Source organism: Rhinolophus hipposideros (genome assembly GCF_964194185.1).
Source record: "Rhinolophus hipposideros genome assembly, chromosome: 10".
NCBI lineage: Eukaryota > Metazoa > Chordata > Mammalia > Chiroptera > Rhinolophidae > Rhinolophus > Rhinolophus hipposideros.
Window position 1 is genome coordinate 7,449,271 of NC_138056.1, and position 288,358 is coordinate 7,737,628.

At 41.9% G+C, this 288,358-nt stretch overlaps 7 protein-coding genes and 2 pseudogenes across 16 annotated transcripts; 4 read left to right on the forward strand and 5 right to left on the reverse strand.

Moving 5' to 3' along the window:
• The first annotated feature begins 13,514 nt into the window (after window positions 1–13,514).
• Window positions 13,515–22,263, forward strand: ZFTA (zinc finger translocation associated). 2 transcript variants are annotated; one of them, XM_081064477.1, is made up of 5 exons: window positions 13,515–13,873; window positions 16,002–16,499; window positions 17,028–17,414; window positions 17,625–18,194; window positions 18,437–22,263. In XM_081064477.1, the coding sequence occupies exons 1-5, from the start codon at window positions 13,735–13,737 to the stop codon at window positions 18,895–18,897; spliced, it is 2,055 nt and encodes a 684-aa protein (XP_080920603.1). In that variant the 5' UTR covers window positions 13,515–13,734; the 3' UTR covers window positions 18,898–22,263. The 2 variants fall into 2 exon arrangements, with proteins under 2 accessions (XP_080920603.1, XP_080920604.1); XM_081064478.1 differs by lacking the exons at window positions 17,028–17,414; window positions 17,625–18,194 and having other exon boundaries at window positions 13,606–13,873.
• Window positions 22,264–22,276: 13 nt separating this feature from the next.
• RTN3 (reticulon 3) lies at window positions 22,277–74,950 on the reverse strand. 3 transcript variants are annotated; one of them, XM_081064442.1, is made up of 9 exons: window positions 74,511–74,811; window positions 60,669–60,725; window positions 49,069–51,426; window positions 30,390–30,597; window positions 27,967–28,105; window positions 27,460–27,529; window positions 26,932–26,978; window positions 26,033–26,091; window positions 22,277–24,495 (listed from the first exon to the last, which is right to left on the reverse strand). In XM_081064442.1, the coding sequence occupies exons 1-9, from the start codon at window positions 74,650–74,652 to the stop codon at window positions 24,450–24,452; spliced, it is 3,126 nt and encodes a 1,041-aa protein (XP_080920568.1). In that variant the 5' UTR covers window positions 74,653–74,811; the 3' UTR covers window positions 22,277–24,449. The 3 variants fall into 3 exon arrangements, with proteins under 3 accessions (XP_080920568.1, XP_080920569.1, XP_080920570.1); XM_081064443.1 differs by lacking the exon at window positions 49,069–51,426 and having other exon boundaries at window positions 74,511–74,831; XM_081064444.1 differs by lacking the exons at window positions 49,069–51,426; window positions 60,669–60,725 and having other exon boundaries at window positions 74,511–74,950.
• Window positions 74,951–80,808: 5,858 nt separating this feature from the next.
• Window positions 80,809–124,187, forward strand: ATL3 (atlastin GTPase 3). Its single transcript, XM_081064485.1, has 13 exons — window positions 80,809–81,125; window positions 90,894–91,108; window positions 91,250–91,393; window positions 99,339–99,443; window positions 99,922–99,972; window positions 109,886–109,942; window positions 110,604–110,696; window positions 111,569–111,707; window positions 117,733–117,860; window positions 118,477–118,533; window positions 119,359–119,430; window positions 119,819–120,250; window positions 121,039–124,187. The coding sequence occupies exons 1-13, from the start codon at window positions 81,080–81,082 to the stop codon at window positions 121,123–121,125; spliced, it is 1,626 nt and encodes a 541-aa protein (XP_080920611.1). The 5' UTR covers window positions 80,809–81,079; the 3' UTR covers window positions 121,126–124,187.
• A 4,979-nt stretch (window positions 124,188–129,166) lies between these two features.
• Window positions 129,167–157,069, forward strand: LOC308504278 (phospholipase A and acyltransferase 3). Of its 2 annotated transcripts, none has more exons than XM_081064554.1 (5): window positions 129,167–129,441; window positions 129,918–129,995; window positions 142,622–142,724; window positions 147,362–147,630; window positions 155,515–157,069. In XM_081064554.1, the coding sequence occupies exons 2-5, from the start codon at window positions 129,981–129,983 to the stop codon at window positions 155,614–155,616; spliced, it is 489 nt and encodes a 162-aa protein (XP_080920680.1). In that variant the 5' UTR covers window positions 129,167–129,441; window positions 129,918–129,980; the 3' UTR covers window positions 155,617–157,069. The 2 variants fall into 2 exon arrangements, with proteins under 2 accessions (XP_080920680.1, XP_080920681.1); XM_081064555.1 differs by having other exon boundaries at window positions 129,433–129,692.
• Window positions 157,070–171,333: 14,264 nt separating this feature from the next.
• Window positions 171,334–183,008, reverse strand: LGALS12 (galectin 12). Of its 2 annotated transcripts, none has more exons than XM_081064515.1 (9): window positions 182,509–183,008; window positions 180,702–180,790; window positions 180,363–180,576; window positions 179,407–179,526; window positions 178,796–178,834; window positions 178,174–178,200; window positions 177,509–177,597; window positions 174,086–174,236; window positions 171,334–172,022 (listed from the first exon to the last, which is right to left on the reverse strand). In XM_081064515.1, exons 1-9 carry the CDS (start codon window positions 182,575–182,577, stop codon window positions 171,981–171,983), a joined length of 840 nt encoding a protein of 279 aa, XP_080920641.1. In that variant the 5' UTR covers window positions 182,578–183,008; the 3' UTR covers window positions 171,334–171,980. The 2 variants fall into 2 exon arrangements, with proteins under 2 accessions (XP_080920641.1, XP_080920640.1); XM_081064514.1 differs by lacking the exon at window positions 171,334–172,022 and adding an exon at window positions 172,559–173,634 and having other exon boundaries at window positions 182,509–182,994.
• Window positions 183,009–192,300: 9,292 nt separating this feature from the next.
• PLAAT5 (phospholipase A and acyltransferase 5) lies at window positions 192,301–209,646 on the forward strand (the record flags this gene model as incomplete). Its single annotated transcript, XM_081064310.1, has 6 exons — window positions 192,301–192,307; window positions 193,619–193,709; window positions 194,989–195,097; window positions 205,719–205,827; window positions 207,677–207,939; window positions 209,554–209,646. The coding sequence occupies 6 exons, from the start codon at window positions 192,301–192,303 to the stop codon at window positions 209,644–209,646; spliced, it is 672 nt and encodes a 223-aa protein (XP_080920436.1).
• LOC308504276 (dihydrofolate reductase-like) lies at window positions 197,507–198,055 on the reverse strand (annotated as a pseudogene). The gene has a single exon. The product of its transcript is annotated as a dihydrofolate reductase-like (transcript).
• Window positions 209,647–221,454: 11,808 nt separating the features above from the next.
• On the reverse strand, window positions 221,455–253,802 carry LOC308504253 (organic anion transporter 7-like). Of its 3 annotated transcripts, none has more exons than XM_081064479.1 (10): window positions 253,110–253,802; window positions 252,319–252,422; window positions 246,740–246,894; window positions 246,469–246,637; window positions 245,616–245,739; window positions 227,372–227,487; window positions 225,643–225,857; window positions 224,072–224,180; window positions 223,423–223,626; window positions 221,455–222,558 (listed from the first exon to the last, which is right to left on the reverse strand). In XM_081064479.1, the coding sequence occupies exons 1-10, from the start codon at window positions 253,509–253,511 to the stop codon at window positions 222,498–222,500; spliced, it is 1,659 nt and encodes a 552-aa protein (XP_080920605.1). In that variant the 5' UTR covers window positions 253,512–253,802; the 3' UTR covers window positions 221,455–222,497. The 3 variants fall into 3 exon arrangements, 2 of the variants coding, with proteins under 2 accessions (XP_080920605.1, XP_080920606.1); XM_081064480.1 differs by having other exon boundaries at window positions 246,740–246,765; window positions 253,110–253,799; XR_013994335.1 differs by lacking the exon at window positions 224,072–224,180 and having other exon boundaries at window positions 221,485–222,558; window positions 253,110–253,799.
• Window positions 227,855–230,508, reverse strand: LOC308504275 (large ribosomal subunit protein eL19-like; annotated as a pseudogene). The gene has a single exon. The product of its transcript is annotated as a large ribosomal subunit protein eL19-like (transcript).
• Window positions 253,803–288,358: the final 34,556 nt, after the last annotated feature.

A 288,358-nucleotide genomic window follows, 5' to 3' on the forward strand; every position in this document is an offset into this window, starting at 1 on the left:
ACCATTGTGACTCTTGTCCACTTCTGATGCTCGGGGGTGAGGTCACCCCTTTTGAACCAGTTTTTTTGAGGGTGATGTATAGGAGTTCCCAAAGGATATTTAGGATGATATTATTATAGAAGAAGGATGTGGCATTACCCTCACCTGCCTATCAAATAACTATGTCCATCTTCTTCCTTCCTAAAAGAGTTCAAATTTTGTTCGGCAACACTGCGCTAAGGGAAAGAAAGTCCCTCCCTCAGACTCAGGGGATGAATCCTATTGGTCTAACCCAAGCACGGGAATCCCCTATATTTTGTAGTGTTTGGTTTATGGGTCTGCATGTGACCTGGCTCTAGCCAATGAGAATCTAAAGGGCAGTCTGCTAGAGGGCTCCTGGGAAAGATTTGCCTCTTGAGAAATGAAGGAGACCATCAAGGAGAAGCCTCTGCCCACCTTCTTTATTTCCTTCTTTGGATATTGTCATATGAGGGTGAGAAGCTTAAAGCTGTGGCAGCCATCTGAGTCCACAAAAGAAAAACATTCTTGTACACATCTCTTGGTAGACATATGCATTTATTTTGTTGAGCGTCTAGCCATTAGAGGAATTGCCGGATCTTAGGGTATGGGTATATTTATAGTTATATTAGGGCCTTCTAAGCACTTTTTCTCAAAGTGATTGTATTAATGTACCACCTCACCCACAACGTGAGGGGGTTCCAGTTGTCCACATTCTCACCAACACTTTTTATTGTCTGTCGTTTGAATTTGAGCCACTCTGGTGAGTGTGCAGTGGTACCTCATTGCACTTTTATTTCCATTTCTCTGCTGACTAATTATGCTGAACACATTTAAAAAATATTTCTTGGCCATTTGAATATCCTTTTGTTTTGGATGAACTTGTTCAAGTCTTTTGCCCATTTTTAGTGGATTGTCTTCTAAGCGAGCATTCACCTGAAGCAAAATATCTTCTTCACAATCTGTGCTGCTTCAGAGAGGTCCATCCAACCTATTTCTTTTTTTCTTTTCTTTTCTTTTTTCTTTTTGAGCATTTTTATAAGAGTTTATTTGAGCCAAACTGACAACATATGCTGGGGAGCAAGATATCAAATGCTCCCTACCTATTTCTTTCCTAGACCTCCTTGCTCCCAATTTTCCAGTTATGTTTCTTCCAAGTCCCTGACCAACCAAACCGTTAACTCTGTTTTTCTTTTTTAAAGATTTTATTGGGGAAAGGGAACAGGACTTAACTGGAGAACAGGGTGTACTTCCAGATCTTTTTTAAGGTCAAGTTGTTGTCCTTTCAATCTTAGTTGTGGAGGGCGTAGCTCAGCTCCAGGTCCAGTTGCCATTGTTAGTTGCAGGTGGAGCAGCCCACTAACCGGAAACCTTGTGGTTGAGAGGACGAGCTCCAACCAACTGAGCCATCTGGGAGCTCAGCGGCAGCTCAGCTCAAGGTGCTGTGTTCAGTCTTAGTTGCAGGGGGCGCAGCCCACCATCCCTTGCAGGAGTCGAGGAATTGAACTGGCAACCTTGTGGTTGAGAGCCCATGGCCCATGTGGGAATCGAACCATCAGCCTTTGTCGTTAGGAGCACAGAGCTTCAACTGCCTGAGCCACCGAGCTGGCCCCAAACCATTAACTCTTTATGAATCAGTGTAGATCTGTACCTCTGGCTATCTCTGTTTCCAGAAAAAAAAAAAGAAAAAAAAAAGGAGGCACAAAGCACACTTCTGGAGGATCTGTCTCCTGGAAGTATTTGTCTTCTTTACTGTCTTTCAGAGCCAACCCTGACTGGGATGGTAGTGTCATGGCCATGCGTATTCAGACAGTGCCAAAATATTATGCCATCTCACTTGTAAACCACACCCAGAGTTTGTCTTCCTCAGGGAGATGCTCATAAGAATATCCTATGAGGCTATAGAGACAGTTTGAGAGAGAAGAGGCAATGTATTAGAGTAGGCACCATAGGAATCTGGGAAATCAGGCATATCCACCTGCCAGACTTAGACTCAGAAGCATAGCTGGTACAGATATCCAGGGAAGTCTGCTGCCTCTGCATCTGGTGCTGGCCTGGGTGTCCCTGTTGGTTCACAGGGCCAGTAGTTGGAAAGAAGAACTGGATAATCTGGGATCCCCTGGCATCTTTAACCACAGTACTATGACTGCTTCATCACTTCTTCCTTCCCAAACTCCCACAATTGTCTTTTTGGTCCTACCATAACCCAGGACCATATGGGAAAAGGGATTTGGGGATATGTAGTTCCGTTTTAGCCAAACAGCACAAAGCTACTACATCCATCCAAGAGTTCTTAATTTCAGAAATTATATATTTGTCCGTTTCACTATTTTTTTCTAATAGAGTATGACTCTCTATGGAAATTTTGCTACATCTTTTCATCCAGTTTCTCTTCCTGTACTTTCCTTGATGTATTAATGATAAAGTCCATGTCTAGTTACTACAATTTCTGAATTATTTGTAGGTCTGATTCTAATTTCTGTTCTTTTTTTCACACATTGTTGGATTTGATTTGCCAATATTTTCTTGAGGTTTTCAGCATCTATGTTCATTAGAGACATTGATCTGTAGTTTTCTTTTCTTGTAAAGTCTTTGTCTGGTTTCGTATTATGGTAATGCTGCCTCATAGAATGAGTTAGGAAGTATCCTCTCTGTTTCTATCCACTAAAAGATGTGGAGAATTGGCATCATTTCTTCCTTAAATGTTAGAGTTCACCAGTGAACCCATCTGGACCTGGTGCTTTCTGTTTTGGAAGGTTATTAATGATTTGATTCAATTTCTTTAATAGATAAGGACTATTCAGATTATCTATTTCTTCTTGTGTGAGTTTTGGAGCATTGTGTTTTTAAAGGAATTGGTCCATTTCATCTAGGTTATCAAATTTGTGCACATAGAGATGGTCATAGAATTCCTTTATTGTCCTTTAAATGTGTATGGGCTCTGTAGTGATGTTCTCTTTTACTTCCAATATTAGTAATTTGTGTGCACTCTCTTTTTCTCTTAGCCTGGTTAGAGGCTTATCAATTTTATAGATCTTGTCTAAGAATCAGCTTTTGGTTTCATTGATTTTCTCAATTGATTTTCTGTTTTAATTTTCATTTTTTCTTTTCTTCAGCTTACTTTGCATTTAATTTGCTCTTCTTTTTCAGGTTTCAGTAATATAAGGTGAAGACTTATATTACCGATTTTAGATCTTCTTTTCTAACATATGCATTTAATGCTCTAAATTTCCCTCTAAGCACCGCTTTTGCTGCATCGCACAAATTTTGATTAGTTGTGCTTTAATTTTCATTTAGTGCAAAGTATTTTAAAATTTCTCTTGCGATTTCTCCTTTGAGGCATGTATTATTTAAAAGTGTATTGTTTAATCTTCATATATTTCGTGATTTTGCTAGTTACTTTCTGTCATTGACTTCTAGTTTAATATCATTATGGACTGAGAGTAGACATTGTATGATTTGTATTCTTTTAAATTTGTTAAGGTGTGTTTTATGGCCCAGAATGTGGTCTATCCTGGTGAATGTCCCATGTGAGAACTTGAGAAGAATGTGTACTCTGCTACTGGGTGAAGTAGTCTATAGATGTCTCTTATATTTAGTTGAATGATATTAAAATTTTAGGAATTAGGAAGTATAACTCCTAGCACCTGCTTATCACATTCATGCACAAATAAGGTGAAAGATTTAGTATAATTTGGGAACCCTAGGGCTGGAGTTTGTTTCTAGGCTAATTTAAGTTAGTTAAAGGCTTACTCATGATTATCTTCCCAGGGCAAGGACTCTGGAATTGAGTTCCTTATAAGCTCATACAGGGGAGTTGTGACCAGGTAAAAATTGGAACCCAAGATCTATGAAATCTTGCAAATCTATGGAGACCCCTTAATTGTTTAATTGTAGGTATGGGGATGTTTTGGATGGTATTTATTTTTTTCGGGCCAGAGGGAAATGCCTTCAGCAGTCACATTAGTCCTAAGTAGTGGACCTTCACTTTGGAGAATTGCGTTTCTTCCTATGGCCTTTATAAGCTAATTGCTGTCACAGATAAATCTACTTCTGAGTCTTCCCTTGTAGGGAAACCTAACAATAAGTCATCTACATATTGAATGAGTGTAGAGTTCTTAGGGAACTATAAGGTTGCCAAATCTGCGGAAAAATAGGATAGGGCTTCAGGGAACCCTTGTGGCATTACATCGTTGGCTTTTCCAAGTGAAGGTGAATACATGTTGATTCTCCTTGTCAGCTGGGATACTAAAGAAAGCTAGGCAAAGATCCACCATTGTGAACTCTTCTAAGTCTGTAGGTACATTAGATAACAAGATATGGGATTTGAAACTACAGGGAACCTTGGTATCACAGTTTTATGAATTGCACACAGATCCAGGACAAATCTCCAACCTTGTCCATTTGGTTTTTTAATGGGTAAGATTGGAGTGTTTTGGGCACTAGTGCATGGAATTATAAGTCCTGGCTTAATTAAGTCTTTTATACTGTGTTTCCCTGAAAATAAGACCTACCCCAAAAATAAGCCCCAGTTAAGATCCTCAGCCAGATGGACGCAGCTTCCACAAGAAGATGATATGACTGTATTTGAATAAATGTAGATTGTTGTACATGAAAAAATAAGACATCCCCTGAAAATACGCCTTAATGTGTCTTTTGGAGCAAAAATTAATGTAAGATCTTGTCTTATTTTTGAGGAAATACAGTATAAGACCCAGTCTTATTTTCGAGGAAACATGGTATTTGTTAAGTGCCCTAGGATAGCTTATGGTTTAGTGGATACTGAGGAGATTTAGGCAGGGGTTTGAATGATCTATTTGGATTTCTATGTGTTCAGCACTCTTAATTTTAGTGGTTGAGGAGACGCTCATGGCCTTCAGGCCCTTCCGGGAGATCGGAGCTTTCATATTGCAGGGTTTAGTTTCATTAATTCCTGCTTGCAGAGGGCAGAGTCGCTCAGGTTCAGGAGGGTCGGGAAATTCTAAGGTCATTTATTTCTTCTTCTGAGTTAAATTTTATATGACTTCTCATTTTAGAAAGTAAATCTCATCCTAAAAGTTTAACTGGGGCAGTGTCATGTAGAAGGAAAGTATGGTTTTTCCAAAATGGCCCTGGTGTCACTGGTTTAGACACAGGTACCCTTTGAATTTGGTTAGGAACTCCCACAACAGAAATATTCTCTTTACTCTGAGGGATTTGCTGTTTCATGAAAGTGGGATTTAATGCAGATAAAGTGGCTCCAGTATCCACCAATAGTGTACTGGATTCTCCATTAATTTTTATTGTCGTTTCCCCTTCCTCATTTAAAGGTATCATGGGGAGCAATTTACCCCAGGGTCCCTTGGAGCCCCATCAATGCTTATTATTATTTCACTAATCAAATGTTTTAAGGCTTCCCCTTAAGGAAAAAATAGTCTGAATTAATAGGTGGAGGTCTATTAAATGATGGGTTCAGCAGGGGACATTGCTTTTTCCAGTGCCCTGGTTATTTACAACGAAGGCAGCCATTTGGTGCACAATAGTTCTGAGTAGAGGACTTCTAGCTCCTGGCTTGAAACGTGTATGTGGAGGTCCTCTCTGCCCTTGGAGCTGTTGTGACTGCAGAGCCATAAGTTTATTGGCTTTTGAATTTTATCTTGCTCCAGGGATTTTTCCAAATGTTCAGCTGGGGCTGTTAATTCAGCAAGAAGGGCGGCTTCCCAGCCCAGCCTGTGGCTCCTTATTAGGCTATTTAGTTTGGGCCACAGTCTGCTAATGGATAAGAAAATCAGTGATTTTTCTGTGCTTGTGTTCAATCAAGAAAGCCCAGGATGTTTCACAAAAAAGGGTTTCCAGTTGTGTCTGATAGTCTGAGTCTGGTTCATCCTTCTTTTTTGTTTGTTTGCAATATTAAATGACAGACCAGTCTGTCTTTTGAGGAAATACCTTACCAATATTTTCAGGTAGGTCTAGTCTATTTTTCTAGAGCGTTTTGGGCCATCCCTGGCTGAGTGAGGAGTATGTGGGTCTTTAATATTGCTCTTAGGAATCTCCCCATTTGGCTTTGGCCATCCATTTTCGGGAGTCTCTAGGTCCTAAAGTAGTATGAATAATTTATTTGATAGAGATCTGGAGTCCCAGATCATAAGCTCCAATTAGAATTCTAAATTCCTCATAAAATTTTTGAGGATTGTCTTTAGGTTTTGGAAAATGTTGGATGATAGCCCTAGGTTCAGCCACTGACCAAGGAAAAAAGATGGTTACATCTGGTATTCCAGGCTCAGCAGAAGGTCTCACTTTAAAAGGTATTAGTTTAACCTCTAGTTCACCTTCAGCGTGAAAAGGTAATTAAGTAAAGGGATTGGTAGGTTCAGAATATTTAGGGAGAGGAGGGTAATGAGAAGGAGCGATCAGAACAGTCAGGGTCAAGTTAGTCAGTGTACACTTTTTTTAGATTCACCATCAGCTTGTTGCTTAAGCTTTTCATCTGCCTTTTGCAAAGATCTTTTTAAAGAGGCAATTTTTGATTTATTTAGTTTCTTAGAAGCTAATATACCAATGCATATCAATAAAAAAATGCATCCTATTGTTTGGGAGAAATTCAGGATTTGTTTCTCTCTAGAGTACCTCATAAATGGATACTTTTATTTAGGTTAAAAGTTCCCCACTGTAGGGACTGTAATTTTTTTTTTAATTAAATGGAACTGTAATTTAAAATTATCTTTGGTAAGGTTACCCCAATGGCTCAGAAAAACAGGTTCTGAGCCCATAATTTGTATACATATAGTCAGGGTCCCAGATGGAGGAGTCCCAGATTGTTTGGACCGAGAGGAACCCATTTTTTCATTTTTCCCCCCTTATTACCTGATGCCTCACACTGGACCAAGTCCAGCTTAAGTCATACCCAGTATGACACCGAACCCAGTCTGGTTTCCTATAAATTGGCCAACCCCAGACCCAGTCCAGAGAAAGAAATGCTTAAATAAATTTGGAAAATTCTTTTAAATGCAAAGACTGCAGAGCTTAGATCCAAGTGGGACTTACCCATGACCTTCAGACGCATTGAGAATACAGTGCGCAAAGGGCTTAGCGGGTACACTTGACTAGTTGCACGTTGCTCCTATGGGGCTTTTTGGTCTTTTTCAGATCCCACTTCTGACACCAGAACTGTTAAAAGATAAGTTGAGGCATATTAAAGTTTTAGGAGTTTATTAGAGCAAAAATAAATTGGAATCAGGCAGCACCAAACCAGAGTGGTTAGAAGTGTTCTGCTGATGGGAACTGGGAAAATTTTTTTTATTCACAGTTTCGCTTTGCATGGTTTCAGTTATCCACACTCAACTGCAGTCTGAAAATATTAAATGGAAAATTCCAGAAATAAACAACTCATAGGTTTTAAACTGCACGCTGTTCTGAGTGGTGTGATGAAATCTTGCACTGTCCTACTCCGCACTGCTCAAGATGTGATCCCTTTGGTCCAGTGTATTCATGCTGTATGTACAGTACAGTAAGTTTGAGAGAGTGAGAAAGAGACAGAGATTGCATTCACATAACTTTTATTACAATATGTTGTTATAATTGTTCTATTTTATTATTAGTTATTAATGTCAATCTTTTACTGTGTCTAATTTATAAGTTAAACTTTACCAGAGGTATGTATGTATAAGAAAAAAAATAGTGGGCTGGCCGATGGCTCAGGTGGTTGGAGCACTGAGCTCCTAACGCAGAATGCGGGTTCGATTCCTACATGAGTTGCGCCCTCTACAGCTAAGATTGTGAACAACAGCTCCCCCTGGAGCTGGGCTGCGATGAGCAGCTCGAGGTTGGTGTGAGCAGCTGCGGGTTACTGTGTGCTGCGGTGAGCTACCCTGTGCTGCCATGAGTGGCTGGCAGCCATTGTGAGCAGCTGGCAGCCAGCGAGAGCTGCCGTGAGTTGCTGTGAGCGGCTGACTGACGACCCACCGGCAACCGACGGCCTCAGCCAGGGGGAGCATAAGGCTCATAACACCAGCACGGGCCACGGAGCTGTGTCCTACACAACTAGACTGAGAAACAACGGCTTGAACCGGAGTGGCGGGTGGGAGGAAGAAGAAAGCGGGGGAAAAAAGAAAAAAATAGCATATATTGGGTTCGGTATTATCCCCAGTTTCAGGTGTCTGTTTGGCATCTTGGAACACATCCCCTGTAGATAAGGGGGGACTCCTGGAAGGAAATGATTGGTTATAGCTTAAACTCTAGTTGGCTGATCGTGTTTGTTGTCCTTAGGTTCCACATTTGTAACCTTGGTGTACCTAAAGGCTTAGACTTTGGTTTGCTTAACAAGTGCCACAACATTAGAGCCACCTCAGTCTCATAGCCTCCTTATTTAACAAGTGATACCATTCGATTAAAGCTTAAAAACATGAAAGTCATTGATTTATAAAAAAAGTCATTGATTTATATTGTTTATGGATACATGGGCAGTAAAAGTATCAGAACTTGTATGGGAATGATAAGCACCAGCTTCAGAAAGTGTTCACTTGGGGAGGGAGGGAGGACAGTAGAGCAAAAAGGCTTGCGAAAGGCTTGCGTAGGAACTTCAACTATCTCTGTGATAAGTTATTTCTTAAAAAATGTTATGTAGCAAAAAAATAATGCTATGTAGCAAATATGTCAAAATGTTTAGATTTGGTAAAGCTGATATGTATATACATGCATACTGTGTTTCCCAGAAAATGAGACCTAGCTGGACAATCAGCTCTAATGTGTCTTTTGGAGCAAAAATTAATATAAGACCCGGTCTTATTTTACTATAACACCAGGTATAATATAATATAATATAATATAATATAATATAATATAATATAATATAATATAATACCGGGTCCTGTATTAATTTTTGTTCCAAAAGATGCATTAGAGCTGATTGTCCAGCTAGGTCTTATTTTTTTTGGGAAAATATATATACCAAGGGGGCCCCAAAAAATGTATACACATGACTTGTATTCATCTTTTGTTACCTGTTTATATTGAGTATTACAATTTTAATACAGTTTTTCCTTTCTTAAAACATGTATACATCTTTTTGGCACCCTCTGTATATATAAAATATGTTTTTCTGTATGTTTGAAATTTTTTTAAAACTTTTTTTTTTTAAATTGGGGAATATTGGGGAACAGTATGTTTCTCCAGGGCCCATCAGCTCCAAGTCAAGTCATTGTCCTTCAATCTAGTTATGGAGGGCACAGCTCAGCTCGAAGTACAGTCACTGTTTTCAATCTTACTTTCAGGGGGCGCAGCCCATCATCCCATGCGGTAATTGAACCGGCAACCTTGTTGTTAAGAGGTTGCACTCTAACCAACTGAGCCATCCGGCTGCCCCAAAATATTTTATAATTTAAGTGTTAAGGATTTGGAGACTGGCAGGCTGGGGGTTATGTCTCCTTTTCACCATTTACTAGTTATGTTTTTGGACAAATTACCTCTTTTCCCTCTTGGGATGTCATACTGGGATGTGACTGTCCCTCTTGGGATGTCACACCCTATTCACCCACTCTGAACACTCGATTAAATTAACACTGGGAAACAGCTTGCCATTTTTCTCTAAAAAAAAAAAGGAAAAGAAAGAAAAGCTATTGGCTGCTTTACTTTCAAACTTAAGTGATGGAGGTTGAAATTTCTCCCTTCCCTCTACCCCACTCCCCAGCACACACATATAAAGTTTGAAGTTTTGACTTATGCCTGGAGATAATCTTTAGGTTTGGAATTCCTTTGGAATTTTACAAGGGATGATTTAATTTACAATCTACAGGCATAGTCCCTTTGACATTCACAGGCTCTATGGCTAATTGACTTTTGTTCTTTGAACTTTTGTTCTGCTCTCTGGAGAATGCTGAAAGGCTACTTTTCAGAACCAGTTTTATACTTCTGAGACATATTGGAAAGTAGAATCCAGAATTTGTGGCATATTTGGATATAGTGAGGTTTTTGTATCTACCGCTCTAAAAGCTTCCTGTAGAAACACTGTTTGCAGTTCCTTGGTTCTAGACATCAGCACGGCCCTTCCTTTAATGGGACTGCCCAAGGAGTCACACTGAAGCATGGAACAAAGGCTCCGATTCCGCCTCAAAAGACTCTGGCCTTTGCCTCCTGGGAGCAACCACCCTTAGAAACCCTGGTGCTGGAGACACCAGACGGTAGACTAAGCATCTGAGTCAGAGAATGGAAGGGAAGAGGCGAAGTGCAAAAATGAGGAATTCTGGGTTTGATACAGGCTCCAAAGTTTCCGGCTTGTGACCTAATTCTGTCTCCACCCCCTAAATCTATTTTTCTTTTTGTATCCCTGTCCCTCCAATCTAGATACTTGGGAGTTAGCCTGACCTTTTTCTGATCATCACATTCAATCAGGCACCATGCCCTGTAGATTCCACCCTCAATCTGGGACCACTGACAGCCTCCCAGGGGCCTTTGTTAGAAATTGGTTAAAAGGGGGTTCCCTCTGGGTTTGCGAATTATGAAAAGATGCTCTTTCTGGGCGAAAGCAGCTTTCAGGTACATGTTTGGCTAACAGATAGCTCCTTGGTGAGAAGAGGTATCCTTCCCTCCTGGCAGACGCCAGGTTGCGTGGCTCAGCTGGGGGCAGAGGTGGCGTCTCATCCCCTCCTCGCCTCTCTAGCGCCCCTTGTGTGCAGTGAAGATTGCACCACGATGTGCTGCGACCCTGCCCGAATCTTTGGCCTCCTCATGGGTCGTTCGTGATGGTCTGGACTGCTCGAACAGTGGCCCTTCTTTCTTCTCCCCTTCCTCCCTTGTGTCCTCAGGGCTGCTTCCTGAAAGCTCCGCACACTGGCTCCAGGCACTCCTCTTGCCTTCAGGACTCTCAGCGCCCCACCCAAGGCTCTTGCCCTGCTCATTTCCATCGTCTTCTGCCTCTCCCACCGGAAACCTTCCTTCACCCCGAGCTTTCCTGGACGCCGCCTGGAAAGTCCTTGTTCCTTTCTACTCCTGGCAACACCCCCTGGTCTTTTAAGACTTAGCGCAAGCACTACCTTCCCTAGGAAGTCTTCCTAGGTTGGGTGGCCTCTCCCTTAGTGCTTATCACCCTGCATTGCAATCTAAGCCGGCTAAATACTGGGCACCGGGACACAGTGCCTAGAACCTACACTACTTTTAAGGGCTCATGATAACCTTTTGATTTATTTTGAAATCAGAAGACAAAAGTGAACTTTAAGGGTCAAAGAAAATGTGTTATTTTTTTCTCAAATCAGAAAAAAAATAAAGAAATTTGTGGGGTCCTCAAAAATCCATTAAATATTTTTTCTTTTTATAGAGGAAGATGCCCATGGAGGCAAAAGTACCCAGGGCCCATGGAAGTCATGATATGGCCCTGGTTGCTACTGTTGCTCCCTTCCCACAGCAAACCCAGTAGATGGAGAACTCCTAGGACCACTCAGGGCTGTGCTGTTTTTGTTTTTGTTATTTTTTAAATCTTTATATCCTCAGCCCAGGGGTAGGCACTCAGACTGCATCAGTAAATGCTTTCTGAAGAAGTGAATAAGAAAATAACGAATGAGTGGCTTTGGGTGAGACTCTTGACTCTCTGAGTCTCCCTTTCTTCATCTGCAAAGACAAGCTTCATCCTCATAGGGAGGCTGCAAGGATCAGATGGTGAGTGGGAAATGCTTTGGAACTGTGGAACTTGGAGCTAGCCCAGAACATCCGCAGGATGTGGGCAAGGAGAGGAGTGCTAGAGGTTATTAAGAATGGCTCCAGGTGGCTTTGATTGCTTTCTTTTGGTAACAAATAAAATTATCCTATTTATACACATAAAAAGAAAGTGGAAGGGCATTTACCAAAGTGGCTCACAGTTGCCAGCCCCAACCATCGGTTACCTTTGCAGTATTTCTAAAAAGCATACTTAGGGGCCCGTGAAAACCAGGGTCTATGTCTTACTTTCCTTTTGTGTCCCTGGGCCTGGCACAAGTGAATGACATAATGAGTGAAGGAATCCGCCATCCCATGGCCTCATCTGGCACCCCATCAGTACAGGGGCCCCTACTCCCAATGGGTGAGAGGAAGTGCAGCTCCACCCTCAGAGCAAGGCCAGCAACTGAGAGAGCAGATGCAGGACCGAGACTCAGTTTACCCAAGGTGATAGGTCTTGCAAATCATCATGGGGACTGAGGAAGAGATGGGACATCTCCAATGGTGACAGACACCTTCAGGCACTTAAGGAATTTTAGTTCCCGTCCCATCTTCACACTTAGGCGATAGACTTCCTGTGTGTGTTCCAAGTCTTTAATATTTCCCATAGCTCCCGGAGGGCTGGGATTGTTGCCTTTTTATAAACCGTGGCTGCCTGTTAAGTCATAAACAGTATCAGACTGGTCTGTCTTTTTCATTGCTGTGTGCCCAGCGCCCAATGGCAGGCGGGCACACAGTAGGTGTCGAGTGAGCTAAGGAAATCTATGAAGTGTGACTTCTCTAAAGGATTGCTGGGACTTCTCCAGCGAAAGGAATAACCTACCTCTAGATAATAAGACCCTACAGGGCCTCCCGCACCCTGTCATTTGGACCTCTAGGAATCGCTTTTGTTGTGGGCGACCAACCACAGACAAACCGAGCACCTGCTCATCCAGCCGGTCCTCGCGGAAGGACCCCAGGTTGCCGCGCCCCGGGCTGCTTCTCGGAGTCCCTTCTCTCCGCTTCCCGGGAACTGGGGGGCCCGAGGCACCCCGGGGCTCGCTGCCAGGGTCCGCCCCAGCGCTTCCCAGCCGAGGTGGCACGCATCTCCAGGTGTCCAACCCCGTCCAGGGTTAGCTTTCTTCCCCTCTTCGAGCCGGGCGGGGGGCCTGAGGGCCTCGTCTGGTACACCAAGGTCTGTGGGGGCAGGAGCCTGAGTCACCGCGGCGCACGCTCTCTCCTCGGGCTTCCATTCTGGGGCCACCTCCTCCCTGCAGCAGCGGGCCTCGGCGTAGCCGGCTTTCTCCGGGTCTCCAGCGCGACCCCTCTTCCCGGCCCGAGTCTCCGCGGCGCGGCCCCCGCCCCCAACTGGCTCCAGGGGAGCTTCGCTGGTCCACGCCTCCAATGGAGAAGCCCGAACTCCTAGCGCTCCAGGGCAGCTCCCGCGGGAGGGGGCGCGGCCGCCCCCGCGGCTCCACCCTCTCTACGGGGCCGCAGCCATCTGGGGCCCCTGCCAGTCGCGTCTGCTCCGGGGCCCGTGCCGAGCTCGCGCGGGAGGAGGGCGTCTCACCGGGCGACCCCCTGCTGGCGCGAGCGCGCTAAGATGCCCCGAAGGGGCAGTGGCTGCCAGCTGAGCATGGGTGGAAACGCGTCGCAGCGGACGCAGCGCCCCTCGCCACCTCAGTGACCCTTTAGGAGCCCGGACCAGAGCCCCGGTGGCGGGTGTGGGGGCTCGCGCGGGCGGCGAGGTCCGTGCTCCTAAGGTCCGGGGAGGGCGCCGGCTGCTGAGCCTCTGCCGGGCTCGTCGCCTCCCGCCTCTCCCCACAAGCCCCCCGCGAGCTGGCAGAAAGAAATAGCGCGCGGCCCCTTTAAATTTACCCAGGAGCCCTTAAAGGAGCCCCAGGGGCCCCAGACAGGAATCCCCACCCCGGTCCAGCTCGCGCCGCCGAGCGAGCAGCCTGCCGTCCGTGCGGCCGGCTGCCTCGTGCATGCGCCCCGCGCCCTGGGGCCCCGTGCACCGAGCACCCTGCGCGGGCTGCCGTCGGCCCCGCGGCCCCGCGCCCCGCCGCCCCGGGGCCCCGCTCCGCAGCGCAGCGCATGGAGCCCGGCGGGGACCACCGGAGCCGAAGCGGCGGCGGCTGGGGCGGCCCCGGGCCAGCAGTGGCCTCAGCACAGGGCCGACGGCTGCTGCCCGCCGGATCAGGTGGCGGCGTGGAACCCGAAGAGGACGACGGCGGTAAGGGCAGGGGCCGGCGGTTCGGGCGGGGGCCCCAGCATGGGGGAGGGGAGGGCTGCGGCTCCGGGCCCCTCTCCGCCACCGAACAAAGGGGGGGACGCGGGCAGGGCGGCCGGGGGCGCCACCTGGCGGGCGCGGATCGCGGCTGCAGGGCCAGCGGGGGAGCCCCCCGCCCAGCTCCGGGGGTCGGCCCGCGGGGCTTGGGCGGATCCCCTGCCCCTTAAAGGGCCCCGCGGCCCCCGCCTTGAGGCCTGGCCGGAGGGCCCCCAAAGGGCCTGGCCACAAGCCACCGGGCGCGGGCTTTAGGCTGTTGGACTTGCGGTACCCGCCCCTTTCTCTTTCAGACTCCCAGGGGGTCTCCCTGGTCGGCCGTCTCTTAAAAGTCTGCCCAGACCATGGGTCCCTTTCGGGGACTCCCCCCCGCAGATGAGCGGAGCTGGGAACTCCGCTGTGTTAAGTCGGGCTGCCCAACTCTTGCTTAGAGACAGGAACCCTTTTTTCTTTTTCCCTGCGTTCTCCCTGGGAAAGAGCATTGCTGGAGCCTCGGAGGCCCCACCCCTACCTTCCCCACCGCGGGCTGTTTTAAAGGAATGGGCTCGTCCACAAAGGCAGACACCCGTTCTGTCCGCGTGTTTTCTCCTCCTATCTTTTCAGAAAAATTTGCCACAATTTGTCAGCTATCGTGGGACCATCCAGCCCTCCCCATCCCCTCTAAAAGGAGATAGTTTCTTCATTCCCTTGTTGCAGGATCAACGTCTTAAGACCCTGTGAAGGTTCTGTCAGGGTTAGGGAGGCTGCCCCAATCTTGGAGCTCCCCTCCCAGAAACTCCCCATCCCCTTTTGTTTTTAAAGAATCTCAGCTCCTCCCCTTTTTTCGGCTCTTAAAGGGCCAGTCCACCTTAGACTTACATAGATCCAGCGCTGGTAGGATGCTTAAGGACCAGCTAGCTATCCGGTGCCTTGGCAGACAAAGAGCGTAGGCCCAGAGAGCAACATGACCTATCAGAGGTCAGAGCAAGTTACCAGTGAAGCCGGGACTGGAACCCAGGTCTCTAACTCTGAAGCCAGTGGTTTTTCTTTGGATCTATTTAAAGCAAAACAAAAAAACCCAATGGTGACAGGAGTCCTCTCTGATCCTGTCTTTTGTTTCCCTGACTCTGAGATTCTCCACTTGGGGAATGACCACACCTGTCCGTTCAGCTTATGTGGCCAGGAGACCCTTTTCTAAATAAAATAGGGTCCAAAGTGTAGGAAGGGTGGGGGGCTGCTCCAGACCTCTGTTGCAAAAGGGAACACCGCTGGGTTAGTGGGCTCTGCCCTGGCCTCTCTGGTAGCCGTCCTCTGATGCTGTGCCCCGGCCGACTTGCTGCCAGAGCAAAAACCAAATCCCCAGAAAGACTTAATGGACTCCTGGGGGTGGGGGCCACTCCCTGCCTCAGAATCTCCAGTAGTCACTCTGGTGGCCCTCCTGCCAGCCCTTTTCAGAGTCTCTGGGGAAGTCGGGCGTCCTAAAACCTTCTTTCCCTGGAGGTTGACAGCTTTGTCATGGGGATCCTTTCCATGTGTGCCTACGTTTGGGGACTGACAATGCTTAGTGCTCCCTAAAATGGGATTCTTTAGGAGGCTGTGTTGGAAAAATGAAGAAGCTCTTTGGGTGGGGCCCTCCTGGCTGGGGCCTCAGGAGGGTGGGTCCTGTGTGTAGCCCTGGATGCAGACAGATGCCCCCTTTGTTCTCGCCCCGCGGCTGCCTGCTCTGCTCCAGCTGTAACCACCCCGGCATGCTGCTCTCCTGGCTTTACCCCTACAGCTTTCATCCAAAAAGGGTGCCTTACACAGTCAGCTGCCTCTTTGGCCTGCACCTTATTTTTTAAAAAGTCAGAGCTAGACCCTCAACAGAGCCTTGCGTCCTTTTGTTCTTGAGTCTTTCTTAAAGGGCCCTCCCTCTTTGTAAAGGGCCAGTGTTTTGACTCCCTGCTCTCCGACATCCCTTTTATTGCTGTTGACATCCCTTTCCTGCTCCTGAAAGACCCCTTTTCCCCCTCCCTTTCTCAGGATGCAAAATCAAAGCCCTGGGTTCTTTCCCTGGAAATTGGAGATTGAAAAACTGTCTCCTTTTTCCCCTCTTCAGGGCAAGATCTTCAGCTGGAAGGGGGTGCCTTGGGGTCCTGGGGGAGTGCCCCCCTGCCCTCCTCCAGGGCCAGGGGACCAGCATCTTCAGGCAGGAAATACTCAGACCACTGTGAGGCCTGGGCCTCGAGGCCTGGAAAGAGCCGCATCCCGGGCCGTGATCACCGGCGTTACTACCACGACCACTGGCGGCTGGAATACCTGATGGACTTCAACCCTGCCCGGCACGGCATGGTGTGCATGGTGTGTGGCAGCTCCCTGGCCACGCTCAAGCTCAGCACCATCAAGCGGCACATTCGCCAAAAGCACCCCTACTCCCTGCATTGGAGTCCCCGGGAGAAGGAAGTCATCAGCAACAGCTGGGATGCCCACTTGGGGCTGGGGGCCTGTGGAGAGGCTGAGGGCCTGGGGACCCAGGGGGCTGAGGAGGAGGAGGAGGAAGAAGAGGAAGACGAAGAGGAGGGGGCTAGTCTCCAAGCTTGCCCACCCAAGGGCCCAGGTAATGCAGGACATGGAGAGGCAGGGGCTTGGCTGGCAGGTGGGGCCAAGTGAGGACAGCCCTGGCTTCTCAGCCAACTAGCTGATTTCCTTTGGGTGGGGTCTGCTTATTGCCTTTATTGTAGGACAGTGGAGGAGGGACAGTGGGACGAGGGGTTCTCCAACATCTCAGACAGCTGTGACATTCTGTGGTTTTAGAAGGATCCAGGAGAGTAGAGGCTGGAGGATAGGGGAGGGGAAGGGCGACTGGGAACAGGAGCTGCGGGAAAGATACGGCTGAAAGTCCAGAGAAGGGTGCTAGAATTGGGGTCTGGGGGAGGAGTGGGTGGGTCTTAGAGTTTGTGTGCCGGAGGATTAAGAGATGGAGGAGTTAAGGCTTGAGGGGAGAGGAAGAGAAGGACAAAGGTTAGGCTAGGGGCTCAGAGGCAGAGTGAGGGAGAGGCTTGTGGAAGACCTGGCTGTGGTGTGTGTGGGGGTCTCCCCCAAAGGGTCAGCATCTCAGTTCCTTCCCTCCCTCCAACCCTTTCAGGCAAAGCCCCAGCTGGTGGGGGCGGCAGGCGCCGGCGACGAGGGGGCCCAGTGGCACCCTGGGCTCGGCGTCAGCGCCTCTGGGCCTCCCGAAGGGCCGGGGGCAGCAGGGGGCTGGGCGCTCGGCGCCTGGAACGGAGGCTGAAGGAGTCCCTGCAGAACTGGTTCCGGGCAGAGTGTCTCATGGACTATGACCCGCGGGGAAACCGGCTGGTGTGTATGGCCTGTGGCAGGGTACTGCCCAGCCTGCACCTGGACGACATCCGTGCCCACGTGCTGGAGGTGCACCCCAGCTCCTTGGGGCTCAGCGGCCCCCAGCGCAGTGCCCTGCTGCAGGCCTGGGGTGGCCAGCCTGAGACAATGTCTGAGCTCACCCAGTCCCCACCAGGTGCGAGGCCCATCCTAGGGCCGAGTCCCCCTCATATAAGGGCTGCAAAGGGATCTGTGCCCCAAACCGGGAGGGAATCACTCCCCCTGCCCCACACAGGCTGGGGCCTGTAGCTTGGGGCTGGAGTAAGGAGCAAGGGACATTCTCTGCGTGGGTAAGGGCGTCTCAGCCAGCAGGCTGAGCCCCTCTCCCTCACCCCTTCCCCAACAGATGATGACCTCGTCCCCCAGGACCTGACCAGAAAGAGCCAGGACTCAGCCCCCGCTGCTGGAGCCCCCTCCTCTCAGGATCTCAGCCCCCCAGACGTAAAGGAAGAGGCTGGCTGGGTCCCTGAGAGGCCCGGGCCGGCAGAGGAGGAGGAGGAGCTGGAGGAGGGCGAGAGGGTGGGGGTCCCAGGCCGGTTGCCACGGGGCCGCGACCTCCGCCGCCGCTACCAGGAGCGCTGGCGACTGGAGTACCTCATGGAGCTGGATGGCGGCCGGCGCGGCCTAGTGTGCATGGTGTGCGGGGGCTCGCTGGCCTCGCTCAAGATGAGCACCATCAAGCGGCACATCCGCCAGCGCCACCCGGGCTCCACGCGCCTCAGCGGGCCTGTCAAAGCCCTCATCGCCCAGGAGTGGAGCGAGAAGGCCGCCCACCTGCTGGCCCTGGGGCTGCCCTGCCCTGAGTCCCTCAGGGACCCTGCCGCCCCCAGCACAGCCGCAGCCTCCGAGGAGGGGGGAGGGGAAGAGGAGGAGCCGGAGTTGGAGGAGGAGGAGGAGGAGGAGGAGGAGTGGTGGGGTGAGCTGGTGGAGGGCTAGAGATGGTGGAGAGGGCGAGGGACCCAGCCAGGCAGGACGAGTGGTTTGGGGAGCCACTGGGTAGAGGGGTTGGTGAGAATGCAAGGTTGGAGGGGAGCTTGGGAAGGATGGGACGGAAGGGCGAAGGTGAAGGGTTACGAAGCTGAGATGCGGGACCCGGGCTGTCCCCCCCCCCCCCCTCCCCCCCCGCCGACTCCAATGCGCTTCTTTGTCCCTTCCTAGGCGATGTCCCGCTTTCCCCTGCGGAGCCGTCGGAGCGGCCTGCCGAGGAAGAAGAGGACGACGAGGACAGCCAAGAGCCCGGGGGCCTCGCCTTCCCGGCCCCGCCCCCGCCGCCCCCGCCGCCCCCACCCCCGCCCCCCCGCCGCCGGGAGCAGCGGCGGAACTACCAGCCGCGGTGGCGGGGCGAGTACCTGATGGACTACGACGGCAGCCGGCGCGGCCTGGTGTGCATGGTGTGCGGGGGCGCGCTGGCCACGCTGAAGGTCAGCACCATCAAGCGGCACATCCTGCAGGTGCACCCCTTCTCCATGGACTTCACGCCTGAGGAGCGCCAGACTATCTTGGAGGCCTACGAGGAGGCGGCGCTGCGTTGCTACGGCCACGAGGGCTTCGGGCCGCCTGCCCCGGCGCCGCGCGATCGCGGCGCGGACCTGAAGGCGGGCGCCGTGTGTCGGGCGTAGCGGGCGTGGCGGACTCGCGGGCGCGGGCGGGGCGGCCTCGGACTGGGAGAGCGCTGCCCCTGTTCCCCCCTGGCTGGGCCAGGCGGAGATGGGGGATCGGTGGGGTGTCACGTTGCTCCCTGCTCCCGGAGCTAGTCGGACCTCGGGCCCTGGCCTTCCCTACGCAGGGCCCCACGTTTCCCAAGAAGCCACAGCGGCCTCCAGGCGTTTGCACGGAGCGCTTCCAGCCCCGGCCCGCGCCCGGCAGCATCCCCGCCAGGCGATTCTGTGCGGGGCCGGGATGGGGGCGTCGACAGTCAGTATTAAGACCCCAAGGAGAGTGGAGGGAAGGGCAGGAAGGCCGGGCCGACCCCTTCCCTGGTCGGGGGCCTAGCTCGGCAGCGTTGCACGCCAGCAGGCACGGCGCCCGAGTCGGGCCGGCTGCCCTTGGCCTTACTGGTGTTCGCGGCCGCTCGGAGGCCTGGACTGGGGACACAGGCCTGCACCGGAGGCGGGGCCCGGGAGCCCGTCGGGCGGTGAAAGCTCGTCGGACCGCTGGCGGGCGGCGGCCAGGGGGCGGGGCGGAGCTGGGCTTGGGCCCCGCCGACTGCGCCCTCCTCCCGGGCGGGCTCCGTGGGGACAGTATGCCGGCGGCCCCACCCGCCTCCTGGCGCCTGCCGCGCCCGCCGGACCGAGATCTTGTAAAAGGATTAGCACTTTTTTCCTTTGCTCCTCTCCTGCTCCGGAGGCCTCCGTTCACCCCGCAGCTTAGGCGCTGTTGTTTTAGCGCCCTCGTCGGTCCGAGCCCGGGGCACTGGAGGTCCCGGTAGTTGGTGGTATATTCCCTTCCCTTCCTTGTCCCCCTTTGTACGCGGTGGGCGTGCCACCCGTTCTCAGTCTCCAGGGCCTGGGGCCGGGCCTCGGCCTTCCTTTCTCTTCCCCGCGACAGTGCCAGGCCCTGTGGTGCGGGAAGGGGCCCCGCGATCTCCCAGGCAGGTCCGAGAGGGATGTGTAGATTGATTCTCCTGTGGAGAACAGGTGGCCCCGAGATCAGGCCCTTTTTGCTCTTTGTATTTTATTTTGAAACTGTATTTAATGCTTTTATATGAAAGGGGGAGGGGCGGTGAGAGAGCTGTCCCAGTCACCCTTTATGTGCAAATGTCTTATTTATTATGCGTGTATCAGAGATAAGCTGTGAGGTGGTGGAGAAAGGACCTAAAGGAAGGAGCGAGTGGGGGGGGGAAAGGGAGGGATGGGAGGACCCCAAAACATCCCATACTAATGTGTGACTCTCCAGGCCTCTCCTTCGAGTCGCCAGGCCCCAGTATCTGCTCTTCACATAGCCAGGTCACTTCTTTTGGTCTTACAGCCTGAGAGTGGGGAGGTCAGCAGTTGGGACTTGAGGGCTGGGCCAGGAGGGGGAGGTGCCCTGGCACCTGGGGCCAGGGGCTGCCTCTGCCAAGAGAGCAAAGAGGAAGCCCTTCCTCTCATCCCAGCTTCCCCGTGCCCCCAGGCCAGAGCCCAAGGTTCAAGTGCCTCAGGCCCAATCCCCTTGACTCTTCCTGATTTGGGAATTGGATTTTTTACCACGGATTTTATAGCATTTTTATATAATTCAAGATTGTCAGAGTTGGAAAGACCTTGGAGATCAACTAGTATTTGCCCCCCCCCATCCCTTTCACAGATAGGTAAAATGAAGCCCAGAAACTGAAATGATCGCACAGCCAGGTAGGAACAATACAAGAACTAGAATAAAAGAACTACTTCAGTTTCTTCGCACTACACAACACTGCCTCCCAATCGCTGGTAAGTTATTAAAATTTCCCATTAGACCTGCCACAAGATGGCATGTGCTGGGCACTGCAGGCCATCACAGTGCACTTGTGACCTGGGATAGCCCAGACCTGCACACTTCCCTGGGATGAGTACTTTATGGGGCAGTTCTTGCCACCACAGGCTTCAGCTGGAGGGGGTGGGCAGCAGCCTTCTCCCGCAGAACAGAAGTGGGGGTGACTGCTGCCTGGCCCAAGGCCTCCCCAGTAGGGCAAGGGCTCTGACATTATGTCCGTTGTTGATGCCATGAGGGAGTCAGGAAATACTGTGGGTTGTTAGTTGACTGAAAAGTGAATTCCACTGTTTGAACCTCCAGGATTTTTGAGACAGTATTAAAAGCTTGAGAACAGGGATTATGGATGGCACCAGACTGGGCACTGCCATTCTTTTCTTTTCCTTCACGCATGTTGTTTTCAGATCCAGAACGAGTATTCTACCACTTTTGCTACTCTGCCTGTTCAAAAACAGTAGGCACATCGGGGCAACCTGTTAGTCACCCAAGCCCACTGCCGAAATTCAGGTAAGCCAGGGCAGAGAGCGGGGTAGGAATGGTTTTCCTCTCCATAGGCAGGGAGCGACCTTAGGACAGGAGTGGGTGTCTTCATGGAGAGGCAGCCCTGAGCACTCCAGTGGTCCTTCAAGTGGCCACCAGACCAGCAGCATTGCATTAGGAACTTACTAGAACTGGAAATTCTTGGGCCCCACCTCACTGAACCAAAAACTGGGGCGGTGCCCAGCAGTTTGGATAAGCCCTCTGATGACCATTAGGCTCAGTGAAGTTCTGAGCACCAGTCATCTAGGAAGTGCCACTGTAGTGATTCCTATTTTGTAGCTAGCTATGGCCTCACTGCTTAGGGGTCAGAGGGTCCTCATCTCTAGGTGCCTCCTTGCCTTGGGTGTCTGAACAGGCCAAGTTCCTGAATTTTTTGTTAATGGTATGCTTGCTATTATGGCCAATATGTAAGTGTTACTCTGAATACATATTTATATACCATGTTAGTGACATTATTCAAACATTTGTATGCGTATTTGTGAAGTTTGCATCAGTTATTACATTTTTTTAATTTCAGCCTAAGTTTTCTAAGAGGTATGTTGAATAAATTTGAAAAATCCAGCGTAAGGGTCACGGCAGCCTTAGTTTGGAAAAGAGCAAATCCCAGGTGACAAATTGTTTCAGTAAAAACCTGATGTATTTAGTTTCCATTTCTCATGGTGACTCTCAAGTGCACTGTGGCTGTGACTTAGAGGCTGCTTTGTATGTTGCAGGCGGGGAGCCCTCCTAGGTTGGTGTGAGACCAAACTGGGACAACACACCCCTCTGGCCCCTTCCATTCCTCATCATTCTCTTGAAGCTCACTTCTTAGAGGGGCTCTTTCTTTTAGAAACCAAATACACACCTTTGTTCTATGGAATTCTGCAACCTTGGGCATCATTACCGGTATCAATTATTGATTGCTTTTTAAAACCTCAAAAAGTGGATGGGGATGGGGATCAGTGGAAGCCTTGTTTGGTTCTTACTTAACCCAAACTGTGTATAAAGAATAAAGTTAGCAGAATGACACCACAGTCATTGTTTTTCTTTTTTTATTAATACCACATCAATTTGCAGTTTTACAGGAACCAAGATTCAAGCATTGTAAGTGCTACTGTATTTTTATGTTGCACACACACATATGCACACAATTTCATTAGTAATTTATCATCTATAGATTTTTCTTAAAAAAAAAAAAAAATCCTGTATGGCACAAGGATCTGTCCAATTACCTAAACACAGCAGTAAAACGAAAGAGTTACGTGTGGAGGCTTCCAGTGCAGGAAAACAAGGTCCTTTGGAGGGGAAGCCCAAAAAGATGATCAGTGCACTGACTTCCTGGGAGGGCAAAGGCTGGGGACGGAGAATGCATTTCCTCTACTAGGACGTGAAATCAGTTTGAAAAAATTCAAAAAGAAAGGGGGCTAAGAAAATAGAATGGAGTAAGGCAAGGGTAACTTTTATGCATCCAGATCTCTAATTTTCCCAAAAAAGGGGAAAGAAAACGTCCCTCCAGTAACTACGTTCTAGAGCTGCAGTGCGTTGGGACACCTTACATTCATCAGTGCATGTTCCCTCCAGATTATCACGAGGGGTTACAACCCGAAGAATCTCACAGATGACTTTCAAGTTTACGGAATTTTCACGTTGGAAGGGAAGGAAGACATTTATCAGTCTCAAATGGGAATACAAGATTCCCAATCACCCTCCATGTGATGTCAATGTGAGCTGTTGTCTTTTAATTGTGCACAGAACCTGTCAACAGTCTGACCATGCCTGGTTGCCTTCACCTAAAGCTTCTTGGAAAACACTCTCACAAGGAGCAGCCTGGGCCACGGCACAGGTGGGTACTAGAACATTCTATGTGCCTGAAAATGAAAGGAACCCTCAAGAAAATCCACACCCAGAAGCCAGCCTCAGTTAAATCTCCATGTAACCACAAAATGCACTTCCCTACACTCATTTGTGGTCTTAACCACACACACACACACACACACACTCTCTCTCTCTCTCTCTCTCTCTCTCTCTCTCTCTCTCTCTCTCTCTCTCTCCTCCCTAGCCAGCTCGGCTGTGGTCCTCAGCATACAATGATGAGCACAGGTTAAAGACGTAGCCTGTGAGGGAGAAGCCATAGGGAAAAGATAAAAGAATAAAACCTTTTGCGTTTCTGTAGTTCGAGTCGACAATGTTCCCCCCCACGGACTGAGATAGGATTACAATAACTCAATAACTGTGGAGCCCACATGCAGATTATTTTTGTTCTCTAACAAGTTTACAGCAGTTACAGACATTTATTTCATAATAAGAAAAGTACAACCATATTTATTAAACTTGAGGTGAGGTGGGTAGGGAAGAAGGAGGAAAGCACATTCAGGAATGAGTTCTCAAACTCAACCTCAAAGCCCCGAACTGGTGTCCCAAAGAGAGGACAGACACCCCCTTCCCAAGTGGCGGAGGCTTTCCTTTACTAGGGGTGAGTGGGAGAGGGAGCGGTGGTCACAGCAGCGCTCCTGCTGACTCCCTCTCCAGTCCCGCTTTCTGTTTCCATTCTGTTAGCAGATGGCATTCTGGGAACCAGGAATTATTACTATCACCTATAAGTTATTCATAGAGTTGAAAGTTATACATATAAGCTAAGAAGAGGAATATGAAGAGTAGCTGCTCACATTGTGGGGCAGGAAGATGGGATCAAGGGCTGCAAAAAAACCCCAAAAATCCAAAACAAACTCATGGGACGGAATCCCACTCTTGTCCCCAGACAATTTCTTTATAAGTTAACCATTATTTCTTAACTTAAAAATATGGGCAAAATTACAATGGGAAGCTCTGTAAGACTAGTCCTTGAAAATTAAATAGAAGAACCCAAGAGATGTGTTTATCTTTCATATCCTCCTTTTGCTGCCACTCTTTCCCCATTCAAGCTACATTCAACGCTCCACCACCACTAAGGTATTGATTTATCCTATTAAACTGATTCTTTTTTTATTCTTTTGGGTTCTAAGATATCAGTTCTTTTTTTAGTCCAACAATTCTTGTGTTTGATATTGTGGGGAAAGGGAAAGGAGGGGGAAACACCAAATTAAAAAAAAAAAAAAAGCTTGGAATGCAGGCTCAAGCTGACACTGAGCACGTTCCTTCATAGTACAAATAACAACATTATAACTATTGAACGGTGTTTTAGTAACTGGCATTTCTGGTTTCCATGTACTTATTCTGCCTTTTTTTTTGCGATTCCAGGTAGTTTTGCTTGGATCCTATTGAGGAAAATGAAAACAAAAAAAGGTGAAAACAGATATATTAGTTCTAGGTTTTTATTTTAACAACGATGCTAGAAGACAGTCCTACACTTGCTGGAGCAGTGTGAAAAATTCTCCCATTTCCACAGGGCTTACTCTGGATGACAGGAGTCTGGGATGAGCTGCAGGGTCCACCAAAATCCACTCTCTCCCTGCTGCCCGTCCTCTTTCACTGCCACAGACTTGTGGGTCCTTCACTGAGGGTTCCAGAGAAGAATAAGGGGTATCTGGGCATAATGCCTGCTGACTGTACTCTACACGCTGGCAATGCAACACTCCCACTAGTTTCATTTCTCTGGGAATGCCAGGTTACCCACTAGTGGCCACAAAAGGAACCAAGAGTCAAGGGTCAAGGAGACATTATAAAAATAAAGGAGTTGACAATAGTTCCCAGCTCGTCATACGACACCAAAGCTGTCCTTTATTTCGTTTATTAAGGTTCCCCAAGACTAAGGCCATTTATATCCCTCAGCTAATGTCAATGTTACACCCCACAAGTGTGACATCCTACAGCAGGGCCCGGTCAGCCAACACTGCTAGTCAAGACACTGGGTTTAAAGCTAACTAAGCTACGACCGTCTTTCACAATCAAGAGTGAACAGCGACCAGGACAGTGTTAACTGTCCAGCGACCAGGTCCAGCGACCAGGACCAAAGACAGTGCTAAATGTCCTTGTCTGATTTTAGCTCCAATGTGTACCTCAAGGAGCAAAGAAGCAGGTAAAAAACCTGGCATCAAACTAGAGCTGTCTGGACATAGTCAGTTTCCTCTTATCAAAGGTAGAAAAAGCACTAAAATCAGGTGTGAAAAGGACTGACACCAAGGGTAGATTTTACTGTTTGTGATGTTTTGTTTCTTAAAGACTATTTGAAGAAAATACGAAAAAATGTTGATATTTTAATTTGAAGAGTTGGTTCATAGTGTTTGCTATAAATAATTCAAAAATTTAAAAAAGAAAACATTTCTTTAATACAAGGAGTCATAAAAACGTCTATCAACATTTTAGTACTTGATTTAAATATTAAATTGGTTTTAAAAAATGAAAATGGATTTGGTAGTTTTTAGGAAAGAGGTAGTAGTGTTGAGCCTTAAGACATTTATTTACCAAAACTTTTATTTCTGAAGAGAGGGAATAATTTGGCTTAAAATTGATTATATATATATATATATATATATATATATATATATATATATATATATGAAAATAAATGAGAGGAAGACGACCATAAACATTTAACATTTGAAAGCCAGTTCAAAAAGACAGAGTGGTCCTGATTCCATTGATCCTTTTTAATCTAAGATACAAAGCATGTGTTTGCAAAGAAGCAGATGAACTAATCTCATAAAAATCAAACTATTAAACAAGGTTTCTTTTCAGGGTGAAATTCACATTTCAGGGTGAAAACTTGGCATCACCATTTTACAAAGGGGACTGAAAATCACTGGGGAATAAAAGCACATGTTATGATGAAATGTGGAACCTAAGTATACTTACTTTTCAACAATCGACTTGGTCTGATCACGGACGATGCCAACGTAGTGATCAATCTGGGTCTTGAAGGAAGGAAAGTGACTCAGATGTGGCAACACACACATTAACAATTTTCCTGAAGGTTATATTCTTTTGTCTAGTTTAACCATTTTTTAAAAAACACTACTGAATATTCTGGCAAATGAAAATAATGCTCAGCTTTTAAAAGCATTTTAAAAACTAGGTTTTAGAATTCAAATTATGCCATAAATATCCCATACTCAGTTGCAGTGAAAAATCAGTCATTTCTTTTGCAGAGATAAGTCTTACTTGCAAAGTGTTTCCTTTAGAGACACTGGACTTGTAACAGCATTTTCTGAATACTAGAAACTCTGTCTAATCTATTTTCTGTAATCATAAATGTGTTTTGGCTCCTGGGTAAGACCAATTCATTTAGTACCAAAAAACCATAAAAGTCGGCTGATAGATGACTTAATCCACAGTAACCTGATAGAATCTAGTATACTCTGTATACACCACTCCATAAGCAAACATCTGTTCACACCTACGGATTCCCATAATTGCCTTCATAGTTCCTTAATAGTTTCAGTTTCTTTTTAGACACGAGCTTTTATTTAAACCCTGTTTCAATTTTTTTGAACAGATAATACATCCATGTGATAAAAACACAAAAGGCACATAATAAGGTATAAGTCTCCTTCCTACTCTTATCTCTCCTAAACATTCATTTTCTCTCCTTAGAGGAAACCATCATTACCAGTTTCTTATAGGCACTTGGCTTATAAAATTAGACTGTAGAAATAGAAGAAGATTGCTCCAAACTTTCAAACCTAAAAAAAAAATGAACCCGAACTCGTCACACACCAACTGGCATGTCTGATTTGAAACAGGCCAGTGCTTACCTTGTACTTCTCATAGACGATCGGAACACTGAAAATGAGCAGTTCAGCTGCAAGACAAAATCACAGGACTTGGCAAGTGTACGTGTGGGAGAGTCACAAAGTCTCAGGACTCAAGTAGCACATACATTTTTCCTCACGAAATTCAGGGAAACATAAATCTTCACTATGAGAAATTCTGAGATCTCAATAAAGGACAGTTAAATAGATATAGGTTCACAGGCTGCCGTCTTTGTATCACAGGTGGTTTCCAAATTATGAAAATGGTTTCTACAAATAAAACCCCATATGTAAGTCAAATCTAGACAACTCTCCTTTACTTCTAGCTGTTTTGATTATTTCTTTATAGTTAGGACAATTTAATAAACCTATGGCCACAAACACAGGTTCCTTCAATATTTAGTTCAAGGTCTCTATGGATGTGAAAGGCTGAGCCACGTGGAAGGAGTGGAGCCATGCTAGGCATTCTTCTCGCTCTTACTCTTACCAATTACTTCAAAGAGCATGGAGACATTTTCCTTGTCCCCTTACCAAGAATCAGAAGGGTGATTCCATTGAAAACAGCACCAACATAGGTCATCAGCCACATGAAGACAGCCAGCTGTGAAGGCCAACATCAGAGGGTTAAGCAGGAATAATTATAACGTAAACTTCAGGCTAACCGATGCCATTTTCCTCTAGCGAATTAAGTCTGCATAAATTTAGTGATGTATGCCATAAATAATTTCCAAATGAAGGTTACCCCATTTGCTCTACACATCTGAAGGCACCTAAGAGAACTCTGTAGCTATCCCAGGCCCAAAGACAAACTATAATTGCATTTCTGTCAATCTCATCACCCCTGTTCTGATGTTAGTTCTCCAGGCACCGGAGACACCTTCTCCATTGACTCCTATCCCCATTTTAGGTTGACTGAGAGTAAGCAAGCATACATTTGTTTTTGTCTGCTAAAACCCTATTTAATGTTTTCCTTCTGAATTATAACCTAGTCCCTGATTTTCCTCAGCCTCACCTCCAAGAGCTGTAGAAGCAACTAACCTTCAAGGAGTCAACCAGATCTTCTACCAGAAAGAGACGAATGAGGAGTTTCAGGGCCCTGTTGACGTACACCATGGCAGCATTCACGTAATTGTGGAAGGCTTCTGAGGACAGAGTAATGTCTACATCCAGGTAGGCTCTTCCAGAAGAAGAAACAACAGTCATACATTTGATACAGAAGGAGACCTCTTCCTGTTAGCACAGCAGTTCTTTAGAGTAGGAAATTCCCCCAAAGGGGCACTTTAGAAATCTGTGGGGGCATTTTTTGCTGTCATGGGGTCAGGTGGGGCACCACTGTCCTTTAGTGGCCTAGAGGCAAGATGCCAGGTATCTGCAAAGTGTGGGCCAGTCATGAGCAATACAGAATCGTCCCATGTCCTGCATCAGTTTCATTGCTTCATAGGCTATTCATGAAGGTGAACCTATTTATAATTATCAAGAGCAGAACATATAAATACAAAGTATTTTTTTCCCCACAGTTATAACATATCCTGAATTTTCTAAAACTGTATTCTGTTTATGCTAAACTTCACTAAGATTTTTTTCACTATTTTGGAAAATCACATCTGTACTGGAGATTAATATTGGTTGGAATCCATATTATGTTATTATAAATGGTTTTCTATTTTATCAGTTTTTATGTTACAATTATAATCTATTTTTAAAATTTTGTTTAGACATATTATTTATGAATTTCATTTCAAAATGATAAAAGAGGCATTATAAAATATTTGTTAAAAAAACCAAGAGGCAGGTACAGACATTGAGTTTGATAGGGTTGAAAACTACAGAAAAAGAGGGGCCGGCCCGGTGGCTCAGGTGATTGGAGCTCCGTGCTCCTAACTCCGAAGGCTGCCGGTTTGATTCCCACATGGGCCAGTGGTCTCTCAACCACAAGGTTGACAGTTCAATTCCTCCAGTCCCACAAGGGATGGTGGGCAGCGCCCCCTGCAACTAAGGTTTCAACACGGCACCTTGAGCTGAGCTGCCGCTGAGCTCCCGGATGGCTCAGTTGGTTGGACCTCGTCCTCCCAACCACAAGGTTGCTGGTTTGACTCCCACAAGGGATGGTGGGCTGCGCCCCCTGCAACTAGCAACGGCAACTGGACCTGGAACTGAGCTGCACCCTCCACAACTAAGACTGAAAGGACAACACCTTGACTTGGAAAAAAGTCCTGGAAATACACACTGTTCCCCAATAAAGTCCTGTTGCCCTTCCCCAATTAAAAAAACACAAAAAAACTGCAGAAAAAGAAACACCTGGCTTCTGTCCCCAGATGCGCTAAAGGATTGAGATGTAACCATCTGCTTACAACTTTGTACGTTCACTCAGTGCTTACTGCTTACTGAGCACCGCTCCGCTAGGTGTGGGGGCTATCGGAAAGGTAAGACTGCTTTTGCCGTAAAGAGCCTATAGTTTTGTCGGAACAGGAGAGTAACAGGCATGTTTTTCTTTCTTATTTACTAACAAATATGAAAGTTATAAAAATTAGATGCTGTAATTAATACAATTTAGCAAAACACAGTTTACAAATCCACAGCAGTGCCATGCAAGAGGGAAAAAAACCCGCCAAGACATTCACTGTTTTGCTGGTGGCAAAATGATGAAAATTTATTCACTCATTCATTCAACAACTATTGACTTGGTAAAACTAATTTGAAATAAGGTTTTAAATGCCACATATAGTTTAAATTCTTCCTTCTGTTTTCACTAAGAGAAAATGCGAGGACTAGGGCCTCAGCCAGACACACCTGTCCTGTCACAGTCCTGGGAAGTCACAACAGGGTTTCTTTTTCTATGAGGAAAGAGTTTTAAAAAAACTGCCGTTTGCTAATGTTAAGATTTTTTATGGGCTAAGATTTTCAAGAAAATGTGAAGCATATGTTTAGTTATAGCATGCTCAGAAAAGCTGACAACTAGATTCTAGAAATGCATGAACCACTGCTTTCATCAAGACCTGCCCCTGGTATTAAGAAAAACAAAGGAGAGATAAGAAGGAAATCAGTAATAAAACCAAGAGGAAACACAGCGAGTTCTGACACCACCAAGAACACAGCCTCAATACCAAGATTTCAAAGTCATAAAAGTCATAAAAGTTACCTATGTGGGGACCTCCCCCGTACTCGGGACCCCAGCGAACTGAGCGCTGTTCTAGCCGCTGTGTGCCCTACACTGATCAGACATTTAGACAGCTCTTTTTGGTCTTAAAGTGTGAGACTCTCGTTTGCCAAAAAGTTCGTGGCTCCTCACTAGTTGCTTCTTAAGATGGTCTCAAGGTTTCTGGTTGATGTTTCCCGCCACTGCTCAGCTGCATTAGGCCCTACAAGTCTTAATTTTTAGTCAGGTCTTACTTTTACACCCAACCAGCCTCAGCGAACCCTCTCACCAAATTGACAGTGTTACTTGTGATACTTCAACTCACTTGAATGGATGGCCTTCTTCTGACTTCTGTACAGCCTGGATGACAGATTTGTAGACCCTGAAGCTGATGGTGACAGAGAGAAGAGCCAGGATGAGGTAAGAAACCACACTGATGACACTGAAAGCTGCCAGGGAAAGCAGCACGATCAGCGTGGTGCCAAAGACAAATCCAGTCTTCTTCACGTCTCGCCAGAAAATCAGATCGTGCACTGCCAAAAGAAAAGGGAACATAAGTTATACCAACAGCTATGAGCCACAGGCCAGGGCTGCCCTCTGGCTGTGCCTGCATGCTTGAGAAGCCCTAGGTGAGCAAGCAGTGATAGGTGCAGCCCTCCTTAAGAGAATCTGTTAAGTGAAAAGTCACGTATGTCACGGGTGATGGTTCACACTGCCAAAGGTTCCTCTGGGTTCTGGACAGGTTTATAAAAACTTAGGAACTTGCTTTTTAGAGGTGGCTACTGAAGTACAAAGGGGTACAAACATTTACTTTAAATGTTTAGGCAGAAAGGATGGTAAAGTAACTATGGTTAAATCTAGGTAACTGTTGACTAAATAAAGGAAACCATACCTATAAATTAGTTGGGTCAGCAGACATAAAACCAAAGCTAAACTGAAATGTATAAATTGGGGTGGGGGGAAAGAGAGTGGTGAATAAAAACAAACCAACCTCTATTAGTATTAATCACAATGAAACTCCAATCTCTATGTGAATCTGAAGAGCACTTAGGATGGATTATGGATAGGGACCATACAATTCTCTCAACCACAATTCTTTTGAAAATGAGTGGGGACACTATTAATAATTGTTTGGAAATAAGTATAAACGAAGATTGTCCCAGTCAAGTGGTCTTACGGTTGGGGACATCCAAACTGGAGAAATGTAAGTTCTACTTAAAGAGACCTCAAAAACTCGGGGTGTAAACTGCTAGCAATTACCTCCAAGCTTACAATGACACTACGTTTGAATTTCAACCTGTGGCGGCGAAGTTCAACACTAATAGCCCTACTGCAAGTTTCTACTGTGCTTCTCTTGGCTTACAAGGAAGAGCACAGGCTTTGGATTTGGAGAAACGAGTTTGAGTCCTGGTAATTTTTATCCATATTACCTTAATTACCCTTTCTAAACCTTTGTTTCCTCATCTGTAAAATGGAGAAAGTGATATCTATTACCTAGGAATAAACTTCACCAATAATATGAAAGACCTATATACTGAAAACTGACATTTTTTAAAAGAAATTGAAGAAGACACAAGAAATGGAAAGACATTCCGTGCTCATGAATTAGAAGAATCAACATAGTTAAAATGGCCATATTACCCAAAGCAATATATAGATTTAATGCAATCCCCATCAAAATCCCAACGGCATTTTTTAAAAGAAATAGAACAAAAAATCATCAGATTTGCATAGAACCACAAAAAACCCCGAATAGCCAAAGCAACCCTAAGAAAAAAGAAAAGTGACGGAGGTATCACACTCCCTGACTTTAGCTTGTACTGCAGAGCAACAATAATCAAAACAGCATGGTGTTGGCAGAAAAACAGACACACTGACCAATGAAATATAATTGAGAACCCAGAAATAAACCCACATAAATATGGACAGATAGTTTTTGACAAAGAAGCCAAAAACATACAATGGAGAAAAGACAGCCTCTTCAATAAATGGTGCTGGCAGAATTGGAAAGTCACGAGCAAAAGAAGGAAACTAGACTGCTATCTGTCACCATGTACTAAAATTAACTCAAAATGGATCAAAGACCTAAACATAAGACCTGAAACAATAAACTGCATAGAAGAAAACATAGGTACTAAACTTTTGGGTTTGAAGAGCATTTTATGAATTTGACTCCAAAGGCAAAGGAAGTAAAAGCTAAAATAAATAAATGGGACTATATGAAACTGTAAAAGCTTCTGCACAGCAAAAGAAATCATTGACAAAATAAAGAGGCAATGAATGGAATGGGAGATTTTTGCAAATAATGCCTCTGATGAGGGGCTAATATCCAAAATATATAAGAAACTCATACAACTCAACAACAAAAAACCAAACAATCCTATTAAAAAAATGGCAGAGGACTAAAGAGACATTTCTCCAAACAGGACATACAAATGGCCAATAGACATATGAAAGTGCTCAACGTCACTAATCATCAGAGAAATGCAAATAAAAACCACAATGAGATATCACCTCTCCCCAGTCAGAATGGCTTTCATCAACAAGACAAACAGTAACAAGCGTTGGAGAGGCTGTGGAGAAAAAGGAACCCTCATACACTGTTGGTGGGAATGCAGACTGGTGCGGCCGCTATGGAAGGCAGTGTGGAGGTTCCTCAAAAAATTACGAATAGAATTACCATATGACCCAGCAATCCCTCTTCTGGGTATCTACCCAAAAAATCTGAAAACATTTATCCATAAAGACATATGTGCTCCAATGTTCATTGCAGCTTTGTTTACGGTGGCCAAGACATGGAAACAACCAAAATGTCCTTCGATAGACGAATGGATAAAGAAGTCGTGGTATATACACAATGGAATACTATTCGGCGGTAAGGAAAGATGATATAGGAGCATTTGTGACAACATGGATGGATCTTGAGAGTATAATGCTAAGAGAAATAAGACAGAAAAAGTAGAGAACCATATGATTTCACTGATATGTGATATATAAAACTGAAAACAACAAAAGAACAAGACAAACAAAAAAACAAAAACTCATAGACACAGACAATAGTTTAGTGGTTACCAGAGGGTAAGGGGGAAAAGGGGTGATAGATGAGGGTAAGGGGGATCAAATATGGTGATGGAAGGAGAACTGAACACACAATGTGACATATAGATGGTATATCACAGAATTGTACACCTGAGATCTATGTAACTTTACTAACAATTGTCACCCCAATAAACTTTAATTAAAAAAAAAGAAAAAAAAGAAAGTGATATCTATTTCCTGAGTTGTTTTAAGGAATATATAAAGTTAATGTGTGTAAAATATTTAGCACTGTAAATTACACACAGGAAACACTCAAATTTTAACTATGATCTAAACAGTATTCGCCTGGAAGACCGTGATTGAGGGTAAAATCAACTTGAATCTGATTCCAGTTGACGCACGGGCACCTAGTTCTTCCCCGTATCCAGCTACGATACTTTCCTCCGAAGCCTAACCTGGCCAGAGCCAAGGAACCTAACTTGAAACTACGAAAACACTAAAGACATGCTGATTGTATAGAAGAAACAGTCCCTGGTTCCGACCTCCCGGCTGGGGGATGTGACTTACTAGGAGAAGGAAGAGGTGTTATCATTGCTGGCGGGAAGCCAAGAGGCCCAGAAAGTGATGTTGCAAAGGAAAGAGAACTGGGAGGCGACTCAGGCCAACCTGACTGAACAGGATGCTGCCTACCTGTGAGAGCAATTCCACAGTCGGAGTCCCAGTATATGTATGTCACAGTTCATAGCAGTGCAGGAACAGTTTCGACAGAGAATGCTTAGTAATGGAACAAACTGACACCATGTGTCCCCTGATGTAATACATGAGGACACACCATCACTTCCATGGTATTCTTGCCAAAAACATTATAACCAGAATCTAATGAGAAAACACAAGACAAACCCAGGCTGACAGTCTACAAAACAACTGGCCCGCATTCTTCAAAAATATCAAGGGTGTGAAAGACAATGAAAAGCTAAGGAACTTGTTCAGATTAAAGGTGAGTAAGGAGTATGATCACGACTGGACGCTGGATCAGGGGTAAAGACAGTTATAAAAGACAGAACTGGGATAAAAAAATGTTTAAAAAAATAATAAATAAAATAAAGAAACTTGGCACCAAAAAAAAAAAAAAAAGACAGCATTGGGACAACTGGCAATATTTGAATGTGGACTATATAATTGATAAAAGTATTGTACCAATGTTAAATTTCCTGAATTTGATATTTACAGATCACTCCAACAACAACAGTGGAATATATATTCAAGTACATGTGAAACATTTACCAAGATAAACCAAATCCTGGGTCATGAAACAGCCCCGATAAATTAAAAAGGATTCAAGGCACTTTTACATGTTTTCTGACTAGAAGGTAATTACATTAGAAACAGTATTGGAAAGATATTGGGAAAAAACCCCAACATGTGTAAACTAGACAACACACTTCTAAACCAATGAATAAAGAAAAAAATCAACAGAAAAATTAGAAGTATTTTGAACTGAGTAAAAATCCAAATTTGCTAAAAGCAGTACATAGTATGAAAGTGCCTCTATTAGGAAAGATGGCAAAATCAGTAACCTCAGCTTCAACCTTAAAAAACTCGAAAAAGAACAACTTGAATCCCAAGTAAACAGAAGAAAGAAAATAAAAAAAAAACAATGAGACAAGGAGAAATCAATGGAACAGATAACAAAAAAACAGAGAAAAATCAAAGAAACCAAAGTTGGTTCTTTGAGAATAATAGTAAAATAGATAAAACTCTAGGTAGACTCATCAAGAAAAAATAAAATACACAAATTGCCAATATCAGAAATGAGGTGACACCAGGAAAGATTCTGCAGACATTATCAACCATTATCAACACTGTTATGCTAATAAATTAGACAATTTAAACAAAGTGGAAAAATTACTCCAAAGATACAACTACCAAAGCTTACTCAAGAAATAAACTGAACAGTTCTATAACTACTGAAGAAATAAAACAGATAAAATGCTTCCCCCACAAAAATCTCCAGGTTCAAATGGCATCACTGGTAAATTCTGCCAAACATTAAACAAGAAATAATACCAATTCTACACAAATTATTCTAGAAAAACAAAGAGAAAGTAGTATTTTCCAATACATTTTATAAGGCCAGCATTACCCTGATTCCAAACTAGACAAAATATTACAGTAAAACTATAGACCAATATTGCTCATGAAATAGATGCAAAAATTCCTAACAAAGTTTAGCATATCAAACGTAACAATATATAATATGTCATAACTAAGTGGGGTTTTTGTTTTGCAAAAAAAGCAGGATTGGTTTAACATTCATAAATCATTTAATATAATTCACCATATCAACAAACTAAAAAAATAACCAAAAGATACAAAAAGGCATTTAACAAAATCCAGTATCCCTTGGGATAAAAGGTCTTAGCAAACGAGGTTATAGAAGAAAAATTTCCTCAACTAGATAAAGGGAATCTAATAAGGGGAATCTACAAGAAACCTAGAGCTAACATTTCATAGAAGAAGGGAAGGATGGGTGTTCCCTCACCACTTCTATTGAACACTGTATTCGAGGTTCTAGCCAGTACTGGCTTTTCTTTCTTTTTGCATCCAAATTGGAAAGGAAGAAGTAAAGTTGTCATTATTCACAGGTGCCATGATTGCCTATGTAGAAAATCTAATGGAATCTACAAAAAGCTACTAGAATAAGTGAGTTCAGCAAGGTCGCAGGACACAAGGTCAATATACAAAATCAGTTCTACTTCCATATATTAGTATTAACCAATCAGAAACTGAGTAAAAATACCATTTAAAACAGCATGATAATATGAAACAGGCATAAATCTGCCAAAGGTGTGTAAGACCTGTACACTGAAATCTATAAAACATTGCTGAGAGAAATAAAGACCTAAATTACTAGAAAGCGATACTGTTCATGAATTAAAAGACTCAAAATTGCTAAGATGTTAATTGTCCCCAAATTTATCCATAATTCTATGTAATTCCAATCAGAATCACAGTTTTTTAATAGAAATGGACAAACTGATTCTAAAATTGCTATGGAAATGCAAAAAGACCTACTTTATATGTCAATACGTTTCAAGTCCTGTGCTGTACTAATTAAGCCTTTCCTTTCCTTTCCTTAGATGCTTTCTCCTTTTCGTATCTATGTCCACCTTATCCAGCTTTGGAAACCTGAACAAAGAGGTTGAGAAGAGGCCTGGTTCAGTGTCTGAGGGTCTCTGAGTGCGTCTGTGTCAGCAGGTAGGGCCCAGCGAGGCCTGTCCAGGGGTTGGGCACAGTAGTTTCCTGAGTAAGAGCCAACCCCCACCCTCAGGGCAGCACCCCAGTCTACGAAGGAATCAAAGCCCTTCAGGCTTCAGCCTATTTCTGAGACCCTCAGGACAGTCAATAAATAGGTTAGATGCTGAGCCAGCCTGGGAGCAGGGGGTGCACAAAAAGCACCCCCTGGGGGTGCCCAGGGATCCCAATGATTCCCAGGTACTATCCTGCCCTTTCCCAACAAGGAAGTACATCCATAGACCTCCACCTCAGAAACAGGGACACGCTCCCTGTGGAGTGAGTACTTAAGTCTCATGTTGAAAACAAACCAGCCCCAGCCCCTGCCAGTGTCTACAACATCCTGCCGGATGGGGTGAAGGGCTAGCCTGCCTGGGGGTACACAGTACCCAGCCCTGCAGGGTCCCGGAGATGCTTTTTATTTCTTAGAATCCATTTCAATATATAAAACAGCCTCTTTTTAGAATTTTATGTAGGTAATATCAGTCGTCTCTGTTACCTCATTTTGCTAATGGCAGATAAAGCACCTGACAAAGAATTTCTATATTCACCAAGTGTGTTTATATTTTCGGTAGAAGTATGAGTGGTTCCTTCCTTTTACTTCCCACATCTTCTATAATGTGACCATATTACAGTTAAAAAACTTGAAAGGATGTCTACCTACCTCTTGCCCATAATCAAGGGTGCCAGCTGCAGTAGTACCCTTCTTATACCAAGAGAGGGCAGTGACACATCCACTGGTAATCTCTAGGCAAAGGAAAAAGATACCATCCCGGCCCATTCAAGAGAGAAGAACAGCAAACCATGTTGATTCTCTACCTTTTTTTTTTTTTTTAAATTACTGAATTTGGGGAAAGCTCCTCATTTGACTCCAACCATTCCCAAAAGTCAATTGTCTTTAGTCTACTTTCCCAAGTATACACCTCAAAGGAAGAAAAGAAGGGTTATTCAAAATGCTTATTCTGTAAAGGAATAACTGTGAAAGAAAATTTCAAGGTTTAGTAGATAAATAGCTGTAACTTCACTTTTTTTTTTTTTTTTTTTTTTTTAGGTGGCGCAGCTCTCAGTGGCCCATGCGGGGATCGAACTGGCAACCTTGCTGCTATCAGCACCGCGTGCTAACCAACTGAGCCAACCGGCCACCCTTTAACTTCATTTTTAAGAATAAATCTCCAACTCAAGGATCCATACAACATGTTCTGGCTTCTGTGCGCTAGTTTCTCAAAATTTGTAAATATACTCGTACGCTGCATCTCTAAGAAAGTTTAAATGTGGCTGAAGTAACTAAAAAAGAGCGAGGCTTTATTATCACAAAAGAGAAATTGTTCATTAATAAAGGGGAAATAAAAGCAGTTTTTATATGTACAATTATTTATGGAAAAAAGATATGTAGACATTTTCACACTTTTTACATAAATAGTTCCTAAGAAATGAAGCCACTTTTTTTTTTAAATTTTACTGGGGAATATTGAGGAACAGTGTGTTTTTCAAGGGCCCATGAGCTCCAAGTCATTGTCCTTCAATCTAGTCGCGGAGGGCACAGCTCACTGGCCCATGTGGGAATCGAACTCGCAACCCTGTAATTCAGAGCTTGCACTCTAACCAACTGAGCCATCTGGCCACCCCTGAAGCCACTTTTTGAGTTGCAAAGACATTGGATAGTATGTTTATAAACTCAGATCCAAATTTTGTGGCTGCCAAACTGGGTTAATAGCCGGCTCTGCTACAGATTTACCCTTAACCAAAGACATTCCCATCAAAATTGCACAGACAGGTCAGACTGGCACTGACAGAATACAAAACTGTCACTATCACAGACACACATACTTTCGGCCCCAGATGCACCTGGCAGCAGGCCAAAGTAGTCTGTAGGAGACCCTCTCAAACCAGCATTCCTCTCATACTGTCAGGAAAAAAGTTTTTTATTCACTAAAATAACCTAACATCCCCTTTGCCCTCAATTTCAGATTTATAAAGTATAGAAAACAAAATGGCATTGACTACTCCCCAACATAACAGCTAGGCAGACGTGCAAATGTGAACTTTTGAACTTAGTTACCTAAATATAATTAAAGATAACAAATGCAATGCTGAATCATGATGGAATGGAGAAAAGCACAAAACTCTGGCTTTTAAGTTTCCTATCCTTTTTTTCCTTCTAGATCTAGCTGCTTCTTTGCACATGTTGGACAACTACTAAATTCTCTAAGAAGTCTAGACTTAAGTCTGCGGAAGATATTAGATCCAATGTAAAATTAAAACACTAGTTATTTGCTAATAATTGTGAAAGCCCAATCAGGATTTAAGTGATTTTATGAGTTTTGCACACATCTTTGTCTAATTCAACCTTCCACACTCGTCAGGTTATGGCAACATGACATTTCTTTTTTTTTTTTTTAATTTTTTAAAAGTTTATTGGGGTGACAATTGTTAGTAAAATTACATAGATTTCAGGTGTACAATTCTGTATTACATCATCTATAAATCCCATTATGTGTTCACCACCCAGAGTCAGTTCTTCCATCAGGCAACAGGACACTTCTTCCTATGGTTATGATACTCTAGGACTTGCATGCTTCTTTGATGTCTGTTCAGTAATACAGGTAAGTGACACAGTTTCAGACTATAACCGTATGTGACATAAAATTCTTCTTAAAAAGCTGACAGTGTCTAAAATCTTTACCAGTAATAAACAAAAGAAACTTTAAAAATAAAGTCTTAGGTAATATACATACCCTTGACTTTTGAGATCTTATCCTCTCTACTCCCCCCAGGAGCTCTACAGAGTGTTTCCCCCATGGAAACAATGGGAACTGATCAGTAACTGGGACAGCTTTTCTCCCCCTCTGCTTTATTTCCCCCTAATATTTCATTTCCCGCCAACATACAGCAAAGTTGAAAAGAGGTTAGGGTGAACACCCATATAATCTAGATTTCACCATTAATGTCTTTTTATTTTTCTTGTGGTAAAATATACGTAACATAAAATTTACCATCTTAACCATTCTTATGTATACAGTTCAGTGATGTTATTAAGTACATTCACACTGTTGTGCAACCATCACCACTATCCATTAATGTTTTGCTATACTTAATTATAATCTGTCTTATCTGCCATTAGTCCATTTTAATTTTTTAATGTATTTCAAAGTAAATTACAAATATCAGGATATCTACTTCAGCTTGCATGTCATTAACTGAAGTTCAGTATTGTTTTTCTCTACATGTAAAATTTACATACAATGAAATACATTCGCTGAGTTTGGACACACCCATACACCTACGTAACTCTATCAAGCTAGAGAACAGAACCATCACCCCCAAAAGTTTCATGTTCCTTCCCAGACAACACTCCAACAAGCAACCACTGCTCTGATTCTTTTCTGTACAGAGAAGTTTGCTTGTTCCAGAATTTCACTCAAATGGAAATCATGCAGTGTAATTATTTTTGTACTGCTTCTTTCACTTGGCATAATTTCTGAGAGTCATGCATATTTTTGCAAGTATCAAAAGATAACTAGCTATACCACAGGTTATCTATTCCCTTATGGGTGGAACTGGCTGTTTCCAGCTTTGAACTACTGGTGAATAAAACTGCTATGAACATATGTCAAGTCTTTGCATGAACATTTTCATTTCTCAGCCGTGGAGTTGCTAAGTCATAGGGCAGGTTTCTCTAAGAAACCAACCAACCGTTCTCCAAAGTATTTGTACTATTTTATTTTACATTCTTACCAATAGTTTTAGAGAGTTTCAGTTGTTCCATAACCTCACCAACATTAGGTGCAATCTTTAATTTTAGCCATTCCAGTGGATGTGAAGTGATATTTTGCCTTTAAAATGTGAAGACTCGTGATGTTGAATACATTTTCATTGGATCATTGGTCATTCGTGTATCTTTTGTGAAGTGTCAGAATCTTTTCTGCCCAACTTTTTATTGTTTTTGTCCTTTTATTGTTGAAATGTAGTTTTTAATATTTCCTGGATACTAGTCCTTCACCAAATACATGTTTTGTAAACATTTTCTCCCAATCAAGGGCTTGCCTAGTAGTGGCCTTTTAATGAGCAAGTTGTAATTTTGATGAAGTCTATCAATTTTTAATTTTGTGGCTAGTGCATTCTGTGACCTAAGAAATCTTTGCCCCAAGTCATGAAGATGTTTTCCTATGCTTTCTTCTAAAAGTTTTATGGTTTTAGTTTTCATGTTCAGGTTTTAGATCTATTTTAATTTTTGCATATCATGTGAAGTAGGGATTATGGTAGGCATTATGCTAAGGTGGCCCCCAAACTCTTGCCCTTTGGTGTACGTGTCCTGCATAATACTTCCTCCTGCCCCCAAATGTGAGCAGGACCTGTGCCTATGATAGGATAGTCACTCTGGTGTTGACATTGCAATGGTAGAAGATCCGTAGCAGACTAAAGACATTCTCCTGATAGCTTTGAAGAAGCTACCATGCTATGAGGACAGCCACAAGACTAGGATCTGAACGCAGCCTCTAGGAGCTGAGTGTGACCCCTAGTCCCATAGCCAGCAAGCGAGAAAACGGGGATCTGGTCCCATAACCTTCAGGAACTAAATTCTGCCAACAATCTGTGAGCTTGGAAGGGAATCCTGAGCCTCATATGAGATCACAACCCTGGTTCATGCCTGGCGAGACCCTGAGCAGAGGATCCAGCTAACCCATGCCCAGATGCCTGATCCATGAAAAATGGGAAGTAATAAAGTTGTATTGTTTTCAGTTGCTCAATTTGTGGTAGTTTGTTATTTCTGGATTCTCTTTGATCTACTAGTGTTTGTTGACTCTTGCAAATACCATAGTGTCTTTATTGCTGTCTCGAAGTAAGTATTCCAAGACCTCCGATTTTGTTCTTTTTCAAGGTGCTTTGTATTTGCTAGGTCCTGAGTATTTCCAGGATGAGCCTGTCCCTTTCTATAGAAAAACTCTTCTGGGATTTTGAATTGTGTTGAATCTGTTGATGAATTTGTGTAGGACCAACATGGTAAGTGGCAAGGCTCCCTTCCCACGACTACAGCACAGCTCTCCTCTTACACGGTGCTTAGAGTCTCTCTTGCCATTTTGTAGTTTCCAGGATAGAGGTCTTGCACATTTTTTTGGTTAGTTACTCCTATTTTATGCTTTTGATGCTATTGTGAAATTTAAAAAAAATTTCATGTTCTGATTATTTGCTGCTGGTATATACAAATAAACAGAGTTTTGTGTAACCCTGCTAAGCTCACTGATTAGTCCTAGTAGTTGCTTTGTACATTCCTTAGGATTTTCTATGTGAACAATCATGTCATCTGCTAATTAAGACAGTTGAACAACTTCCTTTCCAGTCTTCATCCCTTTTATTTCTATTGCTTGTTGTAATCCAGCGGGTAGGACCTCCAGTATGATGCTGAATGCAAATGGCAAGAGTGAGCGTCCTTGTCTTACCCAATCTTAGGGGAAAGTGTTCAATATTTCGGCATTAAATATGTCAGCTGTACTTTGCAACAGATGCCGCTTGTTAGATTGAGGAGATTATCTTCTATTCCTGATTTGCTGAACATTTTTACCAGAAAAGGATGTCAGGCTTTTTCAAACGCCTTTTCTGTATCGATTGAAATAATCACATAGGTTTCCTCTTATTAACGTGGTGAATTATGTTGAATTTCCAATCTTAAAACAAGCTTGTATTCCTGGAACAAACCTCACCCATTTACCCATGATGCATTAACCTTTTGATATTGCTGAATTTCATTTGCTAATATTTTGTGAAGAATTTCTCATCTTATTGTGTTCACGAGGGAAAGTAGTCTATAATTTATTTTGTAATGTTTGTCCAGTTCGGGTGTTACTAAATACTAGTCTATGAATGGGAAAGTCTTCTTTCCATTTTTCCTTAAATACCTGAAAGAATCCCCCAGTAAAACCTCTGGGCCTGGACATTTTTGGTGAGATTTTTAATAATAAATTTAATAGAAATCGTGTTAGCTTTGGTAACTTGTATTTTTCAAAAAATCTGTCCATTTCATCTAAGTTGATCAATTTGTTGGTATAAAGTTATTCATAATATTCTATTAACCTTTTACTATCTGTAGGATCTTAAGTGATAATTCCTTTTTCATGCTTGATATTGGTCATCTATGTTCTCCTTTCCTTAATTCGTCAAGAAATCAATTTTGGTGATCTTTTCCAAAAACTAAATCTTGGCATTGTTAATTTTGTTCTTTATTCCATTGATTTCTGCTCTTTTTAAATTTCTTTCCTTTTACTTACTTTGGGTTTACTTTGCTCTTCTTTTCTAGCTTCTTAAGTCAAAACCTTAGATAGTGAATTTAGATATTTTTCTTTTTTAACATAAGCATTTAGAGCTAGAAGTTTCCCTTTCAACACTGTGTTCCACAAGTTTAGTACATATATTGTATTTTCATTGTCATTCAGTTTAAAACATTAACATTTTTTATCAATTATGTAAAACTAATTTTATTATGGTCTTAGAACATATTTTGTATTACTTTAATCCTTTAAATTTACTGAGTTGTTTTATGGCCCAGCAGATTCTCTATTGGTGAATATACGTATACCTTGTACACTTGGAAAAGAATGAGCATTCTGCCACTGTAGCATATAGTGTTCTATAAATACCATCTAGGTCAAAGTGGTTGCTTGTGCTGTTCAACTCTGTGTGTGTGTGTATCAATTGCTGAGACAGAGGTACTAAAACCTCCGATTATGATTATAGACTAGCCGATTTTTCCCTTTAAGTCTGTCAATTTTTTATTTCTATATTTTGGACCTGTTATTAGGTACATACACATTCATTGACTATTAAGACTTCCTGGTATCTTTTATCATGACATCTCACTTTTTTATTTCTGGTAATACCCTTTGTTTTCTTATGCTTACTTTTGCACGGCATACACTTATATATTTTTTGGTATAACCTTTTTCATCCATTTACTTTCAACTTATCCATGTCTTTATATTTAAAGTGCATCTTTTATAGTCAGCATATAGGTAGGTCTTGCTTTCTTTCTTTCTGTTTTTTTTCTTTTTAAAGATTTTATTGGGGAAGAGGAACAGGACTTTATTGGGGAACAGTGTGTACTTCCAGGACTTTTTTCTAAGTCAAGTTGTTGTCCTTTTCAATCTTAGTTGTGGAGGGCGCAGCTCAGCTCCAGGTCCAGTTGCTGTTGCTAGTTGCAGGGGGTGCTGCCTACCATCCCTTGCAGGACTTGAGGAATTGAACTGGCAGCCTTCGGAGTTAGGAGCACGGAGCTCCAACTGCCTGAGCCACCGGGCCAGCCCAGGTCTTGCATTTTTATGCAGTCTGCCATTCTACTCATCTTTTAGTTCACTAACATATTGATATGTTTGTTATGTCTCCCATGTTATTCTCATGTTTCCTGTCTTTTGTTCCCATTCTTCCTTTTTTGCCTTCTTTCTGATTATCTGAAGATTTTAATTTATCTATTGACTTTTTAGCTATGTCTTTGCAGTATTATTTTAGTGGTTGTTTCCAGAAATACAATATGCATCGATTTTCAGTTGTACTTAAAATATTGTACCACCTCAAAAAAATGCAGAAACCCTTGCTATAGTATAGGTCCACATATTCTTGACTTTTCTTTTTTTAAATTTTAATTGGAGAATATTGGGGAACAGTATGTTTTTCCAGGACCCATCAGTCAAAAGGTTGTTTTCAATATAGCTGTGGAGGGCGCAGCTTTCTGGCCCATGTGAGAATCCAACCGGTGACGGTGGTGTTATGAGCACTGCACTCTAACCAACTGAGCCAACCAGCCGCCCCTCCTGACTTTTCTACTATATGAAATAAACATTATAATCTCATACACGTTATAATTTCTGCTTTAAACAGTCTATATATTTTAAAGAAGAGTAAAAAATGTCTTTTATATATACCCAGATGTTTATCATTTCCAGTGTTCTTCATTCCTTCCAGAAAGTCTGAGTTTCTATCTGTTATCAATTCCTTTTAATCTGAACAACTTCCTTTAGTGTTTCGTGTAGTGCACATCTTCTGGTAACAAATTCTCTTAGTTTCCTTTTATCTAAACATATCTTTATTTTGCATTAATTCTTGATGGATATTTTTGCTGAATAGAGAAATCTGAATTGACATTTCCCCCCCTGTTCAGCACTTCAGAAGATGCTATTATTTCACTGTCTCCTGGCATCTGTGGTTTCTGGTAAGAAGTTCTAATTTTAATTGTCATTCCCTTATATGTGTCATTTTCCTCTAGCTTTCAAGATTTTTCTCCTTATCTTTAGTTTCAGCAATTTGGTTATAATATTCTGTGCCAGAAAGGGTTACTTAGCAGGCCTGAGATGCTCAAACCCTGCACCTGCCAAAGAAAGGTCTGTCTTCACAGGACTGCCCCTTGGATGGCTGCTGGGAGATGAGCTCTGAGCCCTTGGGTCATGCTGTATTAGTGGGGCCAGATAAGTTTATCCTAACAATATGATTTATTGCAAACACCTGTTTTTGCTCTGGGGGGATGAAGTCTGAGTAGCTGAGGTCAGTCACAAGGGTACTTGCATGTCATCCTGGACACCAAGAATTGAGTGAGATTCCCTAGTTGGCTGTCACATATCACTGATGGGAGAATTAAGGACATCCCTGTGTGATTCCAATGGACACCTGCAAGCTTGTACCTGGTCTTTCCTGGACTTTATCCCATGTGTCTTTTTCCTTTGCCAGTTCTAACCTGTGTCTTTTTGCTGTAATAAATTGTTCACTGAGAGTATAACAACTGCTGAATCCTGAGCCCTAGCAAATCACTGAGATAGAGGGTGGTCTTGAGGACCCCTGACACAAATACCAAGATATGATTTTCTTTGTCCTTATCCTAATAGGTGCTTGCTAAGCTTCTTTTATCCAGAGTATATAGTTATATGCAGAAAGGTAAGGTCCAATAAAAGACTACTTGGCCATACTTCAAGAAAAACCACTGTGACCTTGTTGTTAAAAATTTACTTCAGATTCACTGTTTGTAGGTATATAGATTCCCTTCTAATGGTACCATAATGGGGATATTCTGACTACCTTGTTTTCTAACATTTTCCCCCACTTTAAGCACTCATCATATAGCAAAAACTCTGCTAGGTCTTCCATAAGGCAGTTTTTATTAATGAATTATGAATATTTTCACATAGCAGCAGAAAGTCCAACTCTGACAGCAAATTGACAGCAACTAGAAAAATAATGCACATACCTACGAGTGAAATTAATAAGCAGCGGCACACTAACCCTAGAGGAATAGGTGCATGTGTAAAAACAGACAAGTAAAGGATAATTTCAACACCGTCTATAATAATAAAAAAATGGAAAATAACCCAAATCCTAATTGAAAGGGAAATTAACATAATAAAATGGAGTACTACATAGATGTTAGAACGAATAAATTATATATATATTTCAACATGGAGTTTAAAACCCTGATGTTGAATGAAACAAGTTGCATAACAAAGATAATAAAGTTTAAAAACAGAAACCACCACACACACACACACACACACACACACACACACACACACAACACACACACAATTTAAAATAAACTGAAAAGGTCCATGATGGTGGTTACCTCTGGGGAAGGGGAGAAAAGAATGGGCAGGTGGTAATCAAAGAGTTCTTTAGTTTGGAAGCAAATAGAACCACCAACGTTAGCAAATAGAAATTAATTCTCTATATAGAAATATGAGTGTATGTCCTTTTGTACTTTTCTATATTTTTCCATTTCTTAAAGAAAAAAAAACCTATAACAAATTCAATGGCTGCATAATATTCAATTGCATAGCTATGTCATAACACACTCAGCCAATCTCTAATTGTTAAGACACTGCTACATCTGCCACCATCATAAACAGCTCTATAAAGAACATCTTTGTAGTTGCTTTTGTACTCACACACAAGTTTTTCTTAGAACAAATTCCTAGAAACAAAATTACCAGGTCAATTCTAGGTCTTTGTTATGTACTGCCAAGCAGCCTTCCAGAAAAGTTATAACAACTTACATACCTATCACCTATACCTGCCTATTTCCTTGAATTCTCGCCAATGTGGATACTATAATTAAAACACTGTCTTCACCCAAGTAGGTGTGTGAGTCAGGGATCTAACTTTTTTCCCCAAACGATTAGTCAAACCACAGATAACACCGTAATTACTGAACAACTAAAATATCATCATAAAGGGAATGAAACTGAGGCTTCATTAGGAACTTGTATACATTATACCATAAAACAACAAAAGAAAAATAAAATATCATTTTTAAAAATTGTTTCTTTTGCTCATTTCCCCCAACTTTAGCCTGAACATAATTACAGAACTGGTTTTATTTTAGAAAGGAAAACTATTCAGAAGTGGAGACTGGTGTATTTTACTGAAGTGGTTTATATTTTAAAGGATTTATTCATAAAGCAAGACAATTTGAAAGGTTTTCAATTTTGTAACTTGCAAAGAAAGACCTGTCAGCTTCTTGATCTACTTATACTGGTTTTCTTTATTATCATATAAAAATATCTACTACTAATCACAGAATCTAGTCAGTGACAAATACCTTAAACTTCCATAGCCCTTTTCATATCTCACACTAGGTTAAATAAGTCAATTGAGAATTACTAATAATTAGTATGTACATAGAACTTTATTTACTACAACAGTATAAAGCAGGGCAAAACAATTACCACCCTATTAGCAAAGGAAGATGCTGAACCAGTTAGGTCAGTTGTCTAAGGTCACACTGAAGCAGGAACTTGCCAAAATTAGACACTACAGCTCTTTTAGCCTAATTCCTATATGCCTCATCACTCAAAAGAACAACTGTAAGAATTCTACCTACTCACCAAGAAACCTATAACATACCAGAGTCAGAGAATCATACTGAAATGACACTGACCGTCTACTTCAACATCCTCACTTTACAGATAAGGAAACTGAGGCCCCAAAGGTGATGTAACTTGACTGTCCAAGGTCACACTTCTGTACACAGTAAAGCAACAAGGAGAAATCAGCACTCCCAAATCCAAGTTCAACAATCTTCTATGACTAGAGAATAACAGCTATCCTTTACTGCTGGTCCAAATTTTTGAGTTTATAAAAAAGCCTCGATGTTTTCACTGATAATTATTAACAACTCATTCACTTAATTAACAATTTATTAACAAATAGTTATCCAGTACCTACTATAAGTTAGGTCCTGTACTTGGTGCTAAGTGAATATTTACTACATGCTAGGAACTGCATTACCTGCATTTTCACATTTAATTCTCACAATCTTATTATAAGGTAAGCACAATTATTATATCGATTTTAAGGATTAAAATTTAGGAAGATTAAGTAATCTGCCCACGGTCTTCAGGAAGGAAATGCCTTTATAAAAGGTAAATGGTGTCTTTCGGCCATGGCTGCCACCGAAGAGCAGTGGCCACGGTTCTGTGGCACCCAGTGGCCATGGGCCTCAACAAGGGCCACTCGGTGACCAAGAATGTCAGGAAGCTGAGGCCCAGCCGCTGGCGTGGGCACTTCACCAAGCACACCAAGTTAGTGTAGGCAAGATCCCAGAGGTGTGCGAGTCGCTCTGTGTAAGCGTCACCCCCAGGAGGCGCTGAACGCTGAACAGTGTTCCGGCAATAAACAGAAGAAACCACCGGCTGCTAAGGATGGAGCCCCCTACCCCCCACTGTGTGCATAAACAAAACCTTACAGAAAAACAGGGTAAGTGGTATAATCGCACTTGTAAAATGATCCTAACAAAAACTATTTTGTTTTAATTATAATTCCCTGTATGATTTCATTTGAAAAAAGGATTTATTGTCAAAAATGTTTGGAAAACCATAAATCCCCACATAGCACCTACATTGACCATATAGTACAGAACTTGGTATCAGATTAGAGGTTGAGGGTCCCCGTTGGAGAGCCTTAAATATCCTTTTTTTTCTTACGCTTTCCCAGAACAGACAGCATTTGAGGCAATTAAACCAGGCCAATTGCTAGGAAAGTAATCATTCAAATAAACAGAAGATATGGGGAAGGGCTTCTAGTACCGTATAGTGAGTTTGGCCTGAAGAATATAAAATAAAGTCCAAAGTAGAAGAATGAATGAGTTCTCTTAAGTAGTACTCACAAAATAGTACTACAATATAGGTTACCTACTTTCAGAGCATAAAATCTCCATGGTATAAGATCAAATTAATTAAAAGTTTAATTTACTGTCTATCCCAGCAGGAATTCCTTTATCTTTGATTGTCAAATAGATTTTAGATGGTCTACAGAAAAAACCCCAAGTGTTAAGCATTGCTACTAGTATGGAGATTTACAAATAAACTTTGTAAATAATTATGAACCTAATGATATTCTTAAAAAGCAGTGATCGCCCTACGGCCAACCTTCAAGGAGAACCTTGAAAAAAACTGGAGCATAAAAACATTTTTTAGGAGAATATTAATTTTAACAAATGGTCTACTGCTTTGGGAAATACTTAAGAAAAGCAAATCAAGCAACCATTAAAAAGAAATCTACCATTCCCCACTATACAATGTATTTTTATCCTAGCTATAATTTTGGTGCTATAAATCGGAGATTAAAAAAAATGGCACTCCGATAAGTAATCAGTCACAGCAGAATGAACCACATGCAGTATTTCTAACGTAAAGCATTACCTGAGAAGTCTGTCAGAAGTCTTGCGAGGATATGCTTGTTTACCAGTTCAGTCTTGCTAAGGCTGGAAATAACATCTATGCTAGCAGTTTCTTTGATAATGGTGGGCTTTTTGGAAACCCCAAGATCAGATCCAGTTTTGACATCTGTGTGTTCTAGGACATCATACGATTTCTGTGGCCAAGAAGATTCTGGAACAAATGTGGAAGTCTGCTTGAGTATTTCTTCAGGAGATTCTACTTTATCCTGTGCAGAAGCTGACTTGTCAACCTGTCTTTCACTCAATTCCTTAAGGGCTTTGATTGTGAGCTGTTCCTGTTCTAAGTAGAAAGATGCGCTTGGAGCACCTTGGGTGGGGAAAACATCCACAAACTCACTTCCCTTTGTTTCTTGGCTTTGTTCAGAGTATTTGCTTTTTATGTCTTTAATTTCAGAATCACCGGACTCACTTTCATGCAAGAAATCTACAGGAAGAATAGTTTTATTAAAGTCCATAATTTTCTCTGATGTTGCTTCAAAGGCCTTTCTTTCATCTTTATCTACTATTCTTTTCTCCCTGGTTTCTGGAAAGGCTGCTATCAGGTCCTCTGGGGACGAATCATCTATATCTTTAACACATCTTTCATGTAATGACTCCAAATAGGTAGAGGTTGTCGCATTTAACGAAAATTCTGTCTCCTTAAAAACATTTGAAGATGCTGCTGAAGGAAGTGTTGGGTTCTCAGTTCTAATAGGCTCTTCAGGAGCAATTTCACTCATACTCTCTGAGTGCTTCACATCTTCTGACAGGACGTTCTTACTGGGTACTTGGGAACATGCCGCCTCACTAGCTGGACTCCTTTCAAGGATATCAGGCTGAACTTGGGGCTCAGAGTCACTGATAGACACGTCGAAGTTTTCAGGTGTTTTGTTTCCCCTATTACAATTGAGAATCTCTTTGATTTCTCTTTCATCTGTTTTTACCACAGCACTTGGAATGGAAACAGGATTTTCAGCCTGAATTTTGTGACTTTCAAATGAAACATCGGCTGTGATGTCCTCTATTACTGTGTCATCAGACTCACCAGAACTATCAGCCTCTGTTACTTCTCCCAACACGGAGCTCTGCCAGTTCATTTCATCTTCCAGGTGGTCTTCAGGTAAAACCACTTTCACTATGTCTGTTCCAGAACCCAGAGAGACACATTTCTCAAACAGAGATCCAGGTAACACTGACAGTGTGTCATCTTGTTTCGGCACGTTGCCTTGGACACTTTTGCGCTTGATGTCCTTTGTGGAATTCAGACAGCCTGGTAGAGGTTTTTCAACGACAGCATTTTCTTGTGGGAGAGATGCTTCTGCCCAATCACCTGTTGATTTAGTGATGGGAGCGTTCCCATTAATAGAACATACAGGAATTTTCTGGTGAGCGTTCGTTTTAAGATTTACAACTGGAATTTCTGAATTATATTCACTCATGTCAAGTCTTGTACTTTTTGGGATGTAGTCAGATTTCTCGCTCTGCTGTTTCACTTGGGGAATCAAATCCCATGTCAGTATTTCATTAGTAAAGTTATGCATATCATTCACACATCTAGACACCTCTTCCAATGCTGCGGTGGTGTGTGAAAACTGTCTAGTGAGCAGTGCAGAGGTTGGGTAATGCCCTGCTTCTTTATTTCTCAGTGGAAATACTTTGTCATTAGACTCCAAAATGTCTGCAGCTGATTCCTTCTCAGTGGGCACTGCCCAGCTACCAAAATCATTTGTGCTCTCCTTATACGCATCTTTAAATTCTTTGTCAAACGCTGCTCTGTCAATTATTACTTCAAATGGTGATTCAGGAGAATCTTTTTCAGTAACACCACCTGCTGAAACCCTGGATGGGGACAAGGAGTATCCACAAATGCCTTCTACCTGAGACTGCTCAGTGGGTGATTTCTGGGCTGTTAGCAAAGTGAACCTGTCATCAGCATCCAACGCAATTTTATCGTCCCTACCTGGTACCTCATTCGGGTTCTCGGTCTCTTGATCTTTATTTATTTGCTGTCCCATTTGACCAACTTCCTTTGAAAGCAAAGAAGGATGATGTGGGAAACTGGCTGGAATGGAAGGACGGTTACAGCGACCTCCTTCCGCAACAGAAATTGGGGGTTCGGCTGTGTCTCTACTGGTCTGCTGAGGCTGTTCCATATTTTTCACACCTACAAGAGCCGAGCAGTCTTTTTCTTCTTTGGCTAAAATAGGCTGGCTGCCTAACACTTCACTTTTTTCTCCACGTAGTATTGTAAGGTCAGTATTATGTATTTCAGAAGATGCAAAAAAGGAGGAAGTCATAATTTCTGAAGGTGGCTCATCAGAGCAAAGAGAGCTCAATCCCTCTATGGTCAGAATTTGAAAGAAAAAAATTGTTTACCAGGTACAAGTACACATTAGCTAGTCAGGCCAAGCAGCATGCTTTTTTTTTTTTTTTTAAAGTACATACATATATACACACAGGATGTATGTATATACACATACACAAAAATATGTAACAAAACAATGTCAACAGTTGTCCTGTATGACATGCATAAAATTGCCAATGGTGAAACAGAAAAGCCACATCATGCTACAAACTGCAAATCACAAAAAACTTTCATGACAAATACTTTTTAGTCTACTTTTTCCATTGTAAAAGTAAAGCATAAAGAAGGGTAACAAGACAGGGAAATTGGGGGAAGTTTTTGCCCTTTGTTTTTTGGTAGAACTATTCAAAACTTGATATGAAGTTTTGACACGCTCTCATCTGTGAGCTGAATATTTCTGAATACACCACTTCTATAACTCCACTGCTACAGTTTGAGAATCTAAGGAAAAACAGTGACCAGAGTTCCTTTTGATTTTCAGGAGCAACAATGAGCCTAAAGATCAGACTAGAATTATTCTCTTCTATCCACAGGAAAGACTGGTCCCAGGTACAGATGGCCTCCATGTTTTAAACTAAAGGTACTGAAAAGGTTGTCCTGGCTCCAAAATCTCTTGCACCAACTTGCCAATATAACAAAATCTGAACTGTGTGTTTTCTTTGGGTAAGAAGAGTTAACTCCAGAAATCCTTTTAAAACAGAAAATACCCTTTTAAAAAATACACATGAATTAAGCCTTATCAGTTATTAATACCACAGTAGCCATCGATTTACCACATTGTTTTCCAACTTCCTGATCTATCAAGTTTTTGCTGGAGAAAAAGACCTAAACAAGTGTTCCAAGGGCAGGCGCTACCGTGGCGCTGTCCTTCTTGCAGTGTTGCATGTATCTCTGGAGTTGGAACAAAGTAGATCTTAAATCATTTCAGATGAATGAATCAAGAATTCAGCTTGGCAGGTGAGACCTAAGTGGGCTCAGCGCAGCGAGGGCTTGAACCTGAATGAGCGACTGGAGAATGTGAAAGACAAAAACCTTGGGGTTACCCTTGCGCAGCTCTGTTCTTTTTCATGTGAGAAGCTGAATAATAATTAGACAAAAGCAAAATTATGACTTTATTCAAAATCATTTTGTAAAGATGAACAGAAATAAGAATCTCTTACTGCAATGAATTCCACTATTATAAAAATGTTTCCAAATGCCAGAAAAAGTTCCTCTATTTAAACACATCACTGCAATTTGATGTCATAGGATTGAACCTTTAGAATAGTGTAACTGTGATCTGGGTGTGGGGTGGGGGAAGTCTTTACAAACTGAGGGGAAAAAGTTTGGTGGTACAAACAGCATTAGTGGGACAGAAAATATTTGAAGGAAGCTGTGATTCATATTGAGTTCTAATGTAGTAAACACGGTCACATGTATCATGTAGTATGGATACTCAGCAAGACTGGATTAAGGATATACTATAAATGAAGCTCAGCACTGTACGTTAAAAGGCTCAAAACCCTGACAGAACTGTAGGCTACATTTAAATTAGAAATATTCCACAATCTGAGCTACCGTATTTTGCTGTGGATAATGCACAGTTTTGACTCAAATTTGTGAGGGGAAAATAAGAGTGCGCACTATACATGGGTAGTACTAATTCCATGTCTGTATAAATGTTTTTAATTCTTTTATTTATGTTTATGAAATTAAAAGTGTAATTCTAGAAATCAATAACGATATCCGTATGCAAAATAATACCCTGGAATACAATCATCAGTTTTGTTGAACTTGTGACGAATTTGCAACGAGGAAGAGTTCTTGGCCTTCCATAGTGCATAAATGTCATAAATTTGTTACCGGTATATAGTTTCTTGTACCTTATCTAGTCTTGTGTTTTGTAATTATTTGCTACATAAAATTTCTTGTACCATAATGTTTTTAAAAAATGCTAAAATTCCTTTATAATACAGAAAACAAGTACCTAAATGTAAACAAATAAAAATTTTAATTAAAAAATTAAAACGAAAGATTTTTTTCCCCCCTGAAAGTCTGGGTCGAAAATGTGGGTATGCATCATACACAGCAAAATACGGTATGTATTGTTACTGAACTTACTGGTTACTATTTCTACCAGGAAGCATTCAATGGACTAAATCTGGATTAAGGCAAAACTGTCTGGGAACCCCTCCCTTCAAACAGGAATGGAATTCTGAGGTAAGCAGAACTGATTCCACCCCAACGAATGCTCAGAGACTGAGATTTCAGATGATTCATACCTGTCATTTTACAAGCCAAAGTGGGCAAAATAAATTAGTAATAGTTCAACAAGTATTTATTGAGTGCCTCACATGTGCCAGAAATTGTTTTAGAAACCAGGTTCAAAGCAGTGAACCAAACAGAAGATATCCTTGCCTTTGGAGCTTACAATAAGAGTGGGAGACAGACGATATACAAAACCAGTAAGTAAAACGAGGAAGATGTGGTTGTGGGCTTGAATAAATGAAAAGGGAAGCAGCCAACACTGAATGCTCGTCAGAGTCCACGCATTACTGGGGGGGCGGGGTGGGGGGCACATGGTAGAAACATTCTATGCTTTGTCAGCACACAAACTTGTCAGTTTTCCAAGCCTTGCTTCTCTCCTATCTTCCTTGATCTCTTTATACTGCAAAAGTTTTGAGTCAGGTGTATAATAATCTGAGGTGAAGCTAGAAGATTAGGTCACAAATCTTGTTCTCACAATACCAACAAGTCCTATACTGAATGCCATGACTGCCTGACAGACTTCAAACGTTTTAACTAAAGATTCTTTATTCTGACAATGATTATAGATACAAAAATAACTTTAATCATGTCCCCTAATGATAATTTTGTGATATAATATCTAGGGCGGATAGTGTTTTCTGGGGGGCAAGCTTTGGGGGTAAACAGTGCGACGCTGCATTCATTCCTCAGTGACTGAGAGGCAGGTGCCAGCTCTCACGATTGTCAATCAAGCTTTCCTACACGTAGCAAAATAAATTAACATCCTCAGCGTGCTTTAATTCTAATTACTTTGTTTAGAATTTCAGCAAATAAAAAGAAGTTTCTCTGGCTGGTTAAAACACTAACAAACTTGGACAGAGCTGACTTGTACCAAGACAATGGAAAAAACTGGGCTGGAAGTAAAGAGTTTATAAAAGCATGAAAACATGCACTAGAACAAGGATCAGAATGTAATAAGCCTCTAGCACAGCTCCCATAAGCAAAGGCCCTTCCGATCAGTCCGCACGGCACTTAATAGTCATCGGTGTTGTCGAGTCTGTACCTGGCAAAATGGCACAAAACCGCAGCGAGTGGGAAGATTGCTAGTTTTTAACATACCATATACTATAAAACTGCCTGATGAAATTACTCTGGATTACTTTACATCTCAAAAAAATGTCCACTACCCTTTCCTCTTTCAAAAGATTCAACCCTTCACATGCACTACAAGAGACTTTCAACATTATTAAAAACAAATGTCTGTCAAAAAAAGTCCCCTCACAAAGAATATTTTCTAGATTAGCTATTTGCTATTATATCATGGCATTTAATGTACGCATTCATTTTCAAGAATTCTAATCACTTAATATGGCATTACTCTAATTATTAACAAACGGGTTACACCTAATAGATTCGTTAAAAGAGGAATCAATATATGGTAAGAGGTGAAAAAGGTCACAACCCTATGAAGGTCACAGAATGTCTCCAAATTTATCCAGTGCTGAGCTCCTTGCTTACCCATATCTTCTTAAACTCGAAATCCTTACAAGTCTCTATTCAAGTGTATTTTCTGAAATAAGACTGGGAAATTAAGTTGGCAGTCATAGTCTGAATTTCTAGACCACTCCCAAGCCAAAATTCCAATTAAAAGATGCAAAATCCTTTCATCTCACTTATTAATCATGTGGCCCTGGCAAGTTGCTAATCTCATAAAAAAACTGGGGTTACTAAAGCACCTAATTTGATAACTGCTGTGAGGATTAAATGATTTAATACACATTAAGTGCTTGGAACAGTATCTGGCACTTAGTAAATCCTCAATAAATGTCCCCAAACACCACATTCCCCCCGCCCCCCAAAAAAAGACACATTGTCAAATCATAATTACCTTCACCGGGTATATAACACAGAAAATCCTCATTCAGAGTTTTAGACACCTCCCCTCTGACCATTCACAAATAAAAGGAATTTAAAAAGCTTTCATCTAATTCAAAATTGTGGGTGATGCGACTTCTGAATCAGTTAGAACAAACCAAATGCCTATGACATTCCAAGACTTGTGCTAGGCTCTACCTATACGGATCAGACACTGAAGCAGCCCAATACACAAAAAATTCTAAGCAATGTTGAAAGATAAAAGAACATTCCCGAACAAAATGTTTCAGCAAATCATCTATACTACTATCAAGGTCAAAGTATATTTGAGTTCAATGTACAACCAGCTGAACAATTCAACAATCTAGCGCAAAAATACTGTTCCCCCGAAAATAAGACCTAGCCGGACAATGAGCTCTAATGAGTCTTTTGGAGCAAAAATTAATATAAGACCCAGTATTATATGATAGTAAAATAAGACCGGCTCTTATATTAATTTTTGCTCCAAAAGACTCATTAGAGCTCACTGTCCGGCTAGGTCTTATTTTCGGGGAAACACGGTAGCCTTTGGCACCATTCCCTTTCAAACTTTTGAGCAACTACTAGTACTTCATGGACTTACTGGCTCAGAATTTCCTGAGAATGGAGCTCAGGAATCTGCATCACCAGTTTCCCAGGTAATGAACCTGGTCTGAGAACCACACTGTTACCACGAATATTTGATTAGTTTTAGAAGAATAGAGAAATCGAGCCGTACTTCAGAACTCTAGTCCTGTAAACACCCCACAGATGAGACGGATACGCTCATTCCTCACCATAGATCGTCTCTGTCCAGGAGCGCACTGTGCCAATCAGGAGGGCACGGGTCATCAGTGGTCCTCTGAGTTTGCTTTGAATAGGTCTATATACTAATTCTATGCCCCGAGTACTTAATCTCACAGAACAAGGTGGAGAGTTAAAAATAACAGGAAAAAACTCGCAAATGCTCTATACATATCAAGTAAATACATTCAAACTGAAAAATAACGTTCATATACTGTTTGTCCTTCAAATATCTTTTCTTTCTTATTCTCCAAACTCTTTTAGAAGATCTAGTACTTTTCTTTTTTTTAAATATTTACTTAAGTGTGTTTTTCCAGGACCCATCTGCTCTAAGTCAAGTAGTTGTTTCAATCTAGTTGTGGAGAGCACAGCTCACGGTGGCCCACGTGGGGATCAAACCGGCAACCTAGTAAGAGCACTGCGCTCTAACCAACTGAGCTAACCGGCCGTCCCGATCTAGCACTTTTTTTTTTTTCGATCTAGCACTTTTTTATTCAAATCTTTATAACTCTTTTTTTCAAGTCTTTATAACTTAATTACTGAAAACATAGTTATCTAGAACAAGTAAGCAATAAGTAATCTTATATCCTATATTAGAGTTCCTCCCAAAAAGAGTGAATAGCTTAGAATTCTGTTACAGTTACCATTTAGTTACTTGCCCCCCTCACTTAGGAAATTCATTACTATTAATTAAAAGGATACCTGTAACATGGAAAAACCATACACATCAGTGAAGAAAGGCTGCTAGCCCGTAGTAGCCACTAAATTACTTTTTCACATACATACATACTATGCATATTCATACAAGGGAGGCTTGAAATATTCAGGTATAGGTTTTCCTACACTTGAATTTTCTCATGTTCACAAAACAAGACAAATTATCGTGCAAAACAATATCAGCAACTTTCAGCCACAGCATCAAAATAGGAAGTTAGCCAGCAGACACTTTGCAGCCAAGCTAGATCCTAAACAAAAAGTCTCTTTTGGACAAAGAAAAATGTTTTACTTTTGTTTCAAAAAGAGGCTGTAACTGGCAAATATTTTTCCTCAATGCTTGCCCCAAAGTTCAGTGTTTAACTTCCTATTCCAGATGCCTACTGCGTCGCTCAAATTGAATGCAAATGGTCCTTACTGCCAGTGTGCTTCCAATTCTGCAGAGTGGATGGACCCTCTCCAATCTTATTTTCATCTACTCCCCACCCCCAATGTATTTTCCATCCTACACTTTTACCAAAGGTTTCCAAAGTAGAAACCAAATTTCACTTTTATTTTGTGCCTGGTGGAGGTAGTACCTCTCCCAGACGCCACTGTATTACATAACTAATAGCAACAATATAGTTAAAAACAGTAATTTCTGCCTATGCTACATGATTGTAACATTAACCTGAAAACGACATCTCCACACATACCTGTAAACCCTAAAATACAACTAACACACGGTATCATCTTTTACAGTAGACAGTGGTTATGAGCACGGGGCTTAAATTCCTAGGTTTGTCACTTACAGTGTGACACTGACCAAGTTATTTCACCATTTTAAACTCGTTTCAATTGGTAAAAGAGCTAGTACCTTTCCTCAATAAAATTGGCTAAGTAAAATGATTCATATAAAGTACTGAGCATCGTAAAAGCTCAATAAAAATTAGCCACATACTACATCTATACCTCTGTTAATATCTGTATTTTACAGTACAGGAAAACATTGAAATTTACTCCCCTATTTTGAAATGCTCAGGGATAAAAAAAAAAAAAAGAAATGCTCAGGGATTAGGCTGAAATTTAAATCTTTAACGAGACTGCAAAGGAGTACAACTGACTATTCCATTGTCATTCTCAGCACAAATCTACTCACTGGCTTTCAAAAACTGTAACCTGCTAGCTTAAGAAGCTGTATACCTCAAAGTAGTACAATTTAATAAATATCACATAATTTCATTTTGAAATATTTAACTGCCTTTCTCTACTCAGTGCGAAGTAATAACAGTTTTTGGTACATGCATCTCCCTGAAGCTCAATAATCAGTCTATATTTCAGGATAAATAATGTCATTCTTAAATATGAAAATGTCCCATTTAATTATTGCTACATATTGCTTAGTATGGCTTAGATATATAAAAATAAAGCACAATTCTCCAAGGCTAAATGGCTAAAGGACACGGAAGCCAAAGACAGGTTATTTAGTTGGGTTAGTGCCAGCTACGGACTTGAGGTCCCTGTTCGTGGCAGCAGTCACTCTGAAAGGCCTAGTTGTTCTCCCCAGGGGTTTTAATTCAGTTAATCAAGTACACCAACAACTTCCTCTTCCCTTATTTGTATTAGGCAGACTAGAAGCACAAGCCTTGGCTACCCTGGAACACACCTAATCTCTTGCCAAGGTGTTACCTCAAACTGAACAGGTTCTAGGTCTGCCAACGAAGTAGGGCACCAACTACGTTCTTTTCCATTGTGTGTGTGTGTAATGCTGTAAGAGGCTACACTGGAACACCTTCGGGGATATGATGCTTTAAACCGCCTCTTTACAACACCCTTTAGCAATGGCACTATCCTGAGTCTGAACTGGTCAAAATAACTCTCTGTAAGCTAAAAGGAAGAATGACAAATCTATTTTCTTTTACAAACTCTCATACTGTGACACTGAAGCCTACTTAAACATTAGTTTTTAATTTAACAAATCCTTTTTATTTACCTCCATTCTACTTGAGTGTACGTGTAATTTTTCCTAACAGGGATTAAAAGTTATCTCCTCAACATTCCATACATTAGGTATGTTGTGCATGGGTTGCACTGTTACACTATTTAGGATATCAATTACCTCTTCTACATGAGAAAAGTGACTGGAAGTTGTAACTATGAAGGATGTATTTTAAAAGATCTGAAATATTTACAACAGAGAAAATATAATTATTTATTCTATTTACACTGAATTTTTACCGGTTTCTCTTCTGGAGTAGAATAAATGTAATACCTAGTTGCCTCAATTATTAAATTTCTAATGAGGGGAAAAAAAACCCTTAAAAATCTCATCCCAACTGGCACTAACCCAATCCAGTTCCAGATGTCAAGAATCACTTTGTAGGTTTGAGTTGCTCTCTAACACTCACAAAATACCTATCTTTTAATATAAACAAGTAAATTTCAAAGGTCATGATTTGACCCACAAGATATTCAGGTTCACACAGCTATACAGGGATTGGGGTCTCCAATGCAAGCAGCCTGAATTAAAAGCAACAAATTATCTATCACGTTTCCTAAGAAGCAGACTAATCCTGGCAAAAATTTCACCATGTTCATTTTATCCCATTATGTTTTTATTCTTATAAGGTCAAAGTCCTCCTAACAAACCAGCATCTAGACTTTGCATCTAGAGGATTCAGCTGGGAATCAAACAATACCAGACAATAAACTGGTTGCACAGGGCTTCTTAGACCTATCTAATGAGTGTAATTACCTTTTATAAAATAAGGGTTTTCCATTAACCTACATCTGAGGTCGAATACAACAGCACAAATGAAACAGCACTTTCGTATTAGTGCAAATCAACGAAGCACACACAGCACTCTCTTCCAGCTTCCTGGCAGTGCTACCTTCACAAACCTAGAGCGATCACACTCTGACTCCTTTCCTCACTGGTTGGCAGATGGAAAAAAAAACAAAGCCACAGCTTAATCTGTAGAAAAACAAGCCTCGCTTGCCAAAAAGTCAACTGACTTGTTCAATGTTCCTAGGCGATTTGGAATTAGCCTGGCTCTTGGGACACATTTCACAGAAGTTCACATTGAAGTACTCTAGCTAAGCTGGTACACCAGTGTGCAGTCCAGTGCAAGCACACTTTGGCACTGTTTTCCCAAACCAGTTACCTAACTGCAAAGCAGTAAGTTATAATGCATTCTAGGGGTGGGATGTTTTCTGAGCTACAGTTCTATCTGTTCCAAATTCTGTGGGTGAGTTTTTAATTCTTAAGAAATACTCAAAGAGAAAAAAAGGTAAGATGTTAAAGAAATAAAAAAACTGGGAAAAGTTAAGATGTTCAAGGAATTAAAAAACTGGGGGAAATCATACTCAAAACTCCATCTCAAGCTAATGCTATGTCAAAGGGCCCACCTAGTGCCATTCTATTTTACTAACCTTTACAGGAAATCCATTGGATATTGCTAAATATAAAGGACTGCCTTGTAATTGGTTTGTATTTTAAGGGATTTAGGGGCAATAGAAAACTTGGGTCTCATATCCCCAGTTACAGCCTCTTTCTCAACATTTTTCTTTTATTAATGCACATAAAAAAATGACGGACTTGCCTTGTGAGGTCGAAAATAGAGATACAGGCTGAGAGGAAGAGGAAGAAACAAAGGAATCTGAAAGAAAATATACAGCGTGAGAATGACAACCTCACACAGGAATTTTAACTTTTATTTTATTTTATTTTGGCCAAGCACCATAATTTCATTGGGTTTAAACAAGAGGAGAAAACCCAAGTCTTTATTTCCAATTACTGTTTTCACTCACCTGGAAGTAAAACCTTACTTCATTTTGAGATGCATTTCTAAAGGTAATCCATTTTTTAGGGTCACATATTCTCACCTTCAAAGGAAGAAAAGAGGAACCCCTAGCATTTTTAAACAAGTATAACCTCAAGCTGATGCTCCCTTGCAAAACCGTGTCGGAAAGGAAAAATAGGAATCTAAATACTCATTGATAGTTGCTTTTAACCATTTTCAACCGCATTTTGTGGAGTGAGTCACTAAAATATGAGCATTTAAACATATATAGTTGGCAAATATGCGAAGTTGGCTCTGAATACTTGGGAAAATAGGACTACATGAGAAATCTTCATCTTCTAAAATTACACTCCTCTAAATTTGGCAATATGTATCAAAGTTTTAAATGCACATACCTCCCCCCCACCCTTACCCCCCTCACACACATTCTTTAACTCAGTAGTTACACTTGCAGGAATTTAACCTACAGGTGTCTTTGCAAACAGTGCAAAGACCTGTGTGAGGACGTTCACAAGAGCACTGGTTGTAAGTACTAGAAATAATCTAAATGACCATCAACCAAATAGTTACATCCAAACAATGGCATACTTGCTGCTATGAAAAAGAATGAGGTACAGCTATGTATGTTGATATAGTTGATACATTAAATTAAGAAAAGGGAAGTGCAGAAGTGCATACAGTATGCCCCATTCTGTTAACTGGCAACAGAAGGGACTTCGCGGTCTGGGAGGGAGAGAGGTTTACTTTTCACTACAACCTTTGGCGGTCTGGGAGGGAGAGAGGTTTACTTTTCACTACAACTTTTGGCTCTTAAAACAAAAGAAATCAGACAAACTAAGAATATAAATTATCTTTTTGGTAAAAATGTTGAAAAATTAATAAGAATAGCATGTGAAAAACACCCTCCAAAAACACTCCTAAGTATGCTGATCTTGTTAACACCTTTTTTCTTGCAGTTATAAAATGTTTTTGTTAAGTATTTATATTAAAATGAGATTACTTTTAAGGATTGGGCCATAGCTGTCTCTCTAAGTACTAATTTAAGAAAATTATTCAGTGAACACATATGGAGCATATTAACACCATGGCAGAATTTAGTAGGCAATAAGCAGTAATTCAGTAACTCAAAACCAGAATTTAAAAATCCACTGCTTTTTAATTATCTTAAAATGAAGCATCACATTTACTCCTACAAATCGCCTTTTCTTTTTTAAAACAAGCATTTCTATCTATTTCTTTAATGTTTCCAGATGGATTCACTCCTATATGTATTTACCTTCAGCATTAAACCTCTGCCAACTGATGAGTTTACGTCTGAATAAACTTGAAAAACCAAATGCTAAGTAAGCCCCAATGCCAAAAAAAGCCTATGAACTTGCCTTTTCACCTCCACCTAACAACTCCTCCAAATGGAAAATTTCAACACACAAATTTTTGCGCATAGCAACTATTCTGATAAAGAACACAGATAACCAGAGATAATTTGCAACAATATTGCATGAGATCTCCTAACTTACAAAACAACACTGTACTCATACTCCATATTTAAGCTACAGGGAACTGAACCCAAGAACGATGACCTTAATTCTCAAATGCTATTAATCAAAACAAACATCATGTTTAAGTAGCCAGGTCCAGGCACTGTAATACAGAGATGACAAGTTAACTAAAAAATTCAAACTAGTAAAACTGGAGGCGTTGTGGGAACGCAGCACAGGCAGTCACTAGGGTAAACTACAGGAGAGATGGCAAACTTGGTCGGACAGGTGAATGAGGCAGGAGAAGGCATTCTGCAGCAGAGGAGTAACAGGCCATTCTAAATGGCTTTAACTGTTATGTAATGAAAGTTGGGTTCTATTCTATGTGAAATGAGGAATGACAAAAAGTTTTAAGGTAAGGGAGTGACAATATCACATGTATTTGAAGAATTGGTAGCAGTGTAGAACAAGGACTTAATTTTGGAAAGACATGAGGGCTTGAATTAAGGCAGTGAGGATGGGAATGAGAGGATAGATTTGACGAGACACAATGGGCAGAACTTGGAATCATTTGGACGTTGGAGACTGGAGCAGTCAAAGGACTAAAGAACTAAATGAAATGCCACTGATGAGGTATAAACAGAGAAGGAATTCCTTATATTAACTTTCACTAAAAAATAAGTCATCTAAGGCATAGCTAAGTGGAAACTGTTCACCACCATGGACAGGATCAGGGACAGAGGTAAAGGCTATAGATAAATACATGGGAGTTAATATTTGGATGAGAATTGACACCACTGGAGTAAATGAATGTGTTCAGGGAGAATCAGAGAGGTTTTACAATGGACTCGAGATACACGAATATTTAAACAGGCACAAGAAAAAAAAAAGAACTTGTGAAGGAGACAGAAAGGAGTCATTACACCAATTGAAAATGGTGTCACTTGGAGAACACTTTAGAGAATGATTAACACAGTCAAAAGCCAGTGAGTGGTCAAGACTTTGAAATGGGTGACTGCAATGAAGTAATCAAGTAATTTAGCCCCTATAACTCCACAGCTAGAGTGGTGGGGAGGGGCCAGGCACAGGACTGAGTAGTGAATGGAACTTTTAAAAGCAGGATGGGTGACAAAGTGAAGGAATAAAATCTGGCAGCAGCTAAAGGGAGAGGCAGAGTTGAAGAAAAGACTTTTAGGAATGGAAATGACTTAAGCATATTGATAAAGAAAAGGGAAAGAGCAAGTAGAGAAAGTCTGAAGATAGATAAAAAAGGGATATTTGAGAGAACAAGGACCAGGAAGTTGCTAGACTGGATAAAAAGGTACAAGTGGACCTGCTGAAAATCTAATTCCAAGAAATAACCTGTCATCTGTGCAAATATGTAGCTATAATATTGTATATCACAAATAATATATTTTTAAGGAAACTTAACAAAGGTCAATGAGGAGCCAGTTAAATAAGTTTTCCTATATCCTTAAAATGGGACTCTGTTCATTAAAAATTGTGTTGTAGATGAGAATTGATTGACATTAAAAGACATTGACAGCACACTGAATAAAAAAGAACACTCCAAAAGTAACTTAAATAATGTAATCCCATTTTGGTAAAAAATACAAACTCATCTAAGAAGAATGAGATCATATTTACTCTCTGAGGAATTATGAGGTTTTTTTTTGTTGCTTTTCTGTGTTTGAGTTTTTTAAAATAATGAACATTTCAAAAAAGAGCTAATTTCTTGTTATAAACTGAAAGGATATATATGAGAATGTTAACTGGGTGGAACTACTCATTGATTTTTAATTTTATGTTTTGGTTTTCTTAAATTTTCTTTCATGAACGTTTTTCTTATACTTAACACATACCTATTCCCCCCACCTACATGGAATGAGTTAGCTATCTTAGAGGGCACTTACAATGGGATCTTTAGCAGGTCTCTCAAAAAAACTATTTAGTGAATAATCTTATTGGTCGTCACACAACTTAATTTTTAATCCTTATAATACTTTAAGCTGCAACAAGCTGTCAAAACGACCAAAAAAAAATCTTGCCTCTTTGAAAACAGAGCTTCCATTTACTTAGAGTCCTGAACATTTATATACTACATATTAAATTAAATCCTTACAATTCCCATTGAAAAAAACCAACCAAGCAACCCTGAAGCTTATGTGTGTCAGAATCAAGATTTAACCCCGAACTTGCCTGAAATCCTGTGCCTTTCCTACTGTATCACTTACTGTATCACATATAAGGACAGTCAGATCACCTGTCCTTCTATTGCTGATTTGAAATGTATGGGCTACTTACCTGAAAATTTACTAGTCAAGTTTAGAGTTTAAAATTCCATCATACCAGGAAGACCCTGTCCCCTTACCTCTTAACTCTTCCCTCCAGCAGCATACTGGATGGGTTAGAAGTGGAAAAACAAGGAGGAAAAATAGCAAAAAGGCACATCAGTGCAGGTCTTCAAATTTAGGTCAAGCCTGTGCTGTTGTGTTGGGCGAGGGGAAAGGGGAGAAGCTGTGGATTGCATGTGAGACTCAAGTTTTGGTTTACATCTAGGGAAAATACACCAAATATACCTAATTGTTTGAAATTTTCTAACTCCCAATAAAACTATTGTTTCAATGAATTGTTCCTTTTCGTGATAACTGTCCTTCACCAGCAGAATCCGGGCTTTATTTTTAGACGCAGAAAGAAGCAAGTTACGTTCAGGAACAACTTTGTATAATGACTTCTATAGTTAAGCCCACAGCTTTTTTCTTTGTGGTAGTTTCTATAGATTATTAAAGCATCTTCCAATACATAAGTAAAAGTGTTTGAAGTTGTATCTAAAATTAATATAATGGGGGTGGCTGGATGGCTCAGTTGGTTAGAGCGTGAGCTCTGAACAGGGTTGCCAGTTCAATTCCCACAAGGGTCAGTGAGCTACGCCCCCTGCAACTAAAGATTGAAAACAGCTACTGGACATGGAGCTGAGCTGCGCCCTCCACAATTAGATTGAAGGCCAACCACTTGGAGCTGATGGGCCCTGGAGAAACACACTGTTCCCCAATGTTAAAAACAATAAAAAAATAAAAATAAAAAAAATACAATGAAAATTAGAAATTCATCAGCTTTTAGACATCATTTCTACTATAATATTGTAATATTAAAACAAACTAGTTTTTTCATTTGGTTTCCCTTTTTGCTTTATAGCTAGACCACACACACAGTCTTTCTACTCTTTCTCATGATCATAGTTTTTGATGGCAACGCACATCTCAGTAGAAGCTGCTAAATGGAGCCAATTAGTGCCCTCTACCCCAACAGAGCTCCAGAGATAAGCAGATTGACCCCTGTCCCCCTAAACTTTATGCCATTTATTTCTTTTTATCTTTTTGTGCTGGCTAAGATCTCCATTGTATTGCTAAATAAAGTACAGAAAGTGGACCTCCTAGCCTCTACCAAAGCAATTTCTATTTCATGACTAAGGCTTTCTTTCTTTAAAAAAAAAAACTTTAAATTTTATTTAGATTTACAGAAAACACCCAAAGATAATACAGTGTTGCTTTATATCCAGCACTCAGTTTCTCCCAGTGTTAACATGTTATACTAGTATGGTAACACATTTGTAGCAACTAATAAACTAAGATTGATACATTACTGATAACTAAACCTCATAGATCATTTGGATTTTGTTAATTTTTCCCTAATGCCCCCTTTTCTGTTCCAAAATCCCACCCAGGATATTACATCACATTTTGTTATGTCGTCTCCTTCGGACTACGACAATTTCTCATCTTACATGTTTTTGATGATCTTGACAGCTTTAAGAAATATTGGTCAGGTATTTTACAGAATGCCCTTCAACTTGGGTTTGTCTGATGTCTTTTTCATGGTTAGACCGGAGCCATGGGTTTTGAGGAAGAATACTATTAATACTTAGGTGAAGGGCCACTCCAGTTGTAACCCATCAAGGGTACATCTATGACTATCACTCTCGCTGGTGAGGTTCACCTTGATCCCCTGTCTGAGGGAGTCTGCCGGGGGCTCCATGGGAGCACTGCTCCCCGCCCTTCCATATTGTACTTACTCGTTGGAAGCAAGTCACTAAGCACTTCCCAGACTACATAAACTGGCAGGTTGGTTTTTATTTCTTTATTTAGAGCTTACATAACTACTATAAAAATAGACCAATCAGTAATAATGTTTTGGTCCTCTGGATCCAATAAATCTAAATAAGATCTAATATCTAGTTAAAGAAATTCATTTTATTTGCTGTTGGAAATAAAGTCCAACCTGATTGGAAGCACCTTAGGGTTAAGGACCTCTTCCAAGTCCCTGTATCTTTCATAAGGCACAGAATATGATGGCCAGCACACAGCAGGAGGCACTGGAGGCCTTCTCCACAGTAGAATGGAGGCCTGAACATTACAGAGGCTTAATAAATGTTTGGTGAAAACCAAAGTGTAAGAGATCTCTAAACTGTTATTTCAAAAATAGACTCCGATGGGCGGCCGGATGGCTCAGTTGGTTAGAGCGCGAGCTCTTAACAACAAGGTTGCTGGTTCGATTCCCACATGGGCCAGTGAGTTGCACCCTCCACTAGATTGAAGATAGTGAACCATCGCTGAGCTTCCGTTCGATTCCCACATGGGCCAGTGAGTTGCACCCTCCACTAGATTGAAGATAGTGAACCATCGCTGAGCTTCCGGAGAGGCGGCCGGGTGGTTCAGTTGGTTTTAGAGTGCAACCTCTCAGAAGGTTGCCTTCTGTTAATTAGTCAGAGAGCAAGAACAAGCAGAACTCTTGTTGCAAAAGAAACAAAATGAGAAAATCTAACAGAAAGAAACAAAATGTAAATCTTGTTGTAAAATTTCCTGTGTAAGTAGGAAATGGGTTGAAAATATTTAAATAACACAACTTCTAAAATAGCACTTACTTTTAGGAATGTCTTACCTTTCTCCAAATAATGTTCAAAATGCATTATATCAAAATCTCAGATTTTGTTAGGAGTAAGATGGAACTTAAACTTATTTTAACGTATTTTAAAGTCCTGACACATCAAACTAGTCTACCATTGACTCCTTATTGGAAATGAGTCTCTTTCTAATACACCAAAATGTGGCATTCAAGTGGCTATAAAAAGACAATTTTCTGGAGTAAAGCATTAGTGGAAAATACCTAATCCAAAAGCAAAGATAATAGTAAAAGAAATCAACCTTAATCATGAGATATATTTATTAAAGTTCTATAGGCCTACATGAAAACTGTCTCCTCAGTACCTAAATGAATATGTCAATTTTCACGGGGAAAGTTTTTGCAAAATTTATAATGATTTCCAAAACCCAAATGTTTTTCACCTGAGGTTTATGAATAGATTTCATAGTAGTTCATGAACCCTGTGAAAGTTTATGTAATACTTTGTAGGCTTTTCTGGGAATAGTTTCTTCATCCATCCATTTATTCCATAAAGATTTACTGAACAACTATTATGAGCCAAGAACTAGTTTTTGTTGCTGAACAAAAAATGATAAGGTCTCTGCTCTCACTCAAAAATATCTGAGGGCCTGCTTTATGCCAGGTTCTGTTCAGGCATTAGGGATAGAAGAGTGTGTCAAATAGGAAAAATCTCCACTCTGATGGAACTTACATTCTAGTGTGGAAGACAGACAATAAACAAAATATAGTAAAATAGATTAAGACAGATTTTAGTAAAATAGATTATAATACGTAGATTATGATAGACTGTTAATAAAAATAAAGCAGAGGAGGCCTATAAGGTTTTGTTTTTCTTGTGCAAAGACCTAAAGATCAGGGAAGAGCTGTGAGGATATCTGTGGGGAGAACATTCTACGCAGTGACAGCAAGTAAGACTGAGGCAGAGGGGTGTCCTTGGTGTGAGGAACAGCAAGGAGGTCAGTGTGTGTGAAGCTGGCGAGCAGGATGGAGGTTGGGGCAGATACCAAAGGGCTTCATAAGCCCAAGGGACTTTGGTAGTTACTGTGTGATGGGAAGCCACTCGAGCATGTGCCCATGAGCGACATGATCCCACTTACGTTTTTCACAGATTTACACCAGCTGCTATGCGGAGAACAGACTGAAGAGAGACAAGGGAAATAGTCTGGAGATATTAGGAGGCAACTGCAATAATCCAGGAGAGCTATGACCGGGTGGTAGCAATGAAGTTGAGAAAATTGGTTAGACACTGAATTATATTCTGATGGTAGAATCATTAGGATTCACTAGTAGTTGTATGAAGGAAAGAAAGGGGTCAAGGATGACTCCAAGCTTTTTGATTTGGGCAAAAAGATGGACAGAATGGCCATTTACTGAGATGGAGAGGACTGAGAAAGGAACGGATCAGGAGTTCAGTTTAGACATAGTAAGTTTGAGATGCCTGTTCGACATGGAAGCTGAAGATAAAGATTTGGAAGTCACCAATTTATAGATGGTATTTCAAACCACAGCATGGATGTCATAAATGAGACAAATGAAAACAGAGAAAGTTCTGAGAAGCAAGTCCTGGAGCACTCTAAAGTTTAGACGTTGGGAAGATTAAAAAAAAAAAAATTAGCAACATAAAATCCCAATGATAAGGAAATCCACGGACTCAGAAAGTAGACTAGTGTTTGCCAAGGGATGGCGGGAGGGAGGAATGGAGAGTGACTGCTAACAGGTATGGGGCTTCTTTTGGGGGTGACAGAATTTTCTGGAATTAGACAGTGATGGTTGCACAATCTCGTATATATACTAAAAACCACTTTTATATGGTGCCTTTTATGTTACGTGAATTATGTCTCAATTTAAAAAAATAAAAAGAACTAGCAAAGGAAACATGAGGAACAGCTAGTGAGAGAGTGTGGTGGCATGGAAGATGAATGAAAAAGGTATTTCAATTGTACCAAAAGATGTTGAAAGGGCATTTAAGACGAGGACTAAGACGTGATGACTGGATATAGCAATGTGGAAAATAACTGGTGAAACTTGACAAGAGAAGTTTCTGTAGAACAGTGGAGCAAAAAGGCACCTGGCTTAGAAACTGTGGGACCAGAAATTAGGCTTTTAAGTTAAACTGATAACTGAATTCAAGAGGGTTACTGAACTATTTTTATCACGTTTCAAATTTTAAAGAGAGGCAGTGCATATATTTGAAAGGGAACTACACTGGGGCCTCAATCCTTTAGTTTTATCTTACCCTCAACTTCCCAGCATCAAACCTTTGGGCATGTATCACAATCTCTCAGAGCTGGATTTCTCATCTGTAAAATGAGGTTTCTATCACTGCCTACCTTACAGATAAACATAATGCAAGTATTTCTACTATTGAATATAGGCTTTAGAGGAATGCTCTGTTTTATTACCTTCCTATCTCCCACAGTACCTAACAAAGACCTTTAATGTATGCTCAAACGTGCTGAATTAAGTGGATGCATAGGCACACTTAAACCGTACAGATATAAAATTTAAATACTTCTATCTCCTATGTAAAATGAAGACAATACTCACTGCTGAAATGCCTTCAGCTAACAGGACAAAAGGAGCTCTGTATTAGTTTACCCTTCAATACATCCTCAAGGGCAAGCTGCCAATGAGAAATGTGTCAAAAAGCGCGTATGTCCCTTCCTGGTTAGGTTGTGATGATGTGCTTACCGGGAGAAAAAGACCACAAGTGTGGGCTACCTGCTGACAATCCACCTCCCCCAATAATGTAAAATACAATGCAAACCTACACAATATTTAAAGGGATTCTCTCTGAAATTGCAATATCAGAGTAACATGTCTCACATAAGTCATAGATATGTAGGAAAAAATTTTAGTGATACAATCACAAGTAATACTGATTATGGCTAAACCTATTTAGCATACACACTTTTTCTACAACACGTATAACATACCCAATGATCTACAATACTTCTTTCTTTTCTTTTTTTTAAAAATTTATTGGGGTGACAATTGTTAGTAAAGTTACATAGATTTCAGGTGTACAATTCTGTATTACATCATCTATAAATCCCACTGTGTGTTCACCACCCAGAGTCAGTTCTCCTTCCACCACCATATATTTGATCCTCCTTACCCTCATCTCCCTCCCCACACCCCCCTAATAATTCTAGAATGAATAGCTATTATGAACGAACAGAAGAAAAGGCAAGTCAGTTTCCCCGGCAACTTCTGAATAAGTTAATTATATGAACACAGTATCACCTTGGTAATTTTTATTTAAAAAGTTTTACTATAAAATTTATATATTTTTCACAAGTTTGTACACTTTAGGAGACAAATATAAATTCATTAACAAAGATGACTACAAACTACAAGCTAAGTACACACAACAAATATGCACTTAATCATTTATTTGGAGCCTTTGTAATTCTCAGCAGAATTACAAAAATAGTTAATTCTAGGGTTACGGCTGGCCTAAAGAGAAGTGCCTTTCTTCAGAACAAACAACCTCTTGGCTCAAACAAAACTGGAAACCTTAACTTTCCCCTTTCCCTCCAATTCCTTCACTACCAAACTTCATTTACAAGTACTTGAAACACACACAGGATTAAACAAACAGGTGACTCCTACATTAGGACAAATATTTAATTTCCTCACCACAAAATACAATACAAAATACAATAAAAGCAATTATATTAGTTTTATTTTGTTTTCAGACCATCTCTAAAATAATAAAAATAAAAACACTGATGCTCTTAGCAGCAACTTAATAAACAATCCCCTAGAGATTTCAACTTCAGGCTAAGGTATGCCTGTTAAATAAATGTAGACTGGTTTGTTTGATCAGAGTGCTTAAATTACTTGTGAATTTGACTCTAAAAGAAAACAGCGTTACAAGAAACTTTTTATTCCTGGGGAATGAAAACCATCCAAGTCAACATGCATTTGTAAACTATGTTGACATGACCCTTCTTGCTGGCTCCTCCTTACTCTAGCTTCCACTGACAGGAGTTTCATAATGTACCATAACTACACGTATTATGGTCAGAATGCAGATAATATTTTAGCATACTGATGTTATGTCAAACCACTTATGAAACACCTTGGCTCTCCCCACCCCCAACCACCAGCTCTTTAAACAACCAGCTCAGAGAAAGGGGTAGCAGCTTTAAGACACTAATGGGAGGGGTGAAAAGCTGAAAAAAACGGACTCACTTTTAGAAAAAAGAAAAAGGTGTAAGATCTTCCTTTATCATGAGGAATATTATGATTTCTCACTTGTAATTCAATTCCTATTTTGAATCTGTGTGCAAAAGTTTGTAATCTGCAAATAGATGTATCAAATATTAGATATTGACATTCAATAAAAGTTAGGATTTAAGGATGCAGGGTAAATTTGTCTAGGTCACGTTGCTGAGGCTCAGGGTTTGCATGCACTATGTCATAAAATTAGTAAGAGAGTCAAGACTAAAATCTAGGTGTCTCTGGCGCTCAAATCTGTGTGTTTACCACCATATTACACTGTCACTTATTATTTGACACAAATACAGATAATGTCTGTATTATAATGTCTGTTGAACAGGTGGTTCAGATTCCTTTTTAAGGGTTAAGACTGCAAACACAAATTATATTACATTTCACTGACTTGTTGACAAAATATGAAAATGTTTCTATAAAAGTACACAGAACAACTAAGTTTCGTGAGTGAGGAAAAAACTATTTAAAGCAAACACTTTTTTTAAAATTGCCCAAGCTGTTCTTGCTTTTGAGCTAATTTCCATGAACAGATACAAGAAATGCAGCTGTATTTTGGCATCATGATTTTCAGAGCAATAATAAAGAACAGTTCTAGCAAGTTATAGAATGTTGAAAGCTATAAACAGTAAACTATTAAAGCACTTTTAAAGTTCATACAATAGACATGTAGCTATCTATGAGATCTAATAAAGGCAACTCATCCTGAAAAGAACACTAAATATGTAAGTTTCTTTTACCTCAACATTTCTGCCTTGAAATCTTTGGTTTCTTTCAAGGCAGAAATCTGGGCTGGGAAGCCAGTCCTGGCCTCTGACCTCCTTTCTCCAAGCTCATTGCACTAGGACCCCAGGCACTGGGCCAGAGGGTGCCACCACGCATTCTCCACCTTTAGGTGGAAACTAGTATTTCTAACATTCATTACTGGACAGGACAGGCAAGACAGACAAAATTGTTTGCTGAAGGACACCAAGCGACCACTTACTCTTCTTTTGCTTTTTGGAAGTCGAAAACCAAGAAGAGCTTAGTGAAAGAATGTGAAGCTGAAGGCTGACATTAACCTGCATAGATTTTTAAACAATCAAGGTAGTTATCTTTTTCTGAGTATCCATTTTAAATGAGTTAAATTTGGAATAACAAAGTTCATCTTATTTTTGTGGTACAGAAGCCTGAGACATTTCCTGAAAGATGGAGAAAACATTCTGCAAGAAGGAAGCTTTTGCAGTGAAATGGTGACTACCCATGACAGTACCTTAAGCTGAACTCTTCAGATAGTGACGCGGCAAATGAGGATCTTATGTTGAGCCCACCAAAATTGTATTAATGATTTTTAGACAATACTAATATAACATTTCAATGGATAAGAGCTTAACAGAGAGAATCTATTTTATTTTTCAGGTAATCAAAAAATGTAAATCAAGAAAAATCAAAAGATATGCACAAAAGGGCCCACGGAATAGTAAGCAATGACAAGAAATTAACACGAAAACACCAAGTTGCTAAGTTGTAGGGAAGCTGCTGTTCACCTGGACCTTCGCCACTGTTCAAAGGAACAAGGGTTCTAAATGTGCTGCCTCATTCCTTTATCTGGACAGCAATCTTGACCGTGCAGAAAGCTTCCTCCGCTACTGTTTCTACTGAAACGACCATAACCGCACTGGAAAACCCAACCGGGTACCAAAGCTCTGATGTGGGAAATCCAGTTTGAAAGACACGTAGAGACTATACACGAAGTTAATTATCAGAAATTGTGTGTTCTTTTTAACGATCAACCCCAAGACTCTGGCAAAGGCGACAACGAAGCATTTAAAATCCCTCAAAATCCTTTAAGGTAACTAAATAAAGAGCAGAATTATCAGTACCCCCCCCAGCTTATGGCCCTTCCTCTGACAAAAAAGCGATTTTTTTTTTCCTTCGAAGACTGAGTTCCTTTAAGAAGCACCACCACCTGCTCGTGGTGCATTTGTTTTTCCCCGAGAAGGCATCTGCACTGCAGATCTCTGCCCGAGGGGCGCCGGCCAGCTCGCCCCCACCAGCAGGCAGACGCGTATACAATGGAAACTACAAGCGGCCCGCAGTTTCCCTCCTCGTCTTTCCGAGATGGAAGGAGAAGGGGGTCCCACCAGCCCCCGCTTTGTCTGAGTTTCTCCCCCTCCCCCTTTTCTGCGGTAAACACTCCCCTTTGTTATACTGCAATCAGCAACAGCCCACGGAAATCACGAAACCCAAACACGCTGCTGGGTGGACCTGACTGTTTATCTTCTAGGATATAAGCGACTGATCGCGTGTCCCCACCCCCACGCCGCGCCAGGGAAGAGCAGGCTGCGTCGCACGGGCGGGCACGGGTCCATCTTGGACCATCGGCAGCTCCCTCCCCAATCTTCCCTGAGGTATTCGCGTCACGCCACCTCCTACGTCGGAGCCGCAGAAAAATTTAGGGAGTCCAGCCACAAAAAAATGAAAGGCAGGTGAAAACAGTATAGAAAAACGGCTTCAATGTTTCCACGAAACTTCCCCGTCTTCCCCACTGGCAACCAAAAACATCCTTTTGTTTTTTTTGGAAGACTACCACGAATGTCCGATTATGTCAAGACCTGTCTGCAAACCTGCAACGCAACCCTTTCACCACCATGCCCTCGAAATCCTGACTAATTCCTCTCACGACGAAGCTGCCCCAATCCTCCCGATGTCTAATCTTCCGGCAAGCCTCCCGGGGAAGCGGGCCGCTCCCCCGACGCGGCCTTTTCCCCGCCGGCCGGGTCCTGGCCTTAACGCCCACCCCCCAGAACATCTCCCCGCCCCCCACCTGTCTTCCTCACACCCCGTTATTTCCCCACCGCCCGCACCTTACACCGCCCTCCCCCTCAGCCCTTCAGCAGACGCCGGTCCCCACGGGCTGCCGCCTCTCGCAGGGAGGGTGATCCACCTTCTCCCGGCGCCCTCACGCCCCCTCCCGAGGGCAGGGGTCCCCGGCGCGCCTCACCCGCACAAGAGGAGCCGCAGCTCTTCGGCCCCAGGGCGGGGCAGGCTCCCGGGCTACCGCCGCCGCCGGGCGCGGAGGGCTCGGCCCCGGACGACGACGAGGAGACGGACGGGGACTGAGTAGCCGCGGACGGTTCAGCCATGGCTGCGCGAGCAAGGGCGGGAGAGGGGTGAAGAGAAATGTGGGGCGGGAGAGAGGGAGGGGAAAGAAAATAATCGGGCAGATGGCTCTCCAAAGTCCCTTCGCTCCGCCTGCTCCGAGGACAGACTCCGACAGACTGACTGACTCAGCCGAGCGCAGCGAGAGGGCGGGAGCGCGAGCGCGCAGGCGTACAAAGGGCCCCTCCGGCGGGCGGCGGGCGGGGGCGGGGGCGGGCGGCGGCCGCTTCTAGGCGCTCAGCGTCGCAGGACGCAGGCGCAAGGACTGTTTGGTCCCCTTCCAGCAGAGGAGGAGGGGCAAAACTGGCTTCAAGCCGCGCCCCTCGGGGACAGGACGCAAGGGGCGTGACCGAGCAATAAGCCCCGCCCATCACCGAGGCCGGGAGGGAGACCTGTGGGTTAGTATTCCTGGCTAACTCTTTATGTGAATATTTTAGGGTCGGCAGATTAAGTGTTTTAATGATAGACATTTCTTTTTCGCTTCCATTAGGTGGAGAATATCTTTCCCATCTATTCTAGAGCCGTTGTCTCTTGTCTGATACGTTCCCACCTGTGACTTCAATAAAAAGTGAAAACCACAGTGTGGGGTAGACCCACTCTGTAAGGTGCTTTATGAATTTTTCTGGATGTGTCGTAATATCTCATCACCATGAGGCATAGATGGCACGGTCTCCCATTTGGTAGGTGGAGAAAAATGCTGTACATAATGAAAAACTATTACTCATTCCAGTCACATTGCAATGCAGCCCCATGACCTGCTTCATATTCTTATGCCATTCCTGTTCCCAAAGAGGGGACCACCGTGGGTCTTAAGGTCGTCCTTTCCTGCCGATAGGCTATCAAGTAGAGAAGGCATATTTTGAAGGAAAAAGAAAACCGCAGCTAATGAGAAAAGAAGAGCCAGGGGAAAACATCCTGGCTGTGGTTAGGGGGGATGGTAAAATGAGGTATTAAAAATTGAGAATATGGCACAAAATACAGATTGAATTTTATTCATAGCCTAAAAGAGGTCCTTAGCAGAAAATATATTTGAAACGAGATATCTATCTTATATTAGATTTTGTTTATTTTTTGGCTTCTCTTTGGTTTTGCAAAATTCAAAGCCTTCTCCCTACATTTGGTCATTTGAAAGGTGCATAATTATTTTAAAAAGGGGGATGTAGACTGAAAATAACAGAAATCAAGGCTGTAGGCCTTATTATTGCCAAACCAGCAATCAATGACCTGAAGGGCAACTGCGGGATCTTGTAGATCCTGTCAAGATGCTGCCTCAGGAAGGGTGAGGTACTCAGCCAGGCAGCTACAGAAAAGAAAAGCGATCTGACCAATGGAAATCTTTCAGAACAGATAGTGAACTACATCTGCCCTTGACAGTTTTTAAGGTCACGTAAAGCCCAGATAGGAAATAACTCCTCGCTATTGCAACACTCTGAAAAAAGGCACAGAAGAATATTTCCCACAATAACTCTGTGGCAAATATCTTACTCTGGCACTTACAGCATCATTTGATAATGCGGCAATCTGTCCTTTAGATGGCAAAGGGAAATACAAGCCAATTGGATAACCAAGCCAGTTATCTACCCAGTCCGACATATGCATCAATTTAAAAATGTTTACGTTAGTAGGTGCTGGATAAGGAAATAAATGATGCTAGCTCCTAACCCTGACAGCAATTGCCAGAATCTGGAGACTGGCTGGAAAGGAAGCCTGTTTCCCTGATATCTGGAAGTAGACAAAAGAAGTTAAGAATCAAGACACTGATATGGTCTTCGTGGTCTTTTCAGACCCTTCAGATTTTTCCCATGAGAGACCTTTGTGCTAAGTCCAACTCCTGAAGCTGCCTTTTCTTCCTGCTCTCTTGCTGTGCCAGTAAACTTCCCTGAGACTGACCCTGCCTGGGATGTTGGTATATATGATTTGTTGCACAGATGTTTACTGATCATCTGCTGTCTGTGTGAGATACTATCCTAGGAAATCTGGAGGAATCCAAAAAAATGTGTTTTTCCTGTCTTCAATGAGCTTACAAGCCAATTGGGGGATAGAAAATAATCATGTAAAGTTTAAAAATACAAATTAAATAGCAACCGAAAAACAACCCCAAACAACACAAAACTATAATGCTATAATTAGATGGCAAGTGAATTGTGTGAGTTTGAGAGGGGAGGGAATCAGTATGAAGTTATGGTGGCTTTGGGAGGTTTTGTGAAGAAAAACCTCCACCCCCAAGTCAGATAGGAGTTTGGAGTGGTAAGGAGGTCATCGAAGGCAGGGGAGCATGGTGTGAAGCGAATGCAGGGTCTGCTTTTGTGCTGGTGTACTGAGTCAGACCACCTTCTGGGCAGACAAGTCACAAAAGAGCACCTTTTGCTCCCAGCCCATCCATGATGTAGGTCAGTGCTGGTGTGTCTACCAGAATGGTCCAGAATGACCCCTCTTCACAGGCTGCCTTAGTGTAACACCTACACCATCTGTGGTAGCTACAGGCTCAGAAGTGTGATTGTGTATGAGGTGCTTTGGGTATGGTTAGCCCAGGTTGGCTAGAGCCAAGGGGTTGAGTTGGGACAAGAGAGATAAAATGGGGAAGATGCCTTGGGGCCAGAGTGTGGAGAAGCAGTAACATAGAACTAAAGACCTGAGGCTTCGTCTTTAGCCTAGTGTGGATCCAGTGGAAGTTTTCAAGCAGGGAAGGGTCCCCGTGGGATTTTTAAAGTGCTCGCTGGAGCATATCCATTTTTTAGTTGTTGAGCAATTTTTACTCCTGAGGCGCTGAGCTGGGCCTCTCTTCCTTGGCCCTGTCCTTATGGGATTGATATTTACACAGCTCATTTCCTACCTCAGGTTCTAGGCCATCTCATTGCCTCAGTTTTTCTTGATTTTTAGAAAAACAATTATGTATTTAAATTAAACTTTTTTGAAATATATTCACATGTCATATATGTTCATATATATATATACATACATATACCTCTTCAATAGTGTATACAGTATACTATAAAGTTTTCTTCTATCACTAACCCCTCTCCACCCACTGGTTTCCCCCGCTACATACACATAGGTAACTGCTGTTAGGAGCTTTCAGTGGCAAATCTATACCCTCATCCACATTTTTTAATACAAATTATAGACATTGTTAGGTATCTTACTTCCTTTTCTTAACAGTAAATTCTAGTGATCTTTTCTAGTCTTTCTGAAGTGTTAGCTGTGCTGTTGGCTGAAATAACAATAACGAAGCAGCTGACGGATCTTGAGCTTTTATTTTTTTTACCAGGTGTTACCATGTTGCGGGCCTGATACTCAGCTTTATAAAGCCCTGTGAGTTGGGGTTGACTATTTTCTTTTTATAAACTAGGACACCAAGTCATGACCTCATTTTGTACACTTAGCTATTTACCCCACAAGACTGTGAGTCTTGGGAGAACAGGAATGTGTCTTATGCTTTGTTTCAGCATTACAGCCTAACACCGTTCCTGGTACGTATTTTTGGAAGCTTTGGAACCTGAGTCACAGTGGATGTCACTGCAGAAAACAATTTTGCTATTTTTGTGCTTCATAAAAATACTTGAGTATCTTGAATATTTATGACTTTGTTTTGCTTTTCCAGAGTGAAGATAATAACCAATTTTGAGGAGTCCTTTGCCTCAGTCATAATTGCCAAATACTTACATCTCATTTAACCTACAACTCTGTGAGTTGAGTATTCAAATCACTTGGCAGGTATTGATGAAACAAGTTCAAAGAGGTTAAGTAACTCACCCAAGGTTGTACAGCTAGTGAGCATCAGAGCCAGAATTCAAAGCCAGGTAAGTCTGACCCCAAAGCCAATGGTCTTAACCATTCAAACGTGTCTACATGTCACCTACTTCACTTACTTGTAGAAAACCACAAGTCAGCCTCTGGTCATAGCACGTAAGTTAATTCAGAACGAGATGGCTGAAGGCAGGCTGTCATCAGTATCATCAACATTTAGCATTTTGAATGTCCACTGTTTTGATGACCCTGGATAGTTGAGAAGGAAACAGCAATAATAACATGTTTCTCATTTGCAAGGGTTGCTTTTAAGTTGTGACTAATCTTAAAGTTTACCTATAACTTGTACTGTGTTGTTCCAAATACCCAAAACTTCTACAAGATATGGGAAGGCTGACGTGCTGACACTGCCTTTGATTATGTTATATTGGGACAGATGTAACATCAGAATTTGCTGGTCACTTCCTGACAGGATGGATTTCAGTGGTTCTCTGTTGGTAGTTCTTAAAATAGAACAGGGTATTTTGTTCAAAAGCAAAAGCAGATACTTAATATTAAAGGAACAAGAAAGTGAGTGAACAGTGTTAGGTGTAACATAATACCTTCTTTATTTACCCATTCAATACATATCTGAGTTGTAACTATCTGCCTGGCAGTTTGAAGGCACTGGGGACATAGCAGTGAACAAAAACAGACAAAAATTCCTGTCTGTATGGAACTTACATTCTAGTGGGAAGAGATAAACAAAAAGGAAAACATAAATCAGATGGTAAGAAGTCTTATGGAAACAGACAGGGAAGGGGAGTAGAGAATGCCGGGGTGTATGCGCAATTTTAAATTCTTACACTGTGTGTTGCAATTGTGACAAGTCACTGGTCTTTAGCCCGTGTCTTTCTGAGCCTGCCACATAATGCCCTGGATTTGTGTCACTTCCTGGAGGTCCTGCCTTCTGCACACCCAGTGTGAAAGCCCAGTAACCACTTGCCCTGATGTTTATGTCCAGTTTCTTGCTGGCCCCAGGTGGTCTAGATCTAATCTAGACTCTTAAATCTAAAGCCTGGAGGAGGATGATATTCCCTTGAGAATTTGGGGCGAATCAGAAGGAAAACAAATCAAACCAGGACCTCTTTAGGTAAGATTAGGTAGAATTATCTTTACCTCTTCACCTCTGACCTAATCACTAACTTTAAAAATACTTGAAGGGCTTGGCAGGGCCTAGAAAGAGGTGTCCAAACCTTTTTCAACTGTTTTCACCAAGGGCCATATGCGGTAAAATACACACACAGCGGGGCCACTCACTGGAGGTGAAGTACTTATTACCTCACCTGGTTTATTTAAGTAAACGAAATATATTTTTAGAATTGGCTGCGGGCCAATGGATGGGGGCTGCAGTTTGGACACCCCCCGGCCTAGAGGTTGCTGGAAGGAGGATCTGGGTGGGTGGTAATGGTTCAGGCAGGGGCAGAAGAAAAAAGTGAATAATCTGTCAAATGAATGAGGCAATGATGATGCCAAGAGGTCGCGGCAGTGGTGCAATGGACACTTTAGACCCCGCTAAGCTGCTCCTTACCCCCAAGAGAACCGCCCCTACCCCAGCAAATCCGAAATAACTATATTATTCAATTGTGGCAACTGATATTGTCTCAATCACATGTGAAGTGTGAATAAAAAGCCTTTTCGGAGAATCATGTTTTGTATTGATCTACCATACAGTTTAAGCAAGAATGTGCTGAAACTGTATGGTAGATCAATACAAAATGCAAAAGTAGCTTCAAAAAACCTGTAAATCTGGGGTCTACAAATGCTGGTCAAAGCTGGTGGAAGGGGTTTCACTGGGAGTTCTTACGTGAGCTATTAGAATGGTGACGGTACGCCATCAGGGACGGGAATATGGGGTGAAGCTGATGAGGGTGGTAATGGAGTCATGGCCTCCTCTCCTCGTGAAGTCAAAATCGTCAAAAAAAAAAACACAGTGCCGCTCACGTCCCCCGGGGTTGAGGGCTTCCTTCAGTCCTTTAGGCAGAGTGCCGTCCACCTATGGCCCCGGCCAGCGTTAAACCCCGAGATCATTTCTAACGCAGCAAGAAAGGGTTCGAGGCCGGTTATGTCACAGGCTCGGTGCCTGGCCGGGTCCCAAGTCCAAGAGCCGGGCGGGGCTCTCTGGCGGGCTCCGGCCCGGGCCGGCCCTTCCCTCCCTCCCGGCCTGCTGGGAGTTGTAGTTTAGTTAACGAAGAGTCGCGAGAAGCCCAGGCCGCATTTTCCGCTTCCTCTCCGCCCGGGATGAGTACGCAGAACGGGGACCGCCCCCGGGAGAACCAGAGAACGCAAGACTACAATTCCCAACGGGCCGTCGCTTCAGTGCGCGGCACCACGTAGCCGGAGGCGCGCTGGGCGTCCCCGCGCACGCGCACTTGCGTCGGGCGGTGGCGGGATTTGTCCGCGTGCGCTTTCCCGTTCCCGCCCGCCCTGCGCTCAGCGCGCCTGGGGCCTCGCGTTGGTCTTCATCCACTCGCCCGGCGCTGGCTCCCTGGCACGTCCCTCCTTCTCCCCAGTTCTTTCTAGAGCCCAAGCCCCGCCCGTTTCCCGCCTCCTGGGCCTGGTTCGTTCCCGCCCCAGCCCGTCCCTCTCTAAGCCGCTGCTGCTTCTGCTGAAGGCAGAGGCTCCATGTTGACCCCTCAGCAAGCGGTAGCTGCTGCCTCGGGAGGAGCAGGTGAGGAGCCTCATTTCCCTCGGGCCCGCTCCGCGACCACCCCCGCCGCCCGCCCTGCTATAGTTCGGAGGAGAACGCCTGCCCGCAGCGCCCGTCCCTCCTCGTCCGTGGCTCGGACCGCACGCCCCTCGCTGGGGTGCCTCAGCCCCCGAATTCGGGTCTGGGGGCTGCTGCTCGCAGGGCTCGGTCGGTCGGGCGCGGGCGGCGCCTTCATCGGCCCCCGACTGGGAGCGGCCGCCACCGAGGGTTGGGCCCTCCGCCGGGGGGATGCCGCTGGTGCTCCTCCGGGCTGTTGCGGTTTTGGCGTCCCCGCACCCCCTGAGGCCGGTGGTCCCGGCGGCGGCGTCCCGAGGTTTGCGCCTCGCCGGCCCCGCCCTGGGCCGAGCGCCGCGCTCCGGGACTGCTGCCCACTCCCTGCTCCGGCGCTGCTCGCGCTCGCGCTCGGTCCGGGTGGCTTTGGCCTTGTTAACGGGCCGATGGAGCGGGAAGGCAAATGCTTCATTATTGTCCAGGCTTTTAAGAAGAGCTGGGAGGGCTGCGAAGCACCTTCGAGTTGGAAGCTCTATTTTATCCTAACGACCTTGGGACACTGCAAGAAGTATCAGGAAAGTTGAATTTTAACCCACACCTTATCGCCATAAAGGAGATAAACGAATGTGGCCTGAAATAGTTTTTAGGAGGTTCTTTTAGTACGTTTGGTAACAGTACGTTGTTCTTTTGCTTTCCTGAAGACAAAAAAGAAAAAAATAGTAAACGTATGAAATAAAAATAGAGTCATCATAAATTCATGGGTACGACTTCCTCTGTCATTTATTTATCTGGCTTTATTTTTGTTTAATGGGTGTGCTGTTGAAATTACCGGAAGTTTCACTTGCGAAATCTAAAGGCAAAAGTAAAGAACCTTGAAGCATCTTTTAGTAAATAAATCCGTGCCCTCAAATTTGAATACGAAGTTGGGTGGAATATCTTGTGCAAGGGAGAAAAGAACTACTGGACCCAAAATGTGATTTCAAATTTGGGTTGATTTTGGAGAAGCATAGTTTTAATCCGTGCAAGTATTCAGCATTGCAGTGAACTGAAATTAAAATTAGTGCTTTTTTACAATCCCCACAGAAACTAGTTTATACTGTAGTCTAGAAATCCGTGTTGCGGTTTTTAGCACCTGAAAAGGAAACGCTGGTATGAAAAGATCTCTACATACTGAATGAAGCATTTCACTAGTACAGCACGTTGTTTTATTAGCTACAGTTTACCATCTCATTGGAGTAAACGTGAAATTAAGAAAAATAGCTAGAGGATAAATGTGATGTTTTACTAGCATAATTTTTTAGTTTTTACTAAATAGGACTTGTTTAGACTTAAAAATTGGTCTTCTACGGTACAGCACATGCATTTTTAATGATTTCTAAATCATAGAATAAAGGATGTATTCTCTATTATTATTTAAAATAAAATAATAGAAAATTGTAAGAAGCAACAAATATAAAGTCTTCTCTATCTCCCCAATTCCCCAGTGGTAGTCATTATTAACACTGGTCACTTTTTTTTGGTCACATTCTTTTAAGAGTCCTATTAAGCACCTTGTGGAACCCTGGATTGTGTGAACTTGTTTGAGAACTGGTTTAGAATTTACCTATAAAAACTAGGCGTGCCTGTTAAAGTTTCTATGGTCGTGTGTTTCATATTGAGAAATTGTTCATTTTAAAGTTAGTCTGAATTTTAAAACATTTCCCCAAGTTATCTTTGAGATTTTAGGAACATATTCTCTGAAAAAATATTAATGGGGAAAAAAAAACCCAAAAATCTTTTGGTTGTTATATAGCTGTAGTTCCCAGCACGGCTGCACATTAGAATAACCTGGGGGGTGGAGAACACACAATATATAGATGATTGTATTACAGAATACAATCTGTATTCTGATTGTATACAGAATACAATCTATACATCTGTGATATATAGATGATGTATTACAGAATTGTACACCTCAAATCTATATAACCTTACTAACAATTGTCACTCCAATATACTTTAATTAAAAAAAAAAAAGAATAACCTGGGGTTTTTTAAAACCTGCCAATGCTTGGGACCCTCTCAGTCTGATTTAATTCATTGAGGGGTAGGCAACAGTTAAAGAAGAAAAACCCAAATCTAATTTGTATACTAACATATCCAATTTCCCTATAGGTGGTTGCTTAAATTTGAATTGATTTGTTACTATATAGGAAGTGTAATTTGTAATATCAATATTTGTATTAGGAGTTGATGCTGTTCAGTGCAAATTTCTAAAAAATGCTTTTTATTGGCGTGTATTTTGATTGTTAGAACATGCTAGATATATTTCACAGCTGAAATATGTTACAAAGCAGAAAACAGGCTTTACTGGTATAGTAGGCAAGTAAACAAAGAAGTAGATTGATTGACTCTTATGCCTTGAAATGGTAAGGAATCCAAGGCAAATAAATATTGCCTTATTCAGCTGGAACACAGATAATTTAAATCAGATTATCAGATCAGGTTAGGTTGATTTTGGTGGTGGTCTTATTTTTAGGGAAGAGTCAAATAAGATGACTATTAAACTCATCCTATTAGAAAGATTTGTTTTTTCCAGGTATATATGGCCTAGTATCATTTTTAGATTCAGCCGGGTTGTTGGATTTCTGAATCTTCAGTACTGTTTAGTCATAATTGGTCTCCATAAATCCATGAAGCACTACAAAATTCTTAATTGACAAAATGTGGTTTTCAGCATTCTGTGCTTAAGTATTATTTTCTACAACATGAAAAAAAGCTTCCTCTTAAACTCTTTCATTAATTAGGATGTAAATTTTCCCCAATATTCTGTTTAGTTGGGTTTAAGTAGTATTTTCACTTGAAAACAACCTTAAAAATTTGTGTATCTACCATCATACTCGTACCTTAAGACAAAAATGAGTATATAAAGGTACTTCGTCACCAACACCATAAAGAAGCCACACCCAGCAGATCTCTGTAGAGTTGGCTGAGGGCTTAGTGTACCCACCCTTGCACATGATAACGTGTTTTCTTTGGCCTTGTTTTAGGAGCTTTAAAGACTGCCAGCAAGAACAAGGCATGAGAATGGTACGCTTCTGTTTTTGGGTGTGTTGCTCTTTCCCTTTAGAGAATGTGGTATTTCAAAAGGAGAGTGGAAAACTCAGATCATAACTTTACCCTGAGTCATGTACTCTACTCAGTGAAATGTTTCTGTAACTAGTGAATTTGCTTTTCAGAACGCACTGGACAGTAAGGATGAGCCCTGAAGCTCGCTGCACCCCAGTGGTTCTTACCCAATGTAATTTTGCCCCAGTGGACATTTAACAAAGGCTGAAGACATTTTTGGGTCTCATAATGGGAGGACAGGGGGATACTACTTATTGGTACCTAGTGGGTAGAGGCCAGAGATGCTGCAAAATAATCCTACAATGAATAGGATAGTTCCCCATAACAAAGACTCATCTAGCCCAAAATATCAGTAGTGCTGAGCTTGAGACCCTAGTCTACACTGTCGAATAGATCAGCTAAATGCAGTATAAATTTTCTGAAATAGCAATTATAATTGCTTCTAATTAATTAGTTTCACTGAATTTATCACAGTTCAGGTGGTCTCAAATATTTGAGGGGCATTTAAACTTTCTTCCCCCTAATGCTTTTCTGATAGAACTTATTTCTTAGAATTTATATTTTCCATAGAACTGAAAAGGCCAATTATGATTGAGTAGTCTATCTACTTTTATATCTGTGTACAAAAATGTCACAAGTTATTCATATAAGGGAACGTAATATAACATTGTCTCTTCATATAAATGAACATTAGCTGTTCATATAAGTGAGCATTACTGTTGTCTCAGAGTACATATCTAGACCTTGGAAAATAATTGCTTCGCTAAAGGGAGAAAGTGCGTAAGGGTGCCATGTAAAGGTTTTTCTAATACCATCCCTGGAGGTTAGATCTCCAGAGTTTAGATTCCTGAGAAGTGGGAGTGATTTCACTGTAGTTAGGGGAAACTTCTCCAAGAGAAAACCCTAAACCCCCAAATCTTTTGTGTGGGTCCTTACTGAGCAAGTTGCTTTAATGTTTTTATCATCATAATTTTGGATCTGTCCCTTAGCCAAGCCTGTACAATTTAAATTAAGCCAAGGGATGAATAGTTTACCTAGCAATTTTGGCCAGTTTAGATATCCAGGAAATTTTCAATTGTTCAAGAGTTATTGAATTTTAAAGCTAGAAAATAGCTTCACGGAACTGCCTGGTTTTATAGAGGAAACTGAGACACAAGTGGAATGATTTACTCATGCTGTTACAGTCAGTGCAAAACTGAGCCCTGAACTCTGGTCTTTCCTGATTATTAGGAAAGACCTTTCTCCTATACATGTTGCTTCACTAGAACAACAACCTTTGCCAAAACAGGAGCTTAAATCATGGAAGGAAGAAGTGACTAGATTGGTGATGTATTGCATATAGGAAGATAGAGTCAGGAAAGATTCGGAGTCTGAAAGGTGGTGATTTGAGAGATGAGTAACGGAGGATTCATTATGATCACACTAAATGTAGACTTATAAAATATTAGTACTGGAAGGATTGCTAGATGTTAAATCTTGACTCATTTTAAAACTTGAGACTGAAGACTAGGCATGCCCAGAATTACACAGGTTGTTAGTGGTAGAACTGGAACAGGATCTTGTCTCCTGACTCTTATGCCCATATATTTCTACATATTACTCCTGAGAGTGAAGTGATGGTGGAATATCCAGGTGAATCTGCCCCTTAGGCAGGTGTACATTGGACACTAATGCAGGTTAGAAATTAATAAAGTTGCATCACCAAAATAGAAGGTATAGTGAAATAGGAATGAAGAGCTCATTGAGGTAGTGAATCAGAACTGCAAAAAGCTGAAGCAGAACATTGGTGTCTATGCTGAAAAGAAGAAAAGAATTAGTGGAAGGAGATAATAAAGAGGTTGGAAGACAATTAGGAATGTGCACTGTCACTGAGTCCATAGGTTTTAAGAAGTTAGAAGTGGGTGGCAGTTGTGTTTTGTCACAAATAGGGTTGACTGAGAATCAAGAAAGGGCCATTAGATTTAGCAAGAGGTCATAAATAAACTAGAGAATGGTTTCAACAGAGAGATGAAGAAGATCGCAAGGTGATAATGGGAATGGATAGATACGCGGATGAAGACATACTTTAAAGGATTTTGACAATAAAAGAAAGACAGCGAGGGGGACGGGAAGAAACTGACTTTTATTGAGGTGTGTACTATTGGGTTTAGTGGTGGTCACAATACTGGGAAACTATTATTCTTCCTATGTTAGGTACTGGAGCTGAATGTGACAGTTTCTTTACTCCCCAGGGACTCCCAGTCTGGGTGGTAAATCATAATTACAATATGGTAATATTGTAATGAGTGGAATAATAGTATGTACAAGATATTGGTGGAAATATGATAGTAGATCCACTTTATTGAGTCCCTAATATGTGTCAGACACTGCTTTGAGATGAATATTAGATTTATAAATGAGCTACAAGTGGTTAGAAATTTATCCATAGGCAGTCACATTGTGACTAAGTGGTGGAGTTTATTTATTCCACAAATATTTATTGGATGTCCACTATGTGTGGACACCGTTCTGGGGCCTTGGGGAATATAGCACTGCTCATGGAGCTTACGTTCTAGAGCGGAGAAAGTAAGGATTGAAGGCCTGTCCTGTGTGTCCTGTCGTGGTTCCAGAGCCTGTTTTATACCATGTGAAGTGGTAGCTCTGACGGGGAGGGCTGGGAAGGGCGGGACACAGGGAGGGTGAAGGTTAGTGTCAGAAGGATGAGATCCTGTTTGCACGGAATCGAGAGAAGAAGCATTTCAGGCAGTGAGAACAAATGGTTGAATAAATTGTACACTTGAAGTTTGGGAATCACGACTGGGCAGGACCTGAATCCTGACTTTATCCCAGTAGGAAGACCAGTGAGAATCAGTTTGCCTGCGAGGATGAGAATGAGGAATTAGAAGGCCTGAGGCAGTGGGGGGAAGGATGAAAGGCTTTGACTTGTAGGATGGAGATTTTAGCTTTGAGCTGTCAGTCCGTGAGATGTTTTTGAGAGCCTTTTGTGTAGTCACTGTCACGATGTGTGTACACTGTGATGAAGGAGTTCAGCCCTCAGGAGGTGAGGTGTCATCCTTAAAGCAAAGCTTGGGGCTGGTGACTTGGATGATAAACCTAATAGGCAAGAAGGGTTGGAAGGTGGCGCGGCCTAAGGGAGAGAGCCCTAAGGTATGGATTAAGTGGTCTCGGACTGGGGAGTCTGAGATGTGAGGATAAATCAGCAAATGACATTCACGTGACATCTGCAAAGGGGTGAGTAGAAATAAAGTTTTTCCTTGGAAGATGAGTAATACAGTCCCGTGGTCTTAGGAAGTGAGAGATAAAAGTGAAAAGTGAGCAGCTCTATTTGTTTAAGTTGAATTGCGGTGATGTATACAATTCAAAATAATGTTTCCCTTAAGGAGCCCAAACCAAAGGAACGAGATCTCTTTTAATCCAGTGTACCCAATAGACTGTTGTGAAGAGCAGTGCAGGATCTCCCCGCTCCCCCAACTAAACATAGCCTGCGTCTCTTCCTTTCCACTGTGCCATAGGCAGAAAGAGAGGAAGAGATGAGGGAAGGCTTTATCACCATTTTTAAAACTGTCCTCCGTGGTCTTCAGCGCCTCTTGAAGTGCAAGTTCATTGCGCAGGGCTGCGTACATTTTTGCCCCTGGCTTATTCCATCTTGTCTGTAGCCCATGTAACTTGTCGCTCTAACTGTACCAGCTGCATCCTTACGGCTGAAGCCTTCAACTATAGCTGAAGCCTTCAACTATATTGCAGTACACATCATTCATTCTTTTTACCGCTGTTTATTGTGTGTCTGCTCTGGGTCAGTACGTTCACCAGGCTCAGTAAACTTTAATAGGGAAATAGATGACATTGAAAGAGCCAGTATAGGGGCCGGCCCAGTGGCTCAGGCGGTTGGAGCTCCATGCTCCTAACTCCGAAGGCTGCCGGTTCGATTCCCACATGGGCCAGTGGGCTCTCAACACACACATACACACACACACACACACACACACACAAAGGCAAAAAAAAAAAAAAAAAAGAAAGAGCCAGTATCGTGAACCTAATTGTGAAGTCCTGGGGACTGTTGTATTGGTTTCTGGGTTGGGCTGTATCTGATAAGCCTCCAAGTAAGGGATTTAAAAAGGTTGACATTTACTTTTCTTTTGCGTAAGAGTGAGCCAGCATGGCAGTTCTGCTCCTCGAACCCTAGGCCCTACCTCTCTTTGTTGCTCCAATATTCCTAGGGTGTTGCCTTTGTGTTCCTGGTGCAGGACGACTTGCTCTCACTTCTAATGCAGCCAGCAGGCAGGGGAAAGATACACGGCCTGCAAGTTGCCGTATCATTTCCAGTCAGAACTTAGTCCCATGGTGACACCCTTGCTGCAAGGTTGGGTTGGAAGTGTGTTTCTTTTGAGCAGTTATGTATGTGCCCAGCTGTAAATCTATTGCTGTAGCAGGAGGCAGAAATGAATATTTGGGGGAGCAACCAGCCAACCAGGGACTTTGCTTGGTAGTACTTTGAGCACTGCACAGTACTTTACACTGTGGTTTATCCACAAGGTCGGAATCAATTCTTCCCATTCGTTTTTTTATATGAAAGATCGAAGGTCTTTAGGTCCTGGATTCCCTGCTGTTGTGGCAATAAGAAGGACCCCAAGAGATTATTCACAGACATGTCTCCTTTTTATTCACCCATAGTGAGAAAGAAAAGTATTAGTATACATTTATTACAATGACAGCATGACATCCAATCTATATTTATAACTTGTTTTCCAGTAGTCTGCAAAAAATTAAAAAGTGGCAAGAACCCTTCTGTTTCTATCTGATAAAATAGAAAAAATGAGCAGCAATTCCGTAGCTTAAAAAGTAGCCTGGCAGTTACAGGTTGTTGACTTTGCCTGCTGTGATTATTCAGCCTTTAATACTTCCCAGGCAAAAGTAATTTGGGGACCATATTTGTGATTTTTGGCCCTATCTGTCTAGCTGTACTATGCTTTACTTAATGTTTGTCCTTCAATTTACTTTAAATTGATTCACTTTTTATTTTATTTGTTTTTTAAGATTTTATTGGGGGACGGAGACCAGGACTTTATTGGAACAGTGTGTATTTTTAGGACTTTATTGGGGAACAGTGTGTTTTCCCAGGACCCATCAGCTCCAAGTCAAGTTGTTGTCCTTTCAGTCTTAGTTGTGGAGCGCGCAGCTCAGCTCCAAGTCCAGTTGCCGTTGTTCAATCTCAGTTGCAGGGGGTGCAACCCACCATCCCTTTTGGGAGTCGAACCAGCAAACTTGTTGAGAGCTCGTGCTCTAACCAACTGAGACATCTGGCTGCCTGGGAGCCCAGTGGCAGCTCAGTGTCTTCATTCTAGTTGCGGAGGGCGCAGCTCGCTGGCCCATGTGGGAATCAAACCAGCATTTCTGTTGCCCAGAGCTCACGACCTAACCAACTGAGCCACCCGTCCACCCCTAAATTGATTCACTTTTTAGACTTAGTCTTCTAAGCAGTAATCTATTAAAACATGGTTTTGTTTCCTAATGGACATTAAAATGCTTGATTATTAAAATGAAAAAAAATCCTTTGAACTGCCTGAAACATCTCATTTAATACCAGTGTCACGTACGTTTAAGGAAATAGTGCTTTGCCTTAGTACTTAGGCCCCACTGGTAGTTTTTTGTAAACTTTCCATATATCATAGCGACTAAGTGGCTCTGAATTTCAAAGAAGCGCTTTCTTTTTGCTTTCAAGTCTTATTAATAGTGGTCTGCAAAACATAGCTACCTAAAGATCTTCACAAACTCTTCCGGACCTGTTGGGCAAGGTGCTTAACTTCTGTAAGCCTTAGCTTCCTCGTTTTTCAAGTGGGACAGTATTATTTACCTCGTAGGGTTGTTCTGAGGATTAAACAACATACGCAAAAGGAATAGCAGTGGCAGGCACACTTTCTAACGGTGGATGGACATTTGGGTTATTTCTAGTTTGGGACTATTTTGAATAAAGCTGATGTGAATAGTCTTGCATGTATGTCTTTTGGTGGACATAAGCATTTATTTCTCTTAGGTATATACCTAGGAGTGGAATTGCTGGGTCACAGGTATGTTTAGTTTTCGTAGATACTGCCAAACAGTGCTCCAAAGCGGTTATGTTACCATCAGAATGTATGAGAATTCCAGTTGTACCATGTCTCTCCCATAGTTGATACTGTCCGTCTTTTAAATTTTAGCTCCTCTGATGGGCAGGTAGTGGATCTCATGGTTTTAATTTACATTTCTTTGATAAGTCATGGTATGGAAGCAGCTTTTCATGTGATTATTGACCATTTGGATATCTATATATCTATATAAGATATATTTTTATAGATATTATCTATACTTATATAGATATATATGTATTATGAAGTGTACGGATTTCTATATTGATTCTGGATATAAGTCCTTTGCATATAGGTATTGTGATATTTCTCCTATCTTGTGGCTTGCATTTTTACTCTCAATGGTATCTTTTAATGAACAAAAATTAATTTTAATGAAGTTTAATGTGTCATTATTTTCTTTTATGGTTAGGGTTTTGGTACCTTAAGAAGTTTTTGCTCTTCCCATGTTCAAAAATACATTTTTTAAAAATATACGAAGCTAATTTTTTTCTCCATAACAACATAGGTGATGCCATGGAGAGTAGAAAGCCTGGTCCAGTGCAGATTGTTTTGGTTCAGAAAGACCAACATTCCTTTGAGCTAGAAGAGAAAGCCTTGGCCAGCGTCCTCTTGCAGGACCACATTCGAGACCTTGATGTGGTGGTTGTGTCAGTGGCTGGTGCCTTCCGAAAGGGCAAGTCCTTCTTTCTGGACTTCATGCTCCGATACATGTATTCCCAGGTAAGGTAGAATTATTTCCTCTCAAATTAGAAATGAGAATTTATGTCCAAAAGAGCAAAATAAGCTCATGGATTATTATTATTGATGTGTAAAATTACTTAAAATTTAAGATTTAATGGAAATGTCTTATTTGTCCTATAGAAGGAAGGTGGCCATTCAAATTGGTTGGGTGACTCAGAAGAACCATTAACAGGATTTTCATGGCGAGGAGGCTCTGACCCAGAAACCACTGGGATTCAGATCTGGAATGAAGTTTTCACTGTGGAGAAGCCAGGTGGAAAGAAGGTAAGGAAGAAAAAGGCTTACAAATTAACAGCAACAACAAAATGAGAACTTTAATGTGTACTCTGATAATCTAATTAAAAAACAATTTATCAAAATGATACAAGTGCATGGTGTGAAAATAATGCATGGATGTAGTTTAAAAGCTCAAATGGTAATATAAGGCTTCTAACAAAAAATAGTAAGCTGGAATCAGAGCCTTCCTCTAGCTCCCTTTGTAAGAGTCAGGAAAAGCAAGTCATGTGTCTCCTACAGTGACAGATGGGATTTGGGGCTATCACCATTTCTTAAACTTTAACCTCCTCCTTCCTGAAGCCTGCCTTGACAGCTCTTCACGCCTCTCATTTTTGAGTCTTTGTAGGGCTAATGTTTTTCCCTTTTTTAAAAATCTTTGACTATATGTTTATTCTTATCAGAATAAATCAAATAAATATCTACTCTTATTTCACAGAAATTAATAATTATAAGACCAGAGAAAGCTAATTATTACATCAAATAGACGGGTATAAAATTGAGCTCTACCATTTAGAGACTATATGCTATTAGACAGACTCCTAAATATCTCTGTGACGGTTAATTTTATTGGTCAATTTTTAAAAATTATTTATTTTTTTCAGTTACAATTGACTGTAGGTAGGGCTTAAGGTTTCAAATCCCTCCTCAGGTTGTTTAGCTTCATCCTTTTCCCAAACACTGTCATTCAGTATTTTGGGAGCTGGACATTAGATGCACAACTCGTAGCTGCTGTTTTCACATCTTCCATTTTTTTTCCTTTGTAAATATCCTTATTATTTTATTTCTCTCTCTCTCTCTCTCTCTCTCTCTTTGAATGAGGCTTCAGGAGAACAGTATATTGGAAAACACTCTTAAATTTTTTTGTTTTAATGCAGATACACATACCAAAAAATGTGTAACAAAATAAGGAGATTATCACACATTTTTTTTTTTAAAGAAAGAATCTTGGAGAATAAAGAAGTATAACATTGAAATATAATGTTGGAAACCTTTTTATGGAAGGATCTTTAGATATTATGTTATCCAACCTTTTAATTTTTTAATAGCTTTATTGAGGTATAATTAACATTCTATTTTCCCCTTTCAGCTTTTGGGCTATTGTCACATATTTTACTTTAATAACATTGTTTGTATTTTTGTTTAAATGGTCAGTTAAAACAGTCAATTATCTTTTAAAGATATTTAAATAAGAAAAACCCATATATTTGCCCATGTCGTTACCATTAACTGTTCTTAATATTTTTCTGTCCGTATTTCTATTTTTTTTGGTCTATTTTCCTTCAGTCTGAAGGACTTTTAATACTTCTAATAGTGCTGCTCTGCTGGTGCTGAATTCTTTTAGCTATCATATGTCTGAAAAGTATTTTGCCTTTGGTTTTGAAAATACTTATATGCTGGGTATAGAATTCTAAGCTGATAGGTTTTTCTTTCAGTGTTGTAAAGATGTCACTCCCCTCCCTTTTTCCTGTCATTGTTTCTGATGAGAAATCTGTGCCTTGTGTGTCTTTTTTGTCCTGTTTGCTTTTAAGATGTTCTCTATCATTTTGGGGGAGCAATTTGATTATGATATATCGTAGTATAGTCCTCTTCATGTTTCTTGTGTTGGAATTTTGTTGTGCTTCTTGAACCTGCAGGTTTATAATTTTTATCTAATTCAGACATTTTTCAGCCATTATTTCTTCAAACATTTTTTGTCCCTTATTCCCTTTAGGGACCCCTGTTATGTATGTCAGGCTGCTTGAAGTTGTCTCATAGCTCATTGATGCTCTGTTCATTTTTTAATTATATTTTTCTCTCTTTTTGCTTTTGGATAGTTTCTATTTGTAGGTCTTTAAATTCACCAGTCTTTGTAATCTGCTGTTAATCCCCCTATGCAGTGTATTTTCATTTCAGGCATTGTAGTTTTCATCTCTAGAAGTTTGGTCTTTTTTTATGTTTTATGTTACTACTTAACTTTTTGAATATATGGAGTACAGTTGTACCGAATACTGTTTTAAAGTCATTTTCTGTTAATTTTAGCATCTGTGCCTGTTCTGGGTTTTAATTGATTTTTCTACTCATTTAGATCATATTTTCTTGCTTTGCAAGCCAGCAAATTTTTGATTAGATGCCAGATGAGTGAATTCTACCTTGTTGAGTGCTGGATATTTTTGTATTCCTGTAAAATATTGAGTTTGTTCTGGGATGCAGTTAAGAAATTTGGAAACTGTTAGATTCTTTCTGGTCTTGCTTTTAAGATTTGTTAAATGGGACCAGAGCAGGTTTTTTCCCCCTCTGGGCAAAGTCCATGAGGGCTGTGAAGTGTCCTAATTGCAAAAGGCAGTCAACGTCCAGGAAGCATGCCTTATCGATTCGGGCAAAGGAATAGCTAAGCAGGCTAGGTGGTACCAGCGAAAAGGATGCTGATGGAAGTGTGCAGTGGCTGCTGGGATTCCTTGGGCACTCCTGGAGCTCTGCAGGAATAAGGGTGGGCAAGGGACAGCAGGTGGGACCAGAGCAATATTTAATCTAGAGCTATGTATTCCTCACTACTGAGGCAAGACTTGTCTGAGTACTCTAGAATTATGGATTTTTGCAGTCTGATTGCCGGGAACAGGCACTTTTCCTGGCTCTCTGGGAGCAATGGGTACTGTTTTCTCTAAACCTTTAAATGGTTCTTTCTCCAGCCTCAGGTAGACTCCAGCCTCATGGACATGTGCTGGTCAGTACTCAGCTGAGCACTCGATGGGGACCCTCTGCTGGGGTTGCCTCTGTAGATCTCCTCTCAGGTGTTCTGCCTGAGCACTCCACTTTCCCTAGTCTCGCTGACACTCCGTTCTTCCTCTCAGTTCAGGCAATCTGTTGGGTTCTGCATGGTTCCTCCTCCCTTGAGCCTTGCTCGGTAAGCTGGGACAACTGTCAGGCTCACCTCATCTGTCTCCATTCTCTCGAGGATCATTATTCTCTGTTACCTGATGTCCAGTGTCTTGATGCTGTTGTTTCATATATTTTGTCTATTAATTTTTGGTTTTAGGTAGGAGGGTAAATCCAGTCTCTGTTATTCCATTTTGATTGGCAGTCCAGTCTTTTCATTTTATAGTAGAAATGCTAAAATGAGACCCAGTGAGTTAATTAAGGGCCTGCCATTGGTGATATTGCCACTCTTAGAGCTGGCATTACAATGAGGCCCTTCGACTTTCATGTCAATTCTAATTTTCTGTATTACTCTCTCTACATTTCTGGTAATGTGGTAGATGTTTTCATAATTTTAAGATTTTTTTAACTATGTGATCTCTTTGTATAGAACTGGTGTATTTAATTTTTATTTTTTGGACATCTGGTATATTCTTAATAGTTTAGGACACCTCTATAATGTTAGTAAGCAAGCTTTGCTTTTAGATATCTGACATTTATAGCTCCCTTATTTTTTTATTTTGTTGAGTTGACTCCTATAAAGCTCCATGTTTTCCAACAACATTTTGGTTTCCTGTTCTTTAAGAACACTGATTTTATTTTTTAGAGCAATTTTAGGTTTATAGGAAAATCGATCAGAAAGTGTGGCGTTCTCACATTTTATTCCCCTCCCAGTTTCCCCCTCATACTTACATTTTGTATTAGTGTGATTCATTCGTTATAATTAATGAACTGATATTGATATGTTGTCGTTAATTAAAGCCCATACTTTCCATTAGGGCTCACTCTTTGTGTTGTACATTGTCTGGGTTTTGATAAATGTATAATGACATGTAGCTACCATTATCAGATAGAATAGATATACTACCCTAAACATCATCTGTGCTCACCTATTTGCTTCTCCCTCTACTTGCCTCCTCCTCCCTAAACTCCTGGCAACCACTGATCTTTTTGATGTCTCCATAGTTTTGCCTTTTCCAGATTGTCACATAGTTGTAATCATACAGTGTATAGTCTTTCCTGATTGGCTTCTTTCGCTGAGCAGTGTACCTCTATAGTTTCTTTTTTTACCACTTGATAGCTCATTTCTTTTTTTTATAAATTTTATTGGGGAATATTGGGGAACAGTGTGTTTCTCCAGGGCCCATCAGCTCCAAGTCGTTGTCCTTCAATCTAGTTGTGGAGAGTGCAGCTCTGCTCCACGTCAAGTTGCCATTTTCAATTTTTAGTTGCAGGGGGTGCAGCCTACCTTCCCATGTGGGGATTGAACTGGCAACCTTGTTGCGAGCTTATGCTCTAACCAACTGAGCCATCCAGCCACCCTCTGCAAGCTCAGCAGCAGCTGGTTGTCTTTAATCTAATTGTGGAAGGCACAGCTCACTGGCCCATATGGGAATCGAACCAGCAACCCTGTTGTTCAGAGCTCACGCTCTAATCAACTGAGCCATCCGGCTGCCCCATAGCTCATTTCTTTTTATTGCTGAGTAATATTCCATTATATGGATGTACTACAGTTTATACATTCACCTACTGAAAGACGTCTTGTTTAGCTTCCAAGTTTTGGCAATTATAAGTAAAGCTGCTATCTATGTGCAGTTTTTGTGTGGACATAAGTTTCAACTAATTTGGGTAAATAACAAGGAGTTCGATTGGTGGATTGTGTGCTAGGACTGTTTCGTTTTATAAGAAACTACCAAACTATCTTCTAAAGTAGCTGTATTATTTTGCATTCTCCCAGCGAATGAGAGTTCCTGCTGCTCCACATCCTCCTCAGCATTTCGTATTATCAGTTTTCTGGATTTTGGTCATTTTAAGAGTGTCTAGGAGTATCTCATTGTTGTGTTTCCTACCCTTTTAAAAAACATTATGTTCAAGACGATCAGGAGTACTTTAAAAAATCAGTATGATTGTTTTATTTTTTTTATATACTTGATGAGATTTTTAGCCTAGAAATTATCTGGTTTAAGAAGTAAGATAATTTATTTGTTCTTACTTTTTTTTTTTGTTCTTACTTTTTAAATTAAAAATCAACATTCTTAAATATGTAGCTCTGGTTTATTCCTTTTAACTGTTAGATAGTAATTATATAAATTTATCATATTTCATTTATCCATTTTCCTACTGGTGGGCATTTAGATTGTGTCCTTGTTTTTCATTTTTATAATCCTTGCTACAGTGAGCAACCTGCCAAATGTCTCCTTGAGTAAGTGTGCTGCAAGTGTGTCTCCAGGCCAGTTTTTTGAACTGTATAATGACCATTAAGGACAGAGAAATCAGTTTATTGGCTTGTGACCAGTGTTTAAAAACAAAACACCTAGAACAGAGCAGAAAGCATAAGAGTGTAGTACACATATAAATTTAGTTTCAGCTTTATGTGTGTGTTTATTTTGTCATGATGTAAAATATATTCCCTAGGCTGGGTTCGAGTCAGAAACATTAGAAAGCCACTTAGAAGTGTGATTGCTGGGTCTGAAAATGCCCAGTTCCCCTTTTCCTAGCTGTTGACGTGTTGTTCTTGGAAGTGGTTGTGGCACTTTGCCATTCTACCGCATGATCTGGGCATACCATTTCCCTCCCAATATCCAGCACTTCATCTAAGTGTATGTAATACATAATACTCCCATTTCCCTAGAGAGCTTCTCTTTAGTATTGTCCCGTTTCCTCTCTTTAGCCTCATTTTTCTAGTTAGCAAATATATGCCTTGATTAGTTCTTTTTTATTGAGATACAATTTATATATTTACACCATAAAATCCTTTAAAAGTATATAATTTAGCAGTTGTCAGTATACTCCCAAAGCTGTGCAGGTATCACTACCTTCTAATTCCAGAACATTTTCACCACCCCAAAGAGAAACTCAGCTCCATTTAGCAGTCATTCCTCATTTCCTACTTCTTCCAGCCCCTGGCCACTATGTGTCTTCTTTCAGAATTACAGATAGGAGATCATCAGCTTTGTGTAGTTTTACTTGTATGTTATTTTATTTACATATAGTATTCTATAAGTATCAGGTACTTGCTTTTTTTAGCAACATTTTTTTTGGTGTGTGTGTATATATACTCATATATTCATACACACACACACACACACACACACACACACATGAGATCTGACAGTTAAGTTCGAGAACTCATCCTAGAAAAAGTGCTACATACCTCATTGCTGAATGTCACTATAATTGCCTTCGAAGTCCTCCCCGTGGGAAGCTATGCACCAATGCCAGTGCCTAGCTTCAAAGCAATTTTGGAACTCTTTTTCTGGAATGGCCATCAGAGCTGTTGTCATATTACCCTTGATGTCCTGAACGTCATCAAAATGTCTTCCTTTCAATATTTCCTTTATCTTCAGATAAAGAAAGAAGTCATTGGGGGCCAGATCAGGTAAGCAGGGAGGGTGTTCCAATACAGTTACTTATTTACTGGCTAAAAGCTCCCTCACAGACAGTGCCGTGTGAGCTGGTGTATTGTTGTGATGCAAGAGCCATGAATTGTTGGTGAAAAGTTCAGGTCAAGGCCGGCCCGGTGGCCCAGGCGGTTGGAGCTCCATGCTCCTAACTCCGAAGGCTGCTGGTTCGATTCCCACATGGGCCAGTGGGCTCTCAACCACAAGGTTGCCGGTTCAACTTATCGAATCCCGTGAGGGATGGTGGGCTCTGCCCCCTGCAACTAAGATTGAACACAGCACCCTGAGCTGAGCTGCCGCTGAGCTCCTGGATGGCTCAGTTGGTTGAGTCCTCTCAACCACAAGGTTGCCGGTGGGCTGCGCCCCCTGCAACTAGCAATGGCAACTGGACCTGGAGCTGAGCTGCGCCCTCCACAACTAAGACTGAAAGGACAACAAATTGAAGCTGAATGTCACCCTCCACAACTAAGATTGAAAGGACAACGTGACTTGGAAAAAAATCCTGGAAGTACACACTGTTCCCAATAAAGTCCTGTTCCCCTTCCCCAATAAAATCTTTAAAAATAAGTAAGTTTAGGTCATCTAACTTCCATGCAGCCTTTTCGGCACTTCCAAATAGTAAAATTGGTTAACTGTCCAGTTGGCACAAATTCATACTGTATAATCCCTGTGGTATCAAAAAAGGTTAGTGACATCTTTGCAACAAGTTCGCAAACTTAATTGTCTGACCTCTTGTGTATGTGTGTAAATCGTTAAATAGTACTGCAGTGTTCATAATAAAAAAGAATATCCTTCTTCCTACCTAGTCCCTTTTTCCAGAGGCAACCACTTGTAGTACTTTTGACTGTGTCTTTTGCTATTTGCTTCTAAATTTTTAAATCTCACTTTTGGGGTGGGAGTGAGTCCTAAAGTCCTTTTTGGAAACCTGGAGCCTTCATGAAACCTAGCTGTATTACACAGAGTACAGTGATAACTTAGATTCTCCTGCTTTCGTTTGGCATCTTTGGTGTGGTCTGTTCTTTTGTAAATTTTGAAATAAATATTAATTTTCTTTTATCAAACAATCAGAAAACCCTAGAAATTTGAAAGAAGAATACAGCCTTGCAGGTTTATGCCAAAATATCCTAGCCCATGTGTTTTATTTTATTGGATGATGCCTAAATTTAAACTAAATCAGTTAGTATTTTTAATTTCTTTTTCAACAACAAAACACATCTGAATGACTAGCTTGATGAGTGAGCTAATTGGCATCAACATTTGGTTATTTTAGTTGGTGGGGTGATTTTCCCCTCCTTCCATATTGCTCTGTAAGCCTCTCTTTTATATCCTTTCATTAGGTCAGAGCAGATAATCTCCAGCAAAGTTCTCTAGTCAAAACAAGGCACCTAGGTGAACACACAATGTGATTTACAGATGATGTAATACAGAATTATACACCTGAAATCTGTGTAACTTGACTAACAATTGTCACCCCAATAAACTTTAATTAAAAAGTACCTAAAGAATTACGCTTTTCTGATAGAACCTAGAAGTAGGTGCTTAAGCCTCATTTAAATGTTACTTTTCAATTTCTCCTTTGCTTTTTCTCCTCTTCTCACTTTAACGTATTTTGTTTGTATTTTCCTTTTTTTTCTTTTTAGGTTGCAGTTGTTTTGATGGATACCCAGGGGGCATTTGACAGCCAGTCCACTGTGAAAGATTGTGCCACCATTTTTGCTCTAAGCACTATGACCAGTTCTGTTCAGGTAAAACCACTTGACTAGGAAAGAAAGTTTGAAGATGAAATAAGATAAAGGCAGTAATTTTAGTTATTGTCCTGTCATCAGAATTCCTATGGTGATATGTAAATGTTCTTTTTCGACGACAGATATAAGTTAACAAGCTCAAGAAGCAGCTTAAAATAGTTTTCCATTTTGGTCATAAATGTATAGAAAATACTCCAAGAAAATTCTGAAAGTGGAAATTGAAATTATATCAATTATATAGGAAATGTAGATTTGGTAAGAATTTAAGAAAACTTTTATACTGTAAAGGAAGAATTATGTTATTCCAACCATGCATGCATAGTTTCTCAAAAGGCAAATAATATTACTGTTTGAACAGACTTCATATTTTTAAATGCAAACCTTTAAATGTACAAAACTTCTGCTCAGTGTTTTAGGCTTATTTGAGCTTTGTTTGAAGTAACCTAGAGTTGTTATCAATCTGGTGTTTGTTTCCTAGATATATAATTTGTCCCAGAACATTCAGGAAGATGATCTTCAACAGCTACAGGTATGTTTATACATTCCTCATAAAAACATCATAATATATCATTTAAAATTTTTTTTTAAGACTGAAAAAAATTGTACTGAGTAGTTTTAGCGAAAGATTGCAATGTGGAGGAAGGTTTTGGTTCACAGTAACCCTACACTCTGCATCTGTTGCTGAAGTGGTCAAGGAAGGGAACTGAAATGGGCAGATAAGTCCTGCAGGTGTGTGCGGGGGGGGGAAAGGTGGACTAGGAGAGGGGCGACAGCAAGAGGGGACAGAAAGTCTGTGAGGTGGAGTGTGTGTGGCAGGATCAAGGGACAGCAAGGAGGCTAGTGGGTAGGACTGGAGAGTGCGACAAGAGGCGGCTAAGCGAAGAAGTCAGACAGGTGTTGAAGTCCCGGTGAGGCCTGGCCTTTGTCAGGACAGCCTTGGCGTTTCCCGCGGGAGAGAGGGGAGCCTCGTTCTGAGCAGGGGTGTGATGTTCTTTGACATATTGTAGGAGGACCACTTTGTGTTTAGAATAGATTTTTCAAGGGGCAAGTGTACATTCAGTGAGACTTGGTTATGAAGCTATTGCAATAATCCAGGTGAGGTGAAATCAATAAATGTTTATAAAATACATGGAATTATGTGCCTGGAAAATAGTATGTGTTTAGTGACTGCTAGCTATTATTTATTGTTACTGTTATGACTACTGTTATTAGTCATTGTTCTCTATAGCAGTGGTTCTTACATATTTTTCCTGTAAGATACTCTTCCATGGGTATTCCACAATTGGGTGCAATTTCTGACATGCTTCTTAATTCCACTGCTCCCACTGACATTCAAGAAAACATGTCAGCATGTGAGAGAGTGAGGGTGTCGTTTATTATAGGGATTACCTTGAATTAGGTCTAATTTATATTCCTTAAAAAAAAAAACAGAAAAGAATTCCTAAGCTTTGGCCTTCAATGTTACTACTATAAGTACTTGTACTTTATAATTGGTGGTTCTGCACCAGTGCCATGGCTCAGGGGTTGAGATCTGTTGCTCCATAAAAATTTCCATCAGAACTTGAGTTTGACACCGACGCCTTTCCCCTTGAAACTTATGCCTTTCTAAGCTCCTTGCTTTCACACGTCTTTGAGTGCCCACCTTATGTGAGGCAGTGGACCAAGTGCTCTCGATAGTGTTTGAGGTAGACACGATGCTTAAGGGATTTTGTAGTCTGGGCAGTGAGAGTGATACGTAAATGAAGAGGCTTGGGTGGGTGGTGTATTAGGACTGCTGAACAGAGGACCACAGACTGGGTGGCTTAAAACAATAGAAATTATCTCACGGTTCTGGCGGCTGGAAGTCAGAAATGAAATGATTGACAAGGCCATGTGCTCTGGAGCCTGTCAGTGGTGGAGAATCGTGTCGTACCTCTTCCAGCTTCCGGTGGTTTGCTGGCAGTCCTGGACGTGCCTTGGCGCAGCTGTAGCACTTCAGTCTCTGCCTCTGTCTTCATGTGGCTGTCTTCCCTCCGTGTCTTGTGTGTCTCTTGTCTTCACATTGCATTCTCCTCCCTGTGTCTTTGTTATTTCTTCTTGTAAGGACACCAGTGAGATTGGATTAGGGCCCATCGTAATGACCTCATCTTAACTCCAGTAAGGTCATCTTTACAGGTACTGGGGATTAGGACTTCAACACATTTTTTTTTGGTGGGGGGAGCACAATTCAAATTTAATGGGGTAAAGAAATTATGGTGCAGTTATGTAATTGTCCTTTGATACTGTTCTCAAGAGCTCCACCATCCTGTTTCCTCAAACCCAAGATGTGTTTAACGCCTGTCTTTCCCCAATCATTTCAACATCAAGCGTTCCTGATTCTTTGAATTATGTCTTGCTGTAGGAAAGGAAAAAAATCTTCCCTCTACTCATCTTAGGTTCCTGGCTGAGGCAGGGATTGAGTGGAGGTCCCTGCTTTGATAAAGAAGACTGGGACAGGTGTCAAAATCCTCGATGAATGGGAGGGAATGCACACATGGTTAGTAGATGAACAGCAGTAAAAAGTGGGGGCAGAGGTTGTTCTACTGAAGGGCATGAACCCTAAAGGAATGGGGCTCTTTAAAAGATGATGGAGAATAATGGATTAAAAATGAGAAAGGGAAGCAAGGAAGTCCCCAACCCCACCTTTTGATCTGGCGACACATAGGGTGAGCGATGATAATCGCCACTCCTTTGAGATACTTACAGGGAAAATGGTGCTTTCAGGTTTTAGTTAGAGCAGGGAGATAGAAGAAACACTCAGAGAAGCAGCTGGAAGTTTAGGAGAGTTTCCATTGTGGATCTGAAGTTAGAGGAGACGCAGTTGGAAGTGTCTGGGAGTGGGGAGGGGGGCCTGAGTGTGACGTGGATGGTAGTGGCAGTGCCTTAGACTCGGAAGCTGGAGGCAGGGCTGTGGCTGCGTTTAGGGCCTTGGTGGTGAAAATAGGGGTGGTAGGTTTGGTGGGTTTATGTGCTCTAGAGGATGGCCCCTGGACCTAATGGCCAGAGGACTTGTCTCACTTGACAAGGCTGATTGATGGTGAATCCAGAAACTGCATAAATATAAAGGTTACAAAGGAGAAAAAAAATATTCTTGTGTGTCTGGAAATCCGCAAGAATCAACAGGAAAACTATTTACAACTAGAAAAAAAAACTTATTAGGTACCCATCACAAAATACAAAAGCCTGAAATCTATGTAATTTTACTAAAAATTTTCACCCCAATAAATTGAAGGAAAAAAAACTACAAAAGCCAGATAGGCCTTCCTATCTACCAACATTAACCAGTTTAAAATTGTAAGGAAAACATTCGCTATAGCAACAAAATATTAAAATCTCAGAATAAACTTGTGATCTGTATGAAGCAATTCAAAGTTGTAGGAAGCATATAAAAGATTCAACCACATGCAGAAATAAGCCGTTTCTTCTATATGTATCTGTATTCTATGTGTGTATCTTCTATTATGTATCTATATGTATAGCTAACACATTTATTGCCTACTCTATTCTAGACACTGTGCTGTGTATTACATTATCTCATTTGAGACTGAGTATTATAAAGTTACATTTCTTCTCCATAAAATCATAAAGGTGTTATTTTGGGAACTTGGCAGAAATTTCTTGAAATTCATTTTGACAGGAAATTATAAAACAGTCAAGAAAATTACAAGGGGTAGGGGAAAAATGAGAAAAATGACTTAGTACATGTTATAAAGCTATAATTACAACATGGCACTGGTCTAGGAAAAATAGATTGAAGTGCTATATGTTTATGATAGTGTATTTTCTTTTTTTTTTTTTTTAATTTTTATTGGGGAATATTGGGGAACACTGTGTTTTTCCAGGACCAATCAGCTCCAAGTCAAGTCGTTGTCCTTCAAACTAGTTGGCACAGCTAGTGCCAAGTTCAGTCGCCATTTTCAATCTAGTTGCGGGGGACACAGCCATACCATGTGGGAATTGAACTGGAAACATTGTTAAGAGCTCTCGCTCTAACCAACTGAGCCATCCGGAAGCCCACCAGCAGCTTAGCAGCAGCTGTTGTCTTCAATCTAGTTGTGGAGGGCGCAGCTCAGTGGCCCATGTGGGGATCGAACCGGCAACCCTGTTGCTAAAAGCTCGTGCTCTAACCATCTGAGCCATCGGCTGCCCCAATATAGTGTATTTTCATGTATTTCATTCCACTTAGGAATATGTGATGCTGTGCCCGGAAGGATGGATCAGTCAGTAGATGCTGTTAGGATAGTTGCCTGTCTGTTTAGGTAAAGTAAATTTAGAACCCTACCTTGTACTATACCACAATAAATTCCAAGTGGATTAAATATTTTGATGCAAAAAAAAAAAGACCATAAAATTATTAGAAGAAAATAGGCCAATATAGAATATTGAGGGAGAATTTTCTAAGCAAGACATCAAAGGTAGAAGACAAAAGAAAAAACATGGATACGTTTGATTTCATATAAATGCCAGACTTCTGAACCAAGTGCAATATAGTAGCCTCTCCTTATCCACGGTTTCGCTTTCATAGTTGGCAGCTACACACAGCTGCAGTCTGAAAATATCAAATGGAATATTCCAGAAATAATAAGGTCTAAATTGCATATTATTCTGAGTAGCGTGATGAAATCTCGCATCATCCTGCTCTGTCCTGCCTGGAACGCGAGCCATCCCTTTGTCCAGCGTCTCCACACCATACACACTCCCTGCCCTTTAGTCACTTCGTAGCCATCTCACTTACTTACCAGAGAGAGAGAGACCACATTCATATAACTTTTATTACAGTATATTGTTATAATTGTTCTATTTTATTATTAGTTATTGTTAATCTCTTACTGTGCCTGATTTATAAATTAAACTTTACCGTAGGTACGTATGTGAAGGAAAACAAGTACCATATATAGAGGGTTTAGTACTATCCTTGGTTTCAGCCATCTACTGGGGTGTCTTGGAACATAGCCCCTTCAGATAAAGGGGACTGCTGTACATATTAAGTGCAAAAGGAGAGAGATGCCCAGGAATTATAGGGTTCAGTCTGGGGGATTGGGAAAGAATTCCTGGTGAAGATACTGTTTTTATGCCTTCTTCATAGAGTGGAACCAAATTCTATAAATTGGTAATATGATATCTATCATTGGAATAGTTTTTCTCTTTTTAAAAGTTAATATATTACTTATGAAATTAGGAATGATATTGTCCTTGCAAAAAATTGGACACCTCAGATAACGCTTGAGTTCCATTTTCTCCTCCCCAGAGGTAACCACTATATCAATTTTGAATATATTCTTTGTTTTCTTTTTCTGTGTATTTCTAAACATATATATCCCTATAGAAAATATATAAGCCATGACAAAGCCCTAGCCAAACCCTTAGAAGCTATATGTGTTTTGGAATTCAAAAATTTTTGTATTTTAGCTAAATAATATGGCGCATATAGCATGAAGTGTAGGACAGGAATAGATGTTCAGGCCATACCTTCTAATTAAACATTAATATTTCTGTGGTGAAATATATGACTAATTATATGAAATGGGATAAATAAAGCTCATAAGAAGCCTCATGTCAGTTCAGGGCAAATTTTCCTCCAAATGAGTTTGCCGCTTAATTTGGGTTTTTAAAGCTTTTTGGATTTCAGAATTACAGAACGGTGATCATGGGTTTTGGGTTTTGTATAGTTTTTACATGTATCAGGTACTTTTTTTTAGCAACATTTTATTTTTACCAAAAATAATATATATATACATAGTTTAAGTAGTTAAATAGTTTAAATAGTATTGCAGCCCTCGCACCCACCAATCTGTTGGAACTATTATTTATTTATGTATTTATTTATGTATTTATTTATTTATGATTCCACATTTAAGTGAGATTATACGGTATTTATCTTTCTTTGTCTGACTTAGCATAATGTCCTCAAGTTCCATCCATGTTTTTGCACATGGCAAGATTTCCTTTTTTGTAGCTGGATAATATTTCGTTGACTATACACACATATGCACACGCCACATTTTCTTTATCCATTCATCCATCCACGGACACTTAGGTTGTTTCCATATCTTGCCTATTGTAAATAATGCTGCAATGACCATGAGGTGCATATGTCTTTTCAAGTTAGTGTTTTCATTTTTTTCAGATTAATACCCAGAAGTGGGATTGCGGATCATATGGTAGTTTTAATTTTAATTTTTTGAGGAACCCCCATACCGTTTTCCACAGTGGCTGCACCAGTTTACATTCCCACCAACAGCACGAGGGTTCCCTTTTCTCCACATCCTTGCCAACACTTGTTATCTCTTGTCTTTCTGATAATAGACAGGCTAACAGGTGAGAGGTGATATCTTACTGTGGTTTTGATTTACATTTCCCTGATGATGCGTGGTGTTCAGCATCTTGTACTTGTTGGCTATTTGTGTGTCTTCTTTGGAAAAATGTCTACTCAAATTCTCTGCTGATTTTGTAAATGGATTTTTTTTCTATTGAGTTGTTTGACTTTGGATATTAATCTCTTACCTGATACATGATTTGCCGGTATTTTCTCCCATTTGGTAAGCAGCCTTTTCATTTTGTTGATGGTTTCCTTTGCTGTGCAGAAGTTTTCAGTTTCATGTAGTCCTACTTGTTTATTTTTGCATCTGTTGCCTTTGCTTTTGGTGTCAAATCCAAAAAATCATTACCAAGACCAATGTCAAAGGGTTTACTCCTATAGTTTCTTCTAGGAGTTTAATGGTTTCAGGTCTTCGGTTCAAGTCTTCAATCCATTTTGAGTTAATTTTTGTGTACCATGTAAGATAGTAGTCTAGTTTTATACTTTTACATGTGGCTGTCCAGTTTTCCCAACACTGTTGAAAAGGTTATCCTTTCCCTATTGTATATTCTTGTCTACTTGGTTGTAAATTAATTGACCATATACTGTACATTTATTTATGGGCTCTATATTCTGTTCCACTGATTAATGTGTCTGTTTTTATGCCAGTACCATACTTTTTTTTGATGATTGTACTTCATTTTTTTTTTTTTTTTTTTTTTTTTGGGGGAATGTTGGGGAACAAACTGTGTTTTTCCAGGACCCATCAACTCTAAGTCAAGTCATTGTTTGTTTGCTTTTTTTTTTTTTTTTTTTTTTAATTTTTCAATCTAGTTGTGGAGAGCGCAGCTCAGCTCCAAGTCAAGTCGTGGTTTTCAATCTAGGTGTGGAGGGCGCAGCTCACTGGCCCATGTAGGAATCGAACCAGCAACCTGGGTGTTACGAGCACTGTGCTCTAACCAATGGAGCCAACCGGCCCCCCAATGACTGTGCTTTGTAATATAGTTTGAAGTCAGGGACAGACAGTTTGCTTTCAATTCCTTTCTAAGTTGGATCCCATTAATCTTTCATTTGTTTATGCTCTCTCTCTCTTTTTTAAAGATTTTATTGGGGAAGGGGAACAGGACTTTATTGGGGAACAGTGTGTATTTCCAGGCGGGAGTCGAGCCAGCAATCTTGTGGTTGAGAGCCCGCACTCCTACCAACTGAGCCATCTGGCCACCCGGGAGCTGAGTGGCAGCTCATTGACTTCATTCTAGTTGCGGAGCGCGCAGCTCGCTGGCCCATGTGGGAATCGAACAGAGACAGCCCTGTTGCCCAGAGCTCGCGCTCTAACCAACTGAGCCACCTGTTTGCCCTATGTTCTCCTTAAATCTATGCATTCTCCAGTAGTTTTCTGAGAAAAGGTAGAATGGATGCATAGGAGATAACTTTTCTGAGGTCTTGTAAGTCTGAGAATATTCTACATTTATCCTAGAATTATAGATGGAAATAATTTTCTTTTAGAATTTGAAGGCATCACTTTGTTGCCTTCCCGATCCCAGTGTTGCTGCTGAAGTCCTGAGTCTTTGTACATATAGACCTTTGTGTTTCTCTATGAAGCTTAACTTTAAGATCTTATTCTTGGCATGGATTTTCAAGGTAATGGACCTTATTGTGGGCTTTTTTTCTTCATTCCTTGTAGACTCATATTCTCAGAAAGATAAGATGTTGCAGCTGTTGCAACCAAGAAATAACAAAGGATGCTATTAAAAAGCAACATTCAGAAAATAAAAACGAGCTGGAAATCAAAATTATGACAGCAAAAAATGGAAAATTCAGTAGGGGAGGAGTTAGAAGATAAATTGGAGAAAATTTCCCTAGCAGGCTGAATAAAAAGACAAAGTAGAAATTGGGAATGGGGAAGGGAGTGAACCAAAGAGAGAAGAGGAGAGAGAAGGGAAAGGGCAGAGGAAGGAGGAGTGGCAGAGGTGGAGGAGAAGAGAGAACAGGAGGGCCCAGAAAAAGGAAAATTTGGTGATCAGTTGAGGGGAGGTGTAACATGTTAATAATGGGTATTTTAGTAAAAGAGAACAGAAAATGGAGGGAAAAATTGTAAAAGCAGTAATATAAGGTGATATTCTAGAATTGAAAGACATGAGTTTTTTGTTTGTTTTTTTTTAACAGGACTTTATTGGGGAACAGTGTGTACTTCTAGGACTTTTTTTCCAAGTCAAGTTGTTGTCCTTTCAATCTTAGTTGTGGAGGGCGCAGCTCAGTTCCAGGTCCAGTTGCCGTTGCTGGTTGCAGGTTGCAGGGGTGCAGCCCACCATCCCTTGCGGGAATCAAACTGGCAACCTTGTGGTTGAGAGCCCACTGGCCCATGTGGGAATCGAACCTGTAGCCTTCGGAGTTAGGAGCTTGGAGCTCTAACCGCCTGAGCCACCGGGCTGGCCTGAAGGGCATGAGTTTTTGTCTTTCCTGCTAGAAACTTTTCTTAGAGGGCTGTCTGTAAGTAAGAGTGAACCACTGAGAAACTTTGGTAAGAGGCAGGCCTTGTGTACTGGGTTGGGTCACAGTGAGGTTATTGGGCAAGATGTAGCCATTTTGTTGCAGGCTTTATATGCCTGTATTTGCAGACTGTTATTCTTGGGCTGTCAATTTCCCCAGAGAAGAATTCTTTACACTCCTGCCTGGGTTAGGTGGGTAGAAGCCTGTTGTGGCTCCAGGGGGGTGAGGAGCCAGGGAGTCTCACTGTTCAGGGTGTTTGTGGAGTTTGACTTAAGTAAGGAATGTAGGGGACTTACTCCTTACTCAGCCGAGTTTGGAATCAAAGTCTAAATTCTTTTTGGTTTATCCTCTCCAGATAGTACATTTCCCATCTTCTGTGGGGGCAGGAAGAGCATTGGAGCTGGGGGAGGGAGCAGGATCTGTGAGTGTCAGGTGCTCTCTCCAAAGATTGAACCATTTCTTTAGTTACCTCCCTCACCTGCTCCTTCAAGGGAACTGGACCTTATTACTGAGCCTTTCAGGGATTCTGCTGAGAGAATCTGCTCATTTCTTGGTGACCCCTGCCTCTTGCAGGTGTCTTAGCAGGGCAGAGAAAGCCAAAACCCCAGACAGTTCTCATTTGTCTGTTTTCCTTCCAGAGTGTTTGTGACAACTCTCCTCTGCTGTCACATTACCTCATCCTTTTTGTCCTGTGAATTTGAAACTTTTAAACTTCATTTTGCTATACTTTCAGTGAGGCTTCATGAAGAAATAGACATAATGTATGCGTAAACCCTAACCTTCATTCATTCATTCGGTCATTTGAATGGAATGTGTACTGCTGGTCAGTACTCTTCTTGCTGCCAGGGGTACAGTGGTGTACAGAACCAGCGTGCCTGTCCTCACGGAGCTTTGGTGGGGTAGTGAAGACAGACAATAATCAAAATGAATAAGACACAGTATGTTAGACAGTGAGACGTGTTAGGGAGAAAACTTAGAGAGACATGAGGTAGGAAATACTGTGTGGAGAATTGTCATCTTTTTAGGTAGATGGCCGTGGACGGCTTCATTGAGAAGGAGCCATTTGAGTAAAGACCTTAAGAAGTGAGGGGCTGATTGCACAGATGTTTGGGGGAAAAACAACACAGGCAGGAGAGTCAACAAGGGGCCCAAGGCAGCAGTGTGCCCAGCCTGTTTCAGGATCAGCAAGGAGGCCAGTGTGATGGGGTCACGCTATAAGGACTGGCTTTTATACCGAAGGAGGCTGGAGGGTTTTGAGTGGAAGTTGGATGTGCTCTAACTCACCTGATTGATAACAGAACCACGTGGCTGCTGTGTTGACAATAGTGTGTGTGGGGAGGGCAGGGCGGGGAGGGCAGGGAGATCAGTTAGGAAGCTATTGAAATATTCCGAGCCACGAGGAAGTTGTGAGTGGTTGGATTCTGTATTCGCTGATGAATTGGGATGTGGGATGTGAGACAGATCCAAGATTATTTTAAGATTCGTGGTTCCTGCAGGCTTTTGAAACTGTAGAACTTTGGTTTCATGTAAGAAATATTCAGTCTTTTAAATGAATACTTTGCTAAAGAATAGACACAGAAATACTTTAGGTAATTTTCCCTTGTAAGCCATAACTCTCTCTCTTTTTTTTTTGAAGCTCTTTACAGAATATGGTCGTCTGGCAATGGATGAGATTTTCCAAAAACCCTTCCAGGTAGAATGTTAACTATAAATGTCATTCATATTTTTGTTTTAGTTCAGAGATCAGCAAACTACAGCCCACAGACCAAATCTGGCCAGCTGCCTATTTTCATATGACCTATGAGTTAGGGATCGGTTTTACATTTTTAAATGGTTGAAAAAAGTCAAAAGAGGAATAATATTTTATGGTATGTGTAAATTCTCTGAAATGTCAATGTCAGTGTCTATAGCTAAGGTTTTATTACAACACAGCTACACTTTGTATTGTCCACAGCCTAAAATACTTACTTTGGCCTTTTACACAAAAAGTTTGCTGACTCCTGCTTTAGCTAGTTGTTTCATGAGGATGGGAATGCACAGTAACCTCAGTAAGATTACAGGAGTTTTAAGTATTAATTATTTAATTTAGTTTTCTTTTCCTTTCTAATGTTAAAAGTAGATCTGATTTACGACTAGCTAGTGCCATTTTGTTTTTTCTCTCGTCCTTTACCACGTTCCCCATACATGTCCTTCTAGTGTTTATAAGCTTTCTGAGACTTTACAGAATAGATCACTTCTTCATGTCTTCTTGCCCCCTTTGAAGAAGCTGGCCTTGTACAAAGAAGTATTTCAATTGTTATTTTGAAAATGCATTTATGCAACGTTATAATATGTTCTGCTCTTTTCGAAAATAGACACTAATGTTTTTGGTTCGAGACTGGAGTTTCCCTTATGAATACAGCTATGGACTACAGGGAGGAATGTCATTTTTGGAAAAGCGTCTACAGGTAAGGGGAAATATAATCTGATGAATTACCTAAAGGTGTTGATAACTTCTCATTTGCCTTAGCTATTGTATATAAAGCAGATTATGGAAAATTAAGTGTGTTAAATGCTTATTAATATTAGCACACACTAATATTATTTATGGTTTTAGATAGAAGAACCTGGTTATATACGTGTTTCCCCGGAAATGAGACTTAACTGGAAAATAAGCCCTAGCATAATTTTTCAAGTTGCTCGTAATATAAAATAAGCTCTCCAGTATTTCCCTGAAGATAAGACCGGGTCTTATATTAGTTTTTGCTCCAAAAGACGCATTAGGGTTTATATTACGAGCATCCTGAAAAATCATGCTAGGGCTTATTTTCTGGTTAGGTCTTATTTTCAGAGAAACACGATAATGCATAGGGACAACAGGGAACAACTCTGACCAAAAGCCCAAGCTGTAATTATAATTTCCATTTCACATTTTACGTCAGGTTCTGTATGTGCCTTCAGAACGTCACATTCAGAACTTTAATTCTGTTGTTCTTATTCAGAATTCTTGTTTTAGGATGACTATAAACAAGCTTAGCCTTTTCTCCAAAATTAAAACACAGAAGTCCTTTGTCAGTCACTACTTCTGATTAGATTTTCCTTCATGCCCACAAACCAAGAAACTCTTTAGGACCTATTCTTTGACCGCTATCGGAGCCAAGTCATGATGAATCACATTTATGCCTTTATTGCCTCGTAGGGCTCTGAGTTTCCTTACTGGACAAAACATAGGCCACTATACCCCATTTGAGTTGAGTCTTCTTCCCTTTGTCCTATACTAGTGGTTCCTAGTGAAGACAAACAAATGGGTTTTTTGTAAATTGTTGGTCTTCATTGGCAGGTGAAAGAACATCAACATGAAGAAATTCAGAATGTCCGAAATCACATCCATTCATGTTTCTCCAATGTCACCTGTTTTCTCCTGCCACATCCAGGACTCCAGGTGGCCACAAGCCCTGAGTTTGATGGGAAATTGAAAGGTATGTTACAAATGATGTTATTTTAAACATGTGATTTGATCTTTGGAATTAAATAGTGACCAGAAAATGTCGATTATAGATCTAGTGAATACTTAAGAGAAACAGTGTATTCTCTTAGAAAGCATAGTATTTAGAGTCATTCAGTTTTTAATCCTGTCTTGCTGTGACCATCAGAATTAGTTCACATTAGTTTCTCCATCTGTAATGGTAATGGTAATATCCATTAATGAGCTTTTCTAAGAGGCATGTTACGATTATTCGTTTATAAGAGATAAAAGTGATAAGTAAAAGAAGACTAAACATTAGTCAGCTAATATTTATCAAGTAAAATTAACTTCCCAAAGAAAGGTATGATGCATGGCATGGCTATTATTTTCATCTTATTTGTGGTATAACAAAACCTGATGCTGGGTCATGTGTTAATATCAGGAAGTGCTGACTAGATGGTAGCTTGGAGAAATCAGAGTTGAGACTCGTGGGTTCCATTATCTTATTTTTGTTCCTTATTCATTGAGTCATTTAATGGTTGGCCCTTGAGTCATTTAATGGCTGGCCCTCAGTTTACCCGTGTGTTAAACTAAGTACTTTGTTTATAAACTTATCTGAGCTTCTCAGGTTTCCTGTAAAATATAAATAATAGTAGTTGCCATTTTTAGAGGCCCAGTTGTGTTCCCAACTGTTTTAGTCTGTTTGGGCCGCTATAACAAAATACCATAGCCTGGGTAGCTTATAAACTACCCAGAAATTCAAATATATGGTGATGGAAGGAGAACTGACTCTGGGTGGTGAACACACAATGGGATTTATAGACGATGTAATACAGAATTGTACACCTGAAATCTATGTAAATTTACTAACAATTGTCACCCCAATAAATTTAATTAAAAAAAAAAAAAAAGAAAAAAGGGAAAAAAAAAAAAACTACCCAGAAATAAAATTTATTTCTTGTAGTTCTGGAGGTTGGAAGTCCAAGATCAGTGTGGCAACATGGTAGGGTAAGGGTTCTCTTCCTGGTTTCAGAGTTCTGGTTGTATCCTCACATGGTGCAAGGGGCTCCGGAGCTCTGTGGGGTCTCTTGTGAGAGCACTAATCCATTCATGAGGGCTCCACCCTCATGACCTACTCACCTCCCAGAGGCCCCACCTACTAATACCATCACCTTTAGGGATTAGGATGTCAACGTATGAATTTGTGGGAGGGACACAGTCAGACCATAGCATAGTAACTATGCTAGTTACGTTCATACTTAATGCTCCCAGTAATTCCATGAAGCTGATATTATTTCCTTTACTGTGCAGATGAAGAGACTGGGTTAGAGAAGTTAAGTAACTTGCTCAAAATACTTCTGTTATATTGGGGAAGTAACTTAGAGAATATATACTGTTTAGTTACCAGGAGAACTTGACTCAGTTGATCCAAGAAAGTCAGTGTACTTGTTCAGTTTAAGATTTACATTCCAGCTCGTTGATATTACAAAATTAACGGAGTCTGAGAGACTTACCTTTACCTTCTACTTGTCACTTGTATGATATTTTTAGGTGGTTGGCAGCTCTCCTGAACAGGAGACTTCCAGAGCCCATTAGATGGCGATTCAGAAATCCAAGTTTGGGGCCTGGGCTTTGGAGAGAAGTTTGCTTAGACAACACTGGAGCTAGACCCTTTTACCTAAAAAGCAGTTGTGATTGACTTTTCAGAGTTGGGTATGGAGACAAAGTTGAGTGTGTAGGTGATGTGTCTTTTAGGGTTATAATGCACTAGTATTAGACATACTGTTTCCAAACGTAAATTCTAGTTTGTTCATTGCTGGTAGGGAGGTTGCCTAGTGGATGTATGAAAGAATGTTTAGGAGGGTGGGTTAGAGTGACTGCAAGCCTTTCTCTTGCCTCAGGGTGGTCGCAGGTTTATCGGACATAAACATGTAAAATGGCATTCCTCTGTATTCTAAAGCATTTTGATATTTCAAAACATTCTGTTTTAAAATTCATTTTTATCATGCTATTCCAGGAAATACAAAGAGCTTTTTTAAAGTTCTGTAACACTGACTTTTGAAATTTGGTATCACTTTTGGGCATGCGCATTGTATTAGTTTTCTAGGACTGCTATAACAAAATTCCACAAATTGGGTAGCTGAAGACAACAGAAATTTATTCCCTGCCAGTACAGGAGATCAGAATTCTGAAATCAAGGTGCTAGCAGGGTTGGTTCCTTCTGGAGAGTATCTCCCATGCTCTCCTGGCTTCCAGTGGTTGCTGGGAATCCTTGGCATTCCGTGGTTTGTAGTGGCGTAACTCCGTGGCAGTCTCTGTCTCCGTGTTAACCTTCTCTGTGTGTATCTCTATGTGTTCTCTCTTTTTATAAGAACACCTCTTTTTGGCTGTAGGTCTCACCGTAACCTGGTACGACCTCATTTTAACTAATTACATCTGTACAGACTGTATTTCCAAATAAGGTCATATTTTGAGATTCCAGGTAGACATGCATTTGGAGGGGGGAATACTGTTTAGTCCAGTGCAGATATTTACAGATTATGAATGCTTATCACTGAATATTAAGTGTGCTATGTTTTATATCAATTTTATATTATATTGATATATGTTATATCTATCTATATCTATCTATCTGTATATATATTTTTTCTTTTTTTTTTAAGGAGGGCGCAGTTCACAGTGGCCCATGCAGGGATTGAACCGGCAACCCTGGTGTTATCAGCACCACGCTCTAACCAACTGAGCTAACCGGCCACCTCTTATATATATATATTATATTTATAAAATAGGGAACAAATTCTGTATAAGCAAACTTTAGCCCCATAATTTTGCACCATTTGCATCCTTCATCCATGGTTGAACTGTAAAACACATTTATAGGGTTAAAATCTTCCTTTCTGACATGAAAAGGCAAGTCCCAAAGTAAGAAATACAAATGGTCAGTGTATACCCATGAATATATGTGTAGCATCACAGTAATCAAGGAAGTGCAAGTGTGTTGGTACAAATTCATGCAGTCTTTATGGAGATTGTCTTTGTCATGAGACGCTTCTTGTCTACTCTGAGTCTAAACCTAATATTTTAGTACAGCCTTCGTAGACACATTAATAGCTGAGGCTCTGCAGAACTGGGTATAACAGTCTGTGGTGTGTGGATCCTGCTCATTCCTTGTATGAACTATTCTGGAAGCTCTGTCTTTCAGCATGATGAAAGTTGAAACCATAAAAAAAGTTTGATTTTTTTTTTTTTGAATTTTGAATTTTTTTGAATTCCTGTGTTTAAAATCCAAAAAAGGATTAAAAAGTATTAAGTGAAAAGTTGCTTCCATTTTTGTGGTTTTCCAGTTTTTTTAGTATATGCAAGCAAATATGAATATATGCAATAGCTTATGTTATACTTTTTCCACTCCAAGGATATAAAGAATTTGTCCTATTTTTGTTTTGCAAATTTGCAATTTCATTTTTTACATTATAATTTATCCAGTTTCAATCCATCTTATTTTCTGAATGGCTACCCATTTGTCCCAACACTATTGAATAGTCCAACTTTCCCCCACTTATGGAAATGTCACTTTTGTCATATAGTAAGCCACTAATCACTGTGTAATTTGGAGATTAATCCCTTTTTAATGTTGGGGTAGGCCATACTTTGGCACCATCCTAAGGTGACTGGAATTAAGAATATTTAGGTGGCGATTGGTACCCACGTACTTAGGTAGGACAGATAAAACATTAAACATTTTTTTATGTCAAAAGCTCTTATGATTGATCAGTTATTTAAGATGAGATGGGAGTCAGTGGAGATGAGAAATATATGTTACTATTTAGAGAAAAATCTCATATAGATTTCAATTTATAAGCCATAAATAAATTCTAGATAGATTCGAAAGTTAAATTATAAAAATTAAAGCATGGGGAAAAAGTTAATTTTATTAGACTTCTGGAATTGGGGAAGGATTCTAAAATTAAAAGGATGAATAAAATAAATTGTCAAGGAAAAGTGCTAAATAGGTTTGAATAATTAATCTTATGCATTTAAAAAAAAGACAGTATTTCAGTGATCATAGTACACATAAGGATAATGTGTTTATTTATTCCTTGAAGAGTGACTTGTCTTAAGATAAAGACTCCTAATAGATAGTTCACTGAAAAGGAAATTAGTTGATAAACAACCTTGGGAGAAAGTTTGGCTTAACTAGTAATAAAAGAAATAAAAGAAAACGAAAATAATGAGCTACCATTAAATTTTTAAATATACTATTACATATCCAAAGGAATGCAAAAGTATGACATACAGAAGTGAATGCATATAATATATATGAGTAAGGTATGCAATGTCATATAATGAACATCATGAACCTACTACCTAACTTATTATCTAGAATTGGAATTGACAAACTTTTTCTGTAATGGACCAGATAGTAAATATTTTAGGCTTCGTGGGCCATACAACTACTCAGTTCTGCTGTTGCAAGAAAGCAGCCGTAGGCAATGTGTAAATGAATGGTCATGGCTGTGTTTTAATACACACGTGTGCGTTTACACACACACACACACACACACACACACACACATACATTTTGTCTTTCATATTCGTGTTTAATCATTTTTGTGAATGTGTGAGGAAGAGATATGTTTTGTATTTTTCTATACGGATACCAATACTTTTGACATCTATCTTTGTGACTAATGTCTGTTGTTCAAATTGAATATGAAAACTAGAACACATTCTGCCTATACTGTATTTCAACTGTTATTCCATCCAATTGTATGTGATCACACTGGTGTATTATAAGAAAATCTAGTACCTAAACATTTGCATTTACATAGAAGACAAATTTGAAAGTAATTGTTGATTTACAAAATACATTTGTATTTTTCAAAAGAAAATAAAGATTTTACTGAAAAAGGAAGGGGGCTATTTTAAATGTTAATTGTGATTATTTTATGGTGGGCTTTATAGATTTTTAAAAGTAGTTTTGAATGTTTTCCAGGAGTCTACGTTTTCATTATAATATTGAGTAGTTCCTATCATAGAACCATATAATCTAAGGAAATAAAAATTAGCCAGAAGTTTTTTTCAACAGATTTTTATGGTGATACTTGTAATTGGAAAAATTTAGAAACCACTTTTGTTTCATTCACTGCTCTATCCCCAAATCTTACAACAATGTCTGCCATAAAAAGATGCTCAAAAACTGCTGAGTGAATAAATAAGAATGTCTAAATTTTATAAGTTAGGGAGGGCTATGGAGTGTTGAAGAGTTTCTGCTTGGATGTGGGTTTCCTACCCACTTTCTTTTCAGTTGATAGTTTGAGTTAGTTGGAAAACCTAGGAAGATGTTTGATGCTCTCAATCAGATTCCTTGCGTCTTCAGAGTTGGAGCAGGTGGTTCTCACCTTGAGGAAAAAGCTCTATTTAATGGCTGTCCTGCACCCTCTGTGGGAACTTTGTAGAAACTCACCTTTCCGAGATAGTAGTAGTTTCCCTTTGGGGCGGCACAGAGGGCCTCTGAGGAGACACTAGAAAGTAAATATCATGAGGTACAGGTGCTTCTCAGGCTTTTAAACATTAAACAACAAACATCAAGTGGATGAATAATGATTACTAATGGCTTCTAGTGGTGTGGCAAGGGCCTGCTCTGAGAGAACTTCAGGGGTTGATACTTTAGTTTTTTGAAGACCTTATCAATGAAATTCTTTAAAAAGTGAAACTTCTTGAAAGACCAGGGAGTAGAATGAACCTCCCAGAATGAAAAGCAGGGTAAGGACAGTCTGCATCTTTTCTTCTGGGCTACAAGGACTTAATACTGTAGAAGGGAAGGAGACAGTAAAGGGACAGAAGAAGGACAGAGGTCCGTTAGCCACATGGTCAGAGCCAGCAAATGTCAGACACACACACACAGCATGGAACCCCCTCCCTCCGTTTTGAACTAGCACATGTTCAAACAGTTACAGACTGAAGATTATGTTCTGTGGTCACTTTGGCTGAATAGTCTGTTTGGCTCATTGTTTCCTTCTTTGTGGCCCTGTGAACAGATATTGCCAGTGAATTCAAAGAGCAGTTACAGATGCTGATCCCATACGTATTAAACCCAGCGAACTTAATGGAAAAGGAGATCAATGGCTCAAAAGTGACCTGTCGGGGGCTGTTGGAGTATTTTAAGGTAAACATGGGTTTTGATTATTAAAATATTTGGCTTTTGGTAAAACTGGTCTAGGTTGTAAACTAACTTGAATTTCAATATTTTAAAGCCTTGGGAAAAGTTTCATGGGGGAAATGGTGAGAGGCCTTTTCAGACTTCGGTGTCCTGCCAGGAATCGGCCACTGGGTGACAGTATCGGTCTAAGAACCAAGTGGATCTTCTTTGCTCTCTTAGAGGAGTCATTACTGTGGCTAAAGGAAGATTGTTCCTCACGGAAGATGGTGTGGACAGGAGGTGGTTAGGAAGTTGCTGTGAGTAGGAGGAGACCGCACCTAGATGTGACTCGACTGCCTCAAGGCGATGGTCACTGCCCACAGGTAGTGGTGAGGCCAGCGTGCATGCGGAGTCTGGGGGACCTCTTAGCCCTGGTAGGCGCGGCTGCTTGAGAACGTTTTTAGTTAAGTAGAAATGCTAACATGCACTCAAAGGTGTGTTGTGTTTTTGCTAATTCCTGGCTGTTGATCTAGGTCTTCAGGAAAATGCAGTTTGTATGGTCACTGTCTCTGAAAATTAAAAAGTATGATTCTATACGGCAGAATGCCTTTTTTCATGATCGTTTTTATGTTTCTATTCTAAGGCATATATTAAAATTTACCAAGGAGAAGATCTGCCTCACCCTAAATCCATGCTTCAGGTAAGCAGTTCTTTGACATCCTAAGTGATATCCTTTGATCCCAGGAGTTGACCCACGTACAATAGGAAGAGTCTTTTAAGAAGAGCATGCTATTGCCGTCCTTTCCCACAAAGCTGAGCTCGGTTCATTTTCAGCAGTGTGACTGCCTTCCAGTTTTCTTGTCTGTATTCATGGTGGGCCAGTTGAAACAGAACGGCCTCTCATGGGGCCTGGTCGTCCTCCCAAACATACTGTGAAGACACTTTTATTATATACGGGTATAACGTCCCCAGTTATTTGAGACAAATCACTGTCCTGGTAGCTGTCTACTTAAGTAAACCGTGTCCTGACGTATGTTTACTGTTTACTAAACAGGTTTATTTTCAACATTTTGCTTTTTTCAAGCTGTCATTTTGTTAAAACAAAATTTCTGACTTTCATGTGCTGTGTACATAAGGCCATTTATTGCCAAATATTTATTCCTTCAGCAGCAAAACGTTTTCACAAAGGAAGCTAGAGCTTAGGATTGGCATCATAATTTTTTCCCCTTCTTTTTTGACTTACATCTATTTTTTTAACATTTAAAATTGAAGCAAAAACAATGACTTCAGAGATTTAGTTTATGATAAAGATTCTTATGTCTCTTATGTATAATAACATTTTTGGCTGAAAATTTGGCAGAAAAGGTGCATTTTATTTCATAAATTGGGCTCTATGGAAACCTAAAATATAGCAGAAGAATAAAAAAGAAGAATGGGGAATAAAGTGAGAAAATTTTACTTGGCTATTTGTGGGAGAATGTTAAAAGAGGAATGATTTATAGCTTATGCTTCCCTTTCTTAAAAGGCCACGGCGGAAGCCAACAATTTAGCAGCTGCAGCCTCTGCGAAGGACATTTATTACAACAACATGGAAGAGGTATGTTGGCCATCTGTCTTATCCTGAGATATCTGTAACCTGGACATAGTTGCTGGCTCCCAAAGCCCTGACTTGGTCCTGTTTAATGTGTCTTAAGATGCTGAGGCAACAAAGCTGTATTCAGGCCATCCTGATAACCGGGGCGCTCTAATTACTGCCATTTCTAACCCAGGCTTTTTTGCAGTGTATCTGCTCTCATTGATCAACGTCACCCTGGTATTTAAGTGTGTTTTTCAGAGGAAATGAACCCAGACTTCATTGGTCTTCATCATCATTTGAAAGTTAATTTCTAATAGCTTTAGGTATTCTAAGGCTTTTCACTGTCTTGTTTTATTTGGCATTTGTTTTTGAAGGGATCCTCACTGCATTATATCTTGATTCTTTTCAGGTTTGTGGGGGAGAGAAACCTTACTTGTCTCCAGACATCCTAGAGGAGAAGCACTGTGGATTCCGGCAACTTGCTCTGGATCATTTTAAGAAGACCAAGAAGATGGGTGGGAAGGATTTTAGCCTTCGTTACCAGCAGGAGCTGGAGGAGGAGATCAAGGAACTCTATGAGAACTTCTGCAAGCATAATGGTAGCAAGAACATCTTCAGCACCTTCCGAACCCCCGCGGTGCTCTTCACGGGCATTGTGGCTTTGTACTTAGCTTCGGGCCTCACTGGCTTTATCGGGCTCGAGGTTGTGGCCCAGCTGTTCAACTGCATGGTTGGACTGCTGTTAATAGCGCTTCTCACCTGGGGGTACATCAGGTACTCGGGGCAGTATCGTGAGCTGGGCGGAGCTATCGATTCTGGCGCAGCGTATGTATTAGAGCAGGTAAGTGGCGCCAGCTGGGAAGCCCGTGTGGTGATAGTTGATAATGGACAGATAGATACTTGTGTTTCTGTTGTAAAGTATCTCTGTTTGGAAGAGCTTCCTAGTGAAAGAAGGCATGAGAAACTTTCCCTGGCCAATTTGTTTCTGATAGGCATTATATTTTATTATCCTTCTTTAGGACATTATTTAATTTTATACTTTGTTTCCATTCCTAACAACTATGCTTTAATGCAAAAAAAGTTCCAACTTAGAAATATTGCGTTCCCCATAGGAAACACCTAACTAACTACATGTTCTCCAGATACAATTCCTGAATGCTTCTCTCCCCCCATCTGAGGTTAATTTCCTTCATGAAAATCAAGAGCTTTGAAAAATATGAACAAAATAGAATTTTCTCTTTTGAATCCTATTAATGGATGGCATCCCTTTCTTTTAAAATCGTCCAGAAAGCCAGTGGCTTTTGACATTGACATATCTCCAGGTTTACAGATCCTTGAGACTGGTTACTTTCTTTTTTCTGAGCAACGTGCACAGATCAGTTAAGTTAGAAGTGTGTGTTGGAGCCAGGAGAGCGGCCACTTCACTGCAACAAGAGCAGAGGCTCAGCTCACTCTTTTGGGAGGTAGCTGCTGCCGCAGGTTCCTCTCCCTCCGCATTTTCATTCCCCCATTTTCTGTAGTGTACTGATGAGGTAGACAGATTTTTCAAACTTCATCTCCAAGGACTTACTCTCTTGCTGCTGTGCTGTATTTTATTAACTTACATGTTGAATCAATGGACTTTTGCAGGCTTCCTCTCATATTGGTAATTCCACTCAGGCTGCTGTGAGGGATGCAGTTGCTGGGAGATCCCCCATGGATAAAAAATCTCAATAGCATCTTAACAAGAGGATCCAACAAGAACACTGACCAGCCCCTACTGATTTCTGGGTTTCTGCTGCGGCCACACGTCCAGGTCCGGAGGAATGCACATCTGGGACCTTCTGGGAAGAGCTGGAATATGGCACTAGTAAATGAACAGAACTTCCCTGTGGTTTCAAATTCTTCAACCCACTTCCATTTCTGTTGGAAGCATTTCTTTTCCTTGCTAATGATGTAGATCCAAGCCTGTGGCTGTTTTCTTATTACTCTCTGCTTTGTGCACTTTATGGGGGAAAAGCTAAAGGAAAATACGGGAATGTGGATTTAAGTCCTTTATGTGCCACTTAGTGCCTTTTAAGATGGAGTCTGTGCTTTTGCTGGCATGAGAGGGCGGGTGCAGACAGCCTCGGGAAGGATGCTGTTTGGGGTGAAGTTGGTCAGTTCTTTTATACCTTACTCTGTTGAAAAGGATTCCTTTTTAAAAAGTTTACAAAATTTGCAAAAGCTTCAGAACTAAAGACTGATAATGATGCCATTACACTTTTAAAATCTTATATTAGAGATTCTCATTTGCCACAATTTTGTTGGAACATTTTTTGTTTTTTTTTGCCTTTGTTTTCCTATGGCTTCTTTCTAGAAAAGAGCAAACATGCCTTCAAAATCCAGAGTGGCTCATAATAAAATGAATGATCTTGATAATTTAAGAAAAAAGCTTGCGTTTAAATGAACCATGTGACCTCTGATAAGTCACTTGAACTTGTGCCTTGGTCAGATTCACTGTTTGTTGGTTTATGTGCATATATGTAATATACACAACTCACACACAATTGTCACTGAGATTTTGTTTTCGAGAGTCCTGCATAAGAACAGAACTTTATTATGAATTAGAGGAAAGACGTTACCAAACGTTACTGCCTTTAATTAAAGTCCTGTGTCATGTGGCTTAGCAGTAAATCAAAATATTCAAAATGCTTACTTGCATTATTCTATGCACTAATATTTTTAATAATGAAGCTAAAACTATCTGTCTTGTTTAGTGAGTCTGCCTTTATTTAACTTTATTTGACCCGTGTGGTAGCTTTAAAATATAGCTTTGGTTTAGTAAGGACCCACCCAAATATGGACATTATCTAGAAGTATCTAATAATTCTTTTTTATTTACCTTGATTGTGTGATAAAAATCTGTTTTTTGTTGGCTGCCTTTTCCTTTGATTTATAATGGTGAATTATTGTGGATTTTAAAACTTCTTAAAATTTGCCTGCAAGTATTTATATAAGCATTCAGGTATGTGAGCCTTAATTCTTAAGATAATTTTTGTTGTAGGAGAGATGTAGGAAGGCTTAGGCAAAATCTGAGTAAATTGTATATATATGAAGTATAAATGGAATGGGGAAAAAAGAAAGTCTCTTCTAGCATGTAAACTCTATCAAAGAATTTTTTATATTTATAAATCCTGAATTAATTCCAAGCATTTTATATTTTTTTCATATTTACATACCATTTTGCCCTGAAATCCTTGCTATATTATTCACTTGCTGTTAAATTTTAGAAAAGTTCCAAGTTGTTATAAAAACTGTTTACTTGTATATTAGTGATGCTTACCTTTGACTATTAAGTTGAAAGCTTAGGTTTGAAAATTGAGTGGTATTTTCAGGTGGCCTCTCATCTTCTTGAAGGTTCATACTTATTAGCTAAAGGTCTTACAGATGTTAATTAAAAACAAACAAACCAGAAAATCACTGAAGTTCACGTTGAAAACATCAATGTGATGAGTGATGTTTTGCCAGAACAAAATTGCTCAAGTTGGGTTTAATAAACCTACTATTTGCGTGGTTTACTTTTTGCTTAAAAAAAAAAACAACCTACAGATGTTGAGATACTTAGCTTTTAATGCATTCCATAAGCACATAGATTTCTGAATAATTTTCTAGAGTGGTCCTACTTTTAATGGCAAGAAGGATGATATGTCTAAAACTTATTTTAATACTGAAGTATTAGATTTTTAAAAATAAAAAAACGATAATGTATGATTTAATGACATCTTAGGATTTATTTACTGTTTAAATTCACCATTTCTGTTTTGATCTTAAAGGAATAACTTGATTTAATTACCCTGGGGAAGCCTTATATATTTTTTTGTCTTTATTGGTTAACTTATTCTGGTTCTGGAAAGTGTTTATAAAGTTTTCTCAATGGGGAATCTTAGGAGTTTTCTTTGGCTTTCCTCGTTTAACAGTAAACTGATGATTTTTATAATGGCTTTTTCAATAAAAGATGCATTTTCATTGCTGGCTTAAATAGTCCTAGAAAGATTTATAATATAAAGGTTGAGAAGAATGTCATTTACCTCTTAAATTCCCTCAGCCTTTAATTTGTGGGTCAGGGACATTACTTAGGAGTTCAGACTGTGTTTGCGTAGTGCTCTTTGCTCTGTCACTCCTGGCTGACCTTTCCACACAGCAGTTTTTATTTGTACATTCCTAATAGTATTTGGGCACATTCCTACTAATATATAAAAGAGGTTTTCAAAATTTACTATTAAAAGAACTCATTTCAGGAGAGGTTAAATGTTAAGTTTTTTTTGTCTGTTTGTTTGTTTTTTTTTTAAATCCAGTTAGCTTTGTGAAAATAATAGAATCAAAATTTTTATTCTTTCACTGAGAAGTCTTTCTAGATTGGTTTGTAGACAAAATGAGGGCAAACTATCATGTTATCATGTATAATGATAAAACATCTGCAGTCATTCCTTACTTTAGCAGTATACCAAGAGATCTGTTCCATAGAGGTTTTTTACACTTAGTAAAATTGCCTATGAATATTGTTTTTGCTTTACCTGTTCTTTCTGTTTCTCTTAATGAAGTAAAATGCTTTAGGCTGACAAACAAACTGCCTTGTACTGGAAGTGTGTTTCTTTAGCAGGCCATATTCAGTTCTCTGCCTGGCTTATAAAAATGGTGTTTTGGATAGGATGAGTTTGGATGAGTATATGTAAGTATGTATGAATTAATAGAGAAATTAAGTAAATTGATTTCAATCCAGACAAAATCGATTAAAAAGAAAGTTTTATTTTTTTCCTAGAATTTTTTTTTTTTTTTTTTTTTTTTTTTTTTTTTTACTGTAACTTATATGGAAGTCTTTGGAACTTTTTCCCCCCCTGTAGAACTATTGAAATGAAATTTAGGATGATTTGGGATAGCTACCACCAACGTAGCTAGCATGGGCTATGTCATTCTGGCTTACATTTATTTAGATTCAACAAAATTTTAGTTAGGGAATGAGGGCATAATGAAGACAAGTTTCAGTTATGAAAATACAAACTATTTGTATACTTTTTTTTTTTAATGACTTTAGGAACCCCATTGTAAAAGACAATTTGCAGTTGAATAGTTTTCCTTAATGTTTAAATCCTATTGTAGCTGTGTTTTGGGTAGTGGCTCTTATCTACCTTGGAGTGCATACGACTTACCTGGGATTCCTGTTTGAAAAAAATTCAAATTCCCAGCTTTACACCCAGGGATTGCCTCCGTTGGTCTGGGCTGTGGCCCCGGAACCACTTTTATAAACAGTATCACAGGTGGTTCGGAGACCACAGTGAGAGAGACTGCTCCGTGTGGTGGCAAGGTGCCGTCCCGTATGGTCTGGAGGCAAGTGGATGGCCTTTACTGAGGTTCAGGTTAGGTGGTCTCCTGCCAGACAATCACTGAGAGTTTACCGCGTTCAGAGTAGTAAGGATGCCTGTAATCTAAAGGATTATCTAAATTCCTTAAAGCTGTTTTTCTAAATTAGGATGTCATAGTGCCTTCTCTGAAAAATGAATGTAGACGTGTCCTATTTACCAGCAGGTGTAATTAGGATTAAAAAAACCCAAACTATTTTGAAAGTTACGTTTCTTTTAAAAACCAATTCAGCACTGTAACTTGAAACCCTAAATCTTTTATGCACAGAAAACCTTAATCCATAAATAAAAATAATGAACAAAAAGGAAGAAGAGGATAAATAACTGAAAATTAGGAACTAAACCACTCCATATCAGGAACTTTTCAAAACAGATCTGGGGGCAGAAAGATTTGAAAAGAAATTTTTCTTCCTTGGGAAGGAATTTCATATGCCAGAACTAAAATTTAAGTATCGTGTTCTTAAGACCAAGGTAAGGTGAATTTGATTCCCAAAGCTTTCAAATTTAGATGAATAAATGCTGTCATGGACGAAAGCCTTAAAGGAGTTAATATTAATTTTAAACATATATAAATTTTCTTCTCAGATTTCTTTAAAAATGATTTATTCAAAGTATTTTCTCCTTTATCCTTTTAAAATGGCTTTAAAATTGAATAAACTTTTCAAAAAGTGCACTAGGATAAGATTATGCTCTTAGTATATTAAAAGCATGTTTCTGTTTCTTAATTGTAAGGTCATTTAATGGAATAAAGATCACAGCACCATGTTATCTGTGTTTTTCTCTTTCTCGGTTCTTAAGTCTGGGAAGATCTAAGAAACAGATTTGGGCTTGGCAAAGCAAATAGGCTATCTAAGGATAACTCAGTGTCAAATGTAGTGTGGTAATGTGGTTTGAGTGAGTCATTTTTCTCTGTGCTACAAAACAATACCAAACTAGTATCTTAGTGCTGGCGAGGGCTGTGCTGCTTAAAATCAAATACAAATTTTTATTTATAGGAACATGGACTTGTGATAACCCTTGAATCTAGTTGCACCATCTGGAGCCATCTGTTAAATGGTTTCTATTTGGGGGTAGGGTGAGTAAAGCTCTACTGGAAGCTTCCCCTTTCACTGGCGACCCTGGAGGCAATGGGAGGTTGCATTGAATGTCTCATATTGACTTGTCACTGGACATACCCTATTTAGCCCTCCAGTAAAGAGACTTTTCCCCCTAGTTTGAAGCACTAGATGGGGTCAGTAGCCTCCACCCCTCCATCCGTGATGGTGATCATATTTAGGCACCATGCTAGGTGTTACTGAGCTCATCATAGTTAAGTGGAAGGGGCAAACCCACAAGTTGATATGATTTGAAAAGTATGGTGAAAACTTGGGTGCTACCATCAAAGTGTTGATATGCCCATCAGTACAAGCTGGAGAGAAGGAAAAGTCAAGGTGGGGAAAGTGGTCATGTGTGGGTGGGGAGAAGTCAAGCAAACTATGGCCTGTCTGCACATTGACATTCTTGCCTTTGATTACCATATAGCAGTTTGATAAAGATAAGTCCAACTCTAATCAGCTTGGAAAAAAGGAATTGCAGGGGCGGGCCCAGTGGCTCAGGCGGTTGGTTCGATTCCCACATGGGCCAGTGGCTCTCAATCACAAAGTTGCTGGTTCAACTCCTCGAGTCCCGCAAGGGATGGTGGGCTCTGCCCCCTGCAACTAAGATTGAACACAGCACCTTGAGCTGACCTGCTGCTGAGCTCCCAGATGGCTCAGCTGGTTGGAGCACATCCTCTCAACCACAAGGTTGCTGGTTCAATTCCTCGACTCCTGCAAGAGATGGTGGCTGCGCCGCCTGCAACTAGCAATGGCAACTGGACCTGGAGCTGAGCTGCGCCCTCCACAACTAAGACTGAAAGGATAACAACTTGACTTGGAAAAAATCCTGGAAGTACACATTATTCCCCAATAAAGTCCTGTTCCCCTTACCCAGTAAAAAAAAAAAAAGGGGAATTATAACAAGGAAAATGGTTCTGGAAGAACTCAAATGTGAACCAGGCTATTAAGTCTGCAGTGGTTGAATTATTTGCTCTTGCAGAAGGATATTCTCCGTGCTATGGGGGGAGGGCAGGCACAAATGGTTTCAGGCTTACATCATGCCACTTGAATATCCGCAGAGGAAAGAGACTTTTGACCCACTATTTAAAAATATGTGTGTGTGTATATTTAGTTTCATCTTAGAGAAGGCTTCTGATTGGTCTGGCTTGGGTCATATGCTCCTTCTAGAGCTAATCACTAGCCTGGGGACTGGGGCACTGGAAGCAGCCAGACCCAGGTCCAGTGTCTCAAGTCAGGGTGATAGGTTCCTGTGGTGGGCAGTTCCAACAGAACCACAGAGAGGCACCGAATGAGACTGCTGGACAGACAAAAACAAGTGTGCACAACAGTTACCAGTTCCCCAGACTGGCCATTTAATGTACATAGTCGAATGAGAGCCTGGAATGTTTCAGGGATATTCTTTTAAGGGGAAGTAGAAGTATATGCTGCACACTTATGCAGTGGAAACTCTTCAGGGTCTCTCAATAGGGACTGGTTCTCACCTCTCAGTAGGACTTGAGGGGTTTCAGAGATGGGGGGGCAGTTTCAGGAGGAAGTTCTACTTCACCTTCCTTTGCTTACATAAAAGCCTCATTTTTCCGTTCAGAGCAAACTCAACATTGGCGTGTTCACGAAGCCTCACTGGAGTAGCCTGGGTATATGTGAAGAGCGTGTATTCATTTGGCTGATGGAGCACCTTCCCCTGAGGAGATTGCTCATTTTGAGAGTCGCTGTTAATCCCCAGAAACCCTCATGTTATTATGAAATACTTGTATGGGTCTTCTTGTGTCTAGAGCAGCATGGCACACAGCCTTCCTTAGATGCTGTTGCCTGCCCCTCCCCCTCACTCCTTGCCCCTTTCCTTCTCCCCTGGCCTGTCCTCCCACCGCAGCTGCTCAGAATTCCCACACAGTTGCTTCTGCGTGCACAGTGTTTAGCCTAGTGCTATTTTCTCCCACTTTCTCAGATACTCCTTCCTCAGAGACTCAGCAAAACAATAGATTCTCCTGGAGGAGCCATCCTCCTGGAAAGGCAGACCATGGAGGGATTGCAAATAATTAAAAATTAATATCCCTTCTCCCCCCTGTGCACACATACATCCAAGAAGAACGGGGCTCCATAGCTGTGGTTGTGGAAAAGACCAGAGGCTTTGGAGGCAGGTGTGGGTTTGATCGTTGTGTGGCTGTCCACTCATACCGTGGTGATGGACGTGAAATGGGGCTGAGGACAGTCCTGCTGGTGACAGTGCCAGCATCATATGGTAGCTTCACTTTACTGGGCACTTCCTTACAGAGCTCCTCTTGAGAACTGTGTGAAAGGTAAAAATATAGAGCCCTGACATCCCTGCCCCACGGGATGCTCTTTTTGTTTGCCTGGCACAGCATTGGCAGAGAGGGGAGAGGGAGAGGGAGAGGGAGAGGGAGAGGGAGAGGGAGAGGGAGAGGGAGAGGGAGAGGGAGAGGGAGAGGGAGAGGGAGAGGGAGAGGGAGAGGGGTGGACATCTGGGCAATTCTGGAGCAGAGGTGGAAAGCAGTCTGGTTTCCTCAAAAGCAAACCTCTCCATCAGGGGTTTGGATGGCCTTACAGGTGGTCCCAGGCTCCACACACAGACCTTGCTGGGTGAATAATCATGCACAGAAAGCTCTGACTCCCCTTGTCGGGAAGCTGGTGAGTAATGTGTGATGTTAGTGAGCATGTGCTTTGCCTCATGTTAATAACAGCCAATCTGCCCTGAGGATTGACCACGTGCCACATATCTGGCTGGGTACTTTCTAAGTGCCATTTCATTTGTCGCTCTCCCTTTGAGGAATGTATTTTTATGTACTGTCATACACATTGTACAGTATCATCATCATTCCATTTTACAGATGAACAAACTGAGGCTCAGAGAGGAAAGGGTGTCTGGACCCTATAGCTAGCAAGTGACAGGGCCAAGCATCCTGATTCAAGACTCAGTGCTGGCTGGGAGTGGCTGGAATATGGAGATGGACAGGAGCTAGTTCTCCTGTGGAGTGACAGCCCAGTGCAGAGGAAGGGTCTCTGTTTGGACATTCATTCATTCATAGGATGCCTCCTGTGTGCCAGGTTTGGGCAGTATCTGATGGCTTAAGGCCCAGTAGTTTATAGTACTTTCTCTCTGCTAGACCCTTGCAGACCCTTGCTAGACCCTTCAAGTGGCTTTAAAATGTAATGTAGTTTTAAGCTATACGCCCGCTCTGGTGGTGGAGATAAATCGCTTCCACGGCAGTGTGGTGTGTATACAGAGAGACCCAGTAGAAAACTGCACGTTCTTAAACCCTAGGCGGGCCGGCCGCGCGTGTGTAGAAGAGGCGAGAGGCGGTGGAGCGGGTTCTTGGGCGCCCCCGGGTGGAGGAGGCGGCGGGGTGGGAGGCATCCGGGCCTGCTTGTCCCAGAGGGCGGAGTAGAGTGTCCCTGTCGCCGGGGCCAGGGATCTGCAAAGCTCCCATTAGCCAATCACACGGGCAGGGGCCGGATGACCTCACGTTGGCCGGGCCTCGGCGGCCACTAAACCCCGGTCCATCTGCCACCGTGGTCGCGCTGCCTCCCGAGTCCGTGAGGTAGGTGGAAAAGTTCTTTCTGTGAGTTAAGTAGGGGTGAGATGTTGGGGGTGGCTCTCTCGGTCCCCGAGGCCCGTGTGCGAGAGGGAGAAGTTGGGTGAGGCGGGAATAAACAAGTTAGGGAGCAGCCGGCGTCAGCGGCCGCCTCCGGGCACCGCGGGCGGGGCGCGGGCGGCCCAGCTGACGGTCAGGCGCCCGCTCCTGGCGGGTGAAGCGATCGCGCCCCCAGCAGCTGAGCCCCCTTCTCGCAGGTATCGCGTGACCCCCCCCTGCCCCCTGCAAGGGGTTCATCGGTTCACTGCCAAGTGCTGGGCACGGAGAGGGCAGGCGAGGGGCTCCAGGGAGGGAGGCGGTAGTTCCCGGAGTGGTCGGGACGAGCCGCTCACGGTCTCCTAGCCAGAAGCCACCGTCCCCTGCCGTCTTGGGGACGCTGCTTCCTATTAATGACTTAATGAATCCCTGCTCCCCCGCCTCAGGCATTTTCGAAGCTGATAAAGCGAACTCCAACCTGAAATTGAGGGTCCACAGCAGGAAAAAAGATGCGCGCGCCCATTGTAAGTGTGGGAAGGGCGTGGGCTGGGCAGGGGCGGGGGGCGGCGGCGGGTTTTAGTGGAGACTGGAGGTGGAGTTCTCACTTCCGACAGGGGATCCTTGGCGATGTGGGGCCACGCCCCCTAGGCGTCAGGTGTCAGCTGTGGTTCTGCGGGCACCTGCTGGAGTTGTCTTAGTACTTGAACTTGGTGTGGGCTGGTATGGAGGCCGCCCTGCCTGCAGCAGGCCCGGCCCGGGTGCAGGAGGAGGAAGACAGACAGCATGGGGGCCTTGCTGCACAGGGCCCTGTGCTGTCTCCCTGAGTCAGACAGAAACACCTGGCCTGGCTCCTGGGCTGAGTGTTGGGGGCTGGACCTGCTGACGCAGGCAGGCACGGCCTGGACCTGACCACAGGGGCCTTTTCTGGTCTCAGCTGATGCACCTCATGACCGGCCATGCCAGCAATTTCCCAGCTTTCACTTTTCCTTTTTCTAACCCGTGATGTGGTTCAGAAATCATAAAGGGGACTAGCTAATGCTTCCCTTCAACCTAGCAGTTCTGGCTGCAGAGAGGTTCAGAGAGTGCTAGCTTTTGAGGTAGACCCACCCGGGATCGCATTCCCTCTGAGCACGGAGCTGTGGCACTTGGATCAAATCCACTCTGTTCTACAGAGTGAAGATTATATGACTTAATACTTATGAAATGCTCAGAACCGAGCTTTGCACACAGGTGAAGCGCTCAACTATAATTCACTATTATTATTTCAATCCACGTAAAGAGTTTCACAGGTGCGTGGCATCAGGGTGTACCTGGCATATTTGATGTTTAGAGTGTTCATTTTTATTTTTTATTTTTATTTTTTTTAAAGATTTTTTTATTGGGGAAGGGGAACAGGATTTTATTGGGGAACAGTGTGTACTTCCAGGACTTTTTTCCAAGTCAAGTTGTTGTCCTTTCAATCTTAGTTGTTGAGGGCCCAGCTCAGCTCCAGCTCCAGTTGCCGTTGCTAGTTGCAGGGGGCGCAGCCCACCATCTGTTGTGGGACTCGAGGAGTTGAACCGGCAACCTTTTGGTTGAGAGCCCACTGGCCCATGTGGGAATCGAACCGGCAGCCTTCGGAGTTAGGAGCACGGAGCTCCAACCGCTTGAGCCACCGGGTCGGCCCTAGAGTGTTCATTTTTAAATACCCCTCTCTTTTATCCGATAACATTTTCAGTAATAATAAATGAATAATAATAATATCCAGAAAGGAAACTGAAAAATTTCTTCTATTGAACTTCGCGTATAAAATCATGCCAGGGAAAACATTTTTAAAAAAGGAAAAATAAAGTAAATGTTATAGAGAAAAATAGAAAAACAGTAATGGATTAATAGTTTCTTTAATTGCTTGAATGTATTTTTGAAAAAAAATACTGATTCTTGTATATGGTTTGGTCACAGTAATGAATAATATTACAGTTTCTGTTTTGGAACTGACATCTGAAAAATTGTCATGACTATCAAAATTGATCTTCGTGTTCAATTGCATATTCGTGTTCAATATTCAGTAGAGCTAGATTTGTCAATCCATCTCTGCTCACAGTTGATTGAAAAACACTTTTTATTAATTTTAATTTCAAAAGCTTCTTTCATACGAAACAACAGATATACAAGTAGGAAAAACCTTAAACGTTAGGATAAGTTTGTCACAGATTCATAAAAATGCCAGTTCATAATAATTCTAGAAATTGCAATACTGCCCATATATATATATATATATATATATACATATATATACATATATATATATTAAACTAAATTCTACTCTTTTAAAAATATCTCCACATTTGAAACAGTTTTATGGAAACATATTCACCAGAAAATTTATCATAAGTTTTTACCTTATTTGGCAAGATTCTCCCAAGTTTTTCTTCTGTAAACATCAGAGAAAATGGCTGAATAATGGTGATGTCTGTGTAATCCATTGCTTTTGAATGAGAGTCTAGTTCTTGGTGAAAATGATCCAGGCTTTCAGGCACTTCTATTTTAGTTTCTCCTGGCAGCTGGGAGAGTGGGCTCTTTTGTTTTCTGTTTAAACACAGGAAAATGTAGGACTTCAGGATATGGTGACACAAATCCTGCTGGAAGTGAGCTCCAACCATGCTGAGCCATTCGGAAAATGACTTTTGGAACAGCCACATGCAGCAGAGTGTCTGTGTGTTAGAGCTGACTATCTAACTGGGTGCTCTTTGACAGAATTTCCATGTAGAAGACAAGTTTATTTAAAGAATAAGAAAGAAAAATGGGCTAATTTGAGGCTCGTGTGTGTGTGTGTGTGTGTGTGTGTGTGTGTATACATACATATATATACATATATCTATATATATGTTATTGAATCTCAGCAAGAACTGCAGAAATAAAACTTAAGCAATAAAATAGCTTTGGGAGAAGTAGGATATTATCACTAATGTTCTTTAAAATTGTTGGCATGCGGTGATAACCAGGAGACTGGCTTTTAGTGTGTCTTATTATTGTTTTAAAATTCTCTAGGGCCAGCTCACCCTTCTCCGTCTGCACCCAGGGAATATGCCCCCCCCCCCCCCCCGAGGATGCTACTGCCCAGCTCTTAGGGCTTGACAGATGTTAGTTGTTAAAGCAACTGCCTGCGCCTCTCTGGGAAGGAGAGGCTGTGTGTCCACCATATGGGCCCACATTTCTTTTAGCCCTTTAGTGTCAGTGCTGGTGTGTCTGTGTTTCTCTCCTGTCTGTCTTCCAAATTTGCTTAGAATGATTGGGCCAGGAGACTTTGCCCTCCCTCCTCCACCCACACAGTCCTTAAATCTGGCTTGTTGAACAGCTGCTGCTGGGAAAGTGAAAATCCAAAGTGAAACAGACTCCAGAACAAGAGGAGACTGATGGGCCTGCTCTGATCTCTGACTGGAGACTCCCTTTCTCGGCTTCCTTATGACCTCTGTTTGCCTAGTGTTCTGACAAATCTCTGCAGAGCTAGTTCAGCAAGGAGAAGAGGACCCTCATCAAAAAGCAATAGGGTTTCAGGCCCTGCAGTGGTTCCTTCTCACTCTGGAGGGGCCACAAACTTCTGCTGAGAAGGTAGTTAGAGTTAGGCTGGTCGCTCAGTTTAGCTGGTGGGCGGGACATGGAAACTGACTACTCCTTCCCAGGGACTCAGCTCAGCAGTTAGTCATTGGATGACAGGGCTGTGGCTGTGGAGGCGGCTGCAACACTTTCCCAGGGTATTTGGGAGGCAGTGAGGAGGTGGAGACGTTGAGCCTGTCTTGAGAGACCAGTGAACAGCCAAGGGAGTTTCACGTCTAGAGTATAGTGACGTAGAGGCAAAGCATGCCAGGGGGTCGTCACTGGACGTTAGTTCCTTTGTGTGAATTACTTGGTGTAATGGTAAAGGACCTGCCTTGGATTCAGGCAGACCTGTAGTGGAATCCTGGTACCACTTCTTAAAGCGCTCTAAGACCTTGGGCAAGTTATGTCCCATCTCTGGGCCATTTCCCAGTTTGTAAAATGGGGCTGCTGTAAGGACTCCAGTTATGTGTGCAAACCCCTGGTGGTGGTTTCCAAGGGAGTCAGGGGGCAGTCCTGATTCATGTGGGGTGAAGTTCAATGTGTAGAGAGGCTCGGGACTGGAAGGCAAGAGCCTGGGAGGGCGGATAAGTTTGGCCTCCTGTTTCCAGAATACATATGACCTCTGGGCTGCTGGGGCTGGGCCTGGTGCCTGCTGGATCCACCACTGTCCCTCTCCCAGCAGCTGGCAAGGGAAGAGGTGATGTTGCAACCCAACCCCTCCTCCACTTTCTCTCTTGGCCTGAGGCTGGGGCATCTGGGCAGTCAGGCCTCCTCCTTATCCTTTCTGTACCCATTCAACCCGGGGCATGAGGTGTCAACCCTCTCAAAGGCATAAGTGGTTTTACAGCTTTCGCCCCCGTTATCTCATTTATTTCTCATATAGACCCTGTCTGTTGGGTTTTAATAGCCCTGTTTACCAGAGCTCAGAGAGGTTAAGTGATTTCTGAAGGTCACACAACAATATTGCAGAGAGGGGCTCAGTCTCAGGGGGACGGGGCTGTGCTTCAGGAAAGGCCGCCCCAGACAAATGGGATTGACCCCTGATTCCTCATGGTCTTTTCCGAAAACCTTGGTACGGAAATTCCCATCTCCTTGCTGGCAAGTCCGTTCTCATCACCCACCCCGGACTTCAGTTTTTTTTTTTTTTTTCAATCATAAGCAACTAGACACATTCTTTAGAGTGTCAGAAATGAAGGGGATGAGGTTAGGGGTTTCCACACTCACCACAGCATGTGGTTTTGGAACAAGGAGAACTTGCTACCAGCCTGGGTTTCACAACCTCCACAAGTGTCTCCAGCTAGCCTCAGGGCTATCTGCAACCTTTCCAAATCAAAAATAATAAAAATACCCCCAAGACCAGTGGCAGCAAAAACTGCCACTTACGGAACATGTCCTATGTGCTAGGCAGTGTTTGCTGAGGGTTTTGTTTCACAGGTATTAACTTATTTGATCCTCAGGTTAACCCCATGAATCAGGTGCTATAATTATCCCCATTTGACAGCTGAGGAAACTGAGGTGGAGAGAAATTGGGTAACTTGCCCAAGGCTACTCAGTCAGTAAGTAGCCAAGTCTGGATTTGAACCCAGGCTGTCTGGTTCCGGGGCCCCAAGACCAATCAGACTGCTGTTTCTGAAAACTAAATCTATCTTGACTTAAATACAGAGCAGCCGTGCTCATTAGCTTGCTTTCTGTATTTTTTGTATGCCTCAAATATTTCATTACAAAAACAAAATAGCAAACCCCTGATGATCGGGCTAAATGGGGCTGAATGTGGGTGGGTTGGAGTACTTCCTGAGTGGCCTTGAATTAAAATCATTCTTGTTTTGTTTCAACCCTTGGGTTGGAAATTGTTCTAAAAGTGCCCTCACTTTTCTCTCTCGTCCTGTCCAGTGCCCACAGCTAAGGGTCTCATTCTGGATTAGAGTTGCAGGGTGGATGTAGGCTAAGATTGGAGCAGGTGAAATATCCTTGTGGTGGGAGAAGAGGCTGCGGGGCAAGTTTCTGTTTTGCCACTTTCAGTCTGACCTCGGGTACGTGACTTCATTTCTCTTAGCCTCAGTTTCCCACCTACATGAGGTATGACTGCTCATCTCAGACTAACCTTACAGTCTGACCCCTCTCTTTTCTTCAGACACCCTTTCCTGTGGTTCTCATTCTGGGTTACACAGTAGAATCTCCTGGAAGCTTTAAAACAAACAAACAAACAAACAAACAAACAAACAAACAAAACCAGCCAGTCTTGGCTCCACCTCAGGAATCCTGCTTCGCGCCAGACCCCAAAGCACCCTGAGATTCCCAGGCAGTCTGTGCTTTTGCTCCTGTAGAGCCCTCTGCCCGCCACCCCTGCTTGCGTCTCCATCTACCCCCTTTAAGGACACTTCCTCCCCACTGCCCTCTCTGATGGCAGGAGAGGTGAGCGTTAAGAGTGTAGGATTCAGCAGGAGAGTGTGAGGGTTAAGAGTGTAGGATTCGGGTTTGAATTCCGACTCTACCACATACCTGTCTCCCCTCATATTTCCAGATTTCAGCAAAAATCTCAGGTGCTGCCTTTCTAGCATCATCTCCAGTACCTCTTCTCCCATTCTCTCTTAAACCCAGTTCGGCCAGGCTTTTGTCTCTAATTTCCAATAGCTGTTCTCATACAGGTCATCCCAGACCTCTATCCTGACCTCTAGACTCGTATTCAGCTGCCTCCCTCGCCTGTCCATTGGGCTACCTGGTGGACATTTCAACCCAGCCTGCCCATTCAAGCCTCCCCATTGCTCCATCCAGAGACCTTGGGGTCATCGTTGCCTCTGCTGTCCTTCACGCCCTACCTCATTCCGTCGCCTGCCTCTACCTTCAAAGAAATCCAGAACTCCATTACTTCTTACACCCTCCCCGCGATGTCCCCATCTTGGCTGAGGCATCAACTCCTCTCCCCAGCCTCCATTCTCCCACTCTGCTACCTTGTCCACTCCACTCCAGCCATCCCAGCTTCGGGGCTGTTCCTCACATTCCCACCGGGGGCCTTTGTTCAGGCTGCTTCCTCTGCCTGGATGTTCTAGACATCTGCCAGGCCCCCTCTCTGCCTTCCCTAACTCCCCCCCCCCCCCCCGTTTAATATCGCAACCCCTGCCTCCATCCCCCTGCACCCCAGCATTCTCAGCCCTGTTCTGCCTTTTCTTTCTTTTTATTTGGTGTCTCTTCTAATATTCTAGATGGTTTGCTTATTTACGAAGGTGTTCAAAACAGCATCTCCCCCTGATACTGAACAAATGCTCCATGAAGGCAGGGGTCTTCGTTTGTTCATAGACGTAGCCCAGGAGCCTAGGTTGGTGCCTGCCCAGCTCGGTGAGCAGCCGTTGAATGAATGAGCAAATGAATGGGTGGATCCTCCCAGGCAGAGGTGGGCCTCCTCAAGGTGAAAAGGTTCTCAGGAAGTCTTTGGCGACTTACACCATGTCCCTGGGATGGGTGGAGGGTATTTGTTAAAAATGCACAGTGATTCTGAGTGCGTGCCAGCAAGCCCCTGTCCTGTAATTTGTGCGCAAGCTCAAGTCTGAGAACCACAGCTGGGGATAAAGGCTGCAGGCATGGAGTCCAGAACCAGTGCGTGCTCGACTATAGCCAGCACGACGTGCTTGTTTTATTGTTCTTGTTGTTGTCCTGGCCTCGGTGTTTTATCTCCGCCTCTCGGAACACTGATTCCTTACATTTAAAAGAAGAGTTTAAAGATACTATACAGGTGGAATGAATAGGTGGACATATTGGTGATAATATAGCATCATAATAGTAGAATCGAGGTAGTGGATATGCAGATGTCACTAAACTATGCTTTCAGTTTTGAACATTTGAAAATTCAAACTGTATGCTTGAAAACTTTTCACAATAAAATGTTGGGAAGCCTGCTATGAATGTAAAAAAAGTTCATTGCAGAAAAGCTGGAAAATACAGAAAAATAGACAGAAGCAAAATAATAATAATACCACCTTGGCCCCAGCACCCGGACGGAATCTCTGGTAGGTAGTTGGTCTATTTTTCTAGTCTTCTTCCTGTGTGTATTTATTTTGTTATGAAATAGTAATTGTATGGAGTGCCTGATATTGAACACTGACGTTAGTCAACTCTTAAGTTTTCTTCTGATTCTAAAAATATATGTTTATTTAAACAGTTTGGAAAATTAGAAAAGAATTAAAAAGAAAATTAAGACCCCAAATTCCACACCTAGTAATAAACACTTTAAGTTTTGATATGTTTCTATAGTTTTTCTTTTATATGTTTTTCTTTTTTAACAAAGTTTTTAAAATATCTGAATCAAAATATCTAAAAGCTTTTTCATTAACCATTATGGGCATTTCTTGTCATTAAGTATTCTTTTAAAATATAACCTTTAAAACATAACTATATGGTGTCCAATATATAAATATGGCAAGATTTAATCTCTTTACGTAGAATATTTAGGTATCCAATATTTTGCCATTAGATGTGACTTTGTGATAGACATCTTTTGTGGGCATTTCAGATTATTTCCTTAAGATTTGGTGTATAAAAAGAAATTGGGTCAAAGGGTATGAATATTTTAAGGTTCGTGATACAAATTGCCCTTCAGAAAATTGCTCTTCAGAAAAACTGTACTGATTTATGTTCTCATCAGCAGTGAAATAGAGTGCCTGCTTACCTACGTCTTTTCCTATATTTAGTATTAGTGTTTTAATTTCCCCCAAACTAGTTTTTAATTTGCATCTATTTGATTATTAGCGAGGCACAATGTGTTTTCTCATAGTAATAGTAATATATATTTCTCCTTTTTAAGTTATGCATCATGCCCTTTGTCTATTTTTTTCTACTTTGGTGTTTAAATCTTTTTTTATCGATTTATAAAAATCATATATATTAAAGATATTAACCATTTTTCTGTTATTTTCTTCCTGTTGGTCATGGTAGTTTGTGGTATTTTTTTTCCATGCATAGAATCTTCTGGTCTGGCTCTTTTGGTTATAAGGAACAAGCAGCCCATTTAAGCTAGTTCAAGTAAAGAAGGTTTAGTTTAAGGACACATGTGGAGAAGTAAGGGGAGTCCATGAAAATCTAAGAACAGGAGCTATAAGGTTGGGCTTCCCAGGGCCTCGAGCTGGGAGGCAATTAAGGGGCAAGGTGGTTCCACGTATTTCAGCAGCTGGAGTTTGTGTATCTCCTCTAGTGCTCCACCATTCACCATTGATGTCACTCAGCTAGCTACTCTTGATCTGTCTGCTTCCTTCTTTCCTGCTATCAAAAGGGTCTTCTTTCTATTTGGTCAGAGTTGACATTCTCTCTTCCCACCCTGGGTTTGTCCCATGGCCCAAAGGGGTTTCTCTTGCCACCTTTATATCATGACTTCAGTTTTAACCCCTAGTGCCCCCAAAGCTTTTTTCCCCCAATTTCTTGGTTCAAATTTTTGAGAGAGAGCGAGCGAGAGAAAATGTGATTGGTCCACCGCCACTTATCAAGGTGGATAACAGGATGCTGACCTGTGTGGGGCCGTGCCTTCTTCCAGTCCCATTGTCTGAGGCTGGGATGCAATGATCACATGGTCTAAAATACGGCTGCCTGGGCAGCTGAGATTGAGGGGGATCATTTTCCCTTAAAACGGAGGATGAACATAACACACAATGATAGAAACTTTTGATTATAAAAACTTTAATATTTTTTGAATTGTAAAACCTTTTAATCTTTTACTTTGTGCCTTTTTTCTTTGGACTTTATCCTTAGAGAATCTTTCCTTATCCCAAGATCAGATACATATCCATCTGTATTACTTTAAAATTTGTTTTGTGGTTTTGTATGTTCCATGTTAGTACTGATTTCTAAGCATCATTAACATGGTCATATTTACAGGTTACAGCTGGGAGCTAGTTTCCAGAGGTTTTAGTGACAGATAATGTCTGCCTTTCCCAATTAAAAATCTGCAAGTTCATCAACATGAGGGATTTATTTTCCCATCTAAAAATCTTTAAAAATTTTTTTATTATGAAAGTAATTCATATTGGTAAAAAATTAATTAAATCATATAACAAAATGTAAAAGTTGGGCTGGCCCGGTGGCGCAGGCGGTTAGAGCTCCGTGCTCCTAACTCCGAAGGCTGCCGGTTAGATTCCCACATGGGCCAGTGGGCTCTCAACAAAAAAAAAAAAAAAAAAAAAAAAAAAAAATTCAAAAAAAAAAATTCAAAAAAAATAAAAAATGTAAAAGTCCCTGAATCCCAACCCCCAACGGTATATAATATATAACAATTTGGTGTATTTTCCTCATATCATACATAGTGTATAACACATTTTGCTTACAAATGTATAACAATGGATTTTAAGCAAAAATGGGGTTAACAATGTTTTTCAGGTTAATTTTTTCAATTATTTTCACATCTGCGCACTGTAAATCCACCTTGTTCTAATGGCTGTACCTACGTATGGATATAGGATAATTTATTTAATTGGTTCTTACTAATGATTGTTTAGATTGTTTATCCAACATGAATTTCAGAGGCTGGAAATTGTCCCTTAATTTGCTTGCTAAGGAAAACGGCTCTTTACAAAGCTCTTTGTAACTGTTTTTGTGGGGAAGATAAAGAGTTTTTGTTCTGAAATCCTGGGTAGCACAGTCTCAGCTTTGTCACTGTTAATTGTCTGTGTCGCATAGGAGGGCCCTGGTTACTGCGCTGGTGGGGGAGGAGGGAGGAGAGCAGCCGTGCCCTGGAGAGGCAGCTCTCTTCCTGGCGCCTCCTGTGGGTCCCCATTTCTCCAGGGGGAATCACTAGCTGGCAACTTGATACAACCTGATTCTCAGGACTGAGGATCCAACTGAGTTAGGGAGACGTCACTGCTGATCCTTTTACGACAGGAGGCGGCAAACTGTTTCTGTACAGGCCCAGATCATGAGGAGTTCAGTTTTTCAGGCCATATGATTTCTGTTGCAACTCTTCAACCTCTACTGTTTCAGAGACAAAGCAGCCACAGACAATATGTAAATGTATGGGTGTGGCTGTGTGCCAATAAAACTTTATGGACACTGAAGTTTCAATTTCGTGATTTCATGTGTCACAAAATATTATTTTTCGTTTGATTTTCACCCAGCCATTTTTTAAAAACATAAAAATCATTTTTAGCTTGCATACAAAAATGAGCAGAGGCACAAATTTGGCTCGTAGATTACAGTATTCTTACTTCTAATTTTGTAACATGATTTCTTGAGTTCTTAATTTTGATTCAGCTGAGTTGGTTTGTGTACATCATTAAGTAATTGTTCCTCTAGTTAGATTTTAGTGCTAGAGGGTGAATTATTTATATCCTTAGTTCACGGCCCCTGTCCTCACTGGTCCCTGCAAGAACGCCGATTTCCTTTGTTTTTATTTTATTTTACTGGGGAATATTGGGGAACAGTGTGTTTCTCTAGGGCCCATCAGCTCCAAGTCGTTGTCCTTCAATCTAGTTATGGAGGGCGCAGCTTATTGGCCCATGTGGGAATCGAACTGGCAACCTTGTTGTTCAGAGCTTGTGCTCCAACCACCTGAGCCACCGGGCTGGCCCCTATTTTTAAGCTTTTAAACCGTAATTACTTTTGCACCAACCTGATAGATATTGTTGTCATTGTGATAAGATTGTTTTCTATGTGTAGGTCTCTGTTCATTGACATTTGTCTAGAACACAGTAAGTGCCTCTGCCTGTATCCACGGCTGCTTATTACTTCACACTATATCGCTGATGTTCAAACTTTTCCAATCAGTGGCCTTCCTGAGGGCTGCCTCCTATGTCCTTGCTTATTCGTGGAGATGCCCAATTAAATTCCTCTTTGAGGATCCTCGAAGACCCCCTAACTCTCATCAAACAATACAGTTTTTTTTTTCCAATTCAGGAAAACAAATGGATTCATAAATTGCAACCATTGTCCATTGTTCCAAAATATGGTCTCAGTCAGGAAGGACTGGGTACCTACTTTTTGGAGGATAAATTATAATTACTGCATAAGAGAACATGATTTATCTGTAAAATTCCCGTGAAAAGATTATTTTCCTGCCATAGATGATGCTTCTTTGCAGTTTTAATGTTCCTGAACTGTCACTGACCCTGATTAATAGGCATAGAGTTGTGGTCACCTATTCCCACTGCCCGTGGTTTTTATCCCAAGGACATCCATACAAGGGCGAGGCCTTCTTCCCTCCTGACCTTTGATGGAATCTCTCAGTCAGGCCCACAGAGCTTGGGGGTGGGATGTGGGCAGACCCCTATGCACTGAAGGGCATGAGGCTGGAATTGCTTATGAAGACTCCAGCAAAGGACAGAGGGGTTCTGTCTCTAGATATCCTAAAGGGATGGTTTCCTCACTCATTAAAGAGATTTAAGGTTGGCTTGGACCCGGGAGGCTTTCACCCCTGATTCGGGTCCAAGTCGGAATGCCCGCTGCCCCCACCACTTAGCACACTGCTGGTTATTGGCCTCTTGTTACTGTTGAATGAAAGTGATCTTGAACCTCTCCGAACTTTCTCAACCTCTGCCCCATGCTCCCCTACTAGGGCGGGGCTCCCCTACCAGGGCAGGGGGGGGGGCTCAGCACCCTCCCTACCATCCCTGCTCACTCTCACTTCCCTCCCCCCCACACACATGCACTGTGATATAAGAAACACATATTTGGTCTTTGTCCCCAGTTCCTGGCACAGAGTAATTTCCTGAGTGATTGGGTGAGAAGAGTTGTTTTTATTCATAATAAGCCCCTTTCAATCATACCTCGGTTTATGCTACTAAGGTGATGAGGGCTCAGAGCCAGAGGAACCAGCAACCAACCTGTGATTAGAGGGCTGGAGGTTGAGCTGATCACTGATGGCCAGTGATTTAATCAGTCATGCCTATTTAATGGAGCCCCCACAAAACCCCTAATCTGAGGGACTGGTGAACACGGAAGTGCTGGGAGAGTGGTGCCTCGGGCGAAGGGGGGGTGAGGAGGGGGATGGAGCTCTGTGCCCCTTCCTACACACCTCGCCTGTGCGTCTCTTCACCTGGCTGTTCCTGTGTTATATACTTTATAATAAACTGGTAATCTTGTAAGAGTTCTGGGAGCCACTCTACGAAATAATTGAACCTGAGGAGGGGGTCGTGGAAACCCCTGATTTATAGCTTGTTGGTCAAAGGCCCAGCTGGACCTGCGATCGGCAGCTGAATTGTGGTGCAGTCTTGTGGGACTAAGCCCTGAACCTGTGGGGTCTGCGTTAACTCTGGGTGGGTAGTGTCAGAATTGAGGTAAATTGTAGGCCACTCAGTCTGTGTGCACTCAGGATTGAATTGCTTGGTGTGCAAAACCACACATTCGGTGTGAGTGCAATATAGTTTTCCTTCACGCACGCACACTCTCACACTCACACAAACACACACACTCTCTTATCATTAGGATAAAGCAGCTAGGAAGGCACTGCCAGAGACCGTGTCGGTCAGGCCCTAGGTTGAGGAGTGTGTCTGGGACACCCTCCTGATTTGACAGCCTCTGGCAGGGACCCCAGCCTTTGCCACCTGATTCCAAGGTCTCGCTCGTACTGCCTCTAACAGCCCTGTTCTTGGTTTTGCAGCCGGAGCCCAAGCCTGGAGATCTGATTGAGATTTTCCGCCCCATCTACAAACACTGGGCCATCTACGTTGGTGATGGATATGTGATCCACCTGGCCCCCCCAAGTAAGGGCGCCCAAGGGCCTTCACTGTGCTGGGGCTGGGAGGACAGCGAGATGGGGGAGCTGTGGGCAAAGGTGGCCCAAAGTTCTCCTCATTCACTGACTGGTGGTTGGTTCGTGAGGGCTACAACAAGGCAGTTTGGTGTGGGGTGATGGTTTTCAGACTCTGCTCCTTGGAACCGTAGGGCTTCTGTAGAGGGGCTGAAGTGGGCTTCCAGGGGGTCGTTCTGCTTTTATAGTTTTATATACTATGGCTTTATAGAAAACACATCCAACTCTTAAGTGAAAAACTCCCTTAGAGGGCACAGGAGTTTGGGCAGCAGACTTGGCCATGAAATCCTGTTTCTACTCTCCAGTTTTGGTTTCCTTATCTATAAACTGAGGCTAAGAATACTGATTTTGGAGAATTGTTGTGACAATTCCCCACCCTGTTACTTAACCTTTCTACTTAAACTGAGGCATAACATAAATATAGCAAAATGCATGAATACATAGTAAGGTGTATAGTCAGTGAATTAAAAAGAATGTGTCCATCCCTGTGACAATGACCCAGGTCAAGATCTAGAACATTCCTACTCCTGAATGCCTCTCCATATCCCCTTGCCTCCCCCAGAGGCAGCCACCATTCTAGCTTTTCTTGCCATGGATTAGTTTTGCTTGTTCTAGAACCTCATGGAAGAGTAATCACACAATCTGTGCTTTTTTGTACCTGGCTTCTTTCATTAGGCCCGTGTGAGTCACTGTGTGTGAGTACCAGTAGTTCTTACATTTTCACTGTTCTGTGTTTACTGTATGTGAATATACCTCAATCTGTTATCTGTTCTTCTGATGATGGACATGGATTGGTTCCATTTTGGGGCTGCTCTGAGTGGGGCTGCTGTGGACATTCTTGGACATGTGCTTTGCCTGCAACTTTGCTTTTAGCTAATGGCTTCACCCTGTACGTATAAAGAAATCAGAAATAACCAGAGTGGATGTCATCTTCCCTGTCCCTGATTAACCAAACCACCAATATCTGCACCCACAGAATCTGCCTTTTCTTCTACGAAAATGCAAAAAGTGCCCCCAGCCTTCACTTAAAAAGCAAGCCCCTGTGTGTGGGTCCTGGGCCCCTCTTCTTACTTGCATAAGCACTTTGCTTCTCAAATTCCCACCTCCTTTTGTATTGTCATTGTCTCCCTTTCTCCTAGGCTGTTCCATTGGCCCAGAAACCACTGTAAGACCTCCTGTTGATAAAACAAATTCGACTTCACCTCCCCTCTCTCTAACTCTCTACAGAGCAAATTTCTTGTCTACTGTGGCGATCACCTCCCATTCTCTCTTCGGTTCCCATCACTAGACTCTCTTTTTCACCCCGCTCCTGGAGCAGCTCTTATCAAGGCTACCAAAAGACCTTCCGCATCTTGACAAAGCCGAAGGTCAATATTCTGGTCACAGCTTACTTGACCTCTTTTTGCCCTTGACTTGGCACATGCCTTTCTTCTTCTCCCACTGAGTCCTTCCTTCTTGGTCTCCTGTGTGGGTTCCTTCTGTTCTCCCATATCCCTAACCCTTACTCTCCCCAGGTGACCTCAGCAGGTCCTCTGGTTTCCAGTATTTTTTATTTGTTCATGTGTCCTAAACCTACACCTTCAGCTTAGGACTCCCTACCCAGCTTCAGACTTGTACAACCTCTCGACTGCTTGGGTGTCTATGCCATGCCACTAATGGAAGGCTCCACAGGATGACACCATCCAGCTGCTCAGGCCACAAATCTAGAATCATCCTTGACCCTTGTCACCCTATCAGGAAATCCTGTTGGCTTTATCTCCACAGCAGAACCCAGATCTCATCACTTCTACCATCTTTTCTCACCTGAGGCCACTGCAGCTCCAGATGGTCTCTCCTCTTGCCTACTTACTGTCAGTCTCTCCTTTACTGGGCAGCCAGTGTGATCATCTCACTCCTTTCCTTAAAATTCTTAGATGGTATTTCCACCACACATAGAATAAGATTTAAAGTCTGTGCTGTGCTCTGTGGGGCCGGGCGTGGGCTGGCCTCTGCCTGCCTCTCTGACCCTCATGTTCCTCTTCTTTCCTCTTGGGTCTCTAGACCTCAGCCACACTGGCCTCCTCGCATCTCTGGGGCATGTCATGCTCTTTCCTTCCCAAGGTCTTTGTTCTTGCTCTTCCTTCTGCTCGTGGTGCTCTTCCTTCTGCTCGTGGTGCTCTTCCCTGGATCTCAGCACAGCTGCCTTCTCTTCATCATTCAAGTCTCAACTCAAAAGTCCCTTTCTGGGTGGCCCTCCCCAGTCTGAGCTTAGCAGCCTCCCCTAGTCATCCTCTCCTAGATTACTTCACTTAACCTAACCCATCGCATTGCCAGTACCTGAAAGTACCTTATTTTGTCTGTGTGTCGTCATTGTCAATGTCCTCTCACGAGAACGTGAGATATTAGAAGGCAGGTGTGCTGTCTAATTCATGCCATTATCTCCAGCATCTTGCACAAGACCTGGCACATAGTAGGGCCTCAGTATCGATTACTGACTGCACAGAGTAGGTGAAACTAGTGGAGGGGAAGCAGGGGAAGACAGGGCAGGGATCTGGGGGGACAGCCGTGCCTCTGACCATTGGTGAGTGATACTCCTAAAAGGGAAAAGATGCTTCTATATGTATCTTCTCATTCAAGCCTCACACGAATCATGCAAAGTAGGTCAGGACTTACTGTCAGTCTACTGTCAGACCTCATGCTACTGAGAAAATGGTAGAAATTAGTGTTGGAAGGAAGCTTACAGAACAAGGCCAATAATAACAAGAGCTAACACTTGCTGGGCACACACGTTGTGCCAGGCACTGGTGAGGGCACCTTACACGGTCAGCTCCTGCGCAGTACGTAAGAACAGGTAGGGACTGTTATTGTCCCTATTCTACAAGGAATCTGGGACTCAGAGAAGCTAATCAAATTGCTCAAGGTCACACAGCAGGGGAGTGGTGAAGGTGGGACTTGAACTCTGGCTGTCTGACTCCTGATTCTGTGCCTTTAACTATGATGGTATACTGCCTCGTCTGACGTTCCCCAAAATCCAATCATCAGTTGTTTGCCATATCCATGTACCCTTTCTATGATTGTTTAATTAGTATGTTCTTTAATAGACTAACTTTAAGAACTGAAATAATTCTTTTCAGAGGAACTTTAAATTACTATACTGATATGTGTTTAACGTATCAATTTTAGTGTGTAATTGTGGACTCCCACAGTGTTGGCTCAGCAAGGTTAAGTGACATGTCAAGACCACCAGTGAGAGAGCCAGAATCAGAATCCAGAGCTTTTGACCATCATCCCGTGCTCTATCGTACCAGGTACCAGGTGGCAGCCAGCGTGCAGAGTTTAAGGAGGCCCTCACTCTTAGGAGTTGACTCTTTGTTTACTTGCCTGGTCCTGAGAATTGGCACCTCCTGAAATTTTGTGCTTTAGGCATCTTACTTGCCTCACCCCGATCCCAGCCCTGCCACCCAGCCCCACTAGGGGCCGAAGCTCACCTGGCCCAATTCCCATGCTGACCCTCTTCGCAAATTGAGCTCATGCACAGCATTCTTTTATTCTCTCCAGTGAACCCCTCGAGCACTTCTTGCCCTATTGGTAGCAAGTCAGAAGTCCCCCGATTTTCTAAAATCTCCGGACTGTATTCAGGGCAAAGGGGTTTAGTCCTTTTTGGAAAACCAAGCAGAATAGGATCTGGAGTCTGACCAGCCCCTCCTGCCATCACTTGGTGCTGTCACATGGTGTCACAGGGGAAGATGTCCTGCCCGGTGTAACAGGGGTACCTCCCTTGCTGGGGAGAGCCTGGGGGGGGTCTTGATCTCAGCAGGGCCACAGTGGCTCTTTGAGGGAGAGGGAACCTCCTTTCTGGGTCCGCCCCTACTTTTTCAGCCATTGTACCCAAAGTGTGCCCTCCCTACAATGTGCAGGTCGGCTGCCTCGGGAGGGGTGCCCAGGCTCTGCGCTGGCGTCAGCTTTCCCTCCACACCGTCCTGGGCCTCCTATGGACCCTGGACTTCCTTTCTCTGAGGTAGTTTCGTTACTGGAGCTATGTTGCCCCTTCCAGCTTCTCAGCCATAGCCAGGGTTGTGTTGGTGTACCCACTGGGCCTTCCTGGCATCACATTTAGGGGAGCAGCTGTGGGGTTTTGGTCCCTTTGCTCTCAGAAGGGTGAAAACTACTTCTGCAAATCCACTCATCCTTTCTGCACTAGTCAGCTTTGTGTGTGTCAGGAAGTGTAGCCATGATGGAATCACAAAAGGTTCATTCTATTCTCCCAGGGTAATGGGTGTGCTCAGAGCCCATTTTTGTATAACCAAGAGGGCTACTGAGGTGTCACAGGGTACAGAAGGCTAGCTTCTCTACGTTAAAAAAAAAAAAAAATCACGATGAATCATGGAACTTCACTACTCCTCATTTCAGATAAGGAAACCAGGACCTAAGACCACAAGCACTGTCTCCCAAGCCACACAGCATGTGTTTAACCCTTCCCCCTTTTCCCTTCCGCATCTGCTCATCACTTTGTGGGTGGTGCCAAGGGTAGATGTCTGCTTGGGGGGCACTCTGAGCCCCTGGGGGCCGGCCCAGGGCCAACCTCTCTGTTTCCTCTGTGTGAATCCACAGGTGAAATCGCAGGAGCTGGTGCGGCCAGCATCATGTCCGCCCTGACTGACAAGGCCATAGTGAAGAAGGAACTGCTGTGTGATGTGGCCGGGAGAGACAAGTACCACGTCAATAACAAACACGATGACAAGTACCAACCGCTGCCTCCCAGCAAAATCGTCCAGCGGGCGGAGGAGCTGGTGGGGCAGGAGATGCTGTACAAGCTGACTAGCGAGAACTGTGAGCACTTTGTCAACGACCTGCGCTACGGAGTCCCCCGCAGTGACCAGGTGCGTCCTCAGCCTGTGTCCCCGACCCCAGGAACCAGACCATTCCCTCCGCTGACAGTGGCTGGGCATCAGTGTGAGCCGGGCCAGGGGGGAGACAGACACATGAAGGAGACAAAATAGCAGGGACAGAATCCCTCCCTTGAGGACGGGACAGTCTGGGTGGGCATGAGGGTGGGACAGACCTGCAAGCCAGCAGTGCAGACCAGTGCGGTTAGGAGGTGATGGCCAATCGTGTGAATCACAGCCATGACAGTCATTCCCTGTTGCTGAGCCCTTCCTGGCTGCTAGGCCCTGAGATCGTACCTTAGCACAGCCCCAGAGGTTGGTTTAATGGTCCCCACCTTACAGATGGGAAACTAGGGCTCACTGTGCTCAAGTGACTTACTGATGACCATTTATTTCATCAACCAAATCTGTGTAGAGTCTCCAGACCTGGTACTTGCCTTTTCCTGGGAGTCTGCAACTATGCTGATAGGTAGCCAAGGTGGGATTTGAAGCCCAGGTCTGTTTGAAACAGCTTTTCATGCTTACGAAAAGCACTTTCCTCAGCCCTGCTATAACTCAAGGGTTAGTCCTGGAGGCCCCAGGGGATGTGGTTTTGTTCATTTACCTAGTTTGATTTTGTCTGTGACCCCTCTTTTCTGAATCACTTTTTTCTGCTGGATAACTAACTTCCTTCCCACCCTCTCTCACTGCCTCCTCTCTCTTTCTGCACCTTTGATACCGTTTTTTTTTGTGTGTGTGTGAGAAGATCGGAAAAGTTCTTAGATGCTTGTTGGTGCAAGAGAGCATATGTTTTTTAAAAAATTGAATGCATTACTTCATTGTCATCTAGCTAATGCTGTTGTCGAGAAGTCTGAAATGGTTCTGAGTTTTGATGCTTTATATGTGATCTATTTTTTCTTTCCAGAAGCTTATAGAATCTTTTCATATCTCCAGTGTTCTGAAATATCACTATATATACATAGGTGGATCTGTTTTCATATATTGTGGTAGGCCCTTGATGACTTCTTTCAATCTTGAAACCCCATTCCTTCAGTTCTGGGAAATCTTCTGTTTCTCTTCTCTCTTTCTGAACTGTGATTATTTGGATATTGGACCCCCAGACTCCTCTTCTGAGGTCCTTATCTTCTCTGTCCTGTTTTCTATTTACTTATTTTTTTTAAATTAGTAAACTGAAATTTATTTGTAGATTAGAGTATAATAGAAGTTTTTTAAAAAAACCAGCAGTGAGAATATAAGCATAAAATAGAGAACCTTATGCTACATAAATCTGTTTTCATCATTGGTGATATTGCGTAACAACTGAGGTTCTCATTCAAACACATGGCTCTACTTCTGGTACATTTGCATACTCCTATGCAGCAATGAACTTCAAATAAAAATTACTATACAAACTTTGGAAGCAATAAGATACTCTGAAAATTCAGGGTGCTACATTAGAAAGATTTTGTAGATTTATAAAATATCTCCTAATTATCTCATCTTCATTGATTATTAATAGATAAAAGAACAGATTAACAGGTTTATATAAGTAGAGCATTTTGTGTCGATACAAAATTGTTACATGATTTAGTAAAATACATATGTTAGACATGAATAATATTTAGAGCAATTTAATACAGTTCCAAATTTGAGACAGTGAAGTAACTGAGAAATAGTTTCTATCATTTACTCTTTTTATAAATAATAATTCAACTCCTCCTGCAAAATGGAACAATACAAATTGGACACATCACACTTTTCTTCCTGTGGCTTTAGCCCTATGCACTACCCATCCACTTGAAAGGGTAAAACAATGACAACACAACAATAAAACAATTCTACTGAACCCCTTCACACAGAATGAAACCAGAATATACACAACAAAAAAAGGTGCCATCTATACTGTTTACAAAGATTTCCTCTTTCATTTCTTAGCCAAGGATGATTCTCTGACTTTCCACCTACTTTAAAAAATGTTCAGGCTTCAAAATCAGGTACGTTTAGTAGGCTTTTGTAAATAAGCCTTCTTATTGAATAGTACTTTTTAAAACAGCAACTAGGAGCTACACTCATAATGAAGTTTATTCTGCATCAGATAAAATATTAAGATAAGTAGAAATTGAAGACGTGGCCAATGATAATGCATATATTACATAGATATGGATAAGGGTATTATTTTAAAATTACTGTAAATATGAAAGCCGAATTTCTATACAAATACTTTATACCCATTTTTATTTTGTAACCTTCATCATCTAAATTCAATTGCTTTCAGAATAACACGATTCTTCTTTTATCCACCCAGACCATTTGTGAAAGTGAAGAAGCACATTAGAATTTTCTTTTTTCTCAAAACAATTCTGGGGCTTAACTCAGAGAAGCTGTGTAGCGTAAATAGCTAATTATCTGCAGTCTGATAGAATTTCAGTTGTCCACTTAAAAAAAAAAAAGACAGATTACTTAGCATTTCTAACGAGGGACAAATTTTCTCTTTCATAATATTCTGATTAAAGACCATGTAGCCCATTTTCATGATCAGCAAAGTGGCTGGGCTGGACCCATCAGCCTTGTGCCAAGAAAACCACCAACGGCATCTGAAGGTAGCATTGACTCTCGGGCAGATCATTTTCACTGTAAAATTTGCACTACCAGGTCTTACTAGATACCACTTTCTTGTATTTAATCAAATTCTTTGATTCATGACTAGTGAATCAAACTCTTGAAGCATGACCACAAACAATAGGGTTAGTAATGTTTTCCTTGACAAAGTATCTTTTTTTTTTTTTTAACATTTTATTGCTGATGCAACTGGTTCCGACAAAGTATCTTTTGTATGAACCAGTTGCATCAGCATTTCTTCTTACACGATGAGGTTCTGTAAAGAACTAAGGGAATATTGTGCCCCCTCCATCATCTGCAAACTTTTTCTCCCACCCTAACACATAGCTTACCAAGAAAAACACTGCATGCAAATGGATTCATGCAGGCTCCCTAGCAAGTTAACAGAAGCATGGCTGCCACCCAGCCGTGCCTAATTACTTTTTAGGGAAAGATTTAAAGACTGAACAACAGTCAAACCTCAGGTCAGTAGCTTCACCCAATTTTGTCATCATATGTTGTGGCTGCTAAGAACATGGTACCTTAATCCCACTGGTGTATTTCCTGACATCTCACAGAGCTATGCTGGACAGATGTATGGCCCTGATAAACTTGGACAAGTGTGAAAATATCGGTAGGTACATAGATAGATAGATAGATAGATAGATAGATAGATAGATAGATAGATAGATAGATAGATAGATAGATGATAGATAGATAGATAACAGATAGGGAGATAAGGAGATAGATAGAGGTAGATATTTATATAGATACGTATAGCCATCGAAGACCTCCAAATTCTTCTCTACGTTGGTCATTTAGGAGTTTTGGCAGCCACAACATATGCAATTGAGGCAGGCTGTGGGGTTAGAGTAGCAAGGGCTGCGCTGGCTGTGTCACGTAAGGGGGCGGGTTTTGGGTATCAAATCCACATTTTCATCCTTTTTATTCTTGGGATTTTTGGTATACTGTCTTCATTGGACTTCTTGGCATAAAATGATTAAGAATCTTTCCCTTTGCTGTTCTTGATTATGCTTAAATGCCTGGCTTGGCTGTTAGGTGAGATTTCTTGACCTATGTTCATGGCACTCTTTTATGCCTTCAGTGGGAAAAAGTACAGTTTTGCTGACTTTGGCCATGTGCCTTCACTGGAACAGTTGCCATGAGCTGAAGAGAGAGTTTGTTCTCCCTTTGTATTGTCACAGAGCTGGGCCCTAGATAATGCTAGAAACAAAAAGAGGCTGGATTGTTCCCACTCAGTTTTGTTATCTTCAGTGTTGCTGCTATACGCGACAAAACATGAAGGGCAGAAATGGTGGATATGAGGATATCACGGCTAAGAGCCTGGGAAGGAAGCCGGGGGAAAGGGCCACTGGATAGACTGGCCTTCCAGCTGGACTGCAAATAAGGGCAATAGACATCTATGTTGGGAATGATTTCTAAGCTTCAAAGTGCATGCTCGACACTCACTAACAGAGGCTCTTTATCTGCACTAAATCTGAAGCTCTCAACGCCATTGGAGCTCAAGTCTATGACTATCATGTTTCAGTTCAGTGGCAGACTGTCATGTCCTTGAGTTGTATATGAATAACTGTGTCCATCAAATGTACTTGAGTGCTGAGGTGAAAGAAGAGCTAGCTATACCAAATGGAATCCGTAAAAGCTTATTAAAGGTAGACAGGTCCCCCAAATCTGAAATACCAATAGGGGTGCTCAGTGCACTTTTAGGCACTTGAGATGAACCCGATGGAAAGTCAAGGTAAAGGGGAATGCTTCAAATGAAGTGAGGGATGAATCGGAGCTGTGGAAGTGTGTGTGTTCTCTCAAAGCAATGACCCATCACTGAACACAGCCAAAATTTTCATGACTTATTTCATTTGATTCCCCTCCTCTGTGTTTCCTCTATCATCTCTTTCTGGAACGGCTATTATTCAGACACTGGACTGCCTGGATTGTTCCCTGGTTTTGACCTTTGGCTTCTGTTTTGTACATTTTTATCTTTTTGCTATTTATTCTGAGAGATCCTCAACTTAATCTTTAACATTTTTATTGAGTTTGTCATTTCTATTGTACTTTTATTTCATAAGGACTGTTTTTATTCTCTCAATTGTCTATTTTTATATATATAAAAATATTTGGAGGATGCAATATGTTCTCTTATTCTCTAATGACAGTTTTTAAAAAGACACTTTCTGTTCTAGATATGGTTTCTGTTTCTCCAGATTGCTTTTTCCCCCTGTTAGTTTTGCTCTCTGTCTTCTATTTTAGAAGTCTTCCTCAGAAGTCTGGTACCTTGGTTGTACGCACATGATTAATGGTCGGGGGGCTTGCTGAATGGAAGCTCTGAGTAACTAGGAAGGGGCAATGGCTTGTTGACTTTGAGTTTCACGTCTGGGTGATCTGAGTGGGCTGTTTGGGAATCCTCAGTATTGATGTCCTTTGTTTCCACTTCGGCTCGTCAGATTCCCCCCTAAAGTTTTTCTGACTCTTGTGTGGAGGGTAAAGTTCTGGAAGCAGAGAGGGGCAGGAGGGCCAAGAGTCTCACACTTGGCATGTTTATAGTCGCTCAATCCCTTGTTTTTTGGCATGATACCCACATCCTCACATGTGCTTCTAGGTTTCCAGGCTCCCAAATCTTGTTTGACACTCTTCAGAAAATAAACCTTCAGGAGGGCGCCCAGAGACCTAGCTAAAGCTCTCTTTCTCTTTTTCTCCCACTTCCAGAGGTACCTGGTGTTGATCTTTTCCCTTTCTTTCTTTTTTCAGGCTATTCAAATTATTTGTTTCATTTTTCCCCCTCTTTTTCTGCCTCCCATCCCCCACTCCGGTTCAAGCCATTGTTTCTCAGTTTAGTTGTGTAGGACACAGCTTCCTGGCCCATGCTGGTATTATAAGCCTTGCGCTCCCCCGGGCTGAGGCAATCGGTTGCCAGCCGGCTGCTCACAGCTGCTCATGGCAGCACACAGCAGCCCACAGCCACTCACACTGGCCACCAGCCGCTCCTGGCAGCACACTGTAGCCCACTGCAGCTCACCCCGAGCTCCGGCTGCTCACGGCAGCCCAGCTTCAGGGAGAGCCATTGTTCACAATCTTAGCTGTAGAGGGTGCAGCTCAGTGGCCCCTGTGGGAATTGAACTGGCGACCTCAGCGTTAGGCGCACTGCGCTCCAACCACGTGAGCCACTGGGCCGGCCCACATTATTTATTTCATATTGAGTGAGTTTTGGTAGTTTGTGCTTTTCAAGGAATTGGCCCATTTTATCTAAGTTCTCAAATTTATGTGTGTAGAGTTCTTTGTATTCTTATTGTTCTTTTAATGGCTAGAGTCTGTAATGATATCCTGTTTCATTCCTGATGTTCGTCATTTGTGTCATTCCTCTTTTTTTCAGTCTGGCTATAGGTTTGTTAATTTTATATACTTTTTCAAAGAACCAGCTTCTTGTTTTATTGATTTTCCATAATAATTTTGTTCTTCCAATTTCATCGATTTCTTCTCTTATTATTTCCATTCTGCATCTCCGTGCCCACTGCAGCACCGCTCGTGATACTTTTCTTCTATTCTACCGTAAGCATTTGGTGCCATAAATTTCCCCTTTAACATTGCTTCAGCTAGATCTCCAAAATGATCACATGTTGTACTTTCAGTTCAGTGTATTTTTTTACTTCCCTTGAGACGTCTTCTTCGATCTATAGAGTATTTAGAATGTGCTCTGTAGTTTCCGAGAGTTTAGAAATGTTCCTGTTGTCTTTCTCTTATTAATTTCTAGTTTGATCCCACTGTGGTCAGAGAACAAACCCTGTATGTTTCGATTCTAATAAAGTACTTGAAGTTTGCTTTCTGGCCCAGGTATGGTTTATCTTGGTCTTATGTTCCATGAGTGCTTGAAAAGAATGTGCATTCTGCTGTCATTGGATGGAGTATTCTATAAATGTTGATTAGATCCTTTGGTTGATGGTGTTGAATTCTTCTTTATTTTTGCTGATTTTCTGCCTGTTTTTTCCATCTGTTGTTGAGAAAGCAGTGTGGACATTTCAACTATAAATGTGTATCTACTTTCCTTTCAGTTCTATCAGATTTTGCTTTCCAAGTTTCTCAGCTCTGCCATTTGGTGTATATATATTTAAGATTCATAGTGGATTAGCTCTTTTTTGTTGTTGTTAATTATAAGCATTTTAAAAGCGAGTTTCAGGTATACAAAACAATATCTCACAAAGTGATGACACCAGTAAGTCTATTACCCATCTGGCACTGCCCATGGTTATTATATTATTGTATTATTGACTATATTCCCTATGCTGTACTTTATATCCCCATGATTATTTTTTCAATTATAGTTGACATTCAGTATTATTTTACATTACTTTTAGGTACACAGCATAGTTGTTAGGCATTTACATATTTTATGAAGTGATCCCCCAGTAAGTCTAGTACCCATCTATCACTATACATAGTTTTACAATATTATTGACTGTATTCCCCATACTGTACTTTATATTCCTGTGACTATTTTGGTGATGATCTTTTCAAGAATTCTGTTGTATAATTATGATTGATCCTCGGCTTTTCCCACTGCTGCCTTAGAATTTGGTGTTCTCTGTGTCCTTGTTGGACTCATGCCTAAAACAAATGGCTTACTTTACTTGTAGTTGAGTTTCAGGAAGGAGTGAAATTTGATACATGTTCAGTTTTTACCTTGAACCTTACTCTTACTTTTGCAACACTGTTTTTTTCTAATACAAGCAATGCAAGTTATATATCCTCATAATTTACAGTCTAACATCGCTACTACTAATAGTTGAATCATTTAAGAATATGTAAAGAGCACCTCTGTGCCTAGCCGGGTGCTTCGGATACAGTGATGAACAAGACAAGAGAGGTCCTTGCTCTCATGGAGGTCAGAGTTTATTGAGTATTCAATAGCAATTCCTCCTTGATTTCACACTTGCTTCAAGGGCTCCCCATTGACCAGCCAGGATCTCAGCTATCCTGTTTTCATCTCCCTGTCCTTTTCACAGCCATCCTCTGGGGAATTCATGTGCTTTAAATATCCACAGGGTAAACTGAGTTTCCCTCTGCAAGCCCAGGTACATTCCTGGGCAGCTGGCTCCATCCACTAATTTTTTCCCCATCCAGTCCTTTTCTCAAACATTTCTTTGTCAATATTTATTGACTCCTGAGTTTGTCAGGGAAATCAAAGGGCATGTGAGGCTCTCAGAGCTGAATGTTTTTGTTGAATACTTGTATACAGCCTGTACTCAGATTCCTGACATAGAGGCTGATCTACCCTCTTCTGTCTTGCAGGTCAGAGATGCCGTGATGGCAGTTGGCATTGCAGGAGTGGGTTTGGCAGCTGTGGGCCTCATTGGAGTCATCTTCTCAAGAAACAAGCGACAAAAGCAATAAGTTGAAGAGACTGTCCTGCCAGCAATTACCTTATACATTAAGGGGGTCTTGCTTTGCTAGAGGTTTTGAGATTTGGTTTATGAATTTCATTCTGTTTTTTATAATAAGGCTTATTTTCACAGAATTAAATAAAGCCCAATAAGGGAGGATTTTATTGGGGGAAATGCAGCAAGAACTGCCGGTGTGAAATCCACTGAGGGCACAGCTGGGCTCTGCTCCTGGTGATGCCAGCTTGTGCCTTTGCCCTTTGGTGATTTCCTATCACTTTCTTTTTGTGAGATGCATTCTTTACCTTGCAGGAAAAAGTCCAACTCTGGTTATCTCAAGTAATGGGCGTTTTTGGTTGTGAGGATACACGTAGGCAGCAAGGGAGACACACCTGATTGATATACAAGAACAGGAACCATAGTATAGCCAGGACGTTGGCCTGGAACTAGACCTGGGATATCTTCTAGACTCAGCAGTCTGTAGATGTTCAGTGGAGTTCAAACCAAACCAAATCAAACCTCCTCCATAAGGAAAATAAGCATGCTCTTGCCAATCTTGTTAAAACTGCCCTTACCTCCCTCTGCTCTCCACGTCTTTCCTCTGCCTTGTTGCTTCCACCTCCCTCCCCCAGCACTCCTGCTTTTCTCACCGCTTGGGCTTACCATGACCCTCCCCCTCCAGGTCTCTGAGCCCACACTTCCTCCTACAGCCTCTCTTCCCATGTCAGCTCAGCACCATCTCTTTCCAGCTACCTGCCACGTGCTCCTAGTTCAAGTTCCTGAGAGAGAATCTGATTGGCTCAGCTCATCACATCCTAGCTCAGCCTGCTATTTGGCTGTTGTTGGGTCAGGTGATCCCACTAGGCCAATGAGCTCTGCTTGATGGGGTCAGGTCACATGGTACAAGGTTGTCTCAGACCCTATCAGCTGGGGGTGTAGCAAGCCTGAGGCCTGACCTCCCTTCTGCGTAGCACTTCACAGGGGAAAGGAGTGACCTCTTGTGACTAGTCCCTTGAGGCTTGCCAGCTGTTCAAAGTGACCATTTCACTGAAAGGGGCTTTGGTGGGTTCCTCAGAAATACTCTGCTGGGGCTACGAATGTTTCCTTCATCAGCCCTGGTTGTCAGGATACCATCTATTGGAAACCTGGTCAGGACTCTCAAGGAAGAGGAACCTGAATCTCTAAATTTACGTAGAGTTCTATTTAGGCCTTACTGAGGGCCAGCCTGGAAATAGTGCTCTAATTTGGGGGATGTGAGAGCCATTCATATAGGCAAAAAAGTTAACAAAGTTACATTTAATACATTAGGATTTACAATCAGAGTTCATATGCCTCCATCGTTAACAGTTTTATATCAGATGGAAGAGACGCATAGAAAAGATAAGGTTGAGTTGCTTCTGAACCTTCTGGCATGGGGAAACTGGGAGCAGGGTGTGGAAACAATAAAATTATTTTGAAACTCTGGAGGTTCATCTTTGATCAGGATATAGAAAGAACAAGCTTCTTGTCATCATTGCCCTTTAGAGTTGCGTCATTGTGTGGTGGAGACGTGCCTCACCCCTGTGGTTGCCTGAGTGAGGACTTCTAGTAAGGCTCTTTGTTCTTCCTTAGTTGCTGATTTAATCAGAGGACCTTAGGTACCCTTTTCTTTCCTCACGACTTACAAATGGCTCCAGGCCAGCTCCCTCCTGCCGGCCCACATCTAGTCCAGGGTAAACACATGCCCATCCACTCCCCACTGTTGATATAAGAATAGTTTTCTCTGGTGCAGTTTCCTTTCTTTTTGTCTGAGCTCTATTGATATAATATCTCCTGCTAGTTTTCAAGTTACCCAGACTCAAGGGACACAGGCCACAATCAAATAGTGGGTCTCTTGAAGCTCCTCCTCTCACATGGCAAAAGGTGATAGGGCTGCCTCTTTAAGGTCCTCCAAGAAAATGAAGGATGTTGGCTAGGTCAGTTGGGATTAGTTAGGCCCATTATGTAAATGGAGCATGCTGGTTGTCGAAATAGATTGGTTCCTTTCAAGGTGAAGAATGCAGGTGGTCTAGTCAGCATGATGAGGAAACAGTAAAATCCGTATCTGCCTATGTAGCAACTGTTGACCCATAATGTTTGTTTGGCACATCACCCATAATGTGCTGAGTTCAGCAACAAGTCAACAACTTAACAGTAGGTCTTAGAGGTGAGACAGGCCCCATTTCTTCAGTGGCCTCTTGACGCCATTTTAAGTGACTTTCTTAGCGATGCTTATTCCATTTTATGTTCTCCATTCTCAAAACACAAGAAAAGAAAACAAAAGCGCCATTTCAATTAAAAAAGAAAGAAAGAGAAATTACATACAAGAAGTGGGATGTGTAGAAATAACCAAATAAGATGGAAGAACTAATGGCAAATGTATTGGTAGTCACCCTAAATATAAATGGGCTAAACTTGCCAAGTAAAAGACATACATTACACTGGATTAGGAAACGAATCCAGGGAATGCAGTGTACAGCAGATACACTGAAAACATAAGGACACAAAGATTGAAAATGGAAAAGATGGACATTTTGTATGACAACTAATCTGATGTCTTAAAAAAGTTAACATTTTCAAGAGAAAAACTGAGGGTGTGTGAAAACTGTCTTAGATTGAAAGACATGTTCTCCAACAACCAAAGCAACCAAATGTAAAAAACAACTGTAAAAGCAATTTAGGATAATTAGGGAAATGAGAATATGGACTGGGTATTCAATAATATTAAGGAATTATTAATTTTAGTAGGTGTGATAATGGTATCAGGTTCATGTAAACACGTGACCAAATTAAAAAAAATAGATGCAGATAAAACAAATATGGCAAAACAGTAAGTTTTAAATCTAGGCAGTGGATGTTATGTGTGGTCATTGTACTAGTCTTTCTGGTACATTTTGCATGTTAAAAATTTACAGAGTAAATAACTTAAAGATATCTGAAATTTCAACTTGAAAATTTAAGTAAAATAAGACTTTGCATCTACTTCAATAAATTATATAATAACTTAAAAACTAAAAGAAAAAACATACGCTAGGCAAATACTAAAAACTGATATACTAACTAAAGCAAGTATATTGATATCAGAAAATATAGGCTTTAAGGAAAAATTATTGCTAGACAGAAAGAAGATAAAAAATGTGGCATAATAAGAAATACGTTTGGTCTTTGTCTTTGGTTCCTGGGCAAGCTCCTAAGACCCTTGGAATTTCCTGAGTATAGGAATATCTTTGGTTATTCATAACAAGCCCCCTATGGATCACACCTGAGTTTGTGCCTGATGAAGTGACTTAGAGAGGGGACCCTAGCCAGCCTTAGGATGGGGCTGGTCGTCAGAAAGACCAAGTGATTAGAGGTGGGCAATTTTAGGCCCACCCACTGATCTCTGGGAAGGGGAGGGAGACTGAAGATTAAGCTCTATAAAAACTCCTAAACCAGGAGACTTGATGGGCTTCTGGGTGGTGAACACATTGGAGGTGCTGGGAGCGTGGTATGCTTAAGAGGGCATGCACCAATATATGGTGATGGAAAGAGAACTGACTCTGGGTAGTGAACACACAATGTGAGATATAGATGATGTATTACCAAATTGTTCACCTGAAGTTTATTTAACTTTACTAACAATTGTCACCCCAATAAACTTTAATTAAAAAAAAGAGAGGTCATGGAAGCTGCTTGCATCCCTCTGCCCCCTGTTATAGAGAAAACCACAAGCTTAAAGTGGCATCACTCATGCTAAAAGCCCAAGATACCAAACCTAGATTTAATACCTGATCTAATTGCAGTTTCAACTTTTCGGAAATGGAATCTTAATCAACTAGTCTGGAATTTTCTGGTCATGTACCAGCAAGGTAATCTGTCATGTGGGCCTTTTCCACCACTGCTCCCCCCATTCCTCCCCTCCTCGGTAGAAATAAGAGGCAATCTGCATGATAAAAACCCTTGCTGTTCCCTTCCCCCAAAAGTAGATGTCCTGGCCCCCAAATTATCCTTTCTTTTCCTTTGTTAATGGCTCCCTTGCTTCACCCTTCTGCCAATAAAAACCTTCCATGTACAACCCCTCAGAGAGCCCTTCTACTTGCTAGACAGGATACTGCCCGATCCATAAATTGCTTAAGAAAGCCAAGGAGACCTTTAAATTTACTCACTTGAATTTTGTTTTCAACAAATGTGAAAGGCAATATACTAGTCATGGTTCTCCAGAGAAAAAAAACCAGTAGGATACACAGAGGCCTAACGATTAAGTTAAGTTCGAGAACTTGTTGCAACGATGTTGCTAAACTTTTTTGATATCAGAGGGATTATTTATTATGAATTTGTACCAACTGGGCAAACAGTTAAGCAAGTTTACTATTTGGAAGTTCTGAAAAGGCTGCTTGAAAAAGTGAGATGAAAACAACTTCCTGAACTTTTCGCCAACAATTCATGGCTCTTGCATCACGACAATGCACCAGCTCACACAACACTGTCTGTGAGGGAGTTTTTAGCCAGTAAACAAATAACTGTATTGGAACACCCTCTCTACTCACCTGATCTGGCCCTCAGTGACTTCTCTCTTTACCTGAAGATAAAGGAAATATTGAAAGGAAGTCATTTTGATGACATTCAGGACATCAAGGGTAATACTGTGCCAGCTCTGATGGCCATTCCAGAAAAAGAGTTCCAAAATTGCTTTGAAGAATGGACTCGGCACTGGCGTCGGTGCATAGCTTCCCAAAAGGAGTACTTGGAAGGTGATTATAGTGACATTCAGCAATGAGGTATGTAGCACTTTTTCTAGGATGAATTTGTGAACTTAATTGTCTGACCTTGTAGATATAGATACAGGTATAGATATAGATATATGAGGAAATTTACTATAGGAAATGGCTCAGATGGTTATAGAGACCAAAAAGTCTTGCAATCTGCTATCAGCAAGCAGAGAACCAGGAAAGCCGGTAGTGTAATTTTTTCAGAGGCTGAAGAACTAAAAATAAGGTGGTGGAGGCCACTGGTGTAAGCTTTGGAATTCAAAGGCTTGAGAACCAGGAACTATGCTGTCCAAGGGCAGGAGAAGATGGACATCCCAACTCAAGAAGAGAGCGAGTTAGTTCTTCCTCCACCTTTCTTTTTAAAAATTATTTATTTATTTATTTATTGATTTACTTATTTTATTGGGGAACGGGTACAGGACTTTATTGGGGAACAGTGTGTATTTCCAGAACTGTTTTTTTTTTCTTCCAAGTCAAGTTGTTGTCCTTTCAGTCTTAGCTGTGGAGGGCTGTGGAGGGCGCAGCTCAGCTTCAGGTCCAGTTGCCATTGCTAGTTGCAGGGGGCACAGCCCACCATCCCTTGCGGAAATCAAACCGGCAACCTTGTAGTTCAGAGGACAGGCTCCAACCAACTGAGCCACCCGGGAGCTCAGCAGCAGCTCAGCTCAAGGTGCCGTGTTCAATCTTAGTTGCAGGGAGCAGAGCCCACCATCCCTTGCGGGACTCAAGGAGTTGAACTGGCAACATTGTGGTTGAGAGCCCACTGGCCCATGTTAAGAGTTAAGAGTTAAGAGCTAAGAGTTAAGAGTTAAGAGCCATGTTAAGAGTTTGGAGTTAAGAGCATGGAGCTCTAACCGCCTGAGCCATCGGGCCTGAGCCACGGGGCCGGCCCTTTCTTCACCTTTTTGTACTATTTAAGCCCTCTGTGGATTAGATGATGCCTGCCCATATTGGTGAGGCCGATCTTCGTTACTAAATTTATTAATTCAAATGCTAATCTCATCAGGAAACGCCCTCAGAGACACACCCAGAAATAATGTTTTACCATCCACCTGAGTATCCCTTAGCTCAGTCCAGTTGACTCATAAAATGAATCATCACAGGCAAAAATACAAAGCGGGGGGGGGGGGGGGGGGGGGGGGGGGGCGGAGCGTAAGTCTCATAATACCAGCACGGGCCAGGGAGCTGCGCCCTACAACTGGACTGAGAAACAAGGGCTTAAAAACCAGGGAGGCAGGGCCAAAAATAAAAAATTCTCTGTGGGTTTTGATGTGTCTTATGTAGACAGCATAAAAAAAGTAAAGCACATAAAGATAAATTTGATGACATCAAATAAGAACAATTGTTTGTCAAAACATACCATAAAGTTAATGAAAAGGCAGGCCAATATTGAGAGAAGATATTTTAGCACAAAAGAAGACAAAGGATTAGTATTGAGACTATATTAGGGACCCGTTGATAAAGTGAACTGGCATCTTATGATGCTAACCATAAAGCTGGGAGGATTATGGGTGGAGCTGGGCCCCTTGTTAACTCTCTAGTCCCGAGTTCCTGTTGAAACTTTGTGGTAACTTCTGGGGGAGGGATCCATTTATACAGAGGCCATCTGGGGAAGGGGCTCTCTTTTTCCATGCGTGCGGCCGGTTAGAATCCGGCCAGAGGAGTGCATTCTCACAGTGCTGTTGAAGTAGGGATATTTTTCTGTGAGTCCCCAAATGATGTAGATGATGTTGGATCTGCCTGCGGTTTCTGGGTGTGGGCCGGGATCGTGTCTCGTGAAGCGGACGAATGGACACATGGACCAGGGAGAAGCAAAAAGTTGTAAAGGAAGATAGTTTATTAGAGTCAGGGGAAGAGGTTGCAGCTCCCAAGTGGGTGGGGGTCCCGAAAGGCGGTGCCCTATGACTGAGGCAAAAGCTCTTACTTTTATACCTTCCCTTGCCTGCTAGGGGAAAGCGTCTGGGCCTTCTAATTGAACTCATCTATCAGGTTTGTCCTGTTTGCTCATCTTTGTCCTGCCAGAAGGGACTTGAGATTATTTATTAACCTCAAGGTGTATTCTCATGTCCCTGTCCTGGAGTGAAGGAGACATTCCAGGACCTGGAGTCTCAGGATATGTCTTCTTTTTGTTTCTTTTATTTCATCAGGGATCCCCCTGTCTACCTAGCAATCATACTAACTAACCTGTGTCACTGTGGTGGTTTTGTTTCTTTTTCTTTTCTGAATAAACTGCTCTTTTGGTGGATTGTCTGGAGAGTTATTTTGGCCAGTCGACACCGTACAAATCAATAAGAAAAGACAACCCAAGAGAAAAGTGGACAAATATATTGATGGATCCTTCAGAGTGGAGTAAATACAAATGTTCAATAATCATAGTGTCGTGCTGGAGACCCTGCTCGCTGCCCTATGTGTCGTGCAGAGCGGGACTCTGTCCCCACACATAGAAATGTGAATTAAAAGATCCCGTTGTTGATGAAGAAACATCCAGCCTAAGAGAAAGCTTATAAGAGTTTATTTGAGCCAAAGTGACAATTGTTGGGAAGCAAAAATCTCAACAGATTGAGAAAATGCTCCACAAAATGGCGGTTTGCAGTTTATTTTAAACATAGAATCAAAGGAGGAGGGTTACATGAAATCCATTGGTGGTAGATGAAGGGGGTGAGAGAAAGCAAACCGGGAAATCTCTGGGATTAGGTAAGAGTAAATTGGAGAGACAGGTACTTCTTTTACACAGGTGGTACAAGATAGTTAATAGTTTACAAAGAGATGTTAATCCAGGGACAAGAATAATAATGAGGGATTCTCTACTTTCCAGCTCTGGTCTGGAAAAAGGGATTGCTGACATTCCAAGGATGTCATCTTAGATGCAAAAAGACAATAGACAGGCCCACTTAAGGTGAAGATTGACTTTATGAAGGAAGCTTCAGGCTAAAGATGTGACTTCCTGTCATGGCCCATCTTGGTTATGAATTTTTTTATGTTCACACCATCTCATGTGGTTATTTACAGTTTCCTAAGTTTGTCAGGTTTAACTTGTGGTTCCTTTTCTGTTCTCACTGTGCTATAGCTACCGTGCTGACAAATATTTACAAAGACATTGAACAATTGCAACTGCGGTGTACTGCTGGTGGGAAGCTAATTTTATATTCTTTCTCTAATAAGCTGGAGATCATACCTTACAAACCCAGCGACTCTGCTTTGTGACTCTTTCATGAGTGATAACTTCGATTTGGTGATTCACAATCAATATGTTAGAAGAAGTAAATGACACAGAATGATAGAGAACAGAAATTATCAGAGTAACTCATCTAGGTTATGGTAAGACTTTTATTTATATACCTCAAGCCTATACATATCCTGATACATTATAAAATGTGTTTCTTACTGTGGGTCTTGGTTAAGAAGGTTTAGAAAAGCCTCCAAGTGCACGAGGAGGCTTGCGTGAAGAAGCTCATGGCAGATTAATCTCTAATGGTGATACACAGGGAACATTCCAGTAGCCATTGACAGAAGACAGGATAATTAAATTGTGCTACATTCACTGTGAACATGAATGAACAATGCTATCGACGTGCAACCTAATCTTGGGAAAAAAATAATCAAGTTGTAGAATGTAAGATGTTGGAATCTGATTTTGCCAAATTTGAAAAAATGAAAACTGAATATATACCGGGTGTGCCAAAAAATATATGAGCATTTTAAGAGATCTTATCTATGTATGACTTTTCAAAGTTGAGCTGAATTACACAGCAATGCGTGTTATGACGTTCACTCAAAAGATGACATTAATCAAATGAATGCTAGCATCATTCATTGTATTGAAATTTTAATACGTGTATACAATTATAAAGCGAGTATACATTTTTTTGGCACCCTCTGTATTGTTGACGGACACTCTTATGCATGTAAAACATGTTTGAAAGGCAAGACAGTAATAGAGGGAGAGGAACATGGGGCTAATTTTTTAATAACATCTTTATTGAGGTATAATGCACATACCACACAGTTCACCCATTTTAAAGTGTACAATTCGTGGTTTTTAGCATATTCACAGAGTTGTGAAACCATTGTTACGGGAGTCTCGGTTCTTCTTGCTGACGCAGTGAAGAATCAAAGGTCAGCAATCTGATAAACATGCAAGCAGGGTTTATTAGTGATAAGTTCTCAGGGAAGAGAACGGGCCTAGGACCCAGGTGGGAGAGAGGCATAAGCCCCTGTCCCCTTGTCCAGAGGACTTGTATAGTTTGCAGGGTAGGATGAGGGAGTTACATATTGATTGGGCAGGAAAAGGTGGTGCATGCTCTTCCACGGGAAGGCGTGATGACCCCGTGGGTGTCAAGATGGGGGGAAGTCTGTTGACTCAGATCTTTATCTTGCTCCAGACCACCTCCTGTCATCTGTTGTAAAAACATATACCTGGCTGGAGGTAGTTATAGGCACTATGGACCCCTTACCACACTTCCTCCTTCTCCTACATTTTCTACATTCTGTCAAACACCATTACGACAATTAATTTTAGGATATTTTCATCACCTCAAAAAGAAACTCTGTACCCTTTAGCTATCATCCCCCAGCCTCTCCAACCCCCCAGCCCTGTACAATCACGAGTCTACTTTTTGTCTCTATATATTTGCTCATTCTGGACATTACATATAAATAGAATCTTATAATATGTGACTTTTGTGACTGGTTTCTTTCACTAGCATGCTTTCAAGTTTCCTCCGTGTTATAGCGTGTATTAGTACTTTCTTTGTATGGCAGAATAATATTACATTATATAGATATACCTCATTTTGTTTATTCAATCATCAGTTGATGGAAATTTGGGTTGTGTGTGCATTTCGGCAATTATGAATAATGCTGTGTACATGTGTGTACAGACATTTTTGTGTCATGGGCTTATTTAAGATATTGGTTATTTTTTATTTCTTCAACTAGGTTGTTGGTGCATGGGTGTTTTATTGTTATCATGAATATTCTTCTGTATAGATATGATTTAATAAAAATCATTAAAAATATATGTAGTTTATGACATTCCTGGAAGGATACCAAGAAACTGATAAGGTTGCCTCTAGGAAGGGGAACTGAGTGGCTGCGGGCTGGGGTTGGGGAGTACGGAGGCTTATCTTTCCCTTTTTGGCCATTTACATAATGAAAAAAATATACACACAGACACAGACACATACACACACAGACAGACAGACAGACAGACAGACACACACACACACACACAAGACCAAAAAATGTATGTATTCCAGGCTGTGGTCCTAGCTTGCCAGCAGGCTGGGTGTCTGGCCCTTGCCTGACTTTCTGTCTGGCTGGCAGCACTTTGGCCCTTTCGCACCTAGCAGCTGCATGGACAGTAGGGGGACAAGCAGAACCCCCAGCCCGCCAGCCCTGTCTTTGGTGACTCTCCTTTCTTGTGCTCTTGGGCCTGATTGGCTGACACCCTGAAGCAGATTGGATTAGGTGAAAAGATACAAGCCCCAGAATGGGGACAGTGCTGTTTCTTCCTGCTCTGCTCTGCACAGTACAATTCAGTCAGTGAACTGTAGGAGAAGGGAAAAGGCAAGGGAAGTAAAAACAAAACAAATGAATGGGACTATATCAAACTAAAAAGCTTCTGCACAGCAAAAGAAATCATCAGCAAAACAAAGAGGCAACTGACCGAATGGGAGAAGATATTTACATACAAAAATAAAGTGCTAATATCCAAAATATGTAAAGAACTTGTACAGCCCAATAACAAAAAAAAACCCAAACAATCGAATTAAAAAATGGGCAGAGGACCTGAACAGATACTTCTTTTAAGAAGATATACAACCTCCAACAGATATATGAAAAAAAATGCTCCACATCACTAGCTATTAGGGAAATGCAAATCAAAACCATAATGAGATACCATCTCACATCTGTTAGAATGGCTATTATCAACAAGACGAGTAATAACAAGTGTTAGAAAGGGTGTGCAGAAAAAGAACCCTCATAGACTGCTGGTAGGAATGTAAACTTACACAGACACTATGGAAAATAGTACAGAGATTCCTCAAAAAATTAAGAATAGAATTACCACACGACCCAGAAATTCCCTTCTGGGTATCTATACAAATAACCTGAAAACATTTACCTGTAAAGATATATGTATCCCTATGTTTATTGCAGCGTATTCGTGGTGGCCGAGACATGGAAACAACCAAAGTGTCCTGCGATAGACGATTGGATAAAGACATGCTACATATATGCAATGGAATATTACTTGGTCATAAGAAAAGATGAAATACTGCCATTTGCAACAATATGAATGGATTTGAGATTATCATGCTAAATGAAATACGTTAGACAGAAAAAGTTGAGAACTATATGACTTCACTCATACGTGGGAAATAAAACTGAAAGCAACAAACGAACAAGGCAAACAAAGAAAGAAACAAAAACTCATAGACACAGACAATAGTTTAGTGGTTACCAGATTGGTAGAAGAGACGAAAGGGGGTCAAATATATGGTGTTGGAAAGAGAACTGATTCTAGGTGGTGAACACACAATGCAATATATAGGTGATGTATTCTAGAAATGTACACTTGAAACCTATATAACTTTGGTAACCAATGTCACCCCAATAAATTTAATGGGAAAAAAAGAACTTTGCTCTAAGATAATAATGGCCTCTGTTTCATTGTCTCTTTTGAGCTCCTAGTTTAAATTCATCATATAGACTAGATTATTATGTTGTTTTAATTCTATGTTAAAGTAGTCCTCTTATTAAACTCTGCATCTGTTTCCTGTTTACGCTGGACACAAGCTGTTCCCAATCCATGCACTTTCCGTCTGATGTTAGACACCATATCGGGGGACAAAAAGGCTGAAGTCGGAAGACCTGACTGCTGATCAGCAATGCTTTCAGAGAAAGATCTCGATCAAAAAGGGGGGAATGATAAAGACTAACTGAAATTTTAACCAAACATTGTCAGGTGGAATAGCCTATGGGAGGCGCTAGGGCTTATGGAAATTCTCGCACTCTGTAATTTCGAGAACACTACCCGCAAGAATCCTCCAGGAAGAACTCTTTATTTATACTGAAACTCTATGGTTCTCATGGCGCCTCCCATTAACTTCCTTTTCTCTTTCATAAATATTCCTCCATCTTGACTCACAGGCCAGAGATTGCTCTTAGCTTGTCACGTCTGTATGCTCTGGGCTGCAACCCTTTCTTTTTCCCAAATAAATCCTGTTTGGTGACGAGACACCTAGTTGTACTATTTTTCAGTCAACAGTGTAAAACTGTTCTACCCGGAGCTGACCATCAGACACGGCCATGGCTTCGGTAAGTGCCCTGGAACTTTCTGTTAGTGGCTCTACAGCGAAGGGCAGCTCCCTTCTTCTAAAGGCCTCAGTCTGGGTGCCTGGCCTGGGGCACAGTTACTCAGAGCTTGTCTTCAGAAGGCTTTCATGGAAAATGTTTAGAAGTCCATTTTCCTCTGGACTGTGAGGTCTTTGGGGAGAGTGGCTCTCCTCTCTGCATCTGGTAGTAGGATGTGTCTGGGGAACCCCAAGTGGAAGGAGCTGTGGGTGTCTAGGAGCTGTGCCAGCCTGAGCTGGGGAAGAAGCTGGAGTGTGGGCCAATGGGGAGACCAGGGACTTGCGAAGTGAGTGAACCCTCACCTTCATTGCCTCACCTGCTGTCTGGAGATCTATGCCTTCTAGGCACCAGTCTGTTCTATCTATTTCCTCCAAGTCATTTGTCCAGCCTGATTCCGTGCATTCAAATTTCAGCATCTGACTTGGAAATCGTCCCTACCAGTAGTGCAATTTCCTGAATTAGAGAAATTGAAGGAAGGGGAAGGATCATGTCAGTGGTGTGAAGCTAGAAAAACATAACGTGGACTCTTGCCATTATTGAAAAGCAAACAATTCCTGGAAGACATGAGTCAGATTCCAGAGCAAGAGGGGGCATTGGCCTCAGTCAGCAGGGTGTGGCTCTGTCCCAAGGGCCAACACCCTGCTCTATTTTTTTGTCAAGGAAGGGACACAAGCTGACATTTTGGCTTTCAGGAGACCGTGCCATGGCTGTGACCATAGACATTAGGGTCATTAGGGGTGACAGTGAAAGTCCCCTTGTACTCCCCAGATGTAGACCAAAAATGGACCTGCCTGCCCTGACTGACAGAGAGGAGGAAATGGGTGGGAGTCCTGGTCCCAGAGACCATCCAGCCTTCTCCTCGCACAGTTCCTTTTCTCCTACTGCAAGCCAGGCTTTCGCTGGATCCCAGAGATGAGAGAGGACGAGCACACAGGACCCTCCCTGACCAGAGATGAGGGAGGACGAGCACACAGGACCCTCCCTGACCAGAGATGAGTGAGGACGAGCACACAGGACCCTCCCTGACCAGAGATGAGAGAGGACGAGCACACAGGACCCTCCCTGACCAGAGATGAGGGAGGAGGAGCACACAGGACCCTCCCTGACCAGAGATGAGAGAGGACGAGCACACAGGACCCTCCCTGACCAGAGATGAGTGAGGACGAGCACACAGGACCCTCCCTGACCAGAGATGAGAGAGGACGAGCACACAGGACCCTCCCTGACCAGAGATGAGTGAGGATGAGCATACAGGGCCCTCCCTGACCAGAGATGAGGGAGGAGGAGCACACAGGACCCTCCCTGACCACAGATGATTGAGGATGAGCATACAGGGCCCTCCCTGACCAGAGATGAGGGAGGAGGAGCACACAGAACCCTCCCTGACCACAGATGACTGAGGATGAGCATACAGGGCCCTCCCCGACCACAGATGAGGGAGGAGGAGCACACAGGACCCTCCCTGACCACAGATGAGGGAGGAGGAGCACACAGGACCCTCCCTGACCACAGATGAGGGAGGAGGAGCACACAGGACCTCCCTGACCAGAGATGAGTGAGGACAAGCACACAGGACCCTCCCTGACCAGAGATGAGGGAGGAGGAGCACACAGGACCCTCTCTGACCAGAGCTCCAAGCCCAGACGGGGTGCAGAGAGCACAGGCAATCACAGCACAACATGATCCAAGTCGGCAGAGGTGGAGGTCCTTGGGACCTGACGACCCAGGGTGGCAGCTGGGCTTTTAGGGCAGCTTCTCAGAGGAGGGGTGTCTGATGGGGCAGAAGAGGAGGATGAGTGTGGGAAGGTGGTCGGGGACAGACAGAGGCAGTCACACGGAGGAGCAGAGCAAGAATGAGCTCCCAGGGAGGGAAAGGGCAAGTCACTGAGTCAGCCTGGGGGGCAGAGTGCAGTGGGGGGAGAGGAGGGTGGGGAAGGGCCTGGCATGAGGGGCCGGCCAGCTGCCCAAGGCCATGCCTGTGCCCTGAGGCCAGAGGAAGGTCATGGCCAGGTGGGCCCTTTGGGAAAGCACAGTGGGTCTTGGGGAGACTGGACTTGGAGTGGTGGGGACAGGAGGCAGAGGGACAGTCAAGAGACCATGGGGGTCACAGAGGCAGGGACTGGGCTGCCCTGAACCAACTCAGTGGGCAGGAGCTAGATGAGGAGGTGAATCAGGAGAGATTCTAGAGTTAACACTGACTGGACTTTGTGGCTGGATGTGGTGCGGGGGGGAGTGAAGGTGAGGCAGAGGGAAGAGGTGGATGAGGGAGACGGAGGACTTAGGATGGCCCTCTTTGGGGATTGGGAAACTTAGAATGAGGAGTTGGAATGGAGGACGTCATTCCCCAGATCAGCAACATAGAGGGAAGAAGAACACAGTAACTATTCATTCTTGCAGCTGGGGTGCCCTGGGGTTGAACATTGACCATGAGGAATGAGGTGTGGAAGGGGAGGCAGGCAGGGCCATGGGGTGACTATTGAAAGATGCAGGCAGAGAAAAGACCCACCTCAGATTCTCAAGTTGGGCAAATCATCACCCTCTTGCAACCCTGGTTCCTGCTGCTGAATGAGGGGGTGATAATGCCTCCTGTTCAGGTTGTTGAGTGGATAGAAGGGCTGATGGCAGGTGTCCGCTGCACTGTCAACAGCTGTGTGACCTACCCCACAAGACCCTGATCCCTGGCCAAGCTGCCTGTTAGGTCACAATAATATCCTTTCAATTTTCATCTCTCCAGGCACCAGCTATGATAGAAGGGCATTTGAGGCCAGGATGGAAAAAAGAGGTTCTCAATGTGGCCATGAGCATCACTGGCAGGGGGTGCTGGGCTTGAGGGTTCGTCTGCACCAAGGGCAAGGACTCAAGACTGACTTTCTAGTGTCACCCTGGATGGGCCTGGTTCTTGGACGTTGGAGAGATGCTGGCACATCCGGTCTCATGAGAACATACGTGCAGACACACGTCCACACAGGCACGTGCATGTGAGCACACTTTTGAATGAACATGTACTCAGCAGATACACTCCCTGGACCCTGCCCCATTTCCTACATCTTGTAGGGGTGGGGTGTTTTTCTCAGGCTTCAGTCCCTGGTGCCTATGAAAGTGACAGCAGGACCCAGCGCCCTCATATGACAAGTGTTCTCATCTTCCTGGTTTCCCGTGAGGTAAAGAAGCGTCAGCATCGTCCCTTCCCCAAAAGAAGCCACTCTTGCGGGGTGGGAGGAGGGTGTGCTCCAATTCATGTACATCCATCTGGTTGTTCTATCACAAGCAGGCCAAACACCATACCTGGAAACCTGGTTGATATTTTTTGGCGTGGCAATGAGCACCGGGCCATCTACAAGGGAGACGAGAATGTGGTCCATGTGGGGCTGGCAAGTAGGGAAAGATTTTCCTTTTAAGTATCTGTCCTTGTGCTTGCTTTGGCAGCACATATACTAAATATCAGCCCTCGAATTTAGAAGCAAGAACGTGGGCACGCTGAATTGTAATATTGTGTTGTTTCCTGCTGGGCACCGTCAATTCTTTGAAAATAAAAGACCCCGATCTTTATTCTCTACAGGATGGAATTTGTTGCACAACAGTCGAGTTGCATTTTTTTTTTTTTTAAGATTTTATTGGGGAAGGGGAACAAGACTTTATTGGGGAACAGTGTGTACTTCCAGGACTTTTTTCCAAGTCAAGTTGTGCTTTCAATCTTAGTTGTGGAGGGTGCCATTCAGCTTCAAGTTGTCCTTTCAGTCTTAGTTTTGGAGGGCGCAGCTCAGCTTCAGGTCCAGTTGCCGTTGTTAGTTGCAGGGGGCGCAGCCCACCATCCCTTGCGGGTGTCAAACGGGCAACCTTGTGGTTGAGAGGACACGCTCCAACCAATGGAGCCATCCAGGAGCTCAGCAGCAGCTCAGCTCAAAGTGCCTGTTCAATCTTAGTTGTACCATCCCTTGTGGGACTCAAGGAGTTGAACCCGCAACCTTGTGGTTGAGAGCCCACTGGCCCATGTGGGAATCGAACCGGCAGCCTTCGGGGTTAGGAGTACGGAGCTCTAACCACCTGAGCCACCGGGCCGGCCCGAGTTGCATTTTTTTTTGATAAACCCTCTCACGTGACCCAAACGGAACTTATTCACAGAAGTTCTGAATAGTGTCAGCCTGGCTCCACAGAGAGAGTGGGGCCTCCAGAGTGTGAGTCCTGGTTCCAAATCCTGGCTCCATTGCTTGTCAGCTGAGACTCTGGGCCTGCTACTCAGTCTCCCCCAGGCTCAGGGGGCAGTCTCCTGAAGAGGGCATGGTGAGCCGTACCCCTTTGGGACAGAGAAGGGATGGAAGGAGATCACATGTCCAACACCAGCATGGGGCCTGGCACAAAGGAGGGAGCTAAGAACAGCTATCTCGCTCCGAATGATCAAATGGACAGAGCAGGACGCACTAATTCATTGACTCATACACACAGTGGGGTCTCTACCTCGTGGCGAGATCAGTGAAGGGCTGGCCATAGAGCAACCTGTCCTTCCCCCTCCTTCTGCCCTACACCCTAACACTCTCCTGAGTTTCGAGTCTGTCTGTCTGTGGTCCCCAGGAAAGTTCTTCACATCCTTAAGCAACCAGGCCAATGATACAGGCCCTGGCCTGCAGATGAGAATATCCGTTCTGCGAGGCGGGAGGTTGAACCGGTGGAGGAGACCCGCGAGCAAGCTCCTCGTCTCTAATTTATGACACGGCCCCACTGGTAAGACCTCTTTGTTTTGGTGTGATGCCGTTTTCTAAGGTTCTGCTCGTGTTGGTGGGGGGGGGGGCTTGGCAGCCTCAGTGGGGCCAACGTATTACTTCTCACAATACCGGTAAGAGCCACCATTTATTGAGTTCCAACCCAGTACAAGGCATCTTAAGTAATTGCGACTCATAAGTCTCACAAGCACCCTACTACGTTAATGTCATTTTCCATACTTTGTCATATGAGCACAGGGAATTTGCCCAAACCCATGAAATCTAAGGTCATAGAGGTGTCAGGAGTTGAACCCAGGTCAGTTTTTCTCTTCCTGGGATAGCACTGTATGCTTTCAAAACTGTACTTAGAGGGTCATCAGTGCAGAACCCTGAGCAGGAAACAAGAGCCGGATCTGGCTGTAGCACCCCACGGACCAGCTCTGTGACATCTGACAAGCACAGTGCCAGGCAAGTGCCAGTCTGCCCTGCTTCGTCCTCTATCCCGTCTACCTCACCAGGTTCTCAGAAGAACGAAATGTGTGTGAAGTGATGGGAAGCAGATGACACTGTCTTGGGGGCTGGGTGGGATGATGACAGAGGTGACCCTGAAGGCCCACAGGGCGCAGAGCTGCTCCCCTGACCAGGACCATTTTCTCTAGACTTGTTAGATGAGAATGAAATAAATGTCTAAATTCTTCAAGGCCCTGAATTTTGAGGATCCTTCTTAGGCTACAAGACCTGCCTCCTTGTGTGGGCCCTGAAGGAAGGTGGAGCCCAGTCCCAGGCTCCTGCTGTGTGTGTGTGTGTGAGTGTGTGTGTGAGTGTGGGGGGGAGGCGGGGGGTGAGGGTGGGAGGGGGCTGCGCAGCTGGAGGAACCTTCGCACCATGTGCCCTCCCTCTATTGTGGGGCCTGATGCCCCAGCAGACTCAGGACCCTGGCCCTAGAAGTGAGCTGGGCCCAACACGGTGGTGACAAGTGGACACTTTGATGAAGGTAGGGGAGTGGGGCCAGACTGTGGAGCCCTAGGTGTGGGCTGGACACCCTCTCCTCTGGCTCACTCCTCAGTAGTGGATACAGTAGAGCTGGACACTGCCACTGACCCGGAGCTCCCGCAGCTGCTCCAGGACCTGCTGGCCCAGGCTGGTGGCCCCCAGGCCCTGCCCATTGAGTGCCAGCTTCAGCCCACCCTCCTGGCACAGGAGCAGCACCTGGGAAAGAAGGGCATGAGGCCTGCAGGCTTCCTGAGGGACCCTCTGCTGCCCACCTGAAGCCCAGACCAGGGAGCCCCACCTCCCCTCAGAGGACCAACTGGACCCATAGGGCACCCAGGGGTGGAACACACCGGGGCTAGGGTCCAGCTTGTCACCAGCCCTTCCACATGGATCTTTCCAGCCCTGGGCCTCAGTTTCACCATCTGTAACAGGTTGCTTCCCCTGGAGGAGAAGTTCTCAACCCTGGCTGCGCACTGGAGTCATTAGGGAGGCTTTTTAATAACGCTGATGCCAGGGCCCGCCCCGATTGATTACGCCTAGGTTCCTGGGCATGGGATGCCTGGCTCTGGCACGGAGGGTGGAGAGCACTGGCATGGATGTTCTCCCCAGCGAGCTCTGCCTCTCTCACCCCTGGTCTCCTGGTTGGGAATGCCTGGCTCAGACCTACCTCGAAGAATCGCTGGGGGTAGAAAAGAAAGGGGGCCAAGATCAGCTTCTTCCGTCCCCAGGGCGAGACCCAGGCCAGAGTTCTGTCTGTGAAGGAAGCCCTGAGTGTCACAGGAACGTGCGCAGCGTCGTCCAGCAGGCTCAGCGTGAAACTGCGGGAAGGGGCCCAAGAAGGCTCGACTCAGCTCCGGAGCCCTCAGGCCATGGCTCCCTGCTTCCTCTGGATTGCGGCTGCTGGGCCTTGAGGGGAGGGATGGCAGTGGGAGAGCAGCTGGAAGGCTGAGCAGATTCTACCTTCCTTCCTTCAGTCCCAGAAACAAGCTCTTGGACACTAACAGCTCAGAATGGAAATACCTGATGGAGTCTCACAGCTGAGACTGAATCCTCACATTGCCACTCACTGGCTGCAAGGTAGCAAACGACCTTGCCCGAGCCTCAGTTTCCCCTCTTCATAATGGGGATAATTATATTAGTAGTAGCTAACATTTGTTAACTAATATGTGCCAGGTATTGGCTTCAGTGTTCTGCAAATAGCGTAGGGGTAAGAGCGGGGCTGCCTGCGTTCAACCCCGGCTTTGCTACATTCTAGTCCTGTGACCTTGGGTTAGTCGATGTCTCTGTGCCTCAGTTTCCTCGTCTGTAATGTGGGGGATAACAACAGTATTGTACTCGTCTGTGGGGTTGTTATGAGAATTAAATGAGTTACTGCAGGTATGCAAACTGCTTAGAATCGCACATGGTGTACAATAAGCACTCAAATCACACCTATTGTTTAAAAACCAATACTTTAAAATACAAAGACTACCTCACGGGGCCATTGATAGGAACAAAGGAGATAATGTATGTGAAATGCTGCAAATAACTGGCACGTAGTAGGCATTTTATAAATACTACTGTTTGCTTCTCTGGACTCTTCACAGAAACCCTGTGCAGAGAGGTTTATCAGCCCATTTAAATGACCAGGACAAGAAGTTAAAGGACTTGCTCTGTGACTAGTGACAGCCGTGGGGTTTTAGGCTAGACGTGAACCAGGATTCAGGATTTCAGGTTTGGGGTGGGGTGTGTGTGTGTGTGTGTGTGAGTGTGAGTGTGTGAGTGTGTGTGTGTGTGTGTGTGTGTGTGTATGGGGGGTGGTCCTTCTGCTGCTTGGCGGCTGCCTCTCAGTTAAGACAGCCAGATTCTGTCTAGGGAGCTTCCAATGTCCCCTTCTCTGAAGCTGTTGACTGAGCCCCCGCAGGAAGTAGCTGAGAGTTGAGGAAATGCAGGATCCAGACACAGGGCAAAGTGTGGAAAGGGCCTGCCCTGATGGGCCTTTCAGGGACTTCTGGTCGATCTGTTTCAGGAGGACACTCCATACATTTCCAGTTTTGGGAAGGGGACTGCAAGGGCTGGGTGCTGGGCAGAAGCTTGAAAGGCAGGGACCTTGGATAGTGGCCTGCATGGAGCCTCTGGCCCCATTGTGACTGGGAGCTGGCCAGCCCCAGCTCCAAACTCGTTTCCCAGGCTCCTCCCAAGAAAAGGCTTTGTCTTCCAATTGGCCTGAGAACTCTTGGAAGCCTCAGGGCCCCCCCACCTCTGCCCCGTCCAGCACAGCCCTCGGCTGGGTAATGGCCTCACTCTGGAGGCCCAGTGAAGCTCTGCTGAAGCTTTTCGAGGCTGCAGTCAATCCCCATATCCTCAGTGCTTGGAGGGAGGGTAGGGAGGAAGGACAAATTTTTAGGCAACTGAACCCCATGACCTTCATTTCTGGCTCCATTTGTCTAAATCAAACCATAGTTGCCTTCAGAAAACCACAATAGCAGCAGCAGCAGCAGCGTTTACTGTAGGCTGTGTGCTAAGTGTCACCTGTGCTAAGTCTTGACGTTGGTGACTCATGGCCGAATGTTCTGGCTGGTTGGTACTATTCTTCAACTTTAAAGTAATACCATATTCAAAAATGGAGAGCGTTTAGATAAGAGATGGCTTCCAGACTTCCCTTTAAAATCACTAAGAAGATCTGGCATAAGTACGTCTATGGAAATATTCTTTTCACGTCACCATCTTCCCAACTTGGTGCCTCACTATTCATGACATGTGACCTGTCAGGCTGCTGAGGGTACAGGAATTGATGGGCCTTGAGAAAGAGCAGTTTAATTATTTGCTGTGCCACTAATAACTATGTGACTTTGAGTTAGGATGTGAACTTGGTCTCATGTTTCCAGGTTTTTGTTTTGTTTTGTTTTGTTTTTTGTGGGGGTGGTTGTGGGGGAGGTGTTCTTTCTGTCACTGGGAACTATTTCATTTCCCCTATAAGGTTGGGCTTATGTTTCTCCTTTTTTTCTGATGGGGAAACTCAGCAGTCCAGACTCAGACAGGTGTAGGGACGTGCCCATGACCACAGTTTACAAGAGGCAAAGCCAGGAATCCAGCCCAGCTGTGCCTGGCTTTGGAGGCCCACGTTGTCCAGGGTTGTGTGGCCCGCCTGTCCCAGAACTCAAGAGTATGCAAGGCAAGGGTTTAGTGAGGGCAATGATTTCAAAAACGAAAACAAAACAAAAGGAGAAAGAGCGGGAGAACAGAGGGCGCTCCCTTCACTCCCCTGCCCTGGAATTCCACCAAGAGAATTCTGAGACTAGCACATTTGTGGAGCACATACTATGTGCTTGGCACAATTCTAAGCATTTATACCACCCTGAAGCAAGCACCATTAACCCCTTTTTATAGACAAGGAAACAGACACAGAAAGGAAAAGTAATAGCTTTGAAGTTACACTGGTACTCAGTGTCCCCTGCAGATGTCAAACCAGGCAATCTGGCCCAGAAAAGTCATGAAATCCAATGCAATTTCAGAAAGAAGGGGAAAAGGAGGGAGGGAAGGAAGGAAAGAAGGAAAAGAGAAAGAAAGGAAAAGAGAAAAAAAGAGACACCCTGGTCTAACTGGCTTTGAGCCCGCAGGTATGGGAAATGGAGCACGAGTGCCCCCTGGGGGAGAATTTAGGCAGCATTCACTTGGTAACTGTCCCTCTAAGTCCCCACTTCCCAGCACCAGGCCTCCTCTCTGGGTTGCCTGGCTGTGTTTCCTAAACCACGCACTGTGTCACTGTGGGAGGTCGCATCCTCAGCCTGTACCTTTCAAGGGCCTTTCCCGAGGCCTCAGCGGGGGTCTGCGAGGAGAGACTGGTTGGCCTGACCAGGTGTACAGGCAGGGAAGATACTCCCAGAATTGGGGCTGCTGGGACCACGAAAGCAGCCTGAGCCCTGGTCCCAATCCCACCCTGCCTTCCACAGGCTCTGCGACCCTGGGCAGCTTACTTCTCCTTGTGTTCCTCTGTCTCCTCCTGTGCAAGATGGGAATTACATGGTGGCGTTGGACACTATAGAGGGAAGGCATATAAAACTCCAGCCTGGCTCAGAGCTGCTTATCCTCCTTCCATCTGTGTACTTACTCCTTGGGTTCTGGCAAGACCAGCCCCCGCAACACGATGACCTGTCCGGGCCAGAGACCCCGGGGAAGGGGCCATAAGCAGGGCATCTCCTGGAGGAACACGGGAGATGAATAAGAATGCGACTCACAGAGGAACTCGGGAGGGGTACTGCCCCCTGAGCGGCTCTGTGTGCCTCAGGGGCTGGGGGGCCCTGGGGCTGGTAAATCTCTGCCTCTAGGCCTGCAGCCAGGTGGAGACTGAGCTCTGCTCATTTATTAAACACCTACTGCAGGCCTGGTCTCCCTGGCCTTTCCAGGCTGAGCTCAGTCCCCTCGGTGCTGTGATACCACATATGTCCCCCATCGCTGCACCCCAAAGTGTAACTGTGCATTCATTGGTCAGCCTTCCCACCAGCCTGGAGGCCTGGAACTGGCTGGTCCCTCTATCCTGGAGCCCGGTACAGAAGAGTATCAAATAATTGTGTGCAGAATAGATGACAAAAAGGTCAAATGAAGCTGGAGCTTTAGCCTGAAGCTTCAGGCCCACCCACAGCCCGCACTTGTCTATGAAGGGAGGGGAAACCCTGATGTTGAGGGCATTTCCCACCAGGTGGGAGTGCCCTTCTACCCCCAATGGGGCAGGTGAGGGACTACACCTCCACCTGAATGAGGAGGGAGGTCACTCACCAGTCTGGGGCTCTTCAGCAGGAAAGGCTGTCAAGGAAAGAAAGAGGGGACACAGAGGTCACGTGGTATTTGCTCAGTAAAAGGGAACCTGTTGACATTATTAAAAACTAGGGATATTTGGGGTTTTTCTCTCTCAGAGACAATACAGGTGAATGATTGGAGCCCCAGTGGGGTCCTCCTGAATTCATATGGACACCAGCTCTGGAATAATGGGGAAAAACAGAACGAGGGTCTTTCATTCACTCACTGTGTGGCCTTGGGCAAATACTTGGGCGTCACCTCCCCTTCTGCCCTACAGGCCAACCCCAGCTACCACTCAGGGTTGCTCTGAGAATTGAAAGCTGGAACCTAAAGGGAACTTCTGAAAGGAATACGGGCCCTGCCCCTTCTGGCAGCCATCCCAGCCCCATCCACCTTCCCAGGCTAGGAGAGGCAAATCCAGGCTCTCCAGGGATTGAGGCAGAGCCAGCTGTATCCATGGCAACCATGCAGTGAGGAAAGGGGCAGCTGGGCCTGTGCCAGCAGCAGTGAGCGGCAAGTCACGCTGGGGGAGGAAGGAGGACCAGCAGCTCAGCTCCTGTGGCTTGGACCACAGGGCCCACCTTGCTCCCAAGAGACTCACATATCCAACTGGATACTCGTTGCTGCCCTCTGAAAACGGCTGTTTGGAAAGAGAAAAAGCAACAACAGGATTCATTTTTTTGGCCCTTGCCTGCCCTGCCTGTGCCCAGGATGTGGGCAGAGGCCACTTTGGCCTTGACAGCTCCTCATTCTCCCTATAGGTCTCGTCAGTGGGTCTCAAACCCAGCATTCTAAACATGCTGATTCCTAGGCCTCGCCTCAGCTGTACCCAATCAGAATCTCTGGTGGAGGGCCCCAGAAATCTGCATTTTTAGTAAGCTCCTCAGGTAGAAGTGACACAGCCAGCGGCTATGTTTGGGCTCCTTGGCTCCCATTCTCCAACTGACTTGTCTCCTAGCTATGGCTCGTCTGTGTTGACCAGACCCCACAGCCAGTATAAACTTCCGTCTGAGGCTCTTTGGTCCTCCTTCTATAGTCACCTTCTCTTCCCCTCATCCCACTCATATCCATCACCTCCATGGGGCCCCTCCACCTTGGCTATAACTGGTGTGACAGGGCTTGTCTGAGGCGGGACGAGGTCTCGGGCCTGTCCAGGCAACAGGGGAAGTCGGAAGCCGCTGCCACCCAGGCCTTGGCTCCAAGGGAACTTACGTTGATGTTCACGAACCCAACAGCCTTCACCAAGATGTCACCAAATATGCCCAGGGTGTCCACACGAGACAGTGGGAGCCGGTAGCGGTAGTGGAGAAAGTGTTGTCCATTCACGCTCACCTGGAGAGACGCACAGGGGCTGGCTCGCTGAGTTCATGCCAGGCATCGGTGAGCACTCTTACCTGGAATGTTCCTCATTTAGCTTCAACTCTATGAAGCAGGTGCATTTTGCAGACAAGGTGCCTGAGCTTGGGAAGCCCATGTGACCTTCCCAAGGTTGCAAAGCTGGCAGATGGCAGAGCTGGCCGTGGAACGGAGCTACCTTTCAACGCCCCTCTCTGCCCCTGACATAGCACTTCCCCACGCGGTCCCTCCAGTCGCCTCTCTGCAGACCTGCCAGCAGCAGCACGATGTCTATGCACAGGTGAGGAAACAGGCTCGGGAGGCTGCGTGGACCCTACCCCGGGCTCTCTCCCTCCACTGCTGGCTCTCACCAGCTCCCTACCCCTGGAGAAGTTTGAAGGTCCCTGTCATCTTTCTGGCAGTTCACATCAGCGGTGACAGCCTTCAGGTCAAGTTCTCTCTCCCTGTCCCCTGCCCCTCAGCTGTGAGATGGGGACAGTGAAAGAACCCTCCGCATGGGTTGTTGTGTGAGGATTCCATGAGCGGCTATTTAAGGGCTTAGATCAGTGCCCGGCATATCGTCGTATTGCCGGTGCTCTCAGCTTACAACCTGTGACTATGGCGGAGGCGCCCTCTCCAGGGCCAGGCACCACAGAGCTGCCCTGTTGCCACGTGTACCAGCTATGTGGACCCCGGGTAGGTTGGCAGCTCCTTGGTCCTCTCTGTCCTCGGCCCGTCCCCCGTTGCCTCTCACACAGTGACACAGGAACTCAGCAGAAGGAAGGAGGGGTGGAAGGACATAAGTGCTAGACACCCGACACCCTCCCACTTACCTTCATTTCCTCATTCCCAAAGAGAAACAGGATGAGGAAGCTGGCTCCTCTCTGCAGGGCCAGGTGGGGCCACCGGGCCTCAGCTTGCCAGAGCCCATTGTGCAGGCTGTTGCAGATGACATGGGGCTTGGTGGTGTAGAAGCGAGGGTTGAAGTGGATGGCGATATCTGGCCGGGGATGTAGGCTGCAGCCGCACTGGAAGTCGACCTGGAACCTGGAGACCAGGCTATCAAATGGCACTTCCTCTCAGAGACCCCCAGAGACCCCGAAGGCAGAGAGGAACCCCCAGCTGAAGCCTCTGGGCTGAGCTCCAGCACCTCTGTGGAGCACTCCCCTTACCTGCGTGCCTCTAGAGGGACCACTCCCTGTAGCATGACCATTTTGCCTGCACGCAGGCCACCAAAAATTGTCGTGACATAAGGAACCACCTGAACAAGAGGAGAAACCCATCCATACACATTTGGAAAAAGGGCCGAGGGACCCTTATGTCAGAGGGGGGCAGAGGGAAGAAGAATAAGAAAATTCAACGCTCCTGTCCCTAACAGAATGTTCTCATGGAGAAAAATCAGTTTTCTCTGAAATGTTCTCCTCCACCTGCTCCCCTTTCCTGACATGTGACCTTCACATGTCAAAGCCACATTGCCCTGGAGAAGCCAAGTTCAGCTCCACTGCCCCCTTGGAGCACCAGCTCAGTCCCTCTGCCCAGCTCCTAGGGTATAATAGTGAGGCTTGCTGTGTCCTGGATGCCATTCCGGCCTCCAGAAAACTGCTTTCGAGGCTCCCTGAGCACTATTTAGTGGCCAGAGTTAGGGTACTGGGAGGCGGGAGGATGAACCAGTTGGGACCCGAGAGTAGACCCTGATGTGGACGTCTGGAGAGATACCTAACAATGGCCCAGCCTACCTTCCCAGACTCACCTTTCTCCTCATAGAAGCTGCCTGGCGTTCTTAGAACACAACACATACTTTTACAACTCCCTACTTGTCTGGGGCTGTTTCTTCTGCTCTCCCTCCACCCTGAGAAATCCATCTTGACTTTTAAGGCTTCCGACGTCTTCTCTGACACCTTCTCCAAGCATCACCCACTTTGGTGCCTGAATTATTTCCCCAGGACGCTTAGCTGGTATGGATAGCTTGGCCCTTGGCTGGCTGGCTTACAGAGAAACATGTGGCTGGCTGTCTACACTGGGAGGCACAAGCCCCTTGAAGCTGAAGCCCCGTCTTTCCCTTCCGCAGGCTCAGTGCCCGGCCTGGCCCAGTGTGGGCTCTGAACAGATGTTCGCAGAACACATGAGGACACGCAGTAGGTACACACTGGGCAATGTCACAAGACTGGCCTTCACGTGGTCTTGCAATTCTCAGCAGCCTTCAGAATCCCAAGCACCTAGAGAGAGCTGAGACCCCACAGCACAGCTGCCAAAGCAAGGAGCAGTTGTAACCTGGGCAGCGGCTTCAGCCCATCACCCCAGCACCTTGGGAGGTGCGGGAAGGCTGGATGGCCAGAGCACTCACAGCTTAGCTGGGCTCAGCACTTCGATCTCTCTCACTTCCCAGGCTCCAGGCCTGGCCAGTAATTAACTGAGCTGATGCAGCTCTTGTGGGAGAAAAGGGCCAAGTAAAGAAAAAGCGATAATTAATGCTGTTAGTGGGAGGGTGGATTCCACTGGGAGTTCAGCCTCCTATAAAGCATGGCCAGCCTTCAGAAAATCTGCATGCGCACTAAGCAGAGGGAAGAAGGGAGGAAGCCGCCACCCCGTCCCTGAGCTGCAGGTTCGGACCTGACTCCTTTCCAGGCTGTAGATGAAACTGCCCTTCCTAGGTGCTCAGTGTCCCCCCAGTGACACTCCCCACTCCCCCTAGATCCTCCAGTCCCATCATGCAGTCGGGGCCCAGCATTGTGTCTCCAGGCTCTATTACTTTTAAAATGCAATGACCCTGTGAGCCCAACAGTCATTCACACCCAAGTGGGAATTAACTGGCCTGCCGCTTTGCTAAGCTCAGGAGGGACTTTCTAGAGCCTGTGGGCAGATGCTGGGAAGCAGGCCCAAGACTGAGGGCCTCTCTATCCCACCACCAGGGAGTCTGGAGCCAGCTGGAAGGGAGGTGCCCCGGGACCTGGGAGGTTCCAAATCTAAGTGGCTGCTCACCGGGTGGAAGACTGGTGGCTGCAGAATGAAGGTGTCAGGAAGCGGGTCCAGTTTTTCTCCGGGTGACATTGGGGGTGGGGCGACTGCAACTGGAGCTGCCGATCCTGATTCTAGGAGCCCTGCGCCCACTGGACTGACTCACCTTTCCCAGCCGGGATCCTAAGAGCCTGGGGCAGCTTTACCAGCTGTTACTCTCACCTGTGCCCTGCAGGGTCCTAATGCCGCTTGGAGGAGGACAGGGAGGGCAAGTCTGGGAGGGCAGCGGTCCACCCCTGGTGCCACTCCCCAGCTCTAGCTGCACTGGCTGCACTGGGGCTGTTAGCAGAAATCCGCGTCCAGGAGTAGGAAACTCGCACTGACTAACTGACCAACCAAATAGCCCCTTTGGGTCTGAAGCATTCGGCTGGCCTTCACGGATGGGAGCAAGAGGCTGGCTCCTGGGGGCCGGAGTAGTTTGTGGTTTCCCGGGCTGACCTCTGAGTCCTCGCCTGGTCAGAGGCAGAGTTAGTGGTACATGTGGCATGTTCCAGGAGAAGTCCCGCCCCAACTTCCTGGATACCATTGACTGGCTTCTTCTCTCCTCCCTTCCTCTCTCGCCCCATAAAAGGTTCTCATTTCTTTCCCTTATTTCCCTGCCCTGTTGCCCACTCTTCTCAATTTTGTAAGTTTTATAGTCCCCTGGGGCCCCATTTCGGCATCAGCGGAAAGTGCCAGGACCCAACTGGTGTCACACGAAAGTGGGAGGGGGATGTGAGAAAAGGGCAGGGAGAGAGGAGTGCCCACTTAGGCTCAGAAAAGGCAGCGTGGTGCAGTGGGGGGGCCCACAGCTACACCCAAGGAAACCTGAGTACTTGCTCAGCCTCTGCTCTAACGTGCTGTGTGCCCTGGGACAAGTCACTTGCCCTCTCTGGAACTCCCTTTGTTCATCTGTATATAGAAAAGGTGACCACAGCAGTGTGTGTTTCCAAGGGAGGTCTGTATCTGTGGGGTGGACCCAGACATCTGCGTTTTTATCGAGATTCCCCATGATCCTTTGGACTAGAGTCCATCCAGGTTTGGTTTAAATTCCAATAAGGCTTTCCCTTTAAGAAGCAGCATAACTGCTCAACTTTATCATGAGTTGGGAGGTCTGGGATCTGACCAGTATCAGACTTGGCAGCAAGAAATTCCTGGCAGGATGAGGCTGGGCAAAGGCTCAAGTGCAGGGAAGTGTAACCGGCTCCTTAGAGGGAGGGGCGAGTGCATAGGCAGTGGGGGGAGACATCTTAGCTGCTACTTAAGGGTTGAATCAGCATCATCTAAAAGCTTGTTAGAAATGCAAACATTGGGGCCCCACCCAGACCTACAGAAGAGGGATCTCTGGGGGTAGCGCCCAGGAATTTGCATTTAAACGCAGATTCTGATGCTTGTTAATGTTTGAGAAGCACTGACTTAGGCAGGGCTTGGAGTACTGAGGCAAGGAGTTTGTTCAGATCTTGGTGGATAGGTGGAGCTGGGCTGCTGAAGGTGCTTTGTGTGGGGAAATTCAATCAGAGGTGTGTTCCGGAAGAAGAATCTACACACATACCAGCTGGAGGAAAAACCAAAAGTGGAGAAACCAGCTAGGCTGGACACTTTCTTCTCCCCATCCAGCCTCAGTTCCTGTCTGTGAATCAAAAAAGGAGGATGTGTTAGTTGCTTGGGCTGCCGTAACAAAATAGCATAGACTGGGTGGCTTAAACAACAGAAATTTAATTTCTCATAGTTCTGGAGGCTGGAAGCCCAGGATCAAGGTGTCAGCGGAATAGTTTTTTTCTGAGGCCGCTCTCCTTGGCTTGCAGGCAGTCACCTCTCAGTCTGTGTGTTTATATGTCCTAATGTCTTCTTATAAGGACACCAGTCATATTGGACCAGGGACCACCCATATGACCTCATTTTACCTTAATTACCCTTTTAAAACTCTTATCTCCAAATACAGTCACATTCTAGTTGCTGGGGATTAAGATTTCAACATACGGTTTTGAGGGATACAATTCAGCTTGTAACAAAGGAGTAGCTACAACTGTTCTCTTTCTGAAATCCAAGGTTACTGCCACAGTCAGGAGTGGGGGCTGGTGAGGGCCTGCAGTGGGAAAGGTAGCAGAAGGAAGAAGGATGGTGCATTTCATTTTTCTTTTCAGGTGACCACAGTTTGGGGCAGGTTAGAGGGACTCGACTGGGCTCAAAGCACCTCCAGAGCTTGTTGAACATGAGAGGTTCCAGAATAAGAGAGGGCCTTAGAGTCTGTTGGTCTGTTAGGGGTGGGGGAGGCCAAATCCCTCTTCTTGAACCAGAGTGAGGGGAATCTTGTGAGAGAGGTCCAGGAAAGGGCTTTTGATGACCCTGACACTAGCTGGGGGTATTTCCCCTCTCCCCCTTGCTGGCACCGCCCCACCCCAGCTCCTTACTCCCTGTACTTTCCCCTCAGAGTACTTGTCACAACTTGTCATTGTTTACTGTAGACTTGTTTAATGTTTGTCTCCACATTACCCCTACTCTCCATGAGTAGATTTATTCTTACACCATCAGTACTGGGCAAATGCTTGACACAGAGCAAGTGCTCAAAATGTATTTAAAGAATGAATGACAGGATGGTTTATGGCTCCTGTCCAGTCTCTTCCTCTGTCTCTCCCCTGGCAGACGTGAAACTGTGGCCCAAGCACAAACTAGTCACATACTCTTCTAACTGGCTGCAGATGATAACTGAGGCAATTTTACCTATATCTACCAATTACCAGCTAATGGTTTAGAAAACATAATCCGTGGTCAGGGTTGTCAAAGCCGCTCTGCTCTCGCCCAGTCTTTGATCCAGCAGCCTTTTTCACAACTCCGGATCTTAAATGGATCTAAGGAGGCATTAATGCATAGCTTAATCTCCTTTGGTTTACATCTCTACCCTTTTCTTCTATCTGACCCCCTTCTAGCTCACTGGCAACTCCCCTGGATTCTCTTTCTCGAGGGACCAGTTTTGCATCATCCTGGAACAGAGAGTGGGATAATTAGGAGAAATACTAGGCAAGAAGAATTGATAGAACCTGACAGCTGAATGGATAAAGGAGACTAGGGGGAAAGGCCAACAAAAAGCTCCAGCATCTTGAAGAAAGTGATTGGGATTAACGGAAATGACATTAACGAAAGGCAGGGAAGCTGCAAATGTAATCTGGAGGGGTGGCAAGCTGGCTAGTTTCACTCAAGACCACTTTGGAGGAGGTAAGGGTGCAGGAATCAGTCTGGACAGGGCCTGGACACAGGGGATGTTCAATCAGTGTTTGTTGAAGGAATGAAGGTAGTATTGTCTGAGAGCATGTTAATACATTCTTGAAAAAAGAGTTTCAATTTACTTGGGTGCTATTCTGCTCTGTGGGTGAGTTTTAGTGGCTGTGGCCATTTTTCATAACTGAGTGTTATGGTTGTAAAAGGGAGCGGGAGCAGCAATCAATCTCGTTTTCAGGGAACTTCCAGTCTAATTGGAGAGAAAAGACACACACTTAGAGAGGAGACCAAATAGGACAAAACCAGCTGCTTTTCAGTTATCTTGCTTCACCCCTACCCCCCAAACAGATGGAACCATTTGGACAGAAATATTGCAAAACAGAGAAAAGCACAAGCATCACCTATAACCTGAGTACGCTAATACAACACTTCTCATTACTTTGATGTATATCCTCCTGTGGGGGAGGAAGAAGTCTTTTTCTACCCTTCTAGGTTCTTCTGGTTGGTCTAATAATTAAATCGACATGACACAGGTTAACAAGAGAAAATGACCAAATTTAATTACACACACGTATGGGAACCCCACATATTTGAGAGAGTCAGAGACCCCACAAACATGAGAGGTTCCTAGACAGAAAAGGAAAATGAGGTGTTTACGGCATTCTGAGCCAAGGAATGAGGTAAGGGGCCTGGGGCTTCAGAGGAAGGTTATTGCAGGACGATAAGAAGAGCCAATGTTAGGTAATTAGAAGTTTGCCCTGTACCACAGATAGGTCATAAAAAGTTATTTCTGGTGATAACTCTTATTATGGGCAAGGCCCCTAATTTAAATTCTTTAAGGGAGAGGTAAAGGTTTCTCATGAACCTGCAGGATTTCCATGGCCTTCAGCTCAAAGTAATTCACATGCCAAACTGGCACGTCTTAGGGAGGCCTGTTCTGAACCCCTTCACTACCAAACTTCTTCAGATCATAGATTTATTGCAGAATCTCAACTCAAAACCCAAATCAGCTTGAGTTTTTTTCCAACCACTGCTCTTGACTACATCTGCTGACTCCCTGCTGGGGTGTGGACCCCTCAGTCTGCTCCTATCACTTTCCAGTCACTTTTGGTTACTGCAACTCAATCCAGTTTAGCACTGGTCATCAACATTTGTTGACATCATAAAAAGAAAGAGAAGCAAACACATATACTGCCTGATAGAAGAACACACCACCAATAAAATCCTCTTGAAGGAAAAGTCATCGAATCTGAATTTCATTGAGTCTCTTGGGGCAGCCGGTTGGCTCAGTTGGTTAGAGCACAGCTCTCATAACACCAAGGTTGCCAGTTTGATTCCTCCATGGCCAATGAGGTATGCTCTCCACAACTACATTGGAAACAACGACTTGACTTGGAGCCGATGGGTCCTGGAAAAACACACTTTTCCCCAATAAAATTTTTTTTAAAAATATGAATCTGATTGAGTCTTTAGACTCAACTCCCAGTTTATAGGAATACTGGGCACAAATTGTCATGATGAAAACAACAGCAACATTCTGACTTTATAGGACAAGTGACTCACTTTTCTTTAATTAAAAAATTACAAGGGGAAAAAAAAAGGTGGCGCAGAAACCTATAGGGCAGAGGTTGGCAAACTTTTTCTGTGAAGGACCAGATAGTAAATATTTTAGGATTTGAAGACCATAAAGTCTCAGATGCCACAGCAACTGGTCAATTCTGCCCTGGTAAGAAAGTTGCCATAGACAATATGTAAATGAGGGCATGGTTATAGTCACATAAAATTTTATGGACACTGAAAGTTAAATTTCATATAATTTTCACATCACACAACTATTCTTTGTTTATTTTTAAAAGCATTTAACAATGTATAAAACCAATCTTAACTCTCAGGCCATACAAAAACAGACAGTGAGGGCTAGTTCATGGGCTGTAGTTTGCTGCCTTCTGCTTTAATTAAAAGAAATTAAGAGGCACATCAACTGATTGTAACTTACAGACTTTGTTTAGATTTTGGTTCAAGCAACAACAACAAAAACCAGTTAAAAAACATATACGCAATCAGGTGATGTAAACATTGATTGGCTATTTGATGACATTATAGAACTTTAAAAATATTTTTATGTTCCTTTGGGCACCCTCACACTGCAGTACCCTGGAACGGAAGGGAAGGCAGAAAGACTACAGTTAGGGGCAGGCAGAAGGAACAAGGTTGACAAGTCATGGGGCAGTCATGGACTCCCTCAAGCTCTGTGCAGTTCTACTAGTACTGGGGGCCTTGGCTTTGTGGTCTTGCTAGAGACAATGTGCAGGCCCTCTTCTTTTACTCCAGCACTCTCTGCCACTGAAGACGCTTTAGAGAGATCCACATGGATCTCCCTTTGGGTCCTTCCAGAAGTAGGAGTCCTTCCTCCTGCAGCCAGCCAGCCTGCAGCCCACTAGCCCAGCCTGGCTGCCTGAACCTCCCCTTGGCTCGTGCTCCTCCTCTTTTGCTCCTTCCACGATGCCACAGGAGCCTCTGAGGTCCTTCTCTGAGCTCCATGACAACCAGGAGTTAACAAACATTCACTATAGGACCTTCAGTGTCTATTTTAGGAAGAAGAATGATGATTTTAGAGGGAAGGTTTGAGATGCAAAAAGGAATGATAAACAAAGATAGCGGCAAACATACCATCTAAACAAATGTCTGTATAATATAATAATGTATAATATAATACTAATCATAACAACAGTAATGTGAATTCTGGGTTTAAAAAGAGGACAGAACTAAAATAGCATGGGAGGGGGAAATTGGAGTAAAAGTGTTCTAAGGTCCTTGCATTGTTTCAGAGGGCTGTTTAGGATATTATTTTTAGACTTTAAGCATGCATGTTAAAATTTCAAAGACAATAAATAAGAGCGTGTAAACTTCCAAACAAGTAGAGGGAAAATGTAATATACTTAAGATCAGATCTTTATGAAGATTATAAAACTTCATTGAAAGATATTAAAGAAGAGCTAACAAATAGAAAGCTTTAGTACTGGTATGTAATGGGTTGGAAGGCTCAATTTGGTAAAGAAGTCAAAATTGCCAAATTGATTTATGGGTTCAATGTAATTTCAATCAAGATGCCAACAGAATATTTTGAACAACTTTACAAGCTAATTATAAAATATTTATGGGGGGGGCCAAAGCCCAAGAATAGTTAAGAAACTCCTGAGGAAGAATAAGGAGGAGGAATCTCAAGATATCCATACATATATCAAGATTTATCATAAAGATATTATAATTAATATCACATGATAGTAGCATAAAGACCGACACTTTTACCAGTGGAGTAGAATAGCACCAACAATATTCCTACTCATTCCTGAAGGCTTGACTCCTGACTAAGGTGGGCCTGCTCATCACTGGAGGAAAGAGAAACTATCAATAAATGTTTATTCCTTTGAGGAAAATCAAATTGGCTTTCTGCCTCACACATACAGAAAAATCAATTCCAGACAGATTAAATGAAAAAGACAAAAATCTTAAATTTGTGCAAGAAAATATAGGAGAATATTTTCCTGACTTCAGGGCAAGGAAGGACTTCATGAAAAGACACAGAGAGCCGAACACAAAAGAAAGGGTTGATAAATTCTACTTCATTAAAGTCAATAACTTCTTTTCATCAAAAACTTCATAAGGAAAGTGAAAAGATAGGGCATGAGCTAGAACATAATATGTGTAAAAAAGCAGAATGGACTAAAAGATGAGTGTCAGGAATATATAAACAGCTCCCACAAATCAAGAAGACAACTGCAAAAAAAAGAATGAGCAAAAGACATGAACAGGCACTTCTAAAAAGAAGAAATCTAAATGGTTAATAAATACACGCCAAGGTCTCAATCTTATTAGTGATCAGTGAAATGCAAATTAAAACTTCAGTGAAATACTATTTTACATCCACTCACCTGGAAAAATTAAATGTGACAGTACTAAGTGTTAGTGAAGATGTAAATCCACAAGAATTCTTATACATTGCTGATAGGAGTGAAATTGGTACCTGCAATTGGGACACTGTTTCAGTCTTCTACTGCAAAGTTGAACATTGGCATACCTTTCTTTCTCTTTCTCTCTCTGTAGACACACACACACACACACACACACATACACACACAAATTCTGACAATTTAGTTGACGAACTTGTTGCAGTGATGTTGCTAACCTTTTCTGACATCAGAGGGATTATTTGTTATGAATTTGTACCAACTGGACAAACAGTTAACCAAGTTTACTATTTGGAAGTGCTGAAAAGGCTGTGTGAAAAAGTTAGATAACATGAACTTTTCACCAACAATTCATGGCTCCTGCATCACGACAATGCACCAGCTCACACGACACTGTCTATGAGGTAGTTTTTAGCCAGGAAACAAATAACTATTGGAACAGCCTCCCTATTCACCTGATCTGGACCCCAGTGGCTTCTTTCTTTACCTAAAGATAAAGGAGATATTGAAAGGAAGACATTTTGATGACATTCAGGACATCAAGCGTACTACTACAACAGCCCTGATGGCCATTCCAGAAAAAGAGTTCCAAAGTTGCTTTGAAGAGTGAACTAGGCTCTGGCATTGGTGCATAGCTTCCCAAGGGGAGTACTTCAAAGGTGACCGTAGTGATATTCAGCAATGAGGTGTGTAGCACTTTTCCTAGAATGGATTCACAAAATTAATTGTCCGACCTCGTGTGTGTGTGAGTGTCTGTGTTGCCAAAAAAAAGTATACACATTTTAAGAAAGGAAAAAACTATTAAAATTGTAATACTCAATATATACCAATAACAAAAGATGAATACAAGTCATGTTTGACTTCTGCAATTACAAGAGGTGCTCAAAGTGGTTACTGTCAGCATCCAGACACTTCTGATTACTGCATACTGCTTGACCGACGTTGACCAAAGTGTCCACATGTATACACTTTTTTTGGCATTCCCAGTATCTATCTATCTATCTATCTATCTATCTATCTATCTATCTATCTATCTATCTCTATACATATATATGTACATACATTAAATTTATTGGGGTGACAATGATTAGTAAATTTACATAGATTTCAGGTGTACAATTCTGTATTACATCGTCTATAAATCCCATTGTGTGTTCACCACCCAGAGTCAGTTCTCCTTTCATCACCATATATTTGACCCCCTTTCCCCTCTTCTACCACCCCCCACCCCCCTTACCCTCTGGTAACCACTAAACTGTTGTCTGTGTCTATGAGTTTTTGTTTCTTTGTTTGTCTCGTTCCTTTATTGTTTTCAGTTTTATACCCCACATATGTGTGAAGTCATATGGTTTTCTACTTTTTCTGCGTACCTTTCTATATCCTATAGATCTTATACTAAAATCTCTTGCATGCATACACCAGGACATAATTTAGGTTCTTTTCAATAGTTTCTCATTTCAAATTAGAAAAAAACAAACAAGTGGCTTTATCACTGCATCAATAAATTGTGCTATAGTCACATCATGGAATATTTTCCAGCAGGGGAAATGAATTACAGATCTATATACAAAGTGTATTTTTATGGGAACAACTTTGAAAGAAGCAACTTGCATTTGCAAAAGATAACATACAGCAGGATACCATTTTTATAAAACTTCAAATAAGCAAAATGAAACAATGTATTAGGGATACAGAAGAGAGATTTTAAAAAACTTTTAAAAAGCAAGGGCACAAGAGACACAAAACTCAGGAGAGAGATTACCTCTGGCAGGGAAGCAGGGAGGTGGGATAAGGAAAGAACAGAGGTAGGAGAAGCATCTGTGCTAGGTATGCTCCAGTTCTCACACAGGATGGTGTATTCATGGGTAGAAATTTGACTACCATGTTTTATAACGATATGCATTCTTTTGTATATGTTATATGATATAATATATATAATATTGATATGTATATCTTAAATTTAAAAATAAAATATGCATGTGAAAAAATACATATAAAACTGAATCCCTTAAGATTTTAACTCCTGAATGTGCCTCCCCAGGCCCTGGGAATCTGGCCTCAACCGCATTCTCCGTCTGTCGCTCCTCTGTCTGCTCCACGACATTCAGCTTCTCCAGCCACATCAGATGCCCCTCAAGCCTTTACCAAACTGTTCGGTGTTACCTTGCACCCCTCGAATTGCCTCCTACGTCCTTTTCCCTGCCTTTCCTCTCAGAGCCCCAGACTCCTGGGCCTTCCAGCATCCCCATTCGTGCCCTCTCTGTTCCCGGACGCGCTCACCGCGCCCGCGCCGTGGGCCCCGCCCGCGCGCTCCCCAGCCCAGAGCGCCCCGGCCACGCGCCCTCGCCGTTTGCTCTGCGCCTGGGTCTTCCCTTGGGCAGTCCCGCCCGGCGCTGCCGCAGAGCCCTGGACCCCGGGGCTCCGCTGACTTGGGGCTGTGCCCACTGGGAACTGGCGGGGCGCGGCGTCCCTTGCCAGGCCCGGGAACCCGCCGGGCTGCAGCAGAAGGATGGGTCTGAGCCACGTCGCCGGGAGGAAGGGCCAGCTCCACCAATTTAGGTTTCCCAGATCCAGCCCCAAACCCACCTCAAAAATGGCAGGTATAGGACCAAATAACAATCAACCTGTTCCTGGGCATTCAGCTGTGCCTCAGCCTGGGTGCTGAAGGAATGGGCCCCACCTTACCCAGCCGCCGCCCTCAAGCTTGGAACGGTCCAGGGTTGTTCTCCAGGTCCTAGCAGGATGTTGGACCCGCAGAAAAGTCCTCACGTTTGCCTTCTTGTAGATGTTTATTGGTAGTATGAAATGCCTGTTAACAATAATGAGTGAATAGGAGGCCTGACAATTAAGTTCGCGAACCCACCTTAGAAAAAGTGTTACATACCTCATTGCTGAATATCACTACGGTCACCTTCAAAGTTCTTCCCCTGGGGAAGCTATGCACTGATGTCAGCACCTAGTTCATCCTTCAAAGCAATTTTGGAACTCTTTTTCTGGAATGGCCATCAGAGCTGTCATGGTATTAATTACCCTTGATGTCCTGAATGTCATCAAAATGTCTTCCTTTGAATATTTCCTTTATCTTTAGGTAAAGAAAGAAGTCACTGGGGTCCAGATCAGGTGAGTAGGGAGGGTGTTCCAATACAGTTATTTGTTTACTGGCTAAAAACTCCCTCACAGACAGTGCCATGTGAGCAGGTGTATTGTCGTGATGCAGGAGCCATGAATTGTTGGCGAAAGTTCAGGTCGTCTAACTTTTTCATGCAGCCTTTTCAGCACTTCCAAATAGTAAACTTGGATAACTGTTTGTCCAGTTGGTACAAATTCATGATGAATAAGTCCTCTGACATCAAAAAAGTTTAGCAATATCGTTGCAACAAGTTTGTGAGCTTAATTCTCAGACCTTGTATTTCAGAATGATCATTTATTATGAATTTAATCAAAGCGAGGCAGACATCAAGTGACTCTCTCGGGTAGCTACCCTCCCACTGTACTTCAGGTGGAAATGCACAAAGGTGGCAGTGCCCCAGCAGGTTGAGGTAAGAAGGACGCTAGCTCCGCAGAAGCTTCTGCCATCAGACTTAGCCCCAAGGTTTCTGCTATCTGGGGTAGAGACAACTCTGACTTTATCTTTCCCTGGAGTCTGTCCCTGGGAATTCCAAAGTCTCTCTTTCACAGAGGGAGTGAGCCCTTTCCAGCACCTAGTCCCACAATTTCCTTCATTCATCCAAAAATTGATTGAAGGTTAACAAGGAGCCTGGCAAGGTTCTAGACGATAGCTCCAAGCCCACCTTTGCTGTCAAGGTGATCACCTGAACCCTTCTTTCACAGGTCCACCACCACCACCACCACCACTACCAGCATCATGGCAGGCAATTGTGGTTTAAATCGCTTTTTTTTTCTTGAATTAGGAGAATCCGCGGGATCTCAAGTATTGGTCCAGTTCTCGCTCGAGCAGCCAAAGCAGGGTCCGTTAGAAAAGAGCAGAGACATCCAGCAGGGGTAAGATTCTTTGTATGGAAGGACTGGGTCTTTGGGTGAGAGAAGCCTTTTGAATTGACTTTGCTGGCAGTTCTGTATAACAAATCCTGATGTAGTTTCTGTGCAAAACAGCCTACCACTAACCAGTATGCAGAAGGCGGATATGGTCCTGGCAATAGATTGTGACCAGGCTTGGGACTCGCTGACAGAAAGCGTGTCCTGCAGTGCTTTCTAGCCACTGAGGCCTTCTCCAGAACCCTGAGAATGGAAATGCCTTCAATGGTGCTTACAATATTGCCAGTTGGTCTCACTAATGAATGATGCAACCTTCTTATAAATTTCCTCCTTTCACATTCATTAAAAACATGGTTTGCCTCTTTTTAAATTCTGAGGGGCTGAAAGTTTCCAGAAGAGCTGTACTGAATATGAGGGGTCTCCCCACCCCACCCCCCATTTACTATACTTTGGAGAAGTGTTGGAGCATGAAGAAAGATAAAGAAAATGCTCTTTATGGGTTGGTAATGTACCACATATGTACATACGCATATGCTTCCTCATTTAGCCCTTGTGACAACTCTGGAAGACAAATATCATCTCTATTTTATGGATAATCAAACTGATTTCAGACCGATTAATGTACTAGCTCAAGGTTGGACAGCAAGTATCAGAGCCAGATTTCAAACCCAGGTCTTTTTGGCCCCAAAATATTTCATTCCACTATTTAAAAAGCATATTCTTGTCTTCAGTTTCAGTTCTCTCCTCTCCTGCAACATTTAGTTTCAAGAGACAAAATATACTGATTTCTTTCACATTACTTGCGGTTATAGTGCTGTGATTCAACAGGATTTCTCAGAAATATGGAGCTAATTACTGGAAGGAACTTTCCAAGAAAGAGTTCAAGGGGCCTACCTCTGGCAGTAATACTGGGAGTGAGAAGGGAGGGAACAGGCCTGTCGCATTTCATTATGAGCCATTGTGTAATGTTACCTTTTTTCTTTTTTAAAGCTATGTGCAAGTATCACTTTGACAAACACTGGAAAAAAGATTATTAGCAAATAAAAAAATTCTGAAAGCTACGCATTGCTGTCATTAGCATTTTTAAACAATTGTCTGAAAAATAGTAAGCAGCAATTATTTTATATATGCTAATGACGGCCCAGAAGCAAGCTTCAGGGGAAATGTTTCCTAGACTCTCAACACTGAAAGATATCTTAAAACCACAAATCTGAAGTAATACAGAATTTCCAGTAATTGTGAAGTACTGTTATTTATTAATTATATAATCACAAAATTCATTTAGGGAGAAGCCAGTAGTCAGCTTGGAGACCACACCCCACCAGGAGAGAGCAGACTCAAATTCCACCCCGAAGTCTAGGAGTGCAGACGAGTTAGCAAAGCAAGCAGCTGAGGTGGGCATCATAAGAATTCTCAGACAGTGCATATCTTTCATGTCCCGGTGACTTCTCTATGTCCTGTATTTGACTTTATTTGGACTGTGTGGCAGGTTGAACTGCACACTGATTTGGGGTGTTGGTTATGCCTTTTTCATTTTTTAAAAAGAACTTTATTGAGCTGTTTATTGAGCTTTTCTGGCTTCCTATAAAACACATACAGTAAACTGCACATATTTCGAATATACGAGTACAGTTGAATATGTTTTGACAGATGGTTATATACCCGGGAAGCCATCATCAGCACAACCAAGATAATAAACGTCTCCAACCCTCCCTAAATTTTCTTTGTTCCGCTTGGTGAATCCCTCCTTCTCTCCCTGACCTCCCCCCATCCCCAGGCAATAATTGATCTGCTTTTTGTCACTATAGTTTTCCTTTTTAAAAAGACTTTTTTATTAAAATATGGCTAACACACAGTAGTATATTAGTTTCAGGTGTATACAATAGATATTCAACATTTATGTACCTAAATAAGTGATCACCACAAATCCCAAACCATCTGACAACTGTACCACGCTCTCACAACATTGTTGACTATATTCCCCATGCTATACATTACATCCCCATGTCTTATTTGTTTTATACCTGGAAATTTTTGTTGTTGTTGTTGTTAGTTACTTCTCAACATTTGAGCTGTTTCCAAGTTTTACAAAATGGTGCAACAAATCCTCTTGGGTCCATCTCTTTGTTTAGGATTAATTTCTAAAAGTGGAAGCTCTGGGTCCAAACCCAGGATATTTTGAATTTTAATTGATATTGCTAACTTGCAATCTAAAAGGTTGTACCAATTTACAAGACAGAAAATGCTATTTCTTTGGATACCTAAAAGTCCAAATATTTGCTAACATGATGGGTAAAATATGCTTTCATTTTCATTTTTTAATTATGTGAAGTTTATTTTTTAACTCACTAATTTTGGTTTCTAAGTAATATCCATTCTTTTTGAATTTTTCATTTTAACCATATGCTTGTTATTAGATTACTCGTTTTCATAAAGAGCAGCCTGTTCTTGTTTTATCATTGTAACACCCCATGGAATCTCACCCAAGATCAGAAATAGTTTTTAAAGGTCTTAGTCCTTCTCTTCATCAAAAAGGTAGTCTCCTACCGGCTTCTTTACTCTTCCGGTGGAATATACTGAAGTTCTCAACTTACTGATTCCTTGTCTGAGTGAACAGAACTTTTTTCAGAAGTGTGATGTGCATAGAGTAAATCATGGTCCCCATTTTGATGTAATTTTCTTTCATTATTGATTTCTGACTCTTCTGTTTATAATCCATTTCTGACATTTGGACAAATCTATCTAGCTCTTATCTTTATAGGCCCTGGTTTCAACTTATGCTATCAGGGGACGCTGCCACTGTGGTGTCTTGGTAAACATGCTACCCTAGGCCGGTGCTAGGGACCTAATCCTGACCCTTAATGGATATTCAGACAAAGCAAGAAATGTTTCACAAATGATGTCTGATATAGCATAGGTAAGGTTAATCTTAACCAAATCTAGTTAAGATTAAGATTAATTAGTTAATAAAAACACATTGCTTAGAAATAGTTATCCATAGATCTAAAGTCCAGAGAAGTCCGTTTTTCTTTTTTCTTTTTTTAATTAAAGTTTATTGGGGTGGCAATGGTTAGTAAAGTTACATATGTTTCAGGTGTACAATTCTGTAATACATCATCTATATGTGTTCACCACCCAGAGTCAGTTCTCCTTCCATCACCATATATTTGATCCCGTTTACCATCATCTACCACCCCCCTCCACCCTTAACCTCTGGTAACCACTGAACGATTGTCTCTGTCTATGAGTTTTTGTTTCCTTATTTGTTTGTCTTGTTCCTTTGTTGTTTTCAGTTTATATCCCACATATCAGTGAAATCATGTGGTTCTTGAAAAGGAACCCTCGTACACTGTTGGTGGGAATGCAGATTAGTACAGCCACTGTAGAAGGCAGTGTGGAGGTTCCTCAAAAAATTAAGAATAGAATTACCATATGGCTTAGCAATCCCTCTCCTGGGTATCTACCCCAAAAATCTGAAAACATTTATCTGTAAAGACACGTGTGCTCCAATGTCCATTGCAGCTTTATTTATGGTGGCCAAGACATGGAAACAACCAAAGTGTCCTTCGATAGATGATTGGATAAAGAAGTTGTGGTCTATATACACACAACGGAATACTACTCAGCGGTAAGAAAAGATGACATAGTGTCATTTGCGACAACATGGATGGATCTTGAGGTTATTATGCTAAGAGAAGTCTCTTTTTCTAACGTTAAAATACATAATTGTTTGGAGAGGATGGGGAACAACTTGAAATAAATCAGTAAACACCTTTACATTAATCATTCTTTTTTTCATATACTTAAAATTTGTACTTAATGCCTTTCTCCTCCGAGACATCTGAAAGAACACCTGGGTGTTCTGGGAGAAGTTTGTATTTCTCCAAATCAATTTCTGGGGGAAAAAAATGCATCACTTTCAAGTTCCTGTATGATCCTTGTCACAAATTGTCTAAGATGGCCTGGCTTGTGCATGGTTTCCTTATAAACACAACTGCCTCTCACTATCCAAACCATGTCCACTTTATTTATTAATTCTGGTTGCTCAATAAGTTTTAAGTGATCATCCGGACTTTTGGCAAGAAAATGAACTCCTTGTGGAGGTTCCTTGAGTTCTCTACTGAGAACTAAATGAATCCTGTCCTTTAGAGGTTGATTCTTCTCGGGAATGGAGAACCAGGTCTTCCTACTCATAATTACCAAATTCTGTTGACCTTCTGCTGAAGAGAGGTTGTAGTCATTCTTTGGAAATGCTTGAATTCATTCCTGAGTGGGGGCCAGGGCAGGTCTCCATTCTTGCCGATCCCCATGTTCTGGGACCCAGCGATGATGCACTTTAGCAGACAAGCCATGTCTGTGGCCATAAGAACCCCTGAGCTCACTCATGACACCAGAATTCCCAGTTGAACTTGGCACGAAATTCTATATGGGACATTTGAACCTCTTATTCCCCTTCACCTTTCCCCTCCTTTTTAAATTGTACAATGATAGTTGACATTCAGTATTCTTTTATATTAATTTCAGGTGTACAGCATAGTGGTTAGACGCTTATATAATTTAAAAAGTGATCCCCCTGGCTAGTCTAGTACTCACTTAGCACTACACATACTTATTCATATTATTGACTAAATATATTATTGACTAAATTCCCTATGCATTACTTTACATCCCCATGACTGTTTTGTAACTACCAATTTGTACTTCTTAATCCCTTGCCCTTTTTCACCCATTCTCAATCCCCCTCCCATCTGGCCACCATCAAACTGTTCTCTGTGACTATGAGTTTGTTTCTGTTTTGTTCATTTCTTTTGTTCTTTAGATTCCACATGTAAGTGAAATCACATTGCATGTGTCTTTCTCTGTCTGACAACCACTCAGCACAATACCCTCCAGGTCCATCAATGCCACTGCAGATGGCAAGAACTCATTCTCTTCCCTGGCTGAGCAATAGTCCATCATAAATATAAATATAAATAAATAAATATATATATATATATATATATATATATATATATATATATATACACACATATATATATAATCTTCCTCTTTATCCATTTATCCATCAATGAACACCCAGGCTGCCTCCACATCTTAGCCATTGTAAATAATGCTGCAATAAACATATGGCTGCACATGTCCCCTCAAAGTAGTATTTTGGGTTTCTTCAGATAAGTACCCAGAACCCAGAAGTGGGATTACTGGGTCCTTCTTTGTCACTTGTTATAACCTTTGTTTTAAAGTCTATTTTGCCTGGTATAAGTATTGCTACTACAGATTTGTTTGTTTGTTTGTTTGTTTCCATTTTCATGAAATATCTTTTTCCCACTCTTTTACTTTCAGTCTGTGTGAGTCTTTTGAAATGAAGTGAATGTCTTGTAGGCAGCATATGTAAAGGTCTTGTTTTCTTATAATTCAGTCACCTTATCTTTTAGTATATGTGCTGCCGAAGGGAGCACCAGTCACCTTATCTTTTGATTGGAAGACTTAATCCATTTACTTAGAAAGTAAATGTTGATAGATATGTAGTTATTACCATTTTATTATTCACATTTTTATTGATTTATTTATTGATTGATTGTCTTAAAGAAGTCCCTCTAACATTCCTTGTAATACTGGTTTTGTGTGATGAACTCCTTTAGCTTTTTCTTGTGAGGGAAGCTCTTTACATGTCCTTCAATTCTAAATGATAGTCTTGCTGGGTAGAGTAATCTTGCTTGTAGGTCCTTGCTTTTCATTGCATTAAAGTATTTCCTGCCAATACCTTCTGGCCTGCAGTTTCTGTTGAAAATCACTGATAGTCTTAATGGAAGCTCCCTTGTAGGTAACTAACTGCTTTTCTCTTGCTAGTTTTAAGATTCTGTCTTTGTCTTTTATCTTTGGCATTTTAATTATGATGTGTCTTGCTGTGGGCCTCTTTAGGTTCATCTTGTGTTGAACTGTCTGCACTTGTATGTCTATTTCCTTTGCCAGGTTAAGGAAGTTTTCTGTCATTACTTCTTCAGATAGGTTTTTAATTTCTTGCTTTCTCTCTTCTTCTGGTATCCCTATGATGTGAATGCTTGACTACAGGGGAAGAGTTGTTGTGCAAGGGCTGACCCTATGGAGCAGGATCTGCCTCAGCAGGACTCTGGTGTCTGCCCAATCCACCCCTTGGGTGTGTCGTACTTGGAGGTGGCTGGATGATGATCCAGCTCATTTTAAAGCTGGCCACTAGGGGCTCCAGCCCAGGACAACCTTGGAGGGGACTCTGCTGTAGGTCAAGTTCAGCCACAGCCCATTCCCCACCCAGGACCACCCAGCAGGAACCAGAAAGAAACCCACAGATGGCTGCCACTTGTGCTGTGCTTGGAAGCGCTTTGAGAGGCCAAGCCACGAACCAAGGACAGCTGCCAATAGTCCCAGCTTAGGGCTGCTCAGCCAAACACACAGGACACACTCAAGCCAGATGCTGTTTGTCCAGGTCCTGCAAACCTTTGATAATCTAGGAAAGTCTGCAGCTTGAGACACGACATGCGGTCTGCACCAAAAAGCCACTAAAAGCAGCCTGGGGGTGCCCAAAAGTTGGGTGGGGTCAGGTCTCTGGGGCCAGGGCATAGTGAACTAGAACTAACAGTGCAGACTCAGATATGGCAACTGTGTTCACATGCTGGGAAGGGGGAGGGCTCAACAAAGAAACAATGGCCTCCATCAGGTCCCCCATCCAGGAGAAAGCCACCTCTCCAGCCCCCATCCCAAGCCAGATAACTCAATTCCCCACCATTTGTCCCTGCCACCTTTTCAGCTACTTCCCCAGTGCTGGAGCTCAGAGAGACTGATTCTGTTGGTGGGTAAGTCTGCATGCAGTCCCTTTAAGAGGAATGCCCGGAAGTGCAGCTGCACTCAGTTTCACTCAGTCACAATCTCTGCTGGTTTTCACAACCAGCAATTATGGGGGCTTCTCTCCCTGGCACTGGAACCCTGGGCTGGAGTGGAGCTGGGATCGCTCGCCCTTCTATGGGATGGAGAGGGACCCCACAGCCAAAGTAGCCCTCCCAATCTTTAATAGTCACATGTGGTGTGGGACCAACTGGTTCCGTGTCTCTGACCTTCTACCAGTCTGGAGGTGGCTTCTTCTGCACGTCCTTAGTTGAAAGGCTTCAGCTTGATTTTAGGCGAGTCTCAATAATGGTTGTTTTGTGATTAGTTGTCATCTTGATGTGGTTGTGAGAGAAAGTAAACACAGTGTTTACCTACTGCGCCATCTTGGTTGTCTCAGCAAAGTTTTTATTTCTCATGATATGATAGAAGAGGAAAGCGCCCATAGAGTTGGTCTCAACTGAATTATTTAGGAATAGAGGTGTCAATGATTGCAACATCATTACCAGGCCTATGAAGTACGAAGCCCAACCACCAATAAGAATTTCAGTTTCTCCTTGAAGGGTACTTTCATAGGATACTACAATTTCTAGAATGTTTCAAGACCCATTTTGTTTAAAAGATAGATATTGTGAGGACTGATTTATATTAACAGAGAACAGAACAAGTTGTTAACAGTTGTGAATAGTCATGAAGCCTTCATATTGCACAACATAATAAGGTTGATATTCTTGTAAATGTTTTCAATTTAATACTTTATGAAATCAGCTTCTTTCACACATTTTATGATGCAGAAAATTACTGCTGCCTCTGTAGCTGCAGGGTGTCCTTCGCCTTTCAACACTTTAGAAGACTCCTTTAAAATAGACATTTATACAGACTTGCATTTTTAAGGTTAGGCTCTGCGGTCTCATTTGATAACATCATAAGCAAAAAGCAGGCCTGTAGGACTCAATGTTACTGGCACAAATATAGTAAGGGATGAATAGGATTTTAATCAATAACAGTGAAATAAGGAGAATATATAGCATTGTTTTTCTACAGTTTTTTATTCAGCAGAGATCTGGGAGGATGTTCTTGCCCTCAAGGTCTTCAAAGACTACTGGGGGAAATAGGAAGAAGATAAGAACTTACAGTACAATGGACAAGCAGTAGTATCACCAGCTTCCCACATAAAACTCTGTATAACATTCATACATGGTTTCATTCACTTTTCCTCTTTTAGGATTTAAGATGAAAATCTGCCATGATGTGTCACTTCAGGCTGTTCTATTTTTATCTTAACTTGATCGAGGTCTGTGCATGTATCTTTGATGGGTGTTTACTTTTCACTTTCTCGAATATCGTCTGTTGTCTCATGCCATTTTGAGGCCCTGGACCCATCTCTTTTGTCGTTTAACTCCTATTTCTGTTGCTTTTGCCAAGCCATGTACATATCCATTAAAATATATAGAATTACTCACTGTTTTATGTAATAGGGGTGAATTAATGCCAAGATGGGGCAGATGAGATAAATGTATCTTGACGTTCTAGCACGTGAGGAACACCAGCCAGTTTTTTTCCTCAGATGAGACCTTAGAGATTGCTGGCCATGGACGTAGGTCTACTCCCCACCCCACACCTCCCACAGTCTCTTCTGTTTTTCTTTCTATTCTCTGTATCCATATATCATCTCCAATTCCATCTTGTATCACTCCCTTCCCCTGCTCACTCTGTACCATCCATCCCAGCCTCCTTTCTGTACCTCTGATGAACCTAAGTCTTTCCTTTCTCAGGGCCTTTGAACTTATCAATTACACTTACTGCTCTTCCCTGGTTTTTTAAAACCAGCCCATATATGTTGTTATGGACTAAATGTATGTGCCACTCCCCCCCACCCCAGGTCATATGTTGAAACTCTAATCCCCAGTATGGCTGTCTTTGGAGTAAGAAGTGAAGAAGGTTAAATGAAATCATAAGAGTAGGTCCCTGATCCGATAGGACTGGATTAATGCCCTTATGAGAAGAGACACCAGAGAACGTACTGTCTCTCTCCATACACAAAGAAATAGTCACATGAGCATACAATGAGATGGTAAATGCCTACAAGCCAAGAGAAGAGGCCTCAGATTGAAACCTACACTTCTGGCACCTTGACCTTGGACTTCAGCCTCCAGAACTATGAGAAAATAAATTGCTGTTGTTTAAGGCACTCAGTCTGTGGTATTTTGTATGGCAGCCCAAACAGACTAATATACATCTTCTCTTGGGAAAGGCCCTTCTTGGCCTCTCTATCTGAAGGCTGTCTTTTCCTCAGTGCACTCTTGAACCCTTCCCACTTTGCCGGGACCCCTTTGCTGCTGATCACTCTTCTTTCTCTGCCATCTCCAACCTCTCCCTCTCTGCTGGATCCTCATCATCGGAACTTGCACTTGCTGTTGTCTTTCCCATCTTGAAAATGCCTTCCCTTCACCCCTTGTTTGCCTTTCCTTCCCACCTGATGCCTCTCCCCTAGTTCACAGCCAATACCTTGGAAGAGTTGCCTGCCCTCATTGTCCCTAGTTTCTCACTTCCCACTTCCTGCCTAACTCATGGCAGAAAGGCTTCCACCTCCACCATGATCTACTTTTCCATACACATTTTAGGATCATCTTATCAATTTATACCCAAAAAATGCCTATTGGTATATTAAGGGGTGTTGTGTTTAATTTACAGATCCATGTGGTGAATTGCCATCTTAATAATATTGTTTTCCAATCCATGAACATGGAATGTCTTTTAATTTATTTAAATCTTCTTTAGTTTCCCTTAGCCAAACCAATATTGAAAAATAACAAAGTTGTTTAAGCCAAATGTGGTGTATCCATATAAGGGAGTTCTGATACATGCTACAACATGGATAAATCTCAATAACATGATGCTAAGTGAAAGAAGCCAGACACAAGAGACCTCATATTGTGTGATTCCATTTATATGAAATGTCCAGAAAAGGCAAATCCATAGAGACAGAAAGTAGAGTAGTGGTTGCCTGGCGTTAGGGGACAAGGATAGGGGAAGAAAGGTGAGTGACTGCTGATGGGTACAAGGTTGCTTGGGGCTGGGGATAGGAAATGGGAATGACTGAAAATGGGTATGAAGAATCTTTTTGGAATAACGGATGTGTTCTAAAATTGGATTGTGGTGACGGCTGCACAGACTCGGTGAGTTTACTAAAAGTATTGAATTGTATACCTAAAATGTGTGAATTTTATGGGATGTCAATTATATCTCAGAAAAATGTTAACAGAAACAGGTGAAAACCCCCTGTACTTATGTGAGTACTTACCCTGGCAAATGGTGGTCCTCAGCCCGAGAAATAGGGCTGGGAACTTGAGGGAGAGATATAGCCTTGAGGAATCTAGACTCCCTGGGCAAATTGTTGCGAACCTGGAAGATGCTACAACATTCTTGTGGAGTTGAGGGGTGGGTGGGCCATTCATGCCTCTGCATGGCCCTGATTGCCCAGCATACCTTCTTCTGCGGGAGGAATCAGTGAACAGAGCTTCTTCTGAGCACCACTCCCGGACAAACTTAAGGATAGTTGGAGAGGGATGAGGAGTCTGGGAATCAGAATTTTTAGTATTGAGTACATTATTGGAGTCGGGGACATGAGCTTCTTTTTTTGGGGGGGGGGAAGGGGAACAGGACTTTATTGGGGGAACAGTGTGTACTTCCAGGACTTTTTTCCAAGTCAAGTTGTTGTCTTTTCAGTCTTAGTTGTGGAAGGCGCAGCTCAGCTCCAGGTCCAGTTGCCGTTGCTAGTTGCAGGGGGCGCAGCCCACCATCCTTTGCGTCGAGGAATCAAACTGGCAACCTTGTGGTTGAGAGCCTGCGCTCCAACCAACTGAGCCTCGGAGTTAGGAGCATGGAGCTCTAACCGCCTGAGCCACCTGGCCGGCCCTTTTTTTTTTTTAAAGTTTGTTTTTGCAGTGGTTAAAACTCTGGGTTTTCTCTTTCTCTCTCTCTCTCTCTCTCTCTCTCTCTCTCTCTCTCTCTCTCTCTCTCTCTCTCCTTCCTTCCTTCCTTTCTTTCTTTCAGTGGTGGTAAGAGCACTTGCCATGAGGTCTACCTGCCCTCTTAACAATTTTTTAAGTGTTACACAACACAATACACAACACACAACACAATACTGTATTGTGCACACACACAGTATCTCTTAGATGCACAGTCTCTCTTCCCCTAACCTCCTTGAAGAGATAGAGTATCAGCAGTCTGGGTCCAGTCAGGAGACAGAAACCACACAGGTGAAATGGGGGAAGCTCACTATAATTATTAAAATACAAGGAAACTCGACATAGTACCCCAGGATTGAGGGAGGGTACTCATAGAAAGACAAACGTGGAAGGGGTTCAGACTTCGTTGGAGAGGTATGGCCAACCCATTGGCTAGCTGAGCAGCTTGGTTCAGCCAGGCTGAAGCTGATATTGGGCAATGGCAACCCCCTGGAATGTAGGTGGTGAGCTGGCTATTAGCAATGAGTGACGTGGGACCCAGAGGAGGGGGACCCTCTGGGCCACAGACAGGCCATGCGGAGGACCTGCAGAGGGAATCAGGAGGCCAGCAGGGGCAGGAGGCTTTGGGGCGCTGTTATCTCTGTCAAGAGGACCCCAGAAAGGTTATCACCAGGCCAAGGCTACAAGGGTATGGGCTCAGGTAGAGCTGTACCAGATGTCCACACATCCACACTACTGACCATGATACCCCCAGCCCCACCCCAAGCTGACACTGCAGGAGAACCGCTTCCTCTTGCAGTGCCCTCCAGCACCCTCTACTGAGGAAGCTTAACATGGTGCTCAATTTCAAGAGGAAATGCTTAAAGTAGTTCTGTCATTTCCCACAGAGCATATAGAAGGGTGCGTCCCTCACTTACACAGAACATATAGGAGAGTGCGTTCAGAACTGAGAGGCACTACATTGACAAGAGACAGTTAACCTCGCTGGCTTTAATAAGGAGAGCGATGGGGGAGGGGGGCAGGGTCCTTTGTTCCTTTGTGTGAAGGGAGCTTTCTCTAGTCTGGGTTTCTGTAGAGTGATGAAAGCACTCTTCAGGCTGAACTGTAGCTGATCCCCAAACAGGGTCTCTGGAGTTCCTTGGGCCTGTGCATTTTCTTTATTTTATTATATTTTTTTCCATCTTAGGGCAAACCGAGACCCAGGCCCGGAGACCTGATTGAGATTTTCCGCATTGGCTATGAGCACTGGGCCATCTATGTGGAAGATGATTGTGTGGTCCATCTGACTGCCCCAAGTAAGAGTGGAAACGCTACTGAAATACTGATATTTAAGTTAGCAAAGTAAAGAAGTACAGTTAGTTATTGTGCCCCTCAACTGCTGTCTTGCTTTAGCAAGAAAACACCCCGAAGCATTGCTAGACCCTAATTCACTGTGTGATAGAGTTTGGTCACTGTCTACCAAATACTACTGCATGTCCGGCCCTAAGAGAGGCACACGTTAGAGTGCCCCAGCTTCCCTGACTGCCAAGACCACAAACTGCAAGAACCTGAGCCCCCATTTGTGTTGACAACGGTTCTGTATCCTTCCTCACGTTCCCCTGGAAGGGTGCAGATACCTATGTGCTCAGATGGTCCTCAAATGCTGCTTCCGGCTTCCTCATCACCTTTGGCACCTCCACCCCCACCTCCTCTCCCAATTCTGCCAACCTGCCCCAGGCTGCCCCATTCTCAGTGGGGACGCAGTTCTCCTTTCATTTCTTAAGGCAGCATTAACACAAGGCTGAGGTGAAACTCCACTAATTAAATGTTAGTGGAGGTTTGATGATAAGGAGGAGGTGATAATAGAAGGTTGTAGCACAGAATGGGGAAAAAAACCACTCCAAATCAGACATGCAGAACCTTTGGTCACAGGAGATGAGACCTCGGGAAGCTGGGAGAGGGGGAGGGAGAGGGCTCCTCAGCATATTCTTTGATGCCCTTGGATTTTGTCCTGTGCACATACTGGCCATTCAAGATTAAATTACAGTGGTGGTGGCCACACCTTGCTCACGGCTCTCACCCCCATGTCCTGTTCGCCTCTGCTGGCCTAGCCTCTCACCTTGCTGACACCTTCCTGCAGAGCAGGCCCTCTCCCACCCTCTCACCTCCTGCCCCATCCACTCAAACCCTTCCCCACTTCTGGTCTGGGAGCCTCCACGAAGAACAAGTAAAGATTGCTTCACACTACATTCACCTCCATCTCTCCTTTCTAGGAGCCTAACTCTTGCATAACTAAAGAAATTGTTAACAGTTATGTCCCCACGTTCTCCGTCAGATTTTGACTTCTGCCATCTCTGTGCCCAAAAGTTGAACTGACTATTGCCAGGTTTTGTGAAATCAGCAGAATTTTCTTTTAATATGTAAGAAAAGAGCAAGGGACATTTCTTGCTCTCAGACAGCTTATAAAGGAGGAGGGTACACACATTGGCAGAAAAACAGTCCTGGTTTTAAATTGCTACCTACCTGGCCTTGGACAGGTTCCTGACCCTCTCTGAGCCTCTGTCTCCTCTAAAGACTGAATATGATAATAAAGCAGGTTTCAAATGTTTCTTTTTCCAAGCTGTGGAACCCTGTTTTCAAACAAACCCTTAATGATTTGAGTAGGTTGATAAGCAGGGTGGCTCTGGGTGGAAGCTGATTGGACTGGGTCCCATCCAAAGGCCTGTCTGCGTGGCCTCAACTATGGCTGCAGAAGGAGGCATGTCACAGAACCACATGATAGTCCCTTACCTGGAATGGACACTTACACATAAGGGTGCTTGGCACGTGTTTGTGAAGATTACTGAAGTCAGGTTAGGAAAGCGAGACTCAAATCCTAGGACTTAGGTCAGTAAGACACAGAATGCAGCCCGGGGCCTAAGGTACTTTAAGAATTTTATAAGAAAGAGGTGGCTGAGGGGGGTTGGAAGTGGAGAGTGCAGTGCAAGACCAAGGCTTCTTGGGAATGCTCGTCCTTTGCAGTTCATCCAATCTACCCCCATGCTCTGCCATGCCTTTTGTGGATGGTGAAACTGAGGCCCCACAGGGAAGCAGCTTACCCAACATCTTAGAGTGAGCCTGTGCTCTGCCCCTGCTTTCCAACTTCTGTTTGCCTTTGGCCTCTAGGTGAGGAATTTGAGGCCGGCAGCATCACCTCCGTCTTCAGCAACCGGGCCGTTGTAAAATACAGTCGTCTGGAAGACGTGCTGCATGGCTGCTCCTGGAAGGTTAACAACAAACTGGATGGGACATACCTGCCTCTGCCCCTGGACAAGATCATAAAGCGTACAAAACAGATGGTCAACAAGATAGTGCATTATAGCCTGATTGAAGGGAACTGCGAGCACTTTGTCAACAATCTCAGATACGGCGTGCCCAGGAGCCAGCAGGTAGGGCGCCACTGGCTTCCCGCTGATGATGGCTTCCCACTGAGGTCTTGTGGTTCATCTCATCGGTGATCAGAATGGTCCTCAGTGGTTTCATATTATTTGTTGCATGGGTGGGGCCTTCTATTTCTACAGGATTTTACAGTTCCTTTTCATCTCTATTAACCCAGGGAGGAATAGAAAAATCACCTAGTAAGACCACCTAGTAAGACCACTGGTGGAGTCTGGCTTGGCCGTCAACTAGCCTGGTCTCCTTGGTCAAGTCGTTTCATTTCTGAGACTGTTTTTTCCTTTACAAAATGGGGATAAACCAAGGTAGATACTTTGTTGCTATAGTTGCCTAGCAACCTGTGGGCCACGTCTGGCCTACAGACATATTTTGCTTGGATGACTAGTATTTTTTTAAAATTACTTGCCAACATTTAAAAAATATAGAAATTTTATATAAAAGATCTGGATTCCCAGCCTCTCTTGAACAACCAATCAATCAGGCCATTGGGCCTGTGTTTCTGTTTGCTGAAGCTCTGTGGGGCCATGTTCTGGCTCTCCCTTTACATGGATGTATGGTAGTAGTTGTGCCACCTACCAGCTTCACCCGTATTACCTGGCCTGGCCCATACTGTATCTGGGTTTGTGACCCCACCCCACCCCACCCCACCCCCGTGATAGAGCAGTGATCAATGAAAGGTGGTACAGCATATGTGAAAGAGCTTTGAAAGCCTAAGTATCTACGACAGTGTGAGATGCTCTTGTTAATATCTGATTCTCACTAAAACCCCATGAGGTGAACAGAGGAAGTATTTATTATCACCTGTGTAACAGAAAAAAAAAATCAAGGATTAAAGGTGGAACATGACTTTTCTATGTTTCTTATTTCTCTTAATATACTGGGCTCAGATGCCAGCATCTGTCTCTCTACTGTTGCTATACCATCTCTGAGTGACCGTTAGCAGGCCTCCTACACTCTCCCTCCACCCACCCACCTTCGCTTTCCGCATCTTCCTCTTTTGTACTCTGGTCCTCTCCTAGCTTGCATTCCCTCCCTGTGAGGCCTTGCTCCAAGGCTAGAGGTTGGTGGGCTCTGGTATGAGTGATCTCCCATTCCATGAGCACTTGTACATGAAAAGAAGACCCCAAGAGCTTATAGGTGGCCCTCCTTCCTCAGGAGCGTGGGCCTCGCAGCCATGGGACCCCTGCCCAGATCTAAGCTCGGACACTAATTCACCACTTGACACTGTCCAAGAGCGAGCTCCCCTCCCTGGCTCTCAGATTACCCATGTGAAGAATGAGGGCCTCAGTGTCTGTGCCCCTCTGAGACCCTTTGCTTCTGAGCCCCACACTGGAGGCAGACCCTGGGCTGAATGGCTCTAAGGGAGGGAACGGCGGCCTTGTGCCCCCGGGGGAGAGGGAGCATGTCTGCCTCAGGTGTCTGTTCCAGGCCCTCCTGGCTTCTCCAGGTCTCTTGCAGCTCTAGGACCTTTGCAAATCTAGGAGACCACAGGTTGCTTCCTCCTCTAGGAAAAGCCTCCAGGCAGGCTGATTCCTGAAGAGGAGTGGCGAGGTGGGGCGCAAGCCTAGGATGGTCACTGAGTGTCCTGTGACTGGTCTGCTTTGCAGGTAGAGCACGCCGTGATGGAAGGTGCGAAGGCTGCAAGAGCCATTATTTCAGCTGTAGTGGATACAATAAAGCCCAAACCAGCAACTGCCTGAAGGTGCAGAAAACGCCAAGCGGAGGAAGAACTACTGACATCAGCAAAGAGAACATTGCTCCTTTGCTCCCCTTGCCTTTCTTTCTCAGTGGGCCCCTGTTAGAAAATTGTGAGCTTCTGGAAGGATCTAAAATGTATCTAATTACCCCTCTAGAAATACATTCAATAAGTGTGATCATGGACCCGTGGATTCTCAGGGTGGGAAGAACCTAATATTTATTATGCAACTATTAAGCACCATATTTATTGTGCTCGGCTATTATTAGTATATAATTACATACAAATTTCGTTTCACTCTCTTTGTGGGAAGGGGCCTTACTTGCTTCTTAGGCTGAACCTAATCTGTGATGCTTGAATACCATCTGATACATGCTGGAAGCCTCTGCTGGAATGTTCCCAGTAATGAAAAACTCTTTCCAGAAGTTCTTTTTATTGAACTAAAATATCTCTAGCTTTTCTGTATCATCCTACACATTCTGCCCATGTAGAGGCACAGGGAGGTTTAGCTGGGGAGGACTTTAAGGACACCTGTGACTCGCTACTCAAGGCCCCTCTGTACCTTAATCCAGGAACACCTTTCCCAAGAAATATTTTCTTTTTTAAATTATACATCAGCTTTATTCTTTATTGTTTAAAAAAACCCCAATTTAAAGTATAATTGATAAGGGCATTTATCTTGCTTTTCTACCTTATGAGTACCAGAAAATTTGAAATTTCTATTGCGTGAATGAGAGAGAGGAAGAGGTTATTTTTGTGTTTGAAAGGATTTGGACACGATGGGGGATCTAAAATTGTGACTGGGGATTGTTAGTGCCAGTTGAGTGCTGAAGCCAGCCAAGAAAGCTAGGGAAGGGCTCTCGAAATGCCCAGGAAGAATGTGGAAGAGAGCAGGATGGGACTCTCAAAGCATTCCCCATAAGATCTGTTATGACCTCCAATGAGCCTTTCTCCTATTTGGAGAAAATAGACCTTCAATGAAACTCTTTGTTCCTCCGTTCTTTTCTTAGCAATCCACTCTTGACTGGCTCTTTCTAGACCCTAGACACTGGAGCCAGGATGCATGTCTTTGATTGTCTTCCATCTGTCCTTCCCAGCAAACTGGCCTCTCTCTTTGCGTTCCATGGCAGTTCTGGGTGCTGGCAGACATAGTACACCCTCATTTCTGTGAATTCTGACCAGGATAAAGCCATTGCCCCTAGTTCCCACAGTCATCTCCTCCGCACCTCCGAAAATCAGTTGCATTCCCAATACCTTTCCCTTCAGTCTCTTTACTTATTATACAGTCTGGGCGAGACTTCCTTTGAAGCAGAACCCAAGTACCAAGAATTTATATTTTGTAAACTATATTCCTTTTAGCTTTGAACTAACTCAGTCATGTATTTGTGAACCTTTTGATCTGAAGATGACTGAACTCACAGACCATATTAATTATTAATTAAACAAACTGGATGTTATTTGATTAACAAACAAATAACTCCTCCACACCGGGGAGTGCTGAGTGACTTCTAAACAAAGGACTCCTCCATCTCTTGCTTATGTTTAGGACAGAAGGATACTTCTCTGGCTTCTTTCTGGTTTGGACAGAGCCCCTCAGGAGCATATCAGGGCTGATATTCACTCACTCATCCAGCAAACAGTTTTGAGTGTCTGCCAAGTGCCATGCTCTGGCTACCCAGCCCCTTTGCCTGAACCCATGAGCAGTGGTCAAGAAAGGTAGTGAGAAGTTCCGAGTCAATTGGGAAGACACAAGTCACCATGGTGCATGGGCCAGAGACCAGCTGCTGGACAGTGATCTCCTGATGCTTCCAAGCTGTCCATAAGGCCGCGAGCACTGGCATGCATACCCCACACTTTGCAGATGAGGAGCGGAGGGTTGCTTAAAGTGTCACTAAAAACCTGGAGCAGTTTCTGCACTGTTCGGTAAAAACTGAAACCTTTGCTTTGACGGGACCACTTGGGTGAGCCTTTTTAGTCTTATGGATGTAAGGCACAGACCCAGTGCAGGGGGGCAGAATCCCTAAGGGAAAGTAATCTGAACACAAATGTTTCCAAGATGTCATATACCGGTCTCTTGTTTGTGTGCTTATTTTTACGTGTTTATTCCTTTTTCCTTTGGGGGAATGGGTGAGTGAGGGTAGTCGTGGTATTTGTTCACTTGGCATGTCACAAGGAAAGACAGGGAACTTGAATGTGCTGTGTCCCTTAACAGTAGGAAGGCCCAGGATTGGTGACACATGAGCCCGCAGGTGCTGCACACAATCCAGATGTTTTGCTGAATGATAGCAAGGCTGGCTCTTGGAAGCACTGCATGATCTCTGCAGAGATGACTATGACGGTGAAGGTACCTGGGTGTGCTGGCTAACAAACCAGCACTCGGGAATGGCATACATGTCCATCAGGGACCCCAACTGAATAAAGGGGAATGAACCCCAGCACTGGGGCAGCTGATTAGAGGCTGAAGAGAAGAATAGGCACAGGGGAGCCCCTTGTGACACCAGGAGTAAACAAGCTGCTCCCCAGCTCCTTGTTTCAAGTTTTGGTGTTATGCTTATATTAATCTTTTGTTATTCTCAAGCCTTGTATGGAGAAGGAGGGGTCAAGGAAGGAGTCAGTGTGCATGGTTTATGGCACCCAAGAGGGAAGAGGCTCAGGGGCCACGAGAGAGAGGCAAGCAAACCAGAAAAGGGTTCATGTCGGCGTCCCCTGGAACACTTTGGGAGGGAACTGGATTTCCTGCAGCCATGCAGGAGGGGAGCGTGGTCCAAAAGCAGGATTTTAGAGGGAAGATGACTCCCGAATCTGTAGGGACACATCGTCAAGTGCAACGTAAGGGCAGAGGGCGCTGGACACACTGCGTTCTGATGGTCTTAGACCATTTGGACCCCCACACTGTTCCTATTGAAACTTCTTTCATTTCTTCAGCAGAATAATAAATGTTGACACAAACTCTTAATAAGGTTCTTTGAGCCACTTAAAGCTCTGTTCTTCTGAAGTTTCTATTCCCAGTGCTTTCAAAACCAACCATTCAGCTAGGCAGACTCTAACAAGAAGGCAATAATTTATGAACCCCCGTGCTACTTCATGGTTTAGAAGAAGTGGTTTGTTCTTTTGCTTGATTGTGGTGGGTATTTTTTTTTAATTTTTAATGGGGAATATTGGGGAACAGAGTGTTTTTCCAGAGCCCATCAGCTCCAAGTTGTTGTCCTTCAATCTAGTTGTGGAGGGTGCCGCTCAGCTCCAAGTCCAGTCGCCGTTTTCAATCTTTAGTTGCAGGGGGCGCAGCCCACCATCCCATGCGGGAATGGAACCTACAACCTTGTTGTTGAGAGCTCACGCTCTAACTAAGAGAGCCATCTGGCCACCCATCCGGAAGCTCAGCGGCAGCTCATTGTTTTCAATCTATTTGTGGAGGGCGCAGCTTACTGGCCCATGTCGGAATCGAACCAGCAACCCTGTTGTTCATAACTTTTGCTCTAACCAACTGAGCCATCCGGCCACCTGGGTATTTTTTAAATATATAGTTTTGGTAACTCAGATTCAGTTTGCTAGGTTAAATATAAAAACATTAATTTTTATGTTTGTTTTCAAAAAGATTGCCAAAAGTTCGTGTCATGCGGAGTGTCATGCAAGGTCTCTGGTCCTGTTCCCCACATGAGAACGCAGGACAAGGTGAGGCCAAGAAGGAACACCCACGGAGCCATGGATAGGGGAGTCATACCACTATATTCTTGCTGGCGGCTGGGTTGGAGACACAGGAAGCAGGAGCCACATGATCTGCAACCTGCCGTCTGCTTCTCTGCAAACCGACCCCACTTTCTAACTGCAATCCACCATACTGGCTCAGCCACGACAGTTATATCAGTGGCCAATGGCTAACTGGTTACAGCTGATGGCCAGCTAGTCACAGCTGATGGCCATCCACGTGAGGCCAAGAGCCTGAAAACTGCTCTCTGGGACTCCGACCCCACAGTTCAGCGTCAAAGTTAAAGCACATATGAGTGTGGGGACAGAGCCAGGAGTGCAGTTTCCAGGCTCTTGGCCTCACCTGGAAAGGTGCTGGCTCAGATAGTAAATGGCCATCAACTGTGATTGGATGGCCATCAGCTGTGGCTAGTTGGCCGTCAGCTGTAATCAGTGAGCCACTGGCCATTAATATAACTGCCGTGGCTACACTAGTGGCAAATGGGGGCTAGCAAGAAGATGGTGGCTGAGCTAGCAAGAGCAAATTGCAGTTAGCAAGTGGGGTTGGTTGGTTGGCAGAAAAGTGGATGGCGGCTTGCAGATCGTGTGGCTCCTGCTTCCTGTGTCTCCAACCCAGCCGCCAGCGAGAATATATTGGTATGACTCCCCTATCTATGGCTCCGTGGGTGTTCCTTTTTGGCCTCTCCATGTCCTGCGTTCTCATGTGGGGAGCGGGAGCTGAGACCCCGCCTGACACCCCGCATGACACTGTTTATAGCAATATGGAGTTTATAGCAATGTGGAGGGTGCTTTGTAAATGAGTAATTTTGGGTACTTCTAGTTCCACTTTCAAAGAAAGGCTTTTTGAAGAAACCGTTTGAGACCACAGCTCCCTTGTCTTTTCATCTTGATGAAAGATGACTGCCCCAGCCTTTGCCTGAACCCACGAGCAGTGATCAGGGTGGCAGCCGGAAGTTCTGAGTCAGGAAAGACAGGGAAGCTGTGGCTTCAACTGATTGTCCAGAACAGCGGCTTCTACACTTTACCTCAGCAGCAGAACCCTTCTTCAGGCATAATGTCACCCACCTGCCCAATGTATAAAGGGAATAAAAATGGAGTAGCTCTGCGTGAAGCCAAGCCCAGAACTTCATGCCAGCAGCTGAGGGGCATCTGCTAGACTGGCAGCCCTCATGGATACGCTCTGCCAACAGTTGATGGGAATAAAATAACAGGTTTCATGCGTTCATCTCCATTACAGACTCTGCGGCCCCTTAAACAGCTGCCCCACTCAACCAGCTTTATCTAGTGCTGTTAGTGGGCAAACTTGTATAGCAGTGAAGTCTCCCCTTGGCGAAATAAGGAAATTGAGGTCAAGCTGCTTTATAATGAATGGACTCAGAGATAAATAGGGGAAGAGGGTACTTAAGGCACGGAGAGGTATAACGGAAAGACAATTTGGGCGGGGCAATACGAAAACAGTGCTCTAATCACTGCTTATAGGTCATCAATGAAGCTGCCTGTTGGGGGCTCCTACTCAGACTACAACCATGCTCGGCTGGGCTCAGGAAGGGTGGGGTGGGGTGGGGAGGCTCACCGAGCCTTGTCCATCAGGAACATACACCCAGACTCTAAACACAAGCACCCTCGCAGGTAGATGGTCCTAAGTGTGGAGAGAAGCATATATGACATGATTAATCTTCCTTCTCCAAATATAGGGCAATGACCTGTTAGAGACTTCTTACATTCTCATCTCTCTAGAGAGTCCCAGAGCCACCAAGAGATCTGTGTTAGGACTCTCTTAGTTGCCAGGGCAGGAAAACTCAACAAAATAGTTTAAGCAAAGTGAAAAATGTACTGGTTTAAGTGACTGTCAAATCCTGAAGTAGAAAACAGTACAGCTGAATCTGGGGGTTCATGACATCAACCTAACATAAGGTGATGCGCTGTTCCGCAGAACCGTGTGGTCACTGTGGAGAAGGAAGTGAAGAAGTTGGGTGGACAGAAACAGCCAGAGACCACCATACACAATACGATCTTAGATTAGGTCCTTGCTCTTCCAACACGACCCAGAACACACGCCAATGCACAGAAGCTGATCTGTCCAGACTCATGGCTGGGATTCCTTAGGGAGGCTTTCTATGTAGGGAGACTCATGGGAAGCTCTTGTTAGCATATTTCCCCCCCTTAGGTTATTCCACAGAAAATATGTGTTTCAGGGTTCACAGTTTTTGTGGTTTCAGTTCAATTCAGCATTGTAGAGAATGTCCTGTTTCAGAACAGTCTCCCTGGAAAACAAACCCTGAGAGGGAGGTTTGTGGGCAGCAAGGTTACTGGGGGGGGAGTGGAGGAAGCAGGAGTGGGCAGTGGGAGAAGCTGAAGTGTGATACAGTCACAGCAGAGGCCAGAGCCAGCCTGCAGAGCTGCAATGGCCCTGCAGACTTGTCCTGTATCGAGGCAAGAGGGCTGGTCCTTTATACCTCTCCAGTCATAGTCTGGGGCTGCAGGCTGCCAAGGACAAGGGGGTGGCCCTCCCAGAGAGGGACTCAGTTGGGGGCTGTCAGCTGTCAGCACTCCTCCTACCGTGTTTCCCCCAAAATAAGACCTACCCCCAAAATAAGCTGCAGTTAAGATTGTCAGCCAGCTGGATGCATTTAGTACGTTATGATGATGTTCCAGAAGATGACATGACTGCATTTGAATAAATGTAGATTGTTGTACATGAAAAAGTATGACATCCCCTGAAAATACACCCTAATGTGTCTTTTGGAGCAAAAATTAATGCAATTTTTTATTATATTAATTTAAGACCTGGTTTTATTTTCAGGGAAATACGGTATAAGACCTGGTCCTATTCTCCGGGAAACACAGTAGCAGTTGGGGGAATTTGCCTCTCAGTCCTGACATTAGTGGGGGACAGGCAGCACACCACATGTGTGGACAGCACTTAACCATTTCCACCACACCTACCATTTTCCGGGCACTTGTTAGTGTCTGTGGATTCAGTGATGAATAAAAGACTCTGTCAGAAATTTATCCTCTGGAGGACACACCCAGAGGGGAGAAGCCACAATACTGCCCGTCCTCCACCGCTGCTATCCATGCGATCCTCTCAGCAAATATGAAGCGATTTGCATTTTAGGGGTGTTTGGGTTTTACTCACCAATGTTAAAGTTGCACTGGGATTTTCTTTAAAGCCAAGTAGTTACTGTGCAAAAATGTAACTTAGAAAAAAAATAGAACTCCACCTCTATTTGGAATCCTAATTCTGCCTGATGGAACAGAGCATTGGTAAACTCAGTCACTTCAGGTGTAAATCGAGCCATGTCAGAGTATTTTCTTCTCTTTCTTTGCCCAACGATGGAACCTAAATGACACAGGTGGAGGGTGGAGTCTGCCACCTCCCTCTGTCCCGTGCTTGCATCTGCCCCAGCTGAACTTATCCTGTCTGGTCTGAGACTGTCCGTGGTCTCTTTCTGGCACCTTGTTGAGAAGACTGTTGATCTGCTCATTTCCCAAAGGTGTAGTTCATACGACGTTCCACTAGGGAGCACCCTCCTAAGACTCTGAAACTCCTTCAAGACATCAGGTCTTCCCTGTAGCTGTTCTCTTGGCCTGTGTGAGGCCTTGGGAGGCTGGGCTTTGGCATCATGCCCTTTAGGGCAGTTAGCCACATCTGCCCTGCTGGTTCCTTACCTTTGTGGCCAGGGAGCATCTAGAGTAGATGCTGTCAACTGACAAAAGTTTCTGTTGGGAGTGGGTCACAGGTTCCTCCTACTCTCGGGTCCCCAATTTTAGGGGGGCAGAACCTCGCATATTTGTCGCCCGGAATGGGTCATATTTTAAGCCCTTCACACTCTATATGTCAAAATTATTTTCAGTAATAATCACGAAATGTAACAATAATAACCATAATAGTCAAAAATTTTTAATTAAACTTCATATTCGAGGTCGGACAAGCTCACAAACTTGTTGCAACGATGTTGCTAACCCTTTTTGATATCAGAGGGATTATTCATTATGAATTTGTACCAACTGGACAAACAGTTATCCAAGTTGACTATTTGGAAGTGCTGAAAAGGCTGCGTGAAAAAGTTAGACGACCTGAACTTTTCGCCAACAATGCATGGCGCTTGCATCACGACAATGCACCAGCTCACATGGCACTGTCTGGGAGGGAGTCTTTAGCCAGTAAATAAATAACTGTACTGGAACACCCTCCCTACTCACCTGATCTGGACCCCAGTGACTTCTTTCTTTACCTAAAGATAAAGGAAATATTGAAAGGGAGATATTTTGATGACATTCAGGACATCAAGGATAATAAGACGATAGCTCTGATGGCCATTCCAGAAAAAGAGTTCTAAAATTGCTTTGAAGCGTGGACTAGGCACTGGCATCGGTGCATAACTTCCCAAGGGATGTACTTGGAAGGTGACCATAGTGATATTCAGCAATGAGGTGTGTAGCACTATTTTCTAGGATGAGTTTGTGAACTTAATTGTCAGACCTCATATAAAATGAAATGTTCATTCACTCAACAAAAACTTACATCTCATAGTTTTGCTTTCTGTTTTACTGTTTTAAATTTGAAACTCAGATAAAACTCCAACTGGCCACATTAAATGACATAATTCAGGTTCTTTATCTTTCTAATCACTATGCTTTCATTGTTTATTTCAAGTCCACTATTTAAAGGCAGGAATATGTTGTACCACAGGGAATGGAGATATGATACCGTGTTTCCCCGAAAATAAGACCTAGCTGGACCATCAGCTCTAATGAGTCTTTTGGAACAAAAATTAATATAAGACCCAGTCTTATTTTAATATAATATAAAACCCGGTCATAATATGATATGATATGATATGATATGATATGATATGATATGATATGATATAATATATACTAGGTCTTATATTAATGTTTGCTCCAAAAGACGCATTAGAGAACATGGTCTGGCTAGGTCTTATTTTCCAGGAAATATGGTAGTGTCTGAAGTGAGCTACTGTGATTTTGAATCCTTGTGAACTTATTCTTGAAACAAATGTGCATAGCTGGGTCCACAGGTGCCTGGGACCCACTGTATAACTGGGAGTTCTCCAAACCAATGTCCATGTAGAATACAATATTTATTAAGTGAGAAATAACCGAAATGTGCTAATTTAAACCCTACAGATATGTTATTAAGCCTTACCAATAGTCACATCAATTGTTTAGAACATAGCCCATCAAAGTATTTTTAGGGGGTGGGTAGAAGGGTTTTATCACTTATTTAAAATTGCTACTGAGTGGGGATAACATAACAGAGACTGACTCTGAATAAGTTTTTTAAAATTTATTGGGGTGACCATGGTTAATAAAATTACATAGGTATGAAGTGTACATTTCTATATCATCTATTGTAGTCACACAGCAACCTAGCAGTCTGTCCCCTCCAATCTTTCCTTAGGGAAAGGTGACCCTGTGGGATTGTCCCTCATTGGGGTTGAGTTTATTCTACTCTAAGTCTCCATGTTTGGTCCTTGTAAGCAGGGTCTGCAGTCAAAGACGGGTAAGATTTCTCACGGGAGAAACAACCTAAGCCAGACGGGACCCCCCTAGGACCCCCATGAGCTACTGTAAAGTTAGGAGGTAGCTGTGCCCCTCCTTCTAAGAAGCTGCTGACGCATGCCTCAACTATTGTCCTTTACCCTCAGGAACAAAATAGTATCTCGCCCCTCCTGTTTGGCTCATGGGATAATCTTATCTTGTGAGACTTGTTCCCCCAGGGATTGTATACACCACACCTTGGTCATTTGGGGGATGGTATGCATCTGTTGCTTTGGGACGATTATGGGATTTGGAATAAATGATTATTGTATGGTGTAAGAGTTTCACAGACCCTGCCCCTAATCATGTGATCTCTATTGTGAAAAATCAATAAATACCCATGGTGACCGATTCGGGGCTCCAGTCCCCTGAGGTTGTGAGTCCCTTGGTCCTCTGTGATTTAACTATATTTGAGTCTCTGTCTCTTTATGAGAGTTTAACCCTTGCCGCCTCCCTCACCTTCCCACGGCTTGTGTTGTGCAGGACGCAACAATCTATATATCAGATTGTGTGCTCACCAGCCAGAGCTGAGAAAGTTTTATTATTGTCTTCAAGTTCTTGACATAAATGCACCTCTTTATACTCTTGGCTTCCTACTGAGTGGGAGAGCACAGTCTCTTCATTCTGGATGATGGGCATATACCCTGACCAAGTTCTTTATCAAGTCCTATGTTCTTGTTTCAGATACTCAATCCCCAGCTCAGAAGATCTTTAGCTAGTCTTGGGGTTGAAGGGGTGGCATGGAGGACAGAGCTAACTGACTATGAGGTCTTCCCAAATCTGTCTTACCCTCAAAGATTTTTGAACCCAAAGTAAAAAATTTACTTGCTCAACTTGACCATTTCCCTCCTGTGACATGATGACTCATGTCTAGGTTTATGATTCATTTTTAGCTACTTGACCTGACGAGAAAGCCCTAAAGTAGGATGATCATAAAAGCAAGACTGAGACACTTTGGATAGTGAGAGGGGACACTCTGAATAATTATGCCAAGAGAACAGGTATAACCTGGATCCATCTGGGGCATATCAGTGAAGAAATTAAATGAAGAGATGTGTGTGTGTGTGTGTGTGTGTGTGTGTGTGTTTGGGGCTGGAGAAAACATAAAACATATCAGTTTATTACTTAAAAATACCGTGTTTCTCCGAAAACAAGACCTAGATGGACCATTTGCTCTAATGCATCTTTTGGAGCAAAAATTAATATAAGACCCAGTCTTATTTTACTATAAGACTCAGCGTAATTATAATATAATGTAATATAATGTAATGTAATATAACATAATATAATATAATAATATAATAAATATAATATAATACTGGGTCTTATATTAATTTTTGCTCCAAAAGACGCATTAGATCTGATGGTCCAGCTAGGTCTTATTTTTTTGGGAAACAGGTTATTATGTGTGATAAAAATATAACATATAACACTGTTAAATGCCCCAGGCCTTTTAGATATATTTTTGATGATGTCATTCTAACATTCCATGTATTATTTAAAATTATGTCCTTTCTCTTTGCATTAAATGCAGAGTCTTAAGGCTTAAGCCAAAGGATCACTTAATGCAAGCAAAAAAGATTTCTGGTTTTCAAGAATGCCTGATGATTTTCCTCTTTTCATCAGTAATAATTTTCTGAGACCTTATATTTCTTTTTTGCCAAATACTGGTGCTTTCATTTTTACATTTTTCACTTACTTTTATAAAATTATTTTCTGGCTTTCCCAACATTGCTCGGGAACGTCATTAACTGTCCTTTACTATATCAGTGCCTGATATTACTTGACCTAGAGCTTGTCACCAGAATTTGCTCCTGTGAAAAGCAGCTGGATTTCCAACTCCAACACTTGTCATTCAGAGCCTTTGTTTTTGTGCCTTTCAACTTGAGATTATGCTTTTAAGTTATACTTGAAATCACATTGTTTTCTTTGTCTTTGGCTTCTTTTTGGGCTTCAGATCCTGCTGTTCTAGAAAATGACTACCCAGGCCTTTGGAGGTCTACCAAAGAAACTTTGCTCTAGGAAAGATACCATCCATGGTGGTAAGAAGCTCTAAATGGATGTAATGTCTGGTTCTATTTGTTGTACTCCCTTGTTCTCCTCCAAGATCACTCAGTTGTTCACAGGGACAGACTTGAATGGAATTAAGTTTGGCCCTGCAAATGAGTAAATGGAGACATGTTGGAAACTACTATCCCTGTGTGCCTCAAGCCCCTAAGGGTGAAATAACTTCTGCTATTCTCCGGAGCACACAATTATTTCTGATTTACTATCTCGAGAGGGAGTTAGACAACAGTTTTCAAGTTTCCACTTGTCCTTTCCACTGTGATAGCTCTAACCCCACTAAGGCTAAGGAAGAAATGTCAGGATTCTGCAAACCTCTAAGTATATTCATTCCCATTATACATGAGGGAGTGAGGAAATAACCATTTTGTGGGTGAGGATACCATGGATGGACTGTGAGTAAGGCTTTAGTCAGTTACACCAAGATAGGTGTCAAAACACGTAGATATTTATAAGAATTCTACATATTAGAAGTACATTTTGAAAATTATTTATTTTATCATTTGCTGTTTCATTTTTGACATCTTACAATATTTTGAAATTTTACATATTCCTTCTTCAAACTTTTGAGTACAGAAACTTGCAAAGAAGGAAATAACAATCACTTAAAAGTCCACCACTGAAAGTTAACTGCTTTTATCATTTCAGTGAATATTTTTTTCTAGTTTTCTCCAATACATTGTTAAGGTTTTGCCCAACAGAGGCTTTAAGTGAGTATTATTCAAATCTACCCATCTCTAAATGTCTGCCATTTGCTTTACTATTTAGAACTTCTTTTATCCAAGATTTTGTAGCCAAATTTTCTATTGAGAATTATCATTTATTTTTTCCATTTAACTTCTTATTAAAGTAGAATACTTTTTGGCTTAAGGTATAAAGTCACATTATGAGTTATTTATTTTTAAGTAGTTAATTATGCTATGTGTTGCATAATCCTTTATTTTTCCCAGTGATTTATGATACCAAAATTACATAGTAAGTGTCATATCCATGCTGGTCTGTTTCTGGACTTCTGTGATATGTAAATGCCTCTGTTATTACTGTTTTGACTATTGCAGGTATAATAAATTCTAGCATATGCTACCCCATACATTAGCCAGCCCCCCTCACTCCACCATCCTCCCTTTTCGAATCACTGTATTTATTATTAATTTCTAGATACATTTGTAACTCTTTTCCAAATTCCTCCAAAAGTATGTGGTTTTTTTAACTGTAGTTACTACATCAGTTATTCTACAAATTGATTGCGGGAAGAGTTGTTATTTTTAATACTATTCAATCTTCCTATCCAGAAACATCCTCTGTATCTACAATTGTACAAATATGCTGAGTCCTTTTAAAATATTTTGGTTTTCTTTTTCACATTTTTTATTACATTTTATATTTAGTAATTTAGTACCACAATTGTAAAAAGGATCCATTTTCTCCATTATAAATTTTCTTTATTTATCTTACAAGATAATCCAGGAATTATCTTGGGATTTTTCTTTTCCTTTGCTCTTGAATCAAGCAGATTCCTTAAAACTGTGTCACTTTCATGGTAATATCTTCCTGCTTTGCTTCTCTTGAGCCTTTTTTCCTGGTAAAAATACAATGAAACCAACCAACAAACATGAAAATGGAGACATCAAATAAGTACACATATCCTGCATTCTTTAGAGCAAGCTTATCCTTTGCCAACCAACTTTAGTATAAACCATGACCACTGCCCTGAGGGTTTCAGTAAATCTTCAGGCTCCCAGGGCAAGACTGGGGAAGGCAGCTCAGATAGTTTCAGGCCAAAGGAATTTGGAAAAGTCAAGGACAATATACAAAAGTTAAAAAAAATCCTCTCCAATTCTTGATCATTTAAAATACCAATATTTACCACTCCTTTTCCTCTTTCCTCAACAATTCCATTCACAGTGAAAACCAGATGGTCTGAATCTCAAAGGCAGCACAACAGGACTCCTTCCCTTGAGACATGCTGTCATTGATGAGAGGGGCTCTTGTCCTCTCCCTGATCTCTCTCAGATTCTTCAGTGACCAGGGCAGTCCACAGACCTACAGGAACCAGTAGTCCAGAGACCTGACTGCACTTACTGGGCTGAGGGCTGCCAGGAGTTGAGGGATGAGCATCTGGTGTTTGGATATGTGCATGTTTGTAAAATACCTTCAGAGGTGCGTACGTCATACCAGGGCATCTAGTTTGGGCCTCTTCACCACGAAACCTACTAGTGCCCGCTGGGCGGAGCTGGTCTGTGTGACCTAAGAGCCTTGGATGAGTCTGAGGTCACTGTGGGGAGGAATGAGGCTATAACTAAACCAAACGCACTGACCACATGGAAATTGTCTAGGTCTAACCCTGCCTAGGGGACCGTGGTCTCACTCAGGTTTTGAACTTCCTTATCACAGATCCATAGCACATACGCTGTCCTAAGGGACAGCCAGGGGCATTACTCACTCCTTTTCCACATCCTGGATGGAGTCAGGCAGAGGCTGATTCCTGGTTTCAGGAAGGAAGAAGACGAGAAGGCAAGCGAGGATGGAGAAGACTGCGTAGGTGATCCAGGGCAGGTGTGGGGAATACACCGTTAGGATCATCAAGAGGGGGGCCAGGGCTGCCCCAATATTACCAGCAATTGTAATGATTCCTGTAGCTGTTGCCCTTGAAGTGCAAAAAATACAAAGATAATCTGGTAAAAATCCGCACGTGTCATCTGTGACTGATTATTTTGCTTTGATCATGAGAGACACCACATCAGTGTTTAGACATGTGAAGACTGACTCCTACTTTTCACATGTTCTCTTATTTGCTTGCAATTTTTTTCCAGTACACAAGTGCCTTAAGACGTATTTTCATTATTTAAAATATACGCTTACGCACAGCATCTATCTTTAGTGGTTCAGTAGAATATGTGAGCTGATACATTAAAGGGCCTAACCCAGTGCCTGGCAAAAGTCAGCTTTAAATAAACTTTGCCTACAAATCGTTGTTACATAATTCATAGCTTTTGATAACTAATCAGTCTTAGTTTTCTTCCCACTTTAAGTGTTAATTGGCTGAGAAATGTCTGTATTGACCCTGATAGAGTTTCCATGAGATTGTGTACCTGATTACAGTGGGGATTAGTTCATTTCCATGGGTACAAGAACACATGACAGACGCAGAAGAAAATCCTACTCCCAAAGTTGACAAAGCCACACGCAGGGTCTGCATTTCTGGAGAGGAAGACCAGTGAGACTCAGGAAATCTGAGTTGATGGAATCAATGACCATCCCCAAATTATTAGTGTAAAAGACACTATTTAAGATGTTTGCATGTGTTAAATACATCGTAGAGAAAGTGCACAGAGGCAGGGAACGTGCAGTGACTAATAGCTGAGAAATGTGACTTATCTATATATAAGAGCATAACTAGAGAAATAAAAAACCTGAGATATTGCATCAGCTCTCCCTACATATCAGAAATTTGCCAAAGATGGAGAGGGGAATGTGAGCCCAGCAAGAGTTTGCTTTCATTTATTCTGTCCAATGTCTCCTCTGCTTTTCCTGAATAACGTAGGTCTGTCATGTGAGGACTAAGGGATGTTAAGACTCAGAGATGTGAAGAGCTTAAAACCTGGGTGCATATACAGCATTGACTTGGGGCCAGTACTGCAGTAGAGAGTAATAAAAGAATGGGACTCATGTTGATAGATAAGCTGGAGAGTAGGTTTATCTAGAATAACATTTGAAGATTCAAGAATAAGGACCAAAAAAAAGAAAAAAAAAGAATAAGGACCTGTATTGGAGAAGAGAAATAGTTAGACTTTGGATACCTGTGAAAGGAAGTTTGAGAGAGTCAGTTTCCTACCCAATTAAAACCAAAAAAAAAAAAAAAAAAAAACAAAAACCAAACCTCATGAAAGTGTTACAACATTGGAATGGGCTCTATTATAAGGCAGCAAAGTTTGATCATTGTTGACACTGAAAATGAGGAGAGAAGCCCACCAATCTGGGATCCTGTCAAATTCATCATTGCACTGGGAGTTAGGTGACCATGGTGACCACCTGTGTTCCCCTAGTCATTACATCTGACCACTCAGTATTATAAAATTCATTCTAAGAGAGGCTGTAACTGCTTAATGCGAAATTCCTGATGTCTACTTCCCTGCTTGAAGGAAGAGATTTTTCTTTCCTTGGAATCAAAAAGACTTCCTCAAACTAAGATTGCAGTTATGGTGACCAAACACAAGGAGTAAATTAGAATCAGGGAGTAAATTGAAATCGAAGCTGTAGTAATAAGAAAGAGCCCAGACAGAAGAAGTGACAGGATTGTATCCTCACCTCAGATACAATTATATATAACGGACACGATACTGTCATTTATAATTACAAGTGTGATCGGCCAAAGGGCAAGTGATCATTTGTTCTCTTCGAGAAATGGTCAGGAATAAATGACACAAATTACCAGCTATTTCTCAGGTATGATAAAGAAAACCATATGTCTGAATTAACTTTTACTGACCTTTGCCTCTTCTCAGCCTCTTCATGGCAGAATCTTTCCTAAATCCTCAGATTGCTTTTGGGGTATCGTTAGAACCACATTCTCCCTTTCCCTTTGACCTCAGTAGGTGTGAGTACGTTCCCTGAGAAATAGGGGGAAGATAGCTCCTTTCTTCAGTCTGTGCTCTTTTCTCACCTGGTGGCACAGAGGTGATGGCCAGGATGAAGATTCCCATCAGGAACATGAAAAGCATCTGGGTTACTCGACGGCCCAGCTGATTCAGGGCCAAGAGTGCAACATAATTGGCCGGCAGGGTGACGATGCCAAAGAGAACCTGGAACAGGAAAATATTGCTCCCCAAGTACTGCAGGTGGAGAACCAGGCCATAAAAGGGCACTAAGATTGCAAATCTGTGGTGAACAAAAGATAAAAGGTAGACATCAGAAGGTTTAAAGCCAATGTCGTACAAATGAGGATAATATTGTTAGCCAGGCAACCGGTGGTTGGTGTTAAAGTACAAAGGCACAGTCAGTTTTGTAGAATACATCTTTACATGTAATGATTTGAAAACTGTCATAAAATGTTATGTGATGACGGAGGTCATCACTGGTATTAAGTTTTGGCGGGGGGTGGGGCATGTTGTCCGTGAGGATACATAATGGGGCCCTTCTAGGGTTTTAGATATATTTATTTCTATATCCTGATCTGGGTGATGGTTGCATATTTACTTGTGTAAATATGTATAAAGCTGTATGTGTTTGTGTACCTTACTGTTTGTAATTTTCCCTCAATTAAAATGGAAACAGAGAAATGCAAATCAAAACCACAATGAGATAGTACCTTACACCTGTCAGAATGCCATCATCAATAAATCAACAAACAACAAGTATTACCAAGGATGTGGAGAAAAGGGAACCCTCATGCACTGTGGTAGGATTGCAAATTGGTGCAGCCACTATGGAAAACAGTATGGAGGTTTCTCAAAAAAATAAAAATAGAAATACCTTATGACCCAGCAATTCCACTCCTGGGTATCCAAAGAAAGCCAGAGGACTAATCAAAAAGATACATGTGTACCTGTGTTTATTGCAGTGCTATTTACAATAGCCAAGATATGGAAACAACCAAAATGCCCATCAGTAGATGATTTGATAAAGATGTGGCCCATATATTCAATGGAATATTACTCTGTCATAAAAAAGGATGAAATTGTACCATTTGCAAAAACATGGAGGGACTTAGAGGCTACTATGCTAAGTGAAATAAGTCAGATACAAAAATATAAATTTCGTATGATCTCACTTATATGTGAAATCTAAAGAACAAAATAAATGAGCAAACAACACAGAAACAGACTCATAGATACAGAGAACAAACTGATGATTACTAGATGGGAGGGGAGTTAGGGGGTTAGGTGAAAAAAGTGAAGGGATTAAGAAGTGCAAATTGGTAGTTACAAAATAGTCACAGGAATATAAAGCACAGTATGAGGAATATAGTCAATAATGTTGTAAAAACTACGTATAGTGTCAGATGGGTACTAGACTTATTAGGGTTATCACTTTGTGAGGTATATAAATGTCTAATCATTATGTTATTTTGTACACCTGAAACCAAAAAAAGAAAAGAAAATGGAAAGAAACAAGTGAAGAAACTTAAAGCCAAAATCTGTATGATGACTGAAGTTCTCAACCTTGGTTTCCAGTGATGAGCCTGGTAGGGCGATGTGATAAACCACACTCCTCGTATAATCAGTTCTGTGTCAGTCTTTTCATAACCCTTAGACTGTCTCTAAACACCGCAATTATCCTTCTGGCTTCCTCATGTTTTATCTCCAAATCAGTCCCACACGTTATATCCTTTGATAAAGAATAGAGTCATGTCTCCACTATTTTAACATCCCTCATGATGGTGTGAAGCCTACCTCACAACGGACAGGAGACAGATCCTTTTACGCATGTTGGGCGTGCGAAACAAGTCACACACAGGAGGTTGGATCTTTGCTGCTTCCAGCTCCTCCTGCATGGTGGACCTCAAAACCTTCAACAACAAAAACAAACTGTTCAGTTGTCACAAAAATGTAGGCATTGTGAGCCCCCCCGCCCCGCCCGCCGAAACAGAGGACAAGATAGACCACTTGCTGTTACATTTAGTGGAAAATATAAACATGAAAGATACATTGACAGGTGTAAAAGTGGTGTGAAAGGTGAACTAGGGAGTTAAAGAAGACTTAGGGAAATTATGTAGCAACAAGGATATATATATATATATATATATATATATATATATAATTTTTTGTAGGCAGATAAAGGATATTTTATTGAATGATGACTCTATGTACTGGAGAATGGCTAGAAGAGCTGAGTTTCAGTACAGGCCACTATGTACAGGTAAGAGAGGTGGAGCTTTATTTCTCAGTCTCTTCTTCCTTAGACAGAATCTTGATTTCTTCTTTCTTGGCCTAGAACCACTCTTCACGGTGTTTGCGTGTGTCCTTGGTCTTAGACCTGCAGGTCAGTAAGAAGCTTCTTGTGAACCTGTCTGCCTTCAGCTTGTAGATATGTTCCATGAGAATCTTTTTGTGTTTGAACATGTTACCCTTCATTTTCAGGTACAGGCTGTGATATATGTGGTGGTCAATCTTCTTAGATTCATCGTATCTTCTGAGCAGTTGGTGAAGAATTCTCATTCTCTTCATCCAGGTTACCTTCTCAGGCATTCGAAAATTAGCAGTAGTGCCCTTTCGCTTTTAGGAATGGATAGTCACAGGCTTCCGGATGATCAGCCTATCTTTGAGCAGCTTCCAAGTCTGCTGACAGGAGTTGGCACGGGTGATGCCATTGGTCTCATTGGGGTCCAATCAGATCTTTTTTTTTTTTTTTTTTTTTTTTTTTTTTTTTTTGCCACAGTGGAGGACACTGGAGTTAAACCTCTTCCGAAGCCTGACCATACTCATTGCTGCGGCCACAGCGACGAAAGGAAATAACTCACAAAAAGGACATATTAAACATGAGATTTAAGAGGGCTGCAAGGCATCAGAAAGGGCATGTATGTTAGAGATTCAGATCAAGAAGGGAATCAAATGGATTATGGTCCAAAGCTCCATTTATGCCAGATGGACATGAAACACTAGGAAATTAAGCTTGGGTCTCAGCTGGCTGTCCTTTGCAGAAAAACTGTTTGTCTCGGTAAAAAAGAACATTTCCTGAGAGTCTTTATTCAGTCTATTTGAGGGAAATCCTGGCATATTGTACCCCCATGAATGAGAAGTCTAGAATTAAGTCTGAGGATGAAATCTGGGGAGATCTTGGCATAGAATGATTTATACCCAGAGCTGGTTATGACCTGGAGTTACTTAATGACCCTACAACAGGCTAGGTATAAGCCTTGAGGAAGGCAATTGAATATTTCTAAACCTCAATTTCCTTGTCATTAAAAAGAAGAATAACAAGAAGTAGAAGAATCAGGAGTAGAAGAAGTAGGTGGAGAAAAATAATAGCACCTCTCTCACAAGGATTTCGTAAGCCACACATGAGGTCACAAATGTGCACAGGGAATTAGACTCAGCACACCTCAGATACTTATTTATTATTCAGATAATATGAACTTAATTCTCATCCGACTTCTACAAGTGAAACAATACTAGGAAGTGAATTAGAAATATTCCATGAGGAAGGGAATTCAGAGACATGAAAGGCCACCTTAACTGAGGACCAAGAATGTCATTTCAGGACCTACACACTAAAAATTATAAGACATCATTAAAAGAAATTGAAGAAGACACAAAGAAATGGAAAGATATTCCTTGTTCATGGATTGGAAGAATCAACATAATTAAAATGGCCGTATAACCCAAAGCAATACACAGATTTAATGCAATCCCCACCTAAATCCCAATGGCCTTTTTTCAAAAATAAAACAAAAAATCATTAGACTTGTATGGAATCACAAAAGACCCCAAATAGCCAAAGCAATTCTGAGACAAAAAGAACAAGTCTGGAGGTATCACACTCCCTGACTTCAATTTATATTACAAGGTGACAATAATCAAAACAGTATGGTATTGGCAGAAAAACAGACACACAGACCAATGGAACAAAATTGAGAAACCAGAAATAAATCCACATGTATATGGGCAGATAACTTTCAACAAAGGAGCCAAAAAAACACACCACACCATGGAAAAAAGAAAGCGTCTTCAATAAATGGTGCTGGAAAAATTGGAAAGCCACGTGCAAAAGAATGAAACTACAAAAAGACTCCACATCACACATTGCTTCTGGTATGGCAATTTCTTTCAAATAAAAACATTATGGTGTGTCCTTATCCACCTTATTCACCGGATATGGCACTGTGTGACTTCTGGCTCTTCCCCAAGTCAAAATGACCATGAAAGGTAAACGTTTTGAATCGATTCTGCACATCAAGGCAGCCATGATAGTACAACTAAAGACACAAAAGAGGACTTCCAGAACTGCTTCAGAAAGTGGCAAGAATGATGAGATAAGTGTGTTCGAAGCTAGAGAAAGTATTTTGAGGGGGATTAATGGCAATGTGTCTTTTACTATAATAATTTTTTAAATTTAAACATTCACTGTATTGTTTGATCACACCTTGTAGACTACTATTTGTCACTATACACAAAAATTAACTCAAAATGGATCAAAGACCTAAATATAAGACCTGAAACAACAACAAAAAATACACAGAAGAAAACATAGGCATCAAACTAATAGACCTTGATTTTAGAGAGGATTTTATGAATTTGACCTCAAAGGCAAGGGAAGTAAAAGCAAAAATAAATGAATGGGACTATATCAACTAAAAAGCTTCTGCACAGCAAAAGAAACCATCAACAAAACAAAAAGGCAATTAACCGAATATAAGAAGATATTTGCAAACACCTCTGATAAGGGTTAACATCCAAAATATATAAAGAACTCATACAACTCCACAACAAAAAGCAAACAATCCAATTAAAAAATGAGCAGAGGACCTGAACAGACACTTCTCCCAGAAAGACACATAAACGGCCAACAGAGATATGAAAAGATGCTCAACTTCACTAGCTATGAGGGAAATGCAAATCAAAACCACAGTGAGATATCACCTCACACCTGTTAGAATGGCTTCTATCAACAAGAGAAGTAATAAAAAATGTTGGAGATGTTGTGGAGAAAAAGTAATCCACATACACTGTTGATGGGAATGTAAATTGGTACAGACGCTATGGAAAACAGTATGGAGGTTCCTCCAAAAAATTAAGAATAGAAGTATCATGTGACCCAGCAATCCCTCTCCTGGGTATCTACCTGGAAAATTTGAAAACATTTATCTGTAAGGATATATGTACCCTTGTTGCAGCATTATTCACGGTGGCCAAGACATGGAAGCAACCAAAGCATCCTTCAATGGATGATTGGATACAGGTGTGGTGCATATATATATATATATAATGCAATACTACTCAGCCATAAGAAAAAGATGAAATACTGCCTTTTGCCACGACATGGGTGCATCTTGAGAATATCCTGCTAAGCAAAATAAGTCAGATGGAAAAAGTCAAGAACCATGTGATGTCACTCATGTGGGATATAAAACAGAAAGCAACAAATGAACAAACAAACAAAAACTCATAGACACAGACAACATTATGATGGTTACCAGAGGGAAAGGTGGATGGGAGAAGATAGAAGAGGCTGATAGGGGTCAAATATATGGTGACGGAAGGAAACTTGACTTTGGGTGGTGAACATACCACGCAATATACATATGATGTATTGTGGAATTGTACACTTGAAACTTATATAATCTTAGTAACAAATGTCACCCCAATAAATTTAATAAAATGAAAACAAAATGAAAAAAGAATGTCCTTTCAGTTGCAGAACTACCTTGAGTAGCAAATATTGGACTCATGCTTTTGGAAGAGCAGAGTCATGATGCCATCTCCTCCATCTAATCAGAAACCCATGACCACAAGCCATTGTCATGGGTGGTGTTGTAAGAATGGAATCCAAGAATACCTTCAATTTGGGCCAGAAGAGGGCTGCAATGCCTGCGAGACTGAGTTTAAATTACTTCTAATATGAGAGTAAAAGTTTAGGATGTCCTGAGGTTATTTTATATGGGCCATTCATTTTTGGTGAGCAAGCAGAGATGTGAGTAGTGTGTCTAGAAGTATTTAGGGAGTCAATGCCCGCTCACTTACTGGAACTCAAGGAGCTCCTCCTTCCTTATTCAGGGAAGAGGAGGTTCATATTCAATTGGGAGCCTGTTGGATCTTCACTTTTTAAATAAATTTTTCTCTCTGATTTTCACTTCATTTGTTAGTTAAAACACACACACACACACAAAACTATTTGTGCCAATCATAACACTATGAAGGGGTGAAAAGCATGAAACAGGCTCCTGTCTGAAGCCTTGCCCAGCGGTGTCCTGGAATCAGTGCGCACAAATACACAAAATCCCTTTGTTAAATTTTTAGGTAGTTTATGAAGCAGTTGCTATCATCTTGGTAGCTTGAAATCAACTATGGTGGTAGTACTCACACTACAGAAATTGACAGTCACCACAAATCTGAGATGTGTAGCTTTTGTTTTCTCCTCTAATGTTAGGTGTTAAACGTTTAATAGCACACCATTGGCTTGGCCCCTCTGCACTTGTTTGGACTGCTCTCAACTGCAAATTTAATAATATCCCTGCTTGGTTTAAACCTGGCTATTCTACCTTAACCCGTAAGACCCATTTCAGATATAACTACCTCCAAAATCATTCAATGCCTGCCGTCCAGGTTATGCATTCCTCCTTGGTATTCACATTCCACCCTTGATTTACTTCAAAGAGACTTTATCAAGTCCATTTACTTGTTGAGTGTGATCTTTCTGAAAATAGAAGCTGCAGACCTTTTTTGCCCTGTCACAGGATCTGTCACCAAGTAGTCACAAAATGAATTGGGAAGGAAGAGAGGAAAACAAATAAAGAGGAAAGGCAGAAAGGGTGAAAGAAGCTAACTAAGGATGGAATACATTTAGACACTGAAAGATCTGAAATTCAAGGACCAATATAGGTATAAAACATCAATTTGAAGAGCTTTGGAACGATGTCTGTGAATGAAATCAGAGATAGAGGACGTTGGCATATATTTCTTCAAAATTACAATTTATGGTATTCAGATAGAAAAATTTCTTAACGAAGTATAGTTGGGAAAACCCTGGAGTTTTGTGGATGTAACAGAAACCTGCAGAGGAGTCAGTAGAGAAATTTGCATTAGTCTCTCATTGTTACCATGTCCCGCACAATCACATAAGTGTGCCATCGTTGACTTTATAAGGATCAAGTTTCAATTGAATACTTTTCTTATGGTTTGACTGGGGAATACACAGGGGATCCTTTAAGCTGTGTGGAGAATGAAACTCAGACTGGGCCGGTGTGGACCATGAATTCTTGGGTTTCTACTGGGTCTGAAACACTCAGTACAATATAACTGAAGATTGAAAAAGACTGCACAAGTCACACTGGAATGGGAGAAGAAAAATGGGCAAAGCAGAGCATATCCAAGTTTGGAACGTACAGAATTTAGAGCAGAGAGGAATCGAGATAAGACCATAATTGCATTAAAAATCCAGAACCAATAAAATGCAATGAGCAGGAAAGGAGGAAGGTCTATTAGAAGATGAAAAAGGCACCGCTCTAAGGATGGAAAAAATGGACCTGACAAAGGCTAACTGGAACAACTTTGACCTAGAAAGTGCACCAAGGGGAAGGCATAAGAATGGCAGCCGTGAGGTGGGCTTCTTGAGTTCTCCTCTGGAACTTACCACAAATTGCATATCTATAACCCATCAAAGGACTCTCTGCTCGTCACAGAACAGCTAAGAGACTTGTGTGAGGATTACTTGAAGGTGGGCAAACTGGGTGAGCAGGGGAAGAGGGAAGGAAGCAGTGTGGAGATGAGGCCCACATCTGGGGCAGCAGTGACACGGGGCCCCAGAACACAGACAGGAGATTGCAGCAGCTTGGCTCTGGGCTCCCTCCCTGCCCCCCACAGCTACTCTCTCCTGCCCAGAGAGCTGCATGTCCAGGTTTGAGGCAGTAACCTCAGCTGAGACATCCAGCTGGGCCCTAGGTCAGACAAAAAGCAAACTCCATACTTGGGCCCCTCTCCCACAGCAATCTCATCCCCTTCCCTTCCAGAGTCTCAAGCTGGTTCCTGAACTGAGGAGTAGTGTCAGATTACAGAGGGGCTATAGGGCTCAGTACTTGGAAAAAGCTGGCTTGCCGCTGTGACATAGGGAAGAGCCTAGGCACTGAGACAAACGGCAGCTGACTTACCAGTCCCACCTTTTCTGGGTTGCTCCTGGCAGGGCAATTACAGCTGTGGAGACACATGCAGGGGTCAGCAGCTCAGAAACCTCACATCCCCACAGCCCCTGACAGAAGAAGTACCCTAAGACTGAGGAGACCTGTGTACAGGGAATAAGCCCACCTCTCAGTGGCTGGCTGTGGTGCTCTCAGCACGCGTTTGTGCAGGAGAGAGCAGATACTGCACTGACTTTGTAAAAACTACCATCCACACCCCACAGCCCCACTCATCTAACTGCAGTGCCAAGGTCACTCTGGACACCAGGTGGCTGGCTTTGCCTCCACAAGACTCAGAGGAGTCTTTGTACAGCAGCGGATAACCTGGAGATAGCTTGGTGGATTTAAGCCAAGACTGGCACTGCTTTTTTTTTTTTTTAAATTTATTGTTGTTGTTTTGTTTTAGTATTATTATGATTTTTAGCATATATATTCTCCCCCTTTCTCTCTCTCTTCTTTTCTGTTTTCTTTTCCTTTCCCTACTTTTCCTCCCTCTTTCCATTTTTCTGTATTGATTTGTGTGTGTGTGTGTGTGTTTGATATTTTTGCCTGTGTTGAGCGTTGGTTATGAGTTGTTTTTACATGTGAGTATATTTGTTTTTTTCTTTGTTGTTGTTGTTGTGCCTGTTGATTTGTTTTGTTCTGAAATTGCCCTACACCAGGACCCAGCCCAAGAGGCACAAGATTCAACACACCCAGAAGCCAACTCCAAACCAAACCAGAGTACTACCGGGTTTGACCTACAAGTGACACACCCAGAGGGAATTCTCTACAGGCACAAGAGCCCATAGAGGCCAAACCATAGAGGGTTTAAGTGGTCAACCCTCACATAGCAGAACATCCTGCTGTGAGCAGAGCCAAGTCTCACAACTAGTCAGTCTAGGAGTCAATCCTACCTACTGACAAGCCAAAAGCAATTAAAGCTCAACTTTAACAGGAGAATACACACAACACAAGGGTCACCTCTGGAGCACATGAACAGGAGAATAGGGAAGTGGTGCAAGTCAAATATAAAGGACACATACTACATAAGATAACCCAGCAACGACTGAGAACCCTAGGGGATCTACCTAATACATCGAAGCAAACACAGAGAGTCAGCCAGAATGGGGAGACAAAGAAACATGTCCCAAATAAAAGAACACAAGAAACCTCCAGAATTGAAACCAAATGAAATAGAGGTAACCAACCTATCAGAGACAGAGTTCAGAACACTGATGATAAGAATGTTTAAGGATCTTAGTGACGACTTAAAGAAGGATAGAGAAATCATAATGAACAACCAGTTAGAACTACAGAACACAATTACTGTAATAAAGAACACACTTGAAGGAATTACCAGCAGGTTAGATGAAGCAGAGGATTGAATCAGCAACTTAGAAGACAAGTTAGCAGAGATCACCCAAACGGAACAGCACAAAGAAAAAAGAATAAAAACCAATCAAAATGGTTTAAGAGACCTCTGGGATAACGTCAAGAGCAACAATATGTGCATCATAGGAATACCAGAAGGTGACGAGAGGGACCAAGGCATCGAGAACATATTTGAAGTAATAATGACCAAAAACTTCCCTAAACTGGTGAAGGAAACCAACATACAAGCCAAGGAAATGCAGAGTTCCAACCAGGATAAACCCAAACAGGTCCACATCAAGACACATTATAGTTAAAGTGGTAAAGATTAAAGACAAAGAGAGAATCCTAAAAGCAGCTAGAGAAAGACAGCGGGTTACATACAAGGGAACTCCTATAATACTATAAAATGACTTTTCTACAGAAACTTTGCAGGCCAGGAGGAGTGGCAGGAGGTATTCAAAGTGATGAAATACAAAGACCTACAACTTAGATTGCTTTATCCAGTGAGGCCATCATTTAAAATTGAAGGAGAGATAAAGAGCTTCCCAGAAAAGAATAAGCTAAAGGAATTTACTACCACCAAGCCAGCATTGCAGGAAATATCAAAAGGGCTTCTGAAGCAGAAGAAAGATGAAAACAATCTAACTACAAATAAAACAGTGCCAATAACTATGTATCTATCAATAATTACTTTAAATGTAAATGGATTAAATGCTCCAATCAAAGACATAGGGTGGCTGAGTGGATAAGAAAGCAAGACCCTTGTATATGTTGTATACAAGAGACTCACCTCAGGTCAAAAGACAGGCTGAAAGTGAAGGGTTGGAGTAAGATATTTCATGCAAATGAAAAAGAGAAAAAAGCTGGAATTGCAATACTTATATACGACAAAATAGACTTTAAAATGAAGAATATATTAAAAGACAAAGATGGGCACAACATAATAATAAATGGATCGATCCAACAAGAGGACATAACCCTAGTAAACATCTATGCACCCAACATAGGAGCACCTAAATATATAAAACAGATATTGACTGACATAAAGACAGAGATCAACAGTAACACTATCATAGCAGGGGACTTCAACACACCTCTGACAACAAGGGACAGGTTTCCAGACAGAAAATCATTATGAAAACAACAGCCTTAAATGACATATTGGACCAGTTAGATTTAATCGATATTTTCAGAGCATTTCACCCCAAAGCTGCAGAATACATGTTCTTCTCTAGTGTACATGGAACAGTTTCCAAGATAGATCACGTTAGAACAAAAATCAAGTCTCAATAAATTTAAGAAAATTGAAATCATACCAATATCATACCATAGCTCTGACCACAGTGCTATGAAATTAGAAATCAATTACAAGAAAAAAACTGGAAGACACACAAATACATGGAGCCTGAATAACATGTTACTAAACAATGAATGGGTCAACAATGAGATCAAGGAAGAAATCAAAAAATATCTCAAGACAAACAAAAATGAAAACACAATGACCCAAAAATCTATGGGATGCAGCGAAAGCAGTCCTAAGAGGGAAATTCATAGCAATGCAAGCCTACCTAAAGAAACAAGAAAAATCAATAGTTTATCCTTATCCTTAAGGGATCTGGAAAAAGAACAGCAAAATAAGACCAAAGGGAATACAAGGAAGGAGATAATAAAGTTCAGAGTGGAAATATATGACATAGAGACAAAAAAAAATACAAAAATCAATGAAACCAAGAGCTGGTTTTTCAAGAAGATAAACAAAATTGACAAACCATTAGCAAGACTCACCAAAAAAAAAAAAAAAAAAGAGAGAGGACCCAAATTAATAAAATCAGAAATGAACCTGGAGAAGTGACAACATACACCACAGAAATAAAAAAAAAAAATTAGAAATTACTATGAGTAAATATATGCCAACATATTAGACAATCAGGAAGAAATGGATAATTTTCTAGAAGCACACAACCTTCCAAGACTAACTCAAGAAGAAACGAACCTGAATAGACTGATTACTACCAGGGAAATGAATCAGTAATCAACAAGCTCCCATCAAACAAAAGCCCTGAACCAGATGGCTTTACAGGTGACTTTTACAAAACATTCAAAAAATAATTATCACCTATCCTCAAACTATTTCAAAAAATCCAGGAAGGAAGGCTCCAAACACTTTTTATGAGGCCACTATCACCCTGATCCCCAAATCAGACAAAGACATTACAAAAAATGAAAACTACAGGCCGATATCCCTAATGAACATAGACGCAAAAATCCTCAACAAAATATTAGTGAACAGAATTCAGCAATACATTAAAAAGATCCTACACCACGATCAAGTGGGATTCATTCCTGGTATGCAAGGTTGGTTCAACATCCACAAGTCAATTAATGTGATACACCACATTAACAAAATGAAAAATGAAAATCATATGATCATATCAATAGATGCAGAAAAAGTATTTGACAAAATCCAGCAGCCATTTACGATAAAAACTCTTAAGAAAGTGGGAATAGAGGGACCATATCTCAACATAATATCTCAACATAATATAGGCTATATATGATAAACCCACAGCTAATATCATACTCAATGGAGAGAAGCTAAAACCATTCCCCTTAAGATCAGGAACAAGGCAAGGTTGCCACTTACTCCACTTTTATTCAACATAGCTCTGGAAGTTCTAGCCACAGCAATCGGACAAGAAAAAGAAAAAAAAGCCATCCAAATTGGTGCAGGACGCAGACCTAGCTCAGTGCTCTGAGCTCGCTGCATCCCGGTACTACCACAGCTGCTGGAGAGGGAAGAACTCGGACTGCTAGGACTCCACTAATGGCCCACAGGGCTGAGGGGGCAGCATATAACACGGCTGAACCCAACGCTCACGGCAGAGACCTCGGAGAAAAGAATGAGGGAAGAAGGCTGAAAACGGTGGTTTAAGCCCTCACTGCAGAGCAGAGAATGGAAGCCTTAGGCACTGAGACTAGTGGCCCCCTCCCTACCCTCCCAGAGCTTGCCCCACCCCCACCTGCTCGTGCTAGAAGCAGAACAGTAGCAGTGTCAGATCAAAAAAACAGAATATTTGCTGTTCTGAGAACTGTGGACTGCAGACAGAGATTTGCAGCCCAACTAGTTTCGGCAAAGGGGAGGGAACTGTGGAAGCAGGACCAGCTGTGGTGATGGTCACCACCATTGCTCTGGGCCACCTCTCACAATTCACCCCACCCCTGGCCCCACCTATCTGGGCGGATCCCTGCAGGAGGAAACAGAACTGCTGAAACATACGGGCTCTGACTCTGGCACAGGAAGAACCTTGGAACTTCAAAAGCTCTCTGCATACCCACACGGACACTGCACCCTGTGGCCCAGGTGAACCATTAACAGAGGAGAAGCCCATCTCCCAGGGAATCCCCCCATTGTGTAAGAAGCTGAAATAGTGCAGAGAAAACATAGCACTGCCGTGTGAGAGAGAAAAAAAAGGCTGCAGTCGGAGAGAAAATAAAACATTCTACTAAAAAGTACTGGAAAAGAAAAGAAAGACCTCTTCCCATCAACCTGTTGCAGAATCCACTCCTGTAGATGTCTAGGAAGAGAAATAATAAATCAGTAATTGTCATGAATAACCAAGGCAACAAGACAGCTCAGAAAGAAAGTGAAAAGTCTCCAGAAAAGGAACTCAAAGATATGGAAATATGTGACTTAAATGACAGAGAATTCAAGATTGCAGTTCTGAAAAAACTCGCATCTTGAGATGCGACTTGCATCTTGAGATGCAAGAAAACAAACACTGAAAGGCAGTTTAATGAACTCAGAAACACAATCAAAGAACAACATGAGCATTTTATGAAAAAGATTGAAATTTTAAAAAAGAACCAAATAGAATTTCTGGAGATTAAGAACTCAATAGAAGAAATTAAGAATGAAATAACCAGCTTAGGTAGTAGAGTTGAACAGATGGAGGAAAGAATCAGTGACATCGAAGATAGAATCCTGGAAATGACATGGATGGAAGAGAGAAGAGACTTGAGACTTAAAAGAAATGAAAGAACTCCACAAGAACTTTCTGAATCCATCAGAAAGAGCAATATAAGAGTAATGAGCATACCAGAAGGAGAAGGGAACAGAGAATATATTCAAACAAATTGTTGATGAGAACTTCCCAAACTTGTGGACAGAAATTGATCCTCGAATCCAAGAAGCAAATAGAACACCTAATTACCTCAAGTCCAACAGATCTTCTCCAAGGCACATTGTATTGAAGCTAAAATCAACGACAAAGAAAGAATCCTCAAGGCAGCCAGGGAAAAGAAGACGATAACCTACAAAGGAAAGCCCATTAGTTTATCATCAGATTTTTCAGCAGAAACTCTACAAGCCAGGAGGGAGTGGAACCAAATATTCAAACTAGTGAAAGAGATAAATTATCAGTCAAGAATAATATATCCAGCAAAGATATCCTTTAGATATGAAGGAGGAATAAAGACCTTTCCAGAAATACAGAAGCTGAGGGAATTTTCTAATACACGACCTGCACTACAAGAAATACTAAAGGAGGCTATTCAACTACGATCAACAGGGACAATTTGTGGCAACCAAAACATTAAAAGGGGGAGAGTAAAGGCCTGAAACGGAATATGGAAATGGAGAAAGTAAGCGTGCTGAAGAAAATGGAATACTCTAAATATCAAACTTTCTTTTACATAAACTTACGGGTAACCACTCAAAAAAAAAATCCAGAAATGAAATATATACTGTAATAAAAGAAGAAACAGATGGAAACATCATAGAATACCACCACACAGAAATAATAGACAACAACAAAAAGGCAAAGAAACAATGGAGACACAGCCTTACCAGAAAACTATAGATAGAATGACAGGAAATCCTCATGTATCAATAATCACCCTAAATGTAAATGGACTGAACTCACCAATAAAAAGGCACAGAGTAGCAGATTGGATCAAAAAACTAAACCCTACCATATGCTGTCTCCAAGAGACACATCTCAGCTATAAGGACAAGCATAGACTCAAAGTGAAAGAGTGGAAATTGACACTCAAAGCAAATGGTACCCAGAGAAAATCAAGTGTAGCAATAATGATATCAGATGAAACAGACTTCAGGGTGAAAAAGATAACGAGACAAAGATGGACATTTCATAATGGTAAAGGGGACTATACAACAAGAAGACATAACAGTCATCAATATTTATGCCCCCAATCAGGGAGTACCGAAATATACCAAGCAACTACTAACAGAACTAAAGGGAGAAATTGACCAAAACACAATTATACTAGGGGACTTACATACATCATTCACAGCTATGGATAGATCATCCACACAGAAAATAAATAGCAAAATAGCAGCCCTAAATGACACATTAGATGAAATGGACATAATTAATATACATAGAGCACTTCATCCTAAAATATCAGACTATGTATTCTTTTCGAGTGTACATGGATCATTCTCAAGGATAGATCATATATTGGGACATAAAATCAGCCTCAGCAAATTTAAGAAGATTGAAATCATACCAAGCATATTCTCTGATCACAAGGCTTTGAAATTGGATATAAACTGCAAAAAGAAGGCAGAAAAGAACACAAAGACATGGAGATTAAACAACATACTTTTAAAGAACGACTGGGTCAAAGAAGAAATTAGAGGAGAGATCAAAAGATACATAGAAACAAATGAGAATGAAAATACATTCTACCAAACTTTTTGGGATGCAGTGAAAGCAGTTTTAAGAGGGAAATTTATATCATTACAGGCCTATCTCAAGAAACAAGAAAAATGCTAAATAAATAACCTCATGTTACACCTTAAAGAACTAGGGAAAGAACAAATGAAACCCAAGGTCAGCAGAAGAAAGGAAATAACAAAAATCAGAGCAGAACTAAATGAAATAGAGCACAAAAAGACAATAGAAAAAATTAATGCGACAAAGAGTTGGTTCTTTGAAAAGATTAACAAAATTGACAAACCCTTGGCTAGACTCACTAAGATAAAAAGAAAGAAGACACTAACAAAATCAGAATGAAAAAGAAGAAGTTATCACGGACACCACAGAAATACAAAGGATCATCCAAGAATACTATGAAGGACTATATGCCACCAAATTCAATAACCTAGAAGAAATGGAAAAGTTATTAGAAACATATAGGCTTCCAAGGCTGAACCATGAAAAACTGGAAAATCTAAACAGACCGATCACCAGTAATGAAATTGAATCAGTCATCCAAAACCTTCCAAAAAGCAAAAGTCCAGGAGCAGATGGCTTCACTAGTGAATTCTACCAAACCTTCAAAGAGGATCTAATACCAGTCCTGCTCAAACTCTTCCAAAAAATTGAAGAAGGGACAGTACTCCCTAACTCATTTTATGAGGTCAACATTAACCTGATACCAAAACCTGGTAAGGACAACACAAAAAAAGAAAACTACAGACCAATATCTCTGATGAATACAGATGCAAAAATCCTAAACAAAATTCTAGCAAATTGAAGACAACAAGGCATTAAAAAGATTATTCATCACAACCAAGTGGGGTTCATCCCCGGGGTACAAGGAAGGTTCAACATCCACAAATCCATCAATGTGATACATCACCTAAACAAAATAAAGGACAAAAATCATATGATTATATCAATTGATGCAGAAAAAGCATTTGACAAGATACAACATCCATTTATGATTGAAACACTTAATAAAATAGGTATAGAAGGAAAATACCTTCACATAATAAAGGCCATCTATGACAAGCCCTCAGCTAATCTCATAATTAATGGTGAAAAACTGAAGCCCTTTGCTCTACGTTCAGGAACACGACAGGGCTGACCCCTCTCACCTCTGCTTTTCAACATAGTGTTGGAAGTCCTTGCCAGAGCAATCAGGCAAGAGAAAGAAATAAAAGGCATCCAAATTGGGAATGAAAAAGTTAAATTGTCACTCTTTGCAGATGACCTGATGCTAAATATAGAAAACCCTAAAGACTCCACCAAAAAGCTATTAGAAACAATCAATTAATACAGTAAAGCTGCTGGCTACAAAATCAACGTACAAAAGTCCATTGCATTCCTATATATAACACTGAAATCTCAGAAAAAGAAATACAAAAAACAATCCCTTTGCAATTGCATCAAAAAGAATAAAATACCTAGGAATAAACTTAACCAAGAAGGTGAAGGACCTATATGCTGAAAACTATAAGACATTTTTGAAAGAAATTGAAGAAGACACAAAGAAATGGAAAGACATTCTGTGCTCATGGATTGGAAAAATCAACATAGTTAAAATGGCCATATTACCCAAAGCAATATACAGATTTAATGCAATCCCCATCAGAATCCCAATGGCATTTTTTAAAGAAATAGAACAAAAAAATCATCAGATTTGTTTGGAACCACAAAAGACCCCGAATAGCCAAAGCAATCTTAAGAAAAAAGAACAATACTGGAGGTATCGCACTCCCTGACTTTAGCTTGTACTACAGGGCTACAATAATCAAAACAGCATAGTGTTGGCAGAAAAACAGACACATAGACCAATGGAATAGAATTGAGAACCCAGAAATAAAACCACATAAATATGGACAGATAATTTTTGACAAAGAAGCTAAAAACATACAATGGAGAAAAGACAGCCTCTTCAATAAATGGTGTTGGGAGAATTGGATAGCCATGTGCAAAAGAATGAAACTGGACTGCTATCTGTCACCATGTACCAAAATTAATTCAAAATGGATCAAAGACTTAAGCATAAGACCTGACACAATAAACTGCATAGAAGAAAACATAGGTACTAAACTTATGAACCTTGGGTTCAAAGAGCATTTTATGAATTTGACACCAAAGGCAATGGAAGTAAAAGCTAAAATAAACAAATGGGACTATATGAAACTTAAAAGCTTCTGCACAGCAAAAGAAACCGTTGACAAAATAAAGAGGCAACCAACTGAATGGGAGAGGATTTTTGCAAACAGTGCCTCCGATAAAGGGCTAATATCCAAAATATACAAGGAACTCATGAAGCTCAAGAACAACAAAACAAACAACCCAATTGAAAAATGGGCAGAGGACCTAAAGAGACATTTCTCCAAAGAGGCCATACAAATGGCAAATATATGAAAAAATGCTCAACATCACTAATCATCAGAGAAACGCAAATAAAAACCACAATGAGATATCACGTCACCCCAGTCAGAATGGCTATCATCAACAAGACAAATAGTAACAAGTGTTGGAGAGGCTGTGGAGAAAAAGGAACCCTCATACACTGTTGGTGGGAATGCAGACTGGTATTGCCGTTATGGAAGGCAGTGTGGAGGTTCCTCAAAAAATAACGAATAGAATTACCATAAGACCCAGCAATCCCTCTTCTGGGTATCTACCAAAAAAATCTGAAAACATTTATACGTAAAGACACGTGTGCTCCAATGTTCATTGCAGCTTTGTTTACGGTGGCCAAGACATGGAAACAACCAAAATGTCCTTCGATAGATGAATGGATAAAGAAGTTGTGGTACATATACACAATGGAATAGTATTCGGCGTTAAGGAAAGATGATATAGGAGCATTTGTGACAACATGGATGGATCTTGAGAGTATAATGTTAAGTGAAATAAGTCAGACAGAAAAAGCAGAGAACCATATGATTTCACTGATATGTGGTATATAAACCAAAAACAACAAAAGAACAAGACAAACAAATGAGAAACAAAAACTCATAGACACAGACAATAGTTTAGTGGTTTCTAGAGGGTAAGGGGGGAGGGGGGAGGGAGATGAGGGTAAGCGGGATCAAATATATGGTGATGGAAGGAGAACTGACTCTGGGTGGTGAACACACAATGGGATTTATAGATGATGTAATACAGAATTGTACACCTGAAATTATGTAATTTTACTAACAATTGTCACCCCAATAAATTAAAAAGAAATCCCAATGGCATTCTATACAGAAATAGAAACAACAGTCCTTAAACTCATATAAAAACACAGAAGACCCCTAACAGTCAAAGCATTTTGAGCAGGAACAATGTTAGAATAATCAGGACATTATATGTTTTGATTTCAAAATATATTGCCAAGCTACAGTAACCAAGGGTATGGTCCTGGTATGAAAACAGACATATAGACCAATGGAACAGAATAGAGAGCCCAGCCATTGAGCCATGCATATACAGTCAATTCATTTTTGACCGTGGTGCCAAGAATTCACAATGGAGATAGAATAGTGTCGTCAATAAGTGGTGTTGGGAAAACTGGATATCCACATGAAAAAGAATGAAATTGGAAACTTATCTTACACTATACTCAAAAATCAATTCAAAATGGGTTAAAGACTAAAATGTAAGACCCAAGACTGTAAAACTTCTAAAGAAAACATAGGAGAAAACTTGATATCTGTCTTGGCAATGATTTCTTGGCTATGACAGCAAAAGCACAGGCAACAAACAAAAATAACAAGCGGGACTAACATCAAACTAAACAGCTTCTACACAACTAGGAAACAATTAACAAAATGAAAAAGCACCTATGGAATGGGAGAAAATATTACAAATCATGTGTGTGATACAGGGTTCACATCCAGAATACATAGGGAACTTCTACAAGTCAATAGCAAAAAAGCCACATCACTCAATTTAAAGATGGGCATACAAAGTGAATAGATATTTCTCCAAAGATGACACAAATGGCAAACAGGTACATGACGGTGTTCATCATCACTAATCATTAGCGAAACTCAAATCGAAACCACAGTGAGTTATCCCTTCACACCAGTTAGGATGACTATTATTAAAAAGAAGATAAGTGTTGGAGAGGATGTGGAGAAAGGGGTGCCCTGTGCACTGTTGGTAGGAGTGTGAAATGGTGTAGCCACTATGGAGACAGTATGGAGCTTCCTTAAAAAATTAAAATTGGAACTATTCTATCATCCCATAATCTCTCTTCTGGGTAGATATTCAAAAGAATTGTGAACAGGCCCTTGAAGAGATATTTGCACATGCACGTTCATTGCAGAACCATTCGCAATAGCCAAACCATGGGAACAACCTAAATGTCCCTCAATGGATAAATGGATAAAGAAAATGTGGTATTACACACATATTCACCCACAAAAAAAGAAAGAAATCCTGCCATTTGCTACAACATTCACTATGCTTGAGGACATTTTGCTAAGTGACATATGTACAATATTTATAATTATAAATATAATACTAAATGACATATATCTGCCTGTGCTGAGTAAAATCTCTGGGTCCAGTCCTTTCAGCAACAGCATATTCTGTCTTAATGTTAACTCAAGCAATGTTGACAGCCATTGAGAACCAGGGAACTTAGGTAAGAAGACCTGTGTTCCCACCCTTTGTTCCTCGTAGGGACACCAACTAGTGTACGACAGGTACACTAATCTTCCCGGCGTCCCCTAAGCAACGCCCTTTCCTGTTCACCTCCATGGTTAGGCTGTCTCCAGCATTCTTTATTCCATTCTTGTGTGCAGCTTTTCTAAGTTCCTTTAAGCCCTTTTCGGGTTTGTTGGTGATAATCAGCCACCGAGCAGACTCTGCCAGCCACCTGATCAAAGAAGACAGAGGTGCAACCAACTATTATTTGCCCGTTTTTCACACATCCTGTGTCCTGAAATGCCTCTCCCCTTCCATCTAATGCCTACCCTTTGTTTTGTCATACCAGGGAATGTCAACTCATGGTCTCTTGTACCATAACTGGGAAACTGTGAGGATGAATGCTCCATCAAGTGAGGACAACTTCACTGCTGGGAACGTACGGTAGGAGTCATATTGGCCCCCCTTTTATTCAAGGGGACCTTACCAGTTTTAGCAAATAAAAATAGCGTGCCAAGTTAAATTTGAATTTAAACAGTGAATGTGACTCTAGAGTATAACTATGTCTCATGTAATATTTTAGACATACTTACGCTAAAAAGTATTTGTTGTTTATTTGAAATTTTACTTTAATGGGACACCCTATTTTTATCAGGTTAGTAAATAAAAATACAGAACTCTCAGATAAATAGAAATTGTATATAAACAATAAATAATTTTTAGATTAACTGTGCACCATGCAGTATTTGGGATATTATACCAAAAAAAAATGTTGTTTATCTGAAATTCTAATTAAACTGAGTGTCCTTGATGTTATCTGGCAATCCTACCTGTTCTGCTTCTTGAATTGTATATAAGGCACAGATGAATAGAGCATGTGTTCAAATGTTGACCAAGGACCAAGGACCTGTACCTTGCTTCCCAGGATCTTCTAAGACAAAGGAAGAAAGACAGCTTATACCTTGAGGCAAGAAACAAGACAAATAATGGTGCAGTAAGCACCAGCTGAAGGATGTGCCAGTCTCGAATGACAAAAGCCAGTCCTCCCAGAAGCATCTGTCCCACAGAAGCAAAGCAGATTGTCATTGTCATTCCCATGGCTTGGAATCTGGGCATTGTCCATTCAATAACTGAAAGAAAACACAAACAGGATTTTGACTTCAAACAAAGCTGGAATTTCAAAGTCAAAAGGAGGGCTTGGAAAAGGTCAAAGATCCAAAGTTTTTACTTACTAAGCAAAATGTTATTTGTCAGGATGCTGCTGATACAAAGGCCAGCCCAGAAGCGTAGCAAGCAGTAAATGAGGAGGGTGGGAGAAAAGGAGGCACAGATGTCAGCAATGGTGAATTGGAGGAGACACCATTTGAAAATTAACCTCCTTCCAAACCTGAGAAACAGGAACAGGTTAGATATGGGAATAATAACAACTTGCTGTAAAAATTATCAAAAAGAAAGCACACTTGGAAATGGAGGTGATGTTTTAATAAGTGAAACTTTGCCCTTGAAACTTTAAAGAATCAACAATAGATCTTCTCAGAAGCAACCCTCCTGTTTGTAAATAGATACTCGGTATAGCAAAGCTTCTCAAATCTGTTGCCCGTAAATCTTTGAGACCAATTGAAACCATATAAGACAGGCTGCAATACAGTAGTATGCTTTGATCCACGGTTTTGCTTTGCATGGTTTCAGTTACCCACTGACTGCCAACAGCAGTTCAAGAATATTAAATGGTGAATTCCAGAAGTAAACAATTCATATGTTTTAAATTGCTTGCCGTTCTGAGTAGCGGGATGAAATCTCCATCCCATTCCAGTGCTATCCAGTTTCAGGCATCTACTAGGGGTCTTGGAACGTATTTCCTGTGGATAAGGGGGGACTACCATATTGGAAATTTTAACACATCACAAATGTCCTTTATACTAACATAGGCATTTAACATAGTAGATTCTGTATAATGTCTAGAATACAAGGGATCTGCTATGGCTGAATTGTGTTGCCCCAAATTCATTTATTGAAGCCCCAATCCCCAATAAAATGGTATTTGAAGATGAGGCTTTTGAGAGGTAATTAGCTTTACATGAGGTCATGAGGTGGGGCCCTCATGATGGGATTAGTGCCCTTATAAAAAGAGACACCAGAGAGATTTCCCTTCCTCTCTCTGCCATGTGAGGACACAGCAAGAAGACAGTTGTCCTTAAGCCAAGAAGAGAGCTCTCACCAGGAACCAAATCACCCTGCCCCTGGACCTTGGACTTCCCAGCCTCCAGAACTTGAGAAAATAAATTTTTGTTGTTTCAGCCACCAATCTATGGTGTTTTGTTATAGTAACCTGAGCTGACTAATACAGGGTTTTACTAAATCTGTACTCGGGGCTCTAGGACCATGAAGGCCACGGATAATATGAAGTGAAAGGAAACTCGTGGAATAATACATCATGCTGATGGGTTGCTTAAGAGCCCCTCTCTGCAGAGCCTTTGGACAATGTGGTTCTCTAGACTAGGACACAGAGAAGCCCCAGACAGGCAAAGGGACTTAGAGAAAGTTCTCACAGGAAAGAAATAGGTAAGATGAGCATGAAGAAACAGAGGAGAAGGTTTTAAAAAAAATAGGAAAGAATTTTGTTTCACGGGTTTCTGGGAAAGAGGATCTTTTTCCACACAACTTGGATAAAATGACCGGGCCTGATTCTATATGACCAGTAACATATACCCAGTGGACCAGCAGTGAGATTGGGCAAATTCTGTTTAATCTTTACTACCCTTGCAGAATGTTTGCATTATAATATGGCTGTTAAATCTTTTCTATTCTGAGTATTTATATAATGTATGCCTTATTTCTATATTTGTATTTAAAATGAAATAAAATCTGCATAAAGAAGTGCTGTGGTTAATGAAATGATGGAGTGACAGTTTTGGGGAAGCCTGGTCAATCAAAACAAAAAGAAGCTATGTATAAAGCTATATCCTGTACATTCTCACAGGGAAAGCTCACATAAAAAGTTGTTAAATGCAGTGATATTTCGAGTGGCAGACATTTTGGCAACAATCGGGTTGTCCGTCACTAAAAAACAAATGGATTAGGAGTACCATGATGGATCTCCATTGTACAGCAATTAAGAAATGAACTAGAAATACGGATGTGTAGGTACCTCAAAACCATAGCAGTGGGTATACAAAAGGAAAAGAAGGAAATGATAACATTTACATAATATGTAAGCTAAAATATACGTAAACTAAAAAGGTAATTTATTTTGAAATAACACATGAATTTAAAGAACAGTTAATGCATTAATAATCTCTGTATTGGGAGTAGACCTTATATGGACATGCCCGGAAGCAGCCAACATCACTTTTGTCCACAATTTATGGTCAGAACACGAATGTACGAATCCAACTTAATTAAAAGACTGGGAAGAGCAATTTTCCTCTACATCCAGTACAAAGAGAAAAGCAGTGGTGAACACCTAGCCAGACTATACTAATTAATTAATTAATAACACAATAGTCTTTATGTTTTGCACAACACAAATTTTTCTTCTTTTGAATATCAACCACAGTATGAAATTATCATACTCATTTCATGAGATAGTGTCCTCATTAGTTTGGCCATGAATTCCTTTCATGTGTGTATGTATCTGTTTCACTTTTTCTTCATGCCCCAATTTCACTTAGTTTTCTCATGACATTACTCTTTTGAAGAGTCTAGGTTAGTTGTCTTACAGAATGTGAATTACAAATAATTTAAAAGATATTTAAATTTGTTATCTGTGTTCTAATTTGTACCATGAACACATTTTGGGGGGCAAGAAAATAACAAAAAGTTAAAAAAAAGTAAAGTACATATTTGCATTTTATTTGCTGATGGCTTTGAGAGTCCTCTCAATATGAGGCAGGTACTGGTTAGTAACTGTTGTTACTAACACTGAGTAAAGAGACACCAGTGACAGTTTCTACTCTATGGTAGTGAGAGCATGACTCATCAATTTCATTAAACATTAAACTGTTTAATGTTTCTATGTTTCTATGTTCTATGATCTTGAAAGAGGCTAAGCAGAAAATAACTTCATGAAATTCTCTATTTTCTCAAACTCAGTGTGCTGGATCAAGGGTTTCTAATAAATTTTTTCTTCATCATCAAATTGCTTGAATTGTGCCAGCAATTATTTCTTTTCTCGAAACCCTGAGAGGTAGAGGGCCTGTGCCTTCTTTTGCACTCAGGAATAAGTGGGGTGACCATACAATTTTCATCCTCAATGGGATACTTTTGAGACCAAGAAAGGATGTTATGTATTAATAATTTAAACTGAGAATGACCCAGCAAATGGGATGATTGGTCGTTAAAGGAATAACAGAAGTTGAGCTATCGCATTGCATATGCAAAGGGAAGGGATTCTAGGAACTGATGCTGAGTAGATTTGTCTAAGCTCAGACAAGTGCTCCCTTAGCACAAGACTGTGATCACAGTGCTAAGATAGTTGTCTGGATTTCAGTAGCCCTTGTCTGCAGCCTCTGCCTCCCTTCCCAGGGGATCACACAACCAGTTTCTAGAGAGATACACCAGCAAGGCTCTTTCCCTCACATTGAAGCCAAGGAGAGGTCTGGCTTGTCTGAGAAATCCAACCCAACACATTTCTAATTGCTTTATTTACATCTGAACATTTAAACACTTGTTCAACACATTAAAAGTATGACAGAAAAGTATAACTGATTTTTCTTTTTGAGTTTTAGATTAAAGGGGTGTTGTAATGGGCAGAGGCATATTCAAAATATTTAACAATCAGTACATCCGGGGAACTGGGCGATCAAAATCGATGTTGGCCTTGACCCTGAAACAGTCACTTAGAGTCTTCCTGTTAGGCCATATATTTCCCTTTTAGTGGGAGGGTCATGGGAACATAACTGCTTGGGTATTTATTAGCTGAGTATGACCCTGGCTAAGGGTCATATTTGGGCAAATAGTTTTCAAGCAAGTCCATACTCTTAGCATTGTTTCCCTCTACTTGACATCTCCTGCTTGGATGACTAATAGGCATTAATTTATTACGTCCAAAACAGAAGTCTTGACTTTGTCCTCCATCTGTGCTACTGGTTTCTCTAAATTTAACTTTTTGAAGAATTTCTAAAATGTTTTTCACAGCAGTTTACCTTCCCATAAGCAATGTACAAGAGTTCCAAGTTTTCTACATTCTCGCGAATACATGTTATTTTTCGTGGTTGTTTTTTAAAAAACTTATTATAACCGCCCTATTCAGTGTGAAGTGACATTTTATTGTGGTTTTTGACTTGCATTTTTAATGACATATTAAGCATTTTTTCATGTGTTCACGCAACATTCATATATATTTTTGAAGAAATGTATATTCCAGTCCATTGTCCAGTTAAAAAATTTGATTCTTTGTCTTTTTGTTGTTGAGTTGTCAGAGTTCTTTATATATTCTGGATATTAAACCCTATTCCATTGGTCTATTTGCCCATTTTTATGCCTTATATATGATTTACAAATATTTCCTTCCATTACTTAGGTTATCTTTTCATTTTCTTCATAATGTCCTTTGATGTAGAGCAGTTTTTAATTTTGGTGAAGTTCAATCTATCTATATTTTCTTTTGTTACTTATGCTTTTCACATCATATCTAAGAATCCATTGCCAAACTCAAAGTCATGTAGATTTACCCCTATGCTTTCTTCTAAGAGTTTTATGGTTTTAGCTCTCACGTTTGAAGCCACTAATCCATTTTGTGTTAATATTTGTTAAGGTTCCAATGTCATGCTTCTGCATGTGGATATCCAGTTGTCACAGCATCGTTTGTTAAAGAGGCTATGTTTTACCCATTGACTAGTCTTGGCACGCTTTTCAAAAATATGTCAGCCGTAGACAAAGTTTTAGTTTTATTTCTGTAAAGTGGGCAGTTCTGTGTTACAGAACTGTTAGGAATGAACAGTATGTCTCTGAACACTTTTATAAGTTACATTTACTGTCATACATTCAGAGTTCAGAGTTTGCAGCTGAGATAACAGATGATGTTATGCTCGTAGATGGTAAGGGGCACCTTCATTCCCCATATCCCTCAGGAGACATGCTTGGGTGGTGGCAGTGGATGGCTAATTCAGAAGTAGTATTGTTAGGCACAGGATACTCTAGTTTCTGACACCACAAATGGTGACAGCAGTTGTCACTAGATTAATTACCTTACCTGGTTGAAAAACCTACCTTTAAAGAGCTGTGTTTTTAAAAAATAAGCATCGAGGTTACTGGAGGTTACTGGAGTGATCTTACTGGAGTGATCTTACTATAAACCACCAAGACACATTGCTGTGCACACTGCAAGTTTAGTAGGACTATCTACCCATCACACATGGGAAACAGGGACATGATGACCTTGCTTGGGAAATCCATAGCATTATGCTCCCAGGGAGGGATGAAATGGCCCTCTGGCCACGGCCTGCAACATTGTTTTACACACCTGTGCCTTCAAGCAGGATGAATCTCATGGCGTGATACATCTTCTCTGTTCCCACAGGTAACATCTTTCTAAACTGCATGTGGTGGCACCTCATGTCTAAACCCTGTCCGAAAAGGCTACCGTGTCCAATGGAGATGTTGTTTTTCTATCCTGTGCACAGTGCTCCCAGCAGACAAAATAGCACTCACCACACTGACCGTTATTCTCCATTTGTGTTTTTAGATCCCCGGGGGCCTAAGAAACCCCAGGACAGTGTAATTAGTAATAAATGTTTCTTAAGGGAAGAATGGTCCAGGAGTGCATGACCATACCCCAGAGAAAAGAGAGCTGTGATCCAGAGACACTCACCTGTCTGATAAATGGCCATATACGATGCCTCCCAGCAGCATTCCGGCCATGAATGAGAATTGGACCATTGACTTCAGTGACTGAGATTCACATACCAGGTCCCACTGGAAGGGAAAGAAGCCATCACAGCAGAGTGTCACAGCTGCTTATAACCCCTCAGTAGAAACCCGATCGAATCAGCTTAAATGACTTTCAGGTTTCTTACATCAGGCCCCTTCTTCCTCTCCAGCTTCTATGTTTTGCATTAGCTGATCTTTATTATTCAGGTCGCAGCTTAAACATAACTTCCACTGGAAAGCCTCCTCTGAACCTGTTTGCTATATTAATGCCTTCTTTTACACTATACTAAGTGGTTGTCAACCTTGGCTACAGAATGCAATCATTAGAGGAGCTTTAAAGTATACTGATGCCGGAAGTTCACCATGGATCTTCTCATCTGACTGCTCTGGGTACAGTCTGGGCTTGGTGATTTTCATTAACTTCCCAGATGTTTTTAATTTGCATGCATGGCTGAATATTACTGACATTGCCTAACATTTTTAACACGTGACATAAAACACTTGCTTGACCTTTGGTCTTCCTAAAAGTAAAAGCCATATAATACTAAGATAATGTCTGTTTTTCAGTTCAGTAGACTCATTAAATATGTAGATGTCTGGCATTTAATAGAAGCAATTAATATTTGCTGAAGGAATAAAAATTAAGCACCTACATAGTGACTAATGTTCATGACTTGTGTTATCCCTAAACTCCCAGACGATGGACTCATGAGAGGTAAAGGGGCCTCTTACCTTAGTCACGATGGTGGAAGAGAAGGAGCTTCGGTCATACACCCAGCCATCCACACAGGGCTCCGTGTCCAGCTCACTCATGTTGGAGAAAGTTCCATTCAGGTGAAGGAGCTGCCACTGAGTGTGGAGGAAACGACGACACTTTTCCGGTCTCAGATTTGAGTCCAGCGGGATGCTGATTCTCAGGAGAATGTCTTGCCTGTGGATCCCAGTGCCATTAGCAGAGACAGTGTCATTGTCGAGGCTGTGGACCCAGCAGCGGTGATCAGGGATGGCTGCAGTGAAGTTTTCCAGTAGAATATGAGGGTACACCATGAGGATGGAAATACAATGGAAAGCTATCTGAAGGCTCTGGAATCTGCCCATGCCTCCAGCCTGCTCCAGGAGTTGCTGAAAGGCCATGGAGTATGAACAGGCGATTCCCAAGAGGATCCCCAAGGACTGTATCTAGGAAAGGTCAAAGGAAAAACAGGTTTCCTTCCACTCCGTCACATTAAGTGTGTGTTGACCCTGACCACACTTTCTCCTCAATGAACCTTGTCTCACCTCCACAGCTGTTTCTCCAAGTTGTTTGGGGATCAGGTAGGTAGCCGTTTTCTTTAAAATCAAAGAGAAATATTTTGCCTAGATACTTCCAGCAGCTGACAACATAAGGTCTTTAAAGGTCTACTCGGTGAAATTCTTTCTGTCAGCAGTGCCCCAAAGTAGCACTGGACTTTGAGCCCCACGTCTAAATAACTAAAACAAACCTGTTACGTATGGTTCGCAGCCCTTTTCACATGTCATTTGTGAGACTCAAAAGTGAGATGTTTTTTTTCTTTTTCTATGAAAAGTACTGAAAGTAAGTTCTTTGCTTGAATTTTGATTAAAAGAGTTACTGAAAACAGTCCTGAGTTGAATTAAAGCAAGAGAAATATGCCGCAATCTTTCCCTTTTGGGAAGTGACATTCTGTTTCAAGTCAAATCAAACCATGAATTCACACTGAAAATAAGTTATTCAAAATGGGGGCAGGGTAGGTAGTGATAGAGGGCCAGTGGTAAGCTCCTAAAGAGGATTATTTTTGCAGGCTTATTGATTCATTCATTCAGATAACACTTGTGAGGACTTCTCTTCCAGGAGAAGTCCTCTAATGTTCATGACTTGTGTTACCCCTAAACTCTACAGCAATGTGTAAGACAAGGTCTTTCAGGGTCTTATCCTCCCTTTGAATAAGGGAGAGGTACACAAATAACTACACTCTGACATTATAAAACATATATGACAAATGTGCAATGTGCTATGGAAGAATTAAAGAGAAAATATGGACGAAAATGTTACCATTGTTAGTACTAAATCTTCCATTAAAAATTGTTTTGAAGGCTTGTTGACATATAATTTACATACCATATAATTCACTCTTTAAAATGTAATACTCCATGGGTTTTGGTCATTCAGAGTTATGCACCCATCTTATTGTAAAACATTTTCACCACAAAATAAACGTGTACCCATCAGGAGTCACTCTCCAATTCCAACCCCAACCCCAGCTCTTAGCAACCATTAATCTACTTCAGTCTTTATGGATTTGACTAATTTATGCATTTCACAAAAATTATCTATATTACTGATCTTCTCAAAGAGCTATCTTTTGATTGCATTGATTTTCTAGTGCATTGATTCTGTTTTCAGTTTCATTGATTTCTGCTCTAATTTTTATCATTTATCATTTCTTTTCTTCAGCTTACTTTTGATTTAATTTCTCTTCTTTTTATAGTTTCCTAAAATGGAAACTTAGATTGATGATTTAAGATCTTTTGTCTTTTCTAATATATGCATTCAATGCTGTAAATTTCCCTCCAACAATGATTACACAACATCCTGTGAATTTTCATAAATTGTATTTTCATTTTCATTTAGTTCAAAATATTTTTAAGTTGCTCTTGAGATTTCTTCTCTTCCCTATGTGTTATTGGTAGTGTTGTTTAATCTCCAAGTACCTTGGGGTATTCCAACTATCTTTTCTTGTTGATTTCTAGTTAAATTCCATTGTTGTGTGAGAGCATATATTGTATGATATCTATATTTTAAATTTGTTAAGGTGTATTTTATGGCCCCGAATGTGGTGTATCTTGGTGAATGTTTCATATGAGCTTCAAAAGAATGTGTACTCTGCTATTGTTGAATGAAGTAGTCTATAAATGTCAATTTAGAGTTGGTTGCTGGCGCTGTTGAGTATAGCTGTTTCCTTATTGATATTCTGCCTGCTGGAGCTGTTCATTTCTCATAGAAAGGTGTTGAAGCCTGTAATACCTATTTCTCCTTACACTTCTATCAGATTTTATCTCTTTTGATGCTCTGTTTTTTGGTGCATACACAGTAACAGTTGTTATGCTTTCTTGGAGAATTCTCCACTGCTTTTTCTTTCTGTTCTTCATGTTTCATAATCTCTATTGCTCTGTCTTCACATTCACTGATTCTTTTCTCTGCCATTTCTAATATACTGTTGGGACATTTAATGGATTTATCACTTCAGCAATTGTGCTTTTCAAATCATAAATTTTTGAGTAGTTCCTTTTATAACATCTATCTCTTTATTGATTCTATTTGACAAGTCTTTGTTATCATGCCTTTCTTTAATTCTCAAACATGTTTTTGGAACACATTTAATAACTATCTTAGAGTCTTTTAATTTATTTTTATTTAAGTATAGTTGGTATTCAATCTTATAGTGATTTTGTTAATTTCAGGTAAACAATATAGTGATTCGACATTTTTGTACCTTACAATGTGATCACCCCACTAATTCTAGTAACCATCTGTCACCATGTCAGCTTATCACAATATTATGGACTATATTCCCCTTCCCATTTTCACCCATCTCCCACCCCCTCCCTCTGGTAACCATCCCTTTGGTCTCTGTTTCTACAAGTCTGTTTCTGTTTTGTTTGTTTGTTTTGTCTACTTTGAAACCATAATAATTATCTAACTTTAGAACATTTTCATTGCCCCCCCCCCCCCGAAAAACACCATTGCTATTAACATTCAATCCTGATTACCTCCATCCAAACTCTGGCAACCAGTGATACAATTTCTGCCTGTATGTATTTCTCTACTCTGAAAAGAAAGAAAGAGTTAGGGCCTTTCCACTGATTTAGATTTGGTGTTTGTCCTTAGTTTTGGAAAATGCTCAGCCATCATTACTTTAAATATCTCCACTGCTCCTTTCTCTCATTCTTCTCCTTCTGGTTGTCCTATTATATGCATATTACACCTCTGGCAATTGTTCCACAGTTGTTGGATACTCTATTACTTATTTGTCATTCTGTTTTCTCTTTGCATTTCAGTTTGGAAGGTTTCTACTGACAAACCTTCAAGTTTATTCTTTTCTTAGTCATGTCCCATCTACTGTTGAGTCTACCAAAGGCATTCATTTCTATTATAGAGCTTTGATTTCTAGTATTTCCATTTGGTTCCTTCTTATTTCCAGCTCTCTACTTATGTGACCTGTCTATTCTAGCATATTGTCCACTTTTCCCATTAGTTCCCTTAGCATATTGATGATAGTTATTTTAAATTCCATGTCTGATAATTCCGAATGCCATGCCATATCTGAGTCTGTCTCTGATGTTTGCTTTGTCTCTGATGCATTGGGTAATCGGATTGAAGTGAATAGGCCTTTAGTGTGAGGTTTAATAGTTATCTGGCTATAAGATAGGCTGTGTTTAATGTTTTTTGTGTCTGTATGTGTCAGAGGCTTCAATTTCCTCTAGTGTACTTTTTTTCATTCTCCCTGATTGTCTTTGGGTCTTCTTACATAAAATCTCTAGAAACTCTTTATATGGAATCTGTGTCTTGCAGCTCTCTCCCTTGTAATTCACTGTCATTGTCCCAGAGCCTTGTTGATGTGGTAGTTGGATACTGGGGAAGAAAAACATTCTATAATAGTATGAAAAATTTTTAATTATTTTTTTCTTTGTGGTGGGCCGGAGTCCCTGCACTGTGATCTTCAGATGAGTTTCATTGTTTTTCTCTTTCCCTTTTTGTGAGACAGAAAGGCTGGAGGGGGCTGGAGTTGAATAATTGCTTTTCTCCATGTCAGATAAGACTTCGGTAATGTTGTTTCTCTTCAGGTCTGGCCTTCTTTACAGAGAATAGGGCCAAGAGCAGATACTCTGACTCTGGGTATAATTCAAAATGTTTACTGTGCTCCTTTTCCTATTGAAGGAAGAAGGCACTTTTCTTTGATCTTCATAGTGAGAATCTGTTGGGGCTCCATGATTTTAAATCTCAAACTAGTCTACACTGAGACCCTGATAACTCTTCAACTACAGTCTAAGTGTTCCTGCCAGCACTGGCTCCAGCAGTGAGCTTCTGCTCCTGGTAATCTGTGATTTTATGTAGCTTTCTGTCTCCCCAGTTTTGGGGACAGTAGGTGCCCTTAATCTCAATTTTCTGATGAATCTAAGAATAGTTATGCAATTTTTTTCCTTTGTGTGATGACACAAATGACATCTTCCATACTCTTTACAAGTCAGAGCAAAAACCTGAAACCTTTTCCTCTAATTTTGCTAGACGGAGTTCTATAAACATAGTGAAAAACTAGCCCATGGGAAATTCAGAGTTGACAACTGTAATGTATTTTGTTCAGTAATACAAATTGTACAGTGGGTAATTTTGCAGTTTATTTAGATTAAATGCAATTGATTGCTCAGTGACATTGAAATAAATCTGACCGTAGAGGCACTATTAGACCAAATGTTATTACAAAAAACATACAATAATATTTATAAACTAGCTTTTTATAGATGGTTAACATCAGTATGTATGTATTTGAGAAGTCAAATACATAATTCGTGAATTTGTAATATTAGATTATTCATTATTCCCTCTGAGTATACCTCCTACAAGATAAACTGTCAAATGCTTATAATAGCATTTATACATACAGAAACAATCTAGTTTCTCTGCTGTGTAAGTATATAATTTAAAGACAATAAATGACTGAAAAAATCTTTGTACATTAGAAATTGATATCAGTTTGTAGGATTTGCTTGCTTTTAAGAAATCATCCAGAATACATAGCATTCCCTGCGAAGAAAACTAGAAAAATTCTGATGGTCATAATGGACCACACCACAGAACTTAGAATGAAATTATTTATGCAAAGTTATTTTCTACTTTTTTCATTCCTTTGACAATATTAATTTGTGAACTAAAGATTGTATTGTGTTCAGCTGCATTTATAGGATGAGATCTCATTTTCAAAACAGAGGCATCAATTTCCGTAATGGTAATAGGACTCAACTTTTAGCAACAATTATATTTTTGAAAGGATAATAATTTGTTGAAAAATGTTTTGGTTATAATTACTTTCTTCCTGGGCAGCCAGTTAGCTCAGTTGGTTAGAGCAGTGCTCTTAACAAGGTGCCAGTTCGATCCCCACATGGGCCACTGCAAGCTGCGCCCTCCACAACTAGATTGAAACAACTACTTGACTTGGAGCTGATGGGTCCTGGAAAAACACACTTAAATAAATAAAAGTTTAAAATAATAATAATAATAATAATAATAATAATAATAATATTTACTTTCTTCCTTACTCACCAGTTACTGGTTATGATATTTACAAAAAACCTTAAGTCTCCACGTGGAATGATCTTTAATCTCCTCTACCTTATACCTGAGCCACAGGTTTTGCTTCCAACCTCGTTTCTGACCTGATTGGGGGAAGTGGAAGTATTTCAGAAAAGTTGTTTATGTTTTAGATTGGATTCTTGTTTTTTAGCAAGCATAAAGGTAAGTAGAAGACAATATAATTTTTAGTTCAGGGTATGATACAGTGCCCTCGATAGACAGCTGTGTGAGAAGTAATACCTATTAACAACATATAAAAAGTGAGACATTCTAAGTCACAGCTGAAAAACAAGAAATGTTAGTCTGCTGTGATTGCATCACACCTGACTGGACATTTAAGGTCAGAGGACAATCTGATGGTTATTGATAGGCAAGTTTAACTGAAGAGGTGTCACTAAATTCAAATGCTGAAAATGTATTTTGAAAAGTAGATTAAATTCAGAGAAATATGGAGCTAATGTATTCTGTGTGTGCAGAGTACAGGTAAAGGAGTTGGCAACTGTGGATTCTAAATTAAATTCCACGAATATAATTTTCATGGTAAGATAAATTTATCACATGCATTTTCTAACAGTAATGTCTTAAAAATTACCAACTCTGTGAAGTTACACTTTGTGTTAAAACTATTCTTGCATTGTAGGGGAAATAGCCCTATCAGATAGCCAATATAGCCAAATTACAATGGTGAGATTGGAGACAGAGAAGTTGACAAATTTCTAGAGAAAGGACATTAAATCATTTGTCAAAATAGTTACTGGACAATGGTCCAAATCTGGAATTTATAAAGTGAAAATGTGATCCTATGAAACAAGTTTTGGGATGGAATTAAAATTTCTTCACGACCAAGAATGATCATTTTCACCAAATCTTACTGTAGAAGGATTTGTTGAATCTATTAATGTTGTAAACCAGAAAACATTTGAAGGAAAAATAAACCCACATATAATTTGATCTGCCTTTTAGAAGTCCACACCACAAAATAAATCACAGACTGATATCAAATCCCAATACACATAAGCACATGGCAGTTAAGAAATCTAAAAATATTCCATGTGGCTTTGACTTATTAAAATGCTTTATGCTATTTAACAGAAAAAGAAATTTTCAAAACAGCCAAAAAAGAGGCAGCTTGGTTTAACCTTTCTCGTGGCAAATTCAGACACATCACAAGTCTCATTCAGATGTTTGCCAAGGTCAATGAAGCAACCTCTATTCCTTGAGATTGTCCACGGTGGTGGAGAGCCACTTGATTCTACTTATCCTCCACTAGATGGCAACTCGGAGGAATGTGCAGCCATTACCAACATGGCGTTGTTATCTGGGGGACTGGAGCATGGAGTCTCCAGGGGCTTGGGAAGAACACAGCTTTAGCTTTTTCGGTACCCTACAGTGCAGATTAAGAGTACTGGAGAACTTTCGCTGCATCCTCCACCTTGAGCCATTCTCTCTTACTTCCTATTAGTTACAGAATCTTCTCAATCTCCTAATAGTCCAGTGACTGTAAGAATATACATATAAGTTCTGGTCTTTCGTCTTGGTTCTCAAATATTTCCAGGCATCTGACTTACTTTCATTTGACTGCAGCATTTTTGCAAATCTCCCCAACCATAACACCACCAGGCTTTTCCTCTGCTACCCCCTCCAGCTGGACCATCCAGTGCTCTGGGCTCTAATGGTTACTCACTAACGTATTTTGTCCTCCTGCTTGCTTCAGTGGCTGTCCCCCAGATCCTTTTCACCCAGGTTGTGAGTAAATCTATGGGGAGAAGTCATATCTTTGTTATTGCAAATAATGAAAGTTCTCTGTGAGATCCTTATTTCAATTCTTTTGGATAAATATCCACTAATGGGATTTCTGGAAAATAAGGCAATTTTTAAATAATTTCTTAAGGAATCTCCGTACTGTTTTCCATAGTAGCTGTATCATTTTACATTCCCACGGTGTATGAGGATTCCAATTTCTTCACATCCTTGCCAACACTTGTTTTCTTTTCTTTTTATAATTGCCATCCTAACAGGTGTATATCTGGTTCTGATTTGCATTTCCCTGATGATTATTGATGTTGAACACCTTTCATATATATATATTCTTCAGATTAAATTGTCACAATGGTCCTCAAATATCTTTCTACATTGTATTTGATTATAGTTTTTTAATGTTATCTTCAATCTAGAATAATTACTGCACTTATTTATTTTTCTCATGACATTGCCTTCTGAACGGTCCAGACTGCTTATATTATAGAATGGAGCAGGTTCGGATTTCTGCAGAAGCAGTCTGGCTTGTTGGATCATACTACCTGGAAAACCCAATGGGAGAGGAGGTATCTGAGTGGGAAAAGATGTGGTGTGATATTTATGACAAACCTTAGGAGTTGAATCATTTCATAGACCCTGGAGTTAGAAAGGAGGCCTGACATGAAGTGGCCATGCAGTCAGAAGTTAAGATCATTAGCCGAGTGCTGTCAATCCCATCAAGTCATACAGTCCGATGAACCCAGCAGCATTCCATCCTAAGATAAAAGTCATGTCAGGGATGAAGAACAATCAGAGACAGGTCTTGTAAGCTGCGTGGTCAGGTGGCTCAGAGCCCCTATGACCCACCAGTGTTGTACCCCACCCCAGTGCACACCTACAGCTGTCTGGGTGTCTGTTGTGACCAGCTGACAGAAGGAGAAAATAACTGCTAGGTTCAGGTGTAGAATGACCTGGTATGTGGAAAAAAGTAAAATATTGACTGCTAATGAAGTACTGCTTATCTGGGGACCATGACAGTCAGCAATGACAAGTAATTCTCTCCGTGGGCTGAGTTTCAGGTAGTACACCTGATTACCCACTTTGAGTCTCAATAGAATCAGCCTGAGGTAAAACATACCAGACTCTTGGTGCCCTACCTGAAGAATCTGTTCTTCCTCTCCCTGTAAATCAAAAGTCTGTGAATAGTGAGGTCTTTGCATCCAGAATGGGAACATTTGCACTAGGAGACACAGAGCAAGAATCAAATATTAAACTATGCTCAGAAGCCAGCAGTCAAGGAAAGGAGTCACTAACCTGACTGGATTAGTAGATCCTGACCATCACCAGGAGGTTGGGCTGGTCTCTCCACTGTAACTACATATAGCTAAAAAGTAAGCTGCTTTATGATTTTTCTGTGGAAAAAACAGAAGGCAAGTGTTTTTCCTTTTTAATATTATGTGTTGATAAAATGCATACTTTAAAACAATCATGAGTCAAATTAAAGCCAACTAGAGTGTGATGTGACCACGGTCTTTGGAAACCATATGTTCTATGTCAGTTCAAATAATTCCAAGAATTTACATTGATTTTAAGGTACTGGCAAAGGGGAATACTGATTGAGGAGAGGAAAGCAGCATCAGTCTATAGGTGAGTTTCTCTTTTTTCGGGTTTATTTATTGGTTCATACAATATTTTTGAGAAGCTTTTATGCACTAGTTCTTGAAATACAGCTAACTAGTCAGTGTTCTCCATAGAAACAAGGGATATTAATTATAAGGCAATGCTCATGTGGTTATGGAGGCTGAGAAGTGCGATGATCTGCTATCTGCAAGCTGGACACACCATGAAGCCAGTGGTATAGTTCTAATCAGAGTCCAAAAGCCTGAGGAGCAGAAGTGCCAGTGGTGTAAGTCCAAAGACAGGAGAAGACCAATGTCCCAACTTAACAGTTAGACAGACTGAGGAAACTCCTGCTTCCTCTGTCTTTTTGTTCTATTGAGACCCTCAGTGGATTGAAGGAGGCCCAATCACACCCGGGAGATCTGTTTTACTCAATCTACTGATTCAAATGCTAATCTCATTCTGGAAACACCTTCACACACACACACACACACACACACACACACACACACACCCAGAAATAATATCAAACCAAATATCTGGGCAGCTTGTGACCCAGCCAAGTTGACTCACAAAATTAACCATTACACAAGACCTTGTGTAAAACAAAGTCTTCAGTGGTCTCAAAGTCTAAAGAGTAACAGACATGTATGTAAACAATTACACTCTGATAATTCTGGTCTTATAAGATACTTACACAGCAGACGCACAATGTGCTATAGAAAAACTGAAGAGAAAATTAGGGAGAAAATGTCACCTTTCAGTAAGTTCCACTAAGTCAAAGTGGGTGCTTTGGGCACCTGAGTTTTGAAAGCTGATTTACAAGATAAAGAAGGAGTGCATGAAAGTGTGGAAAACACAATGTTCATAAATAGATGGAATGAGGGGCGGCTGGTTAGCTCAGTTGGTTAGAGCGCGGTGCTTGTAACACCAGGGTTGCTGGTTCGATTCCCACATGGGCCACTGTGAGCTGCGCCCTCCACAACTAGATTGAAACAACTACTTGACTTGGCGCTGATGGGTCCTGGAAAAACACACTTAAAATAAATAAAAGTTTGTGTAAAAAAACAATAGATGGAATGAGAAAACAAAAGGTGGTATAACCATACAATGGAATATTATTTGGCAATTTAAAAGAATGAAGTATCGATACATATGAGGTGTAATAAAAAGAATACGGTGAATGTTTAAATTTTAAAAAATTACTACAATAAAAGATACATTGCCATTAATCCCCCTCAAAATACTTTCCCTAGCTTTGAACACACTTATCTCATCATTCTTGCCACTTTCTGAAGCAGTTCTGGAAGTCTTCTTTCGTGAGTGTCTTTAATCACACTGTCACGGTGCCTCAATGTCCTGAATCGATTCAAAATGTTTTCCTTTCATGGTCATTTTGACATTGGGGAACAGCCAGAAGTTGCACGGTGCCAGATCCAGTGAATAAGGGGGATAAGGACATACCTTAATATTTTTATTTGATAGAAATTGCCATACCAGAAGCAATGTGTGAATAGAACATTGTCATGATGGAGGATGAAGTGAAGATACTCATGAAAGAAGATTTCTAGAACTGCCTCAGAAAGTGGTAAGAATGATGGGATCGGTGTGTTCAAAGCGAGGAAGATTCTTTTAGGGAAATTAATGGCAATATATCTTTTACTGTAATAAATTTTTTTAATTTAAACATTCACCATATTGTTTGATCACACCTCATACTATAACATGGATAAAGCTTTAAAACATTATGCAAAGTGAAAGGAGCCATTTTAGAAATAGCACATATTACATGATTTAATTTATATGAAATAAATAAAATTTGAATCCGTGGGTCATAGAGTAACCTTATGTTTAATATTTCGAGGAACTGCCAAACTCTTTTCTGTACTGGCTACACCATTTTACATTCCTACCAGCAAGGGTTCAATTTCTCCACATCCTTGTCAGCACTTGTTATTTCAATTTATTAGTGACAAGAAGTCCAAAATCAAGGTGTCAGCAGGGCCATACTCTCTCTGAAGATTTTACAGGAGGATCATTCATTGCCTCTCGTCTTAACCTGGAAACCTGCTCTAATTTTCCTCTTTTTGAATTAGCAAATTAGTTTTAAAGTATTTGTCTTTTTTAAATGCAGCAAAGAGAATTCTGCCCAGTAAAGTAGAGCAGTTGGTCAAGGTCAGATGAATTATGCTCATGAATTAGTGGTTTTCTCACTCTGCTGAATTACCAGCAGTGGTGATGGTTTGCACTGTTTGGAATTTTAATTTGTTTATGCTTAATCATACATTGTTTAATTTATACACACTGCTGACTGATGGTCAAGTACAGCAAGCATTGGAGAAATTGATGTTGAAATACAAGTTAATAAGGAATATGTTATATAATGATAGTAATTTTGCAAATTCATTTCAAGATGATTTCAACTAGATCTTCATTGAAATTATCCAAGTAAAATTCTTACATAACACATATCCAGATGTCCCAAGTATTTTAAAAACCAATACTAGGAAAGAAAAAACAAATATGATTACATCTAATTTGTCTTTTCCTTCATTGAGAATTAATTCTATCTACACCTGCAATGAAGAAAAAAATAGCATCTTGAGACTTCTTTATTCTAATCATTTAAAGACAATATTTTAGCTATTAATATTAGCCAAGTGATTTTTCTAGTGTTGTAAGGCAAAAATTCCAGACATCATTGTTGTAGCTTTTATGTCTAGCTTGGATGTCTTAAAACCTATTTAAATAAAAGTATAAAGTGGGGTGGCTCAGTTGGTTAGAGCGCGAGCTCTCAACAACAAGGTTGCTGGTTCAATTCCTGCATGGGATGACGGGCTGCGCTCCCTGCAACTAAAGACTGAAAACGGCAACTGGACTTGGAGCTGAGCTGCGCCCTCCACAACTAGATTGAAGGACAACGACTTGGAGCTGATGGGCCCTGGAGAAACAGTGTTCCCCAACATTCCCCAATAAAAGAGTATTTTTAAGTATAAAGTAAAAATTAATTGTAAATGACAATAATATACATTATACCCCCAGGTTATTTTTCAGTTTACTTATGGAAAAGATACATTTCTTGCCCACGCATGTGGACATAGACACACCCACACCCACACACACACACACACTTCTGTCTAAGAGAAAGAAAAGGACCCCAATGTGTCAGTAATTCATAGAGAGAAGTCTAGATTCCCATTTGAGAAGAGCTGCCAAGGAAAGCTGCCTGACTTGCATTATACTTTGAATGAGCAAGAAAACTTTTTATAATATGAAATCTTTTGGACTTGAGAGTTGTTTGTTAGAACTGCTTGAGTCGACAAACCTAATAGTTTTCCTTCTTGCATTCTTCAGATGGCTCTTTATTTTTCTCTGAGATCTCAGAGAATACTGAATCCAATCAGCAGCCAAATATGTTATAGCATTTTTCATTTTTAAAAGTCCTACTTTTTTCCACAATGACACTGTTCTTTTTTTAATTTTCTTATCCCTGAAAATATTTTTAATCTTTCTTTTATTGTGTTAGATATAGGAAGCATAATCATTTTTCCTATGTGTCTGATAATTCCAACATCTGAACATTTTTGCAGATTTGCCCCCTTGTTTCTGCTGCTTCTCACTCCTGGTGACTGATTTGATTTTGTCCTCATGTCATTGACTGCTTGTTGTCCTTAAGAAACCATTTATTGCTGGAACACAAAAGTCGCTAAAGTTATTTAAATTTTATTTTTTTAAACTCCTAGATCTTAAATGTTCTCAACACACACACACACACACACACACACACACACACACACACACAAAAGGATAATTTTTTGCTGTGATGGAGGTGTTAGCTAACACTATATGGGTAATCAAATCACAAAATAGAAATGTATCAAATCAACACCTTGTACTCCTTAAACTTACACAATGTTATATGTCAATTATTTCTCAATGAAAAAAATAGAAATAAAACCTATTACAAAAATGCAAAGAAAAGAAACATAAAAAACAAACTTTATCCAATAATACCAGGTTAAAAAAAATCCTTTGAGACAAAACCCAAATACTGTAAATAAGACCCACAGGTCAGTAATTATGCACCTATGTCCTGCTGCAGCTAAATCCTTCATGAAATACTCAGCTGACTCTTCCCTGAGGAACAGAATGAACATTTTCTATTTGGCCTAAAAGGAAGGATGAAGAACATGGCTGCATTCTTACCGCAACTCCTACTGTATACTGTACAAGGAAGAACCTTACAAATTATACTTCTCTATCACCCGGAAAGTATGGACATTATTAGTCCAGAACCTTATTACTCCAAGTGTGGTCTGGGGACCATTACCATCAGCATCATATATATGGGAGCTCATTAGAAATTCAAAATCTCAGGCCTCTCCACATACCTACTGAAACGAGAATCTGCATTTTAACAGCATCCCCAAATGATTCGAATGCACATTAAAATTTGAGAAGTGCTAATCTAGAACATATTAGCTCCTAGAACGAGATCCATAATTACAGCAATTGGAAGGACATGAAAACAGCCCAAGTCCTGGTGTCAGATTTGCTGAACTTCATTGTCTAAAAACCTGATCAGTGTGCCAGACCAGAAATGAAGTCTGAAACTAAACAGGAGCTCTCGTTGTTTCCAGTATAACAACAGGCGGACTAGCTCACAGCCTTAAGCTTCCATACAATCACTAGGCTAAGACAAGGTGACTAAGAAGTCCAGTGTGACTGCAACAGATGGCAAAGCAGCTTGCTTAGAAGAGCTGAAAATCTTCTTGAGGTGTGTTCTTTGCTTTTCTTATAAGGGCTCTTGGCATATTTTCAGGCCAATGTGAGTCAGAGAGAGTTCTACAGCAGCAAGAAAACAAGTCACAGGGAAATGCCTCTGGAGGAGGCTACAGGAATCTGGACACAGAATGAGCCAAATCAAGACACGCAGTGCCCTGTACAGTCTAAGAGCCTGACCTTCCTCGAAAGTGAAATTCCTGGGGGAAAGCTAAGGAGGACAGTGACGTATAACCTTTTCTCTCTTGTCCTGAAAAACTATTCTGTAGTCCATCTTTCGTACCTTACTCTGCAAAAGTCCTGAGTTAATGGGCCCATTGTCATTAGAAATGGGGAAAGTGAGACCTAGTGATCTCAACCTCCACCTCAGAAAGGTTATTAAAAATTTTTATAACGACATTAAGTATTCTCCATGAGAAATTATTCTGGGAAACGTATTTTTCTCCTCCATTTCCTCATGGTTCCAATGATGTTTTAGTCATCCTTACAAGCTGGTGGCCACAGCAACTGCTCAAATGATCCAGAAATCACCTGGCTATGATTACTGATCTTGTCATTTTGGGGTAATCCACTAAAATGTATCTCCGAGAACTTGGAAAAGTGTTAGCCTCAGAGTAAAATACCAGATGTGATGATTGTCTGTACTACTTATTATTATCTGTATCACATTCATATAAATTAAGAATGTGACTAATGCATTTAGGAACACTTAAGTATGACTCAAGAGGATTTGAAAAGTTGCAGAGACTGGACTGGATATGGTTGTAACACAAAAAGGTGAAAATTGATTATTCCAACCTATACTCTGTTTGGAGAAATACTAGTATACAGAACGGGGTGGATCTGCCAAGGAAAAGAATTGAGAGTTTCTAGGACAGAAGCCAGCACTGTGGCACTCGCCCAGCTGGTCCATGGAAGAAGTCTTGGCTTAAAAGACTTCAGCGACAATTCCTTCCAACAAATGAGAAGGCTTGTAGCTCCCTTAGCTGAGAGACTCTTCTTAAAACCATCTAACTCTTCTGATTCTGATTCTATGCACAACACAATCATCTAGTAACTGTATTTCCATACAGCTTTCCCATAAGCGATAATGCACTGTTCAGGCCAATTTGAGCTCTCCAAGGCACTTGACTTTTGTACTGTCATTAGCATTAGTGTACTGGATTCTGGTACAGTTAAATCACATCATGGGAGTTGAGTAACTATGAGTTTGGCTCTCAACAAAATAAAAAATAATAATTTTCTGAACCTGCATGAGCTGAATTTATTAAAGTATGCATCAGTCTGTGGATGAATATGTGGGACCATTTTCTTCCTTAGGACAACCCCTGTCTCCTGAGGCTTTCCTCAAACTACAGAGAGAGTAAGTATTTGGGGACAAGGTAGTTCCTATGATAGAATAATTCAGAGAACAATTTAATGTAGACGGTATTTGGTTGTCAGTGAGAATTGGTTAAAACTTCTTGCTTTCACAACTTTGGGGAGTAAATGAGAGAGAAAGGTCCTCATTCATCTTCTCATTGATCTGGGAAAATAAGCATGTTTCCTCCTTTGCAAATCCAACTCCCACAGTGTGCCTTCTAACTCATCCCACCTACCTCCTCTGTGACCTCACCCCATCACACACTCCCTCACTCCTTATCTTCCTCTACCTCTCTTCTCAGTACTTTCCCTTGGCCTATAAACATTCTTATTAGCATTATATTCTGCAAACAAAATTAAAATAACCATGTAAATACACTTGTAATCCTTTATTACCTTTCTCATCCAAACTTAATTAGATCATTAGCCTATACCCTTTATCAGTTAACCTAGAAATGTGTAACCCTAGAAACACTTTACCTGAAGAATAGAGTTGCTCTAGCTCTACAGCCAGGGCTACTCAAGACACACTCTAGCAAGACTAATCTCAATCTTCAACAGAATAAAGCTGAACCACCAGTAAATTAACTGCTATTGGGGAAAAAATTCAACATTCTTTATACAATCAAAATTTCTTCAACAAGTTAAATATAGAATTACCATATTGCCCAGCAATTTCACTCCTCAGTACATCCCCAAAAGAATTGAAAAAGGGTATTCAAACAAAAACTTGTACACAAATATTCATATTAGTACTACTCATATAGCCAAAAAAGTGGAAACTACCCAAATATCATTAACAGATGAATGAAAAAAAATGTGGTATATACAAAGAATGGAATATTACTCAGCCATGTCGTGTTTCCCCCAAAATAAGACCTAGCCAGAAAATCAGCTCTAATGTGTCTTCTGGAGCCAAAATTAATATAAGGTCTGCTATTATATTAAATTATATTATATAACCCAGTCTTATATTATAGTAAAATAAGACTGGGTCTTATATTCATTTTGGCTCCAAAAAACGCATTAGAGCTGATTGTCCGGCTAGGTCTTATTTTTTGGGAAACACAGTAAAAAGAAATATAAGTGCTGATACATTCTACAACGTGGATGAACCTCTAAAAAATTCTGCTAAGTAAAAGAAGCCAGATGCAAAAGGCTAATTATTGTATGATTCTATTTATATGAAATATCCAGAATTGGCAAATCCATGGAGGCAGAAAGCAGATTAGTGATTGCCAGGGACTGGAGAAGGCAGTGAAGGAATGGGAAGTGACCAATTCATGGGTACAGGGTTTTCACTTGGGGTAATGAAAAAGTTCTGGAACCAAATAGTGATTATGGTCACACAACACCGTAAATGTACTTAGTGCCACTGAATTGTACAATTTACAAGGTTAAAATGGTAAATTTTATGATATATTAAAAAGTCTTGGGGAGGCTGGATGGTTCAGTTGGTTAGAGAGCGAGCTCTCAACAACAGGGTTGCCAGTTCAATTCCCGCGTTGGATGGTGGGCTGCGCCTCCTGCAACTAAAGATTGAAAATGGCAACTGGACTTGGAGCTGAGCTGCATCCTCCACAACTAGATTGAAGGACAACGACTTGGAGCTGCTGGGCCCTGGAGAAACACACTGTTCCCCAATAGTCCCCAATAAAAAATTATTTAAAAAAAAAAAAAAGAGTTCATCTTTTTTTTAAAAAAAAAACAAAAAAAGTGTTACTACACATAAAAAGCAGGAAAATGTGAATAATTACTGAGTGGGAAAAAGTCAACAGAAACAGGTCCAGAGATAACAAAATTGTTAGAATTAGCAAAAAATGACTTTTTAGCAGTTGTTAAAAGTGTACTCAAAGATTTAAAGATAAAGATGGAAATAAAAAGTGAAAAGATAAGGAATTGCAACAAAAAGTGGAAATGACTTTTTTCAAAAAAAGAATGAAATGGAAATTCTAAGACTGAAAATACAACTTTCAAAATGAAAATTTTACTGGAGTGAACATAGCAGATTGGGCACTGCAGAAGAAAAGATCACTGAATTTTAATACATGCCGATAGTAACAAGAATAGAAAAAAGACTAGAAAAAAAGACAACAGAGGCATAGTGACCTATGAAATAATAGCAGGCAGTCTGACACACATGAAATGGTTTTCCAAAAGGAAAACATTTGAAGCTGAAAAAATATTTAAAGTAATAATGAGCAAATTTTTTCCTAATTTGAAGAAAACAACATCTCACATATTCAAGAAACTCAACAAAATTCAAGCAGAATAAACAAAAATAAAATCAAATTTATGCACATCAGAGTCAAATTGTTGGGGGGGGGGGAGACAAAGAGAAAATATTAAATTAAAACAGGAAAAAACATATTACCTAAAGAAACAATACAAATGATAGCTGATTCCTCATTAGAAACAATGCAAGCCAGAAAACAATGAAAAAACATTTTCAAAGTGCTGAAAGGAAAAAAAAAACTGTCAACTAGATTTCTATCTGGCAAAAGTAATCTTCAAAAATGAAGAAGAGGGCCGGCCTGGTGGCTCAGGCGGTTGGAGCGCCATGCTCCTAATGCTGAAGGCTGCTGGTTCGATTCCCACATGGACCAGTGGGGTCTCAACCACAAGGTTGCCGGTTCAACTCCTTGACTCCTACAACGGATGGTGGGCTCCACCCCCTGCAACTAAGATTGAAAATGGCCACTGGACTTGGAACTGAGCTGCACCCTCCACAATTAGTTTGAAAGACAATGACTTGACTTGGAGCTGATGGGTCCTGGAAAAACACACTGTTCCCCAATATTCCCCAATAAAAAAATTTTTTTTAAGTTAAAAAAAAAAAAGAAGAACATAACTCATAGATACCAAGAACAGATTTGTGGTTGCTAAAGGCAGCAGTTGGAGGAGTAGATGAAGGGGTGAGGTGGTCAAAAGGTACAAACTTCCAGTTGTAAAATAAATGTCATGGATTGTAATGTACAGCAATGATGATTGCAGTTAATAATACTGTATTGTACATTTGAACATTGCTGAGAGAGTAAATCTTAACTTCTCATCACAAGAAAAAATATTGTATTTATGTGTGTTACTAATGAATGTTAACTAGATTTATTGTGGTGATCATTTCACAATATACACAAATATTGAATCATTATGTTGTACACCTAAAACTAATATTATGTTATATGTCAATTATATCTCAATTAAATAAATAAATATGTAAATAATTTTTAAATGAAGGAGAAATAAAGATGCTTTCAAATTAATAAAAGCTAAGCTAGAACTTGTTACCATCAGAAACGTACAACAGAAATGTTCCAGAAATTCTTCAGGCTGAAGGAAAAACACTAGACACAAATAAAAGAAGAGTAACAGAAATGGTAAATAAATAGATAGAAGCAAAACACATTTTTCTCATTTATTAATGTCTTTGAAAAGCAACTGACTGTTTTAAGCAAAAACAATAATATTACATCATCGCATTTATAACATATATAAATATAAAACCAATGACAACAATAGCATGAAGAACAAATGAGGATAAATGGAAGTATTTTGGTGAAAGGTTCATATATTATACATGAAGTAGTATAATAGTAATTCAAGGTAAGCTATGGTAAGTTAAGAATGCAAATTATAATCTCTAGAGCAACAACTATTTAAAAGAACTATTTAAAAAAGAGGAATAGCTACAAAGTCAACACAATAGATAAAACAAAAACTAAGAAATATTTGATTACTCCAAATGTAGGCCAGGAAAGGAGTGAAAAAAGAGCAAACAAATGGAACAGAGAGAAAAAAAGTAGCAAGATGGTAGTACATCCAAATCAATAATTATATTAAATGCAGGGGGTGGCTCAGGTTGTTGGAGCTCTGTGCTCCTAACACCGAGGTTGCCAGTTCGATTCCCACATGGGCCACTGAATTGTGCCCTCTACAGCTAACATTGTGAACAACGGCTCGACCTGGAGCTGGGCTGCCAACTGACTGCCTTAGCCAGGTGGAGCACAAGGCTCATCTCATAATACCAACATGGGCCAGGGAGCTGCATCTTACACAACTAGAGTGAGAAACAACAGCTTGAACCAGAGTTGGGGGTGGGAGGAGAGAAAAAAAAAATAGTTACATTAAATGCAAATGGGTTAAGCAACCCCATTAAAAGACAAGATTGTCAGACTGAATATAAACTCAAGACTAATAGTGTGATGTTTAAAAGGGAGATGTACTTTAACTATAATGACACAAATAATTTTAAAGTCAAAGGATAAAATAAATACACTATGCATATACTAAATATAAGTACTCTGACTTTCTCATGATAATATCAGACAATATAGACATCAAGACAAGGAATATTACCAAAAATAAATACGGATATTTCATAATGGTAAAAGCTTCAAAATCATCAACAAAAAAATAAAAACTCTAAATGTGTATGCAACTAGCTTCAAGTATATATGACAGAAATAAAGGAAGCAATGGACAAATCTATAATTATAGTTGAAGATTTTAATATTCCTCTGTCGGTAACTGATAGAACAAATAAACAAAGAATGAGTAAGAGTATAGAAGACTTGAACAACACTGTCAGCCACCTTAGGATAATTGACACATAACAACTGCAAAACATTATTTTCAAGTACACATGTAACATTCACCAAAATATACTATATGATGGGCCATAAAAGGAGTCTTGTTAAATATCAAAAGATTGTAATTATATAGAGTATGTTCTCTGATCACAACAATATTAGATAAGAAATTAATAAAAATTCAAAATCTAGAAAATTATCATAAATTCTAAATAATCTTTGAATCAGAGAAAAAACTCACAAGTGAAATTTGAAAATATTTTGCACAAAATAATAATTAAAACAGACCATATCAGACGTCATCATGGCGGCGTGAGGTGAGCCTCTGTAAATCTCCCCACGAATTTACAACTAATCGACCAACAATAACTCCACAAAGGACTCCCTGCACAGCAGACAGCCAAGACGAAGAAGCCCACTACTGAATTCACCTAAAGGTGGGTGACTCAAAAAGGAACTTCAAGTGGGGGAGGAGGGAAGGGAGAAGTGCGGAGATGGAGAAGGAGCCATGCGGCCGCAGAACGCAGAGGTAGCTCAGTGCTCCGAGCTCGCTGCATCCCAGAACTATAGCAGCTGCGGGAGAGGGAAGAACTCGAACTGCTAGGACTCCGCTAATGACCCACAGGGCTGAGGGGGCAGCATATAACACGGCTGAACCCAACGATCACAGCAGAGACCTCGGAGAAAAGAATGAGGGAAGAAGGCTGAAAACGGTGGTTTAAGCCCTCACTGCAGAGCAGAGAATGGAAGCCTTAGGCACTGAGACTAGCCGTCCCCTCCCTACCCATCCAGAGCTCGCCCCGCCCCCACCTGCCCGGTGCTAGAGGTGGAACAGTAGCGGTGTCAGACCAAAAGAACAGAATATTTGCTGTTCTGAGAAATGTGGACCACAGACACAGATTCGCAGCCCAGCTGGTTCCGGCAAGAGGGAGGGAGCTGTGGAAGCGGGACTGGCTGTGGTGGTGGTCACTACCATTGCTCTGGACCACCTCTCACAACTCACCCCGCCCCTGGCCCCACCTATCTGAGCGGATCCCTGCAGCAGTAAACAGAACTGCTGAAACATACCAGCTCTGAATCTGGTGCAGGAAGAGCTTTCGAACTTCAAAAGCTCTCCGCATCCCCACAAGGATGTGGCTCCATACCACCCAGGCGAACTGTTAACAGAGGAGAAGCCGATCTCCCAGGGAATCCCCCATTGTGTGAGAAGCAGGAATAGTGCAGAGAAAACATAGCACTACTGTGTGAGAGAGGAAAAAAAAAAAGCTGCAGTCAAAGAGAAAATAAAACATTCTACCAACAAGTACTGGAAAACAAAAGAAAGACCTCTTCCTATCAACCTGTTGCAGAAGCCACTCGTGTAGATGTCTAGGAAGAGAAGTAATAAATCAGTAATTGCCATGAATAACCAAGGCAACAAGACAGCTCAGAAAGAAAGTAAAAAGTCTCCAGAAAAGGAACTTCAAGATATGGAAATATGTGACTTAAATGACAGAATTCTAGATTGCAGTTCTGAAAAAACTCAACGAGATACAAGAAAACACAGAAAGGCAATTTAATGAACTCAGAAACGCAATCAAAGAACAACATGAGCATTTTACAAAAGAGATTGAAATTTTAAAAAAGAACCAAATGGAATTTCTGGAGATTAAGAACTCAATAGAAGAAATAAAGAATGAAATAACCAGCTTAGGTAGTAGAGGTGACCAGACGGAGGAAAGAATCAGTGACATCAAAGATAGAAACCTGGAAATTACACAGATGGAAGAAGAAAGAGACTTGAGACTTAAAAGAAATGAAAGAACTCCACAAGAACTTTCTGACTCTATCAGAAAGAGCAATATACGAATAATGGGCATACCAGAAGAAGAAGAAAGAGAGAAGGGAACAGAGAATATATTCAAACAAATTGTTGATGAGAACTTCCCAAACTTGTGGACAGAACTGGATCCTCGAATCCAAGAAGCAAATAGAACACCTAATTATCTCAATTCCAACAGGCCTTCTCCAAGGCACATTATATTAAAGCTGTCTAAAATCAACGACAAAGAAAGAATCCTCAAGGCAGCCAGGGAAAAGAAGACGGTAACCTACAAAGGAAAGCCCATTAGATTATCATCAGATTTTTCAGCAGAAACTCTACAAGCCAGGAGGAAGTGGAACCAAATATTCAAACTATTGAAAGAGAGAAATTATGAGCCAAGAATAATATATCCAGCAAAGATATCCTTTAGGATATGAAGGAGGAATAAAGACCTTTCCAGACATACAGAAGCTGAGGGAATTTTCTAATACACGACCTGCGCTACAAGAAATACTAAAGGAGGCTATTCAACCACCATCAACAGGGACAATTTGTGGCAACCAAAACATAAAAAGGGGGAGAGTAAAGGTCTGAACTGGAATATGGGAATGAAGAAAGTAAGTGTGCTGAAGAAAATGGAATACTCTAAATATCAAACTTTCTTTTACATAAACTTAAGGGTAACCACTCAAAAAAAAAATCCAGAACTGAAATATATACTGTAATAAAAGAAGAAACAGATGGAAACATCATAGAATACCACCACACAGAAATAATAGACAACAACAAAAAGGCAAAGAAACAATGGAGACACAGCCTTACCAGAAAACTAAAGATAGAATGACAGGAAATCCTCACGTATCAATAGTCACCCTAAATGTAAATGGACTGAACTCACCAATAAAAAGGCACAGAGTAGCAGATTGGATCAAAAAACTAAACCCAACCATACATATGCTGTCTCCAAGAGACACATCTCAGCTACAAGGACAAGCATAGACTCAAAGTGAAAGGGTGGAAATTGACACTCAAAGCAAATGGTACCCAGAGAAAATCAGGTGTAGCCATAATGATATCAGATGTAACAGACTTCAGGGTGAAAAAGATAACAAGAGACAAAGATGGACATTTCATAATGGTAAAGGGGACTATACAACAAGAAGACATAACAGTCATCAATATTTATGCCCCCAATCAGGGAGCACCGAAATATACCAAGCATCTACTAACAGAACTAAAGGGAGAAATTGACCAAAACACAATTATACTAGGGGACTTAAATACATCATTGACAGCTATGGATAGATCATCCAAACAGAAGATAAATAACGAAATAGCAGCCCTAAATGACACATTAGATGAAATGGACATAATTGACATATATAGAACACTTCATCCTAAAACATCAGACTATACATTCTTTTCAAGTGTACTTAGAACATTCTCAAGGATAAACCATATATTGGGACATAAAATCAGCCTCAGCAAATTTAAGAAGATTGAAATCATACCAAGCATATTCTCTGATCACAAGGCTTTGAAATTGGATATCAACTGCAAAAAGAAAGCAGGAATAAACACAAATACATGGAGATTAAACCACATACTTTTAAAGAACGACTGGGTCAAAGAAGAAATTAGAGGAGAGATCAAAAGATACATAGAAACAAATGAGAATGAAAATATAACCTACCAACATTTTGGGGATGCAGCAAAAGCAGTTTTAAGAGGGAAATTTATATCATTACAGGCCTATCTCAAGAAACAAGAAAAATGCCAAATAAATAACCTCATGTTGCACCTTAAAGAACTAGAAAAAGTGTGCTCCAATGTTCATTGCAGCTTTATTTACAGTGGACAAGATATGGAAACAACCAAAATGTCCTTCGATAGATGAATAAATAAAGAAGTTGTGGTGTATATACACAATGGAATACTATTCAGAGGTAAGAAAACATGAAATAGGACCATTTGTGACAACATGGATGGATCTTGAGATTATAATGCTAAGCGAAATAAGTCAGACAGAAAAAGCAGAGAACCATATGATTTCACTGATATGTGGTATATAAACCAAAAACAACAAAAGAACAAGACAAACAACTGAAAGAACAAAAACTCATAGACACAGACAATAGTTTAGCGGTTACCAGAGGGTAAGGGGAGAGCGGGCTCTAGAAGAGGGTAAACGGTGTCTAATATATGGTGATGGAAAGAGAACTGACTCTGGGTGGTGAACACACAGTATGAGATATAGATGATGTATTACAGAATTGTACACCTGAAATCTATGTAACTTTACTAACAATTGTCACCCCAATAAACTCTAATTAAAAGGAAAAAAAATAAGCAGAAGACCTGAACAGACATTTTCCAAAAGAGACATACAAATGATCGACTGGTACATTCAAGTATTGTATATTTGAAAGTTGCTAAAAGAGTAGATCTTAAAAGTCCTCCCCACAAGAAAAAAAAGATTGTAACTATATATGGGAATGGATGTTAACTAGATTTTGTGTTGGTCATTTCCCAATATATACAAATATAAAATTATAGTTGTACACCTGAAACTAATATAATGTTATATGTCAATAATACTTTAATAAAAAATAGACATTTTTCAAAGAAGACATACAAATGGCCAACATATACTTGAAAACATGCTCAACATCACTAATTATCATGGAAATGCAATTAAGAACCACAATGCGATATCACCTCACATCTGTTAGAATGGCTATTACCAAAAAGGCAAGAGATAAGTGTTGGGGAAGATGTAGAGAAAGGTTACCCTTGTGCACTGTTGGTAGAAATTTAAATTTGTTACAGCCACTATGGAAAACAATATGGAGGTTTCTCAAAAACTTAAAAATTCAACTACCATACAAGCCCGCAATCCCACTTCTGGGTATATATCCAAAACAAACCAAATCACTATCTCAAAAAGATAGCTGGACTCTCATGTTCATTGCAGCATTATTTACAATAGCCAAAACATGGAAGCAACCTAAATGTCCATCAAATATTTTGAACAATTGACTTCTTTATGAGCATATTACAAAAGATAAACACCTGTAAGTTCCTAACCTTAAAAAAGGAATATCCTTTCCAGCTTTATCACTAAAAGAAACACCATCACTTATGCGCACCACAAACATTCATGTGTACTTCCTAACCCCAGACTTTAATCACAATACTGTTCTCCACTGAAAGACGTATTGGAAGAAGTTTACATTGTGTTTGGAAACAGGAAAAATCCAAGATACGCCTATTATTACCAGAAAGTAATGGTAATTTCAAAAATACCAGGGCAATGCTTAAAGAACCAATAAGCCAGTTTATAGGGGCTCTCTTTTGCAATGTTGCGATAGTTTAACCTCGAGGAGAAGCATAAGGTGAAAGAGGAAAAGGAGGGAGGAAATGGAAAGAACAAAGGGCAAAAGATGGTTAATTGAAAAAAGTTGAGTGAGTGAAATTTCAAGAATTTGTAATAACATTGGAAAAAGAAAAGTTAATGCAAATGTGCCCCCAAAACTGGGGAAATTAAAATACAAAACAAAAAAGTGAATGATTATTTTTGTTGATTTCTAACAAGTAGAAGAGTATATGTTTGAGCTTTTCTAGTAAGTATATGCCTATCCATAAGTAATTAATACGCATTTTTTTCTACTTGTTCATAGAGGAGGGAGTAAGCCAAATAACCTTGAAAGAGTAGGAAGTGTATGAAGAACAAGAAGGACTAATCGGCACTGATGGTAAATCAGGTAGATCAGAGTTCCAAAAATGAACCAGCACTGGTGGTCACATGAAATGACCAAATACAAGGGGTGGCAGTCAACAGTGCGTTCCAAAGTGATTAGTTAACCAATGGTTAGAGAAGAGAGCTGACTACCCAGACTTCATCATTCATCTCCTAGGAGATGAACCTCCCATATGACCCTAATAAACATAAAAGATGCCAATAAGGCAAACAGAAGTTTTTAATAATGCTAACAGACCGGTTCAGCAGAAACATAATGGCAGGACACCAGCCAAGGACCATTCTAAAGGACTGTCCCTGGGGGAGGCTCCAGCTTGTAAAATCTATTTGATGTAACAAATCAAGTTTAACTACAAACAAAGAAGGAAGCTAGGCCTAACGACCAGTAGCTGGATCTGAATCAGCTTGTAAGTCTCCCGCTCTAACTAAATCAGTCCATGTATAACCCACACTATTTAACCTCAGCTGCTTTGAGGATTTGTGGTTGAAATTGCCAATCAACCTCCAATATCTAGTTTTCCCTTCTTCCATAGTAACAGAATTTTGGCCACTCAGAAGAAAGACTGCGTTTCACAACTTCTCTTTAGAAAAATGTGGCCAATGAATCCTTAGCAGCAGTGTTTCCCGGAAGATGGGATGTGAGCAGAAATAGTGTGTACCAGCGCTAGGCTGTGGTTTTAAAGAGAAGAGATGCACCTTTTCCTTCGAACTTAGCCTACCTCCAAAACAAAACAAAAGTACGTTCTTAACCATCGTGTTATATGTGTGATGTTTCCAGCTGATTCCTCCGCCAGCCCTAGGGTTTGCTTTCATCATCATGATCCAAAACGGTTCATTTCCCTGTCCCCATTCTACTCACCCTGAAGGGAAGAGACAGAAGCAAACATTGCAGCGGCTTTCAGATCCCAAACTCTTAACATCGTGCTCTACTGCCCTCTAGTGGGATGAACGAGCTGGTACTTTACATAATGGTTGAGTAATTGCATCAACAAGGCTGAGGGCAGTGCGTGAAAACGGCCACCAGACCACCAAGGGTCAGTGTGGAACGAGACCAATACTGGGATATGCAAAAGGGTACCAGCAAGAACCTAGACGGGGAGAAATCCCGATCATTCTCTCTACCACCTGGCTCAGGACTCTCACCACTTTAGTGAAAAGCACTGAAAGTTTGTCAGAACTGAGTACAGAACTGAGTACAGAACTGAGTACCTGGTTCCTTGTCTCAATTTCTGTATATGTCTATCTTCTGCATCGTAGGCATATTGCCTGAGCACCGACAGAGTGCTAGGCACGGTTCTGCTTCTCCTGATCAAAACAAACAAGGTCCTGGCTCTCACAGAATTACATTCTAATAGAAGGAGATGGAAACAGGGGCAGGGAAAGAAAAAGACGAGGAAGAAATAAACTAATATAGGTGGTGCCAGATTGTGGAGTGATTTGAATGCCAGGAGAAGTGAGTGGAAGCATTTAATGCAGGAGCCACAATCTTGGATTCAGGTTTCTAAAACACTACTCTGGCTTCTAGGTGGAAAATGGATTGTATGGGACAAAGGTGAAAGCAGGCCCATTTGGAAGATTACTGCAGAGGTCCAGATGAGAGGGGAAAGGGAGCAGCAAAGAACACGAGAAGAAGAAGGACTGGGCTACACTGTGCAGGGGAGGCCAACCGGACTTGCTGATGGATTAGATGGGGGAGGAAGAGTTGAGGAAAAAGGGAGGAAATCCAGATTTATATGTAGTTCTCATTTCAGACCAGTGGTTCCATCTTTCTCCATATATCTTCTTGTTTTCTTAATAAAATTCCAATTTAAGGCACTGTCTAGGTGACAACTTGACGTGTCCTGCATGACACTGAAATGATTCTTGATCCCAAAGTGGGCAAAACCAGGTAAGAAGCCTTCTTCTAGGACCAGCTTATTTTTGCTGTGGAAGTTGCCCACTGTGACTGTATGGTCCCTGGCCTGGAGCAGAGTGAGAAGAGCCAGCGACCTCCAGGTAAGTACAGGCTGTCAGTCCTTCATCCCAAAGGCCACTATCCAAGAGAACTTAGAGATGCCTTGGCATAAGCCCTCCCAGGAATCCTAAGGATGTCCCCTCCTCCCACCCGTCAACAGCTCAATATTTCATGACAGGAACACTTGCTAAAGGAAATACCCTTCCAGCCTTGAGTCCCTTGTCCCACATCTGAGGACAAAAAACGGTCCAGGTGGAACAATTGCCACATGTGGCAACCCAATGAAATATTTCCTGTGGCTAAAATTAGGACTGCCTTTAACCTGTCAGGCAAACTCTAGAGGCAAAAGTTTCTCAGGACATCAAGCTGAATGAACAACTTCAAATAACTCCTTTATTAGGTAAAACTAAAGTAGTTTTTCTAACTCCCTTTTGGCCTGAGCCCAAATGTCCTAAATTCTACTCTTTTCAGTTCACTGGGAATTTGTTGTTGGTTGAAATGTGTCCCCACCCCACTCCCACCTCCTCTCCCCCGCATAATCAGATATGTTGAAGTCAAATCCCAGTACTTCAGAATGTGGCCTTATTCGGAAAGAGAGTCATTGCAGAGGTATTTAATTAAGTTAAGATGAGGTCACACTGGAGTAGGATGGGCCGCTAACCCAATATGACTGGTGTCCTTACAAGAAGACACACAGAGGGAGAATGCCACGTGAAGAGGAAGGATTGGAGTGAGGCGCCTATAAGCCAAGAGACGCCTGGAGCTACCAGAAGCTAGGAGAGAAGCGTGGAACAGATTCTCCCTAAGAACCTTCAGAAAGAACCAACCCTGGTGACACCTCCATTTTGGACTTCTAGCTTCCAGATCTGTGAGACAATGTCTGTTGTTTTAAGCCACACCGTTTTTGGTTCTTGTTACAGCAGCCCTAGGAAACGAATTCCGAGTCAACTGAGTGGAGAAGCTGATGGCTAACAAGCAGTTGAGGGCCCCGCATATAAAATCTGCTCTCGCCTCCAGAAGCATTGTGGCCCAATGGAAAGGGCACATCTAGGACGTGAACTGCATAGACATGGGTTGGAATGCTGGCTTACTGACTGTTTATTCAGACATTTTTAACTTCTCTATGCCTTTCTTCATCTAGATAAACAAAGGGAGGAGGGGATAATATAATCGAACTCAAATCCTGCTGATGCATTTGAGTTGGTTTAATTGATGATTCGGGAACATGAACATTAGTTTTAAGATGTTTGGGTTTATTATCATAAATTAGGAAACAAATCCACTATTAACCATAAAAGTAATTAGACTCATTCTGTGTCTTATGTCTTTTAGATTTGGGACAGTATAGTAGGTGTCCTCTACGATGCTTCCAATGGTTCCCACCTCCTGGTACTTGAACTTTTGTGCAATCCCTCCCCCTTAAGTGTGGGAGGCACTTATTGACTTACTTCTAACAAATAGAAAACGCAAAATTGACAAGCTGTCACTTCTGAGATTCAGTTATAAAAGGACTATGGCTTCCATCTTGAGTCTCCCTCTCTCTCTCTCTCTCTCTCTCTCTCTCTCTCTCTCTCTTTCTCTCTCTCTCTCTCTCTCATCACTCACTCTAGAAAAAGCCAGCAGCCATATTGTGAGATTGCCATTTGGAGGGGCCCACACAGTCACACAGTGAGGGACTGAGGCCTGACAATAACCACATAACAGTCATCCAGTGGCTTCGTGACAAACATGCTCTCTCCTGACCTCCCAGAGCCTGCTCACTCACCTACCCACCCATCCCCTCTCCCTTTCTACCTCTACAAGATTGAGCTGGACAAATCCAGTTTTCCAAAATACACTTTTACTAGACTGAATGGTGGCTCCCCAAAAAGATACTTCTACATCCTAATTCTTGAAACCTGTGAATATTACCTGATATGGTAAAAGACTGAATACTACCTGATGTAACAAAAGGTGTGATTAAATTAAGAATTTTGAGAAGGATTATCCAGGCAGGCCCTAAATTCAATGACAAGTGTCCTTATAAGAGTGACACAAAGGGAAATTTTACTGACAGAAGAGGAGGGGGCAATGTCACCGTGGATGCAGAGATCGGAGTGATGTGGCCACAAGTCAAGGAGTGCCAGGAGCCACAAGAAACTGAAAGAGACAAAGAGCAGATGTTCCCCTACAAACCCCAGAAGCCGTGCAGCCCTGCTGACACCTCGACTTCTGTTACCGCCACCTCACGAAACTAATACACCACTCTACTTCCATGCAGAGACATCCTCTTTGGTTCCTATATGTTACGGGCTACACGTTTGTGTGCTCTCAAAATTCATATGTTGAAGCCTCGATCCCCACTGTGATGGTATTTGGAGGTGGGGCCTTTGGGAAGTGTTTAGGTTTAAATGAGGTCATGAGGGTGGGCCCCTCCTGATGGGATTAGTGCCCTTGTAAGAAGAGGAAGACAGAGAGATCTCCCTCTACATGCACACACAGAGGAAAGGCCATGAAAGTTTACAGCAATTTGACAGCAGCCTACAAACCAGGATATCGGGCTTTACCAGACACCCAATCTGCCAGCACCTTGATCTTGGACTCCCAGCCTCCAGAACTGTGAGAAATAAATATCTATTATTTAAACCACCCAGTCCTTGGTATGTTGCTGCAGCAGTCCAAGCTGACTACGACACTGTGGTAGGCTGTGAAAACGGCCACAAACCCATGCCCACCCCTTACATGTATACCCTTGTAATGTGACATGATCTTCCCATGAATACGTGGAGTCTCTTGCTCCATCCCTTGTCTGTGTAAATTGCTTTGGTCAAGGATACGTTACCAATCATGATGCAGGCAGAAGCTTGAAAATTGCTTGTTCCTGGAGCTTTCCTCTCTTGCTGAAGCCCATAGCTTGCTTCCTATGAAAACAAGATACAGAAATGAGCCAACCAGCTAAAGCGCCTCCTGCCAACTGATCCCACCAGCTGACCATATACACATGAGCAACCTAGCAGAGATCACAAATTCATGAGCCAAATAACTGATTGTTGTTTTAAACCATGACATTTTGGAATAGTTTGTTACACAGCAGTTAGATAACTGATATACTTCCATAAGGTCACCTCGATTGGATAACAAATACTCATATCCACTCTCTGCTTAGCCTCTGCTTTTGGGACCCTGTTCCTTTCCAGGTTAACCTTCCCGGTTGAGCTGACTCAACTCAGTAAATGTTAGGACTGTGTCTGGCTGATTCTGCAGGTGTGGGAGGAGCAGGGGTGAGGCTGAACCTGGGGCAGGACCAGGGATCTGGACGCACCTGGCATCTCTGTCATGAGCTCTTGATTCATGTGTCCAGGCCCTGCCCTGCTGGAGCTCCGGCCACTGTCTGGCTTCACCCTCAACCAACAGACCGTAACAGTAAGAGTCCTCTGATCTGTACTGGCTGGCCATCTGCAGACACTGTGACAAGGGCAGTAAACAGAGGAGACTAGCCCTAGGGTAGGTCCTTCCCTGCCCTCATGACTCTCCTGAGGCCCCAGGGCCAAAGGCACAGTGGTCTCTGCTGGACTTAAGTGCCAGGTGACAAAAACAAACCCTTTCCCCTTAGCCCATCACCACCCCCAATCTAGGTACGAGGGGCTGAGAAATTCAAGAGAGACTATTCCAAGTGAGAATTTCTTCCAAGACAGTTGTAAGCCCAGGAAGAAGAGAGTGGTGTTTACACACACACAGCCCACCAAAACACAATCCTCAAGCCAGGTGAGGGGGACGTAGGAGCACCACTTAGAATGCAGGGAGTTGCCAGAGGGGTCCCAGGTACCTCATCCCCACCCTTCCCACCCTGCCCTACGTGTTGGCTGAGCCGCTGACACTCAGGGGACCTGAGTGTGTCAGGAATGGTACAGGCAGAGCACACCCACCAGTACACCCCACATGCGTGACAGTATAGCCCAGGAGCCCTCACCAGCCCTCACCGTTTCCTCTCATCCCTCCTCCCCTCTGGACCCTGAAGAAGCCAGAGAGCAGCTGCTAGCAGTGGGAGAGGAGGTGAATCAGAGAGCGGGACACCCACCAGGACCACACACCCACCACCCCCGCCCCCCACTGCAGAAAACCAGGTCAGCTTGAATAGGAGAAGCTTATATTGGATGGGAGATAAATGTTTTTATTTAGATAGGACCAGGCTTATTTTTCAACTTGGCAAAAACAGTTTATTTTTTGCCTATCATTTTATAAGAATTTTCAAACACATAGAGAAGTTGAAAGAATAAAGCAATAAACACTCATATACTCACCATGCAGATTCAATATTTGTCGACATTGTGGGGGGTGTGTGTGTGTACATGGTTGGTAGGCTGAACCATTTGAAAGCAGCCTCAGACATCACGACACTTCACTCCTAATCCTCAGTGTTCATATCCTTAAAGAATCAGACTTCTTAATGTCTGAAGTTCAAATTGATCTCATACCCTGAAAGAAATCGGTGAAGCTATACTTAACTAATATTTTCAAGGAGGGGGAAGAGAGAAGCAACAGAGCAAGTGCTAGGATGGTGGTGGGAGAAAAATAAAACTATTTCCTCTATTTCCTGCCTGCATCCTACAAAGTCCAGCCAGTTGAACAAACCAGTTACATAAAGAAGATAAAGACCACTTCAGAGAATGATGGATGCTATGAAGAAAGAAAACAAAACAGGATAAAGGTGATCAAAGTCAGACTAGGAGGCAAGGCCACACTGGAGTAGGTGGTAAGGAGTGAAGTCCTTGAGGAGAAAAGGGGACGTGTGTTAAGACCTGAACGAAAAGGAGAAGTTAGCAATGCAAGACAAGCAAGAATACAGTGTTCAAGGAAGGGTAGCCAGCAAGATAAAATGCCTGGACGCAGAAAGGAGCATAGCGTGATAGCTTGGGGACAAGAGGGAACAGAAAGTACAAGTGAGGAGAAGTGGTCATGTGTCAGATCTTGTCAGTCAAAGGGACGAGTTTGGGGAGAATTTTAAGCCAGAGAGTAATGTGATCTGACTTACAGTTTTAGATTCTGTGGCTGCTTAATTGAAAAATATTTGGGCAGGGCCGGCCCCGTGGCTCAGGCGGTTAGAGCTCTGTGCTCCTAACTCCGAAGGCTGCCAGTTCGATTCCCACATGGGCCAGTGGGCTCTCAACCACAAGGTTGTCAGTTCAACTCCTCGAGTCCCGCAAGGGATGGTGGGCAGCGCCCCCTGCAACTAAGATTGAACACAGGCACCTTCAGCTGAGCTGCCTCCCAGATGGCTCGGTTGGTTGGAGCACATCCTCTCAACCACAAGGTTGCTGGTTTGATTTCCGCAAGGGATGGTGGGCTGTGCCCCCTGCAACCAGCAACAGCAACTGGACCTGGAGCTGAGCTGCTTCCTCCACAACTAAGACTGAAAGGACAACAATTTGACTTGGAAAAAAGTCCTGGAAGTACACACTGTTCCCCCAATAAAGTCCTGTTCCCCTTCCCCAATAAAATATTAGATAAATAAATAAATAAATAAATAAATAAATAAATAAATAAATAAAATACCAAAAAAAAAATACTTGGGCAGGAGTGGTGACAGTGAAGCCCAGAAACCAAGGAGGAGGCTGTGTGCAGTCCCTCAGGCAAGGGAGGATGAGGGTGGTGGCAATGAGTTATGTATTATTGCTTCCCCCATTTTACATATGAGGAAACTGAGGCTCAGAGAAGTTAAGTGACCTGACCAACGTCATGCAGCCTTTAAGTTGCAGGTCCAGGATTTGGGGGGGCGGGGGAGAAGGTACAGTTTTTATTGTGATAAAATATACATAACATAAAATTTACCGTTTTAACCATTTTAAGTATGTAATTCAGTGGTATGTATTAAGTACATTCACAATGATGTGTGACCATCACCACTATTTCCAGAACATTTTCATCATCTCACATGAAAACTCTGTACGCATTAAACAATAGCTTCCCCTTCCCCTCCCCACTTAGTCCCCGGAAGCCTCTAATTCTACTTTTTGTATGTATGAATTTTCCTGTTCTAGATACCTCCTATAAATGCAATCATATTAGGTTGGTGAAAAAGTACTTGCAGTTTTTGCAATTATTTTTAACCTTTTAAACTGCAATTACTTTTGCACCAAACTAATACAGGATTTGTTGCTTTGTTACAATGTGAGATATAGATGATGTATTACAGAATTGTACACTTGAAATCTATGTAGCTTTACTAACAATTATCACCCCAATAAACTTTAATTTAAAAATATGTATATTTGCTGTTTTGTGTCTGGTTCATTTCACTTAGCATAATGTTTTCAAGGCTCATCCATGTTGCAGCATGTATCAGAATTTCATTCCTTTTTAAGGCTCAATCATATTCCATTGTGTGTATGTATATCACACTCTTTATCCAGTCAGTCATCTATCGATGGAGGTCCAGGATTTTTACCAAGTTGTCTGATTCCAACCCTATCCTGGTGGGCTCTCCTCTAAGACCTTCCACGGAACCCAGTGCAGTGGCCCCTGTGGCCACCAGAGGGCACCCAGGAACCCCAGGCCGGCGGCTGGAGGCACAGGATGGTTTGCGGGAAGAAGAGGAACCTGGAGCCCAGCCTTTTGCACATGCAATTGTACACTCAAAATATGCAGATGAGAGGGAAGCTGGCTGTGAGGAAAGCGACCTGACCATAGGGTCAGCCTCAAATGGAATAAAAGGGGGAGATCAGGGTGGGAGGGTCGGCCCATGTAATCCTGGTCCAACCCCCACAAAGGAGGCAGAAGCCTGCCACCCCCAGCTTCCCCTCCAGCTGTCCCCAGCTTGAACAACCCTGGTGCTGAGGAGCTCAGGGTAGGCCGAGGGACTGAGTGCAGCGAGGCTCGGGCTCCCATTCCTGCCTTTCTCTCACAGCTGAATGACCTCAGGCTGTGGCCATTTTGTAAATGAGGAAACTGAGGCTTGAAACCATTTACTGATCATCCTGAGCAAGTGGAAGAGGAAAAAGTGAAATCCACCCAGTGGTCCTTGTGAACTTTTCTTTCCAGGCTCAGTGCCTGGGTTTCTTCAACCGTACTTCAGGATGTGAGGTCTTTAGGCCTCACTCCCCACTTCATCTTGTTGGCTGGCTGGCAATGCAGAATGGTGTATGGCTCCTGAGGCTGGTCTGACCATCATGCCTCCCTCCGTCTGAGCACGGGACCTCTCAAGATGCCACCCGAGTTTGTCCTGGCTGGTTTGGGCAGTCACCTCCTGTTGACCAAAATTTCCATCAGCTTGAATCCCTTGGTTTTTCTCGCCTGTGCTGTTTGTTGGAAGCCGTCTCTCCCCCCACCGCATCCATGTGAATCTTTGGATCCAAGTCCAAGAACTGACATTTATCCCTGTCAAATTTCATCGTGTTCATTCATCTGGCAAACATTTGTTCGGTGCCCACGCCGTACAAGGCACTGGGGCTACAGCACAAAAAGGCAAGTCCCCTGCCCTTCAGGAGCCCACCTGTCATTAACTGGTGGCAGCGACCACCAGTTAGTGAGGGCCTGCTGTGTGCCAGGCACGGTGCTGGGTGCTGCCCTGTAGGTTTTCTCATTAACCCTCATGGCATTGCAGTGTGCATGGCATTGCCCCCAGCTCACAGATGGGGAAACCAAGGGTCAAAACATTCATGTGACTTGTCTGAAGTGGCATACCTACCAAGTGGCAGGCTGAGGATTCAAGCCTCTGGGCACTTTGGATTCTGAGTCTGCCCTACATAGACACCCTGTATGCCAGCTCTGGGTTCTCTGCAAACCTGATCAACTTTCATCAACAGCACTGACGAAACTAAGATGAGGTCAGAGCCCTGCAGTGGGCCACCAATGTCCCCTACCCCAGATGGACAACCATCTATGGTTCTGCGCCCTGTGGGTTCAGCATATACAAAAGCACCTGACCTTTTCTTCCACCCCTATCCCCAGCCCCAGGCTTACTCCGCTGTCCAAGCAGCTGTGTATCTGGTTGCTGGCACCTTTGCCATCAAACTGGTCCCCACAGCCAAGGTGTCTGCATGCAGGCACAC

Coding starts and splice junctions, on each gene's coding strand:
- LOC308504253 (XM_081064479.1), bottom strand. CDS start 253,511: ATGGCCTTTCAGCAACTCCTGGAGCAGGCTGGAGGCATGGGCAGATTC. Junction 224,181..225,642: donor CATCACCTCTGTGCCACCAG/GTGAGAAAAGAG, acceptor CTTCCTCTCCAG/AAATGCAGACCCTGCGTGTG. Junction 222,559..223,422: donor ATCCAGGATGTGGAAAAGGA/GTGAGTAATGCC, acceptor TATTTTTACCAG/GAAAAAAGGCTCAAGAGAAG.
- ZFTA (XM_081064477.1), top strand. CDS start 13,735: ATGGAGCCCGGCGGGGACCACCGGAGCCGAAGCGGCGGCGGCTGGGGC. Junction 13,874..16,001: donor ACCCGAAGAGGACGACGGCG/GTAAGGGCAGGG, acceptor TCCCCTCTTCAG/GGCAAGATCTTCAGCTGGAA. Junction 17,415..17,624: donor GCTCACCCAGTCCCCACCAG/GTGCGAGGCCCA, acceptor CTTCCCCAACAG/ATGATGACCTCGTCCCCCAG.
- RTN3 (XM_081064442.1), bottom strand. CDS start 74,652: ATGGCTGAACCGTCCGCGGCTACTCAGTCCCCGTCCGTCTCCTCGTCG. Junction 30,598..49,068: donor ACTTCTGACAGACTTCTCAG/GTAATGCTTTAC, acceptor TTCTTTTGGCAG/TGCACGATCTGATTTTCTGG. Junction 24,496..26,032: donor ACCAAGTCGATTGTTGAAAA/GTAAGTATACTT, acceptor TTTCCTCAATAG/GATCCAAGCAAAACTACCTG.
- LGALS12 (XM_081064514.1), bottom strand. CDS start 182,577: ATGTCACCCGGAGAAAAACTGGACCCGCTTCCTGACACCTTCATTCTG. Junction 180,577..180,701: donor GTCCCTCTAGAGGCACGCAG/GTAAGGGGAGTG, acceptor CCTGGTCTCCAG/GTTCCAGGTCGACTTCCAGT. Junction 178,835..179,406: donor TTGGGTTCGTGAACATCAAC/GTAAGTTCCCTT, acceptor CTTTCCAAACAG/CCGTTTTCAGAGGGCAGCAA.
- ATL3 (XM_081064485.1), top strand. CDS start 81,080: ATGTTGACCCCTCAGCAAGCGGTAGCTGCTGCCTCGGGAGGAGCAG. Junction 99,973..109,885: donor ATGATCTTCAACAGCTACAG/GTATGTTTATAC, acceptor TTTTTTTTGAAG/CTCTTTACAGAATATGGTCG. Junction 111,708..117,732: donor GTTTGATGGGAAATTGAAAG/GTATGTTACAAA, acceptor CCCTGTGAACAG/ATATTGCCAGTGAATTCAAA.
- LOC308504278 (XM_081064554.1), top strand. Junction 142,725..147,361: donor GATCCACCTGGCCCCCCCAA/GTAAGGGCGCCC, acceptor GTGAATCCACAG/GTGAAATCGCAGGAGCTGGT. Junction 147,631..155,514: donor GAGTCCCCCGCAGTGACCAG/GTGCGTCCTCAG, acceptor TCTGTCTTGCAG/GTCAGAGATGCCGTGATGGC.